Source organism: Haliotis asinina, chromosome 16, assembly GCF_037392515.1.
Source record: "Haliotis asinina isolate JCU_RB_2024 chromosome 16, JCU_Hal_asi_v2, whole genome shotgun sequence".
NCBI classification, from domain to species: Eukaryota; Metazoa; Mollusca; class Gastropoda; order Lepetellida; family Haliotidae; genus Haliotis; species Haliotis asinina.
Genome location: NC_090295.1, coordinates 38,822,752 through 39,078,448, shown reverse-complemented (window position 1 = coordinate 39,078,448; position 255,697 = coordinate 38,822,752). Strand labels below are relative to the sequence as shown.

Genomic DNA, 255,697 nt, shown 5'->3' with positions numbered 1-255,697 from the left:
ATCATGCAGGACTATACATGGGGCTGGTTGTTTTCCACTGTCCACGTCTTCCAGGAACGAAAACCTTTTCTGGGGTTCAAAGATATACATAGAATGCATGTAAACGAAAAAGTCCTAATTAATACCTGAAGTACATCTGGTAATGTGTGTTGATAGTTTTGTTGTAGAAATAGTATGTCAACATATATGTCTGTATTCGGTCTAATCGAAGTTTACCTGTACTGGGGGCGAGGGATATTACATCCAGCAGGGGGCGTGAAGGTTGTTTATTTAAATGTGTTTTTTCGTACTTTTCATTTAGAAATTTGTCATAAAGTGTGATTTTTTTTGTTTAAATGCTTCTATCAAATCATGTCAATTTCCGAAGGCATATATTATAGATTCAACATATTTATATGCATATTCATTATCAACAAATCATCATTCGCAAGCTGGACCGTACAGAGAAACACCATCCTCACTTTGCAATAAGCAAACACGTGATCAGTAAGCGGTTTGAGCGGCTCTCCAGAACCCATAAAAACAGCTAGCGTCTAATTTTCTTCCAAACTTCTGTCATTGTACAAAATGTTGTAAAGTGTTACATAAGCATCCCAAATACACATCTGTTTACGGTGGTCTTAAACGAAACATCCATTTTTCTTTTGAGAGGTTCAGAAACGTTTGCATTTGGTTCGGTTCCAATGGTGAACACTAGTTGGGACTACAAGTCGGTTTGCTATAATCGTCTTGATAATGAAGTATTGCAGATTTATACCCGTGGAGATATTCACAAAGATATGCAATGACAATTCTGGACCGTCCGATGTCAAAAATCAAGACGCTTCGAAAACGTGGACGAAGCTGAGTTAGACCAAATATGGCCGAAAAACCTAAAAACACCCTAAAGACAACTCACTGGGGCGTTTCCATTTTCAAACGTAAGGAAATATATCGTATAAATGGAAAAAAACACCCAAAACATCAAAACAATACCACTATTAATTTTTAGAAATTGAATTTATTGTCACTAATTTCACCAATGATTTTCCTGTAGTAATTTACTAGCTTCAAAAACATGTTACGACACAGACAGTATATTTTTAAGCATAAGACTTCGTAATGCATATGGTTTCAGTTTTAAATGAGAAAACTGTAGATCCACAATAAGTACCGTAACAGTAACCGACACCAGTGTATCATTGAATAAAATGAAAAATATTTCCTACCTTTTTATGATATTCCCATTATTGAGTATGTTCCTTTCCATTTAAAATGGCTAACACAACAAAATGGGAATCCGAACTTTGGAAGTCTTCCGGTTGAAACTGGCAAAAATTGCTCAGACATTTTATGCCGAAGTGAGGAGGATCGACGGACACTGTACTCCAAGTCGAGATATGGGCTATAGCTAAAACGGAACCACAGCAGAACGGCACCTAAATCGCTTGGTGAAAACCATATTGGCGAAAACGGCTACTGATTGATGGGCTAAAACATAGTCGCGCTTTGAATAATATTTTTGTATTAAACCAAAGGGCGAGAATAACAAGAATTTTCAAGATCAAGACATGTTAACGCTTTATCGCTTTTTGGTTTCATGTTACCACTTTTTCTTGTTGACAATTGTGTGGGCAAGAACGCGACAGTGTCATTTCTGGAAGTCCATAGATGTCATTCTCGGGGCTAATTCAACTCATATGTTGCTACAGTCATGAATAAAAGCTTTTTAATGAATGTAATTAACCGTGTATAGATATTCTATACGATGCTCTGATATGCGTCAGGGAAATGTCACCGTGCTTCTTATTCTGACTAGAAAGACTCTATACCAGATTGTATGTTGTGGATTATCCCTCTTCTGACAGTCATTTTGCATTTTTAACGTCTGTCCAGGTTAGGGTTCAGTATTAATCGTTATGAAGCAGGGCAGTGAATGCACAAACGACAAACACACGCTACGGGGGTGAGCTATTGCCCGAGGAATCTTTATTTTTGTGGTCGATAAGTCACCCTGAAATATTTACAGAAATAACGATACAATGAACAGTACATAAAATCATGTGCAATACTTATTACTAGTGGCTATAAACAGACTAGCTAACACGAAATACACGACAAGGTTACGACTTATCTTATCGAGTGTGTAGCAGGGCGTGGAGTCATCCCACAGATGACATCCTTACCTTGTCAGCTTGCTGACGGGGGTTAACCTCTTTGGTCATGTGGACAAGGCGTCCGACTTCGGATCAGAGGGTCCGTCGTTCGAATCCCAGCACGGGACTCGGAAATTTTGTGGCCGCTACATTGGCGCCCAACGTGGGGCTGAGCACGTTCATATGAAATTTGAACAAAATAAGCCTCAGTACCCAACTATGCGGCCCGGGACGTGCCTTCTGTTGACGGGGGAGTATGTAGCAGGGCGTGGAGTCATCCCACAGATGACATCCTTACCTTGTCAGCTTGCTGACGGGGGTTAACCTCTTTGGTCATGTGGACAAGGCGTCCGACTTCGGATCAGAGGGTCCGTCGTTCGAATCCCAGCACGGGACTCGGAAATTTTGTGGCCGCTACAAGTGCATAACAAGACATATATGAATAAACATTCTAAGTTAAACAAGGTCATGAACTTGTTTACAAATTGTTGTTTATATAATACATGGTTTGGATGGTAACTGACCTATATTACAATCGTTAATGTAATGGATATAGTTCATGGAATACATGGATTATAATGCAAATCTGAAATGAATGATTCAAACAATGAGCCTACCCTGTGGGTGAGACTGGGGTGACGACAGAGCACGACAACAATCTGTATCCCGAATATATCTGAATAAAATGTAATTACTATCATAACTAAGAGTAGGACGCTTAAAACTTATGTGCTGTGTGAAATGCTATATACGCATATTGTATACACATACCTAAACGACAGAATTAAAATAGGACTATTCTACAACACATTCGAACTTAAATTTCTCATGCACGCAAGGGCAAAGAAATAGAAAAGTTGTTAGTAATTACAAAAGAAACCTTACAACTGCTAAGCCTGGTTTAGCATTTATGTTTATAGATAATGGATGACATTTAGGCAATATCAGACGCCTAGTTTACTTTAATAGAACATATTTAACGTATCACAACATATAAGTGCAATGATATAAATATACAGAGATATATTACACTAACCTGATTTGTCAAGTGTCTGTCAACTTGTCTATGTGGTGACTTTGTGCAGAGTGCAGGCTATTAGACAAAAAGATTTAACTTTGAGGTTTAGCTTGGCCAATCAGTTGATCACGTCATGGCTTGGGTTTGTTAAGGGCTTGAGGGACACATGACCTATTAAGTAGCCTGCAGATATACAGAACAGAAAACATTAAAATAATAAAATCCCTATGTACATAGTTGTGTCTGCTACAGTTACACTCCTCCGCCATATAGCTGGACTGGTGCTGACTGCGGCGTAAAACTAAACTCACTCAGTCGTTACATTCCTACACTGAGTCTAAAAAGCCCTAGTAAGAGGTCGCGTCAGGTAACCTTTGAGCGACATATGACCGTCAGTCAAAAGCGAGGCGATCGAACGGACTTCAAGCAGACAGAAGTTACTGTTTGGGCCCAATTGGGGTTTGGCGGCACTTACAAAATTCCCTAGTCATTAACACTGATACCTCAACATACGAAAATCCACATAAAACTCGGATATTTCTTATGCAGTATACAAGCTTAGGGTTTTCCGATGACATGGTTACCATTAACGAATATTTCCGCTTGATTACTTGAATATCGACAAAAAACGTTTACTCGCTGTTGCCAGTGATGTTACGTGCTCCATTTGATTCACCCGGAAGCGCTCATACGGAAAATAGCATTCGGCATCGTTCGGGTACAAAACCTTTCCAAAATAAATATTCACTTGGTATGTGCGAATGTCCACTTTCGCGATTTTGGTAAGGTGTGCCCTGATTGGTCAATCTCAAAGGTTACCTGATGCGACCTCCTACTAGCGTTTCTTACAAATTCATGATCAGTGTATGAGTGTTACGTGTTTTACAGAGACTAAGTTTACTTAGACTGAGGTTTGTTATCACCGGTTAAGTGAGACAAGAGACCATATACATACAATATTTATCGTATGGACTCTGGTGAGAATGAGTCTTGTGGCCCTGATTTTCTGAAAAGTGGTAACGCCCGCTGACACTGTGAGTGTGACAGGTCTGCCAAACTTGGATACCCCAGCAGACGTCTGATTCCTGCAGGTTGGAGTTACGTGCCTTTGGTAGGGCTTTTCCAGGGAAAACTGACAGCAGAGTATTCGAATACCGAGATCAGAGACAGCGTTTGCCTGTGTCATTGATGTGTTGACACTTTCCCCTCTATCAGATGCTGTATGGGACTACAGGTAAGTCTTATCTGACAGACCGATCTCTGACGTTGGAGGGCGCGCAGAGCGTTACCGGTAACCTGAAAATTATCATTATTGTAATAAAATAGTTTGTTATTTTTTCCCGAAAACGCCTCAGGCCCAGTCCTTACTGTAATCAATTCCTAAGTTGTAACATGTCAATAAGACCTCTATAGTCTAGAGATATTATACGAGCGCTTCACTAGACAGTCTTCACGTTAAAGGGGCACTGATGCGGAGCATTTTCCTTGGACTGGTGTAAACTTTTGTTATTGTTTTTCTCCCGTGAGTACCCGGATGATATCCCAGAATTCGTGACTGGTTCGTGACCTCTGCTGCGCAGTCCGTAAGCGCAATTGATAGTTTAATTATAGACAGATCAACTGAGGTGAAGTCAATTGTACTTCATTACAAATGTATTATGAAAACAAATGAAACACTTTGAAGGTTAATCATCTGCCAGTGGTAGAAATGGTAAAAAACTACTAGGACGGAAAAATAACGAAGCCAATGTACGTCTCTATATTTTGTCTCATAACCCTAATTAGTTTATTGTCATATTTGTATGATTCTGAAAATTAATAAAAGAACACACGATTTGCTTATACTCATAGTAAATTTCTAACATAACAGCAATATTTATACATTGTATAGATTGCCAATGTGGATCCTATTTCACACACATACGCAATCTAGTGTGTGTTTTCTGTCATACAGATTCTGCTGAATGCTACAACAAATAAATTAAAACAAAATGCAAATAATGAACGTAAAACAGACTAATTTTATAGCAACAGTGTCAGGCTACTACCTTGTTCAGGAATGTATCCATCAATATCCACGTAAAAGAAATCGTATTCCATTCATCTGCAGCTGGTAAATAATCCTGCTCTGTGTCGCGTGTCTTACAACTGTCTCATTTGCGAAAAAGTAACACATCGTTTCACGTCTTTCGTTGGTGAAAACTAGATAAACCTCTCATTGGTCTCCCAAGATAGCACACCTGGCAACTAATTGTATGATGTCCACTATTCTAAGTAATTTAGTTGACCAATTTTGAGCAATCAATCAATCAACGCAAGGGTGGTTAATTCTTTGAAGGGAGGATGTTGTTTTTGTACTCACACTTTCCGACAGGGTGTAGTCATCTACACACACTGCCTTTTGACAAATCCGCTAGAAGAACAAAAGTAATTAATCAATCAGTGTGTTATCGGTTAATCCTTTGATCGATGTTTGTTTTTGTAACTCAGGTGATAAACCCTCTTGCATCACTTACATGCACATATTACATAACATACAATACATTTGCCATTACAGACCTTAATTTATAATGTTGAGTATTTACTCCAGACAGGAGAAATGCCAAATGGGAACCTTTGTTGAGTAACCGAAGTGGTGTTGCTACTAATTATACCTGTTATAAATTCATGAATTGACCATCAAGAGAATGATGACAAATAACACGTGTAGGTTTACACCATCAAACGCGAGTTACAGCAAGGAGGATGTAATCTCTGTGTCGCATGCAGCCTGAAAACAGTTATGGGCCGAAACTGTTTTGAGGATACCAACGGAATTTCGTTACATAAGGAATACACACAGGCATTTGCTGTGTACTTTGGTAAATAAGTGAAATAAGTTTTTTTTACGTAAGACAATTTTCAGATTTCTCTACCAAAGCCAAGGTCATCGTTTTTTTGTTTACGAATTCAAATAAATCAACTGTGTGTTTTATTATCATAAATAATAAACCATTGTAGCTACCATAGCTACCAAAATTTACGTATGATATTTGCTATCACAGCTCAACCAACACTCAAAACTACCTAAATATACAGCTTTGCAATCTTCCGTACTGAAACAAATGGCTTGCTACGTGCCTGTAGACATCATATTTTCATGTAACATGATTAAATATCGAGGTTAAAACACAGAAATAGGATCAAATTGGATCAGTAAGTATACCATCCAAGCATCCGAAAAGAACTACACTGCTGGGATATTTGGTTACGATCAGACAAGGAATACCATGGATATTTTTAAACAAATGGCATGTGATGGGCATCCGGCCTCCTGACTGTTTAAGTGAAGAAATTTTGCTAATATTGACAGGAGCCCAGTTCCTTTGTCCGTCACGGTCGAAGGAGTGGGCGCTGACCAATTTGCGGTCTGCTTTCGTAATTAGACCGTTGGCGAGAAGCATTATTCGCTCCGCATCAGTGCCCCTTTAAACTCTGTAAGGGGGCCAACAAAAGTAGCTTATCAGAGGGAACATGAACACATACCAAGAGAAAATCTGTGGTACCAACTGACAGGTTACAGATGGGTACTAGTGAGAAGAGAGAGTAGAATAGAGATTTTAAGTCATCAATAGAGAAGGATAAGGGATAAAGAATATGTCCAACTATAACAGTTGGACAGTGCAAATGTTTGAAACAAAAAGGTAACAATTATCTTTTTATTTCAATGTTTTCACTGTAATTAGATCCCTGCCCAGTTTCATGATTAAGGATCTTGGCTCTCATTTGTAAGATATGAATTCTTACAGGTAGCAATTACCCAAGGCCATGACTGGCCCTACAATCTAGTTGAAAGGTCATTTCAAGACAGGAAGAACCCATCATGACTCTGGGTTACAATGTGAATGTAGGGCAGTAATATTTTCCCAGCAAATCTCACTGTGTGTAAAGGTGATTTCAATTAATAGTAAGTTCAAAAGTCACACAACTGATACACTCAGAGTCAGGCTTGCTGACTTGGTTGATACATCATTGTACCTCAGTTGCGTAGATTGGTGCTCATGATGTTGATCACTGGAATGTCAGGTGCAGACTCAGTTACTCAATTCACTAATAGAAAAGTCACGACTGAATATTTCTTGAAGACTCCTGGAAGTTTCTCTTCATGATATATTAGTCATCATTTTAACGTATCAAGAAACACATGCTCACACAATATTCCGCGTCTCACAAAACTGACATGACATTCTACACAATATGATACGGTGTCCAGCTAGAATCTTTAAACTGTAAGATCATCTTACAGCTCTTGGCCCCAAATAACCAAAACAGTGAAAAACAGAGAGAAACATCTACAGACATTGAATTAAGAAATTAAAGTCGGTGCCTAATCAGTGTTCAAGTAGGTATTCAGATATTTGGCATGTCCAGTTTGCATCCCTTTCAGGAGTAAAAAGGACAGATTTTCTCTGCTGTCCATTGTTTAGTATCAATGCCAAGACAGTTGTCAGACAACATGACATACTTACATTTCCAAGTCATAAATGTCAGTCAGCTCTATAGCCAATTTTGCAGAGTTTCTCTTGTCTGGTTGTGTATTGTAATTAATAACACACAGAATAAGTGTCTTCAGATGTCAGAACAAGGGAGGTAACTGTGCAAGGATTACAACTGTCTGTAATGGTTAATTGGCTGTAAGCACAAGCCTGAGAGTCTGTCATGTCACAGCCAACTGTATGGAGTTACAGGCTCTCATGTCATGATACCTTGGTTCTCTCTGACATTTTAGATAGATTTTCATAATTGTCTTTTGCATCATACCAGGGATGTATATATATATCAGCCTTGACTCACTTGGCCATTTCTTATTGGGCAAGATTTTATAAGAATTGAAGAAAAAAGCTGAATAATTGCTGAGAAAACACATGCTGTAGAAGTTGACATTTTAGGAAAGTCAGTTACCATGGTAACAGAGAACAAATTGAAGAAAACCCCTGCTTAGAAGAAATGCTTTTGCACAATGTTGAACATTATAATTCAGCAGCTCTTTGACTGTAAAGATTTCAAAGAGTTTTCCAAAGAGTCTGTGTAAAGGTGACAGCATTCAAGGCATTATGAAGCCTTCAAAATGTTTTATTGGAGATATGCATGCAATATTTCTTAATCTGACTGATACCTCAGTGACGGTATGGAAGAGTGATTTGCGATTTTGATTTATAGCATGTTCGGTGTTTTCCGGGTGAACCTTTGCCTGACCCTCTGACCAAGGGCTGGATATGCTCACTGTTACCCCCAATATGACACTTTCTTATGGCTATACAATCTGCTTTAGCAAGATGACTTTGGATTATAGAAATGTCTCGATTTATCATAAACCAGAGTAGTATCAGTGTCCTGAGATATAATTTACATCATGTATGTTCCTGTTGACTTGTGAGTTCAGTGAGTGAGTTTAGTGTTACACCGTTTTTAGCAATATTCCAGCAATATCACGGCAGGAGACACCAGAAAATGGGCTTCACACATTGTACCCATGTGGGGAATCGAACCCGGGTCTTCGGTGTGACGAGCGAACGCTTTAACCACTAGGCTACCCCACTGCCCTTGTGAGTTCAGTCTCTTGAAACATAATGATAGTAATAAAATAAAAGTGCATTTGTAATGCGCACAATCCAGACAGAAAGGCTGCTCAAAACAATAACGAATAACGATTAAGAGTCTAGAGTAGAGGTTTGAATTTGATTGGAAGGTAAACAGAAGAGCCAGATGCACAGAGAAAACAGGTGTGTTTTGAGTCTTGGTTTGAACAGCTCGATCGTGGGACAAAGTTTGACCAGTGGAAGAGTATTCCACAGCATTGGGGAGATGTGAGAGAATGTTCTTTAGTCAAAGGATTTTAGTCTGCAGGATTTAAGTCTGAGTTGTTGTCACTGGAGCAAAGTTGTCAAGCTGGTACATATGGAGTATTGGTATAAGTCACTAAGATAGTAAGCATTGTCCTTTCATATCACTTACATGGTGTATCTTTCTGTTAACTTGTGAGTTCCATGTTCTGAGACATGACACTTACATGCTGCATGTATAGTATTCCCAGAAATTATTGAGAATCATGTTGCATCATGTAACTCATTACGTTTATTAACTTCTGGCGTTTTACTTACATAAACATGTTAAAACATCATCCTTTTACAATCTCAGTCTTGTTTTAGTACTTTGTTAGACCTCCTCGCTCAGCAATGCATGCCTGAATACGCCTAGGCACACTACCCATCAAAGTTTGTAGGTAATCGTGTGACAGGGTATCCCAATATTGGACCACCTCGGCCTTCATATCTTCAATATTTCTCAGTCCCTTTTGGTTTATTCTGTCCTTCATGACTCCCCACACATTCTCAGTTGGGTTTAGGTCTGGGCTGTAACTGGGCCAGTCTAAAACTTGAACATTTTCGCCCAACAACCACTGTTTTGTGTAGCTCGCAATGTGTTTTGGGTCATTATCATGCTGGAAAATCCAATCATCTTCATACAATGTTTGTGCTGTCGGAAGAAGGTGACCATTTAGAATGTCAACGTATCTTTCTTTTGTCAAGTTTCCCGTGAAAACACACAATGGCGTCACTCCGCGAGCCGATATGCCACCCCACATGTGAAACTTCGGGCTATGTTTTGGTCGCTGGTAGATAGGTTTGACAGTATCTTTGGTCCAAATTTTCACACAATTAGGGAAAAGCCAAACAGAACTTTCATCCGAAAAGAAAACATTATCCCAATCTTGATTTTCATGAGCCCGACACCAGTTTTTCCTTTTGTGCATCTTTCATTAACGGCGAGGGAATTCCATGTTTTTTCACCCAATTAAGTCCCTGTAATTCCTGCCTAACTGTTTCATTGCATACCTGAGGACTTCCTCTGCTAATCATTTCATTTCTGATGTTCTCAACACTTTTCAATTTGTCCCTACTCACAATCTGCCCAAGTCTTCGGTGATCCACAACACTGAATTTCCTAGGCCGACCTGCCCCTGCTTTGTGCTCTACCCCGGTTCCTGTTTGAATATTCGTCAAAGTTCTGTATACTGTAGACAGAGGAATACCATGTCTACAAGCTAACACTTTAGCATCAGCCTCAACCCTTTCAAAATCATCTAGAATGAGCTTTCTTTTCTCTCTTGCTGTAAATTCTGCCACGTCAACACAGGAAGCCGTCTGCTCAGACAAGGGAGATAACTCTTGACGTAATGAGCTGCCTTCTAAGCCTTCAAGAGTTGTCTCCCTTATTTAGTATGCTTAGTGCATAGTAAACGCCCCTTTTCCAATCTTAGCATCATTAGGAAAAAAAAAAAGATTTTCTCAATAATTTCTGGGAACACTGTACCTGTTGTCTTTTGAGTCCTGAGACATGACTTATATCTTATATGTTCCTGTTGATTTGTGAGTTGACTGTCCTGAGGCATGACTTACATGGTGTATATTCCTACTGACTTGTGAGGTGACTGTCCTGTGACATCACTTACGAGGTGTATATTTATTCCTGCTGACTTGTGAGGTGACTGTCCTGTGACATCACTTACATGGTGTATATTTATTCCTGTTGACTTTTGAGGTGACTGTCCTGTGACATCACTTACGTGGTGTATATTTATTCCTGTTGACTTGTGAGGTGACTGTCCTGAGACATCACTTACGTGGTGTATGTTCCTGTTGACTTGTGAGGTGACTGTCCTGAGACATCACTTACGTGGTGTATGTTCCTGTTGACTTGTGAGGTGACTGTCCTGAGACATCACTTTGCCACTGACATAAACCAACAGACATTCCCCCAGCATTCCTCTGTCACTTACACATACATCAGTGAGTAGCTGTGATGTGGATGGAAATTGTCAGCAGATGTCACCACTGCGGGTGCTCCCGTCAAGTAATAAGTAATTCCAGTAGAGCTGATTACCAAATACTGGCATGTCTCTCCGTTCCTGCACTCAGCCTGCATGGTATGCTGTAGTTGTGAATGAAGCAGGCTGTAGTATACTTAGAACTTCGTCCCTTGTGCCATGTGACTGTGCTACCAGCATAGTCAGCCCCTGCTGAATTACTGTAGTTATGATCACTATAGTGCTAAGATGACTTTCTGGAATGGGGCCAAATGCCTAGGGCCTACATTTTCTAAGCTCTCTTAGTGCTAAGATAGTTCTAAGTTAATGTTAATGTATGACACTTAGTGCCTATCTTAGTGCCAAGAGAGCTTCGAAAATCGAGGTGACGCTTCAGAATGTCACATCTTATTGGGACTTCTTTTGAATTTTGGAGTTGTTTGTTTCAGTGAAAATGGTATATTTTCAGAGTCGACATAATCTTTATTGGGGCTGTGCAGAAAGTGCTCAGTAAGGTAGGAGTTAGTTAAAGTAGAGTTGTTGGTGCAACTCCATGACTTCAGCCAACTGTGCTCATATTCACCACAGGATTGCCCCTATACATTTACGATTGTGGGTCAGGTTGACTCTGTTTTGGGGGGGATTTATTGATTTTCAACAAGTAATTATTTTTCCAGGTGTGCCTCAAAGTCTGAGTGAGTGAGTGAATGAGGTTAGTTTTTTGCAGCACTCAACAATATTCCAGCTATATGGCGGCGAGTCTGGACCAGAGTCTGGACCAGACAATCCAATGATCAACAACATGAGCATCGATCTGTGCAATTGGGAACCGATGATATGTGTCAACCAAGTCAGCAAGCCTGACCACCCGATCCCATTAGTCGCCTCTTATGACAAGCATAGTAACCTTTTATGACAAGCATGGGTTGCTGAAGGCCTATGCTACCCCGGAACCATCACGGGTCCTCTAAGTCTGAATTCTAAAGAATTATTATGTGTACTTCAGAATCAGGTTAAAATCAGAAATCATTTAAGTTTCATTTATTACCTGTGTCACTGAATTGTGTGGTTTTGATTTGTGGTTTTATTGTGTCAGAATGGACACTTTGTTTGTTTTTTTATACGTATCTTTACATCACACTGTGTCATATACGCAGGTTTTCTGCTCTAGTATGCATTACTGGACTTCACTGCTCCACATACACGTTCCACCCCTCCACTCAGTGTCACTAAGCCTACTCAACTATCACTGCCTACTCTATTTTGATTCTTTTGACCTTCAGTTAAACCAAGTGAAACACAAGTAGAACAGTGACAAAGAAAATTGCTTGGTTCACATTGTTAGGTATCTGCTGACAATGCAAAAACAATAGCGATTTCTGTTACTGCATGTATGTATAGCTACAATAAGCCTGTAAAATAACACACAGTTTCTTCTTCTCACTGTGGTTAATGTCTCATGGCATGAATGATACACTGTAGTAAAAGGTGAAAACTGGGTTTCGAGTAGTGTGTATAATCCAAGCTGGTGTGGATCATGTAGCTGATTACACAGGAAGAGAAACACAACCATATCCTGCCACAGAAGCTGTTGTGGTGCTTGATTGAGTTACTGATTGTCTGATTACTTACCTCTCCATGCTGCCAAGGCAGGTGTTATTATACCACAGGTTCACATTGATTGGAAAACCAATGGGATCGTTAGTCCGAGGAATGAGGGACTTACCATCAGAAGTACAGGGCTAGGGTTCCATCCATGTCAACTCAACGTGTAATAGGCCCAAGTAAGATAATTAAAGAAAGTGTGAAGGCAAGCTGTTTTCAAGTACTTAAATTTGGTTTTGAATTATTACCATGATTAAACATTGATTCTGTCCCTTGGTGGGTGGCCCACTTGTGATTAGCTGAGAAAGTAGCTGATATAATGTGATATACCTGAAATAGTTTGCTGATATCATGATATCATGACATGATGTGATGTAACTGAAATAGTAGCTGATGCGATGTGATATATGTGAAATAGTAGCTGATGTGATGTGATATAACTGAAATAGTTGCTGACAGGATGTGATGTAAATGAAATAGTAGCTGAGATAATGTGATTGAACTGAATTTTTGCTGACATGATGTGATATAACTGAAATAGTTGCTGACATAATGTGATGTACAGTCAGGCCGCGTTAATCCGAACACGTCCGTTTTTCATAAAAAACGTTCGGATAGTGAAACATACGGACTACTGAAACGAACTTTTATGAACACAACTACAGTAGGGTTACTTCCCTTTGACATGGCAATACAAAAACATACGAACGTATACAAGTTGGCTGAATGTGCGATGTGGTGTTTGGGGGCAAGAAATCAACTTTCACGTTGGTCAGTTTGCCATTGGCATACATGTGACTAGCAGCATTGTTACGAAGTGAGATCACGTGTCAACCACGTGATTGCATCTGTCTGTCAAACGATCATACCAATCACAAAACATATCCGATGTCCAAAATTGTGCTCTTGCCGATAGACTGTCCGAATTCTTGACCAAATTGTTTACACATAAGATCAAAGTTGGCTTTAAGGTTTTCTCTTTTTTCTTTGTGCGGCAGTAACTTCACATCTTTTACGCCTAGGGGCGGGACTTTTCCATTATGACTGACAAGCGTCAGGTGATCTCATATTTGACACGATCAGTGTTTTATACAGGAAGTAACCATGACAGGTATTACTTCAACTAACCAAAAGTGAGACCTACTAATTGATCAAAATCACAAACTAACGACATCTTCAACTCACAAGTGTCACTTAACAATTACCACAGAATGGGGCTCATGGTGTGAAGGGATTATCCCAACCTTTTTGATGTACCGCCGGATTAATGAAGCAAAACTATGTGTAATTAGCTAATCTGTTACCGCTGATTAACGTTCGGATACGGAGAGTGAAGCACCGGATTACTGAATCAACAGGTAATGAGTTCACATAGTAAACAAGATTGGTTACAGTTAGCTATCGTTCGGATATTGCGGGAATCGGATTGTCGGGGTCCGGACTAACGCGGCCTGACTGTAACTGAATTATTGCTGACATGATGTGATATAACTGAAATAGTTGCTGACATAATGTGATGTAACTGAATTATTGCTGACATGATGTGATATAACTGAAATAGTTGCTGACATAATGTGATGAAACTGAATTATTGCTGACATGATGTGATATAACTGAAATAGTTGCTGACATAATGTGATGAAACTGAATTATTGCTGACATGATGTGATATAACTGAAATAGTTGCTGACATAATGTGATGAAACTGAATTATTGCTGACATGATGTGATATAACTGAAATAGTTGCTGACATAATGTGATGAAACTGAATTATTGCTGACATGATGTGATATAACTGAAATAGGTTCTAACATGATGTGGGAGGGCAATGCTTCAGCTGTGTTTTTTGCATTGTGAATAATGTGTGCTTTGTTTACCAGTTATTTGGACTGACTCAGACATTATCTTGTCATATTTCATTAATTTCACTGTTGTATGATTTAAAGGTCACATGCAACCAAAAAATCAAACATAATTAAAACACATTTATCACTTATTCATGACATATAATATACATTGCTGCTTTTAAAAAACAAATAAACACAATTACAAGCGTACAATCGCGGTTCAAAAGTGCAATATTTTGTACTTTGGCTTACTTCCCCCGAAACGAAGCCCTCGGGAGACCGAACCTAGTCATAGCGGGTAGATATGCATTCAAGTGTAACGACGGCTTCCGATTGGCTGTTTCATTTGCTGATATGCTGTGGGTTCATTGTGTGTACAGAAAGATGATCTGTTTGATGGGCATTTTAGTCACAAGAAAGTAAGATTCTTTATGGATAACAACTTCTTTTTGTGTACTTGATGCGTCGTTTCAGTATGGATTCATTTACTGTTGTCAAACAAAATCATATACACGAAAAGAAGCCGTTATCCATGAAGAATGTATATAGAGATGTTGGGTTTGGAAAATACATGTTCTCTGAATTTGCACTCGATCCAATAAAAAATCATGTCAGTAGAGATAGTAAACTACTGCGTGGCTGGAATCTGTCATTCGTCCAAGTACAAAGCAGGACTTGAAACTGACAAGAGTTTGCACCAGTTTCCGTCAGATCCAGTCATCCGAAAAAAATGAATGCAGTTTGTTTGCAACCCACAGACATAAAAACGTCATGTGTATCACACGTGCCTAATTACATAATGTGGCAGACACGGGACTCGGGTGCACGAGTCATAAATCAACTTATTTTCTTTATGTCGTATAGTCTGATGGGTGTTAAGTTCAAATTGCACGTGGTCAATGACTGAAGCTGTGTATTGCATGTTGTCTTTAGCAGACAGGCAGACAGACATATAGGTGTGAATAAACCAGACATTGAGCTTTCTCTGTGACAGAGACTGCTTACCACAATTAGCAAGTTGTTTTACGTAACGAGTAGATTAATTACTTGTTTGTGTACACATCCAAGATTAGACTACTGCTCACGACCTCAGACGCTGGGCATGCATACTGTTTCATGCTCCGCGAACCTATTCACTGCGCATGCGTCATGGACGCAGCGCAACACAGCAGTTGAAACCAGTTTTCCCCCCAGCGCTGGGGGGAATTTAGTGAAACGATTGAACTCCGATTTCGCGGGCTTTTTTTCATCGCGTTTTTTTCAACTTTATAGGTTGAATTGGCATTTTTTATGATTTGTTTCGGTAAGTGCATACCGAGAGGTACCAGAATCTGCAAACTTGTGTTTTACGTTGCATGTGACCTTTAACATTTTTTGTTTGCCAATTAACTTGAGCCATTTAAGTAGAAATGTAAAAAGTACATTTGCAGTGTATTTGTCTTTGTGATAAGAAACTAATCTCTAGTCGCTGTCATGCAATTGTATACAAATACTGATACCTTTAGGTAAAGTAACAACTAGTCTCTGAAATTAGCTTGTTTTACAGAAGTACAATTCACCGGAAAAAAATACAATTTCATGAAAAATAGCCCTGAGACTTTCTTCATTTTCAGAAGCTGTGGAAATCTGTGTATATATATATATATATTTGCTCCAGTGTCTATATGGGAAACTAGCCTTAAGGTAAACTTAACAAGTAGCCAGATGTGGTTTTATATGCCACTTTAAGATATGTTCAGTTATCCTCTGGCAAGGGACACCAGAGATGGGCTTCACATATTGTACTGATGTCATGAATCAAAACCCGAGTCTTCAGCGATTGCTTTATCTACCTCGGTCTAGCTCACCACCCTAAAACTCTTCAGAGGTTACCATCATACAATGTAGTTTGATCCAGCTGTGTCTTATAGCACTGTTTCTCTCCATTTCGTCCTAATCCTAAACAAGTCAAGTCTGGATCAGACAATCCAGTGATCATCATGACGATTGATCTACCCAATTGGGAACTGAAGACATGAGTCAACCACTGTCAGAGAGAATGACCAACCTATCCTGTTTGTTGTCTATCATTATACATTAATTAAATCAACTATTGCTTACTTTTTCATGCTCTGATTTTGTCTAGACTTTTATCAGTATGCCATGTCACCCGTTTTAATTCAAAGGTTCACTGTGGATGTATGAATTATACAGAAATCAGAATAACTGCCCCACAATTTAAGTAGTCTTCTTAAGAGATGAGTCTGTGGGCTAATTGGCCATTATTTCCAAACATCCATGGATCATTGTTCTATTACTACAAGTCGAGGTAAAGAGACAATGCATAATTTAGACCTCTCCACTGCACAATGAGATTGGAATCTAAGGCGCGATGGTGTGTATTATGTTGGTGAGTGTGATTTCCTCGGCCATAGTTACCATGTATATTTTAACAATGCCTACTCCGTCTCAATCAATCTCTTGCCAGTATTGATTGAAAACTGTGTCTCTGAGAAGTATTAATGTATATGGACGTGATGAGTTTCCCTGTCTCAACAGTATGGATGTAATTAAGGAGAAACCAGCTTGCTTGTGTCACAGGGTACCAGGCCAAAGGAGTTACTTACTCAGCATTACTTAAGCATTTGCCCATCTTGATAAAGATGCAATATGTGCAATGTGTGTTGGCACGATCTTAACTGAATATCAACCAGTCACTCACTCACTCCTTTACTGTAGTGAACTACAAATAGAAGCAGTTTGTACAATGTGTAATGGCATGATATTAATTGAATATCACTCACTCATTCACTCACTCACTCACTCACTCACTCACTCACTCCTTTACAGCAGTAGTGAACTACAAATAGAGGCAGTGTGTGCAATGTGTAATGGCATGATATTAATTGAATATCACTCACTCACTCACTCCTTTACAGTAGTGAACTACAAATAGAGGCAGTGTGTGCAGTGTGCGATGGCATGATATTAACTAAATATCAGCCACTCACTGACTGACTGACTCACTCACTCACCCACCCACTCGGATTCACTCCCAAACGGAATCCATGGCTAATCCATGATATGCAAATAACTTTGATTAAATTGTATTAACTGAATATTTGTAACTAGAAATACTCAGAAAACTGTTTTTATTGGCAATATGATCACACAAATCATCCCATGATGAGCCCACTTTGACCTCACCTCAAGGGGTTTATTCATCAAAAATCAGATGATGGGTGAAATTGTGTGCATTTTCCCAATTCATGCCCCTAGGTTCATTCCTACTTGGTATCGGTTAGTGACTTGAATGGCCTGGATTCAAGTTTCTACAGATACCCCTGTGACAAGTAACACTGCATTGTCATGATGCTACAGTTAGACCGTTGTGATTATTGATTCTGTGAAAAAAGTAACACTTCTCAGTATGTCATAGATCCTTTTTCACTACACATGGTACATATGTTCCCCATAGCCACACTGACAGCATACTTAGCATTTCGATGAAGAAACAAATTCAGAATTCAACCTCATTTATTAATCATCACCAGAAACAAAGCAGGCCTACAGAACACAGCTGAATCTTCCATTTCTGATCCATACACACAGGTCCCAGAGGGATGGTGTTGTTCTCAGCCTAATACCTTCATTGTGGCCTTTGGAGTCGCAGCTTGCATGGCCACAGAAAATATGACAGTATAAGTATGAGATTCTACATGGTGTGATCAATTACTGGCCATGCCAGGTCTGAAGTAGGTCTCAAGTGTCTGTGTTGGATATATCGGGTTATCACGCCCTGATGACCAGACTTGGCTACAGAAGGTGTATATATGGATGTGCAAGAGGCACTATAATGGATACACACTCATTCTGATTCTGACTAACAAGGTAAATATTCTTCATATACTGCGTTTTGACTCACTTGTTTTCGGTATTGATTTGTTCCATTTAATTGGAAGGAACTGCTTCACAGTTTCAGGGAATGTTTTCTTTAAAATATTTTGGTTACCTGGAGCATTTGATGAGTCTGCTACTGGGGAATATTTGTGTAAAGCCCTCAAAATGATTTGGATATTTTGGCAATTTTTCATCAACTGTTACAACTCTTATGGGTCTTTTACTGGATATCAGTTTGATGTGGGAGAAAATCTGTGGGGTATGGTGGGCGGGGTGTCTAAGGCACTAGGTTAGTGATCCAGTGAGCTTTATGTGCCACCATTGTGCCAACCTGTGACCACTTGTGAAAAACTTGGAGTGAAGATGCAGACTTTTTCAGTGTTGTCACAACCCAAGTGTACAGTACACAACCTTGTGTACTTGAAAAAAATGCAAATCTATATGTAAGTGACCTGATGGTGGCCACATGAAGACATGCAAACACCTAGTTGCAGGTACAGCAGTAAACCTGACAACGTACTGTGACGTATAGGAGAAATCATGCCTCTGAGGTTTTACATTGTCTAATAAAACCAGGGAGAAGTGGTTTCTCTAACATATATTGTCAGTGATGGGTAATAAAAATGTAGATGATCATTTAATGAAGCTACATAACAATAATCGAGGCGTGCGTAAAATCAATTTAATGAAAGTAACTATAAGCAGATAATTTAACCTCACCACATTTGTCGGCCTCTTGACTGTGTGGTAGAACGTCTGACCTCTGATCTGATATTTGTGGTTCCAATCCCGCCAGAGAAAAACATTTGTGTAGTAAGTTTAATTTTGAACGGAATTTTTCAATTGATTTCAAACACTCATGTGTCATTTGAATGTTGATGTTCATATAAAGTTAGGAAAAGTAAAACCTGGGAAGAGGTCTTTCTAGTGAAAAGTAAAACCTGTCCCTCCAAAACAAAAGCCTCAAATGCAGTTACTCTCGGAAAACAAGAGATAACCTTATATATAGTGAGAAGCACACTTTAGGTTTATATTATGTGTCCTAGTCCAACCAGCTGTAAATAGGCACCTTGTAGGGATGGGAGAGCCATATTAACTTGGTGCACCTATAGTGGCTGCAAGAGTTGTATGATCACCACAGAGTTCAGATTGTTATTAGGAAGTGCTGTTGAGATTAAGATCCTATGATCAAGGAAAAAACAAGGTGCCTGTGAGCTGTCTGAGCTGGAACTTGGCACTATATGAATAGATTATAATATGATAATATAGCATAGTTCATGATAATGCAGATTGCTGCACAGAGTTGTGTCCCTTCGGTGTACCAGAACCTACGACAGGTTCAGAGTCCAGATCCTGCAAAGTGACACATAATATATATGTATTACCAGTGGCAGATCCACGGGAGGGGGTTGTGGGGGTTGCAACCCCCCTTTTTTTTCCAAGGTCATGTTATGATTGTAAATTCAAAAGTCAACCTCATTTATTAATCATCACCAGAAACAAAGCAGGCATACAGAAGACAGCTGAATCTTCCATTTCTGGTCCATACACACAGGTCCCAGAGGGAGGAAAGATAATTTGTCATTCCCTGTCAGATGTTTTTTATTGTTGTTATTACCCATATCAGTTTTGGATCTAAATTACTCTAAAATGAAAACAACAGTTCCGTTTTTGAAGCAACCTCATTTCAGGCTGGAATCAGCCAATCAATGTTCACCAAAAGGTGTAACTTTCCAAGGGACTAAATACAAGAAAATACTACCATGTATCCTTCCCATATGGATAATAAATTACTGATACATTGCTCCAAGAAGCATAAAACTCATGTATATTGCGTTACAACATGTTTTTCAGTACTATTATTTCGTCACGGTACCGAAACAAAAACAGTTTGACAACGCCAGTGATAGATTATATGGCATCTAGAGGTGTCATTATCTGTAGGCCATTCGAATGTAATGTACCATCTGCATTGATATAAGATAATCCAAAGTTCACAAATATGTTGACATTTCCAACCATACTCATTTTTTTGGTAAGGGTGGAATTAATTGAATTTGTCTGGCACACATTCATGCAAAGATAAGTGAATGTTTGAAACCATGATAACCAAACCTTACACTACATAAAAAAGGTGTCTTCCAGGGGTTAAAAAATTCCATCGCTGACGTCCGTGACAAGTCATTTTTCATTTCAGGACTACTAAATAATTTCCACTTATGTATTCAAACTACAAATAATCTTGGATTTCATTTCATTTCATGTCAGCTCATAATGAAGTTATTAAAGTTCGCAATAATGATAAAGTAGATCTAGTAATTGTCACCTTTTGATAAATAGAACAGAAAACATTAACATCATGCATTGTGTCATAAATTCAGGGCAAGTGGAATATTAGTCAGGACATGTTACTCTCTTGAAGTCACTGCCATGTGGCTGATGTTAGTGACGTCTTTTTATTTTTGTCTATATGTTAAGGTTATCTGGCTGAGGTCTATGTATTTTGTCTATCTGATGAGTTTATTTGAGTGAACTCTCTGTATTTTGTATATATGCTGAGGTTGTTTGGGTCAGTTCTGTGTTTTGCCTGTATACAGCTGAAGTTTTCTTGTTACGTTCTTTGTATCTTGTTTATGTGCTGTGCTCATTTGGATGAGCTGTAGTTGTGTTGGGAAGTTTATTGATGTGTACCACAGATTACCATGATGTGACAGGAATTCTCCTACAGTGTTATGGTTAATAATTCACCTTGACAAAAGGTATAAGAAATCCCCTATGAACCAGCAAAGTATAACACTGACAAGTCTAAAATATTCAATAATATATTGAACAAACAATCAACAAGTTACAATGATTCACAATAGAGGTTTCTAGTACAATGCAGCTGAGTCAAATCTAAAGTAATTGGTCACAACTATAATATCAACTCACCAAAGTCTTGGTTTTCAGTGAGGAACAGTTATACTAAATGTTATGCACAAAGGGGTCTTGAATGTAGGTCAAACGTTGACAAAGAGTCAGACAGTTAGGTAGGCTGAATGATGACACAACTCCAGTATAACTCTGTGTCCGTGTGTGTCCTGTCAACACAACAGCCAGCCTTATATTTACCATCACAGATTCTTGAATGTTCGAGCACTGAGCCACCGTATCGCCATTACCTTAGAACGTTCTCCTTCGGCCTCATGTTTACCAACAGTCAAAACACATACTTACACACAGAAGAGCACCTAAAGGGAGGCAACTGTCAAGCATTACCTTAAAAGGCATTTAGCAAAACTTAGCAAAACATCATGAGATTTCTCAGTGGTATTCACCCAAAACCATTGGTCCATGATGCAGTTCGTTTGGCTCTAAAGCAGACCGATGAATTGCAGTGTAACTCGAAAACCATTAAGCATGACATACTCAATGAAAAGCTGATCATAATCAAAACAACATACCAACTCTGAGAGTTTTTTGCAGGATTTTTGTCCTAATAAGAAAAGTTGTTTAACAGACTATCGTTAAAATATTGACACAGTTGAGTGTTTATTACGAGGGAGGAATGCAGAGAAAGGCACAGCCAGGTGTTCAAGGAGCACATGCACAAGTGCAGAGAAAGTTATTTATCTATTAACTTGTGCTGTGCTATCTCTATGCATTCTTAATTTTTGTCCTAATAAAAAAGTTGTTTAACAAATTATCATTAAAATAGTGACACTGTTCACTTTTTATTACAAGGGAGGAGTGCAGAGAAAAGCACAGCCAGGTTTTCAAGAAGCACATGCACAAGTGCCGAGAAAGTTATTTATTCATTTACCTGACTGTGTTGTCTGTAGTGCTTTCTCGCATGGCTGTCACCTGGCTGTCCTCTTCTCTGCACTCCTCCCTTGTAACAAATAGTGAACTGTGTCAATATTTTAATTAGTTTGGTAAACAATATTTTTTATTTTAGGGAAAAATATGCTGCAAAAACCTTACAGAGTTTTTATGATGTTCTGATAATGATCAGCATTTCACTGAGTATGTTGTTTATTAGGTTTCGAGCTAGACTGCAATTCACTGGTTCGCTTTGGAGCCAAATGGACTATACCTTGGGTGTTAACTGTATTCATCCTTGATATTAGGTAGAGGATGTGAGAATCATGTCTTGCAGGGTATTATAATTGATTTAGTATTGCAGGGTATTATGATTGTGTCAGTCTTGCAGGTTAGTAGAATTATGTCTGCCTTACAAGGTTTTTAGAATGGTTTCAGTCTTGCAAGGGGTGAGAATGGTGTCAGTCATGCAAGGGGTGAGAATGGTGTCAGTCTTGCAGGGTATGGGAATTGTATCAGTCTTACAGGGTATGAGAATCATGTCAGTCTTGCAGTGTATGAGAATTTTGTCAGTCTTGCAAGGTTTGAGAATCATGTCAGTCTTATAGGGTATGAGAATAGTGTCAGTCTTGCAAGGTTTGAGAATCATGCCAGTCTTATAGGGTATGAGAATAGTGTCAGTCTTGCAAGGTTTGAGAATCATGTCAGTCTTGTAGGGTATGAGAATAGTGTCACTCTTGCAAGTTGTTAGAATAGTGTCAGTCTTGCAAGGCTTGAGAATCATGTCTGTCTTGCAGTAAAATGTTTTATGGCATCTGGTAATGGTGCTGACATTTTAACAGTGCAGATAGATCTGTCCCTGCTCTGCTACACCAAACAATGGTCATCTCTGATATTTCCCAGTCTATGTTCACAGCTGCGCACAGAAAACACTGTTGGTGTTGAGTAACAGGTATAGTCAATGGCTGGTGGGGAGCAAGATAACTCCAGCTAACAGGTCAGGGCCAGCCTGCTACATTTCGGAGATAAGCATCATGTGTTGGCCAATTTCCGGGTGATATCGAGTATTTGAAGCTCGTGAATGCATGTGGAACCGAGGGCGTCAGCTGAAGGTTTCAAATTAAATATTCCGGTGCTTCAAATACTCAATAACACCTGGAAATTGGCCAACACATGATGTTTATCAACATTGTAAACAAAAAAGTAAACCAAAGGGTTTTACTGTCTGCACTCGTTTACATCGAGTACAGGTACAACAAGGAAGTGTCATCAGCTGGCTGTTTCAGCTGGCTCCCACGGTAGCATTTATGTCACAATATGATTTGAATGATGTCACCATTGTTGATGACACAACAAATCAATTGTTTGTGATGTTTCTACATGTCAATACGCAGTGAATAGTCTTGCAGTTTCTGGGAATCTAATACCATTTGATCATGTTTTTCAACCAGTCAGATTACAGAACACAGTAACGTTTCGTTTACAATGTCCCTAATTTACTCTTGCTAACATAAACAGTCAAAAAGTACTAGATGAGATGACCACAGACACATGAAGATGAATCAAGTGCTGGATATACATTTATATGACAGAACATGCTGGTGGTGGGTGAGTGAGTAAGTTTAGTTTACTCTGCATTCATCAATATTACAGCAATATGGTGGTGGGTGACACCAGGAAGGGGCTTCACACATTGTACCCATGTGGCCCTGGGCTTCAGTGTGTTGAGTTAACGCTTAGACCACTAAGGTTCCCCACCACCTGTGAGTGATACATATTGCAGGAGAAGGGAGTGAGGGAATATTGGTTAATGCTGCAACGGAACAAGGATATGTAGCAAACAAATTGAATTCTAGATTATTTGCATGGGATGAATAATTATCCTAATGATGATTTGAACTTGGTGTCTTTTCTACTCCTCTAGCTGTTCCTGGCCGACTTTCTAAATTATTATTTGCTGTAGAAAGTCTACTACTTATCACTTCTACTATTAGTTATTGTCTAATGCAGTTCTGCCACTTTTGTACTATTGAAAAAGTACAGTTGGTTCTGATTTATGCCACAACTGAGATGTAGAAATATTCAGGAGGTGAAATTGGTGCACTTTAAACATTAAACAGTTAAGAATTTTATTGAAATATTTACTATGTTCTGTTGTAATTTAAGAATACATAGAGTAACTGACTTTGTAGGAGCTATAGATTCATAGCATCCCTCTCTGATAGCTGCAATTAGAGGAAATTACTGCTAATTTCCTCCAAAGAGAGATCGCTTGCAGCAAATGTATACTCTGGTGTATAACAAGTGTATACTCTGGTGTATAACATAGTATAATGTCCCACAGCATGGCAGTCAACTGGAATTAGATCTGAATGTCACCAGTCAGCTGCCATCTGTCATGTAGGGCTACATGGCTGGGTGCTGGGAATGACCAGAAGGACATGAGAGGTGATTAGAGATTGTAAATATGGTAATCGAAGAATTAGGGTCAGTCTGCCTATTGAGAAATTTTCCAAACATGTAGAAACTGTGCATGTCTAAATATGCATGACCTTGGACTGTGATGGATTCTGACATCTGTGACATGCTTCAGTTATGCCCATAGCACTATTGATATATCATGCTGTGGTTGATAGAAACGTGATAACACTGTTTTCTTCACACCAAGAGATTTCTATCCAAAGCAGATGGCAGTGTATGATTAGGATGTATTTATGAAGCACTTTGATAAATGAATCATTGAGACAGATGTTTGTGAACTACTATGAAATAGTGGAATTACTGAGTGATAGTTCAGGTGTTTGAGCAATGTGAGAGATGGATCGCTGAGACAGGTGTTTATGAATTAGTTTTACGCCACACTCAGAAGTATTCTAGCTGTATGGCAGTGGTTTGTAAATAATCAAGTCTGGAACAGACAATCCAGTGATCAACTGTATGATCTACACAACTGGGAACCAATTACATGTGTCAACCAAGTCAGTGAGTCTGACTACCCAATCCCATTAGTCGCCTCTTACAGCAAGCAAAGAATTGGCAAGCTTAGTGTAGCAGGGTGGTGGATATAACTCTGAGTTGTAACCACATAGATACCATCTTGTTATTATCCCTTCCCCTCCCCCCTCAAACACACACAGTTTCATCATATCCATAAATTATGTATATACATATTGTCATACATATTGTCATACATATTGTCATTGTCATCATTTCATGCTATGTTATGTTGTCCTTGTCTACAGTCGAATGTCAGCCACTAACATCTTCAATCCTCAATACCCTTAGCAGCCTCTGATGTCTCCTGCTTCACTTGGACTTCCCCTCCTCTATTTTTAGAAACTTCCACCACCTGATATAACTTTCTAGCATCTGACTTCCTTTGACACCTGTCAGATGCTGCCTGTCTTTTGATTGGCCTTTTGGTCCTCTTGTTTAACTTCCTTCCTTACCTGCCCTCCTCATGCATTCTGCATGAACTCTTACAGGAGGGAGGTTCTCTCTTTTCAGCCTTCCTCCCAGCTTGTGATACGATAGTAAATCAATGCTCAAAGAGTAATTGTCAAGTCTACATGTAATATAAAAACATATATTTTAACATATGGTGAATTTACTCAGATGTATGTTAAGTGTTATCTAACATTTTTACCAGACCATTTGGCTGGCTGGCTTTAAATGTAGACTTTCTGTAAAAAATCTAGCCTGTCAAAGCTGACCAACCGTCCATATTTCATATACTGGAAATAGTTGAATAAATAATTAATAATAATAATAAATAAATAATTGAAGCACTGTGGTAAATGGGTCACATGATGTGACCCAACATCTGTTGGGTGTTGAGAATGGGTTTGAATCTTGGATTACCCTCATTCCAAAATACAAGATGCAAGATATTTATTTCGGAGCATTCCATGTAGAAACAGTGACAACTTTCTATATGTCCTGGTTGATCAACATAACTTATGAGGGTTAAGAATTGCTTGAAGTGGTACAATGAAACACTATCAAGCCAATCACAATCTGATGACATCATCAGTATTGTCATCTCCATACATCGAGCAGAGGTTATAGGGACGTATCCACTGGATGTCCTGACCAGGGTTGTATACATTGTGCTATATAGAGGTGATAGTAAGGCTGGAACTAGCCTTGCTCCAAGCCGAGTGATGTATATTAATTTCATGTTTTGATGAGTCATGACTTATACAAATGGACCATCTAAAAACACCTGTCTGTTGTTGATATTCTTTTAGAAATTATATAAACTATTAATTGTATCTGAAACACGCGTGCAAGTCTTTGATGGGACTTTTATGTGACTTTGTCAAATCGTCAATACAATATTTTTAGAAACTGCTAAATTGTTATTTTGCAAGCTTTCTTTTTGGTCATTTCTTAAAATGATATGTCATAAAATGGAGGAATATGTTATTAATAGTATACAAGAAGTCATATACTGAAGAATTAAATGGAATTCAAGTTCGACAGACAGTATAGATGCAGTGATGTGTCACCGTGGAGTAATGAAGTACTTGTTCACTGATGAGAGTCGCCTTACTCTTTTAGAAACAGAAGAAGAGTATGTGGATGGTTGCATGTGTATACATTCATGTGGGTTGACTGGGCGAGAATGTGATCTGTCTGAATTTTGTCGTGATGAATAATGATGCAGTGAATGAGTTGCTGTAGTCATTCACAAAATCAGTATGATGAAAGAAAGGTTAAAAAGAAAATAGGTATATGCTTTTTGTAGCCCCTTTGTGCTTTAATGTAAGGAATACTTACTTACTTATATTTGTGGAATACACCAATCTATTTGTGGATTCCATACATGATGTTGTAGAATGCACTTACAGTGTTGTGGAATATGCATGTGGTGTTGTTGAATACACTCATGGTGTTCTGGAATACAGACATGGTGTTGTGGAATACACACATGGTGTTGTGGATTACACACTTTAATACACACATGTTGTTGTGGAGTACACTCATGAATACACACATGGTGGTGTTGAATACATTCATGGTGTTGTGGAATACACTCATGAATACACACATGGTGTTGTTGAATACATTCATGATGTTGTTGAATACACACATGGTGTTGTGGAATATACTCATGGTGTTGTAGAATACACTCATGGTGTTGTGGAATACACACATGGTGTTGTGGAATACACACATGGTGTTGTTGAATCCACTCATAATGTTGCTCCCCAATACTTCAAGGGGTACATTCACTTTTGAAGCAGAGCCAAGAGATCCACCAATTGCTTCAATGCCACTATTCGTTTTATTTGACCTGTCAAAATATTTGTCTTCCCCGGGGCCAATTAGTTCAGTTCTACAACTGGTAATTACACTTGTGATGTTGCCAGGCTTTTTTGTGTTTCTGGATGACCAAAGAGCCAGTTAGGGAAAGCATTTAAACAAGGATTGATGAAATGTCAGAAAGATTTATAGAAATCTCATTTTTGAATCCATTCTGTTGCACTGGCACCGAAATTCTTGCTACAGATTCCAGTGTCGAGATGACATCTCTGCTGGAGGTTGTTGGAATGTTTCAAGAGACTTCAATGCTATGATTGTCCAATCAACATCAAGGCACACAAGTCTCTCCATCCACAAAATGTTACAATCTACTTCCATTGTACCACTGTACATGTCATCTTCTCAATACAGTCAATTTATAGGGTTTGTTGGGGCAGATTTACTATCAAAATATTGCCTGCAATTGCACGTTAGTTGGTCAGCAGTATTGATTATGAGATGCTTCCTAGAATTGTGTTTGTGCTTCAACCAGTCAATAATGCTGTAATTCCTACTTGCATGTAGTTTATGAGATGAGCTGCTCTATAATCAAGTTACGGTTTAATTTGTCTCATTCGGGAAAATTACATGTGAGTAAATATGTTTTAATCCAACACAACTTATCCCATACAAAGTAAACTGAAGTTATTTTGATTTCATCATGTTGTTGTTGAGTGTAATCACATTGATAAAGAAATGTTCGTGAAATATTGAAAATCAATAGCAGGTCTTTTTTGTGGGATAGTTTTGTCAACTCGTCTGCTTTCATTCACAGTATCAATAACCTGCTGTTTCAATATTGACAGTAGGCCTATCATTGAGAAATTGATATTCTGTAGTCCAGTGATTGAGTTGAAAATTGCAGTAGGTCTTTCATTATATTCATTTTAGCACTGCAAATAAAACTTCAACAGTCTTGGACAGAAAGAATGTCATGCAGATTGGTTGTTGTAGCATGCTGTACAGAGTCATGTCCCTTTGGCATACCAGAATCCTGTGATCATGGGTCTTAAAACTGTTTGCACTGATTGTATTTCATCTTGTCAGCATCCACATATCCAGCTTGTAGGTTCATGAATGGTAAATATTGTTTCAGCCACTTTTAGCAGTTTGCCAGCAATGATGGTAGGGACACCAGAAATGGGCTTCAAACATTGTACCCATGCTGGGAACCAAACCCAGTCTTCAGTGTGATTGATGAGCACACACTTTAACCACTAGGCTACCTCAATGCTCCTTCATAAACACCAACTGACATGTCGTTATATGACAGAAATACTCAATGATGGTCAGTAACCTAAAGTATGAATATATGACAATTATCTTATGCTTGAAACTTGTATCACTAAGGGCAATTTCTATTGTGCAATGATTCTGAAATCTGATAAGGGATATGAGAGATGACTTTGAATTAGCCAGTTTTTCAAAGGCTTGATTTGAACACTGCCAAGACTGTTGATGCTGCTGGTGACTGTTGGGAGGGAGATGAGTAGGCATTTGTGATTTGTTCAGTTAGAGATTCTGGTTTCTTGTTTTTTTGTGAGCTTTTCCTATTGTTACCTGGCATTTTCTGGCATTTTGGAATCACGTCTCATTATGCGGGTGATAAGCTCATGTTATCAAATTGATGGTGATTTTATGGTTTGGAATATCATTTGAAACAGAGAAGTCCCACACAAATAAGAAAGGTGTGACAAGGCTTTTGCTTTGATAGAATTTCCAAATCTGTATTCTGCTTTAACACTACATGGTGATGTAACACATTAGAAACCCATGCTTGTCGTATGAGGTGACTAACAGGAATGGGTGGTCAGGATTGCTGTCTTGGTTGACACGTATCAGACCACTGTCATATGGCTATAGCTAGACTAATGTTTAGTCCCTGAATATATACAGTCAGGCCGCGTTAATCCGGACACTTCTGTTTTCCATCAAAAACGTTTGGATAGTGAAACGTACGGACTACTGAAACAAACTTTTATGAACACCACTACAGTAGAGTTACTTCCCTTTGACATGGCAATAGAAAAACATATGAACGTATACAATTTTCAACAGACTTTATTACAGTTTGTAGGCATAACAACTTGAATATTCATATAAGAACCAATCAAGGAACACAATCATTTCTGGATAGATTACACAAACATGTAACAATACTCACTTGTGAAAGAAATCTTCTCGGAGATTAAGCTTTTGTGGCCTTTCATCTTCAGTACACTGAATGAAATGCTTGACGAGATATTTCTTTCATGTTGGTCAGTTTGATATTAGCACACTTCTGACTGGCAGCATTGTCACAAAATAAGATCACGTGTCGACCACGTGATCGCATCTGTCTGTCAAATGATCGTAGCCAATCACAAAACATACCCGAAGTCATCCATGCTTTCTTGTTAAACCGATATCGGGCATACATTCTGGATTAAAGTCTCTTCCAAAACATCTGGGATGTCTAGAATTTGCGATGACAAACGGATTTAATTTGACCGATCCAGTTTCGTTTGCACACAGGGCGATGGCGATTCTTTCTTTGATGGTGATTTCTTTGTGCCAGCCATTTTCTTGTTTGCCAGGGTGTGATTTGGTCTGAGTTTATAAAACAACCCCGCCTCGTCCATGTTATAATCTTTTAATTTTGACACGATGGGTGTTTTATGCAGCAAGTAAGCATGGCAGGCATTACTTGAACTAACCAAAAGTGAGACTTACTAATTGATCAAAATCAGAAACTAGCGACATTTTCAACTCAGAAGTGTCACTTAACACTTACCACTGAATGGGGCTTACAGTGTGAGGGGATAATCCAAACCTTTTTGATGTACCACCTTTATGATTAATGAAGCAAAACTATGTGTAATTAGCTAATCTGTTACCGCTAATTAACGTCCAGATATGGAAAGTGAAGCACCGGATTAATGAATCAACAGGTAATGAGTTTACATAGTAAACAAGATTGGTTACATCTAGCTTTTGTTCAGATATCGCAGGAATCGGATTATCGGGGTCCGGACTAACGCAGCCTGACTGTGTATGACTTTGATAGTAGCAAACAAACCCATATAAATTGAAAAGGAGCCCAAGGGAAACCAAAATCTGATGCTCGTTAGATTTATTTCATTTATGGCTTTAGCAATGCAGAGAGGGCTGGACTTGGCATGGAACCAACTTAGTAATGTACATGTCAAGCAGAGGAAGGACACTTCATGCTTTTTTTTTATCACAAGATGGATCTGAGTGAGTTGACATATTAATTATGTATTGATCTGAAAAGATGTTCTTTAACTTCCATTGAGGAGTAGGTGTTCTTTTTCTTTGTTTTTCAGGAATGGGGAAGTTGGTGTGAGAGGGCAGGTCAAAGGTTATGTCTTCCAAAAGCACCAGCAGCAAGCTTGTGCACTACCGGTAAGTTGCATCGACCAACATTTACAACATAGCTGAGGTTCTGTTGGCCTGCACTGTAAGGTTCTTCTTAACGTTTTTCAAGATTGCATGCACTGCTTAAAATTTCAAGGGATCTTATTTTTGAGGTTTTCGAGGTTAGAAACACAACCTTGAAAATATTATATCCATGATTTTTTCCCAACTTCAAACCAACTGTAAATACACTTGATGTCACTCTCTGGCCAAATGGGCTGCTTTGTTAATAGTTAGTTGGTAAGAAAACAATATATCATCTGAGAACAATCAAAGGACACGAACAAAAGGATCGAACATTTGTTTTCATTACTGTTATTGCTGCTATAGACAGGTATTCCAGTAGTTATAGCCTTCAGATAGCAGTTATCTCTGACTATTAGGAGTTTTGCTGATAGCTATGTGAGTATTGGTCCGGTAAGTGATGTTTCTGGCCGGTTTTTCTGACCTTGAAATTATAATTGTCTTAAATATGTTTATATTTTAGGTCCTCAAACCTCAAAAGTTTAGTACCTTGAACATTTCCCAAGGCACATGTTCTGGATAAAGAGTTCTGGGTAAATATGTTCTGGTGAAACAGCTTTAGGACATATGTTCCAGTGAAACTGCTCTGGGGCAATATCTTCTGAAAAAAAAAGTTTTGGGGCACTATGTTGTGGAGAAACAGTTCTGGGGCAAGATGTTCTGGAGCAACAATTCTGCGGCTGTTCGGGAGAAACAGTTCTGGGGCACTATGTTCTGGAGAAAGAGTTCTGGGGAAATGTGTTCTGGAGAAACAGTTTTAGGACATATGCTCCAGTGAAACAACTCTGGGCCAATATGTCCAGGAGAAAAGATTCTGGGGCTATATGATTTGGAGTAATAGTTTTAGGGAAAGATGTGTTTAAGAAGAACTGTTTTAGGGCAAAATGTATGTAGGAGAAACTGCTCTGGGGGAAAATGTATTTAGGAGAAACCGGTTAAGGGCAAAGTGTATTGAGGAGAAACTGTTTCATGGCAAAATGTGTTCATTAGATAATGTTTTAGGGCAACATGTGTTTAGGAGAACCTGTTTTAGGGCAATATGTTATCTGGTGAGTTTCAGGACATACGACCCCAAGAGACAGTTTTAGAATAATATGTGTGTATGTATATATTTTTTTTTTAAAAAAAAAAACAGTTCTGTAACATGAAAGGAGTTCAAATATATTTTGAAAATCCAATTGCCTCAGGGCAAGTGACTTCAAGAAGGTAACTTGTCCTGACTAATTTTCTACTTGCCCTATTTTAGGACACAATGCGTGATGTTAATGTTTACTGGACTATTTATCAAACAGTGATAATTTCACTCTCTACTAGATCTACTTTATTATTATTGCGAAATTTAATAGCTTCATTATGAGCAGATTTGAAATGCAATCCAAGATTATTTGTAGTTTGAAAACATAAGTGGAAATTATCTAGTAGTCCACGGACAAGTAAGATACCATTATTTGATTGCCCAAAATGAAAACTGATTTGTCCCGGGCGGCAGGACATTATGATCCTGAAAAATACTGGCTGGCAATTATTTCTAACAATTGCGATTACACTCATCTACTTTCATTGTGAACATTAGTGTTTTTATACAGTGAGAGCGCTTCACCATGTAACAAATAGGTTCAGGGTTTGAAATCAGTGACGAATAGAATAGAATTTCTATGGAAAGAGAATCCTTTTGACATGAAATATCAATGCCATTGGCAGCTCTGAACATCAAAGTGTATCAGACTTTGGAATGGAAAATCTGAAGAATTTTGACTGTTTTGAATAAATGAGACCTTCCCTTGGGGACATGGAGATGAGTGCTGGTGAGTGGTCCAGTCATGGAAAGAATTGGACGAGACCGATTGCTGTTCCCACAGTGATGGAGTTCAGAGGTGGGACAGATAGCACCAGGTTTCCAGTACTGAACAGAATTCAGGAGTAGTAAATCGAAGCTCTGCTATCATCAGATGTAATTATGCAAATGTTTGCATCTGTGCTGTTTCATAAATATGCCCATTTGCTCCATCTCTTCAGAAATCATATTCGAACATTTCTTCTCGTATAAATTCAAATTAAGAACTAGATCCTAAAATAACTTCAGCTAATAGAAAATCCATTTCATTATCTGTGATTCATATACAGTATGTGATTTCTGAAAAAATGATTTACTGAGCTATGAAAATTCTTAGTTCTCCTCTTTGTAATCTGTTCCTGACACCTACATTGAAACAACAGATCTAGGTGCCCATGAGGACATGCTTGGGATCTGTTCCCAACAGCTACACTGAAACAACAGATCTTGGTGCCCATGAGGATCTACTGTGGGATCTGTTCTCAAAACCTGCACTGAAACAACAAATCTAGGTGTAGATTAGGAGATATTGTGAGATCTGTTTCCGAAACCTGTACTGAAACAGCAGATCTAATTGTAAGTTAGGAGGTGCTGTGATATCTGTTCTCAGCACCTGCACTGAAACAGCAGATCTAACTGTAGATTAGGACATGCTGTGAGATCTGTTTCCGACACCTGTACTGAAACAATAGATCTAAGTGTAGGTTAGGACATGCTGTGAGATCTGTTTCCGACACCTGTACTGAAACAGCAGATCTCAGTGTGGTTAGGACATGCTGTGAGATCTGTTTCCAACACCTGTACTGAAACAACAGATCTAAGTGTAGGTTAGAACACGCTGTGAGATCTGTTTCCGACACCTGTACTGAAACAACAGATCTCAGTGTGGTTAGGACATGCTGTGAGATCGTTTTCCAACTCCTGTACTGAAACAATAGATCTAAGTGTAGGTTAGGACATGCTGAGAGATCTGTTTCCGACACCTGTACTGAAACAATAGATCTAAGTGTAGGTAGGACATGCTGTGAGATCTGTTTCCGACACCTGTACTGAAACAACAGATCTAAGTGTAGGTTAGGACATGCTGTGAGATCTGTTTCCAACACCTGTACTGAAACAGCAGATCTAAGTGTAGGTTAGGACATGCTGTGAGATCTGTTTCCAACACCTGTACTGAAACAACAGATCATGTAGGTTAGGACATGCTGTGAGATCTATTTCCAACACCTGTACTGAAACAGCAGATCCAAGTGTAGGTTAGAACATGCTGTGATATCTGTTCCCAACACCTGTATTAAAACAACAGATCTAGTTGAAGGTTAGGACATGCTGTGAGATCTATTCCCAACACCTGTACTGAAACCACAGATCTAGGTGTAGGTTAGGATATTCTGTTCTTGACACCTGTGCTGAAACGGATCTAGTTGTAGGACATGCTGGGGGATCTTGTCCCAACACCTACACTGAATTGACAGATCTAGGTGCTCGTGAGGACATACTGTGGGATCTATCCCTGACAACTACACTGAATTGAAGGATGTAGGTGCCGGTGATGACATTCTGTATGATCTGTTCCTGACACCAATACTGAAACAACAGATCTAGGTGCCCATGAGGACATGCTAGGCCATGTGCTGGTATAGCTGCTCCTCCCCCCTGACCCCCTTGGAGGCAAATTTTGAAGACTATATTTTTCTGAAAGTTTATCATACATAAATTCAAATTCAAGGTGTTTTCAGCCTTGACCTCTCTCTCTCTTCCCCCCCCACCCCCACCCCCCACATCATCTCTCTTTCTTTGACCCTGAAAACCCTGACCATGCACAGATGCAAAAAAATATAAAAATATTGGGAAAATATTGTCAAGAAAAACGTCAAGATTCATAATGACACCCCATGCATGTGTAATAGGCTCTCACATTGTGCATGTGCTTCCCATGCATTGTGTCTGCAAGTAATGATGCTGCGTACACAAGATGAATGTCATGAAAGGTTCTTCAATGGGTTTTCTTTCTGCCAGACTTCAAAGTTCAGGTTCCCATACGTTTTTTTAGAGTATATATTGTGTCCAGAAGACTCTTAATCTCAACTTCGAGATCTGTTTGTGACACCTACATTGTCTGGGCCCAACGGCCATCAATATACTGTTACTGATACAACTTCTATTTATATGATAATATACACCACATCGAATCAGAGCAATAGATTCACAGAGATGTACAAATGAATGTTGGTGCATAACCACCTTCCTTGGCTCCATGGTGAAGTCACCAGAAGGGCTGATATTTTTGTGTGTACCTGATATGTGGGAAGGCAAAATTCTGGTGTCTCCTGGCATGGAATTGTTGGAATTTTGTCAAACTCTGACTCACTCAGTCACCTGATCATGAACGACTGAAATGTGTGTCACATGCACATGCATGCATGCACATAGTTTTCTTCACAACAATAATATAATGTTTGGACACTTGTATAATGTTGAATTCCATGCCACAGCGGCATGCTGCAAGTGCATACATCATAATGGACATTATTACCGTTGATAACCCAAATTGCCTGTGACGCTACTAATTAAGCAGGTTAATAGTCACATTACTTATACCACCAGGTACCCAGGCTCTGCTGGGTGAACAGAGACAGTTTTGAACTAACTCACTTGCCCAAGGTGAGACCACATGTATCATGTGCTTTGTTGTGGGGCAGGACAGATTTTCAAGGACTTCAGACAATGCCATTACCTGGCAGGCAGGTGTTTCCTGTCAGTATCTCACACCTGAGATGGCGTGCCTTTACCTGAACTACGGTATACCCCTTTACTTTGGTCCAGATGACAAGGGGTGCATGAGAGGTACAGTGTAAGTAACGTCATCATAATTCCTCCAGCATTCTCAAGACAATGATCTTTGTTTAGTAGTTTCATGAACACTATGTTGTTGGTCAATCCACTCTATGATCATTATCTAAGGCTTCAGCCGTGATGCTTAGCGTTAAGCCAAATTACTGGTGCTTCATGACAATTTCTGAGATGGGTCCTAGTGATCAGAGCATTAAGAGGGGCACACCAGTCTGCCACTCATGAGCTTTGTTGTCTTTTAAGACCAGGTTCGCCACAGCCAACACCCTTTATCTTAATCCTGTCATAATTTACAATTATTATTAAATTCTGTCATATTTTACTTCCCATCACATCTTGATCACTTATTATGATTAATATCGATTTTATGTCCATTATTTCAATAAATATCATAATTTCATGCCTGTAATACAGATACCATAGAAACTCTCAAGAGCCGTTCAGCCAAATACCCACCCAAGGACTATCCACAACCATCACTGCTTAACTTGCTCTGTACACAAAACCACTCACCACTTCATATCTATGCGACCCTTGAAGGTCTGGGGTAGAATAGGCTTTCAGCAACTCATGCTTGTCATAAAAGGTGACTGCTTGTCGTAAGAGGTGACTAAAGGGATCGGGTTGTAAGGCTTGCTGACTTGGTTGGCACATGTCATCAGTTCCCAATTGCACAGACAGATGCTTATGCTCTTGATCACTTGTTTGTCTGATCCAGATTAAATCGTTTACAGGCCACCGCCCTATAGCTGGAATATTGCTGAATGCAGCGTAATACTAAACTCACTCACTCACTCATATGTATGCACGCACACGTACCACCACATATACAGTCTTGATATGTGCAGTTCATCACAGGACAGTATGATTCATATATAGGTGTGTACTCAATAAACTCGCGTGACTACAGGCATATTAAATTACTACTGTAATAGAACACCAACACCTACTGAAGTAAGCTATGTATTGCTGCCCAAGATTAAATTATGGAGGTATGGATTACACAATGAACCATTCACTGTATAAATTACTATTGAAAACACTGTATGACAGTATGGTAATTGAACATACTAGTTATGTTAAAATGGTTTCTAGAATTCTTAATCACAATACTTCAGTGTTTCATGACATTGTTTAATGTACAGTATGTTTTCAATAATGCATATTATATGGATAAATTCCGAGGTATTAAGACTGAAATGTTATAAATATAAAATGTCCTAAGTATCCCAAAGATAAACTCCAAGGAAATAAAAAACCCAGCTATTGCCGTGCTGTAATGATCATTTATATTCACTGACTCACTCATTCAGTCACTTACTGACTCGACTCACTATACTGTTTTTGTGATATTTCCCAGTAGAAGACCAAGTGTGAGCCTTTCTGTTTGGCAACACATGCACTCACTCACTTTACGATGTTAAAATTTGATCTGAAGATTCACTGGGGAAACATAGTTCAAGTGCATGCAGTATTATCCTGCCTCATACATAAATGTCATTTTCTGATTGAATGATTGCTCTTCTGTTATTTTCAAAATTGTACCCCACTTGCAAGCAGGTAACATTTTTCATGTACACCTCAGGGAATGAGGAACTCATTTGGTACTTTGCGGTAGTAATTCTTTATCTCGAATAATGTTTAATCGTGTATGACGTACGGAAATTACTGATGTTTTTAGCAAAAGTAGGAAGGGAGATAACTCTAAATCAATTTTTCTTATCGTCTGCAAAATATAGTGATGGCCACAAAACGTTTTGAATCTCTACTTCACACAATTCAAAATTAACATGGATGTGTTTGGTAAGATGAATACAATGTTCACTGGTTCCTCGGGACCCATGGATGGATTTACATACATACTGTTTTCTCATGCATACTGTAAATCATGCAATTTTTGCGTCATGATATTTTTTGTGAGTGGCGACCAACAGACGTTTTTGCATCACAATATTTTTGCGACTTGCCTATTTCTCAAAACATAGTTTAGTTTGACAGTTTCTAAGCTTACTTGCTTCTGAAAGTTTTATCTGAAGTAAATCCAATCACATATTAAAGGTTGCCGCTAATCTTGAACACCATTTAGTTGAGTACTTCGGCATGTATGCAATCAGTGATGTTTTCCTAAAAACAACACTTGCTGCATAGGCCATATAAGCTTAAAACAGTTCAAAGGGATTAAATTAAATGGAATGACTCTAATAAATTGGCACTGATGAAGGACCAGTTTAGTCAATATCGGCGAAGCTGTTGATCTCCAGATAAGTGTCATGAAAACTATCCACGCCTGATGGAGACTGCCTTTCAAACAGTCTCCAAGAAATGTGTGTTACGTGGTTGGTACCTGTCTGGAGTATCGGATGTACTGACTGAGTGACTTTTGTTCAGGTATCCGTTGTTTGACATGTGACTCGTGAGTAATGCTAGTAATTAGTCATTCTCTGCGTTGTTGTTATTGCTTAATATATGTATTGTCTAGATCTATTGTTAATTATATGAAGTGGTGAATAATGAAGCGAAGATAGGAGAGGTTGTTTGCTGATTATTAATTGCATTCTACAAGCAAATTGCGTCATGATATTTTTGCAAGCTTAAGTCATTCGCAATTTTTGCAAAAATATCATGCTCGCAAAAATTTCGTGATTTACAGTATTTCCTTTTAAACTGTAGAGGGACTCTACTGAACTTGTTGTTGAGTGAATTAGATACAGTTATTTGACTAACATACTGATGGTTTGGACTGACATAGTGCTGTACAGAATTGATGTAATGGCGTGCAGGATTGAAGTGTTGTTTTGGATTGATGAAATAGTGTGTAGGATTGCAGAGTTGTTGTGGATTGATGTAATGGTGTGTAGGTTTGCAGAGTTGTTGTGGATTGATGTAATAGTGTGTAGGATTGCAGAGTTGTTTTGGATTGATGTAATAGTGTGTAGGATTGCAGAGTTGTTGTGGATTGATGTAATAGTGTGTAGGATTGCAGAGTTGTTGTGGATTGATGAAATAGTGTGTAGGATTGCAGAGTTGTTGTGGATTGATGTAATAGTGTGTAGGATTGCAGAGTTGTTGTGGATTGATGTAATAGTGTGTAGGATTGCAGAGTTGTTGTGGATTGATGTAATAGTGTGTAGGATTGCAGAGTTGTTTTGGATTGATGTAATAGTGTGTAGGATTGCAGAGTTGTTTTGGATTGATGTAATAGTGTGTTGGATTGCAGAGTTGTTTTGGATTGATGTAATGGTGTGTAGGATTGCAGAGTTGTTTTGGATTGATGTAATGGTGTGTAGGTTTGCAGAGTTGTTGTGGATTGATGTAATGGTGTGTAGGATTGCAGAGTTGTTGTGGATTGATGTAATGGTGTGTAGGATTGCAGAGTTGTTGTGGATTGATGTAATAGTTTGTAGGATTGCAGAGTTGTTGTGGATTGATGTAATAGTGTGTAGGATTGCAGATTTGTTGTGGATTGATGTAATAGTGTGTAGGATTGCAGAGTTGTTGTGGATTGATGTAATAGTGTGTAGGATTGCAGAGTTGTTGTGGATTGATGTAATAGTGTGTAGGATTGCAGAGTTGTTTTGGATTGATGTAATAGTGTGTAGGATTGCAGAGTTGTTGTGGATTGATGTAATAGTGTGTAGGATTGCAGAGTTGTTTTGGATTGGTGTAATAGTGTGTAGGATTGCAGAGTTGTTGTGGATTGATGTAATAGTGTGTAGGATTGCAGAGTTGTTGTGGATTGATGTAATAGTGTGTAGGATTGCAGAGTTGTTGTGGATTGATGTAATAGTGTGTAGGATTGCAGAGTTGTTTTGGATTGATGTAATAGTGTGTAGGATTGCAGAGTTGTTTTGGATTGATGTAATAGTGTGTAGGATTGCAGAGTTGTTGTGGATTGATGTAATGGTGTGTAGGTTTGACTTAAGAGTGTATTTAATGATGAAACCTGACAAATCATGTCGTCACATTTTCAGTGCATGTGAATTGACCTAACACCAATGAAACGGCCATAAATAATATTGATATTCTGTATAAGAAATAAATGACTCCTGACTGTTGTTTTTCATGCAGTAAAACACTGCAGTGAGAATAAATCAGGAGGTGGCTTTAATTGGACAGTAAATATCGACCACGATTCATTTAGTTCTTAACAAAAAGAGTGATTTATTCTGATTGTATCTGTCTTTAATGTAATGGCAAGACATGTTTACATTCTAGGTTAACAGAATGACATGACCATATTGAAGAACACAAACCAAACTTTCCAAGTGTTTATTACTTTATCTAACAACCTTATGTGTGGAAAACAGCTTTACCGAAAAGCTCACAATCAAAAGCAAGAAAATATTTCCATGATAAGAAATCTCAGCTATCTGCTTGTAGTATAGGATGATTCTGACTATCTGTTACCATTTTGAACTGGAACCAATAGTTTCTGATATGATGCATATCAAAGCTTCAGGGCCAACAGTTGTTCTCCAGCTATTTGAAGTAAACCATGGGATCGTGTAACGCTCACTAAATCATTGACTTGAGGGCTTCATTGGAACAAATAGAGTTGGACCCTGCCCCAGTTTTTCGAATAGTGTTGACCGACTTTCCTTTGACCAGCAAATTGCTGATCAAGGGAAACAAGAACTGGGTCTAGAGCATTGATTTTTTTCCCTCTCTCTAGAAGAGGCTCTATAACATTTGTGGACATGATTCTCGAAGGAGACAGGTGCTGAAGGAACCATAGATCTTACAGACTACAAGCAATTTGTCACTTCCGTTATGTGACCATTACCATGTGCATTTCAGTAAATCTCTTTGACTGAAATATGTAATAATACAAGTCACTGGTAAATTGCTAGGTTGCCTGTTGTTTTATGCCAATCTCACTCACTCACACACTCAAGAACCCTCTCACTCACTCACTCACTCATTCACTCAAGAACCCTCTCACTCACTCATTCACTCAAGAACCCACTCACTCACTTACTCCTTCCTTCACTCACTCACTCAAGAACCCACTCACTCGCTCATGGTAGTGAACTACAGATCATTGTTGGAGATTAAATTATGGAGTGCAGTTAACAGCAATAAACCATTGACTATATAAATTACTGTTAAAAGCACCATATGACAATGTGGCAGATGAACATACTGCTTATATTAACATGGTTCCTAAAATTCTGGCTGATCACAATACATTAAAGTTTCATGACATGTAAAATATACAATATGTTTTCCTCAATGCTTGTTTTTGGAAAAATGCCTACTTTTTGGCTGAAATGTCAGATCCTGAAAAGGTCACTCTTTTATTTTTTGTCCATCCTGATTGTTTGTTTGTTTGTTTGTTCATCCTTGTTGTTTCTGTATGTCTACACAGTGTGTCTTAGGTTTCACCATAGTGGTGCATGCGTTAGGACTGCTTCGCTTCAGGCTTTTCTCCAGTGTTAGAGAAACACAATGTGATATAACTTCAAATACAATACTGATCAAAGACCACTCACTCACTCACTCACTCACTCACTCACTCACTCACTCACTCACTCACTCACTCACTCACTCACTCACTCACTCACTCACCCACCCACCCACCCACTCACTCACTCACTCACTCCTGTTGGATTCATTCTCAAGCTGAATCCGTGGCTAATGGCCCATACAGGATTTTATTTCTCATTTAAGTGTAACCAAATTATCCATTGATTTCCCAGTTGTAGCATACGGAGTTGAGTTTTGTTGAGATCATGTCTGTAAACACTCAAGACAGTTTTTGTGGCAGTGATGGTGTTTGGATCCATAACTTTATAAAAATCAGTGGGAATGGCCATATTGTGTTCATTGGAGATTGGTATAACAAACATGCATCCAGATATGGATTCCCAATGTGTTAAATAAATTCTGTTGTTCGTCTAGACATGCAGACACACAAGCAAATACATTCTGCACACATACATATGCTCAACAAAACATGTTAAAGACCACCCAAATTTTCAATATTACCTTTTATTTATAGTTCATGTTATGATTAAATATTGAATATTGGGATGGTCCTTCATGTTTTTAGGTTGAGTATTTATTGTAGATACCATTGTATTCCTTTGTCCATCTGTGAGTTATGTTTGAAATTTATAAATGTCTCCAATTTTTAAAATATCTAATGGATGATGCATGGTTTGGACAGTGTCTTTTATGATCACATTTAAACTACCAATTCAGCCAGGGTAACCAGTGTGTTAAAGAACCTGGGTTTCTTTTCACAAAGCAACCTTAACTAAGGTTAACCTTAACTCCCATTCTTTAACATTACACTGAGGTTGCCTAAGTCTGAGGTAATCTACACACTACATCTACACATCTACATACTTACATAATGTAAGTATTGAAATACAGTGACACACTGATGTTGACAGAGTACACAGACCACCAGCTAACCAATAATGTACAACAGCAGGGATTTTCATGGAATGTTGTTTAGTGGGAAATAAATTGAATAACAATATATAAAATAACTTACATATTAATCTCTACATCTCCCATCCGATATTCACTGTTTGATATGGGCTGTATATCATATACAACACTCTCTTATATCCTGGGTGTTCAGTATTTGCTGATGTATACTGAATTGCCGACATGAGACAGACATGTTTATGGGATGTATAACAGTAACAAAAGCATTTTGATGTTCACAATATCAATATCTTTTGTCATTTGAGATGTGTTTAGTACCCTGGTCAAGATTTATTATCAGATACATACTTTCTATGAACAAGTTCTTGATGATTGCCACAGAAGGCATTTCTGCTTATTGTAAGATACAACTAATGGAATGGGGTGGTCAGGTTTGCTGACTTGGTTGACACATGTCATCAGTTTTCAATTGATGCTCATGCTGTTGATCACTGGATTGTTTGGTCCTGATTAAATTATCTACAGACCACAGCTGGAATATTACTGATTGGGGTGCAAACTGTCCTCACTTCCTCACTCACTGATGCTTGGGGTAATTATTTTACACCATTCATGATAGTAGAATTGCCCTGATACTAGTCTCCCTAAGGACCCCCTCACACAGTAGATCCCTACTATCTCTTGCTAGTGTATGTTTGTGAACTCTTTCACAAAAAATGTGATTTCTACCTGTACAGTACAAACATTAGTGTAGGCATTAGAATAATGTGGTAATCATTCTTGATGTGACGTCAATGGCATGTATGAAGCACAGCTGGTCCAACAGGCAGCGCAATGTAATGACAGCACATACAAATTTTGTCCTCGGAGAACCAGTGTGTTCTATTAGTTACAAAACCTTATTTCAAGTGACCTTAAATATTTGTCTGTAAATTAAATATTGTTACTATTTAACTTGATTGTTGGATACTTTGCATGTGGTGCAGTGTCTTAGAAAAAACAAATTTTATGTCTATGAAATTGTTGAAAAAGCTTGATTGGAGATGGAACAATTATCACTAGCACTGTTCAGTTCAAGAGTGTCCCACAAAAGGCATTGAATACCTAGAGGAGTGCAAACAAAAATTAAAATTCCAATTAACAAGATGTTTTTTTGTGTTATAATGAAAAACAAAAAATACAACAATGAAATACAGTGGAAGCTGTCAAAACCAGCATCTGTTCAATCCTTCAAGTTGTTAACACCAGCATACTATCTCAGTCCCATTTGTGGCTTTTACATTATCATCAGCTTTCCAATCTGGCATGTTGTCTAAAATGGATTATATCCTCAGTTCCTATGAGTGCCGGTTTAGACAGCTTCCACTGTATAGCAAAAATATCTTTAATGGCCATCAAATGAAAACAAACATATCTCCACAACAGTGCAGTCCACAACAAAAAATAGCAACCAATGATTCGTATGCAAATGTGTGAACTGAAAAGTAATGCATAACATTTTCCGTTTTACTCTTGATGAGATATTTTGGTGGAAGTCACGGTGGCTGAGCGGGCTAGGCGGCTGACTTTGTGTGCTGGCGATTAGGTGCCTGACTCTGAGGGTGCGGGTTCGAATCCCGGATGGGACTCAACCGAAAAAAGTACTAGAATTTGTACTTTACTAAGAAAGTGAAATCCCAAATATGACATATGTTGAGATATTTTGAGGTGTTATTTTTCTTGTCGTTGACATTTCACTCTAGATAAATCGTCAGTCTATAATGGACATTTTCATCATGACTTGTCAATAACAAACAGACAGGAACAAGAAGTAGCCTCAAACTGTACCATAACATGACCTTTTCCATTTACTATTAGATTCATCAGTTAGATAATTGTTTTAGCTTACTGCCAAGCAAAAACATTAATAAACATTATAGCTAAAATGGATAGAATTATCATTAAAACGACCGCATGTTATCAGAAATGAGCGGTCCACTGTAACTTGATAATGCCTGCAAAATACTTAACGATGGGCCATTATGAAGCCCGTTGTTAGGTGACGTCATAAGTAGCTCAGCTGTTGAAGTTCAATCACCTACGGCTCGATTGAACTTGGGTTCATTACTGACCAAATATCTGGCTCACATTCGTCACATGTGCCTGTGCCATTATGCACTTTCCTGCCTGTGCCAGCCATAACAATTGTACCATAAATTACAACATACAGCAATGAAAATATCGACTAGTCTAACTGAAAACAATGGCGGCTGGTAGTATGAGCAAAGGTCAAGGTCGAATGTCGTCACTCTCAATAGTGACGTCATCTGTGTTGTTCTACGACGTTTTTATATTTGCAAAATGTGTGTCAGTGACCTCCGTCACTTTGTTGTTGGCAGTAAATGCTTCTGAACCGATGCCGCTGTTTTTATTCTTATTGTATTAAAAATTCTATTCATTTTAGCTATCAGCAGTCTTTTCAACTGCCCTCCTTCGTCGGGCAGTTAATGAAAGACCTCGGGCTTCTCCAAATGATAATGCCCTGAAAAACAGCGTTACCCTTATATCAGTGTTTTAACACCTCATTGTGAAGTATACATAGGTCACCTTCAGGAACATGACAGAAATATTTAGTTCAGCAAGAAAATGCTGAAACCTGGAGGCTTATGCGAAGAGTTCACCCTGGATGACTGCATCGTATTTCTTGGTCTTCCAGATTTCTCTTCTTTCCATTTTTTTTTATCTTTGCCTGTAAGACTCCTTCACTGAAGCTGTGTTGGCAAACTGTAGGTAGTTGCTGATTGTAGCAGTCTGAAGTCATGTATGAAATATTTCAAAAGGTATCTACAAACTCTTCTCCAAAGTGAGGCATATTCTACATGGCACCTGACAGGCATGAAGTACTGCACATATTTTGAGGAAAGTACTTACTTTTTACATGTAACATTTAATTAGCATGAGAGGGAGGATGATAGGTGCCGTTTCCTCCCCAATACGTGTCTTCTCTACCATGACAGATGTCCTGTCCTCTTCACCTGAGGATGATTAGCTGGGAAAATGTTACTGTGACTCACTCACTCACTCACTCAAAGACCCACCCACCCACTCACTCACTCACTCACTCAGAGGCAATAATTCTCACAGGTGCATGGCATTACTTGGCATTAGTTGCTCAGCTGGTGCACATGTACTTGGCATAACACAAAGTAGCAGTAAATGTTTAAACAAGGCCAACATGTTCTTGTGGCCACTAACAAGTGTACAAATGCTGTATCTGATTTTGCTATGTTATTGTCAAGCCTTTTGCTACAACTCAGTGTGTTCCTAGCCAATGGTGCATTTCAGATGCTCCTGTCTTGTAGCTCACCATGTAGCCACTGTAGGTCATGTGGGTCAGGGTGTAGCTACTTTTTCTCTCCATGTGGGTCAGACTGTAGCTACTGTTTCTCACCATGTCGGTCAGACTGTAGCCATTGTAACTCACCATGTGGGTCAGACTGTAGCTACTGTTTCTCACCATGTCGGTCAGACTGTAGCCATTGTAACTCACCATGTGGGTCAGACTGTAGCTACTGTTTCTCACCATGTCAGTCAGACTGTAGCCATTGTAACTCACTATGTTGGTCAGGCTGTAGCTACTGTTTCTCACCATGTCGGTCAGACTGTAGCCATTGTAACTCACCATGTTGGTCAGGCTGTAGCTACTGTTTCTCACCATGTCGGTCAGACTGTAGCCATCTTAACTCACCATGTTGGTCAGGCTGTAGCTACTGTTTCTCACTATGTCAGTCAGACTGTAGCCATTGTAACTCACCATGTTGGTCAGACTGTAGCTACTGTTTCTCACCATGTCGGTCAGACTGTAGCCATTGTAACTCACCATGTGGGTCAGGCTGTAGCTACTGTTTCTCACCATGTGGGTCAGACTGTAGCCATTGTAACTCACCAGGTTGTCAGGCTGTAGCTACTGTTTCTCACCATGTTGGTCAGACTGTAGCCATTGTAACTCACCATGTGGGTCAGGCTGTAGCTACTGTTTCTCACCATGTCAGTCAGACTGTAACCATTGTAACTCACCATGTTGGTCAGGCTGTAGCTACTGTTTCTCACCATGTGGGTCAGACTGTAGCCATCATGTAACTCACCATGTGGGTCAGGCTGTAGCCATTGTAACTCACCATGTGGGTCAGGCTGTAGCTACTGTTTCTCACCATGTGGGTCAGACTGTAGCCATTGTAACTCACCATGTGGGTCATGCTGTAGCTACTGTAGCTCACCATGTGGGTTAGGCTGTAGCTACTGTAGCTCACCATGTGGGTTAGGCTGTAGCTACCGTGTACCTCATTTGAGCACAGACCCACTGACAACACCATGAACTAATTGACAGGTCAGTCAGACAATGGACTGTGCTAGGTTTGGACACAAATCAAGTTGTGGACTGCCAAACCCAGATTACACGGTTTGATAAGTGCTGGAGTAGGTTGCCAGATTCCTCCACACTGACCTGGGCGATGCATCACCCTTGGCCTGTTTCCTTGTGATCAATACACTGTGAGGTTTAGGATGTAAATTACCCAACAGAACTGATTGCTTTCTGACAAGTCTGAGTACTTTTAGCTCCCTTGTCACACTTCAGACAGGAAAAGGCTTGCTGCAGCGTCAGACAACAGCTTTTCCGATTGTTCTGCACAGATTACAAGAGTTGACATTATCATTTTGCAGTTTGTGTATGGGCGTAATTGGCGTGTTCTTTCCTTGTCAAAAGGAAACTTCTGTGGTCAGTTGTGAAAGTGATTGAAATTTACATGACAGAACGTGGGCGTGATCTGCGACAGGAGGACTGCCCCGAGATCTTCTGTGTAGGAGGTAGCAAGTCTGACATTCTCCACCCAGAAAAGTTAGTGATGTCTTGCGACAGTGTTGCGAAATATTGGCATTCGGGGTTACTTTTATTGACCTGCATTCTTTGTGTGGATGTGTGGGATGTGAGTGACTTCTTCAAATGTCACGCTGGTGATGTCAGCTTCAGATGGAGACTTTAGTTGCAGAAATAATGCAGTGATATTTGAGATAAAGCAGACTTGTACTGATCTTCATGTGATGATTTTTAAAAAAATGTAAAAAGCATTGATTTTTAAGAAAAACACTAAGGTGATGAAAGAATTTTGTTCTTTTTGATCCCCATGACATGTGAGCAAGAACATTTTTTGAGGAATAGTTCACTGGATGGGATTTAATTTGATAATGATGCTAATAGAAATGCGAATATTCATAATGCACCTTTTCCAGGCTGGCTATCCTGATCAAAAGGCACAATCTATTATCTTTATCTATTTGATAAGGTTAGTGATGCAGGGTTTTAGACGACACACAGACTTGACACAGATGATTAGAACTGATGCAGGAAAAAACATTGTGTTCCAAGCAATCAAAGTATTCAACATAACAGAAATAATTGTATAATTAGCAAGTAATACATAGGTTCTGTGATTAAAGGAATTTCATGATATTGTCCATTTCTTCAGAAGACCATTATATTTGCTGGTACAGACCCCTGGGTCTGTCTCGAGGAGGTGAAGGTGATTTGTGAACTGATTCTTCCTCGGGCATGAAATTTGAACTTTTTTGTCATTTCATATGAATTATCAAATAAGTTGTGTTTGCGTATTTGGATAGGAAAGTTATTTTTTGAACCCATGGAAACATGAATAAGTAAGATGTGTCTCCAGAAATTATCTTAATAAGCACAGACATGGTGGGTTTCACATGTGACAGTGAACAGACATTAAAGGGGGCCTTGGCTCTGACAATTTGGCAGGCCTGGTACTAAAGCAAGTGTCTTTATCTATTAATTATAAAGTTTTCAGGAAATGGCTGGAGGTATTTACACATAAACTTATGTTCATCTGGTGTTAATCTGTGTACCATTTGGTCTCGATAAATGACAAAACATATTGATGCCAATTCTTATTAATATATGTGCAGACAATAGTAGCATCAATATTACCTACTTACAATGACTTATGTCACAGGAACTACAAAGTCCATTCTGACTTATGTTTTTTATTGGGAGAACAAAACCTGTAGATCGCAACAACATGCCTGACATGGTATATCTCTACACAGAGAATATAACTGTTAATCCGTTATTAAATACTCAAAATATATTCTATGGAGTTAATTGTATTTTATACAGTTAATTTTATTACTGGCAGTCTTTTCATAACATTGTTTAATATTACATAATTAAAACCATCAGTAGTCATTGCACATATTTAATCATCTACATGTATAACTTTAGACCACAATGCATTTTTGTCATCTTCAGTGCGTGATACGACAAAAGTCACATGTTACTTATCAGCCAATTGGGAAACAGTATTCTGTTAGTTAAGGCATGGCACATTTTCTTGGTTTTCAGGAGATGATCACTGAGCAGACAACTATTGATGCAAGTGCCATGTCACTGATTGCACATCACTATATTTATGTTACAATCTCTCAACCTCTGTCTTTATTCATTGTATGACTTGAGTACACCCCATCCTTTTCATATGACCTACACCTCTGCTGGGCATGTAGTGAAATTTATTGTGTGTAATTTTAAACCCATGACCTGCATATCCTGTCAGAGGCAAGGGAGATAAATATAGACAATGAACAATTTACACATTTTTCCTGCACTACAGTAGGAAGATTTCATTTCATTTTCCATTGCTGATGTTTCCTGAGCTAGTCAATGAAATAATGGTAATTGCATACAGGACTGGTATGAATATTTCCTGATGTCTGCATGAGGTTTCAAAAACAGAAACTGACTCCTAGTCATCAGTGAATGATTAGGTGTGATGGAAATACTGCAATACAATGAGGGAGGGGTTGTTTTGCCTGAGTGCCAACTGTAAGTATGGGTAATTATGTGTAGATGAGTCCCACAGATGTGGAGTTCAGTCTCTTACACATGATGGAAGAAATGCCTCGGTTGACATCAGAGACGGATAATGACTTTACAGTGAATTGTTGGTGTTTCGCCAGGAACGTCAAGTTAAACCAGGAATACCAGTCTGTGGGGGTGTTAAACAGGGGTAAACAGGGTACCAAGTGCAGGCACGTGTTGATTTGACAGATTGAACAAGGGTACTAAGTGCATATGAATGGCATATTCACAGATTAAAACCTTATGGGTGATGTTATGAATGAATTAAATTTCAAATAGGGCAATCAATCTGGACAGAGGCTGATCGTCTAAAGCTCATATTTTGGAACAAAGGTACTATTCCCTTTTATTCCTCTGAATGTTGGCTAAATGTGGGAGACCCGTGAAAATCCAGGGTAGAGTAGGTCTTCAGCAGTTCATGCTTTCCACAAAAGGCAACTATGCTTGTGATAATAGGTGACTAACAGGATCAGGTGGTCAGGCTTGGTTGACACGTCATTGGTTCTCCACTGCGCAGATCAATGCTCATGCTGTTTATTGCTAGATTGCCTGGTTCAGACTCAATTGTTTACAGACCGCTGCCATATAGGTGGAATTTTGCTGAGTGTCGCATAAAACTTAACTTACTCACTCGCTAAATGTGGGAAGATTGATGTAGGTCTGAGCCTTCACCACCCTTGGTATTGTGTGATAACTGTAACACTGGGATTCAAACCCATCATGAAACAGGATTCTGTTACACCAAGGGGACACAACTCATTGAATTGCATTGCCCTCTAACAACTAGACCATCAGTTCCCTGAAAAATTTATCAGGAAATTATTAACAATTGTCCATGTGTGGTAATAGCGGAGGCCATATTATTTTCCGTCCACTCAACCCCTTTCTGTAATGCCATAGCCTGGCTTTTTCACCTGGCTTTTCCACAGGTACTGAATCACCCATGCATCTTTTCAGTATGGCATGAGTGTGTGATTTGGATTTTACACTGCTTTTGCCAGTATTTCAGCAATATCGTGATACTGAAACACCAGAAATAAGCTTCACACGTAATGCACAGATGCTGAATTTTTGGCATGGGGAGCAAATGCTATAACCACTTGGCTTCCCCTCTGCCCCCTTTCAGTATAGCTGCATTTACCTGTTTCTGTCAAGCTTCAATGTATTCAAAGACAGACAGTGTTTAGGTACACAGCAGTTAAACCATACGGCAGAATGACATAGTGGAACAAGGATATCTGTCAAGTTCAGCTGGTACAATCAGCTGTTTTCAGTAACATGTGCAGCCTGTCAGAGTTACCGGAGGGCTTTATTCAGTGTGTGGAGTCAGGTGTGCAGAATAATCCTCAATAATAACTGTATATTCCTGGTGATATATGACGTGTCACAGCTAATGGTGTGGTCACTTTTGGCAAGATCAGTTTTGCCAGTTATCCAAGTAGTACACAAAGTGCGCCATCATCAAAATAGCAGTTATAGCTGTATGATAGAGTCCTGTCATTTTGTGTGGGTGGGGTGAGATAGTGCTTGTACTATATACCACTCAACTCTTTACAGTGATATTAATAGACTCATGTCTAGGATCCCTAGTGACATGGAGGAACCAGAACCTGTTGCAGACCTAGACTTGCTTCATTTGTGTTGTATTCACTAAGCAATACAGTATAGACTGGACTGGGAGGGATGGATTTCTGGTCAGGGCCTAGGAAGCAGGAATATTTTTTACTTCAGGACTTGTGCTGAATGAGGTCAGTTCCTGGAATAAGTTGTCATGAAAGTATTACTCATGGACACAGTGGCACTCAAGCAGATCTGCTCTTTTTTAAGTGAACATTAGTCAATGTTTGCAATAAATTTTGTACAAATGTTTGCAGAAATAAAATTATAAATGTGTAGTCCAAATCGTTTGCACGTGAAATTCGCATTACAGTCCTAAACCATTTCAATAGATCAGAATCTATGCATCCAAAACACACTTACAAAATATCGTTGCTTCTGGGTTGGTGTGAAATGTCCCATTATCCCCATAAGGAGAATGGTTTTGTACCGGTAGCTTTGTTATCAGGTTTTGTACGAGTGCGTGCAGAAATAGAATTAAAAAATTAAATATGTAGTCCAAATCTTTTGCATGTGAAATTTTCAGTACAATCCTGAATCAATTTAAAATTTATTGTTTTTCTATATGTTGCGGTTTTAGGGTACTTTTTATAATTTTGTACATCAGAATCTATGCGTCCAAAATATTTCCTTTGGATTTTGGTGGTTTTATTATTTTTTTTTGCGCGAAAAACGCATATTTTTGCGTTAATGCAAACTCTGATTATGGTAAAGTGGCCTATCTTCCATTTCACTCCAAATTCATTCATGGACTAAAGATTGGGTCCTCATAATGATTGTTAATTATAGAGGAAACTTGGAAAAGTGGTCAGAGTCACATCAGGTGGATACAGTTGTGTCCTCTGACTGCCAGGATCTGCCAATCTAAGTTTTACCCCAGTTAAGAATTGGCCTTTAGGGGCTATACCTGTGCTCTTGTGTTTGAACAACTTAATCAAAATTATGAAATGATCCACTAGAACTGACCAGATTGTCCTTTTGAAAGCTAAACACAGAAATTGTGTGGGGTATCATCTTACCAAGGCATATGTACCAAGTGTTATTGATTGCTGTGTATATTGTACCAGGTGAACTTGACAGAAGGTGAGGTTGGTGTGCCAGGTGTGTGAGTGCACACAATCCAGGTGTTTTAGGGAGATGAACTTAGGGCATATATATAGGGCAAGATGTACTGGATGACAGTGAGTGAGTGAGTGAGTGAATTTAGTTTTAGGTCTCACTCGGCAATATTCCAGCTATATGGTGGTGGTCTGTAAATAATCGAACCTGGATTAGACAATCCAGTGATCAACAGCACGAGCATCGATCATCGCAATTTGGGAACTGATGATATGTGTCCACCAAGTCAGCAAGCCTGACTACCCGATCCCATTAGTCGCCTCTTATGACAAGCATAGTCACCTTTTAAGGTAAGCATGGGTTTCTGAAGGCCTATTCTACCCTGAACCTTCTTGACCTTAGGTATACTAAGGTAAACTAATTGCAGGTTACTGAAGGCCAGGTCAACTCAACATCAGGTGTACTCATTATAGATGTTCTCAGGTCAAGGTTTGAACTAACTAATGGCTTTATTAATAGGACATGTTTTTCCAGAACCATGTTTTGTCAATAACAGGTGTACTCATCACAGGTGTACTAATTACAGGTGTTCTGAGGGTCCTGTTGGATCCTGTGATAGTACTTAGAGGGTAGTAAGTGCCAGTTAATGCTATCACAGGTGTACTAATTAAAGGTCTTCTGGGGGTCTATTTGGATCCTGTGATAGTATTTATAGGGTAGTAAGTGCCAGTGAACTCTATAAAAGTGTACTAATTAGGATGTACTTGAGTCCAGGTGAATTCAGCTCACATCCCTGCTACCAAAACTCATGGAGAGACACAGTGAGAGACCAATTCAGAATCTGGACTTGTAAATGTTCATGGCATCCATCTCTGCTAGCCTGAGATGTTTGTAATTCCACTTAGGACTTCATTGAGGGTAAGTGCTGTGTTATTGAGATGTCTTCAGACCAGGACTGTTTCTAACAACCATACCCCACTTCTACACTTCCTGACCTAATGTTCAAGGGGCGATCATAAATATAGTGAAAGAGATACATATGTTTTGAAGTGGATGTTTTATGTCTGACTTAATTTCTCATTTGATTTATGGTGGGGAAGTAAGATGAATGACTGGGTGTGTCTTTGGTAGATATGGTTCATACCGTGGAACTGATAGAAGATGGATATGAACCAGTACTGGCCATAAACTAGAATGTGCAGGTGTGGGATGGTAACCTGGCCCACCATCTTCTTTTTAAGAAAATGGTGATCGGATATACTCATGTTCTGAAAGAATTCATTGAAGTGAAGATTTCAGTTTTTGGAATCAAAACAAAGGTGTAGTTTTAGATCTTGTGCAAATTTGGTGGTCGGAATAACATAGTGTTTGAATTGCCTTTCACTCGTTCATTCACTCAATCACTCAACCACTTACTCAATCAACTCATCATCTCAACAACTCAACTCAAACATTCACTGAACCCCTCACTCACTCTACAGAAATTGAGTCCCAAGTCTGCCCAGACAACTGATGGCTGTTGTTAGCTGGTGAACACATGAACTGTTAGTCTGTTGTACAGACCCTGAAGTATATATATCCAAGAAAGCCCACGCAAGTCTAGAAAATGTGGCAAGTCTGGATTTCCATAGCTGAAAATGAAGAAAGTCTTAGGGCTCCAGTTCATTATATTGTTGTTTTTTTCACTATGAACGTTTTTTCAGTAAAACATGTTCATTTCTGAGACTAGCTGTCAGTCTAATGAACTGTCTTCTCACATATAAAATGCTGATTGGTTAATCACTGATTCCTTATGGAGATGTATAGGACCCCTGGTTGTGCCAGAGACATCTGCCCAGAAAACTGGTATATTAGTGTTTATGTCTGTCAGCCCCTTGACCCATACAAAGTAGTAAACATTTTGGACAAAATTACTTAGTGCTGTATTCAGATCAGATCATGTGCACTAATCCAAGAATTCTGGCATATTAGTGTGTATGTTTATCAGCCCCTGCCTTGACCCGACAAAGGAATAAACATTTTGGACAAAATTACTTAGTACTGTATTCAGATCACATCATGTGCTTGAATCCCAGAATTCTGGCATATTAGTGTGTATGTTTATCAGCCCCTGCCTTGACCCTGACAAAGGAAATAACATTTTGGACCAGAATTACTTTATGCCTATTGCTTGTATTCAGATCAGATGGTGATAAAATGAGAAACTGTTTGCAGCAAAATATAAACAAACTTGCTCTCACACTCTAGGTGATCGATGATATATACATGAGTATAAGAAGCCACATCAACAAGTGTAATTGGAAATATTACCCCATGTTTCCCTGAGTCTACAGAAGAAAGCATCACAGACAATCCATAGAAAATATTACTTCACAGCTTCACCGTGTATTTACCTTTAATGTCAAGTTATTATAACATTTTTTCTGTTGCCATGACAACAAATAAAGGGATTCCCTTTCTACTTTGATCCCATGAGGGATATATTTGGTTGACGGCAGCAGACAAAAAGTATGTGTTGGTGTATATAGAAATATATTCCCAGCTGGGAGGTGTTTATCTTGGTACATCCACATCGGCTGTCCGTGTCGTGACACTAGCCTGCAGCAGCAGAGATCATACAGGTGCAGGCAGCTCCCCATGCCCCAGCATCAGATGATACGACTACCAAACATGTAGGATGTAATTAGGGAATAGTGTTTCCTTTCAGGTGTGTTGATGTTCTGGCCCCGATTTCTTGAAACAAACTAAAGTCTGGGTTTAGACTTAAGTTCAAGTTTTTGCTCAAATTTGAGAAAACGCAGGAACATGCATTTTCCAGAATAAATGGAAATCAGTATCAAACTTTAACTTAGTAGACAATCTGGACAGATTTCTTTAGTGGTTTGGACTTTTTTTATTTAAAAAAAATGCAGTTGAGTTAAAAATACAGCTGTGTTAATTGTTAAACTCAGTTTGAGATTTGAGTGAAGACTTAAGTCTCTTTTGAGAAATCGGGGCCTGATGCCTGAGCATGAATATGACACTGAGTGAGTGTAGTTTTATGCCACTCTCAACAATATTCCAGCTATACAGCGACAATCTGTAAATAATTGAGTCTGGACCAGACAAACCAGTGATCAAAAGCATTAGCATCAATCTGCACAATTGGGAACCAATGAGATGTGTCAACCAAGTCAGTGAGTCTGACCACCTGATCCTGTTAGTCACCTCTTATGACAAGCATAGTCGCCTTTTAGGACAAACATGGATTTCTGAAGGCCTATTATACCCTGGACCTTCATGTGTCTGAACATGAATGAAATCATTTAGATTCTTCAGGTATGACAATCAAATGGCATAATTTCATTTCTACTTTTTCAAATTCATTTTGTTGAGGCAACTTACTGCTGCACAACAGGCAAAATCGCTTTATGTTTGACTTGAAAAGTTAAAAAACACAATCTGATCTCAGTCCATGTTAGTTTATTCTCTGTTTTCATGGATTGTAGTGTCCTGTTAGTGAAAATAGTTTTACCCATTCTTAAGCCAACTGTTGTCATACTTTTTACATCAGATGGCCATCCTGCCTGTGCCTCATGAGTTTGCCAATCCTCCCCATCGCTCCAGCAGATTAAAAAATACATATGTCTGACTTATTCATTGAAGCAGTTTGTTAAAATTCTGTAAATATTTCCCAATAAGGCCTGCTGCCATTTGTCTCTTACTACTTGTTACATGTTGCCACTGTTACCACATCACTCACGCCTGGAATAACACTCCCTGGCTTCCCTTGTCCATTATACCCCACTCCATGTGGATTCCTATTGTTTGCCTTACCAATAATGCCTGGGTAAACAACCCTCCTGGTGTCCACTCCTGTCCATCCACTATTTAACTACTGGCTTCCTTTGTCATACTGTTGTTGCTCCTACATGTACATAAATAGCTCGTTGTACTCCATTGTTTCATTCACCTGATGAAGAAGTATAAGAATATACTTCAAAATGTTGTGACTCTTCACAATAAAAGAAGTTGTCATCCGTAAACAAACTTGTGTCTTTATCACGTTGTGTAACTGTTTGCCGATATATTGTTGGAATACTTGTAAATATCCATGTAAACTTTGTGTCAAGTGTTTTCGGAATGCAGCTAGTTAACATCCATTTTTATTTTGATAATTGAATTGTTATAAGTGTTTTGCTTTTTCTAACCTACTTGAATTAACGTGTTAATAATGATGTAGATTGCTTTGGTTGGAGCATGGTGGGGTTGTAAACTAGTGTCAGGAATTCATGCTAATGTGTTCACCATGTTTCTTTGCGTATATACAGTCATCTGGTGCAAAGACATGCTGTAAGTCTCCTATAATACCAACACCTGGGCTGTTTCTCATCTGCATGTCAAGTAGTTCACCAAGATTTTGTGCTTGGCAAGGGCAGGTAACTCTAACCTTGAACATGACTGCATGTCTTTTTCTGATAGGTGAATGTTTTTTGTGCTCCATGCATTAAACCTGTGAAAAATATGTGTTCAATCTGTGAACCATAAAGTGTGAGCAAAGGTTAATGGGACTCCAAAACATCCCCTTCTCCATGGCCATGTCCACATGATATGACCAAGCTTCAGCCCCCGAGCACAATGGCCAACTCAACAGAATGACCAAAGCATTTGGCCTCTGAGATCATTGACCAGCTCATCAGAATGACCAAAGCTTTTGGCCTCTGAGAACAATGCCCACCAACTCAACAGAATGACCAAAACCTCAGCTTCTGAGCACAATGGCCAAGCCCACACGATAACAGTCATATTACTGACCCATAAAGGTAAGGGGTGGTCGGGTGGTCAGGTTCGCTGACTTAGTTGACACTTGTCATCGGTTCCCAGTTGCGCAGATTGATGCAGATCATGTTGTTGATCACTGGTTTCTCTGGTTCAGAATCTTCTTTATAGACTGACACCATATAGCTGGAATATTGCTGAGTGTGGTGTAAAACTGAATTCACTCTTGCTCACAAACGTTTTACCTATGAAATCAGTTATTTGACAATACTATTTTTGTATATAATGCTTTTGGCTTCCTTCAAAAAATATATTCCACATTTCTTATGCAAGATGATGCCAAGTCCATTCTCTGACACATCTGCACTATTTCACACGACGTTCCCCAGTGATATTTTTAGAAAATAGCTGCATTGCATTTAATTGTCACAGTGTTGGGTTATAATTTGATGATAGACATTGCCGAGCAAGTGGAATAGGAGATGAACATTGGTGCCTTGTTTTCTGAATGTTTCGAGGAAGAGTTGCGTGTGATGTTGATGCAGGGACACCCAGCGCAGACGTGGGTACCAGCCATTCTTTAGTCCCCAGACAATTCTATTATCATGATTATCACCCAGGAAATTATATCAGGTTTGAATCAACGTCATTTCTACATAGGCTGGTGTGTTGTACGAGTGTGTACATTTGAAATGTCCACCATGCAGAGGAAGGTCAATATTAGATTCTACATCGAGACACTTGTTCCAGAAAAGACTTTTTCATTTTGTTTAATTCTGATAAAATATTCCTTTGGTTTTGTATGCAATGGCTGATTGATAGATTTTCTCCCTGATGTGAGTATTTCATTAACAGTTTATTTGTGATGCAAGCATTGAGATGAGAAAAATTATTGATCTGTGGATAGATGCTTTTATTTGCAAAACACATCATATTTTCTCATTAAGTATGATACACATAAAAAAGCTGGGTTTCATAATAAATATTGATAATTTTTAAAAATATTTCCTGAATGTCTGTTTTGCACTTAATGACATATGCGCATGTTTTTGTTATTTATTTGATTTGAAATAGTGATGAAAGGGTTCTCAGCTTAGTCTCATCTTTGAAGTATCTGCTAACAGTGTGCATGGTTTTCAAAGGGTATGTGCAGGTTAAGTAATTGCAAGCATGCAGGATGGAAGCCGGATCATGGACTGAGCTGAGGCCAAGATTCACTTAAAACATCTTCAAGGCAGTCTATTGATTCTGTCTGTGATGTAACGTACACTAGAGGAACATTTTAGAAACAGCAGCAAGAATTTTCTGTACTTTATCCGCTATCACTTAGACATTAAACGGCTTTGTCGAGACATAGATTAGAGAATAAAGATAAAAGTCTCACGATTCATGATTAAAAGATATGGATCGTGATACACATGGAAATGAGGTTGGTTTTTGTGATCAATGCGATTAGTACTTGTCGCAGTGACATATCCATGGCTGGGTTGCATGTTTCACCATAATAGTGTGATTTTGATTAGGCATGGAAGGAGTTAGACTGATCTGAAGGATTCAGTGTAGGCGTAGAGCTTAGTAAATGATGGAATTATGGTCAGCGGCTGATAGAGTTTTCAAATGTTTGTAATCTTAGCAAGTTCTTTAAGCTAAACGTATTGTTCTGGTGACCAGGCAACAAAACCATTAATAATCACCGTTAAAGTATAAGAGTGTATGAGTAAATAAGGTTTTACGCCTCTTGTAGGAATATTGCAGCAATATCACTGTGAGGGAGATAAGAAATGGGCTTCACATTGTATCCATGTAGGGTATAGAACCGTGGTCTTTGGCATGATGAGCGAATGCTTTAACCACTGGGCTACCCAACCACCCCTAAAAGAGAGCATAGGAACATTGTACATTGTTTCATTCACCTTTATGTAACAATTATAAAAAAATTTAATGCTTACAACAATGTCTATAAGGAAATGGCAAAATCGTAGACTGCTTTGAGCATGCATTGACATGCATGGAGTTTGAAGACAATGTAGAAAGACGTTGTTATTGTCATTATAAACATGCCTGATACTAAATTATATTATTCATGACATTTTAATGAAGCAATATGATTGGCTGACTTCTTGAATGGAACTAACCAATCTGTTCTGGTACAACTGTTGGAACATCTCAGTGATGCAGGGCTTCAGGAAATAATCAGTCCGCTTATAGGCAGAATCACACAACTGAAACAGCTGTACTTAGTGTTGTCAACAATCTACTAGGCTGATGAAAGACACGTCTCTTTGATGGCTCTATTGGATCTGAGTGCGATGTTTCATACGCTGGATCACTCAATTCTATTAAAGCGCATGGAAATAACATGTGGCATTCGAGGTACAGTGTTAGCATGGTTTAAATCTTATGTCAGTGGACTTACACAGAGAGTTGAAATTGATTCCATGCAGTCCGACCCCAGTTCCCTCATGTATGGAGTTCCACAGGGCTCTGTCCTGGGGCCAGTATTATTTACTTTATATGTTCAACCACTCTCAGAGGTCATCTCTTCCCATGACTGTGAATTTGAGAAATATGCAGACGACACCGAACTGTCAAAAAGAGGTCTTCCACAGGACTTCGATGTGGTCAAACATGGCAGCCAATCATGCATTGACGACATTTTGGAATGGATGCTCAGTAATAAACTGAATCTTAACACTGAAAAAACAGAACAGTTGGTGCACCTAACCGTCTAAAACTCATGAAAGATGAGTCAACTGTGGTAGGGAGAGCGATAGTCCCTTCCAACCTTGTGTGAAGTACTGAAAATCAGTAGAGTTTTTCTTGTGTATTTTGAGTTGTCTCCCCTTTATCTAACATTTTCACACTAAAGTGCCGAACTTTGAATAAACTGTGGGGTATGTCTGTAACATTCTCACAGAATTTGTATCCAAATTTAATCCAGTTCTATAGTGAAAATTTTTATTTTTTACCGTGACACAGGAATTTCTGCAAATATAGTTCTAAGGCTTTTTTAGACTAACAACTAGTCTCTGAAATGAACATATTTTAGTGAAAAAAAGTCATAACAAAAAAATAATCAAATGGAGCCCTGAGAATTCTTCATTTTCAAACTTGCCACATTTTCTAGACTTGCACAGGCTTTCTTGGATATATTTGCTACAGGATCTGACTATGACAGACTAAAACTTTCTGTGCAACAGATGTTTGTCATGACCTTTGCCCTTCACAGGTGATAGCAGATGTTTAGACTACAATTTTTCTAGAGCTATGGATTCATACACACACACACACAAAAAGATACATTGTTTTATGCAAGAAATTAAATTGTAAAATAAGATATTGTGTGATTTTGTGAAATATTATATTGTATCACATTACTTCTCAACTCACACCACTTTCCCAATCAATTTCTTTCGTGCAGTATATCAGTCAAATCATGTGTGATATCATCCGTCCATTCATCCTCCTTGGAACTGAAGTGGCATCATTATTCACCCTGGAGGCAATAAACGTCATGTTCACATCCCTTTTCAATTTGTCTGTTTTGTAAACATTGCTCCATTTTCTTCAAATCTGCGACTTGATCCATTTTGACATGTCTGCTAGTTTTAAGCACCATCTGGTGAGTTCCCTCCTAATTTCACAGCCGATGCCTGTCCCTGAGCTTTTTTGAGCCAGCATGTGAGAACCATGTCTAAAGGCTCCAACTCATCCTTCTAGTACAGTCCCCAGTATGTTGATTTTGATACGAAAGCAAAGCAGACGGCTCTGCTTCAACCATGCAGGGATCTGGCACATCCAGCAGCTATATATACTATCCTCTACCTTCAGCTGGAATTGACATAGATTAAACTTCCATTCATGAAAATATATGAATGTGGTTAATAGGAAATGCCAGAAGTGTGTGTATGGAGGGTGACCTCAGGCCAACACACTCAGCAAGGGAAGGAGGTAGACTAACAACTGCCTAATCTCTAAAAAGAACATATTTTACATAAAAAGTTTGTAGTGAAAAATATACGATATAATGAAAGAGGCCATCATACCTCACCTGAAGCTATGGAAATATAGACTTGCCAATTTTCTTTCTTTGATATATTTGCTTCAGGGACTGTATGACAGACTAGGGAAGAAGGATGCTGGTAGCAGCTGGTCTGTCTGCAGTAGATTGGTGCATATTAAGAAATGTTTGATAGAAACAATAACATGTAGCTTCATTAAATGTAACTGGAGACCCAATGAGTTGAGGGACTTAGTTGATGAGTCTGAGAGAAAATCTAGACTTGCTTCTTTTAGTTCTGTGTAGGATTGTAAACAATGCATCCTACTATATGGATTGGAATTGTTGAGTCTCTGATAGCAATTACTGGTAATCGATGGTAGAAATGAAAAACTATCAATGCATCAATAGTATGTCTGATTATTGATAGTTTAGTAATTGACTTCCATTGATAAATGCACAGCACAAAATACAGGAAGTACTTGATTTGTTCACCTTGATATAGAGTTATGTGCCCCTGTTACCTCATAAACAAGCATGACTGTTTACCTCATCTGAGTTAAAGTTTTTGTCATTTATTAAGAGAGACTTCAACTTGTTTTTGTTTTGTATTGACTATACATTCATTTGTGAAATAATTTTAAAAATTCGAGGAGAGAAAAAATATTGCAATGGCAGCAACAGACTCTCGTTTTTCCAATAGTATGTTGCAGTAGACTATCGTTATTGCAATAGTGTTGTTTTAAACTTAGTCTGTCATACAGACCCTGAGGTATATATATCCAAGAAAGCCCACGCAAGTCTAGAAAATGTGGCAAGTCTAGGTTTCCTTAGCTTCTGAAAATGAAGAAAGCCTCAGGGCTCCATTTCATTAATGATATTGTTTTTTTTTCACTATGAACGTTTTTTCAGTAAAATATGTTCATTTCAGAGACTAGCTGTTAGTCTATTTTGAACTCAACAGACACCCATACATCTTTGGATTGCAGAAAGCTATGCTGCTTGACATGTATTAGATGAGCCAGTGCAGTGAACGCGTTTGTGACAAGCAGGCGGGGCAAGTAATCTGGACGAATACACTTGGTTGCTACAGGTAGATAGGCGATTAAACATGTGTAATGCATGCAGACTATGACATGAAATCAGTACCACTACTGTTTTACATGTGTCTTGTTCAGCTATTTAGTTCAGCAGGACACCATCACAACACAATTCGCACGAGGAAATTGAACTTTAAAGTATTTAACCGACAACCTGTTTCCCTCGTGTTTCAAATGGAATGTTCTGGAGGACGTTCCCATATATGCAAATTTGGGTCGTTTGTCAGGTCGTGACACAAAGTAGATGGGAACACAATATGGTTCTTTGACTCTGAGACAGGCAGTACCAGGAGCCAGGCTATTGATGCAGTGTGCAAACAGTTCCGCTTGACTGGGTGTGGACATGCCAACACATGCTTCAGTAGTGTCATGGCTCACTGTGTGGCTCTCCTATGGAATTATATAGTTGTAAAAAGTAGATACTGTCTGGGGAAAGTCTCTGGCATGGTGGGTGGGAGCTCAACAGTTGGAACAAATTATCTTCCATTGGAGCAACATGTGACACATATTTAGCAACACATGGACCATTTGCTCTAACTTAGAGCTATGGTGTATAAGATTATTGTGGTTGAATCTAGTTATTATCATCATCATTCATCAACAGTCAACATTAGGTTTCAGATTGTCCCAAGCATGTTTGATGTTCTTTGAATTTCATTTAGAAGTGACCTGTACATGTTGATAGGGGTAGGTGAGGTGCTATATGATGCTATGCTTCTCTAAAAATAATAATGCACTTCTCTCAATGATAGTATTTATCAACCTTCTGGGAAGCTACCATTTGATTTCTTTCCCTCAAATTATGTATTCAGATTCCAATGTTAAATTAAAACGTTTGAATGAATTAATGTAATGTTATATTGAACGAACTCTTTAGTTCTCTACTGGCTGAGGATGGTGGGGAAGCCAAGTGGTTAAATCATTGACCTGTCAAGCCGTAGATGAGGGTTCAAATCCCCACGTGAGTACAATGTGTGGAGACATTTCTGGTGTTCATCACCATGATGTTGCTGAAATATTTGGATGGATGGATGTATGCATATAATACTTTTAACTTGATCTTCAAAGACATTTTTTCTTTTCTTCATCCTTCTGTTTTTAGCAAGCTGCAAATGTATTCTGCCCAGAAATAAAATATTAAAAAAATAATAATAAAAAAAAGAGAAATAATTGGACGGGACACTGTGGATTTTCTGTCAAATATTATTATTGTTATTGTTATTCATGTTGTCATTATTAGGTTGCACAGATTAAGATGAAAAACCAGCAGAGAAGGTTCGGTATTGTAACTGTTTTACCTGCGACCACAAACATTTTGGGCGGAAAGGCTCTGACATCACTGGTAATGCTGGTGTGCATCTTAGTAGCTCTCTCTGTGAACACCATGTGTTCATCTCCATGCTTAGGCCAGCTTGATATCCCCCCATGGTATGGCTGTATGTTCCTGTACAGCTCTCATTCCAAAAATGAGACAGTTGTTCCACTACACAGTTCTGATTAAGGATCTGGCATTTCCTTAAATCAGAAATAGAAATATAATAAATATCCCATCAGGATTGATGTAAGTAAATACTCAGTAAAATGACAGTTTGCCTATCTGTCTTCATTACTGTGTGATCTTCATTAACTGAATTCCAATTGTGGGATTAACCCTCGCTGTACCAAATCATTCATAGACACTACTTTTCAAAATTGTCAATCACACGAAATTACTTACATTTATATCCTATGATAACATCATGTGCAAATTTGGTCGAAAATACTTCAGCAGTATACATGATTATTATAAAATATGTTTGCCTGAACTGAATGCATTCTTGTCAAACATAATTATTCTTCTTCAATTTCTTCCACCATGAACAGTTCAGCTTTACGTTTCTTATTTTTATTTCCAAGCCCCAGGGACTTCAGATCGTTCCATTTGGTGTATATATACATATGACATCTCCATGGTGCTTGAATTCAACTTGCCCAGGACCCAAAATGACCATGCTGATCCTGCCCATATCGAGGTGGCCAAAAATGTACATATTAGGTAAAATATCACTGTATTAAGTGATAAGCCCATATATGTATAACAGGGACCAAAACATTGTGGAAAATGTGTGACACTGTGCATTTGTTGGGGTAATCTCTAGATGTCAGCATTTATAACACAAGGAACATGACATTTCTGAATATAAACTTACTCCTTCTTTAGATGAATGAAAGCTTTGAAGCAGATAGCATTTTCCCTTATCAGCCCACTAGATGTGTCTGGTTTTTCTCCTGGCTTCTGTTGGTCCATTGGTAAAACCTGTCAGTGCCCTCTAACTAATGGCTTCCCTGAATATGTTAAGTGTCCGCCTTTCATATCTTATCACCTTTGTCTTCAAGTGTACATATGTAACTGTCTTATGATGGATGTGGGTAGTGTAGTATATAAAGTATTTGCTCATAACGCAGAAGGTCCTGTTTCAAATCCCCACATGGTTACAATGTGTAAAGCCCATTTCTGGTGTTCCCTACTGTGATATTGCTGGACAGTGATTGCGAAAAGCAGTGTAAACCCCAAATTACTCACTCACTCACTACATGTGATGAAGGAGTAAAGAGATCTCACAGAAGTTGACATCCAAATATTTTCCTATTTAACTGTGTTGGAATTCTGTGTCAGAATAGTTGTCAGCTTGATGTACAGGCTTACTAAGATAAGAATCGTGGGACTTGCATTACCACTGTCAAGCTTGTGAAGAATTGTTGTGGTTGAAAGCCTCTGGTACAGCATCATATTCCCATCAGGACATAAATCACCCTCATTCTTCATCCGACCTCCACATACCAGGATGTATAACCTCATGCTTGTCGTGAGAGGCTCTAAATCTCTGCTTTTGTTGTCAGTGACGATTGTGGTGTAGCCCAGTGGTGAGTGCTGGTCTTCTTGCTGTCAATTACTGGTTTGGTAGGTCTTGGGATTGAACCTGAATGCTGACACCAGCAGTCAGCTTCATTCTTTGATTTTGCTTTAGTAGTAATCCTTTCAGATTTTTGTTGGTCTCAGATTCACATTAATGGGATTTCAAAGAGGGAAATTGTTATGTATGCATCCCAGAGAAACGAGTGAGTGAGTGAGTGAGTGAGGTCTTATGCCACTTTTAGCAATACTCCAGCAATATCATAGTGGGGGACACCAGAAATGGGCTTTACACATTGTACCTATGTGGGGAATCGAACCTGGGTCTTCAAGGGAAGTCTAGATGATCTCAAACTTGAGGTTACTAGGATGGAGAAGTAGGCATTAGTACATCTGTCTGACAATTTGTCTCTTGTGGAACTCACCGCAGATATTAAATTTACTCAAACACATAAGTCCATTTTGAATTTATCTGTGCAGTAGAATGGAATATTCTGTGTAAGACCCAACCATTATATGTCAGAATGCAGTTGTAAGGAAAATAGTCTGCGTCTAGTTCAGCTGAAGTGGATCATCGTCCCTAAGCCGGACAATTATCTTTCCACCCATGATGGATGAATGCACAAATTGCTGGGCAAATGAGACGCGCATATGTCGCTTTCAATGTTCAGGTTGGGCATAGTTACATCCCCAGCCTAATCAAGGCTCAGCTATCTATAATTACTATCCCAGTTGTCATAACATGATAGAATCGAGATGTAAGTATTTGACAGATTGGTCATAACCATGGCAACCATAATCAGTAAATCATTCATTATACAGAAACTTGAGACTGTTATCTGCCATTTCATGTTTTATCCATTAAGAGTTGATTTTTCATTAGTTTGTTTAATGATCCACAAACCATAAAATTATCAACATTTTTTTTAATTTCCGACTAAATCTCTTTTCAGATTTATGAAACATATAAGAAGTATGATTTACATGGGAATAAAAGGTTACACTGAACATGATGCTTCAACTAGGATACAAAGAACAAACATTTTTATTTATTTGTATTTTCACTTTTCAACAAATATTTGGGCCATGAAGCCGTAATACATAAATGAAAACATTTCAGATGCAGATTTAGAAGTTCTGTATGTGTGTTAGAGTGTTTCTTAACTCCATGAAATAAATTCTGTGTCACGTCATATCACACATGCTTGTTTTATGTGAATTGTTGGCCTTGGGTCAGACCTAGTTGTCATTTAAAGCAAAGTCAGAAACCTGTAGGTTCAAACCTGGGAGTTTGTCAACAACATACCCACCCTCCCATGGGCAACAAAATGGTAAACGTTGTTAGAACCTTTTTATTGCACTCTACAACTCACATTTGGGACATAATACATTTATGAAAAGATTTCCAGATTTCAATCCTGCAGATGCAGAACTTCTTTATGTATTTTCCAGTGTTTTTGTTAACTCCTTGAAATGTATTACTCTATATCGAGTCCAGTCAAACAGAGCCTGTTGCGTTGGGTGTTGCTGTTACCAGTGTGTGCCTTATTCAAAGCCTGAAATCTTGTATTGTTGATGACAGCTTGAGTTTGGGCAGGATTGTCATGGTACTTATGTTCCGTGGCCTGACTAGAATGGTAAACCATGGAGACCTGGATCACAGCCAGCATTCCTCCACCGTGAGTGAGTGAGTGAGTGAGTGAGTGAGTGAGTGAGTGAGTGAGTGAGTGAGTGAGTGAGCGAGCGAGCGAGCGATAGTTAGCTTTACATTGCTTTTAGCAATATTCCAGCAGTATCATGATGAGGGATCCCAGGAAAACGCTTCATACATTGTACCCATGTGATAGAGAAATCAAACCATGTCTTTGGTGTGATGAGCAAATACTTTAACCACTAAGCTACACCACCAGCCCTCATAAAGCTGACATGGCATTGATACTTGTATACATCAATTACTGTTCAAAGCAGTTAAACCTCACTCACTCACTCACTCACTCACTCACTCACTCACTCACTCACTCACTCACTCACTCACTCACATGAATTTCATCCATTAGCTGCTGGTAATATACAGTGACTTATAAAACTGAATGCCTGTCTTATCACAGTTTATTCAGTCCGATTAACAAACAAACAATTTATTATGGATGAAATTTGTATTTCTATTATTCTTCCACTTCTGTGAAAATATTTGAAATTCTGTCAACGGATAATGAGTAGCATGAATTGATCATCAGGAACTGCCGACCTGACATAAATCATCATCTATGGATGGACAGTTGTGTGATTTCTGATTCAGAATTATATCCCATTTCGTGCATAGGCCAATAACTCATCTGTCGACAGTAGGCTGAACTGATAACAGGCGTATCTTCTCATAAGCCTATTCCAGGACTTGCTTATTCCACCGGTTGTAGTGGACAGGGCCACCATCAGCAGGCAGTGGGATTGCCAAGTGCTGTAAATGTTTGCTTGTTGTGCTGTAAGTACTGGTCCAAGAAAACTGTGATGTCCATTTCTGGTGAAAAAGGAATATCTGGAAAGGATGTTCTTCTAAATGCAAACTTGCATATTTAACTTCCAAAGAACTAATACAGGTGACTATGTAAAATTAATTGTTAAACTGCCAGGCGAATTGGTTAAATTGACAGAAAAAAGGTTAAAGTGCAGGAAAAAAGATGTTAAATTTTAACAGAATGAAGGCAAGAATTTTATGGATGTCAAGTTCTTTATTTTCATGGACATGATTATATTCTTTCATCAGGTATCACATAATGGTGATGATACAGACAATGTAGGCAGTCATGACAATAGTGACCAAGTAGGCAGTCATGATAAAGTGACCAAGTAGGCAGTCATGACAATAGTGACCAAGTAGGCAGTCATGATAAAGTGACAAAGTAGGCAGTCATGACAATAGTGACCAAGTAGGCAGTCATGATAAAGTGACCAAGTAGGCAGTCATGACAATAGTGACCAAGTAGGCAGTCATGATAAAGTGACCAAGTAGGCAGTCATGATAAAGTGACCAAGTAGGCAGTCATGATAAAGTGACAAAGTAGGCAGTCATGACAATAGTGACCAAGTAGGCAGTCATGATAAAGTGACCAAGTAGGCAGTCATGACAATAGTGACCAAGTAGGCAGTCATGATAAAGTGACCAAGTAGGCAGTCATGATAAAGTGACCAAGTAGGCAGTCATGACAATAGTGACCAAGTAGGCAGTCATGATAAAGTGACCAAGTAGGCAGTCATGACAATAGTGACCAAGTAGGCACTCATGATAAAGTGACCAAGTAGGCACTCATGATAAAGGGACCAAGTAGGCGCTCATGACAATAGTGACCAAGTAGGCACTCATGACAAAAGTGACAAAGTAGGCAGTCATGACAATAGTGACAAAGTAGGCACTCATGACAAAAGTGACAAAGTAGGCAGTCATGACAATAGTGACAAAGTAGGCAGTCATGACAATAGTGACATAGTAGACAATAGTGGTAAGGGATACCATCCTATGGTGACATGACAGGTATTATCGTGACGGAACATCAGTGACTTAACTCATGGAATATTATTATTATCATTACACTAGACATTTGTATGGAGCTGATATCCAGTTCGCCAGTTCAACTGCTCAATGGTGCTTTGTTTTTCCCTCGATCATTGGATGTCCATCACAACTATTTCAACTCCCTGGGGTCATACAACTCTTGCAACTTACTACTTGCACAGAGTTAACATGTCTTTCCCATCCTTACAAGGTACCCATTCACAGCTAGGTGGACTGGGACACATGGTGTCAGTACTTTGTCCACTGCATGTTGCTGTACCTGCAACTAGGCGTTTGCACGTATGCATGTGGCCACTATCTGGTCATCTACCAATGGATTTGTGGGCTCTTTTAAGTGCACAGGCTTGTGTACTGCACACTATGGGTCGTACCAACACTTAAAGAGTCTGCACACAAAGCTGACTCCTAGGTTTTTTACACCTGGTCACAGGTAGCCTCAACCCTCAGGCACCTAAAAGCTCACTGGATTACTAGCCTGGTGCCTTAGACAGCTTGCCCATTGCATCCCTGGCGAATACTTGTTTGTTTGTGGAGAAGTTATACTACATTCTAGCCAAGTAGTCTGTTTGGGGTTAATACTGCACAGTATAACCAGGTTGGATATATACTGAATGTAGCTTGGTTGGACATATACTATATATAATGGTTGGATATAGACTTTATATCCTGGTTGGATATATACTGTATCACCTTGTTGGATATATAGCATGTTATGTGATTGTATATATATATATATACTCTGTAGCCTGGTTTTAAATGTACTGTATGGCCTGGTTGGATATAATCCCTGTATACTGCAGTATAACACAATACATCCACTATCTTTTGTAACACATTACAACAGCACAGTGCAACAGGCAGTATAGACTAAGCAAGAATCTAATAGGTCCTCCTTCTTCTCCACTGCCTAATGGAATATAGGAATACCATCTCTTGGTATTCAAAGAGTTCTAGGCGTTTGTGTTGAACATACCGGTGAAACCTGTCGGTTTGCTTTTAATGTACAACTATTTTGGCTTAAGATTTTATAAATCCCCTGTTTACTGCTTCCATGTGTTAGTCTGTGTAAACATGGTGGTTATGTAATGAAGGAGGCAGGAGGAGCTGGGAGGTGATCTCCACACAGACTGGAAATGTTTATAATTTATTCATTTGTCTGCACTGGGCCTCTTTTGTTTGCTTCGAGAAGATGATAATTTAATCAATGAACATGTGGGGTTACAAATATCTGAGTAATTAACACTTTTCTCTCTTGTCAAGTTTATTGATTGGTTCAAGTTGATTGGTGCTGATTTTAACACTTATTGTTATGTCTGTCGTCATATACTAATGCACGATATCATCATGCTTGTTCTGTTTGTGCACAAGTCAATGTTTTTGTTGTTTCCACCAGTGTTGTCACTGTGGGTGTTCATCATTTGTCTAACCCATGTTCGCAGAATGAGGATGACAATGTGAGCTCCTTGATGGGGGGTAGGGTGGGGAGAGAGATTAGGGGAAGTGGGATAAGATTAATGTTCATTATGTGCTGTGAACAATGGGTTGCCTTCATTAGATTTTCTGAACAATGGGTTGCCTCCATTACGTGATGTGAACAATGAGTTGCCTTCCCTATGTTATGTTAACAATGTATTGCCTGAGTCAGGTGATGTGAACAATGAATTGCCTTCAATAGGTGATGTGAACAATGTGTTGCCTGAGTCAGGTGATGTGAACAATTGATTGCCTTCATTAGGTGATGTGAACAATGGATTGCCTTCATTAGGTGATGTGAACAATGGATTGCCTGAGTCAAGTGATGTGAATGATGTGTTGCCTTCATTAGGTGATGTGGACAATTGGTTGCATGAGTCAGGTGATGTGAATTATGTGTTGCCTTCATTAGGTGATGTGGACAATTGGTTGCCTTCATGAGGTGATATGAACAATAGGTTGCCTTCATTAGGTGATGTGAACAATGTGTTGCCTCCATTAGGTGATGTGAACAATGTGTTGCATCCATTAGGTGATGTGAACAATGTGTTGCATCCATTAGGTGATGTGAACAATGTGTTGCCTCCATTAGGTGATGTGAACAATGTGTTGCATCCATTAGGTGATGTGAACAATGTGTTGCCTCCATTAGGTGATGTGAACAATGTGTTGCATCCATTAGGTGATGTGAACAATGTGTTGCCTCCATTAGGTGATGTGAACAATGTGTTGCATCCATTAGGTGATGTGAACAATGTGTTGCATCCATTAGGTGATGTGAACAATGTGTTGCCTCCATTAGGTGATGTGAACAATGTGTTGCCTCCATTAGGTGATGTGAACAATTGATTGAAAACCTTGTCTTTGTAAGGCCCTCATTTCATGTGTATTTCATTTTCTATTCTTACTTAAAACATCAGTGATAGACTGACTAACCTCCTGTAAACTTTGAATTATGGATTATCTGGCTTCACGCAATACATCCTTACATATATTAATAACATTCATGGAACAATTCTTTAAAACATCGACTAGGGTAGCTGAATATAGGACATTCAGCTGAATGCATGACAAAACAGTCCAATGTAGAAATAAATTGCTAATTCAGTACAATGTATGCTTTCAAACACAACAATGTGTCCTATTGCTATATTCACTTGTGTTGATGTGAACGTAGATAGATGAGTTATATGCAGGTGAGCATAGGCTAGACCATTCAAGACTATATTGATTGTGCTTAGTCGGCAGAATGCAGCTGTGTCTGTGACTGCCTGTAGTAAAGTGATTATTTAGCAAGTAATTATCCGAAATAATAGGTGTGGTCATGAGTAAATGGTGGTTGTGGTTGTATTACAATGAATCTGTAAATGGAAAGTTCATGTATACAGTTTTTGTTGAAATCAATGTGTACAGTGTTTTGCGAATTCAAAATTAAAATTGTTGTTATCACTATTATGTTAGAGGCTTATCAGTTTTAATAAGTTGGTATTGGATTGAATTTCCTTATCTTAAATCAATAACATGAAAAAAATAAGGTTTTATCAAAGCTCTGCAGACTATGTATTATTAATAGAATACATTTCACAATATATTATTTAGATCACAGATTAGTGCTTTTTTCTTATGTTTGTCTGTCCGTGGGTTGATATAGAAATGAAATTAATATCTGTGGCTGTATGTGTTTAGGATAGAATGTATTGGCCATTGTGGTACTTTAGTGTAATGAGTATGTTTAATATTTCAGGCAAATATATATGTTTATTATGTGTGCATAAGCTTAACAGATGCCGAAGGTGGCATAGTCCTGTAAGGTGCATCCTTGATTAACGAAATCTGTCATTGTATGTTGAATCCTGTTTTGATGTGCTTGTGTCAGTTTCTTCGTCCTATTTGTCCATCTTGATTTTTTTCTGTTTGTTTGTCCTGACTGCTTGTTGAAACTGGATGTTCCTGTTTGTTCATCCTGATTGCTTCCATTTGTCCAACCTGATTGTTGACCTTTTTGTCCATTATGATTGTTTTTGTTTGTCCTGATTGTTTGTTCAAATTGAATGTTCCTGTTTGTTCATCCTCATTGTTTCAGTTTGTTTGTCCATCCTGATTGTTTCAGATATTTTTTCATCCAGATTGTTTCTGTTTGTTTACTGTGATTGTTTCTTTTTGTTCATCCTGACTGTTGATTATCCTGATCATTTCTGTTTGTTCATCATTATAGTTTTGATTGTTTCTGTTTGATCATCCTGTTTATTGTTTGTTCATCCAAATTGTGTCTGTTCATCTTCATTGTTTCTGTTTATTCATCCTGATTGTTTCTGTATGTTCTCTCTGTTTCCTTTTTGTCCATCCTGATTGTTTGTTTGTTTGTTTGTTCATCCTGGTTGTTTCTGTTTGTTGTTTCTGTATGTCTACACAGTGTGTCTTAGGTTTCACCGTAGTGGTGCATGTGTTAGGACTGCTTCGCTTCAGGCTTTTCTCCAATGTTAGAGAAACACAATGTGTCATATAACTTCAAATACTGTTGAATACTGTTCAGAGACAACTCACTCACTCACTCACTCACTCTGAGGCTGACTTCTCTTTATAGTATGTTCACAATGGTTACACAAAGAATGATACATTTGATCATTTATTTAAAAGGCCAGCAGTTACTGTACTTTATATTTCTAGTTTTCTAATTCCTTGAGGATGGAGCTGTCACTCAAATCTTGTATAATATATTTTCCATTGTTGCTTGGGTCTCTGGTAGGTCAAACCTGTAAAAGTGAAAGATGGGCTGAAGCATGTCACAAGAAATGTTTGTGCTGGTCTGATAGCTACCATGACAGGCAAATGTGGCTTTCCTGCCCATGTGTCTCTGCTGTTTATGTTCTGCTACATGAATCACTGCAGGGGAGTCAATGATGTCATAACCTGTATCTGAATGATGGTAACATTCCATAAGCCCATGGGATTCTGGGTGCCCAAATGACCTTTTGGATTCTGGATAAGAACAGGTCAACAAATGGCCAGTGGGATTCTGGGTAAGAACAGGTTCCCAAATGGCCCTTGGGATTCTGGGTAAGAACAGGTCATGTGCAACCGTGCAACATTCTGGGTAAGAACCTGTCCCCAAATGGCCTGTGGGATTCTGGGTAAACTTTTGATGCTGGTCATAAGCAGTGAGTTTGATAGGGTTGGATGAGATGAACAGGATTCATGGGATTGTTGGCAATGATGAGGTTTGTGGTCTTGTTGAAGTTTGTGGTCATGTTGAGGTTGGTGATGTAAAGGTTGTTGAGGTTTATGGTGTTGCTGACGTTTATGGGTGTCTAGGGGTTGATGCTGCTGCTGAGGTTGACAGTGTTTTTGAGGTTGATGGTGGTGTTGAAGTTGATGAGGTTGTTGGAGTTGATGGTAATGAGGTTGAGGTTGATGGTGTTTTTGAAGTTGATGAGGTTATTGAAGTTGATGGTGTTGCTGAAGTTGATGAAGTTGTTGAAGTTGATGGTGTTGAGGTTGAGGTTGATGGTGTGGTTCATGGTACTGTTTAGGTTGATGGTACTGTTGAGGTTGATGAGGTTGTTGAGGATGACGGTGATGTTGAAGTTGATAGTGTTGTTGAGGTTGATGTGATGTTGAAGATAATGGTGAGGTCAATGTTGATGTTGAGGGGGTTGTCAGGATGATTCTGAGAAAGTGCTATGCTTGTACTAATTTCAGTTGTCCTGTTATGTAAAAGTTGCTGTCACTAAAAACGTGTAACAACATGAAGAGACACACAAACAAAGACATCACATCCTTTTTGGAATGAAACCAACATAATTTCCCCAGTGGAATCATGTTAAGTGTTTCAGAAAGGACAAATTTGAAAACCTTCATGGCATTTATGAAGGAATCTGCAAAGTTTTTCCTCCAGCGTTGGTGATAAAGTCTCCAGTTTTATTGGAAGCAGCTGGATATGGCATTTCAGACCAAAAGCTTTGATGGATGTTTGGTATTTTTCGTGTAGTGTCTATTAAAGGTTATGGCAGGAATTAAAAGGGCAAGCCATCTCACCATCAATAACGTGGATGTAGATGTAGTTGAGTAGTGATAATCACATGAATACACTTCAGCTAATGAGGCTGTCTGTAGTGCTCTTCATTAGCCACATGCTGTCAGTACTTTTGAACACCTGGTGTCATCAATGATTTTCAATGGTCAATACATATTTTTCACTTCTTTTGCCTTTCAAGCCCAATCTCATCTGTTTCTGTGTATAGTCCTGAGTCCTGTGACTGACAAGTACTCACTTGAGAACATGTTCGGAGAAGATTCATGTTAACAACTGATCACCAGCAACCATTGCATGTACTTTGTCTTACAGTCCCTGGGGAGCGGTGGGGTAGCCCAGTGGTTAAATCATTTGCTTGTCACGTCGCCAAAGCCCATTTTCTGGTGTCCCCCTCTGTGATATTGCTGGAACATTGCTAAAAGCGGCATAAAACTAAACTCACTCATTCAGAGTCCCTGAACCATATTATTTTCTGACTGCGAAGCCCTGTCTGTATTGTTAAAGCTTTAAATGAAGCAAATCTAGATTTCATCTGAATACCGGGGCTCCTTTTCAGTTTATATGGGTTTGTTTGATACTATCAAAACTATATAGATTCAGAGAGATTAAGTGTTAGTCTACCCATGTGTGCTGTAAGAGGTATCTAGCTGATTTGGCTGATGCTCTCATCATATGCCAAATACCTACTTGAATTGTTACCTGAGAGTGTTATACAGTATTCATGATGATAATCACTGGTTTATCTGGTCCAGAATTAATAGTTTGCAGACCACGTAGCTGGAATATTATTATATCTTTCATTTAAGTAGATGCGATTTAGCGTCTTGCATAGTTTGTATATTGATTAGTAAATCTATAGAACAAGTACAGTCAAGTCTTGTTAATCCAACCTCCATTTATCTGACAGTCAGCTTTGACCCACGCTTTTGTTGGTAACAGATTAAATAAATGTAATTTAATGTCTATTATTTAGTCTAACATCTTCGTTAATCCTACTGTGCAATGGACAATGTCACATTAACGAGACATGACTGTAATTAATTTGTTGATTATGTTAACCTATGTCTACTCTATCCTCTTGGCTGCCACATAGCTGGAATATTGCTGAGTGTGGCTTAAAACTAAACTTACTCAAGAACTGTCTTCTTGGTAATGAGCTGCTTGGTCCTTGTACTGGAGCATCAAGGTTGTTGAGATATAACTAACATTGATCCTTAAGTGTGGGGAAGGCTTGTTTGAAAACACACCACACAGTAAAGTACACATAAAAACTCTTCACATCTGCCCCAGTGGCTGGAAATAGAATTAGAAGGAGAGTATACCACACTGATCAGTCTACGGTACCAGTTGCTGTATGCTCAGATGTATGGCTGTACACTGTACATTATAGTGTGTACTGCTCCAGGGTGAAGCTTTGGATCTGTGTTGTGTGTGGAGGGCTATTTAGTTCATCCTATTGTAGTAGGGACAGATGCAGAGGTACTCTGTACATTCAACTCAACACTTCGGTGGAACTTGAGTGTGGAGACTGACACATTGCTCCTTTGAGGTTAGTACAAACAACTGGAGGTGCTCTTTACTGTTTATTACTGTGAACTCATCGAGGTGGCCGTGTTGGCTGACAGCGTTGAGTGTGACCAGTGCCAATTGGTCTGCGAGTGTGGTACTGACAACAGGAGGCGCTGTGTATGCTGTGTAGCTGTACTCTCACCCTGTGGTGAATCTAGCAGTGACCACGGCAGCAGGCTACTCTAGTGTTATGGATCGGGCTGGCCTCTGTGCGTGCGTGGCCTGTGTAGAGGACTGTGATGTGCAAGGCTGGTATTGACAGTGGTGCATATGGATCTGTGAGCTGTCTACTTGCAGTAGCAGCAGTTGGGGCGAGCTGGACAGGAGGCCGGTTGTGTTGAGGAGGTTGTGAGGGTGGTCGTCGTCGCTGTTGCTGTCCCTGCACTGCTTACCTCACTGTGTAAACTCGGCGAAAGCTTTATTCGGAGGGTGGGAAAGTATTTTGAGAAGCTGGAAGCTATTGTTGGCAGTGTGCTGTTTGCATGCAGAGCTGTATGAGGTGTGTTACTCTGAGGTGTTCAGACACAAGTTATTGGAAGTGTAGCTGTGATCAGGAGTGTAGACAAGTGATTGGTAACGAAGCTTGGCAGAAGAAACTACTGTAGACTGGTGCCATGTAGACGGTAGACTGATGTAGGTATGACACTCCTACCAAGTGACATTCCACAACCACAGCTGTGAATCTGGTAGATTGTTTCCTACGACGCAAGGACAAGACAAACTCCCAACAGCCCATGTCTCTGAGTCAGGATACTAATTAACCAACCACTGACCACAGGAAATTGGTGTGACCACACACCATGGCCAGGCCACACTACAGGTACTGAAGTATTTCATTCTGATCCTTTTCATTGTTCGATTACTTCAATCCATAAGTCAGTGTTGTTAGTGCATGATGTTTCCAGGCTCTACATTAATAGCAGTTATTCCTTCAATCAACAGTTGGATTGTCTGAGATGGGTTTGTATGAATAATCAATAAGACTGGTATTTTTGATGACCGCTTCACCTGTACATGTTATGAGGCTACTGTGCCGACTATGACAACTGTAGTTGCTTGTTGGGCATTATCAACACAGTTTATAGATGAACCGTATAGATGAGCACCTTCGGGAAATCAACTTGTGAGTTTGTGTACAGGTAACAACTGAAGGGTCTAAGTGATGTATTAGTTGGAAGTCGAGTTAATTATGTCTTGCCTTTTTTCTCTTGGCTTCAGTCTCTTGTAGTCTGAGAGGGCGGTAGCCTAGTGGTTAAAGCATTGGACACACCCTAGACCTGGGTTTGATTCCCCACATGGGTACAATGTGTGAAGCCCATTTGTGATAAAACCATGCTCACTCACTCAGTCACTTGCAGTGTGTCAGCACCATTGCTGAACTCGTGGGCTTCACCAAAGTAGTAAACAAGCTTAACCTTTTCTGGCTTACCTCCAAATTAAGTGCACACAGTAGGATATAAATGTAGCTATTTTGCAAAGGGCATTAAACTTGCTTCATTCATTTCAATGTCATCTTCAGCACTCAGGGTGGTGCTTTTGACCACAGCCTTCTTTCTCAAAGCACTAAGGCAATTGCAAGCCAGGTAACTTTAGTTCAATGTTAAAGAGTTAAGGTTAACCTTAGTGAAAAGAGGTCCAGGTTGCAAGCGTTGGATCTGACTTTGTGTCAGCATTTTAAACTGGGTTTACATCCTGTGTTTGGTTTGTCTGCTCCAGGCTCATAAGTGTTGTGGAGTTATGTATATCTATAACCTGCTATGTTTAATATTATTCAAAATGGCAATAATCCTTTTGCACTCACACAGACTATAGGAAGCAAATTAAATCTGTGTGTTCTCTCTGTGTTGTGGAGTATTCAATACAGTTTCATCAGGTTTTCACAAATTCACAAATGATTGATTTAGAAATTGGTCAAGCTATTATTCAGGAAAATGAAAACAAAGGTTGATATTCGGAAGGTATATAGAATGACACATGAACTATGTAGATTAAGAAAATTGCAGTGTACACATTGCTATATGAATAGTGCACTTGAATTCATAATTTTACATGTACAAGAATACCACGTAACAGATTACAGAGAGGCTCCAACTGGCATTACAGTGATGTCATTTATGATTTCGCTGTACTGGTAAGCCTCTGCAAGAGTGAGTGAGTGAGTTGGGTTTTATGCCGCTTAGTAGAGTTCCAGCAATATCACGGTGGGGGAAAACAGAAATTGCAATTGACTTCACACATTGTTTTCTGCAAGAACACTGTTTGACTCCACAAACACACACATATATATATACACACATACTGATCTTGTTGATCTCTACCATTTACGAGGAAAATCTAATTCAAAACATAACATGTTATTATCTGTTTATGATTCATGGTAGCATAAAACTGTGTTGTATCTTTCGTTACCTTCAGTCATGACTAGTGTGGATTGTCAGAAGACTGCAGTGAAAGGAATCTTTATCATATTATGTGAGATAGTGATTGTTGATAGTTTGTGCACATGTGAAGCTGTTCCAGTTTGTCTTGTATTGATCAATCACTCTGTGAGTCTGCATGTTGAACGTTTCTACTTACTCAAGTGAAGGGATTGTTTACATTGTTAGTGATAATTGTTTGACGTTTTCTGTCAATGTTCCAGCTTTACCACATATACTATTTATACAAATATTGGAACAATGTGATTCTCAGCAACAAACATTGTATTTGAATAATAAAGAGCTAGGAATTACAAATAAAGCGACACAAAAACACTGCAGGAACTTTCAACTTCATCATTGTGGAAAACAATGTATTTGTGTAACAAAGACAAGAAATTTAGAGTTATGAAGTGTACAAATAAAGAAACAAGCACTGAATACTCAACTTCACCATCTTAAAAGTTACTAAAACAAACACAGATAATAACAGTGTATCTCGAGATGCTAAGAATGGAGGTCATGAATGTTTAATTCACTGATTGGCTGAGACAGAATCCATGTTGGGACTCCTGGCATGTGTAGGAAAGGCATGATCAGGAGAGCATGCAGGGATCAGCTGATGTAAGTCTTGCATGGGTAACTAGAGCATGTTCAGTACTTAATTATACACTACATGTTATGGAAGATAGAATCATTGTTGGCTCTGCTGATTCAGTTAGCCATTGTGACCCAGTCGAACAGGGAGATAAGAGCATCGTTTGCTGGAGTGAGTGAGTGAGTTGAGTTGAGTTGGGTTTTACACTATACTCAGCAATATTCCAGCTGTATGGTGGCGGTCTGTAAATAATCAAGTCAGGACCAGACAGTCCAGGGATCAACAGCATGAACATTGATCGATGCAATTGGGATGACACCTGTCAACCCAATCAGCAAGCCTGACCACCCGCTCTTGTTAGACGCCTCTAAGATCAATTCTAGCCTGGAGCTTCACAGGTCTCGTTTTCCAGAACCACTGTTTGTTTGTCAGTAGACATACGTTTACTGTATGGACAAAGCACATGATTACATGATTAGCTATTGATCAATCTGAGAGGCTGATGCCTCAGAATGAACTATGCTGTAACCAACATACCTATTGACAGTAGCATGCACCAGATATCTGTGAAAACAGCTGTTGTTGCTACATGTATCTTGTCAACTGCATGGAAAAGTCATGTGGCATCGTGTTTCAACCAAACTGTTGTTTCCAATGCAGCAATTATAGCTGAAGTATTTGAGTGTTGAATATGAGCATATATCAATCTTTTGAGTACTGCAGATGGGTGTATATCAACTTGCAACTTTATAAAACATAATATACTGAATAAAATAGTTAAAGGTCATAAATACTTGGTTGGACTACATCTTGTAAATTGTGAGCTCAGTCTTCACTACAGTAGATAAAAAATAGCAAGTAATCATTTACTGTGATTAATTTTGAAAATGTTTTTGTTTCTAGCAGAAACAAAATTTCTGGTTTACTTGATGGTAGATGTCAATTCTGTTTATATACTTAACAGCAAAAGTAACTCAAGTTTTGAAAAAATAAAATCTCTTAAAGGTAAGCGTTCATGTCTTCTACATAAAAATTGGACAATAAACCAGAGCTGCATATTTTTGCTGTTCAGTATATGATGCCCTTACCCAGACATCTCTGCTCAAATACACTTATTTAATGCCTGACCAATTGATCTGTATGCTTCCATGTTTGTTAGTTGTTTAATGCCACACTAAGCAGTATTCCAGCTATATGGCAGCCGTCTATATATAATCTAGTCTGGGTCATACATTCCAATAGACACTGATGGGATATAATGAATTTCTTCTAAATGTAGAGAACAATAAATTTGCTAAAAAATGTTAATATTAACCACCCAGAATATTAAAACGCTCAGAATTCTGACTATCATGCCAGTTCCAGACTGCCTTGTGTAACAGATCCTCGTAACTTATAGAGGAACTATTGTGTTTCAGTTGTATCATATGATGAGCTTGATTAGATGCAGATAATGGACATCACTACTCCTTAAAGCTTTTGAAACTGATGGTAACACCTATAACCACATTCAAGGTAGTACCTGGACCCTTATTCCAGTGGTGTTCGTAACCCTAAGAATTCTTAACTTTGATCACAGCCAGTGTGTCAAAAATGGTTTTAAGAAGTTTGTACGGCTATAAATGTTTTGAGAATAGTCAGCCAGGGCTGGAACCTGTGATCGCAGTTTTCTCATGACAAGAGGAGACAACTCTGAACTACTATTCTGAAGCACAGTGACTTGGCCTTCTCTAACTATGTGTGTCCTATCATTGTCTCAAGTACTATTCAAACAGGTGTTAAAACTGACTCTCACCCAGTATCACCATAACGATAGAAAAACAAAATATCATTCCTTTACAGACACTTTTAGTGGGTGTTGTATGTCTAAATAGTTTCTGTAAAGAAGCCAGCTGGATATAATGGCCCTTTAAAAGCATTTCAGATTAATGCTGTGTCCTTTCAAAGACTTTTAAACATAGTGACATTTAAATGGCTTGTGATATTACGAGCAGTGCATCAACTACTTGGCATGATATGGTGATTATATCCCTGCTGTGTCAGCGCCCTCTCAGTACCTATACTGGTTGTTGTACCAAAGTAGGACACTGTGATAGGTCTGGGATACACTGAGTCTCAGTGACTACACTGATGTTTAACAGGACTAATGCCTTCTGGTAATGAAGACAAACTTAAGTACTGTTCACAGTGGTCTTGGCTCAGTTGTGTGTCATAATTCCTAGAGAAGAATGTTCATGTTGTCACTGGTAGGAATAACTCACTAACTCACTCACTCACTCACTCACTCACTCACTCACTCACTCACTCAAGAATCCACCCACTCAATCCCACTCTCAAAACCACCCAATCACTCACTCACTCACTCACTCACTCACTCACCACATGACCTCTCACCATTGTCAAAATTATATATATTCTCGAATGTTTTAGCGTTAGTCTACACTTGCCTAGTTCAGTACTATATAATTGCAGGTCATCAAGTAGAAACTGTACATGCTTTCCATGGTTTAATTATACTAACCAGTTAAAACATATGAATTGCTACTGTTGAGAGATACTCATAGAACAGTATTTGTCTTCAGTTATAGTTTCCAGCCAAAACCATTCTAAACAGGTGGAATTGGCATCCAATTCCCATGATGCGTGCAATCAATAGCGTAGGACGTGTGAAATAGACACATTGTCACTGTTAATTGTTGTACACATTGCCTGCAGGGATAATATGCATAAAACAACAGGCGTGCTGCTACATCGCATAATTACAACCCAATTACAAGCCACATCACCTAATTCTCACAGAGTTCAGATCGCCTGGTATCTGAGATCACTGGGCCACAGGACCCCAATGGAGCAGGCCAAGTAATTTGATGGGGGTGTGAGACATCTACTCTAACTATACTCTGCTGACGATTTTGTCTTCTACTCATACTGACACTAGAATATACTTTGTGTAATTTCCAGGCCGATTTACAGCTAATTCCAGATTGCCAAATTTCTGTGATTCTTAGAACTTACAAATTCACTGGAGACAGCCATCCCATTAGTTAGGGATGGGTAGCGATTAGACAAAAAACGTTGCCTGGTAAACGCATAGTTTTGACAGAAACAAATGGCTGCATTTACATTCAACAGGAGCCTCAGTTAACTGGGAGATATCACATGATCTTAGAAAATGTGAGAGAGTAGAATTGCTTTATTTTGGGCAATTACAGTGCAGACAGGGCCAGGCAGAAGGGAAAACAGTATGGTTCTTAGATAACATGAGATGAGCTAGGGTGAGTCTCCTATGAGGGTGTAGAGGTTTGAATGAAACATGTTTAAATGGCAGTTTGCCTGAGCACAGTCCCATTTAACTGTATCTGCTGCAGTTAGTTGGCCATGGATAGGTGGAATTAGCTTATAACTTGCTGAACTGATCTGGCCTAAACTGTCCAATCAGATTGAAGAAGACATGAAGCAGTGGAGGCTGCAGGAGGTATCCCCCTTAACAAGATCTGTCCCCCTTTAAACAGGATCAAGGGAGCTAGGAGAACATTACTGTCATCTATAAAGATGGCCATTACTGACAACTGGTGCCAGATCAGAAGGCTACTTATGGGTCAGAGATTTAGTGGGCTTCAGCATCAGGATCAATTTACCTGATGGCCATGACCTCATCCAATCTGCCCTGGTTTCCTCAGCATAGCAGGGCAGTAATGTTGGCCAGGCAGGAATCATGACCCGGTCTCTGAAAGACTAATGCTTATGATTTTCATAGAAACTAACAGTTCCTGTAAAGTCGAAAAGGAGCTCCAGTGAGATGGGAGATTCAGAACTAATGAACCTGAGGAAATCTGGACTTGCTTCATTTATAGGGATGGGTATTGCAGAGAATTTTCATATTGCGATGCAAAAGTATATATTGTCATATGTATTGTAGTATATGGCAAGAGCTGTTTTTATACAAAACAAAATACTTATAATCAAGTTAATGCTTGATTTATATGGCAAAAACAAAATACACACTATGCTTGATTAAGCTTTAGTAACAACTTTTAATCGTGACAAAAAAGAAGCGTAAATCACATCTGGCACAAATGAAGGAAGAAAAAGAACAATTTGACACTAACACAGGGGTTACTGGTTTGTACTATTTTCTCTGCTCTCAAAAAGAGCCAAGAGATATTAGACAACAACTTGGCCTTGTCAGGACATATCAGAAATCACTGGTCAGTAATGAATAAATAGTTAAAACATTCACCTCCAAAACATTGCAAAATACTTAAACAAAAATTAAGAAGACAACTTCAAACCATACTTAACAATCCAGTTAAATGTACTTTTCACCACCATCATTCCCATTGCCACAAGAACCGTGAAGGTCCCGGGGTAGAATAGGCCTTCAGCAACCCATGCTTGCCATAAAAGGCGACTCAGCTTGTCGTAAGAGGCGACTAACGGGATCGGGTGGTCAGACTCGCTGACTTGGTTGACGCATGTCATCGGTTCCCAATTGCGCAGATCGATGCTCATGTTGTTGATCACTGGATTGTCTGGTCCAGACTCAGTTATTTACAGACCGCCGCCATATAGCTGTAATATTGCTGAGTGCGGCGTAAAACTAAACTCACTCACTCACTCACCCATTGCCACAATCATCAACATTTTCAGCATCGTTATCACTACACCATGGAAAAAACAAGTGGTACAAAGTAATCTGAATTCATGTCAATGTACAGGTTTTTGATCAGCATATTGCAATACATACCATTTTCATGTCTGAACAGGTAAATACTGATAAACCAATTATATCACCCAGCCCTATGTAGTGTACAGTACACAACCATGTGCACTTAACAGAACCCATTAATCCATTGGTATATGACTGGATGGTTGCCACATAAATATGCACATACATCTAGTTGCGGGTACAGCAACGTGCAGCAAACATGGACAGAGTACTGTGACTATGTGTCCCAGTCCACCTAGTTATGAATGGGTACCTCGTTGGGATGAGACAGCCACAAAAAAGGAGGCTGACATTGGTAATATGACATTAATGCTGACATCCAGTGATCGAGGGAAACAAATACCGGTACCTTGTGCAAGCACTAGTTGCAAGGATATGTGCGCTAGATAAATATCCTCTGCTAATCCTAATCACTATTCATTTAAGGCTTTAGCACAGCAGAAAGGACAAGAAACTATGTGGTTCATGAACTGAAACTATCAGAACACCTAAATCTAACCTGTTCACAGATCCAGAACTAATATACCCTTCACATGAGAAGAAGAGGGAATTATTAATCTTGGATGTTCTTGTAAATCTTTTGTTCCGCAAAACCTGTTGTGTGTGCTAGTCTAGTGGTTAAGGCATTCACTCACCAAGACCAGGTCCCAATCCACAAAATGGATCATCTGCCAGGTTCAGTCCCCCACATGGGTTCAATGTATGAGGCCTATTTTTGGTGTCTACTGTCGTCATATTGCTGGAATATTACTAAAGACAAACTCATTCATTATTTCACTGCAAGATGACAAAGTCTATTTCAGTTTGTAGGTCTTCAGCCCATGGACAAAGTGCAATGCAAAATTATATTGTGCATCTCTCCACAGTTAATCTACAAGCTGTTTTCACACTAGCAGCAATAAATCAGACCTGTGTTGTAGTATTAGTAAACAAACCCTGGGTTCCAGCGGCTGGTGTTCTTGTGGTCACAGCCACCCTTTCCAGGCTGGTACCCTTGTCCAGTCTAGCACCTGCTTCTAATCTAGATTTACGAGAGGTGATTAAGAGAGGTGATTAATGTTCCGTGGGAAATGGGGACATTAACTGTGTCTCTGTAATTAGGTTAATGATTCACAGCTAAATTGTTCTGGATAATGATACTGCCATTAGCAGATGAGTAAAGTGTTGTTTAAATTATACAATTTCCTAATGCTGATCTTTATGTCTGCCGTGGGGTTGTGCATATCATGAACAGAAATATATGGAACAAGTGGAATAATTAAGAACAGACAATGTTTTCAGGGTGGGCCATTTGCTTTTTACAACATGCTTGATTACTTTACCATCGATTAAATACAGAACTTATTTGTTGCTTTGATGACAGATTAATGCTTAGTCTCTGAATATATAATATTTATAGTAACAAGTAAACCTATTTAAATTTAATTTTAAGGAGGCAGAGTGAGAGGAAATCTAGACTCGCCTCAGTAAGGGCTTTAGCATTGCAAGAAGGGCTATTTAAAAATGACCTTGATTCCTTTGGATCTTATCTATCCTTGACCACTTTCAATAAAACTGTAAAATAATTTCTGCAAATCCAGTATACTGTGAATGGTAAGTCCATGACAAGTCAACTTGAGGAACATGCTCAGACATTTACCTCTTTGGTGAAACACAACCCCCCATGACAAGTCAACTTGAGGAATATGTAGCTCAGACATTTACCTCTTTGGTGAAACCCAAGCCCCATGACAAGTCAACTTGAGGAATATGTAGCTCAGACATTTACCTCTTTGGTGAAACACAAGCCCCCATGACAAGTCAACTTGAGGAATATGTAACTCAGACATTTACCTCTTTGGTGAGACACAAGCCCCCATGACAAGTCAACTTGAGGAATATGTAGCTCAGACATTCACCTCTTTGGTGAAACACAAGCCCCCATGACTTGACTTGAGGAACACATAGTCTGTCATACAGACCCTGAAGTAAGATATGTTAATTACAGAGACTAGTTGTTAGGAACACATGTCTCAGACATGAGTCTGAGCAATCCATAAACATAACTGAGGCAAATAGGGATTCAAACCTAGGATTCAACTTTCTACACAAGGGAGACAACCCTGCAAAGGGAATATCGTTTCTGTTGACTACTAGGCCACCTAATGTTACATCACCCAGCACTTTCTTTGATGCTTTTTAAGTTTCAGTTAGCTGCCTTTAGTTCCTGACAATTATTACCTTTCATTGCATGTGTTTTCTATTGACAGGAACCTGGGAAAGTCTGGGCTCCGAGTTTCCAATATTGGCTTTGGTAAGTAGAAATCAGTATTTATTATTTGTAGATTATAAAAACTCCACAGGGAACAAAATACACAGGTTCCAGTACATGAAGAAATCAGGATGCCAAGCGATGTGGAATACTTGGCTAGTGGTGGACGACTGACTGTTCTATATTCCTAGACAGACAGGCATTTTGGTGCAGGGAAATGATCTATCGTACAATTGCTATGTCTGATAGGATGAGCGTCATTGGTTTTGGAAACTGTCCAGCTGCCATAAGTATTGAAGAAAAACCTTTTTAATATAGAGGCATTTTTGTCCAGTATTTCCTGAAAGTATTCTCCATGACTTTTGAAACAGATACATGGCCTTGATATGGAGAGATATATAATCAGCAATGACAAATGACACAAAGCAAGGAGATAACTTATACTGATATATACCACACCATCATTTAGCAGAATGAAGGTTTCCACTTCAGCTGCCTTTTAGCTATGACAAGTGCAAGTCATATAACAGACTTTACTACATCAGTGATGCCAGAATGTGTTGACTTTTGGGTACTTTGTTAATTCAGATGATCACTGACTCTCTTGGACCGAAGTGACAAGAACAGGGACTTAAGTAGGGCTTGTAAACAGGAAACTGCTACTTTACGTTTGACTGACAGTATGTGGCAGAAAAATCCCCCGCTATCTCGACTGTTACATCATCAAAGAATTTCATTCACATGATCTCATGAGCCAGAAGTGTCTTTCAGAATGTAAAGTGTCAATGATTCCTTGAAAGAAACTTGTTTGTATGCAGCTTGCTTTCATAGGTTCACACTTCAGATGAGAAGTATTCTCCTCATCAGCGATGATATTACATGTATGTGCATATAGTTTCTTGTACCGATGGCCATAGCTAGAAGCACAGGAGCCAGAGAGACAGTATTGGCAGAACTTCTTGTGGGAGTTTTAGAAGTTGGGCATAGTAACCCTAGCAAGAAATATTATCTTCAACTGGGAAGTCATGTTATGGAAATTTAGATTTTATAGCATGTTAGCTTAAGGATAGGTACTTTGTTTTGGACTGAGGATATAACAAGCATGCATTTCATTAAATGAGTTTGAATGGTGCTGTGAAAATACAGGGGATATTTCTGAGGAAATATAGAAATGGTTGTGAAGGAGAGGCTTCTGTCTGTTAAAAGGGTTCAAAACATCACATTTCCTTTCAAATGAAGTTTGTTTTTGTGCAGTTACCTCAAATGTCTAAGAACTGAAAGCTGACTTTCAAATATACCTCGATCACGTGTCATGTATCTCTTCATTCCTCAGCACAATGAAAACGTATTAGGGAGGGATTTGAATTTTTATGAGATGTGTGCTGTCATATATTTCCACCGACAGAGGCATTCCACGCTTGTCTCTACAAAAACCAAATGCGAAGATGAGGAAATTGGTGTAGAATCCACCCACAATTTAATCAGGAGATGATACAGAAATGCTCAGAGCTTGAGTGTTGCCAGAAAGTGTTTTGTTCTGACAGGAAGATACAGCACAGATGCATGTTTCAAGATAATGACCAAGAGATTACTGTGTTTTAGAAATACCAAGGTCCCTCGCGATGGTAAATTGTATGTCTACTTGCACAGTTTAACAAAATAGAAGACTGATTCTTCTCTTGGGAATGTGGTTTAGAATGTAGATTCAATGATTGTTGTTGTATGAGGTCTGGCTGCCATGGTACAAAGCAACCTGTGACTCTCCATGTTGAAGCATGGAGTTGCAATCACCTTGGCACTAAGATTGGTTTGTATAATGGCATCCTGGTTTAATATTTAGTTGGCTGCTTGTTAAAGTGCCCAGTCATCAAGGAACATTGCTCATGATTTCAATCGCTGGTTTTTCTGTCTCATACGTCAATGTACAATGCAGTAATGATAAAAAATACAGGTTAGCGTCATATAAATGATTAAAATATAGTCTTCCAGGCCTTGACTACATAGTTTTTAGAGGTTTTTTAATATTTGAATCATGCCTGACCTGAGTTAGTCGCTGTAACAAGTTATGGTACACAGGAGTGAAAGATAGGGATAATAATCTGGCTAATTAATATGAAGTGTCAGCTGATAAGCCACCTGTTGTTGGTTAACATGCTCACTTGTGAAAGGTTTAACATTAAAGAGCTCACCTGTTGCAGGCTCATCTGTCACTATGGCCACCTGTTAACAGACTCATGATTTGTCATAAAAGGTTGTTTTGTCAGTTGAGGGATGGATTTAAACCAAATTTCCTCCACCATCTATATGAAGGAATGAGCATATCTCTGTGACATTGTAATAAATATAATCCAATTCTGATTTCTGTATCATTTCTGGGATAATTGGCACTGCATTTGACACAATCATGAGACAATTCACTGCTTGAATGAAACTGTTGATACCCCAGGCCATCTTAACAAACACATGTCACTGCAAGGTATTGGCGCCAATGGTGGAATTGGTCAGATGATAGCACCAGTGGTGGAAGCTGTCAGCGCCATACCATTGTGTGTGTGTGCATGTCACAGCTCTGACATGTTGGACAAAGACATGGGTACAATCACATGCAGGCAGTGTATTAGTCCAACACAGAGCCATGAAAGTGGAACCAGAGATTTCTCAGGGCTTATTGTTCTGATAAAGCCTGTGGGACCATGAAGGAGGTTCCTTGTATTTTCTCTGACTTTGTAGATTGGTCTGCTTATAGATGCCTGTTTTGTCATATCTAGAGTGAAAGATGTATTCATAATAACGTGTCCATTATTTTAGTGTTCTTTCAAAATATCTCACATGTGTAGTTAATGGTGGAGCTTAACATGTTCCTTTCTTGGCAATGTCAATGATTCTGACCTTCTGACCTTAGTCTTTGCAGAGAATTGATTGATGATACCTAGCTGACACTATTGTTGTGGAAACTTGGAATGATAGATCTAAATATGTCCTATTGCACTCTTGCCTGCTCCAATGTTTAGTCAAAATATCTGCATACATTAGAGCACAGTTAAGCATGCAGTTACCGTGGAAACCAATGCAAACTTAAGCCATAGAGGTATGGAAGGGTTCCAGGACAGTATGAGGTCAAGGGGCTTCAGACAGATGATTGATAGCAGAGTTTACTGTTGCCAGTTGTCCATGACTTTATACAGGCTAACCTGACCTTGGGCGACCCTTTCAACTGACAATGTCATTGAACTAGCCAGTGTGGTGGAACAAAAATAGATATGTTCTCCTTCAATCCAGACAGAAGAAAATCAATTTGGAAGAAATAGGAACTTGAGCTGCTATCAAAACCTCCAGTGAGGAGACAAACAGTTATCTTTCAGGCTGATCAATATTCAACAGTTGATGTCTTTGTATTCTTCTATGTTTGTATGGGACTGGTAGGGTAGCCCTGTGGTTAACGTGTTCACTTGTCATGCCAAAGACACAGGTTTGATTCCACACATGGGTACAATGTGTGAGACCCATTTCTGGTGTCCACTTCCTTGAAATTGATGGACTAGTGCTAAAGCTGAGTATAGCTAAACTCACTCATTCCATGTTTATCTAAATCTGAATTGTTTGACTACTTCAGTGATGTCATTATACATTCACTGTTATACATTCCACTGTTGATCTGTAGGAATTTCAGGATGGTCATGCCTGTCCCTGAGAACAAGTCCTTTGACAGCCAACACCATTGCTGGTTTCCATTTCAAGACAGTTGGCCTCCTCATAGATATTCTACGGCAGAAGTCTCAAGCACACCATTACCATTGTCAGTACACCAGTGCAGATCTTTCAATGGATACTCTGCAGTTGATTAAGTTTCTAGGCATGGAACTGAAGCAGTTGATCTGAATGAAGCTTAGATTGTTCATGTGAGATCTTCAGCTGATTGTATGACATTATTCTGCAACAATGATCCTTGTATCAACAACCATCATGTTTTCTGAGTAATGACTGCTGTGTAATACAACATTCACTCAGCCCAGGATCGTGAAGCTGTGGGTTGGGTTTGTGGTAAATCTGAGGGTGGGTGAGTGGAAGGGATGATTGATTGGATGGGAGCTGAAGATGAGAGTTAGTGGTTGAGATGGTTGCTGGTCCATCCTCTTAACATAGATCCAAGTCTTACATTCTTCCCAAGCTAAAGTGTACCTTCCTAACATGAATCCAAGCCTTACATGTTTCACAGAGTAAAGTCTACCCTCCTGACAGAGATCCAAGTCTTACATTCTTCATTCTGAAGTCTACCCTCCAAATATGGATCCAAGTCTTAAATTTTTCACAGACTAAAGTCTAAACTCCTGACAGAGATGAAAGTCTTACATTCTTCATACTAAAGCCTACTTTCTAGAGAGAGATCCAGGTCTTATATTCTTCACAAACTAAAATCTACCCTCCTAACATGGATCCAAGACTTACAGTTTTCAGAGACTAAAGTCTACCATCCTGACATGGATCAAAAGTCTACCATCCTGACATGGATCAAAAGTCTACCATCCTGACATAAATCAAAGTCTTACATTCTTCTGTGTCTATGAATACCTACTTGATCACATCACTAAATATAATTTTGTTAGTAACATAATACCCCATATGCATAATGGAAAGGAGGTCCAGAGATTCAGAACCTGAGGAAATCTAGACTTGCTTCATTTAAAGCTTTAGCATTGCAGAGAGGCTTGGCTGTAGGGAAACAATGTGGTTCAGGGACTGTGATACAGACTTGGTGACAGGGTTAGTACAGTGAGTGGATGCTGAAACAGATCAGTTTAAGGCAGGCAGCCGTCAGCCCAGCATGATAGCTTTTACCATGGCAGCAGCAACAGGGAGAACAATATGGCCATCTGTTGAAATTGTGAGTGCAGCTCAATGAAATATTGATGAAGGTGCAAGCTGCTGTCTCAGGGCGTAGTTGCCCATGACTGTAGCACACATTCTTGCCTATGGAATCAAGGTCAAGGTCAATGATTAGATGTAGTTGTGGGAAAAAGACAATGTAGGGAATGAGAGGGGGTCACGTCCTTATGTTTAATAAAATGAAGTGTTGAATTCATTGTATTGATGCAAATATAAGGCTTGGTTACAATGTGTAAAACATTTTCTTGGATGTATCAGTATTACACTTCATGATTAATCTTTGTTTCATCCCTTGGGCAATGCTACACAGACTTTTACAGTGTACAGGCAATTTATGCAGCTTTCATGCTCCCATATCTGTTCTCATCAGTGAGAGTTATGTTTCCTTTTATTATGATCATTACTAATGATGGTGATGATGATGATGGTGATAATTATTAGGATGTGTTTATATTATATTTCATTGTCATTGTCATGTTTATTGTTATGGTTGCTGTTATTAATGAGTATATTAACGCTATATCAGATTTGTAAAATTGGGATCATGACTGAAAGTGGTGTATTTTTAAAAAGCTATTAATAATATTTTGAAGCTGCAACTATTTGTGGAAGCAGCCTGTGCAAACATGCCAGCAACTTGCTGTCTTTTGTGTCTTGACAGACACCACTGCTTTAAGCACTCCCCTGGTCCCATCTGTCCTTGTGCTGCTTACTTGTGGCCACTTAGCTAATTATCACCCAACGCTTTGATGAGATAATTTTCAAGAACAGCTTGCCAGCAACTTGCACTCCAATGTACAAGGGCTTGACAGACAAAGTGGCAACATTTCACTGCCCTACACACTAGGGGCCATATCCACAAAACAGCATTATATCATGAAGGTCAGTGTATGTTTTTGTGTATGAATATTCTGATGTTCTTATGCTCAGTGTATACTCTAGGTCAGTCTGTAGCATATGCTGTAACTGTGGATTGGGTGGTCAGTCATTGTAACTATAACTGTTAATTGGATGGTCAGTATAGGTGGTATAATTGTGGGTTGGATGGTCAGTATAGGTGTTGTAGGTGTTGATTAGGTGGTACGTATTGTAATACCTGTTGACTGGGTGGTCAGGACTTTTGCTATACTAGGGATTGGGGGGTCAGTGTTGCAGCTGTAACTGTTGATTGGATGGTCAGTATAGGTACTATGACTTTTGATTGGGTGGTCAAGACTGTTGCAATAGCTGTGAATTGGGTGGTCAGTATAGGTAACAGGGAGGTTGTGGGAAATGTGTTAGTTGTCAGACTTTCATTTTGTGGAAACCATGGTGGGTGAGAGTGTTAGATCACTGACCTTGCACGCTCGTATTTAGGTGCCTAACTCTGAGAGTGTTCAAATCCCAGATGACTCTCAACCTCCACAAGGACTATAATTTGTTCTTTACTGAGAACATATAATCCTAAATACAGCATATTTTACATATTACCACCTTCCAAAATTTTGTATTCACACAAAGCAAATTGTTTTTGACTGTATGTTAATGAAATATTAATATCATATGTTTGTGAAAATATTTGATGCCTGATGATGAGAAACTCCAGTTTTGTAGCAGGGTGTGTCATACCCTGTGTGATGGAGTATGGTCCACCACTTGCAATCCAGGATGATACTTGCGTTGAATTTGACAACAAGCACCTTAAAAGAGTTAACTTAAAAGCATATAACTTGTGAGGACAAATCTGTACCAGCTTGGTAAAAATAATTGATGATCATGTTGTCAACAGGGATCCAACAAGGAATAACAATTTATGGTTAGGACATTTTTAATGATACAGCCCAAGAATTACCTAGTGGTTCAGTGGAAGGGTTATATTTAGATAATTTGCTATGCTCACTTGATGCCCCCAATCTAGATAAGTACAGATAAACATCAGATATAGGGTTAAACACCTACAGGGCACATTCTGAACACAAATCAGGCTACGTAGAAGATGAGTACACAAGTATACTCACTCTGAAATTTTGAAATACTAGTTGGTCTTGCAAATTGTAGATAACCAGTTGCGTAGGATATAATCATCTCAAAGTTTTATTCTTTGCTAAGTTAGCTCTCTTGATGAAATGTGCGAGGAGAGCAATTTTACTTATACAAAGAGAAGTGACAAAACCATATCCACAAAACCCTTTCCACATTGTCGATTGTGATGAATAGATATTTGTATCGGCAGTTATACAGCTGTATTATATAGCCTATGAAAACTGATGTTGTAATTGCCTATATATTGCTTTGTGTAGCGAATGTAGATCAAACAGTCATTAAGAATATAAACAAATGGGGTCAAATGATGATTGCTACCACAACAGGTGTGAGCGGGGAAAATACAGACACAGGATTCAAGTCCATCAGTATCCTGTCCCTCAAGTTTTCAGATGGTTAGGTTGCTATCATATATCTGTTTCTCAAAAATCTAATTTTTGGGATGTTCATACCCCCTGTATGTGAAATATCTCAGATATTTCATAGTAAATATACATGAGACAAGTGGAACAAACCTTCATGTTCTCTTACAGCTTATTTACATATCAGGTCAAGTCATTGCTGCCATAGTAAGGATTTGGGGTCTTAAAATGTCCCTAGCACACTGGAATATTAGTTGACTGAAACATTGTCAGACTAAAGCTTTATTTCTATTTCTGTGATATAACTGATATATTGCCCAGAGACCATCAGTTTGTTTGACTAAAACTTTATATGCATGTGAGCGATGTAACTGATATATTACCCCAACACCCATTGGTTTGACTGACTTACGCTTATATCTGTGCAGACAAGTACATTGATCTCATAGTTATTGTTGTGAGAGGCCTGTATTCAGTCATTGCTATGGGGAGAGACATGAGCACGCATAGAGTCAGCCCCAGGTGCCTTGTGTTTACTACAGGAATAATGATCCGCAAGTTCCGACCAGGTTGCAGTGTTACACAAGCTGGGTCTACTGCAGGAAATAACACTGAATATCGCTTTAGGAGAGTAAGTGTCTCTTATCCACATTTATTTTTGGCCACTGAACAAGGTTATATACAATGTCAAAAAGTCCTATTAGAATAAACAGGTGATAATACCCTTGACACACACAATTCCAGCATAACTACAAAATTATCAAAGACTGTGTGGAAATGCCACATGGCTATGTAGCTACTGAATTTGTCTCATGAGAAATGGCATTTATAGCATTTCGAGGAATATCTGTTAGTGGAACTCATTCATGGCAAAAATGAAAACCAGAAATACCAATCGAGTCTAAATTTGTCCCTGTTTCTAAATATATTTGTTTAATCTTTGATCATAACAAGAGCATTAAAGATTGATTGTTACTAGAAAAAGAAAAAAATGCTAAATATTTTCTGTGTAAGCCGGTTAATGTGAGTCTGTCCACCAATAATTAGTAAAACCTACTCAACATGTAATTACATGTATAGTCTAAGTAAGGTTACCCATCAAAACCGTCTGTTGTCACAATAAGCACACAGGTTCAGCATTTGAAATAAGTTGTATTTGCATTGGACTGGCAGTTTAAAATATCTGCAGGCCCTTGTTGTTTTCAGTAAATTATGTGCTTTTTTTCACAACTGGAATCTTTCCCTTGTTTTCTCACTTTATTTATGTCTGGGAATTATCCATGATCCATCATGTTACAATAACATACAGTTTCACATTCTGGTATTTCGGCGTTTTCCATGTAGGAATGTCAACACTACTCTTTAACAGCGAAAAACATGTCTCTGAGTAAAATTGTGTACAGTGTAGTCTAATTTGTTTTTATTGGTTTGACATTAACAAGATGGACCTACAGGTTTCATTCCGGGCCTGTAGATTTTAAAGCCTGCAGATAGCAACAGGCCCTGATGGCCAGCTGGCAAATTTGCAAACACAGAGGATTTGCAGAGGTTTCGTTAACAGTTCCATACCAGGGACAGGTTGTGGCACATGGTTAGACCAGAACAACTTGAGTACTTGTGGAATGAGGAAATTTGTGTGTTGATATTGTTCAAGAATGGGTTCTGACTGGTTCGGATGCGTTGCTACTCTTGCTCCTGAAACTCTGGACATATTACTTCCATATCAGTGACTGAGTTTAGTTTAACACCACAATCAACAATATTCCAGCCATATGGCATTGGTCTGTAGATAATCTGTCTGGACCAGAAAATCAAGTGATCAACAGCATGAACATCTATCTATGCAAGTGGGATACAATGACATGTGCCAACCAAGTTGCTGACTCACTTACCCTAGAAGAAACAAATGAACAAATGAAGAAACGAATGAATGAATGAATGAATGAATGAATGAAAAAAACAGTGAAGAAACGATAGTGAGCAGTTTGTCACTGTTTCATTGTTGCATTGAACTCACTACTACTTGAGTCTTGAGCCTAATGACTGTCAGTTCATGGTAGGCTTGCTGCCAGGCATCCATGGACTGGTATGTGTAACAGCAAGTGTGAGCTTCTGTGCACATATGTAAACCACTACATGTCAGTAATGGGAAAAGCAAGGATCTTCTAATGGCCACCAGACTGTCCGAAATATAAGTTGTGGCGTTGAGTTTCTGATGTAGACATTCTCGTCATTACAAGGGCACATAACCCAGTTCATGACCATGTTTATCCATCGATATCCAAAGATCAGCAACTCCCTGAGGAGATTCCTCACTGAGTAAATATGGGGCAGATTATTATCCCCAATCAGCAGCAGTCTGACGAGTGTTTTTGAAAGATTGCAAGATCAAATGCTTGTTTGACCTTCTCCAAGAATCACCAGGATGTTGTGTGTGAACTGACTTGTATGTGTCCTGGTTTTCTCACTCTCTTTGATGGATGATATTATATCTGTGTTAAAAGACTCTCTACCGAGTCTTTCCCTGCTCCTTGCCCACTGCTGATGCCAGCAGGTGTAGTCTACAGCTACCCACCTTGTGATAGATACACCAGATTTAGTGGAAAACCATCTTAGTTGGGTATTCCTAGACATTCCTGTCAAAGTGAAAACACATTCTTACACTACCTTGTTCAACAGATGTTGACATACATACATCGTTTTCTCTTCTATATGTTGATATAAAGGATTGTTGTTCTCAGGACCTTAATAATTAGATGTTCATTGAAAGGAGAGAGCTTTTAAGATCTGACAAATAAAAATCAATGTCATTGCCTAGAAGTCTTATGTCTATTAGATGCGAGTTTAAGATTTTATGAATAGCAGTCATTCAAGTCTTGAACTTTCTGTTTCACACCTGAAGGATAATGTCGTCTGTAATTTGAGTAACTGTAACAGCATCAGAATCCAAACTGTGAAATATTTGTGTTAATTATCAATAAATATGCTAATAAGATGCTTTGAGATGACTGCTGGGGTCTGTTCATGGCATCTTGTAGGCCATGCTACAATCAGTCCTGCAATATGGCTACTGTAGGCTGTGCATCAGTCAGATCTGTAATATGGCTACTGTAGGCCATGCTACAATCAGTCCTGCAACATGGCTACTGTAGGCTGTGCATCAGTCAGATCTGTAATATGGCTACTGTAGGCTGTGGTTCAGTCAGATCTGTAATATGGCTTCTGTAGGCTGTGCTTCAGTCAGACCTGTAATATGGCTACTGTAGGCTGTGGTTCAGTCAGATCTGTAATATGGCTACTGTAAGTCGTGCTTCATTCAGATCTGTAATATGGCTACTGTAGGCTGTGCTTCAGTCAGACCTGTAATATGGCTATGTAGGCTGTGCTTCAATCAGATCTGTAGTATGGCTATGTAGGCTGTGCTTCAGTCAGATCTGTAATATGGCTATGTAGGCTGTGGTTCAGTCAGACCTGTTATATGGCTATGTAGGCTGTGCTTCAGTCAGATCTGTAATATGGCTATGTAGGCTGTGCTTCAGTCAGACCTGTTATATGGCTTTGTAGGCTGTGCTTCAGTCAGATCTGTAATATGGCTATGTAGGCTGTGCTTCAATCAGATCTGTAGTATGGCTATGTAGGCTGTGCTTCAGTCAGATCTGTAATATGGCTATGTAGGCTGTGCTTCAGTCAGACCTGTTATATGGCTTTGTAGGCTGTGGTTCAGTCAGACCTGTAATATGGCTACTGTAGGCTGTGGTTCAGTCAGATCTGTTATATGGCTTTGTAGGCTGTGCTTCAGTCAGATCTGTAATATGGCTATGTAGGCTGTGCTTCAGTCAGACCTGTAATATGGCTATGTAGGCTGTGCTTCAGTCAGATCTGTAATATGGCTACTGTAGGCCATGCTACAGTTACGACAGACCTGTAATATGGCTACTGTAGGCTGTGCTAAAATCAGACCTGTAGGAAGACTGCTTTAGGCTGGCACATCTGGAATGTTAAAGCCGACTGTCAGAGTAAGCAGCTTGCTTTATGATTGTTTTATTGGCCATTGCAGCGAAGGTGAGGATCTTACTCCTTTTCTAAATATGCCTTGCTTTAAAGGAGGGGGATTTGCTACTTTCTGCTGACATATTAACAGGCATTTTTTGTTTAATTGATCACAAGTTATTCAAGAATTTGAATTGATGTGTAATTTGTAGCTGGTCAGAGTGTATGTGGAGTGGTTGATTGGAGTGAACAACATCTGAACACATAAATCCAACGTTATGTCTGCCTCCTGCAAGGTAGAGTAGATTGTTATGATCTCTTTCATTGGTTTTGCAGATTAGAGAGTGAAATATCTTTGGCGGAGAAGCCTGATGCTCTGCTAAACTTCATGTTAGAGATTTTAACTACTGTGTTAGTTATACTGTGAGTTTGTGAGAGGACATTTTCTTCCTGTCAATTCAGTATTTCAAATTATATTCTGAAGTGTGAATATTTCACAGTTCCACACCCTATTTATTAGAGAAGCTTCACACGTGAGACTTTTACAACAGTTTTACAAACTATTAACAAATTTATGATTTGAATTTTGAAAAAAAGCTTTGCTTTGGTAGTCCTTTATTTGCCATACAAACTGAAGAGGCCACATGCAGCTTGTCGTATTTCATCTGTTGTATGCCTCTGTCCAGATACAGGTGAACCAATGCTGAAAAGCTACCACCTTTGTCAAGTCTACCGTTGTGGCCTGGTGTTAGGATTGACTTATTCTGTATCATGTTGAAATAACAAAACTGCAAATTGTGCAGTATTATGGCCATTGTTCTGGGTGAGAGTAGCTTAGTGGTTGAAGCTTTTGCTTATCATGCTGAAGGTCCAGGCTTGATTCCCCACATTTGTACAATGTGTAAAACCCATATCTGGTGTGCCCTACGGTGATATTGCTGGAATATTGCTATATGAATTGCTTTATAATTAACATAATTAAACCATGTATAGTCATTAGTGGATTTTTACTAGTCTTGCTACCAAAGGGAGATAACTATCCACATTGCCGGTGAAGTATACAAATATCCCCTGCAAGCTGGGGTGACTAGTTGGATCAGGTGGTGCATCGTCCAGCTGCCATGAGGTTGGGGGTATGGTTGGCACGCTCTTCAATCTTCTAATCATTTCTGTGTGGTTTGTCTTGCAAAAGTGTGTACAATAACATACACCATGATCACAGAATACCTTAACATGTTGAATTACTGTATATACCATGTGGATTATTATGTAGTTTAATATGGTGCTACTTTTTACAAGTGTGTTTTTTTTCTTTTCCAGGAACATGGGTGACCTTTGGAGGCCAGGTTTCAGAAGAGGTAGGGTCCTTGTCTTATCGTATTTATAACCAAAGTTCTGTGTCATGAAATATATGTCTGATTTGGACTCATCTGAACTTACTGATCTTGAAAAGTGAGTGTGTCAAGTGTATTTTGAGTTACCTCCCTTAGTTGTACAAGGATGCACATCATCTCCCACTAAATGTTTATGGAATAAACCAAGTAATACCACTTCCCGCCATATTGCTCAAAGTAGTGGAACTTCTGGAACTTCTTGGTTTTTCAGAGTCATTTTTCACACAATGTTCCACAAAGTGTATGTATAACGTCTTCCATTTTGAGTAGATGGGATAACTGGACCATCACCAGATTGAAAACATGTCACAGACTTTATCTTGGAGGTGGGTGTCCCTGTGTTAGATCATTGGGTCATCATGCTAAAGTCCGTGGGCATGTTGTATGAAGCCAATCCCTGGTTATCCCAGCTGTGGTATTGTTGGAATATTGCTAAGAGTGGCATAGAACCTCCCTTCCTCACTCACTCACTCACTCACTCACTCACTCACTCACTCACTCACTCACTCACTCACTCACTCACTCACTCACTCACTCACTCACTCACTCACTCACTCACTCACTCACTCATAGTCATGTAATATAAGCTTATGTCTTGTAACAAAAGGTTTCTTGATTTGATTTTTATTAAATCATAATTTCCTGTTATGCATCTTGGCTGTTTGTCAAACCTGGCCTCCTGTTGGTGAAACCAATCAACACCGTCCCTGCCAACCTTTGTTTGTTGCACCTTCTAGGGTCAATTGCATTTCTGAATACAATGTGGGTGTCCCTGTGTTAGATCATTGGGTCATCATGCTAAAGTCCATGTATGAAGCCAATCCCTGGTTATCCCAGCTGTGGTATTGCGGGAATATTGCTAAGAGTGGCATAGAACCTCCCTTCCTCCCTCCCTCCCTGAACATTTCTGAATACAATGTTGACCAGCTGGTAGGCAAATAGTTTCATCATATAGGACTTGATCAGATTGTTGTGTCAGACTGTGACATGAAATCAATACGAGTCGGAGGAAATGAGTGTGAAGGGAAGTGTTTTCTTTTGTCAAGTTGTCATGGAGGCCAGTCAATGCTTATTGCCTGGAAGATGTCAAGTGTGATTTCATTTAACTCCTTTCTTTGTATCTACTTTTACGCCCACGCCAACGCCGACAGCCACATTGACGTCCACACCAACACCCACTCCCATTCACTGCCCACTCACTCACTCACCCGCTGTCTTCATGCCATATTCAGGCAGATATTGTTGCCCTGTTCAGTTCTTCTATTATGATATGGGGACAAACATCAATATGCCTTGAAAGTAGCTGGACCAGTCAATATCTGACATAAATGTATGAGTTGGCCCTATTCTCAGCGTTACAACTATTCCCTGTCTTGATGGAATGCATGTTGCTGCTGCTGCTGCTGTTGCTGCTGCTGATGGTGCTGCTGCTGCTGCTGCTGCTGCTGCTGCTGATGATGATGATGATGATGGTGATGATGATGATGATGATGATGATGATGATGATGATGATGATGATGATGGTGATGATGATGATGATGATGATGGTGGTGATGGTGGTGATGATGACGATGATGATGATGGTGATGATGGTGATGATGATGGTGATGATGATGATGTGATGATGTGATGATGATGATGATGATGATGGTGATGATGATGATGATGATGATGATGGTGGTGATGATGATGATGATGATGATGGTGATGGTGATGGTGATGGTGATGATGATGATGATGATAACTTTTGCAGCAAGCTCGTGAAGATCCAGACAATCGTGAAAATTGAGACAATGAATAGGATTGAGTGGTCAGGATCGCTGACTTGGTTGACACATGTTCCCATTTGCATAGATTGATGCTTATGCTGTTGATCACTGGATTGTTTGATCCAGCCTTGATTATTTACAGACCATTGCTGTATGGCTAGAATTTAACATAAAACTAAACTCACTACTGGTGAAGCGATGCACCAGTACATCAGTTCTTGTAGAGATTTCATGACACAGTACAAACATAATACATTTTGCTCTGTATTGATATAAGATGATACACTTGATAGAATACTGTTGAAGTACAGTTCAGCTGTGTTGCTACTCAGACAGTCTGATGGCACAGGTGTCAATCTCATTCAGGCACGTCACCAACCGTGAGCCATTTTAGCTGGATGGTTTGTGTCATGACATTCAAGACCATTTCAGCTGGTAAACCCATACACTTCACAATATGAATTCTTAATGCAAGAGAATGACCTTTTTTTAGGGGGGGGGGGCACAGGAGGCATATTGATTATAAAAATTATGTGAAGTAATCATTGAATGACACCAGGTGTTCACAAGAGAGTTATTTCCTGCCCTATAAATTGTCACTCACTGCCCACACAATTTTCAGAAATATTTGTGTTTCCTGTGAGATGCTGCACAGCAATACATATGCCATGTATGACAGCATGTACCATCCACACAAATACATCATGACCAGATCCTGTCGTATTGGCATATTTACAGATTTTAGGAGTGAGTGAGTGATTTGTATGCCACACTCAGCAATATTCCATCTATATGGTGGCAGTCTGTAAAAAAATTGAGTCTGGACCAGGCAATCCTGTTATCAACAGCATGAGCATCGATCTGAGCAAGTGGGAACTGATGACATGAGTCAACCAAGTCAGCGAACCTGACCACCTGATCCCATTAGTCGCCTCTTATGACAAGCATAGTCGCCTTTTATGGCAAGCATGGGTGAAGACTTATTCTACCTTCAGGTCTGCACGGAATTTAGGACTACACGGTATAATCAGTTTAATGGTATATTGCAAAAGGCTTTCAAACAATACATAATTCAGTATTATTTTTATCTCAGAACCAGTATATTGGTCAATATATATACATGAAGTTTTGTGATTATCTCCATGGTTTATGTACTACACAGACATTCATTCACACTGAACTTGTTCATTGTAATAAACTGACAAAACAGCATACTTTACGTACTTCACTTTAAACTTTACAAAAGAGAAAAAAAATACAAACCCTCAAAATCAAATCTAAATTAGAGATTTCCATAATTAGAACCGTGGCGTGCATATATTAGGGCCTTTTTCATTGTTGAATGTTCTCATCACGATACGGCTGAAATATTGCTGATGTGACGTTAAATATTAACTCACTCCCTCACTCACTCACTCACTCACTCACTCACTCACTCACTCACTCACTCACTATTTTAGGGCTTTAGAATGCTGAAAATAGGCTGTGCATGTACAATCAATATCACTCAATGTCAAACACTTAAGGTCCCAAAATGTCCCAATACATATCAGAATTTGTATACCAGAATGGCAATATATTGCTATTCAATGTATTTGACAATACACAGCCCATTGATTTTGTTGAAATTAAAACCAATACCTTCATTTTAAATCAGCTTTGAACAGTTCTGATTCTGCTGCCTAGAACTGAAATGGATATATGGATTATAATATTATCGAAACTTTCTGAACAACTGTACATGTAACGATGCATGTAACATAATCCATTATTCATACATTAATGAGATTTACTTGTAGGCATCAATTGGTTATATAACCCGGAAGTGGTGGGATATTGATGGGGCAGCTACTGAGCAGTGGTTCATGTCTGTATTGTGTTAGCAATCAATACGTCAACTACTGTGTTCTGTTGTACATGTGTTCGTGTTCTGTTGCTACTCATGTGACCTGGTCAGAAGTGCTGGCACAGGGTGGGATCGAGGTAGTTAATTTTGATCTGCTAACCCAAGTACATTTTTTAATGCGGAGGGATATAGTCGACGCCTTGTCCGTCCGTCTGTAATCATTTTATTTCCGGAGCATAACTCAGGAACCATTCAATATTTTTAGACCAAACTTGATAAATATAGTAGTCTCAGCCAATGGTTGTGCCTTTTGCTATTTACAGATTTTTGGCATTTATATTGTTTTTGTTTTTCTATGGAACATTTTGGTGGTAGTCTTATGGTGGAGTGAGCTTTGTTTCCGTAGCAGAACTAAAAAAATGTTCAATATTTCTCTGTAAAACTTGGTAGATATATCAATCAGAACCTAAAGTGGTGCCTTTTGCTATGTACAGGTTTTTGTGATGTATTATTTTCTTGGTTTCCATGGAAACGTTTCGGACATAGTCTCAAAAGTGAGAGGTGTGTTTCGTTTCCGGAGCAGAACTCAAAAACCATTCAATATTTTTCTGAAAAACTTGGTAGATATATCAATCTGAACCTATAGTGGTGCCTTTTGGTATTTACAGGTTTTTGTGATTTATTATTTTCTTGGTCTCCATGGAAATGTTTTGGACTTAGTCTCAAATGTGAGAGGTGTGTTTCGTTTCCGGAGCAGAACTCTGAAACTTCTAAATATCTGTCAGTAAAACTTAGTAGATATGTGTGACAGACCCCAGAGTGGTGCCTTTTGCTATTTACAGGTTTTTGTGATTTATCATTTTTTGGTTTCCATGGAAACGTTTTGGACTTCAAAATAGAGGGATGGGCTTCGTTTCCGGAGCAGAAATGAAAAACCTTTCAATATTTTTCTGCAAAACTTGGTAGGAACCTATAGTGGTGCCTTTTGCTATTTCCAGGTTTTAGTGATTGATTATTTTCTCAGTTTCCATGGAAACGTTTTTGATTTACTCTCAAAAGTGAGAGGTGTGTTTCATTTCCGGAACATAACTCAAAAACTTCTTAATATCTGTTGGTAAAACTTGACAGATATGTGTGGCAGACCCCAAAGTGGTGCCTTTTGCTATGTACAGGTATTTGCGATTTATTATTTTCTCGGTTTCCATGGAAACGTTTCAGACTTAGTCTCAAAATGGAGGGATGGGCTTCGTTCCTGGAGCAGAACTCAAAAACCGTTTGATATTCTTCTGTCAGTACAACTTGGCAGATATGTGTGGCAGACCCCAAAGTGGTGCCTTTTGGTTTTTAAAGGTTTTTGTGATGTATTATTCTCTTGGTTTCCTTGGAAACATTTCTCAAAATGGAGGATGGGCTTCGTTCCCAGAGCACAACTGGAAAACCGTTTCATATCTTTCAACAGATCTTGGCAGATGTCTTAGACAGATCATGAAATGGTGACTTTGCTGATTACAGATATATCGCATTTATAATTTTCATGAATTCCATGGAAACAATTCAAACTGAAAAAACAATGAATAACTGTCAGATGATTTGTCCTTTCAAACATGTGGGGCCTGGGGGATATGTCATCTTCTGTTGACTCTTGTTTTAAAGGGGCACTGATGCAGAGTGATTAATGTTTCTCGCAAATGGTCTAATTTGAAAGCAAGCTGCAAGTTTGTCAGCACCTGCTTCCTTAACCGTGACAGACACAGAGACTGGGCTTCTGTCCATATTGGCAGAATTTTTTCACCATATTAAACTGTGAGAAGGGTGGGTGCACATCACATGCCGTTATCTGAAAATATCCCTGGTATTCCTTATCTGATTGTAACAAAGAATAGTGCAGTGTAGGTGTTTCCTAATGCCTGGATGGTATAGTGACTGATCCAATTTGATCCTATTTCTGCGTTTTCTTCCTCGATATTTAACCATGTCATGTAAAAATATTATGTCTACCGGCACGTAACAAGCCATATAATTAGATAGTACTGAGGGTTAGTCAAACGTTCATAGCAAAAATAATGTGTAATTTTTGCCAGATTCTTCCCTGGTCAATTATCTGTGGTAATAAGAACAAACATTTGATTTGTTTGAATCCGCAAACTAATAGCAACGACTTTGCATTGGTGGAAAAATCTGAAGCTTTCAGGTGTAAAAAACTGATTTTACCCTTTTACCTAAGCACACAGCAAATGCTTATATGTATTTCTTATGTAACAAAGAAGTTCCATTGGTATGTTCAAAACTGTTTAGGCCCAAAAGTGTTTTCAGGCTGCATGCAATAAAGCGATTACTTCTCCTTTGCTGTAACCTGCATTTGGTGGTATAAACCTACGTGATATTTGTGATCATTCACTTGATGGTCAGTTAATGAATTTATAACAGGTATTAATAGTGGTAACACCACTCAGATTACTTGACAAAGGTTCCCATTTGGCATTTCTTCTGTCTGGAGTAAATGCTCAACATTATAAATTAAGGTCTGATGTGGATAATGTATTACATGTTCTGTAATATGTGCACAGAGTTACGAAAACAAACATCGATCAAAGGATTAACCAATAACACACTTAATTACTTTTATCTTCCACAACCGATTTCTCAAAAGGCAGTGTTTATGTTTGTAGATTTACTAATCTATACTGACTACACCTCATCGTAAAGTATGAGTGTAAAAATAACATCCTTCCTTCAAAGAATTAACTGCCAATATGTTGATTGATTGATTGTTCATTATTGGCTGACTAAATTGCTTAAAATTAGTTGCCAGCTGTGCTGTCTTGGTTGACCAATGAGACTATACACCAATGTAAAAAATCTGAAATGAGGAATCACTCTTTTGCAAATTTGACTGTTGAAAGACACATGACACAGAGCAGGATTATTTACCAGCTAGAGATGAATGGCATATCGTTCTTTTTTGTGGATATTGATGGATACATTCCTGAACATGTTATGGCCTGACATTGTTGCTATAACTTTAGTCTCTTTTAAATTTAATAATTGCATTTTGTTTTAATTAATTTGTAGGAGCATTCAGCAGAATTTGCATGATAGACAACATACACTAGGTCGCACGCAGGGCGTGTGTGATGTATGATTCACACTGGCAATCCATAAAAATGTTTAGATATTACAGTCATGTTATAAATTCAGTATAAGTGTAAGCAGACCATGTGCTTTTTATTATCTTTCAAAATGCATACAGATATGATAATAAACTAGTAAGGGTTATGAGACAAATGTAAAGTTGTACATTGTCTTTGTTTCTTTTCAGTCCTAGCATCTTTCTATCACTGGCAGATGATTAAACTTCAAAGTGTTTCATTTGTTTTCACAATAATGAAGTAAAAATGACTTTATTGTTGTTGATAAGTCAATACTTTAACTATCAGTTGTGCATATGGGTGGGGCAGCAGAGGTCATGAACCAGTCATGAATTATGGGATATCATCTGGGTACTCATGGGAGAAAAAGGAAAAGGAACAGCCAGTCCAGGGACAACTGCTCAGCACTAGTGCCCCTTTAAGATTTCATCTGTGTTCCGCTATGTTGCATCCACCAGATGACTAAACTTTCCCGGCCATACTACCAAACACCCCGACCCCACTACTAATCATCCTGACCCAACCACCAAACGCCCCTACCGCACTACAAAACACCCTTGACTCACTTCAACTCTCATCCCCACTACAAAACACCCTTGACTCACTACATACCAAACACCCTTGACTCACTAAATAACAAACACCCTTGACTCACTACATACCAAACACCCTTGACTCACTAAATAACAAACACCCTTGACTCACTTCAGGACTCTCCATCCCCACTACTAAACACCCCCACCCCACTACCAAACACCCTTGACTCACTAAATACCAAACACCTTTGACTGACTAAATACCAAACACCCATGGAAACGCTTCAGACTTAGTCTCAAAATGGAGGGATGGGCTTCGTTCCCAGAGCAGAACACCAAACACCCTTGACTGACTAAATACCAAACACCCCGACCCGCTACAAAGCACCCTTGACTGACTAAATCCCAAAAGCCCGACCCACTACAAAACACCCTTGACTCACTATATATCAAACACCCCGATCCTCTACGAAACTCCCCATCCCCATTTCTCATTCATTTAATGATTCTGTACACAACTACCTATGTGCAGTGTGTTAATTCTCCCAAATCTTTGGCTCTTGGCAACATGCCCAGGACTGGGTAGGCTGGTCCACTGTCTGTATTTCCCCTCCCTGACAATCAGTGATGACCAGGGCAAGGTGCTGTCTGGCATTGTGACATCTTGCATTGCAAATTTCCTGCTGATAAATCTACCTACCGGCAAGATAATAATGTGCAGTATCGTCAACATTTTGCTGGCCGGTCAAATATCCATTAGCAATAACAAGATCAGTTGGCTTGTGTCCTGCATGACACCTCCCCACACCATGGCACAACTGCCCAGTACTGATCATGGTCAAGATGAGTGATTGTATTGTCTGTCATTTCAGAATCAGAGTCAAATCAATGAATTGTCTGTCAACATGGTCTCATGGTATTTCTGCATAGCTGGTCTGGTGTTGTCTAGACACCCCATTATTATCACTTAAGGTGTTACAGTCATACCTTCCACAGGATGTGTCACAGCTTCCAAGCTGGATTTGGGATACAGATGTTGAAATTCACCTTCTTGTGATTTGACAGAATCTTTGCAAATCATAAGAGCAGTTAGGGATCTATATATAGTGGTGTAAGTTACCGTATTGAGATAATCTGGTGTGTTTGTTTTTAATTTTACCACTCTGTTGGTTTGGCTAGCATGTCTATTCATCTGCCATCTCTTTTAAGCTCATAGGCTTCATGGGTATTCTTTAAGCTGTTTTTCATTACAAAAACCCAAAATAAAACCTTCCCAAGTAGTTAAATGAAACATGTGTGAGGTAATTACAGTTATTATATAATTTCTTACTTTACCTTTGGAGCATTAAGGTACTTTGAAGTAGGTTTCCATGGAATCCAAATATCAGGGTCTTACCATTCCGGTGTACAGCTTATTGTGAAAGCATGTCAGTTTAAATCTCCACATATGGTTCCTCATACTGCCTGTCTTTTATGTTTAGGCTTTCGTTTTGAGGAGAAAATTCCCAATTTGTAAGATAGCCCATGTGTCATTTAAGATTAACTTTGAGGATTTAATTGGCACCATTTGCTTGGTGCATTGCTTATTTACTGATTTATCTGTTTAGGTGGATGGGTTGTTTATCGATGATATGATTGCTGGAGCTTTCAAGATGTCATTGTGACATCACAGTGTGATAGGTGCTCATGTTGTCAGTCACTAGTTGGCTATGAAGTGGTATAAGATGCTATAATAGCTGGTTTTGTTATTACTTGTATGACAGTGTTTCAGTTCATTTGGATGACTCTCAACTGTTATGAGATTTATATGAATCACCGTGATGATGTTAGTTTATTCATTTTGTCTTCTCAGGTTGCAGAAGAACTCCTCACCCTGGCTTACGAAAGTGGAATCAATCTGTTTGACACAGCAGAGGTTTATGCTGCGGGCAAGTGAGTATGCAATGTGTCTTGTGTCACAAGTCGTATCCAGGGACAGCCTAGGGGTAGCCTAGTGGTAAAGGCATTCACTCATCACGCTGAAAACCTGGGTTCGATTCCCCACATGGTCACAATGTCTGAAGCCTATTTCTGGTGCCTCCTGCTGTGATATTGCTGGAATATTGCTAAAAGTGGTATAAAACTAAACTCACTCAAGTCATATCCAGACTGTGCTTTATCAGCTTTATAATGAGTGGCTCCTCATCTTGAGGATTTGTAATTACTCCCAAACTACTTTTTTGACTTTCGGCCAAATATTCAGTAAACAAAGAGGACTTTTGATTTCATGTTTGGAATATGTTTAACACATCATTCAAGATGTGTATGTACTGTAACTGTTGATAGATGTGATTAACCAGATGTTAGGACAGGCTTAAGCAGATGAATGTAGGGGACCGTTCATCATTTTGTATACAAATACTGGAGGAGGAGGTCATTAATTTTGTAAGTAAAATAGTTTAATATTATGCTTAAACATATGAGGACGGGGAAGGGTGTCACTTACTTTGTACATCTATTTGGGAGGGTGGGAGGGAGTAGGGGGGTGGGAGTCATTCACATTGTACATGATTCTCCACAAATCATCATCGCTCTTCCCTAGCCAAGTATGGCTAGTTCCTAGGAATTGCTAAATCTGTGTACACTGCCTGATGATAAAGGAATGATATAGAGGGAACTGAATAAAATATATATCATTTTTTAGTTTATAAACATTTCAGTTGAAATGGATCAAAAGAGCATAGGCTGTAGAAAATTGGATGCGAAAGTTGAATTAAATGAATGAATAGGGAAGAGAGACCCAGTATTTTATATTGAGATGTCTTAGCATCCTTTACATGTAACGTTAATATGGAGTCACTAGTAAAATATGTAATAAATTCAACATTATAAAAACAGTAGAAGACAAGATTTCATTACTGTGTCTACTGGATTAGTGGCAGATAAGTGATAAAGCTGGAAACCATTACGAGAATGCTTAAAGCAATGGTAATTTGATGATGGTGATGGGATTGTGATGGTGGTAAGGTGATGATGGTAAGGTTATGGTGGTAAGGTGATCGTGATGGTATTGTGAAGGTGGTAATGTGATGGTGGTGATGTAATGATGGTGAGGTGATGATGGTAAAGTGATTGTGATGGTAATGTAATGATGGCAATGTGATGATGGTAATATGATGGTAATGTGATGATGGTAATGTGATTGTGATGGTAATGTGATGATGGTAATGCGATGATGGTACCATAATGGCACTAAGGCTTGTCAGGCATGGGCTGTTATTCCTGATGATCAACATATCCCACGGGGCAAACATTTAGAATATAAATAATCAATTTAATGAGATGAATCTAAACTTGATTAGTAATGTCCCTCCAGACACTGCTGTTATATCAAAGTCTCATTTTCTTCAGTGTAGAGTTTTATGAGATATTTTATATTATTTTATATTGAATTTGTATATTTTGTAAATGAGACAAATTGAGTACGTGTAAGTGAATGTGTAAAACAAGGGAGACAACTTGCAGTAGCAGCACGTTCAAGTAAAGCTGTGCAATACGATAGTAACTTTCTTTACATGCAAGTCAAGTTTGTTACTTCATCACTATGCAGTGGTAAGGTCTGTTTCACACAAGAGGCTAACTGAGGCTTTACGCTAAAATTAGTAAAGAAAGTTGATCATCGCAGAGTTATGTCCCTTAGGTATGTCAGTGACTATTGTTCAGGGATTTGAATCCCACATTCTAGGTTTGTCTGCACTTTACTTATACTAAAGGGTTTCATATGTGTGGTAAACATTTCAGACCTGCTTCACTTCAGCCATTTCTACCACATCAGGCAAACTAACTAAATACTCTTTAAACGAGTTTTGAACAAATAAATGACTTACTTCTTCTCAGTCAAAATGTCAAGATTGAAAAATCAAAACAGGCAGTGTTGAATGAAAATCAATTTTACAAAAGAATATTTTTGATATATTGTTAACCTATGACAACAAGTTTTGATCAATTTTGGAAAATTTGTTACGTTTTTTAAAACTTTTTGCAAGAAAATTGTTATTATGGTATTTTTGTCATTTTATGAACTTATTGCCTCAAATATTGAATTTGAATAATGTACAAAATGGAATATGAAAGTGGAAATTTTGTTTCAATATCTGTTCTTTAATATCCAAATAGCAATCTTGATGGTTTAAATGGATTTTTAAAAGTAATAACAGACCTGGATAATGGTTCGTCAGTTTGGTCATTGTAATAGTGTTGAGAATTAATGTATTATGCTGATAGTGTTCAAACATGTACATTTTAAGTTTGAAATCAAGTACTTACATGTATGTCAAAGTCAGTAAAACACACTTTGCTTGGTTACACAATGCATCATCCATCATGGCCTCTGTATACATAATCCAACAGAACCCAGACCAAAATACCAGAAAGTAATTTATAGGAAAAAAAGTAGGTTATCAGTATTCTGGAGTAATAAGAGGAAACAGATGCTAATCTCCTGACAGTACCAGCCAGAAATACACATAGTTAGTCAGGCAGTTCCATGAGTCCTTCACAGTTAAAGGAGGAGAACACCTTGAAAGTACCATCCTAGGAGAGGCATCCACAGTTAAAGGGGAGAGAACACTTTGAAAGTACCATCCTAGGAGAGACATCCATAGTTAAAGGAGGAGAACACCTTGAAAATACCATCCTGGGAGAGACATCCACATTTAAAAGGGAGAGAACACCCTGAAAGTACCATCCTAAGAGAGACATCCACAGTTAAAGGGGAGAGAACACTTTGAAAGTACCATCCTAGGAGAGACATCCATAGTTAAAGGAGGAGAACACCTTGAAAGTACCATCCTAGGAGAGACATCCACAGTTAAAGGAGAACACCTTGAAAGTACCATCCTAGAAGACACATTGACAGGCTGATTGGCTATTTTAGGCTAGTATGGGGAGATAATGTTGGATAGTAGAGACTGATAGTGTCATTGGGAGCAGAAAATGGTGGTGGAATTTGGAATGTATAGATTTGGAATAATTCAATGTTTATATCATGATGGTATAGAAGAATGCTGCCAGAACCCCGAAATATGTCAGAATTCACAGATTGTTGGATAATTTAGATGCTGGATTATACAAAGTCCACTGTAGTCATCTAAAAATAAGGGTAAAGAACATTATGAAGCTGACAGACCCATCAGAGTAATACGCAGTTAAAGGATGAATACACTCCAAACTGACAGCCCCAGGAGAGACTTCCACTGTTAAAGGAGCACTGAACCCACATCATACATTCTCTCACTGACTGTTATAAAAAAATAATGATAAATTGTATTGTACAAATACAGACACTCCAGTGAGGTACAAAAACAAAGATATCACCATTTACATTCATGATATCACACAGTTATAATGCTTGTCGTAACAGGTGAAAAAGGGGATCAGATCGTTAGACACACTGACTTGGTTTACAAACGTCATCGTTGTGTAGATCAGTGCTCATGGTGTCTATCATTGGATTGTCTGGCCCAATTATTTACAGATTACTGCAACACAGTTGGAATATTGCTGAATGCAGCATTAAACAGCAACCAAACAAACCCAGCCTGAACATGTCATCCTCGGAGTGCAGTGGGACACATGGACAGGCAATGCTACTGTATTCTTATGGTGGCACAGACTGAGCAGCTCAAGAGGCAGTTGTCATCATCTTGATATCATATGCAGAATGTATTCTAATGCCTTGACCAGTGGAATGGAGTGCCCCTTTAATTGTTACCAATGTAGGTTGATGTTCCTAAGACAGGAGGTAGCCAGTAGTATTTAGGACCTAGAAATAGACTGTTGAGATAGATCTCGGTGTGAGTGCCTCAGACAGTTTGTCTGTTTTGTTTAGAATCCTGGCTGCCTCTCCTGTTTGCTTTGGGCTATTTCTCAAGATTCACGTTTATACAGACAAGAGGAACTTGGTTCAGAGTGTGTCAAAATATTGATATCAGCTAATAAGGTGTAAGGGGCAGTGTTAATACTTTGATAAGCGATGTTTCAAATGTTGCTGATATGTTTACCATGATGTTTTTATCCAGAGACCTAATGAAATAATTGTGTGAATTTTCATGGAAGGTGGGTGATATTGCTTCTTGACAATGCGACGAGTCACAACTGCAAGAATCTTAAACTGACTATTGTTACTGTGCATTTCTTGCCACTGAACACAACTGCACACATCCAACCCATGGATGCAGGAATCATACAGACTTTTAAGGCACATTATAGGAAACAAGTTGTGAAACATTTCTTGGACTTGAGCATGATGACACCCCTGTTGTGAATTTGTGGCAAGCATTACGGATGGTCAGTGTACATTGTAGTTATGCTTCAATGTTGTTTTGTTTTCACGTGTAGCCAACCGTCTAGGTCCTGATTCAGACATCCGAATGATTCGTATATCCGAACAATTCAATAAAAAACCAAAGTGTTCAGATAACGAGGTCTGACTGTATAATTATATTATGTTATTTTTGCAAGAGGGACCATCATGTCCACAACAGTATCTAGGCCTTAAGAAATACATGCTTTTAAAACTCCTCACATCTGAGGAGAGTCCCATGGGGAAATGTTTGTTTTTTCTGTCTATAGGACAAATACAACAAATGTAAGTTAGCATTAAGGATTAAGAAATCATGGGTACAGCAGCAAGGTTTTTGTGTATTTTTAGAAAGTACTGATAAGAATCATATCTGGGCAGACAGTTAAGACTAGCTGAGCTTATTCTGTTGATGGTTGTTGATGGATGGATGTGATGGTTACCACGACTGCCAGGCTGTTCTCAGCAGTTATTCACTGTACAGGGGATGATTGATAATTTCTGAGTTCCACACAAACAGAAGGACATGAAGTTGGCTGAGACAACCTTGCAGGCGTACCCCCCATCATGGCAGGCCAGACACTAATCAATCAGCTACAGTAGCAATAATCCATGGTTTAGGGTCAGCTAAGCTTTATGTATATATGTTGCTTATTTAGATTTATTCAGGAGGGTGCACATTCCAGAATCAGAATTTTGGAGATGAAAAGTTATTTGCTTTTGAAGCTTCTGGCATATGATCAAAAACACATTAGGTACAATACAGTTCTGTTTGAATCTTCATCAGACAGGTTCTTGCAACAGTTTGTGACTATCACTAACAAGAGTGTATCAAAATCAAGTTGCATAAGGGTGAAAAATGTGTCATGTTAGTTTAAAATGACAGCTGTTTGTAATTGTGGTTTGTGTACAGAATTATGTCTCACAATATACCACTGAGGGCAATGTTATGCTACATGAGGGCAGTTATAACAGGTATGGAAGAGTTATTTCCCTTTGTTACGTTGTCAGCAGTGCCAGAATCAATGTGAAGTAGAGCGTGGGTTAATTTGAAATGTTTGTCAGATCCAGGATAGCATAACTGATATGATTACCCAGAAATCACTTCTTGCTCGAATTGCCATGCAATTTACTCACGGGATTGTCCCCCTTATATGTTATTGGGTAACCAGATGATATCTATTATAAGACCTTTGGCTGATAGTGCTATGTCTCCCATGTGTCCATGTACCAGCAGAGGGTGCATTCTGTGTTTGTGTCAGATCGGAAAAATTACGTGATCATAATTCCTCAGAATGCATATGCTGTAATTAACTGTAGTAACATATGGCTGTAAGTATGGTTCAGTTTCCAATCCACTACCAATGTAAAACCTGCAGAGACAAATAAGCAATGGTATGAACAATGTTCCACCATTATGCTCTTGAGGTCAGATGCTTGAATGCTTATGGATACCTTGATGTTTTAATAGTCCAGGGCACAACTATACTTTGTTGTACTGTGGCAATGTTATGCGGAATGTTGCACCCCGGTGTTGTGTTATGTTGTGCACTGAATGTTGTACTATGATTGCAGGGAGGAAGAGCAGGTGTTCTCTAGGTCAGTCAGTCAACCCTAATTCTCATTCAGCTAATCAACCCACTGTGAACTCACCAACTTTAATACACTCTCTCATATTTCCTGCAATCTCACCTCTTTAGTTAACTTTCTCACAATTCTTTCCTGCCAGCTCACCTTCTTTAATTAACTGTCTCTGATTATTTCTGCAATCTCACCCTCTTTAGTCAGCTCTTTCTGGTCTTTTGTGCAGTCTCAATCTCTTTAGTAAGCTCTTTCTGATCTTTACTGCAATCTCACTCTTTTTTATCAACTGCCTCTGATATTACCTACACCCTTATCCTGTTTAGTCAACAGCCTCTGATATTACCTACACCCATATCCTGTTTGGTCAACAGCCTCTGATATTACCTACACCCTTATCCTGTTTGGTCAACAGCCTCTGATATTACCTACACCCTTATCCTGTTTCATCAACAGCCCCTGATATTACCTACACTCTTATCCTGTTTCGTCAACAGCCTCTGATATTACCTACACCCTTATCCTGTTTGGTCAACAGCCTCTGATATTACCTACACCCTTATCCTGTTTGGTCAACAGCCTCTGACATTACCTACACCCTTATCCTGTTTGGTCAACAGCCTCTGATATTACCTACACCCTTATCCTGTTTGGTCAACAGCCTCTGATATTACCTACACCCTTATCCTGTTTGGTCAACAGCCTCTGATATTACCTACACTCTTATCCTGTTTAGTCAACTGCCTCTGATATTACCTACACCCTTATCCTGTTTCGTCAACAGCCTCTGATATTACCTACACCCTTATCCTGTTTGGTCAACAGCCTCTGATATTACCTACACCCTTATCCTGTTTGGTCAACAGCCTCTGATATTACCTACACTCTTATCCTGTTTAGTCAACTGCCTCTGATATTACCTACACTCTTATCCTGTTTGGTCAACTGCCTCTGATATTTCCTGCTGTTTCACTGTCTGTGGCCAATCTACTCTTCTTCCAACTGATTTTCTCTTGTAAGCTCTCTTGAGACTTTCCTACAAGCCCACAGTCTGCAGTAAACTCACAGCTTTGCTGTCACACTGTCTGTAGATCTCAAGTGCTCTAGTCAACTCACCATCCCATAATCTCTGTCTTTACTCAATTCACCATAAGATGATCTCAGTCTTTAGTCAACTCACCATAACATAATGTCAATTTTAAGTGAACTCACCATAACATAATCTCAGTCTCTAGTCAACTCATCATAACATAATCTCAGTCTCTAGACAACTCACCATAACATAGGCTCAGTCTTTGTCAGCACACTGTCCTGCAATCTCACTGTGTGTGGTCAGCTCAACATCCAGTATTCTGACTGTCTGGAGTCAACACGTCCTGTAATCACAGGCTGCATTCTGATTGATGCTGTACACATCTTATTTTGAGGGGTATGCGTGGCCAAGGCTTGTGTCGCATAACCAAGATGTCAGAAGTTGGGTTCTTACACTGCACTACCTGATCACACCTGGGTTTATCAGCACCAGACCCATCACATGGGCCACTTTAGGCTTCCTTTGCCCTTTAAGTGGAACATCCTGTGATAAACCTGAAATCTAATTGAGTTCAAAGCACAATCATAAAACCTGGCTCACTGAAATTGTTGAAATAATTTGATCATCTTAAACTCATATTTCAAAACATATCCATACTTCTTCTGTTAGAAGTACTGTTAATATTTCAGCTGAAACACATCTGGTTTCCCCTGTACCTCTTGCTGTCTAAATTGCATCCTTTCAGAAATGTTTGAACACTTTTCAGATTGAAATATGTCGTTAATTTCCATTTTTTCCCACATGCCATGTCATTCAGTGACTTTGGAGAACCTTGCTGTTGTATTTACAACCTCTGTCCTGCCTCTTCATACCTCCATAGGCCTTCAGCAACCCATGCTTGCTATAAAAGCCGACTATGCTTGTGGTGAGAGGCGACTAACAGGATCGAGTGGTTAGCCTTGCTGACTTGGTTGACACCTGTCATCAGTTCCCAATTTTCGCAGATCGATGCTCATGTTGTTGATCACTGTCTGGTCCAGACTTGATTACTTACAGATCGCCACCATATAGCTGGAATATTGCTGAGTGCTGCGTAAAACTAAACTCACTCACTCACTCACTCACTCACTCACTCACTCACTCACTCACTCACTCACTCACTCACTCACTCACTCACTCACTCACTCACTCACTCACTCTTCGTACCTCCAGCCACTGTGGGAATTGCTCCAAACAGTTTCCATGGTACGTAAGACTTTTGTTGCTGATGGAGAACACTGAAGACTGGGGGGTCGTATTTTCGAAATGTTCATAGCCCGAAAAGCTATTAACTGTGATCGAAGCCAGTGTGTTAAGAATGGGCTTAAGAAGTTTGTAAGTCTATGAATATTTTAAGAATACCTAGCCAGTGTGTGTTGTCCCATCTTTCATTATTTCATGAAATACACAATATTCACTATGCTGAAATCACATCCAAGCCCAGTTAATTCACACAGATGCCATGAAAAGGTTAAAAAATATGAAAGATAATTTTGGAAAATCTTCCTGAAAAATTTTATTGATATATGCTCAAGAATGGTTTTGATTTTGATATGGTCCCTCAGAGGTATTGTTTTCCGACAATGAAAACATATCAGTCAGCTGTGAAATGTTCTCCAGTTCACATACACCCCTTCATATGCTGTCTTCATTATGGACAATATCAATATCACTTTTATCAAGAGGAGTATTCATTCATTATCAAAGATCAATCTGTCTCTTGTGATATTCAGATCAGCTAATCTGTACTTGATTGATCGATTTCTGCAACAGTCATGCTTTGCTGGTAAAGGTGTCATGTAGATCAAAGGTTTACACTTCAGAGAATATTGCTTGTGATGCCTAATCAATTCTACATTGAACAATTACTTGTATTTGTGCTTTACGCCACTGAAATGCACTCTGAATATAATGATCATCATTTTTCATAGTAGAGATCAGGCTTGAGCTTTTCATGAATATGCAAAATGTCTAGGAATCTGTGACCCACTTTGTCACTATACAAAGTTGCCTCCCTTAGCTGAACAAGGAGCCTATGGTCTAAAATGGCAAAGGAACTGTCCTACCGTTCAGTTAGACTGAACCTTATTATTTTCACATGTTTGTTAATGAGATGGAGCTTCCTGATACCCGGTTTATTAATAGAATACAACATACACTGGACGTGTCGCTTCCTCTGAATGGCATGCCCAAACAGGTGTCCTGGTTCCTCATTTACACAGATCAGTTTCTCGTGAAGTTACTTACTTGCTATTTTCTCACGATATATTTCACCTACAGTTCACTGGTGTGTTCACCTGTGCACGCAAAACTGCTTTACACTTTTTTACCTTTGTAGGATTGCTATGTTGATAGTGAAATGATTGTGATAAAGGGAAGAGTTCTGATGTATTTATGTGTTATGGACAGACTAACTATGAATCACAGACTGCATGATATTTAGTGAAATCATTTCAGCACATAATTTTTTGTTTATTTTTGTAGGTTATGACTGTGTATTGATGTTGATAAGTATGTTGGCAAGAAACAAACATTCTTGTGAGCATACCACATGGTGTCTGTTGATTCAAATGACTTTCACATACACTCCCTGACCTTGAAAAACATAATTGCTTTGGCAACTGACTGTAATTCCTATCTGATTGTAATACTGCCATTCTGCTGATTCTGAAGAGAAGAATGCTCATTCCTGAGACTATCCATCACTTTTCTTCTCTGACTGTCCAGTTGTCATGTCACACCATGTGCAGACTTGCTCACTTATAACAAAGTGTGATCTGTAGCTACAAGAGTATTGGGGCAGCCAAGTGGTGAACGCTTTTCCTTTTGACGCCAATGACCCAGGTTTGATTCTCAACATGGGTACAAGATGTGAAGCCCATTTCTAGTGACTCCCACCTTGCTATTTGCTGGAATGTTGTTGAAAGTGGCATAAGACTCCTATCTCTCTCTGTTAGCCTAGAAACTGGTGTTATTGTTATATTGTACAGTTATAGATATTGTGATAGTGTTTGCATATAACCATTCACTTAAACCCTTGTGTTAGTGCGTAACAGTGTATGTGTTACTGACAGAGTGTGACCTAAGTAGCCACAGTTTGTTTTGTTGAGTTGTGTCCCTTTCCAATACCAGGATCTGGTGATAACAAGTCAAAATCTCTGTTGTGATCCTGTTATTGTCAGTACCAAAATGGTCTGCTGGCATGCAGTGACACAACTGAATCAATTGTGGCTTCAAACTTATCTCACTTAATAACTTTTCTCTTGCAGGGCAGAAAATACTCTAGGAAACATTCTCAAGAAGAAGAGCTGGAGGTATTTTATTATGTCTTTGACAACTTTAACAATAACATGACAATATGTTCATACAGGGTGTATTGTCAGATTAGAATTGTCTGTTATTAAATCAAATTGTGATTTGGATTATAAAATTATTGTTTCCTCAAGTTTCCACAAAAACGGTTCTATGAATATTGATTATTTCAGCCTCTGCAGCCCGATGAATAAGTTTTAAACTAGCATCAAATAATAGTTCTGCAGTAGGTAGCCAAGTGGTTAAAGAGTTGACTTGTCACGCTGAAGGCCCAGGTTTGATTCCCCACATGGGTATAATGTGTGAAGCCCATTTCTGGTGTCCCTTGCTGTGATATTGCTGGAGTATTGCTAAAAGCAGCGTAAAATGATCCTCGCTCACTTGTTCACTGTGTATATAGGAGGTAGGTGACTTATGTGAATTTTATGTTTCAGGAGATCGAGTTACATTCTGTCCACAAAAATCTACTGGGGAGGGAAGTAAGTTGTCATTACTTATAATTGCACAATCTGATTAGTCAGTCACAGTAAGTCCTGTACACGACAGCTCACCTGTGGAGACATCATGATTTTCTAAAACTTATACAGGTCTACTTGACTGTAGAAATCATGATTTAGCATCAGAGGTTAGCTGTACATTTTGACCTCGTGTATTGAGGTGTACAAGTCTGTTCAACTTTCAGATCCTAACAACTGACACATGGAACACAAAGTTTGCATATATACCTGGAGAGAAGTCATGCCATCTCTTTCTCTTTGTCTAATATACCAGTTCCCATAACTGAATATATATTATACCATTACTGTTTAATACAGATACCCTTGCTGTACTCTGACAGGGCACCTATGCATACAGAAGGCTAAAAGTCTGCAAGGACTTTTCTAGGTAGGACAGACAGAATGTGGTAGGACAGACAGACCATGGTAGGACAAACAGAACAAGGTAGGACAGACAGAATGTGATAGGACATACAGAACAAGGTAGGACAGACAGACCATGGGAGGACAGACAGAACAAGGTAGGACAGAGAGGACAAGGTAGGACAGGCAGGACAAGGTAGGACAGGCAGGACAAGGTGGGACTGACTGACCATGGTAGGAAAGACAGAATATTGTAGGATGATGGGAAGACACACAAAACGTGATTGGACAGACAGACCATGGGAGGACAGACAGAATAAGGTAGGACAGACAGACCATGGGAAGGCAACAGAACAAGGTAGGACAGACAGACCATGGGAGGACAGACAGAACAAGGTAGGACAGACAGAACAAGGTAGGACAGACAGACCATGTGAGGACAGGCAGAACAAGGTAGGACAGACAGAACAAGGTAGGACAGACAGAACATGAAAGTATTCCTGTCAATGCTCATACTCTTTTTGTATTTCCAGGGCAGAGACAGAGAAAGGACTTTCACGGAAACACATCGTTGAAGGTAAAGTTGAACAGGAGGTTTAGCTAAGTGGATAAAGTATTCCCTAGTCAAATCTTAGTCACAGGTTCTTTTTTCACCCAGTGTCAATATGTGACCCCAGTGTCAGTTTACATTTTGGGTGTCTGTGAAAATATTCTTCTGTGCAGTTTCTCAAATGCTTGCACTTTCTGGAAAGGATGCATTACGTCAGTGCTGGCAGTGAGGAGGTTGCTTTGAGTTTCAGTATTTGTCACATGTTTATTTATGCATGACATGATGATCAGAGAGTGATATGATGTTGCCAGGTCTGAAGGGCTCTCTGGAGAGGTTGCAGCAGGACTATGTGGACATCGTGTTCGCCAACAAGCCAGACTCACATACACCAATGGAAGGTAAAGATAATTTTGTTTCTGGAGCATGTCTTCATGTCTATGACACCTGTCCACAAGGACATTCATTGTATGGACAGGACATTCATTGTATGGACAGGACACAGGACGTTCATTGTATGGACAGGACATTCTTGGTATGGACAGGACATTCATTGTATGGACAGGACGTTCATTGTATGGACAGGACATTCATTGTATGGACAGGACACAGGACGTTCATTGTATGGACAGGACATTCATTGTATGGACAGGACGTTCATTGTATGGACAGGACATTCATTGTATGGACAGGACATTCATTGTATGGACAGGACTGTCTTTCATTGCTTCAGGCTCTATGCGACAAAACAAAAACATGTACCCCAGACAAGCCTAGAGTTAATGGGAAATTTAACATTTAACAAACTAAATTGGTTAAATGGGAAGTGAAACACACTTACCCCTGTCCTCTATTTACAGATCATCAACTGAGGCATAAAACAGCATTTGCTCACTTCAAAAGTCTCTCCTTTATGCCTAATGCTAAAAGACCTAAACTAGAAATGTATTCCAGTTTAGGTCTTTGAAGAGTCTCCAAATTGGCATTTGAGAATATTATGTGCCATAAAGCAACATTGGCTCTCATCACTTGCTAGCAAAAAGTGGAATCAAGCACCTGCATGTACTTACCCAAATCGGAATTGAGTACCTGGAAATGTAAGAAATACAGCGTTTCGGCCAGCTGAATTTTCGGTCACGATTTGACAAAAATTAATACAGAAAACTTGAAAAAGTGGCAATAAGACATTGAAACTGATCTCAGGTTATTTAATTTACATCTGTTTAACTAATATAGAGAATGACAGCATTATTTACATTCCTGTTTGAAACACAGAACTTTTTGTTCCCATGGTTATTGTAACATGATTCCTCACTGCTCATGCACAGATAAAGTACAGTCGTTAATAATTACCTCCATTAATCCAACAAAACCAAGGATATAAATGTGTGTTATGTCAATACTGATAAAAGATGAATTATTATCTGCCCTTGTCATTACAAGTTCTCTCCCTTTCTGGGTACTCGATTCCCATACTCGATTCCCAGAAATAGGATTCTAGTATCCGAGTACCCATCCCAGCCCTATCACCTACTCATGCATCAATGAAACATCATTTAAAAAAATGCAAGAGAAAGACAATGCCTGAATTTACATCAGAGCATCTCTATGTTGTGAAATACTTGCTGGGCCCTCAAGACTAAACCAAGACAAAGTGGACTCACCTTTCTCCCACAAACACTGGCCTGTACAGCACAAGTGCATGCAACAGTGCCAAATAGGTCAACACACAATATTCATAATCAGTGACCAGTTAGTTTCAGATTTCCCTTATTTATACCATCAGATGATGCTGACAACTTGATCACTAAATCATTGCTGCTGTATATTTTCGAATGAAATGTGATCACTGTCGCATACAGACATTATCCAAGCCACGGTTTCTGAACTGTTAGTACATTAGAGTCAGTGCTTGTTGGCACTGATTTCCTTGTCAACAGCATAGTGCTAATTGTGTGTCGGCACTAACCATGCCAATACTGATATGTAATCTGAGATAATGCAGTTTACATCTGTCAAATATTTACTCAGGTAGTGATAGGGAGCTGTGGCTCTTTATATCAGGCAATATCACAGCATGTTGCAGTATTGGCTACACACTTGGGTGATATAGATTGTTAGAACCATATAGGTGTTGGCTAGATGCCATGTCCCAGCAGGATGCAGGAGAAAGTATTTCATTGATTGGCCAACACTAGGCTGACCTTACTATCAATAATTTATTACTAGAGCCACGTCAGTGACTGTTTCAGTTTTGTTATCAAGCCCATCAAATATTTACTTGTGGTGGAAAAAATTGTTGGATTTAAATGTGGTGTTTGTTTATTGCCACTCTTAGCAATGTCCCAGTTATTTGACAGCAATCTGTAAATAATGTAGTCATCATTGGTTGCTTTTTTTGGCAAGTGTCCAGTGAAGATATACGGGGCAGAATAGTTTTTCAGCAACCTTATAATGCTTGCCACAAAAGACGACTAAGTTTGTTGTATGAGGCGGCTAATGGGATCAAGTCGATTATTGTCGGTCACCATATACCTGGAATATTGCTGAGTGCTGTGTGAAACTGAACTCACTCACTCACTCAGTCTTATAACAAGCAAGGATCTGTCACTTTGGATTGATTACAGCTTTAAAAAATATATATTAATATATAGGTATGTTTTTTACCAGCACAATTGAAGGAACTAAACTTGTGACTTTTAGTGAGTGTTTATTTTTCTGTTTGAACATTAAATGTATGTTAACATTTTGAACTTGTGCAGAAATTATCACAGACAGCCTTGACACTATAATCAGTCGCTGATGAAAGGCAATGTTTCGGAGTGCCCACTGTCTGTAAAACAATTTAATTTTGGTAGTGCTAAAGAGGAATGTCCTTTTGAAAGAGTTAAAATCATGAAATTGCTGTATTAATGTGAATTTCTAGCAAGCTGTTCAGGTACAGTGTCCTAATCAAAGGAAGTCAGGCCATTCATCCTACTCACTGGCATCACTAGCAGCAAGCAATACCAAGGTCATCTGCTAGCTTCCTGAATACATACTCAATATTCAGAAGAACACCAGCATCTTTCATATCACTGTAGTTTAACTGTCATATTAATTTATTATATGAAAGAATCCAGAGTTCCGCTTCTTGTGAGTAGTGGGGAATGTGAGCCTACATGGCTGTGTGGCCTGAGTATCTCAGTGGAGTAAATCACATTGTCGTTGATGTAGATGGCATCTTGAACTGACTGTGGCAGACCCTTATCATGAATAATAGTAGTTGTGAGGGAATCAATATAGTTCTGCTGGGAATCTTCCTTGCAGGGAAACCATACCGTTTGCTGAACAAGATCAGGTCCAAATTGATACCAGTTTTCTTGATATTTCATCTTAACCTGTTTTGACAGAAGTGAAATTGATTCATGAAGTGCTTGCACAAGTACACAGAGGTTAATGAAGCTTACTTGCTTGTTGAAGACAGTGGTACAGTTGACTCATAACACAGGCACAGTGACACTTAAGTAGCTACTGGGATACTGTCTTGTAACACTGGGACACTGTTAAATATCAATCATTAATAAGAGTAGGGGAGGCACTGGAAAAAGTCCAGTGGCTGGTGGTTGAGGATTCTTCCTGGTTCTGGCATCCTGGGCCTAGATTTTTTTAGCTCTCTTGGCGCTCAGATAGTCATAAGTGCTATACGTTAACATGAACATACGACTATGTTAGTGCTAAGATAGCTTCGAAAATCCAAGCCCTGTTTTGATCTGACCCTGATTAACACTCAAGTCACTTGCTGTATCATGCAGTACCATGGTTTGTATCACTGGTTTAGTGTTTTCACGTTTAGTTACCCCAGGTTTTGTTATTGTGAATAATAGCAGAGGCAGTGTCTCACACTGAAGGAATGGGTTTGATTCTGTATATACTGACGTGTGTGAAGCCATTTTTGGTGTCACTCACTATGATACTGATGGATATTTTGCTAAAAACCTACTCACTGACTTTTGACCAGATTGTCTTTGCTGTTGCAGAGGTGGTGCGTGCTTTCACCCACGTCATCAACCATGGCTGGGCCATGTACTGGGGGACGTCACGGTGGAGCCCTATGGAGATCATGGTGGGTGTTTCTTGGTCAAACCTGAGAGGAACAGTACTGTAGCACTTCCAGGGGTACAACCATTGTATCCTTATATCTTTGTCCAAACTTGAATTCCAAGTGAAAACAGGCCCCTAGTGGTTGGTACAAGCTGAATAGAAGAGATCTCTGGTGCTGAGGTACAGTTTGACAAGAATTTAAACTTATGATTGTGAGTTCTCCTGATTAAGTTTTAGGTTTGAAAGCACCATTCATGTGCCCTTAGTCTTCACCAATATGACCTCTGAGACTTGCAGTTGCTCTATGTCTTAAAGTTATTGAATGTAACATTATAAATGCAGGACTTGCTGCAGGTTTTGTGGACAGTTATAGCCTCACTTCGTAATAAGACCCATTTTAGAGTAATATTCTGCCATGATGTCAAGTATTCCATGTAAATGCAAAGTCGGTATGTCCTGCTTGTAGACCAGCATTTTATGACACTTCAGTAATACTGTATATGGTCATGCTTCATGTACACAGAATGTCAGCCTTCTCATTTCTTTGATTGAATAAAATCTGTAGTCAACCGTTCTGACCGTAGTCAACCGTAATTATGATATTCTGTATTAAACTCTTTTGTGTCAATCGTGAAGGTCTGTGGATGTATCCACCTTGACCCAAGGTGTGCGTGTTGTAGGAGGCGTACTCAGTGGCGCGACAGTTCAACCTGATTCCCCCAGTAGCGGAGCAGGCAGAGTACCATCTGTTCCAGAGGGAGAAGGTGGAAATACAGATGCCTGAACTGTACCATAAAATAGGTAGGTGTGGGACAAGACAAGGAGGATCTTAACTTAAAGTGCCAGACTAGTGATCCAGCGAGGTTGAGGTACTGGGATCGAGTGTGGAGATTATTTCTGTGTTGCCACACGTGCAGTGAACTTGGGCAAAGAAGGGAGTTGAGATTTATCATACAGTGTGCAGTTGAGATTCAAGTGGGGACAGCCATAACTACAACACATTCAGAACTGGGATGTTGTTAAACATTTTCTGGTTGTCTTATCAATATACTTCCCCTACCATGTGTAACTGTCCTCCCATATTTTAGAATGGAAAAAACAGGTTCAAACTTGTGAAAATGGCTCTCGAGAATGCTGTGATACTGTTTATACTGAGACACACTGATTGTTGTAGGTATCGGGACAGTGACGTGGTCCCCTCTTGCCAGTGGGATCCTTACAGGGAAATACGATGATGGCGTTCCCATCTACTCCAGAGCTGCCCTCAAGGTCAGTATATCTGCTCAGCTCCTGGTAACAACCACAGGATGTCAAGATAACTTCCATTATTTGTTTCTGAAAAGTAATTTCAAGAAAAATGATTTATTCCACAAAATATTTAAAAATTGTGATCACCTCTGGTTATCTTGTCCCGCATTACTCCCAGGTAAAGAGGACCACCAGTTAATGAAAACCACCTCCTCATACCTCAGATTTCAGGGTGTATTTCTCCATCTGAGTTTTTTATTCTACTGTTTTCAGGGCTACAGCTGGTTGAAGGATAAGGTGTTGAGTGAGGATGGACGACGACAGCAAGCCAAACTGAGAGAGGTGGCAGTGATTGCCGACAGACTGGGCTGTTCTATAGCACAGCTCGCCATAGGTGGGAGTCACAACTAGCCATTAGCTTAAAGGGGGGCTTGGTACAGGTCAACTGGCAGTTCTCACTGTGCTAGGCATAAACTTAAAGGGGGACTTGCTCAAGTCAATGAGCAGTTCCTACTGGACTAGACATAAGCTTAATGTCAGCTGGCAGTCCCTGGTACACACAGGCGTAAAGGGGAACTTGGCTCAGGTCAACTAGCAGTCCCAATAAGATTCCTATCCAATATTCATTATAAATTTCATCTTAATACATCTTTCTGGTACTACTCTATTATGAGATAGAACTTAATTCATTTCTAAAGAAGTGGGTGGCTATTTGTTGTCATCAGTGTCCCCAGCTCTATTGTAAAACATTGATGAGTCAGTGCATTTTTTCTGTTTAATTGTATGGTGAAAAATATAATGTTATCATGCTTGGAAAGTGCCAAGATTTCAAAATATTGTTTTTTAGGAAGTTAATAACTAACGTTCCCTCCTTATCCCGAATATAGCTGCCTTTCCTCCTCACTAACACTGCCAACAGGCTAGTCATTGTTTGGCTTATTTATCTCAACATCGGATTTGTTTAATCACTTTTTCCATTTTTTACCCTTGCCAGTTTGTCCCTAAAATCACGTTGGAAATTCAAGTTGGACACTGTACTTAATAACAAACCCCTACCAAGGTCACCGCCAGGGTCGCAGCGGTGTACGTTGTCGTGGTAACAGAACATTTACATTACCCTTGTAACAGCCCACGTGGCTAGTAAAGACAGGAATCAGAAGTGTTGTTATATGAGAAGCTTGTCTGTGGAATAGATTCCTTGGTTTGAAGTGCAGGAACATTTTGTTTGTTGTCCATGCTTATACTGGGTTTCTGCCAGTTTTAGTCCCGTGATCTTACAAAACGTTTCCGTCACATTCGGAAGTATTTTATGCAAATTAAAAGTAAATAGGACAAAAATGTTCCCTTGAATCCAGTATTTGTTTCTTAGATGCAGATTATCCTCAGGTCACCTAGCAGTCCCAATAAGATTAAAGTATAAGAGGGAGACAACGTATCCTTCCTTGTATGTTATTTACAACATGTAGACTGGGCTCTGTATCATTGAGCACAGTTCCCCTTTAACACATGTATCAAACCTAGCACATTATTATATCTCATCTCGTTTCAGTCAATACTTCAGTGAAGCTGACAATCATATACAGTCATCCCTTGCAATAACATGCTTCACGATACCGTGGGGTAATCCATGGCTCCCAAGACCCGCGTTATGGCGAGGGATGACTGTATCTCTAATAGCCATCCCCAGTAAGACTGAATGTTAGTGACAGGGAACACCACCTACCCATATGAGTTCATTTGCTTGTCTCATTATACAGGATAATAATTCTCTCTTTCTTGAACATGTAATTTATAAAGTCCTGATAGAAATACTTCCATGGACTGAAATTGCCGTAAACAATTCCATATGGGGTCTCTGGTCAGAGTATGTCCGTTGAATTCCACTTGTTGTATGAAAGCAATTGAATTGTATCGGGGAGTCAGGTGATTTGCTTCCTTTGGAAATCAAATTTAAATGGATATTATCTTATTCCCCTCACCATTTCAACAAAATCACAAAATATCAGGAATATTGATTACTATTGTATTCTAATATCTACAAAGTGAAAACAAGCAATTATGGTGATAAGAAATAATTCTTGCAATGGTGACCATGTGGACAACCAAAGACAGATCTGAACTTTTTCATTATTGCTGTTTTACTGATCTTGTGACGAGAGTTTTTAATTATGGCTTCAATGTATACCCAACACCTTTACACTGACATGAACTTTGGACTGGTGGGAAGTAACCAATTATATCAAATTGTGTGTACTAGTTTCATGTTATGCCTGTTTCTCGTCTCCAGCGTGGTGTGTTAAGAGTGAGAATGTTCACTGTGTCCTGCTCGGAGCTTCCAATGTTGATCAGTTGTATGAAGACATCCAGGCCCTACAGGTAAGATTTATCTCCCTTTGCCTGGTGGGGCGCCCATCTCAGCTGTGCGTGATTCACTGCATGTACTTTCTTTGCTGTTCACAAGCTAATAACACTGCTAAGCTGATCACATGGACTACATAAGTTCTTGCTTATTTGAAACTGCACAAATTGCAAGCCTGTGAGTCACTGTCAATGACATGTAGAGTTTTTACTAGTTGAATTTTATAGAACCAGGGAAATAAGTCGTTTACAGTTAGCTTAAAACAGTTTGCCAACATTTATTATATATGCTGGCTATATTCACCATTTCTTTAGCCATGTTTAGAATGTAAGGACTTTTGTTTTGTTATAGAGTAATAATAAGTACACAATTTGCCCAGGATTCTTTTAAAAGATTTTGTATCACTTTTTCATGTTTTTTTTATGTTTGAAAGATTAATTTGTGATATTTTCAGTATCGTCTCCAAAAGGAATTATAAATCTACATGAGTTTTCACTAATCTGAAATGGCAGAAGTTGCAAAATTTGGAATTGGAATGTCCATTTGTCAAGGAATGATTTCAGGAGTGCAGTCTTTTATAATACAATGTAAGGAATGGTTCCCTGGTTCTGGCTTTTAAAGTGTATTTTTGCATTTGTTTGAATTGTGGTTACTGTGAGTCATGTCCTCATGAAGTTATTTCTACTGCATTGTTTCTGACACTTGGTACTATAGATCATATTAAAAATGGCATACCTTCAACTCTAGTGCTACGAAGTGATGGTTTTATTATTAACATTTTAGATTTCTTCAACTGAAATACTTTGAAACCTTGTGACTTCCTTCACAGAAAGCATTATTTTTCCTATCCAATATTCGTTATAAATTTCATCTTAATACATCTTTCTGGTACTACTCTATTGTGAGATAGAACTTAATTCATTTCTAAAGAAGTGGGTGGCTATTTGTTGTCATCAGTGTCCCCAGCTCTATTGTAAAACATTGATGAGTCAGTGCATTTTTTCTGTTTAATTGTATGATGAAAAATATAATGTTGTTATGCTTGGAAAGTGCCAAGGTTTCAAAATATTGGTTTTTAGGAAGTTAATAACTAACGTTCCCTCCTTATCCCGAATATAGCTGCCTTTCCTCCTCACTAACACTGCCAACAGGCTAATCATTGTTTGGCTTATTTATCTCAACATCGGATTTGTTTAATCACTTTTTCCATTTTTTACCCTTGCCAGTTTGTCCCTAAAATCACGTTGGAAATTCAAGAGCGTTTGGACACTGTACTTAATAACAAACCCCTACCAAGGTCACCGCCAGGGTCGCAGCGGTGTACGTTGTCGTGGTAACAGAACATTTACATTACCCTTGTAACAGCCCACGTGGCTTGTAAAGACAGGAATCAGAAGTGTTGTTATATGAGAAGCTTGTCTGTGGAATAGATTCCTTGGTTTGAAGTGCAAGGACATTTGTCTGATACAGATCGTTTGTTGTCCATGCTTATACTGGGTTTCTGCCAGTTTTAGTCCAGGGATCTTACAAAACGTTTCCATCACATTCGGAAGTATTTTATGCAAATTAAAAGTAAATAGGACTAAAATGTTCCCTGAATCCAGCATCTGTTTATTTGATACAGATTATCTTCCTTAGCTTGTTCTCCCAGTGCCATTGCTTGTAAACTTCACCAAAGTGATTAACATCTAAGTGCTAAGATCAGTGTTGGTTTTCCACTTACTTACAAGTAACTGATATGTTTTGAAATAATCTAAATATGTTTGAAAGAGGTTTTTGTCCCAGCTCACGATAACCATTTAAAAAATAAAGCTACATAAATAACAAGATTTCTTGTGGTCTTATGGTAATGAATCACTATTATTAATTTGTAAGGGAGATTAATGCCTAACATAAATTCACAAGGGGTATAATCTCCATTCTACCATGACTTCAGTAAATACTGGATTGTGATTGGTTAATCAAAGTCATTCAGAGGTATGTAATCATGTTATATACCTCTGATTTTCCAACACTTTAAGTATTTGTTTAAAATCTGAATAACACGGTTATGGTAGAATGGAGATAAAAGGAAATTGTGTTGGAAAATCAGAGGTATGTAATGAAATTATAATAGCTCTAAATTTTGTATTTAAAAACTCGCGCTACACGTTCAGTTTTAAATCAAATTTAGAGCTATTATAATTTCGTTATACACCTCTGATTTTCCAACACAGTATGTTTATCTCCTAAATATCAATTCACAACGGAGATAATTCCTCATATCACTTCACAAGGAGATAATTCCTCCTATCAGTTCTCAAGGGAGATAATTCCTCATGTCAATTCTCAAGGGAGATAATTCCTCATATCATTTCATGAGGAAGATAGTTCCCCACATCAAGTCACACAGGAGATGATTCCCCAGCATTAATTTACATGGGAGATAACTCCCTGACATTAATTGATAAGAGAAATTAATTCAAAACATTATGGCTTATTGAAAGACTCGCCTTTTCCCCTCATATTCTTATTCTGTCAATTACATGAAAGTTGATATGAAATATTGTAGATATTTGAACTGTCAAACAAAATGATTAGCTTGGCGAAAAGTACTTGATATTATCATCACTTGTTTGTGCACTTAATGGCATTTCTTGCAACCTTAAACTTAATACATGGTTATAGCCAAGTATCGCTCAGAGGAGCTGTTACTTGGGGCAGAAATAGTTGGTAGATCTTTGGAAAAAAACAGTCAAGTGTTTTGAGGAACTTATAGCACTTATTTGGAAGGGAGATAAACCCAGAACATTGCTTCAAAGAAGAGATTTATTCAAAACAGATACTTCCCAATCAGAACTCCAAGGGAAGATAAGTTCCCATCGTTAATTCACATATATTTGCTTGGTTTGTTTTTAATGCTTCAGTCAGCAATATTCCAGCTATACAACAGTGTTTTGTAAAAAATATAGCCTGGACCAGACAATCCAGTGATCAATAGCATGAGCATTGCAAATGGGATACGATGACATGTTTGTCATCCAGTTTAGCCACCTCCTATGTTAAGCATGGGTTGCTGGACCAGTTCTAACCCACATCTTCATGGATGTAATGTACAGGGAATATTATTCACTAGTATTAATTCATCATTGAGATATGTCTGTAACAAAAATTCACGAGGGACATTAGTCTCTAATTTTGAAATGTATATGTGCGGGTTAAGTCAAGAGTGATCAAATTAATCATTTACGTTTATAGGCAAGTGAGAAGACAAGCACTGTCAATCACAGGCATTCTGATCATGTCTCAGTGATACTGCTACAGATGGGATAGTGCTAAGGGTAAACTGTCTGACTTACACTACTGGGTACCTAGGTGGGAACAGGTCAAAGACGGCTACTGCTGGTTGTAAGCCCCAACCAAATGGGTCAGTGATTTGGCTGATTCAGTATCATTGTACACTTGTGGCATCAGAATTTGCTCATAACATTGGTCACCAGTTTGTCTGATTCAGACTTGATCATTTACAGGCTGCTCATGAGCATGAATTTTTTACAGAAGGTAGAAAACAACATATTATGCTTACTTTAACTGGTTTGACAAACTCTGCTCTTATAGTTATGTTCATATTGTTTGAAAATATTTATCGGAAAGCTTTTTAACAAATCAGAACTACTTCTTTTGTAGTTCAAGTAATTCTGAATCTGGCATTGAATTTAATCACTGATATTTAAGTATGATTTGTTTGCTTAAATACAGGATATTAGTACTAAATATTGATAGTGTATAAAATGATGTTATGATTATTCCACAGATAATTAAGTTAAAGGAAGACCACATCCCCAATCCTGATACCCATTCCCACTGTGGACATAGAGTTATCATCTAATGTGGAGACATACACTAATATTGAGGGCAACTGTTAAGGTTAACTCTTCACTGATATTCAGACGAATAAGAGGAGATAGACCCAAGCCAGGCCCATCTTGAACACAATTACAGGAATTCATAGATAATGTGAAGGACAGAAGTGCATGTATTTGTCATGGATTAACAAGCGCCCCTTGTAGGTCTAACCAGGAAATCTATGACACGGCAAGACTCAAATGTGACAGCTCTGAGCGCCTCTGCAATACGATCATGATTAAGACGACATAAGCAGTCATATTAATGTGCTTATTGTACAGAGGCATGTGTGCACGTCATGTACTACAGGACCTGATACTAGTCATATAGTACAAGTCAATAAAGGATCAAGTATCATTCAAGATCCTAGATTCTTAGCAAAGACAGGCATGCTTATTCAGTACCAGTTCTTTTTATAAAAAATACTTTTTTCCAAGCATATTTTAAGTGTGTTCATGCCTTAGATACTTTAATCAAGGAATTCTTTTAAGAGCATGAGTTCTATCTCTGTCCTACAGTGCGTCATGACATCCATCTTGTGTTGTCTCATGTTTCAGCTTGGAATGCGAACATGACATCCAAGAGACAGTTGTATGAAATGTACAGGGTACATGTTGCTTTTCTTTCTTGTAAATATGGTCGATCCCATCTCGATGTAGTGCACATCTGCCTCTGGGTATGTCGCTGTGTTTGTATCTCTGCTGCAGTACGTGGCGTACCCTGTCCTGGTTGTGTGACTCCGTGATTCTTGTAGCTTCTCTCTGTGCCATTTCAATGGTGATAATGAGACATCGCACACATGATTATAGTGTTCTTGATTCCATACCAAACAAACAAACAAACAAACAAACAGTTGAACAAGCAACACACATAAGAATACTGAGTTCGTGATTCCATCATACACAGTGAATATTGTTTCTTTGATCATGCCCTTAATAAACACACAATTTTTTCACTCGATCTATTGTTTCATTCAGTTTTTGAAAAAAGAACCAAAACACTTGTGAACGCTGATTTCTTGATTTAATTATAAGCAAACATTCATGAATAACAGTTCTGAATTTTGAACAACCAAAACAATTTGAATACCAATTCTTTGATTGTTTATCAACAATCAACACTAATGTGAATATTGATTTCATTATTCTATTTTAAACAAACAACACCATGTGAATATAATTGCCTTGACTTCATTTTACAAAACATCATGTGAATATCAAATCCTTGATTCCATAATAAACAATACATATGTGAATATCAAATCTTTGATTGTTTTATCAACAAGCAACACTTATGTGAATATTTATTTCATGATTCCATTTTAGACAAGAAACACTTTGAATATCATTTCCTTGATTGCATTATAAACAAACAAACAAACACTTGTGAGTATCAATTCTTTGATTGTTTTATTCACAATCAACACTTGAATATTGATTTCATGATTCCATTTTAGGCAAACAAAACTATGAATATCATTGCATTATAAACAAACAAACAAACAGTGTAAGTATCAATTCTTTTATTGTTTTATCAACAAACAACACACATGTGAATACTGATATTCCATTTCATACAAACAACACATGTATATATCAATTCCTTGATTTCATTATATACAAACAAATAAACAAACGCACATGAATATCGACTCCTTGCTTCCATTGACAAGCGACATACAGGTAAATATTCCGTGTCAGCAATATTTGGCTACAGTGAAGCCAAGCACAATATCAGACCATTACGAACAGTTGTTCTCTAGAATGTTTTGGCTTGAGGTGTATATTTTGACTTGAACCTCGAGTTGGGGGTGGGTTCAATTACTCAGTTACACTGGATTTGTTTTTTAATAAGAGAGCTGCCACTTCATACTGAAAGGCATTAAGATATTGTACTTGTTGGTCCCTGCCTGGCACTCAGCAGTAATGGATACAACAAAGACTGGTCCGCTCAGGGTCAGTATAATATGTCTAAGTAGGGTATTCATGCTTACATGCAGCATGGTATCTCAGTGAGCTAGTACTATAGAACCAGCTTAAATCTGGGCGAGTACAAGCAGCCACTTGTACACATACATGCACATTGTCATGAACAAAATGTTCTTAAGTACAGCATTAAACCCCATTTCACATCACATCGCAGTAATAAGAAGGAATTGTTTTGTGATTAGTGTCTATATGTTAATGTCAGGGAATTGCTGAGTCGTCAATTTCACCTGTTACCTTTTGCCAGCTACAAGGTCTTACACACCCATCAAGTTAGTATTACTGGGGAGCAGAATCCAGATTGGTGTATTTTGGATTGTAGTAATACATATCATAGTACATCATTGAAACATAACTGTTTTATCTTCAAAAGGCTGATACATTTCATTATTTATACAATTGTTTATTATCTTGAGACCAATCCAGCATGCGATCAGATGATTAACAATTTTATAAGCTTGAAGGTTGATAATTTCCATATTACAAACTATTTAGCATACACATATTCAGTAAAAGCTTATTATAATTTATTAAATATCCTGGAGCAAAAGGTCATCCATTTTTCATTTAATATATTTGTTTACAATGTATATGTGTATCGGAAGAGAGATAGTTTGAACACCTCCACATCGTATTTTGACTACAACTGAAACCTAGTGGGAACACTGAATCAGTGTGCTGATACTGTTTGCTCCTCACCTGTACTGTGAAGCATGTACAGTTTGTACACATTAATTAGTACACATTTAACAGTACAAAATCTCACAATTAGATGTACAAATCTTCCCATTTAGCTGAACACAACATGTCACATTTAGAAGTACAAAACTTCACATTTAGCAGTACAAAACTTCACATTTAGCAGAACAAAAATGTCACATTTATCAATACTAAACAGATTTGCCCAAATTGCTCTCCAAGCAGGCCATTTATAAGCATTATCAAATTTATCCACTGACAATGAAATATCAGTATAAAGTGTATTAAACTGGTCAATAATACAAGAAGTTTTGTTTACTGCATTGGAAATAACATGAACAAACTTTTGAAATATTGCAGGTGAAAAAAACACAAAACATGCTGACCAAATTCAACCTTTCTACGTATAAATCAGAAATGAAAAAACACAAGATATGCATTTGTGAACTATTGCTATCAACACAAACATCATTACCAATGGCAACCAGACAATGCCAAGTGAACAACCATTGTATGTTCTGATGGGGGCCTGGGACGACTTTGTAAAGAGACGAGGTAATTAGTCAGCTGAAGCTGCAAAAGAGATACAATTTTATCTACAATTATGAGCTTAAATATTATTAAAAAAATGGAACATTTTTTTGTGGCCAAGAAATTTTTTTTCAAATATTTCTGGGGTCAGTTAGTTTTCAATACAAAAGTCCCCCAGAAAATGGCCAGTCTTTAATGTAAAGGTAAGGTGGATAGTGTTGACCAAGGCATGATTAAGGAGTTCCCAACCAGTGTTACTCGTCAGTGTTGTAGTGGGCAGTATCATCCAATGTCAGCAATCAGTCACAACCGCCCCTCTTGTCCCCCTGTTTGTGTGTTGTTGCTAGCGTGGCTCCATACCTCTCCTGCAATGTCAGCCCTAGCTTCAGTTTTCCCCCATGGCTGCATCGTCATCGCTGGCTACAAGCATGCTACCCTGTGTCTTGTGTCCATCCAGTTACTTGTTAGTATCTGCACCATTGCTTAGCAACAAGTTTGTATCAACCATACACATGTGGAATAACTGCCGTATCCAACTTGTAATTAAAATTGAGGATGCCAGTAGATGTCTGTATGAGAGGTATGCGTCATGTAGACTGATATAGAGTTGTCTAGCTAGTGCTAGAGTAAGAATCAATCACTTCTTTAAAGATACTATTCTTGACAAAATTCTTCAAGGTATGTGGTATTCCTCTTCGGTACATGAGTCTATGTCCAGTAGCTGTGCAAGCTTCTACTGCAGCTGTTGGAACAGGTGAATGTAGGATGTTAGGGTTTGAGCCCCATTCCTCAATGTGATCGCAGCACTGAAGTGAACGTAACTCCCATAGTTTAACACAGACCGAGCAGTATCATCACCTTATGGAACAGGGCCGCGTTCCTCAAAGTGAATGTAGCACAATAGTGAACGTAACTTCCATATTTTAACATAGAAGTAGCTGTATGATCGCCTCGTGGAACAGGGCCCCATTCCTTAAAGTGATTGCAGCACTTAAAAGAACATAACTCCCACATTTTAACATAGATGTAGCAGTATGATCGCCTTGTGTAATGGGGACTCATTTCTTGAAGTTGTCTCAAACTTTAGAGAAATGATTACCATAAGCCAATATGACATTGACAAAGTCTGGGTCACCTTGGCAGAAAGTTTGCTTACTTGAAGGTTTGTTGTGGGTGTGATTGCCCACATGGTACAGTGTGTAAAAAGCCTGTTTCTACTGTCCTCATTTTGGCATTGCTGAAATGTTGCTAAAAGCAACATAGAAAAACCCTCACTCAGTTCACAACATATGAATATTAGATTGGAAAACGTTATAAGTGACTGTTTAAGTGTATCATGACACCATTATTTATGCATCTGAAGGTATGTCTTATACAAAACTGTGATGAATACCAGACACTCCGGTATCACACACAAGATGAATTTGAAGTAGTTGTGTCTCTTGCACCTCATTCTCTTCCCACAGAGGTTACACCTGTCAAATCGTCCTACGTCTTTGGGAAGAGAATGCTTGCACCTAGATCTAGAAGAACTAGTCCCTTATAGTTACAGGATTAACACAGAAGAGTGAGTGAGTGAGTGAGTTTAGTTTTACGCCGCACTCAGCAATATTACAGCTATATGGCGGCGGTCTGTAAATACTCGAGTGTGGACCAGACAAACCAATGATCAACAACATGAGCATCGATCTGCGCAATTGGGAACCGATGACATGCGTCAACCAAGTCAGCCAGCCTGACCACCCGATCGAGTTAGTCGCCTCTTACGACAAGCTGAGTCGCCTTTTATGGCAAGCATGGGTTGCTGAAGGCCTATTCTACCCCGGGACCTTCACGGGTCAACACAGAAGAAAAAAGAAGTAAAATATGTTATTACAGTGTCCCACACTTCATAAAAGTGTCCAGCCAACATTGCCTTTGAGACACTAAATACATATAGCACATTATGTATATAGGAGTGATATATTGAAAGGTTAATGTCCTAAAATATCTCAGAAGAGAAAGATACAAAATGGACAGCCTGGCCCATTGAGGTCAATTTAATTGGCTCATTTGTGGGTGTTCCTAAAAGAAAACATGTAGGAAACTGTTTCGGCTATGGATTTTTGTGGTCCTTCGGTGCAATGCAGTCTTTAACACATAAATATTCATAGTCTGCAACACAAACGTTACACCTGGTCAGTCATCTGCCCCACCCTCTGAAGTGGAAGAACTTCTTGGTTGCATTTTTGAAACGATTCCTGTTAGATGGCATTCAGCAGGTTCACTGGCTTCATTCAAGTAAAACACTAATACAGTGGAAGCTTTCAAAACCGGCATCTGTCCAGTCCGGCAAGTTGTCAACACCAGCATAAAGTCTCAGTTCCACCCCTGGCTTGTACATTCATCACCAGTGCTACAATCCAGCAGGAGTGCTGGTTTAGACAGCTTCCACTGTATCTTTCCCTGCTTGGAAAGGGGAAGTGAAAGTTCGTGTAATCTCATTGTTCCACAACATCACAACACAACAATGTTTACTGGAAGATGCGTGTGACTGGTGAGAACATAAATTAATATTTACCAACATTATATAGGCCTTTAATCAACCTGGCAGAATTGCCAGTCTCATGGCTGTAGTTACCCATCACTAAGAGTAAGCAATTTCCCACTTATTTATGCTTCAAACTTTGGAACTTTCATGTCAAGGTATCCCAGATAATATTGCTGGCATTCGGCATTAACTGCTGCTTGTAGCAGGATGTATACATCACCTTGCATCAAGTCCACCATCCCATATATGATACCTGCACCCTTGTCACCTGTAGATTCGTCCAAGGGAACAGGACAAGAATATGCAGATAGCCTTGAAAACCAAGAGCAATATTTACAATGTCCAAAATGACCATTACTGGAATTGTCAATCACCAGTGGTATCTGGAATTATGTGGGCGGGAAAATTGTCCAGATGAAACGTTTGATCTTCCACAGCTGTGCCTTTGCATCAGGACCTTTCCTCCCACAATCACTCCCTATCACCTGTTGGTTCTTCCTTGGGGATGGGAATATTAAAATAGACTTGCAAACTAGGGGCAATACCATCTCACTAAATGTCAATCACACAATTTTGTGGACAGGTAAGTTTGGTCAATTGTAGTGAAAGATCAAAGAATGAACTAAATTAACATTTGAAACTGCACAGACATCAGCAGTGATGCTTCCCTGGAAACTCAGTAAAAACCAATACAGAATCTTTTGCATATATTTTCTGTTGTTAGGGTAGCTGTACTGCCAATAGCTGTACTATTGCGTATGGGTATTTGAATGATTCATTCTTAGGGTGGGTGTGAGGTAGCCCAATGGTTAAAGTGTTTGCTTATGACAGTGAAAATCCATGTTTGACTCCCATGGAGGTAATTATATATATAAATGGTGTGAAACCCAGTACTGGTGGATTCTGTGATATATAGCTGATCCATGTACATTATCTTTCATAGAATATCCTAACATGATATCTTATCTCCAGTAATTTAGTTTCTGTCCCTCAATGACATCTTTTTTTAAATAATGTAATAATTCTGGGATGCTCCTTCATTACCTGTATGTTTTCTTTGTGAAACAGTATCATGTAAATTTTCGTCCAGTTTCTATGAGAGAAATGCACAAAGAGTCCTATCAGAGATTAGTGCTGTCCTTCATTACATATCCAATGCCATAGTAATCTTGCTAAAAGCAGCTTCATTCCTATCTTGAGGTGTCATTGTATTAGCCATAATATTAAATGATATCAAATTTCTGAATCACTGAAAGTTCCACAGGAAATCTAAATCCTGTAACTGGAGTTCTTTAACCATTATGAGCCATGATACTTCCTGGCTGGTCCTCCACCTGATGAAGGGGCAAGGAATAACCCAGAAACATTGTGTAAATAATAAAGAAATTGACATCCATAACATTTTGTCTTTTATTAGAATACTAAATAATACTTCTAAATTCCTCTGAAGAACCTGTTGCGTACCGTTACAAGGCATGTGTTGAACGTATTCAACATACATGAAGTATTGTTATTTCTTGAGATCAAGCCAGCATTGTCTTACGTATGTTGTATGCTAACATTTAGATGTTTAAGTTTTTGGGATTAATGATTTTCATGTGGTTAGATATGAAGATTGTATTCTGCATGGTTACTAAAGCATGTGGCTTTTGAGTGTTTGTTTTGCAACTGTGTTTATTTGCCCTGTGACATGCACAGCATCTGAGGATGGAGTCCATGTTTGCCTCGTACTGTGAAGGCTCATGTTGGCGTATGCGTTCATCCCATACAAATCTAACACCAAGTTATCACCACACAAATTCATGTATGCGTTTGCGTGTCGGAGTAATTGTAATGAGACTATTTGACAATAAATCCAATGATGTCGTGACTAGTTATAATGAGATTATCTGTTAATAAATCCAATGTTGTGACAATGCAGTGTCTCTGTGCATACAAGCAAGTAGGTTGAAAGATGCATTGGAGAATATTTATGTCTGTTTTGGTTTCTTCATTCATTGATTCGATATCTCCACTTTTCTCTTCATCTATTAAATAGAGAACTCCACTTTACAGCAAAATCCTGGAAATATTGTAGTCAGAATGAGAACATGTTAGGTTGTTTGCAGATGGATGCACAAGATTAACTTGCTGTGAAACATATTACCATCTTGCTGTTCTCTCCAGATTGCACTTTTGGAAATGTCGACATTTACTTACTGTTTCTTTTTGCTGTTTCAGTATGTGTCCAAGCTGACCCCGGCTATTCTTAGCGAGATGGATAAGCTGCTTGGGAATAAGCCTGTGTACAAGCGAGAAACATACAGGTGAACAATACCACTTTTCATTGGTTCTTTACCGCATGTTGCTACCCCTAGCCATGCCCATCCACCCTAAGGATGCGCAGCAGGTGCCCTCTGGCGGACTGCATGAAGCCAGACACTTTTTGGACTTCGTTGAACAATTTGTAGAACGTCCGTCACATTGTGCATTTCCCCTGAGGAAATTTAATCTTATTTTTCTCATATTGTTACAAGAGACATGTATACTGTTTTGAACAACAGATTTTGATGCTAGATGGACGTTGAAGTCAATGACACTATTTGTGGTATTATTCAGTGTATGAGATAGGTAGACAGCAAAAGCAGTAGCTTTGATTCACTGTTTCAGAGGTGATCTCTGGTTTGTTGTGGCCATGATGAAGCTTGTTCTTGCCTTTATGTTTCTCCTGATGTAGGTCCAGAACGCCTCCTGTGGCTGCACGCACATGTATTACTGCCATTCTTCACTATCAGGGTGTTCCTATGCAACATATTACTGCCCAAAATTTGTGTGCCATTGTTCAATAGGTAGATGAGAGTGAGGCTCGGAGAGGGTTTACACACCTACAGCAGGTGCACAGGCAGGCTTACCAACTGATTTAGTGTTTCTCTCACCTTTACTGAAGACATCAAACCCCTTCAAAATACACTTCAGTAATACTTGAATCCTCTAGAGCAAGGTGACTGAGAGGTCATGATAATGGATTAAGTAATAAGGCCTTGAGTCTAGGTACATGCCAATATCGTATTGCTGCAACATTGCTGAATGTGGCATCGTACAAGATTATCATCTTTCAGGGTGTCATTAGTCACATAGATAACTTCATTCAGAAGCATACATTTGTGATGGCAATCAACATGAGTTCTCAAAGTTCTGTTGGTAGATATTAATTAGGAAATTTGGCATTAATTTCAACAATGTTCTTTCTGTGTTTTGATCTCAGAGAATATTTCATTTGAGGAAGTTTGTGGAAGCAATGGCGTATTTTCTTAAAGGATCACCTCATACATTAATGTTTAGAATGGAACCAGTGTCAGTGTGAGGGAAATGCTTGATCAGTTGGCTGTCCTTTTTATGACAACATCGCAGATGCTAGTGTCCTGACACACACTCTTGTTGTTAAGAAGCAAGGATGATTCTCATGCAAGCACACAACTCTCTCGGGGACACATTTACAAAGACATGAACACAAATGGCATATACCAAATATCTAATATTTTTAACCATCTATTTTGATAATGTTGACATTTCATTCCAAATGGCATATGTAGCATCTATTTGCAGTCCTCATACCTAATGGCAAGAACTCAGCTGAATTATCAGGTGTTCTAGTAACATTTTGATTTATTCACAATCAGATTCATGTTTTAATAACTTCTAATCATGAAAGACCACAATAAGTGATTTACATAAAAATACCATTTTTCAATTTCCAAATAACATTCAGGTCAGAATTATTTCATTCACCTAAAGATGAAACATTAAAGAGAATCTCTATTAGAAAAAACATATAAGTTTCTGTTGGTAAAACAAGATAATCTAATTATGTATTCCCAATCTGTGAAGAGTATATCCTTGTCACATCTTTCCTTGATCAGATGATGAGCTATTGGTGTATTGTTTGTTGATATGTACATTATACTTGTAGGGATGCCTTGCATTATCTGCGCTGTAGGCTGTGATACTACAATTTGATTATATTTACATTTTTATTTTTTATTTTTATGGCCAGAATATATATATACATATACATGAATCCTGTCATTCAGGTAGAGGCATTTTGCATTGACATGCCTGCTTAAATGTGCCATAGTTTGCACTTTCAAGAAAAAGAGATTGTACAGTATGACAAGCTAATTATATAATGCCACACAGGGTTAATTGAATACCCGTTCACAACAGTATAACTAATGCCCACCCACAGGGTTACAATTAATGATCATATGAAAAGTTAATGCCCACTCACAGGGTTTATAGTTAAGACCCATGTATTGGGTTATAATGTATCTCCCCTCACATAGTTACAATTATTGCCACACACAGGGTTTACTCATGTACAGGGTTAAAAGGAAACCCCACTCCCAAGGTTACTCCCAAAATTACAATTAAGACAGGCTTACAGTGAATACCCACTTACAGGGTCACAATTAATACCCACTTATAGGTTACAATATGAATGCCCACTTACAGGGTTACATTGAATGCCCACTTACAGGGTTACAGTGAATGCCTACTTACAGGGTTACAGTGAAAGCCCACTTACAGGGTTACATTGAAAGCCCACTTACAGGGTTACAGTGAATGCCCATTTCTAGGCTTACAGTGAAAGCCCACTTACAGGGTTACATTGAAAGCCCACTTACAGGGTTACAGTGAAAGCCCACTTACAGGGTTACATTGAATGCCCACTTACAGGGTTACAGTGGAAGCCCACTTACAGGGTTACAGTGAATGCCCACTTACAGGGTTACAGTGGAAGCCCACTTACAGGGTTACAGTGAAAGCCCACTTACAGGGTTACAGTGAAAGCTCACTTACAGGGTTACAGTGAAAGCCCACTTACGGGTTACAGTGAAAGCCCACTTACGGGGTTACAGTGAAAGCCCACTTATTGGGTTACAGTGAATGCCCACTTACCGGGTTACAGTGAATGCCCACTTATTGGGTTACAGTAAAAGCCCACATACAGGGTTACAGTGAAAGCCCACTTATTGGGTTACAGTGAATGCCCATTTCTAGGCTTACAGTGAACGCCCACTTACAGGTATTGGCGAAACAGACAGCCCCTCTGAAGGGGGAATAGCCTTTCCACCAGATAGTGTCACAGCTGGTAAAGTCTTGGGGGCCATGTCCATACTCAGCCATGTTAATAATACAGTGGCATGAGGATTATAAGAAACACATTATCCATCCTTAGATTATCAATATCTCCTAAGGGATTGGAATTATTTCGCCTTGGGACTGGCATTATCTCTTAAGATTTGGAATTATCTCCCCTTAGGCTGGCATTATTTCCCTTGGTACTGGAATTATCTCCCCATAGGTTGGCATTTCTTCCCTCAGATGTCAATGATATCCTTTTGTATAATTATGTACTGACTTGTCTGAACCTTGTTCATGGACTTCCCACTGCTCACATTTTCATATTGACATTCTGTCTTCAAATACTCCATCCAAGTTGGTTTCTCACAGAAGTCAGGCTTGCCAGGCCTGTTGAGATTGGAATTTAGGCGGCATAGGCCAGACAGCCATCCTTTCAGCTATAGTACAGCATTGGCCACTATCAAATACGGGTAATACTTAACCCCTGTATTTATTTACACGCCGACAGACTTCCCAGTTCAGGGTCGTTTGATCTCTCTATATCACAACAGACAACAAGCTACTCAGCAAACTTTACTGTTCATTCAGGTGAAAGAAACTAGCTTTTTAACCCTTTGTATTGGTTCCTTAGCAAGGTAATTAAGGTTCTGATTTAACTAGTGAGGATGATTTAACTATTTTAGTAGAGGAAATATACCATGTATGAGCGAATTACAATGATACTACTTATTCAAAATAATATTAGCTAAAAATCATTATTCATTGACAAAATATTGCAAAGCTGTCTCTAATCTCTTTTAATTCTGCTATGCCTTTGATATATACTGAAGTAAAGAAATAAGTAAACATTAAGAAACAGAATTATTTCTTGGGCGTAACTGTTATTTTGGTCATCTTCCAGACCCATGGAAGTGGAATGACTCCCAAGACTCTAACTTTACAAACGTGCTGAAGCATACACGTGGCTTGCAGTTTTTAGTCTGCCCCAAATAATGTGTTCACTTACTTTTTTCTTCAGTATATATATGTGTGTGCGAATGTGTGTGCACTTAATGAATGATACTCATTATTCGTTGGTTTTCCTATTTATGCATTTATATTGAGCATTCATCAAAATGCATTATCTTAACAACTTGACAGTTTTGTCTGCATTCTTATTCTAATTTACACTTAACGCAGCTGTGTTACTCAAAATGGCACATTTCGGATATATTTGTCTTGTACATTTTTACGAATTATCTTACCTTCTTTCCTGTATGACTTTTCTGACCATATACCAGGTCAGCATCAACAGCTAGTATAGTATTTAACATCACCTGGGAACTTGAGGACGTAGAAGCTTGTATTTCCCTGTGGCTCAACTTATGTCACAACAAGGTCACAACACATTATGTACTTGTTTGTTGTTTATGGAAAATGACCTGACCTTTAAACCTGAGTATCTCATTTTTGTAAAGTCAGCAAAAGATTTTACTATGTATCAAAACAAACTGGCAAAACAGATAATTCTCATTACCTAGTTTCATACGGTCAGTTCGTGTAAGAAATGTTTTGCTTTCCTTTGACCAACAAATACATAATTTGTCCTGACCATCTATATGAGTTGTAGCATCATATTAACATGAGGTCATCAGATCCCTGGTGTCCATTTTGAAATCCCTAGAAATCAAAACAAGACAATGCATGTTGGTTTTGAAAGTTGTTATAATTGGTTGTTTGATTGTGCTGATTTCAAGGGACTTCCGTGGACTTTTTATGAGCAGCATTTTGTCTATGATCAGATTCTGGTCTTGTTTTTGTTTATTCCTTTACACATTTACCGCTTCCTTCAAAGGACATATTATCCTAATTTCAAAACTGAAAATAAAATTGATCAAAATTGACTTCTTGTTGTTTTTGAACTAACAGTAAAAGAATCACCAAAAAGTAAGCCTGTATAGTCAAATTAGTGAGCTAGCACCATTGTCCAAGTGACTGATGCCACCTGAATTGCATTAACACAGTTAACCATCACACTCATTCGACCAAAGAAGCCAGTTAAAATAATGGGTCATAAGTATGCATTATAAATTCAGCTCAACCAAATAGATATTCCAAACTAAATGGAAATAAATATTTAGAAAAAACAAATATTAGAAACAGTTTTTAACTAAGGAAACTTATAAGAAAATAACAAAATGCCAAAAAAATATTTAAGGTTTGTTAGTAACAGGCCCAGCTACCTACCTGCTTATTAAAGACCAGAATCCTAATCAAATTAACTCATTTAACTAAATCACTTCAAAATCAGTTGTGTAGTCCTGGATATCAATGACAAGATGATGACCACAGAATGTTGGTGGTAATCATCTGACATCTTCCTGTCAGTGATCTGGACAGACGATATGTCCGTATCCCACACTAACTTGGCTTGAGACCATGATTTCAGGGTACAGATAATTACCATTTGACGTCTTCCTATCAGTGATCTGGCCAGATGATATGTCCGTATCCCACACTAAGTTGGCTCGAGACCATGTTTTCAGGGTACAGATAATTACCATCTGACGTCTCCCTATCAGTGATCTGGCCAGATGATATGTCCGTATCCCACATTAGCTTGGCTGGAGACCATGACTGTTGACAACTGCGTTGCTTGCTCCATGTCAGATTAAAGCTGTTGTCATACGGCTGGAAAAGAACTATATCACTGACTGTTATAGGTAGCCTCATTCATTCATGTAGGGTTATTAATGTGCAACATATTCCTGTTGATCTCAACAAGAGACATACTGTTAATATTGACAAAGAACAGGCTGTCACAAACATTTAAAAAACATGTAAATAGATAAGAAGTTTCCATGCTTAACCAGTTGGAATACATTTCATTTTAACATGTCTGTCTTGATAAGCAATAGAGTTACTGATTCTCGGTTCACACTAGGCCAAGGGTTTGGATAACGACTGAATAAACACTATCAATAATACTGTGGATACACAGAAGACACCAGGAAACCAGCAGCAGACAGGAGACAACTCAAAAGTGTTTTCGAATATTTTGTAGACTGGGAGATCCCTGGACTGTTCTCTAGACTATGATCTTGCTTGGCTTCATCATATTGACAAATACAAACAGAACAGGTGCGAGATGATGCCATTATTGTCTGAGTGGAATCTGAAGGGCAATGTAGTGTTCATACTGTCAACCCTCTTGATGAGACTCTTCAGAAAGTAAAATCTGTTGGTCAGTTGCCAGATCCAGTCACATGGCCACTTTGAAAGTCAGCTGCCCAACACATGCTCCCAGATGAACTGGAGGTCTTGTCCACTGACCAACAACAGTTTTCGAACCTCAAGAAGAATTGAACTATCATTGGTTAGAATCTTGACAGACATTCACAGACTTGGTACCTCTCCCAACACCCCTGTTGATGTAATGCTACTGTTTTGTACCCAAATCTAACCATCACAAACCATCTGTCTAACGCTGTTCCTTATTTCCTTCAGTCGACAAAGAGCCCGACAAGTTCCACGCCGATAGCGCTAGGCAGGGGTAAGGTCTCACTCACATCGTAGCACAGTCACTTTGGAGAACAAAGATTTTATGTCATGGAATAGCACTGTCTGCTTCTCTCAGGAAGTTAAGCAAAATCAAAATATTATTAACTGATTTCATAGATTAATGGGGAATAGGAAATATGAAGCAAAATTATTATATCATCAAATGAAATATTATTCAGTTCCTTTTTGCAAATTTTTATCTTCGAGATGAAATCTTACCCATGTTTCGGTTTACCTGCGTGAAATTAGCGAGAAATCTTGACACTCCAAAGTTGACAGATGCAATTTATAGATCTTTGGCATGGCGTTTTCCACAATTTGTTCTCTTAAAATGCACTGTAAACATTCTAATTATTTCAAAATTTTAATGTTTATTTCCTATGATTTCTCATGGTTTCGGAATGTTTCCTTTCTAAATAGCTTCAAGCATGTTTGAGATCTTACCTCTATTTTCAACATCTTTGTTTTGTGAAAACTTGTGTAGAACTTTCTATGCTGTACTTTCAATGGTGGTATCATCTGATAAATATTTTCTGATTTGTTCGTTCAAGAAAATTAAATACATCCTGTCATCAGTTTGAAGGAAAAATTCCTAAAAACTTATGACATCACAGGGTTCCTTTTTTTCTCATTTTCTCTTCAAATCTCTTTTTTTTTCATAAAATCATAACACCAGTGAGTTTCTATTAGTTTCTTCCTATGGTAGATATCAGCTACAAGAAATATGGCTTTTAGAAACTTGCACCTTGGTTTTGACTGACATGTTGTATATAGAGATCATATCACTTCACATTTTGTTATTTTATGTTACCATACTTTCTAAATATTGCTCTTTGCTATAGAGCAACAGGAACGGTTAATCATTGTCTGTAGTGCTATCATGGATGATATATGCTCGGGCATTTCTCATTCATCTGTTGATATTATTAGTGTTTATCCTACCACTGTCAAACAGTAATTCCTTGTAGAATGTAGAACATGTGTTCCTGGGCTGACTCAAAAGTGGAATATTGTTAATCTGGAACTGTAGTTCACCTTCCTGGAAAGGCTTGAAATACTCTGCGACATTTTCCCCCAAATCATTTAAATGGATAATTGAAAACGGAGTTGTCAGGACTGTCAGAGCTACACTGTAGTATCACAGGTAAACAGGTGACAGACAGCCTTTCATGTAGTGTTGAAACATGGTTGCTGGAATACTCTGAGAAACACATTGAGAGACTGTTGTAGTACCATACACATAAATGAATTCATCAAGTGATACGCCAAGGTTTGACGACATATAGTGACGATGTGACAAAGTATTGTAGTGCTATTCACATAAATCTTAAAGGAAAACATTAAGCCATTCCCAAAGGCTGAACGATATACAGTAACACAATGACACAGTATGCTAGTGCCATACACATTAATCTTTAAGGAAGTCATCAAGCAATACCCCAGGGGTTGAACAAGGTACAATAGAAAGGTGTCACAATTGAATTGCCTGCATACAAAAATCATATGACAACCTATTAGGATGTATATTAAGAAAACTCTGCTGCGAATGTACTACTCCAGAAGGGTTAAGGAACAACTGATTGTTGTATCATCACTGTAGTAAATTTGGTGTAGAATGAAAAATTTGTAGTATCATTGTATGAAGTAATCTTTTGTCCTCTATTTTAATTGTACATAAAGATAATGAAAGTGATTTGTGGTTACTAAAATCCACCGTTAGAGTGAAACGTGACCCCTGAGACCTTTGTCATGCAAGATGTCTCTCTCTCTGTAGGTAAGAGACATATATACCTGAATTACTGTAATTTGTTATTTTCATTTGAATTGGTTTCAAACTAAAGACGTATAAATGGTTGTTGGTTCTTTGGATGAAGATGTAATGTAAAATGATTGAAAAAAAGGATTGTAACTTGTTGCTAAGAGAGATGCTAAACACAACAGATTCTGTATCTGAGGCGGAAAGGAAATGTTCCTGCTGCTCCAGGATTGGGTTGTCTCCCCTTGGCAACTGGTGTCTTACAGTGATACGTGTGGTGCCATACTGCATCCAGATGATGGACGTCACAAGTTCATTTAGACACTTTGGATCACTATGGGGTCATTTCTCTTGAGAACAATTAACCAGAACATGATCAATCAACTATTAATACCAAAAGTTGGGAATATGGGAGGGGTTTACACTTTTATGAAATTGTCCCCAAAAACTGACAGTAAAAATATATGTGCCCCAAAATATTCTTTATCCCCTACTTTACAGTAAACCAAATGTCTCAAAGAAGCTATAAAGATAACTTTTCCAAACATCATTCTGTACCTTACAGTTGATGTTGTATTGTACAATGTTTGATTTATTTATATAACATAATATCAAATTAGTGACCCACATATTCAAACTGACATTGCAACTTGAGTCAACAGAAATTCTAGAGATTTCATCAATTCACAGACACAAACTTCTGAGGCAACAGTAAATAAAATGATCTCCCAATTCACAGACATGACGCAACGTACATTTTGTTAACCGAGTCAATACACAACTTTGGATACAATAGTAAAGAGAATATTTTCTTCTAGTTCAGACACACCTATTCAAACTTAAAAGCAAAAGGAAATATATTACTATTAGTTTTGAGAACATAGTAAAATTATTACTTTTCAAAATGTTAAATCTGTTTGGCTTTCAGATCCAGCACAAAAACATGGTGAGTCGAGGGGGGCATTTGCTTCCCTGTCCCACCATCAATAACACCCCACCCACCCCACCCTGCCTACACACACCCACCACCCTGGTGCTACTTCTTCAAAACTGTTAACACATCCTATGTACTAACACACGACTCCAGCTGCTTGACTGCCGCTGCCGCTGCGCTAACTGTGATGCCCACTCAACATCACAATCTCATCGTGTCATTGCATCATGTTTTCTGCTTCAGATGTACGTGCTTTTCAAAATTAGAATGACGTGGAGAAACGTGAGTAAGTAGATACCAAGATATGATAGCCTGCATGAACCCAGTAGTCACTAGCTAACTTACTGACACATTTGTGAAAGTGGAAGGCCTCCTCACACACCTGGGATACGAATTGAATCAAGAGTCAAGGACATCAACAGAGTCCCCAACTGTGTGTATAGTTTAATATACCCAATCCCAAATTTCACCCCCTCCTGTTTACAGCTAAACCCCACCCTGCAGGAATAAACGACTACCTCCAAACCATGCACAGTAAAGTGAAGTCTTTTGGAGTGTTATGACATAGCTGGGCACTAGGAGGAACCCTGTCACAATAATATACAGGGTTTGTATCCATTTTATGAAAATACTTGTGATTGCCCATCAACTACAGGGCAAGTATGCTTGTGATGAAGCAGTTCGTGGAATTATTCTGGGATGAGCATATCTGCTGTATCTCCATGGCTTGCATTTCAGTTAAGGTACATGATTACCTGCATCCATCCCCATGATTCCGGTGATCTCAGATTATCTGCCCTTGATTTTACATTTCACATTGGCAATGCTTCTAACCAATCATTGAGAATGCTATCTACAAACCAGCCCCTGTAACTGGTTTGTCAGTATCATGATAGCCAGTCCCACCTTTTATGATCACGTTTGTAGGAAATTAAATATAGCAAAACTGACTGACATGCAGAAAGATAAGCTCAAAATATTCTTGGTTTCAGGGTTATACGTGTTTCCTCCCTTTTCTTTATGCCAATGTCTGATTGGTCAGTAATGTGATAATGAAAACCAATGAAGTTCAAGTGTGTGTAATTTGCAATCACATGACCCACAAGAATGGATGGATATGACCTGGAGATAAAGGATGGAAGAACAGTAATGGATCAGACACTATGTGGATGGTATTGCCAGAAGTGTCTATCCTGTTTCATGACACACAATCAGCCTTCAGCTAGGAATACTTACCAATCTCTTCTGCCATGTTACCAAATGTCCATTCACCTGACCACGCCGTTCTGTATGTTGTGTATAGGATGTTACCAAACGTCCACCCACCTGACCACTCCTTTGTGTATGTAGGATGTCACCAAATGTCCACCCATCAGACATGTCCCTTCTGTATGAAGGCTGTCACCAAATGTCCACCCATCAGACATGTCCCTTCTGTATGTAGGATGTCACCAAATGTCCACCCATCAGACGTGTCCCTTCTGTATGTTGTATGTAGGATGCCACCAAAGGTCCATCCACCTGACCACTCCCTTCTGTATCTTCTGGGAGTGTGTGTGGGAGGGTTCAGTCTATCATTGGACGACTAGTTTATTGGTCTGACAAACATGGTTGTCTTCAGGAATGTTGAAATATTGTAGTAACACAAAATGCTTGTCCAAACAACTGAAACCATATCAATGAGTGAGTGAATATGGTTCAGGGCCACAGCCAGCAAACATCCACATTATTATATTATTATGCCTTATTCAGCCCAGAAACTGAGCAATGAACATGGAAAGGTTGCAACCACACACAATAAATAATTCTGATGTGAGAGGAAAGTTCAAACTGGCTCCTACCATGTACATTCCTGCTGCCTGTTCTTGACCACAAAAGTATCCAAGATGACACATCTTAGCCTCCACCTTATACCTTAAGTAGCCACTGTTGCAGTATGTTCCAGACACGATCAGACTGGCCAAGTAGTGACTTGTAACCACTGGCAATTTGTAATGCTGTTTACTGGAAAACTACTTAGGACTAAGAAGTTTTCATAGAATCATTGATCAAGATAAATCACCTAGGACATAAAATTAATCACCTCTCCTTGTAAGCACCATAATAACTGAGGGAGCAGACAAACAAAGAGATGTCGAATTGAACTCACCAGGACTGATGTCTTTTATGAAGTGTTCTATCGACTTTGTGTGTGTACGATGGGCCAGAGGAACCTCAGTGGATGACTGCAACGTTGACATTCATATGGATGAGAACCGCAATTTCAAGCAATTTGGAAACCTGAAATAAATGTGGTCATTAATGATCATTATTTGTATAGCATTAGCAATTATTATTTTTGCTGTACACTTTAAGGACAGAGGTTGTATCGGAATAAGGATGATTCTTCATGAACGTCAGAGGAAATGTCTGAAAACATTCACGTAAAATAGCAACAGTTGCGGATATATATATACATGGAACACACCCCATTATCTAGGTCTAAACAGTACTTGTACACTTAATATATACATTAAGACTTCTCTTGGGTACATTAAGTAATACTCAACAAAGAAAGTTAAGGACCATTCCAATATTCAATATTTAGTATTATATGGATCTTGATATGAAATATTACATACATTAAAACTGAAAATTGAGGTGGTCTTTGATTTTTGTTGTTGAGTATTATATAAATATCTACTGTGTGAAATTGAAGGGACCTAAATATGTTCTTTGAGTTGTCCGAAGTTTTACATAACACAAAATGATGACTAAATAAGGAATATGCAGGGACCAAACTCTTATTTTGAGAACGTAAGTTTATCATATCAAAGTTTGAGGTAATAGTGTTTCACTGACAATATATATATATATATATGTATGTGTGTTATAACAACTTTCACATGAACATCCAGTGTCGCCCTTAGGTTGACGCTGGAGTCGGAACTTGCTGCACCAAAACTCACTGTACAGTGTGATGACAGTGTGTACTCAGACACCAGCATGCAGATGAAGCAAAACTGTCAGGCAATGCCAAATAAGGTCGACTGGAAGATGGATATAGATTCTGTTTATTGGTGACTTAGGAATAACCAGTGTAAAACCTGAAATACATAACACTCAGTGAGATCATCACGTAGCAGGGTGTGTAAAATAACAATTAAAACAACAGCACGACAAGTCCTGTAAAACCACAGCATGACAAGTCCTGTGACAGATATGAATACCACATACATGTACCTCATTACTAAATACAAACTAACTGCAAACTAGTGCTAGTCAATACTACATGCTGACAAAATACTAATTGTTAACTGTTTTGCTTATAACTAAATGCTTACATTGATCCTAATACTTACTTACGTTTGGTCATGTGACACAATCACACAGCCTGGGACACCTGGCAGGTAAAACAAACAAACACTGTGTTATACTTGTGTTGGCATTATTATATACTGTTTAGAAACTTACTGACCTAGTTAAAACAGTTAAGTGACTGCAGCTGTGTGACCATGAGTAATGGCTACTGGTATTCATGCAAGTCTGAGTGGAAGTTGTAGGAACATGGATGTAGGAGACCCAACTTTTGGTTTAACACTTTCTTTTTTTATGACATCTCAGAGCAACTTAAAGCTCTCAATCAGGTGATTACAAAATAAGGTCAAACCAATATCATTTCATGTTTTATGGATATGCCTGCTGTATTTTTTCAAGAATAAGATGAAAATAAAATTCCCACTCAAGAAATAAAATCCTAATGTTTTTATAGGCCAAAAATGTAAACTTACAGGAAAATTTTTATTAGAGTGTTGTTTTGCCCCATATACACTTCATAAATTGCCAAAAGTAAAATACTTTGAGTATTGGAAGGAATATTACTTTGATTGATGATTACAAGTAGATTTTTCTGAGGACAAAAATCTGTAAAACAAGAAATAAGACTGGTCTGGCCTATATGTATCAATTTTCTAGGACATTTTGTGTGTGGAGACAAATATGATGGAAAGACTAAACTCACCATGGACAGAAGTGAAAAAGAGCATGACCTCACATGAAAATTATTGAATAAATTCTGCCCTTCCAGAACATCTCATTAAGAACATCAAAAAATGGAAAAATGTGACAACCGTACTGCTGGTCGCCAACCAAGAATCTCCATACCAACTTCAGCCATAGGAAAAGAGTAAACTACTAGCAATACGTTCTTATCTACTGTGTTCTTGATTGCTGCCTAATTGTTAAAGTCAGCTCAAAACCTGGATGGATGTGTGTGTGTGTGCATGTGCATGCACACATACCCACTATGTATTTACGTGATAATCACCTGACGAAGGGACACAAAGTAGCTCTGAGACTCAGTTAACAAAACTTAAAGAAGTCTTTATTTGTCTTTATTTAGCCATGACACATTAAGGGAAACAACTTTTATTCTTTACACATTTTGGAGCTACTTCGTGCTCTGTTCACCTGAAGAATGAGCAAGAAATATCTCTGAAGCATTGTGTCAAAGATTTTTATAGAGAGTTAATTTAATCTGTAATCATTTTCAGGTAAGTATTAAAAGATTATATATGTGAATACACAAACAGATATCAGTACATGGAAACAATTTGTCTCTCTCTCTCTCTGTATATATACACACACACACACAATGTATGCATGCATGCACACACACAATGTATGCATGCATTCACACACACAATGTATGCATGCATGCACACACAATACATACATACATACATACATACATACATACATACATACATACATACATATTTGGCTGCACAAAAATAATTAAATGTTTCTCAGGCACATTCTTTTCAAAAGGGTGGTAGGCCTTTGTTTCATAATTTTTGCCAGAAAAAAATTGACGAGAGAGGAACACATTCTTATTTTTTTTTTCTCAAACATACAGCTTGGGAAGTTTAGCATGTGTTAATGAGTCGTAGATTCAGTCACACTTGTTCTTACAGATACTGATTCTTATAGTGGACAAAGAGATGATCGGGATGTGGCAGAGTCAAAACTATGTTTTTAAAACGGCAATATAAAATTGTTACGCAGACAAATATAAGTGATGTGCTGATGCACGAGAAACATTTCACTTTATTAATTAGCCTTACATGCCTGTCTATAGAATCTCCATGACCAACCTATACACTCAAGGCTCAGGATACCTGGCATGCAAATGCAAAGAAATCTTCAAAATGAAAGAAGCGCCACACATTGACACTCTGCATACACTTATGATACACTTAACAGAACAACTGACAAAGAATTTGATGAGTGGTTTAGACCAGTTGGTGGAATGATGTAATTTAACTGATGAATATTTTGTTTTCTCATTTTTCAGCAGCCATTCATTGATTGTTTACTATTTCAGCCTTCCATGATTGTACTTCCAGCAGATGAACACTTTTGTCGTCTGCTCTATGCAAGCATGATGGCACCCACATCGCCATAGTTACCAGAAGAGGGCAGGAGGTACAGAGGATGCAGCTGTTGCATGTAATGCACCTGCGTGTATTGCTAAAGTCTCCCACTAGGACTGTAGCGACGGCTTCTAGACATGACTGTATCATGGACACTGTTGTGTAGCAGCATCTTCTCAAGAGCTAGAGTAATGGCATTGTCAGATTGTTGTCGAAATATGTACAATGCCATGTAAGTCATTGTGTCATATTCTTTTTCCTCTTCAAATTTTTTCTCATGGACTTTGATGTAACATTGTTTTCAAGCATCTGGTGTTCAGTGATTGATTGCTTGGATCATGTCCTGTGGGACATAGTGTTGTGAGAAATGTGGGAAAAAGTGTCTGTGGAGATCTTTTGGCAGACACTATGTGTACTGACTTGAACATGGATGCCCTTTTTAGACAGCCTTCAACTACAGGGTACGCTGCAGTGCTGGAGACAGGAAGCTAGCCATTGATGTACAATATTGTGAACACTGTTGAGGGAATATCTCACGTATACCACATACAGTACATATATATCACTATCCCATGATACTCAGCCCAGCTAGAGATGAATCGCATCACCTTCTCCGTTGTGGGAGCTGGACTAATCCTGCCTTGAAACACTGGACTTATGCAGTACGAACTGCGTCAGCCATGGTGAATGTTACTTTACACCACTGGAATGAAAATCTGTATGATTGAAACTTAATTTTCAATCTGTTCTTTGTGTGAAATATCTACAGCCTTTTAGTGTGTAGTGGTGATTAGATTCTTATCTTTGCCTTTGTTTTCTAACAGTTGCCTCAAATGAGTAATCCACAAGGGGCATGAACAAGATGGCTGCCAAATGTGATATTTATCTGTTCTGCTGGAAGTGAGTGCTTAGAGGTACATATCAACGAAATTGTGTCATGCAGATAGCAGAAAGAACCTTCAGGATTGCATACATCCATCAGATTCAGGAGATGTTTAACTCAAGACTATCATGTTGCAGGAATTCTACAGGATGGTGAAAAACACACTGGCCCTGGTAGCCTCAAACTAGTTATTTTCAAGACCATTCATGAACTGTTTAATGATATCAGCATTAATTACTTATGAAGTGTTTGCAGTGGGTTGTCAAATTATTTCAAAAAAGAAAAACTCTTTGTGACATACGGTAAACACTGCGTTTGTCATGTAGTAAAACTTACTAGTTGGACAAAATGGAAGATATTGTGACAGATTGGTGACAAATCGGGTACTCTTATCTTTGAGAGTTTTACTGGAACTGAGTAACACAGTGAGACATCTGCAGTTGTCGGGGATATAGCTGGGTGTTTACAATGACAGTCTTTTCTAAATGTAGGCATTTCTTGAGGTTGGTAACAACAGTCATGAAGTTAATGACTGACACCAGACTACAAGTTTGAAGGAACCTGTTGGATAGTTTTAAAAATTTCTTGCAGATTTCCAGAATTGTTCCGATGAAAACACATCACAAAATAAAATCAGAGTCAAACTTCGGCAGTTTTCAAAATCCATTAAGATGAGAGTATGGTATCATATGTTCCAACAGTCATTCCAAACTGTGATGAATAAAAAAATTCGTGGAAGAATTATTCCCTACAATTGTTGGGGAAAGATTAAAAATGTAAAACTTTTCACATATGGACAGGTGTCACATGTAGTTGTAAACTATTCATTCAATAAAGTCATCAGTACCCAGTTCTACAAAACAGTCTTAATGCTAAGATAATTTCCCATTCTTTGCATTGACCTATGAGAGTCGTGGGTTAAAGGTGATCATAACTCCTATATGTTAACATAAACCTATGGTAGTCATTGTTTCAAGATTATTGTGACTCCCATGCTTTTCACAGACTTATGACAGTTGTAGCTCTAAGATGATCGCAATTCCCATGCTTTAACATAGCCCTACAACAGTCGTAGGTTTGAGATGATCGTAACTCCCATACTTTAGCATAGCCCTACAACAGTCGTAGGTTTAAGATGATCGTAACTCCCATACTTTAACATAGCCCTACAACAGTCGTAGGTCTAAGATCATTGTAACTCCCATGCTTTAACATAGCCCTACAACAGTCATAGTGCTAAGATGATCGTAACTCCCATAGTTGAACTAAAGCTTACAACAGTCATAGCTGTTAGATGATTTTAATTTCCATGCTTTAAAACAAAAACTTACAACATTTGTAGCGATAACATTGCTTTGTGGAACTGGAGGCAGGATAATGGTTTGTAGAAACTTGGTCATTCCATCCCATCAAGCCCTCCAAAGACACTATGCATTACTGTTTCCAAGGAGCACATTGAATAGAAGCACAAGTCAGTGTACAGAGAACCAAGTCGGACCACTTTCCTTTTAATGGGGCTCTTTGAGCACGGTTTTTCAATGTTTTTCACTTTTCTCCAAACTCAGTGGGAGTTGCCAGAGAGTTTCTATATTTTGTTCCTGTTTTATGCATGCTTCAAAAGAGTGCTTGTCAACACAATATGGCCTCACATCATCTGAGTGATGATGTACTAGTATTTGTAAAGACAAAAGCTTATCTTCTGCCATAAGGAAGTGGATGGGATAAAATACTACCAATATTGTCATTAGTGCAGAATGTTTACCAGTTTTACTTTAGCAGGTATATGGAGGTACACCTGTGGAGCACACCTGTGGTGACACACCTGTGGATATACACCTGTGGAGATACACCTGTGCAGGCCTTGTTCTTCTTGGTGCGAGTCTGAAGTGACATACAGTTCATTTCATTCATTATTATTTATAATGTTAACAGGAACATTACTCTTGTTTAAGTGTGCTTGTTCATACTTGTTTGTATCTTTTGAATTTCTATTTTAGCAAGACTTAAATTGTGTTATATTGTGTTTTAGCAGTACGTAAGCCAAAATATAGAAGAAGCGTATCCTAAGAGAGTGTAGCATAGGCACGTACAGAGTGCGTATGTCATATAGGTTCAAAGAGCCCCTGAGTTTCTAAGACTTACACTAGATGGTTTTTAGCCCATTTAACAGTTTTACTGGAGGTATTAAAATGCACTTTGTCCATCCATGCACATTTTTCTTATCTGGAGCTGAACTGAAATTAGTGGTACTGCTCTTTTCTGGAGCAGAACGCTGTTCATAAAGAGTATTATGCTGTTGCAGGGGATATTGATGACTTTGTCTTCTTGTTAACCATTCTAAAAGAAAGGGTCTTGCTGACTGTGATGACTCGACGCCTTTACAAATCTATTTGGTTTACAGATCCTCTGACCAAAAATGGTGAGAAGAAAACGAAAAGATAAAAGATTAATTACATATTTTTAATATATGAATGACTAAATAAACATATATTAAATGATATATATATATATTTCAAGAAGGAATCACTTCTGCAATGGTTTATGTGACACTAGGCATTGTCATGTCAGAATCATTTAAGACATTTACATTGTTCTCTACCAACTGATATGTTCAGAGAGCAGAACACCAACGAAAATAAGGCCTAACCAAAGAGATATGATGTTTCTCTCCATCAGATGACAGAGTAGTGATTTCAGTAGATTTGTCTTTAGGCAATCAGTTTCTTAAGTAGTGTGACAAGCCTGTGATGACAAGGTATCTTCTATCTTCAGTGCAGAGTGGTGTTGGGTTTCAGAACGGACGTAGCTACGTACAAGCTACAAGTTCTCCATGTACATAATGTATATTGTTATTCATACAGCGCCATGACGGTTTCTTCCTTTGTAAGGCATTAGGTGCATTTGTTGATCTCTTTATCTTGTTGCATTTACCTTTTCATTGATTTCCCAGAAATAAATCCTTCAAACTCTGAGATTGTCTGTTCTTCCTTTGAAACATTTTCCAGGAGCCGTTACTAATAAATGTCACATGCAAGTAGTGTTTTATACAAAATGAAACAGCTTTCCAGGGATATACAGCCCTTCTTGGAGACAAGCTTAGACTGTCCCATCCTATTAAAACAAAGAACATCATAGGGATACAAGTGTAAGTTGTTGCAGATCTGTTCTAACCAGGAGACAAGCATGGGTTGTTGCTGTTCTGTGACAGTCTAGCAAGGAATATAATGGGGAGACATGCATAAGCTGGTGCAGTTCTGCTCAACCAGGACGAACATTGTGAGACAAGCGTAAGTTGTTGCCATTCTGTTCTAACCAGGAACATCAAAGGGAGACAAGAATAAACAGTATTTCTGTTCTAACTTACATATGCAAGAAGAGCAGAAGGTTGGTGGTTGGATCCAGTGATCATCAGTCATGTCAGTAACACAGAATCTTCCAGAACAGAAGGTTGGTGGTTGGATCCAGTGATCATCAGTCATGTCAGTAACACAGAATCTTCCAGAACAGAAGGTTGGTGGTTGGATCCAGTGATCATCAGTCATTTCAGTAACACAGAATCTTCCAGAACAGAAGGTTGGTGGTTGGATCCAGTGATCATCAGTCATGTCAGTAACACAGAATCTTCCAGAACAGAAGGTTGGTGGTTGGATCCAGTGATCATCAGTCATGTCAGTAACACAGAATCTTCCAGAACAGAAGGTTGGTGGTTGGATCCAGTGATCATCAGTCATGTCAGTAACACAGAATCTTCCAGAACAGAAGGTTGGTGGTTGGATCCAGTGATCATCAGTCATGTCAGTAACACAGAATCTTCCAGAACAGAAGGTTGGTGGTTGGATCCAGTGATCATCAGTCATGTCAGTAACACAGAATCTTCCAGAACAGAAGGTTGGTGGTTGGATCCAGTGATCATCAATCATGTCAGTAACACAGAATCTTCCAGAACAGAAGGTTGGTGGTTGGATCCAGTGATCATCAGTCATGTCAGTAACACAGAATCTTCCAGAACAGAAGGTTGGTGGTTGGATCCAGTGATCATCAGTCATGTCAGTAACACAGAATCTTCCAGAACAGAAGGTTGGTGGTTGGATCCAGTGATCATCAGTCATGTCAGTAACACAGAATCTTCCAGAACAGAAGGTTGGTGGTTGGATCCAGTGATCATCAGTCATGTCAGTAACACAGAATCTTCCAGAACAGAAGGTTGGTGGTTGGATCCAGTAGTCGTATCCAGGATGTTGTGGACAGTGAATCCATCAGTGACTTGGAGCATGTTTTTGTAAAGGTATTTTCAGTCCTGTAAATACTTCACTCATCCAGCATATCAACCAAACACAGAGAAATTTATGTTTCAAGATATGTTTATTCAAGACACTTTTCAGTGATAATGTTCCAGATAAACATTGCCCTGGAATATTGTTATAGAGAACATATACAATATTTGACATATGCAGCATGTTGGCCATGTTGTAGGAGTGTATATCAAAACCCTAACACAAAGACAAAAAGAAATGGTACACAAGCAGGATCACTGACACAAGACTAATATCCCACTGTTCTCTCAAATGCAATTTATAACATTGTATAATTTAGCATAAATTGTACCAATGTAATGGTTCTAAGGGACAGATATTCTGAATACAGACCAGGGTATGTATCATAACAAATTGAATAATACCCTGCATAACTGAAGATGCAAAAGATACGAGTACATGAGGGTGTGAGAGATTGTGTGAGTGTTGCACAGTATTCAGTTATGTCAGGTCAGTGTGAGAGGACAGCCTAAGTAATGTAGGCCCAAAACATTCACCACTTTGGAGAAAACAAGCCTTTTTAGGATGTTGACAAAGCTTGGAAAATAATTAGGGTAAACCAGAGTCTGAACTCTGATTCTGTCAGAGCGAATGGACACAACTCTGCACAGCGAATCTTGGAAGATAGTGTGAGAACTATACAGTGTATGCCTGATACTTTTTAAATATGCTTCCACACAATGATGGATCATTTTCAGTCATGTTGATCTATCTGCATACAACACAAACTAGTGTTACAACACAAACTAGTGTTACAACACAAACTAGTGTGAGTTTTTACGAGTATGACCATGAGTTACCTTTACTGTTTGTTTTTTTTCAATATTCCGGCAATGTCACGGTGAGTGACCCAAGAAATGGCCATCACACACTGTACCCTTGTGGGGAATTGAATGTCTTTGGCATGACAAGCCAAAACCATAAGCACTAGACTACCCCACCACCCCATAGTGCTAAGAAACATGGCGCTATCCTGTTTTAACACCGTTGATTTTATTGTAACAAACTGATTACTTCCCGTACATCAAAAATATTTTCTCTTCAAGTTTGTAAAAGTCAGAAGAAATATTCAGCTCATGACCTCATGATTAAACACAATGGTTGGACAACAAAGAGATTGATTATTTCTGTGACTAACTAAACTGGTTTGTTCAAGAAGGAACTGTAAAAGCAGATAACATGGCCATGCATGATTCTTTGAGTGAGTGATGACCTCCCTGATTGAGTTGGGTTTTATGCAGTGTTTAGCAATATTTCATCAATATCAGGGGACACTGGAAATGAGCTTCATGTATTGTACCCATGTGGGGAATCAAACCCAGGCCTTTGGTGTGATGAATAAACAATTTAGTCACAAGGGCCCTCAAGGGCTCGCATGATTCTTTAAATGCGAACAAGATATCTTGGCACTCTTTCAGAAATTATCGATATGTACAGTGGAAGCTGTCTACACCAACACTCATCGGGACTGAAGAAATAATCAGGTTCAGACAACATGATGGATTATAGAGCTGCTTTTAAATTTACATGCAACGGACGGGACTGAGATTTAATGCTGGAGTTGACAACTTGCCGGATTGGTCAGATACCGGTTTTGACAGCTTCCACTGTACTTAATTTACACATGATTCAGGCAAACTTTCTTTCCTAATATTGTTGTGAAGAAAGTTATACAAGGGTAAATATCATCACTACTGATGACTGCTGAAGTAGCCACATCGAGTTTGCATGCACTTAATACACCAAACGCAGTATCTGGACAAAAATGTGATCTGATAGGCACAGAATATGGACATGTGTTCTCCATTAAATAATAACCCTAATGAGTCCAGCTCACATTGCTTACCTGGAATAAAAATTCTGAGAACTTTTTTTTAAAGTTTGAAAAAATATTTCTGATATGTCTTATTTATTCCACATATTTCCACAACCAACTTTTATCCTTCAAATGAAAGTTGACATCAAGCCGGTATCTGTACAGCTCTCTCATGTCACCAACAGTTGGTCACGAACCAAGGCCCTAATCCTCTGACTCAAGAAGATGAGTTCAAGAATCACATACACAACTCTCTGGGATTCAAACTCGACTTCTCAGTTGTTCCCGACTCAAGAGGATGTCAGAATGGTCCGATCATCCTCAGTCCTGGATACATCATGGAAAAAACAAGACATACCAAGGAGTTCAACACTAGGTAATGGTCTGTACTGTACAGTCTGTGACCTTGTTGTATTGCCTATACTTGATATATCTGAGATCGGAAATAAAATTCTTAACTTATGAGGCCTGTTTTATTGTGAAATCCGATTACAATGACATTTTTTGTGAAAAAGTTATTATTTTAACTTTGATCGTATTTCAGTGAAAGCCATTAGACGAACGGAGTCGATTAATATTCACCAAAGGAGAGAACTCCATTGTATCGCGTAAACAATAAAATCCATTCTGCAGGAGATAAATATAGCTCATGACATCACTTCTGCTACATTTTTGGCAACAATGATATACAGATGATGTAGTTCAGATGAAGTGGGAAGGGTCATGTATGAAATGTAAATATTTCATTATGTATTTCATGGATGGGGGTCAGACAGATTACAGATTTTAATGTTAATCATTCTGCTGAATAATGCTTACGGAGATTCAATACAACCTGTCAGTTTCACAAAAGTAAACAAATCACTGACGGTAGACTGTTGATTTACATACAAAATCACCTCTAAAAGACGTGTCTAGGGTACAAAATGTAAGTGATGGAGACAGCCATTTTCCATTTCATAAAATACAATGGAGTGAATAAAGAGAGGAATCATTGTAAAGGCAAATCTGGTATAGGAATAATCAGTGGATTGTATAACAAATGTACACAACTTTGCACAGACAATTCAAGGAATACAAAACCATAATGCCAGTGAACATGAAACTTAATTGTGCAAATATGTTGAGAGAAACAAATAAAGGAACACAGGAAAATTAAAGTGTTCCTTTCATATTTTCCAGTTTTCATCCCCAGCTTTGAATGACACTGTGGGGGGGGAAATCTCTGAATAACTGAACACTATCATGGAATGGTGTTTCCATATTTGTTTCCCTCGGTATATCTATCCTTCCTAGTTTAGAGCTTCCTGTGCTTCCTGACACAAGTGCTGATTAAAACTTTGTTAACTTTTCAATTTCCATTATGTTTTTGGCCCCATTTCACAATAATCACGAATTTCAAAGTCTAGAGTTGAGTACATCTTTAGAATGGCACTAGAGTTCCTTGATAATAGCTTTGACATTTCCGATAACATGATTCAGGTTATTGTGAATGCAGTAGTGCATGAGAGATTCTGCTGCCTTCAAGGCATCCCCTCTTGACCTTAGGATTGGCCTCTCTGATGTACTGGCATCCTCTGAACTGTCTTCACTCTTGATGTCAGGAGTCTTGGAGTACTGACCATTTTGTGGGTCTCTCGAGCTTTCAGTAGATGACACTGGGTAAGTTTCACCCCGTTTTGCACGTCGAGATGATGCATACAGACTTCGAGCTAAAGGGGAGATTACTTCCAGTGGAAATGTGACTGAAGGATCTGTCAGTTCATTTTCATTACCATCAGATTCTTCCTCCATGTCAGAAGCATCACTTTCATTGTCACTAGAATCCTCAGTGCGGTCGACCATTGGGGCACTTCCAGTACTTTGTGAGGCATCTTCATTCTGGAAAGGTACATCACTGTTTGCACAACAAGAAGACTGATCACTGGCATCTGGGACGTGAGGGACAATTCCAAACCTATCATCATTACTACCTCCTCCTATGTAGTAGCTCAAAGGTTTCCTTGCAAAACTCTCTATTGCTCTTTTAATTAAATTGTCATAAACGTCACCATCATCGATTGATGGGATGTCTGGGCAATAACCAACATCAAACCCGCAGTCAAAGAAGGCTCTAGCAACGACTCTGGCATCAATATCTTTCACAGCCTGGCTAAGCCACAAGCATGCATCCAAGACCGTCACATAACTAAGCACTTTGGAAATACCTTCATTGACGTTGGCCATCTGTGTCAGAAGGGCAGACAGCATACGTTTCTGGTAGTTGCGCTTAAATGCATCCACAACGCCATGACACAATGGCTGGAGCCGGATGGAGTAAGTAGGAGGACATACCATTTGAACATTCTCAAGAATGATCTCAGTAGCATCTGGAGGTGTCCGGTCCACAAACAGTACGATCTTCCTTCCTTGTTCTCCCATCCTCTGATCAAGAGACACAACCCACTCAGTGAAGAACTCAACCGTTGACCATGTACTTGTGTTCCATCTCCAGGTAACAGGAACATCTGATGGTATATCTCCCTCAGTCTTTTCCTGCTTTCCGATCACAACAGGTGTTTCAAATTCTCCTAGGATATTGCAACACATGACTACGGACACATTCTGACTCTGGAACCGCTTTTTGATCTGATACTGAGCTGCATCTACAACCTGCTCTGGCATACTGGTGAAAAATAAAACAGTCTCACTTACACTGAACACATCCTTTGCCTCATATTCCCTTGTGTACTCTGGAAGCTTATCCCTCCAAGACAAAATATCCTTTTCATCACAAATCACAAGATTCTTCTGTTCATTGGTAACAATATTATTTCTTCTCCTGAAGCTGTCTAACCAGCCATTAGACGCCTTAAAGTCATCTCTGCCCAACTGTTTAGCAATCTCCCTTGCTTTCGCCTGCACCAGAACTCCAGTGAGTTGACTTTCGCCCCGAGTGTGAGCTTCTTGGAACCATTGCCATGTCAGTCTATTCACGTCATCATTCTCTGCTCTGTGGTTCAAACGTTTCATGCCCCCTTTCCCTGTTCTGCTATACGTGTCCACAATTTCATCCTTCCTTCTCAGGATGGAGTGAACTTGTGATTTTCCAACCCCAAACATTGTTGCTAATTGTCTTTGGCTCTTCCCTTCACTCTGGAAGATGAGTTGAACCTTTTCCTCAATAGTCAAGTCTTTTCTTTTACAAACCTTCTCTTTCTTTCTCTTTTTGGGCTTCACTTTTTCACTTGCACTATCATCCATCAGTTCTAAAGGGTATATGCTTCCCAGTGGAATGTTTTCTGGAGGATCATAAACAAATCCCTGACCTGTTGAAAACTTAATATTATGTCTTTTTCTAAAAGTATCCAACCAACCATTTGAAGCTTTAAAGTCATCTCTCCCTAGCTGGTTGGCAAATTCTTTAGCCTTAGCTTGCAGCATGGGACCTGAAATTTGGACAGATTTCATCTTGGCTATCTCTTTGAACCAATGCCATGTCAACTGATTAATTTCATCACTCTCTGCTCTGCTGTGTAATCTCTTCCTGTTTGTATTCCCAAGTCTTTCATATGCTTCCAAGATCTCATTCTTCCTCTTTAGAGTGGAATACACTTGAGAACGACCAACTCCAAACATTTTGGACAGTTCTCGTTCCGGCTTGCCTGCACTATGCTGCTGTAGCAGTTCCACCTTTTCCAGTAGGTTCAACTCACATCGCTTGAATTTCTTCCCAGAGGCAGGCGTTCTGCTCTTTTTTGGTGTAGCTGAGTCAGCATCTTTAGCAGGACCTTCCCCAGGTGTATTTGGTTCAGTTGTGACACTCTTGTTGGCAGTTTCAACATTCTTAGCAGAATTGTCTTCTGATGCATCAGACTGGACAGCTTCATCATCATCATCTCCTTGACCAGAAGCAAAGCTTCCATCTTCACCCCAGGTTTCGTTGCCACTGACAACTTGGGAAGGCCAGGGTGTCAAACCAGTGGTGTCTTTAACATACATGCCCTGCTTGGAATTGAACCCAATGTTGTTTCTCTTACAGAAGCTATGCAGCCATCCATTGGAAGCCCGGAACTCTGTACGACCCAATTCAAGGGCAAACTCCTTGGCCTTTTCTTGAACAACTGGACCAGAAAGAGATGTATCACCCTTTTTATATTCACTCATAAACCAGTCCAGAGTAAGACTGTTAATTTCGTCCTTGTCTGCTCGCAAGCGAAGCCTTTTTCTTTCAAGGTGGCCTCCCTGTTCATACATGTTCATAATTTCTCTTTTTCGTTTTAGAATGAGATTGACCTGAGATTTGCCGACACCAAATATTTCTGCAAGTGCTCTCTGGCTTTTACCTTTGCTGTGGTGAATCAGATCAACTTTCTCTTGCAAGGTGAGTTCAATTCTTCGGCCTCTGTCCTTTGATGAAGGGAGAACAGGAATTGAGAGGAATGATTCAAGTTGGTTTGATGGAGAAAAGCTTGAGGTACTGAGAGCTGGCACTGACAAAGCAGATGGCATGTTGTACACAGATGGCTGAGAAATGGCAGTATTTGAGGCATCATCCTTTGACATACTGCTAATAGTTTCATAGATCTGTTGAGGTGATGTGAATCCAGTTTTAGACACAAGTGACTGAATGTGAGACAAGTAGGAGAGATCTAGATCAGAATTAGTTTCCACCTCTCCACTTGTGGGTGGAATGCCTGCCTTTGCTATTGCTGCCTGTACCTGTGACTCCATCTTTAACAGATGCTGTGGATCGGTGTATGAGATCGGTTTCTGGCCTTGAGTTGATGTTACAAGGCCAAGAGTGTTGATGAATTCTGATGTTGGATATTGTGTAACAGGCGGACAAGGCGGGGGTGGAGGTGTTTGGGAAGAAGCTAAAGTGAGAGAGGGTGATGCTCTTTGTGACAATGACACAGCTACAGCAGACAAAAACCTCAGGTCAGACTCATCAGATTCCATTCAGCAGCAAGTAAGTAACAGTCAAGGCGGGAACTATGGGGTACACATGCCAGCATCAAGCTTCACTTTCTACACTTGGTTGTCATGTTCCGCCATACTTTAGAAATGGTCTAGGTTGGTTTTATGGGACACACATTCTACATCTGGTAGTTTGGTTCACACTTTGGAAATGGTCCAGGTCATAGGGTATACATCACTGTGAGCATCAAGTTGTACCACAAAACTCAGTCGTCTTGTTCATGGACACATCCCAGTTAGGGGCCTGGAGCTTTCCTTGTGGAAACCCTGGAACATGGAAACAATGATTCATAATAATGCAGGGTTAAAAGTTTATCATACTGAAAGGTCATAACTCCAAACTGTTATTAATAACCTATTAATGACATGTTACTCATTTTGTGTACAATGCATGCTTTAAAAACATAAAAAGTTATGTTGAGAGAGGTGCACATAACTCTTGTCTTGTCAAATAAGTTTGAAACTAGCATCTAATGACAGTTCTTCTGTTTATAGGGGTGGGAGGGTAGTCTAATAGTTAAAGCGTTCACTTGTCACATTGAAGAACCAGGTTCGATTCCTGTCACGTTGAAGAACCAGGTTCGATTCCTCACATGGGTACAATGTGTGAAGCCTCCTTCTGGTGTAGCCTGCTCTGATATTGCTGGAATATTGCTTAAAAAACATAAAACAGAACTCACTCACTCTTCTATTTATATACGTTATGTTTCAACAACCACTGGTAGGTAAAGCATCAGTAAGTTCATAGCAACGCCACTGTCCCTCTACCTGTCCACTGCTTCATCTTTGTCTAGCCATTGTTTGTCTTTAGATACATATATATGTCTACATCTCAACTGTCAGCAATCTGGTGTTCTGCCTGCACTTGTATTTACAGCAAGACAAAACTGCTTGTTTCATCACAGTAGAGTTGGAATCACAGCTTGACGTATTTCCCTGTTAGGATTTGTAAATTTTGCGTTTTATAACCTATTCTTTAAACCTAAACTGAAGACATAAATTTTTAAGAAAACACACAGTGTCTAACTTTTCATTCTTAAGTTGTTCGGAGAGTGCTACTGAGCTGGAAGTTTTGCTATATAAATGTTTTAATAATGATGATGATGATGATGATGATGATGATGATGACGACGATGACGACGATGACGAACTTAAGAACTTTGCACACAAATTATTTTTCATCATAATTTGGAGAATTGTTTCCACATCACCGTATACACCCTTCTTGCCAATCCACCTATCTACCTCCTGTGGGTACACTGTCTCTCTGGGGCAAGGGAGGTAACAAACCACACAGCCACTATGATGAGTAAGAGAGTTTAGTTCTGTGTTACACTCAGTAATATTCCTGCCATATAGCAGCAGTCTGTAAATAATTGAATCTGTAGCAATTTGATCCAGTGATCAAACACCATGAGAATTGAACTACACATTTGAGATATGATGACATGTGTCAACCAAGTCAGCGAGCCTGACCACCTGATCCTATTTGTTCCCTCTTACGACAAGTATGGTTTACTGATGATCAATTCTGAACCAGATCTTTACGGGTCCTTTAATGATGAAATTCGTTGGAATTGCTGAGTCATGTTGAGACCTATGTACAGTACAATCAAATCGAATTTGACATCATACTGTGCAGATTTCGGTTGATTACAGGACTTGCTACACATGTAAACTGTCAACTGCTCACTGACAGGTACTTTGAAAATCTTTTGATGCTTACAATTGATTTAATTTCTTTCTGGTTACCTTTCCGAAGTTTTAGTCAAAAGGGCTAAAGAACTAAAGAACCAAAATTGAACAAGTCAAAAGGGCTTAAGAAAAGACAAAAAGGCCAAAATTGAAAAAGTCAACAAAAGGGCAAGCGGAAAGTTAAAAGGGCCAGTTGAAGTTGTTTGAATAAGTAATATCAGTTGTTTGAACCTACGTATACATATAGTAGTGAAAATAATGAAAAAGTACATGTAGTTTTAATATTCAAAGTAATAATGGGTTCTCACAAGAATAATCTGTATACAGGGAGACAAGAATGTGATTGCCAATCTAAAAAGAATATTCATTACATCTGTATTTCTTTAAGAATTTTGGAGAAGAACCTATAGTAAAATGGTGCACCATTCGCCATGTCTGTCACGTTTATGTGGGGTGTACCCATTATAATCATGTGACTATTTGATTAAACAATGCTAGATGTTAAAATTATTCTTTCATGATAAAATGGTTGTTTTGTCTTTGAAGATTTAGACATAACTTACAGTCACCTACTAGGTTTTTTTTAAACATAATACGTGCAAAGATACATAGAAAAACTCCAAGCTAAAGATTATATTGCCATTTCTTACAAATTTGATGTCTGGAATTAACATAACAGGTATTTGGGTAGGTTAGTGTAATAGGGGGTGGGTACCCAGGTAGAAAGGTTGACCCATCCCAGCCCTAATCTCAACACATGGTACATGGGTACGAGTGTTTAACTTGTTTTCTTTCTAGAAGTGCTTGAAGCACCAACTTAAAAAATGTAACTTTAAAACAATTTCCTAACTTGCTTAAACCATAAACATGTAAAACAAAGCATTTTACTTCAGACATAACTGTTGAATCACAGTTTTCTTCTTTCAGCAAATGAGCCCTGATCGAAAACTGGTCTAACGAATCAAGAGGAAGAAAAGTGCCAGTCCTGATCGAAATCGGTAATTGGGAACAAGAAGCCTTGTTTTATCCACACCCACTGCTCATGCTAGCAGAAACGATCGTTGAACCCCAAAGAACCGTGTGCTTGCATCAGTGTTTCACTACAGCTTTAAACACAGCAAATAATATATTCAAATGCACCTAGCTAACCATTGCATACATTAGCACGAAAGGGAAGTCGACATTTTCTCCATTCTACGTGACCTGTCGAAAACAGCGAACCTGCCGAAAGCAAACTGAGAAATAACCTCGACATTCTGGACGATTAATGATTACCAACCGTTACAGTATGTACTAATGAATCTTACTGATGACACCTGGCATGTGAACACTCACCAAATTGAAAACAATCGTTACTTTTTCCCAGGGCTTTGTTTTCAGGAACACATATAAGACCCAAGGGACATAACTCTTCATAATTAATATTCCACCGGAAAATGAGTACAGCAATAGACATTTGAGATCGAATCCCGGTATTTTATGTTTGTTTTTCTTCAGATACACCATTATCATTTGGGCAAAATTGACATTGATTATGCTAAATTATACATTTAAATATTTAAAATCGAGATCATATATCAAAATAGGGATAACTGCTACTAAGTTAATGCAGTTTATTTTCTTTACTTTTTATGTTTCCTACATTATCTGTTTTGGGGGGGCTTCTAATGTAAGTGGCATTTGGGGGAAATGTATAGGTGCTTCATAGGGTCTGTGAAATAAAACTTTCATTGGGTACAATGTGTGAAGCCCATTTCTGGTGTCCCTTACTGTGATATTGCGCGAATATTCACTCACTCACTCAGCAAAGCCAGCCAGCCAGACACCCACTCACTCACTCACCCACTCTAATATACATCCCTAAAAGCAATCTATACTCTGAGTATCGTGGCCACTTCATCCATTTCATGAACTGAGGGGTTTGGTGGGAGAGGTCGAACAAGTGAAACTGAGTTTTATGAAACTTCAAGAATATTTCGCTTGCAGCTCTTACACATTTACTCATGACCACTAAAATGTTTGTTCGATACTAGTGAAAATCTAATTGTTTGCTTCTAAAAAGTGTTTGATTTTACATAAATCACTGAAGGAACTATGGTTATATTTGGAATCACACTGTCAGCTTAGTAATCTGGGTTTGAGTCCAATCTTGAATCTGAACCAAAGCACACAAGGTCACCTGTGTAAACCCCTCACCCACAGCGGCTTCCACAAAAATGGAAGTCGGACAACTGCTAGTCTAGATCATGTGGACTATCCGATCGAAAAATCAAGTAAAAGATAACTGGTATAGTCAAAATAACATTTAGTTTAAGTGACTTGATTTCTGTTTTTTGCATTTTGTGACAAATGCCATATTTGTGTTACCGTATTTCACCATGGGATTAGAAGAACGTAATGAATTTTACCAACATATATTTTTATTGGTCTTGTCCGGTTTTCAACAACGATTCGTTTTTTATACCTGCTAAAATCACATGATCATATCAGGGACAAAATGGCGCTGCCCATGTCGGCGAGGAGCGTACGATCAGTTAAGAGGTGATATGTGTTAACAGTCGCATAATAGCCATGGTTCGGGTATTCGACTGTCACAGTTTCAAGTCAAAGAAAGTAGTTCCCATCCAGGATGAACCACTGGCGATATGTGCAGACGAGAAGCACGTTTTCGTAGCGACGAGACGATGCACTGTTATTGTTTTCGCAATAACGGAAGAGGGCTGCCGGGAGACGAGGCGTTTTGAGACCGTGTCCTTGGTGGAACAGCTGCTCTACAACCCCACCAGTAATGACAATTTTAATTTGCCACTTTAAAGAAATGTGATCAAATATGTCTAGATGCCCTGTGATTGTTAGTTGTGAAATACCCCAATACTGATGAACCAGCTAAAAACTCACTTCAGTGACAGATCGATGTAAGAGATATGTTGCTATCAGATATCACGTATTACACTGTAGCGATTATGTCGGTATTAGTAAGAGAGAATGGCGGTCGGAGAAGTGACTGACATGCTTTTAAACACATTATAATGATTATTAATTCAGGAATATATCTTTATGTTTTCTGCTGCAGGTTATTAATGTCGATATCCCATATGACCAAAGACTAATTTACTTGAAACATCTTGAAACTTGTTGCATATATTTCTATTATTTTCTGATTTTGTTAACATATGATTCATCATTATATAGATTTTTGGAAAAATGTTTGGATTTCAAATCCTCCACCCAGAGGATGACAGCTGTGAGGACTAGTCAAATTCTGCAAATATTCCATTCCTATTATCAAACAGCAGATCCTGTCCCATTTTCTGTTTTTCATTTTACATCTTTTTGGTGATTTATATTTTTTGTTTGGCAAATAAATATTGTTGGGTTAAAATAATTATCATTTAACTGACCAGTTCATTACATATGTTCATGTTTTGCTGTTTTGTCCCCATTGAATCTGGTCAGCAAGTAGGCTTATAGTTCTTGGAAACAATGTTAAATACCTGATCATTTCAGACATGGTAGCCACAGTGTTTCCTTTTGTTTATTAATGTTTGACATCCATGTTGAGAGGTTTGATTTTGAAACACAAATTTGGTCAATGTAATAGTGTGAATTTATGTCCTTTCACTGATATTTCTTGTAGACTCCAGATAAGTACCCCTCTTTTAATTGTGTTTCCCTTTGCATTTCAGAAAACTATTTAATCGCAGTCGAGTTCAAGAAATCTTGGAAGAATTTAACCAAATATATCCGAGTCTATCTAAACTGGGATTGTGAAATTGCTCAAGGTTCTAAAATTAAAACTAAAGTACGTATTGCTGGCAAATCCCACTCATCCCTCATCTCTTCAGCTCAGAACTATCTAGATGTCGTGGAAATTCCAGTAGATCGGAAAATTGCTGACATATCAGTGTGTTCACAAACAGGGAACTTTGCTGTGGCAATAGATCGCGAAGTAAAGGTTTTCCACCTAGTGGACAAGACTGTGCCAAGCTCAGGAAAGTCTTATCGAGATGTGGAGATTTTTCTGGAACTTTGCTGGAATTTCAAGCTGGTGACTCTGTCACTGTGCGAGGATTACATTGTGTGTTCGTCCCAGAATGAGTTTCAGGCTGTTAGACTGGAGTACACTGATTCAGATTCAGAGTCGTCTCGTCTTAGCCAGATAAAGTTAGAGAGAAGGAGGTAAGTATATTAACCCTCATAGAATTGGTATTGTATTCAAGATGGTATTTAGCTTAGAATTCTTACTATGTCCCCTGCAGGTACGCATGCCTTCCTAATTTTGAAATTGTTTTAAAAGTTGTTAAATTTTCAAAATGGAAGTTTACTGCATTCATTGCAAACAGGTCTTAGTTTTATAGCCTGTTTCTTATCACTGCTAAGGATGATTAACTTATAAATGTGCAGTCATCAGTGACTGCCTCCATTAAAAGTTAAAGGAAAAATGAAATGCATTTCATGTAACCTCTGAGGTTTTCCCATGAATGTGATTAAGTCTCAAAGGGCTCACTTCATGAGTGCCCTGTGATGCACTGAAACAAAGTTCTTTTATGTCTCTGGCGTTGTCACTGTTGTTAAATGAATGATCACAGGCCTTTCAGGAGTAAGTTAAAGATATCAAGGCAAATGGTGTGTTTCTTGTCGTCAGATAATAACACTGAACTAAATGCTAGGGACAGCACAGGATTCTGACGTCACTGACATGCAGGGGTTAATAGTTCCTCTGTCAATTCATTCAAATATTGAGTAAAGACGCTCTCAACAACTACAGCTTGTTCAACTTGACCTGAGCTACTCTACATATGCATGACCCGGTAGGTCAATTGGCATTGACGGATGGTTCATTCCTCGTTCGACAGGAGAGCAGAGCATGTTTGACAGCGCACTTGTCTTGGCTATTCAGACATGTTGACGATCAGCTGACAAAGGTGCACCTCTTCACAATAATACTTACAGACCAACTAGTTGTGACACAATCAGGCAATGCATTATCATGATTAGGTCAAGTTCAACAAGGTGTATTATGCTCACAATTATCCTTGTTAACTGTCCCATCCTGGTTTTAATCTGCGACAAATTCATGCAGTTTAATCTTGAGCAATGACAATCTCAACACCTGCCGTTCTCACAATTGTCTATATATTCTATCTCATCCAAGTTGACTTTCTACCTCATCCAAGATGGCTAATACCAAGGTTCAAAAGACTCAAATAGGAAAATATATAATTAATCATGTTAATATCTTGTAGTTAATGTTAATGCCATGAGTAAGAGAACTGCATATCGACATATTAAAAAGAAAAATAATAGTTTAATTCAAAAAAATTTATTTTATCTTAAAATTTTAAATGATAACGTGAAAATATTTTAGTTGTACTTATTTATTATTTGTATATTATGAAATATTTTTAATTGGTAGTACAGTTACATTGCATGGCTTTACTGAAATGAGTGTCCATTGTTAAAAACAAGTAAAACCTGCATTTAACAACAATGGGTTGTATTTTGTAATGAATAATGATGAAAATGATTCTAAAATTATGAATGCCTCATAGCACATACGTGCCTGCCACCAGCAAGTGGGATCTGGCTTTAGCCTCACTGATGGTGGATCAGGCTAGAGACACCATAAACCATCTTCACTTTGGTTTGTAAAACTATGTTAGCTCCTAGATCAGTTCACATGGTTCTTGTGTTCTCAAGTTACTTGAACCTGATTTTCTCTAGCCAGTTTGATTGGCTTTGCTGCTTAGTGTAACTGACCAATTACAATGCAAACAAATGAGAGTGTTCAATTGGAGATTTCATCAAGATGATTGAGTCCCAGGTTTTGAGGAAGTCAGCTTTAGAAAGATGACCCGTACACTACATGCCCTAAGGAAAACCATATAAAATCTCTTTGATTGAAAGGATGTCGTCATATCTGAACATGGGTTGAACAGTTGGGTTGAACTCATAATAAAATGTAAATATATTCATTTTGGAAGTGGTGGGTTGTGTCTTTTACCTGCTTTGACCAGAGAATTTCCCTGGCTTGCTTGACTCTGAAGCATGCGAAAAATATTTATTAGAATTATGTCACTGCAAAACGGCTTTCAAAATGTTTAAATTAATTTATGGTTCTAGTTGAAAACCTTTTGAGAGGTTGGAGGTTCTGTGTTAGGTTCAGTCAGGAAGCCTAATGATGATATGGTGAGCTTCAGTACCTATGAACTATTTTTACTGTTTGTCAGGTCAGATGACAGAGAAGGTCAAGGTCATGTTTATCGCACCACCCCATCACCGGGCTCATCATACCACACCCAAAGTCGCCTCTCTTCATTGGCTGATGTAGATGAGATATTTGAAAGTGATCCACCAATCATCAATCAGATTGAGTACTCATCCTTTGGTCAGAACCGATCAACCAATCACAGCCCTAACATTCACGACACATCTGACCTCTCCAGCAGCTATTCCTCCTCTACCAGGATCTCAGATGATGACTATTTCCAGGCCTGGAGGTTTGATGGGGAGGACTCTGAGACTGGCGAGATATCCATTCATCTACCAGGCCTGCAGGGAACCTCCAAGTCACTCGGCCACAAGTCTTCACCTCCTGTATTACAGGACCTTAGAGGTGAGAGTTCAGCTGAAACATGGCACTGATGTACTGTTTTACCAAATGATTTGCTTCAGTCTGTTCCATTGGTTGTTTTAAAAATTTGTTAACATGATGTTTCCATCTGATGACCAAGGTTCTGTTGTTGACTTCTTCTCTCATATCAGTTTTTTTGCAAATGGATATCAATGGTGAAATTAGAGTTGAGGCCACAGTCAGGATTATTGCACATGCGGTGCAGTGTGTGTAGGTACGTGAATGGCTGCTTGTACTTATTGCTACTGTGGTGCCCCACTTAGGGTCATTAAGTTATTTTGTATGCATTAATTACGTGCCTTTGTGTTCCATTCTGGCGTGGCTGTAGCTCCTGCTCGTGGTCTTATTGCTATCCTTTACGAGTGTTTCATTCACTCTATGGGCAGTTCACTAATTACGTGTTAGTTTAGAGTGACCTCCCTTCTAGTCATCTGCTTCCCATGAAAGCACATGTTCAAGATTGCCTGGCTTCATACAGCTATAAGTATGAATAGTTCTTTCACTGTTATTCATAGTGATTTATTCTAACATTGTCAACAAGAGGAATGAAGATTTATGAATGCATACAAATTTTTCTGTCATCTTTGTGAGGACAATATAGTGACCATAGGTTCATGGAGAGACAATGCCACAATTTTACATGGAGTTTAACTGTTTAACTACATATGTGGTATATCTGTGATAAAGGCACTAAGGGGAGACAACTCAGTTCCATGTGCAAGGTGCATCATGAACATGATCCTTATTTGTGTTCAAGAGCGTGTGTGGGAAAATGGTCAGCCATCTTAACCCTATGCAGATTAACATGGCTACTCCAGGGTCTAGATTTTTTAACCTCTCTTACCTCTTAAGTCAATGTTAGTGAGTGAGTGATTGAGTGATTGAGTGAGTGAGTTTCGTTTTACGCCACACTCAGCAATATTACAGCTGTATGGCAGTGGTCTGTAAATGATTGAGTCTGGACCAGACAATCCAGTGATCAACAGCATGAGCATCTATCTGCATAAGTCAGTGGTAATGTACTTACGACCATCTTAGTGCTTTGAAAATCTAGGCCGGTATGTGATGTATATGTGTGTTAAGGGAGATAACTGTTTCAGGTATGAAGTGCATCTTGTGCAAGAACCTCATGTGTAGCTAACAGTGTGTGTGGGGAGAACAGTCAGCCATGTTAACCCAACTAGTGCTGAATAAATATATGAGCCCATGTACACTTGGTGATAAAAGGGATGAAACATGATCATGATGATGCAAACACAGTTTACTGACAATGTGGATCAGTCCTTGTTTTAACAGCAAATAACTTTTGACCATGTTAACATTTCTAAGTATGAAGAGGACAGGGAACCTCTGCCCTTCTTTCTAGGCCAGGTCAACAGTAAATCGTAATCCCATCATGATATTATGTTTGAAGACCCCTTTCACTGCAGTATTTGAATGTGTTGTAGCAGAGACCATCTATTATATGGTCTCTGGTTGTAGCATTGTTTCCTTGAACCATTAATTTGCATAGAGGTTCATATATTTAAAAGAAAGCCACTTGCCACAGGGCAAGTGACTTTAAGAAGGTAACTTGTCCTCGTTAATTTTCCTCTTGCCCTGATTTTTATGACATAATTATGATGATGGAATTATGAAAGAATAAATCAACATGGTATTTGACGTTAATGTTTACTGGACTGTTTATTGGAGAGTGATAAATAGGCATGACCGATAACCTTACTTTATTTTCATCGCAAAAGTTAATAGCTGCATTTTGAGGAGATATGAAATGAAATCCAAGTTTATTTGCAGTTTGAAAGCATAAGCGAAAATAATCAAGTAGCTCACGGACACATAAGATACCATTATTTGATTACCTGAAATGAAAACGACTTCTCCTAGGACAATGGGGCTTTTAACCCCTGTTGCACAACCTGTCTTAAAATCGTGTAACAGATACTGTGACAGTAGTCCTGTTGTCTTTCGGAAAACAAACATGTTCGCTTGTATTATATTTTCAGGTGGCCCATTCAAGTCATCGGGAGGAGTGAAGGCCATCACACTGCTACATTTCAGCGATGCTGGGATGCGAGAAGACTGGCAACAAGTCTCTGTTATACCTGCATACCTGCCAGGTAACTTACACCATTCTTCTACCTTCTGTAAAGGAATTAATACTGAACATGGTAATAGGAACTTTAGTTATAGTGAATGCATCCGGTATATCCTGTCAGGTACATATCATGATATACTGCAAGTATAGCCAGGGAGGTAACTTGTCTATCATGGTACATTTCAATTATATCAAGGAAGGTCTATTGTATATTATGGTATATTGCAGGTATATCGTGTGACTCTACATATCATGATACATTGCACGTATATCCATGAACGTATCTTGTATATCATGGTGTGTTTCAGGTCTACCCGGGAGGGTCTGTTGTGTCTTGTGGTTTATTACAGGTATATCCAGATGGTATCTTGTATATCATGGTACATATATCACTTATACCTAGGAAGGTCTAGTGTATATCATGATGTATTGCAGGTATATCTAGGAAGGTGGAGCCTGGGAGTACCTCTTCACCTGTAATGTCCCCTCGTTATCGCAACCTGGCGTCCATGTGCTGCTTTGTCAGTGGGGGTCGGGGAGGATGCCTGTACTCTCTCTACCCTCGTGTGAAACTCATCACCTGCTACAGATACACAACAAGTGCTGTCAAGGTATATCCTAGAGATAGGTAGATCTGTGGATCAGTGCTGTCAAAATGTATCCTGGAGATAGGTAGATCTGTGAAACAGTGCTGTCAAGGCATGTCCCAGAGATAGGTAGATTTGTGAATCAGTGCTGTCAAGGTATTCCCAGAGATAGGTAGATCTGTGAAGCAGTGCTGTCAAGGTATGTCCGAGAGATCGGTAAATCTGTGCTCCAGAGCTGTCAAGGGCCTCTGAGATTAAATTAGATATAGGATCATTGCTGCCTCGGTGTGTCCCAGATATAAGTAGATGTATGATCCTGATTCTGTCTCTACTGTTGCCAGATTATCCCCAGCAGTGGACTGCTCCATGTTGCCACAAAGACAGGCGTGGAGACGTACACAGCCCGAGACAGCATTGTGGCCATCCACCAGACAGAGGAGTACGACTTCATCACCAAGGTCAGAGCAGATCATAGACAGCTAACTCTATATCACACCCACATGTGTGATTCTCATTGTTTAGTTGCTTGTGCTTTATACTCCAGGCATCTCCTCCAACTGAACTAGATGTCTGTCTGATTGGCATCCAGCCGTTCATCGGCACCCAAGATATCACTGTGACTAACGACCACCTGATCCTACTGACGAAGGTAGAGGAACCCCACAGGTGAGATTAATTAGCAAAGGAGTGAGTGAGTGAGTGAGTTTGGTTTTACTCCGCTTTTAGCAATATTCCAGCGATATCACGGCGTGGGACACCAGAAAATGGGCCTCACACATTGTACATGTGTGGGGAATCGAACCCAGGTTTTCAGCGTGACGAGCGAACGCTTAACCACTAGGCTACCCCACCGCCCAATTAGCAAAGGGTTGTGACAAGGCTGATAATAAGAGTATCATTAAGTTGTCATTGTATGTAATATATTTGATTCTCTGTTCATGTGATGTTTGGGTGTCTGTTGTAGTGAGGACATGATGTGGAGCCTGTATGCCCTACAGATGTGTCCTGCTGCTGATCTGTACAGAGACATGGTGAGTTGATAAGGCAGCTCTTTTATCTGTAGTCCATGTGGTCTTCGTTAGGTTCATGGAGTTGTTAGTCTTACCTCATCTTAACCTTATCCAGATCCAAACTCCATCCTAGATCCAAACCCCATTCAAACCCCTTCCCAACTCTCAACCCAATTTGATCCCCTTACCCCAGATCCTAACCCCAGTCTAACCTCACCCCATATCCTAAATCAAGTGTAACTTCATCCAAGATCCAAACCCCGTTCTAACCTCCTCCCAACACTCAACCCAACTTGATCCCCTCACGACAGATCCTAACCCCAGCCTAACTTCACCCCATATCCTAATCCCAAGATAACCCCAGTCTAACCTAATTTCATATCCTAATCCCAGGGTAACCTTATCTGAGATCCTAACCCCAGCCTAACCCCATATCCTAATCCTGGAGTAACTTCATCCAAGATACTACCCCAAGCCTAACCTCACCCCATATCAGAACCCCAGCCTAATCGCAACCCATATCCTTCTCCCAGGGTAGCTTCATCTGAGATCCTAGTCCCAGCCTAACCTCACGTGATCTGTAAAACAAATAGACTACAACCTGAGGAGGTACTCAGTAGCACTGTAGTGATGCATCAAACTATCCATGGATTGCAAATGTTGAGTCTTCAACAGAAATTAATCGATTGTAGAAATGACACATCAATAGAATGTGTGACCATCGCCAGTCTAGTGACAGACTTCAGTTGATAAATGTACAGTGCAAAACGCTAACCTTTTTGTTGCAGGTGAGTTTTGGCTGCAAGGTGATGGAGACGGGTCCATCCAGCTACGCCCACATGCTGCAGGAGGCACATCTCCATGTGAAGAGGGAGATGATGTTCACCAGCAGCGCTGATGCCCTTGTGGAGGAGAACTTCCTGGAGTCTGCTGCCCTGCTGGGAGAGCACTACTCATTGTGAGTGAAGCAAAACGTAGAAGCTTATTCCATAACATTAATAACAATAATAACAATAATAATAATGATATGTCTTTGAAATATCTCGTTTGCCTCCCAAGTACACTGTCGTCAGGATCCCCATTGTTTTCAGTGCCCTTGGTTTGGTACCTCCTGATCTCTCGGCGCAGATCAGGAGAGTGCCCGGGTTCTCCACCGGGAGCACAGCCCTTCTGACAATCTGGATAATGCAAAAGGCTGCGGTGTTGGGGAGCCTTCATATTCTGTGGAAAGTTTTTGGTGGGTTCAACTAAGCAGTGTTTCCTGGGAGAAGTCCCATTCGCTGTCTGGGCTTTGTGTAGAGTGGGCGAGGACCCTGAGCTGATGATGAGCCTTACCAACCTGACTGTGCCAGGATTACCCGAACCCTCTCTGCTGCATATCTTCTTTATCTGTAAAACATAATAATAATGATACGTCATCTTCTGTAGTGCACGGTCTCCAAACACCAAGTGATTGCTCATGGCTCTAAATCTGAATTTATTTATTATTATCCTGGATAACCCAGACTGCCTGTTAGGTGCTAGAAGGTTATAGTCAGTTTTGTTTATCCATGCACACATTTTTGGCTGGGTGAACCGAGGCAAGTTTTTAACAAACTCACTTGCCAAAGTGAGACTACATGTATTACATGTACTTCATTGTGGGGCAGGACTGAAGTCCAAGAAACTCTCAGGAATAAAGCTACCAAACATGGTCACCCATCCAAGGTCTCTATGAGCTTGATGTTGCATAACTTCAACTTATTCGTGGCATGAACTCAAGACCACACCCCACTACATTTCTACTGTCTGAGAGTGTAGCTGAACATACAAGCTTGTTATTCCAGACAGGATAAAATCTTGTTGATCCAGTGATTGATACTGATCCATTGATTCATGCTGCCATGGTAAGATAACCTGCCGTCAACAATGTGACAGAACCTGACTAACTCTCCAAGCTGTTGCTGTTACATCAGTCAGATGATGCTGGGGACTTAGTTTGACAATATGCTCATACTATGTTCATGGCACTGTGTGTTCTATTTTCAGGCCCAACGAGGAAGACTGGCGTTTGTGTTTGCCATACTACATCATGTCCCACTTGAGTCTGGATGACATTATCAGGCAGGCTGTCCAACACAAGCAACACAAGAAGCAGGTAAGTCTATGTGGATTGGATGGGCACCAGGGCATATATTTTCAAAGCTCTCTTAGCGCTAAGATAGAAGTAAGTGCCATAGATTAACACTAACTTAAGACGATCTCAGCGCTAAGAGAGCTTCGAAAATCGAGACCCAGTATGAGTGTTGAGTGTGTAGATGTTTATGCTACCATTGGCCATATTCTAGGAATTCCACAACTGGGAACACTAGAATGGCTTAAGCTGGACAATGCCAAAAGTGGTGTGACTCATTGCACCCATGTTGGGAATCAAACCCTGACATTCAGCTTGCTGAACAGATACTTTAACCACCCAGGTACCTCTCAGGTCACTGAAGGAACAAGTAATTATTGTACACAGGCATGCTTTTCAAAATCTTTGTCAGATCCATCCTCAGCACTCAGGGGAATTATACACAATGTGGTTGCATGTATGTTCCTCAGGGACTGCAGTTGTTTAAGGGTCACTTACCGAAACAAATCATCAAAAATGCCAATTCAACCTATAAAGTTGAAAAAAAAATGCGATGAAAAAAGCCTGTGAAATCTGAGTTCAAATGATTCACTAATTTTCGGCCAACTCTGGGGGAAAAGGTGGTTTCAGCAGCTATGCTGCGCTGCACTCATAATGCATGTGCATTTGAGTAGATTCACAGAGCTTGAAACAGTATGCCTGCCTGGAGTATGAGGTCAAGTCTAATCTTGGTTGTGTACATAAACAAGTAAATGTTACTCGTTACTTAAAAAAACCCATGTTGATTGTGATACACAGACTCCGTGACAGAGAAAACTCAAAGTCTGGTTTATTGACATCTATAAGTCTGCCTGCCCGTCTTCTAATGACAATATGCAATGCAGAACTTCAATTACTAACCATTTGCAATTTGAAATTACACCTACCGGGCTTATAAGCCATAAACAAGCGTATCAGCTAAGCGTATCGGCAAATGAACCAGTGGCCAATGACAAGACGTCGTTACACATGAGTCCACACTCACCGGCCCTGACTGGGTTCATTATCGATGCTGCTTCATTTCAAGGGAGGTCAACCCAAGTACAAAATATTGCACTTTTGATTTGTGATTATACGCTTATAATTTTGTTTTTCACAATTACCAATGCATTTCATATATTATGAACTAGTGATAACTTTGTTTTAATTATGTTTGATTGTTTTTCTGCATGTGACCTTTCAGCTATGGAGTGATTTTTTTTCTTATGGCGCTTTTAGCAAACTTCTCAGCAATATCATGGTAGGGACACCAGAAATGCACTTAATGCATTGTACCCACATGTAGAATCAAACTCGGGTCATCTGCATGACAAGTGATTGCTTTAACCACTAGGCTAAGCTGCTGCTCCTTCAAACTATGATATAACTCAGTAATCGCGCAGCTAGTCATGATTTTTGTGTAATGTTATTGGATGGCAACATTTGGCTACTTGTAAAATATACTACTCACACTTTTCTGAGGATCAAATCATGGATTCAACAGAAAACAATTATGTGGGGTCAAATTGGGTTTAAATCCCTAAGTTTATAGTAAGCAGAGATCCTAGGTTTCTGTAGCATAGCATCTTTGGGATCCCATACCTACTGTTGACATGTGTTGTTTATTTGTCATGAACTTGTTCCATGATTTGTAAAATGGTTGACTGGTGCCATGAAAAATATTTCTATGATTACTCATATATGAAGCATCAAAGTGGCTGTTTACCTAAAGAGGGGTTACCATATTATTTTTTATCCATGTTTATATGGATATAATTTCCAATTATAAATCTATGTTTGTTAAAGTTTGTGATCCCTAGCAAAGTGTGAGTAGTATAGTTTGAGTTGAGTGAGTGAGTGAGTGGGTGAGTTTAGTTTTACGCCACACTCAGCAATATTCCAGCTATTTGGTGGCAGTCTGTAAATAATCGAGTCTGGACCAGACAATCCAGTGATCAACAACATGAGCATCGATCTGCACAATTGGGAACTGAAGACATGTGTCAACCAAGTCAGCGAGCCTGACCACCCGATCCCGTTAATCGCTTCTTACGACAAGCTGAGTTGCCTTTCATGGCAAGCATGGGTTGCTGAAGGCCTATTCTACCCCGGGACCTTCACAGGTTATATTCTGAGTTGAAAATAAAGCTGTTGCAATGAACAGTTAGAGAGTATTTATCATGACACAATTGAGATATAACACCCTGAACAATTGAGGGTGAAAACAGTGAGTTACCTGATACACAACACATATACTGGACAAAATAAGTTAGGGATACTGGTATTTTTATGACTGATATTTTATCAGTATTTCAATGAATAAATACATCATCATTCACACTTTCAAATTTCACAAGCTATGTTGGTATCGGTATATATACTCTTTAAAAATGTAGGGGATCTTCATTTTTTTTATTTATGATTAAAATGTTTAGGAGATTTATTGGAGTCAATCAGTGTTGGTATGATATTATTGAATCTTTTGAGCGTGCATCACCATCTCCACTTTTTACAACCATAGTTATTTGGAATGTAGTGGCGTTTGAAAGGTAATTGGTGTATGGCATGTATTTTGCATATATATGATTTTCATTTTAAAATAAATGTCAAGAAACACATGCTTACAAATGTGTGATGCAAGATGAGTGTCAAAATTAATGTTCTATGTGATTTCTAGACCTTCTTGGAAAAACGTCAAAATCAAGAATGGGATGCATGTGCATGGGGCTACTCCGTTGTGCACGTGCATATCATGCGTTGTGTTTAGGGGTGGTAATAGAGGGAACTGGTCATGTGTTCATTAGATGTCTGTCCTTGAAATGTTTGTTGAGATTTACACTTTCCATCAAAACTGAAAGTTTATTATCCCCTGCTTTTTTTGAAGAGTATGTAAGTTGGCTTAAACGAATTATATCCCCCAGCCAAGTGTTTTAGACAAAAATGGTTTAGGGAGGATTCTCAGCAGGTCAAAATCTGAGTGGATGAAAACAATCTAGGTGTGTTACAAACAATGAATGTCTGTTCATGATACTTGCCATCCTAAAATACTTGCACATCATAAATTCCTCCCAGGGTTCCCACTTCACGTATGGCAAGGGGCTCCTCTACTACCTCAACTACATCCTGTTCCTGGATGACGACCCTGTGGACATTAAGCAGGTGAGTGATGCCATCAAGGATGGAACTTGCCTGATAGTTGGCAGTTCAATGCCCAGCCTGCAACAAATATGAATGCAGTAAAGGGTGGTACTTGATGTTCCTCTGCCTGGTGCTCAGCATCTAGTGGAGTGAACAAGGACTAGTCGACTCTGTGTGTGAATGCTGTATATCTTACACTGACTGCAGCATGGTGCCTCATTCGGTTAGCAGCAACACAAATAAAGGTTTGAACACAGGCAAAGTCTATCTCGTCTCTCCTCTTGCAGGTATTTCATTGGTCTCATCTAAATTACAGCTTGAAAGGAATCTGTTGAAATCTGTTAAAGAACTATGATATTTTCATGCATGTGGTGGAATGTGGTCCTGTGGGCAGCTTAGGTTATCCAGGGTAATAGTATGCCTGCTTTGACTGTTAGTGCAATGAGCATTCACCTTGTGAGTGGAGTTTGGTGCAATATAAATGCACATATTATTATCATCATGCATAATCTGTGTATCTTGAAGAATCACAGATTCAACTGAATGTCTAAGGCTACATGCTGAGGATCATGGAGTCGTTGTTTGTTTCTCAAATTCAGCATCTGTTTCAGTGTACAATTATTGTATAAAATACATCAAAATACACCAAAAACCAAGCCAGACATCAGGGCTTGAAAAAAAAGTCCAAAATGATTTATCCAAACCAGACACCAAGATGTGGTGAATTTACTCAGATGTATGGAACATCTAAAATGTCTACCAGACCATCAGTCTGACTTGCTGTAAATGAGAATCAGTTGGATGGGCCTTATTTCATACACTGGTGTTGTTATTAGTGGGTCTGTTTGATATATTGCATGTAATGCAGACTTCTTTCAGACCTTCATGCATTATTCCTCCAAAACTGTTTTCCACAGGTGATGTGTCTCAAGAAAAATCGCAGGAAAGTAATTTCATAACAAAAATATCTTTTAGCAGCATTTAGGAATTGTTACGTGTGACTAAGATCTTTCATGGATAAATCTTCTTTTAATTCTTTGACACACACCGTTCTGGGGTCATTTATGACTCTTCATCAGGTGAACTGAAACATTGTCTGTCAAAGAATTAAAAGAAGATTTATCCATAAAAGATCTTGGTCATACATAACAGTGCTCTGTTGACTGTATGACATCATCAGTCATCATTACAACACAGTGAAGCCCCTGGGTGAGATAGCAGTATCTGTCATCAGCAACTGAAGTGTGGCAAGTTTCATGATATGTTCCTTGTATGTTCACTGTTCCAGAGCTGTGGCAATGAGGTGTTACACATCTACCATGAGACAGAGCCAGAGCGACTCTCCCATGTTCTGCTCATCTCCCGACTACACACATTCAGCCCAGGTGATGGTGTATGGTTGTATAGATGGGTACCTGGAAGTATGGGAGGGAATAACAAATTACACAAATTGGTGTCTGTCTAGAAGGGTACCAGTCAGTAGCAATTAATAAAGTGGTGTGGCTTGGATGGTAGGGTTGGGTGAAACTTAGTCCTTTCTAAAGCGGTTGTCAATTCTGAAAGTTGCTTGTTGGTGGGCTTTAAGACATTTTAAGTTGGTAGTTAGTCAAATCGAGAAGGAACTCACTACAGAACATCAGCATTCATGGCAAATAATGAATATAAATAACACTCTTGATAAATGATGATGTAACATGACTTGCAACAGTGAAGATAAATTACTGTTCACGGTGGAGTTGATTTACAACACAATCCATAGGCGGATCCAGAAGGAGATTGCAACCCTTCCCCCCTCTTTGTCCTGAACGTTTACTAAGTGATCATTGAAAAAAGGTGAAAATGAAGTGTGCAGTCCTATCTTTTTTGAAAAGCTGCATCTGACTCCTCAATCACTGACCCAGAATCATGTCTGACAGCCATGGCAAGTCCTGTCAAATCCTGTCAATCACCAATTTTCTTTCAACAGAAACTGCGATGGATTTGTTAAAGAAATGGATGGACCATAACAGACAGAGGGAAGAAAATGCAAGGTGAATCTCACATCTCCTTGCTGCCATTACAGACAACCATTGCATATACTTACTCAAAGTGGCAAATCTTCAGCCAATACTTAGCACAGGAGGGGGCCAAACATATATTGACGAGTGCTGATGTATTTGTTTGATTTGCATTCCAGTTGGTAAATAAAAAATAAAACGTGCAACTTTAATAGATACCAACTCCTTGTATTTTGCTTATAGTGACATTTTGATGCAGATTCTTATCAGCTTGGGTGACTGCAACTGATAAGAAGTATATGTACATAATATGTTTTTTAGCAGCTGATTAACATTAGTTAGCGAGTTAAGTTTTGGCACCTTTGGCAATATTGCAGCAATATCTTGGTTGGGGGACATCAGAAATGGGCTTCACACATTGTACCTGTAGGGGAATCAAACCCATGTGTACGACTTGATGAGTTAACGCTTTATCCACAAGGCTACCCAACCATCACAGATTAACATTAATATGATAACAGTGTTACGTCTGAACATTGCTACTGATAACAGTGTTACCTCTGAACATTGCTACTGATAACAGTGTTACCTCTGAACATTGCTACTGATAACAAAGTGTTACCTCTGAACATTGCTATTGATAACAGTGCTACCTCTGAACATTGCTACTGATAACAGTGTTACCTCTGAACATTGCTACTGATAACAGTGTTACCTCTGAACATTGCTGCTGATAACAGTGTTACCTCTGAACATTGCTACTGATAACAGTGCTACCTCTGAACATTGCTACTGATAACAGTGCTACCTCTGAACATTGCTACTGATAACAGTGCTACCTCTGAACATTGCTACTGATAACAGTGTTACCTCTGAACATTGCTACTGATAACAGTGCTACCTCTGAACATTGCTACTGATAACAGTGTTACCTCTGAACATTGCTACTGATAACAGTGCTACCTCTGAACATTGCTACTGATAACAGTGTTACCTCTGAACATTGCTACTGATAACAGTGTTACCTCTGAACATTGCTACTGATAACAGTGCTACCTCTGAACATTGCTACTGATAACAGTGTTACCTCTGAACATTGCTACTGATAACAGTGCTACCTCTGAACATTGCTACTGATAACAGTGCTACCTCTGAACATTGCTACTGATAACAGTGCTACCTCTGAACATTGCTACTGATAACAGTGCTACCTCTGAACATTGCTACTGATTGTTCACAGTGACTTTGACCTCCTGGCCTTTGTGAAATTGAATCTGACTCTGGTGGAACCAGAGACAGCTCGTACAGCTCTTGTGGCGATTCCGGAGGTGAGCACCAGTAATTTCTTGTTTTTGAATCTGTCATCATTTGTGCAGGACTGTATTTGTTTGTATTTTAAGGCTGACTTTTGTCCATTTCATTCTTACCTGTCTGAGAGGTTTTGATTTTAAAGTTGAAAGTTAACTGGGAATAAGTCCATATAAGAGCTAGGTGTGAAACCAACAAACAACAAAGAAATTTCCCTTATATGTATAATGCATAGGGAGTTGAGATCGAAAATACGGTGTGCCATTGTGATTGACATACAATGACCTGGGGAAAAACACGTTGAACTGGCGAACTTTCGGCACTAAACAAATATATAGTATAAAGTATAAATTAAGTATTTCACTAATGAATACAATGTTTCACAATGTTAAACCTTTATTGATTTGATAAACCATTGATGAAATTTATTTTTCCTTTTTTTTCAGAAAAACTTTATTTTAATATGCGGGGTCCACCCAAATCTGGTTCACAAGGACTTTACAGAGTTCACTCCCCTTGCTCAGGTTAGTGACACCCCAAATGTTCACCCTCAGAGCTTCAGTTCTTGCATCAGGTCTAAATGAATCTTATCTTCACAGTTAGTTTGTGGATTTCAAATTAATTATGTTAATAAATGCAATGTCTCAACAAAGATACTAGTCCCTTGACTAAGACACTGACAAATTGTAACACCACCTTGTTTTGAAGATCAAGGTTACAATTCACATGTTTGTTGTAAGAGGAGACTAAGGGGATCGGGTGGTCAGGCTTACTGACTTGGTTTACACATCATTAGTTCCCAATCTAGTAGATCGATGCTCATGCTGTTGATCATTGGATTGTCTGGTCCAGATTCATGATGTCACTGTTGGAGTAAAAGAACATGCAACCAACATTGTCACCAGTTTCATCCATCTCGTTACATACCTCATCCTCGATAGCCTCCTGGGTATGTGTTTCGATAAATCTCCACTTTACCCTAGACGCATCTACGGCTATATGATTTTATTGCCTCTCTTGGCTGGCTTTTTATCCAATCAGGACCTAGATTTTCGAAGCTCTCTCAGTGCAAGATATTCATATGTGTATGTTAATGTATGACACTTATGACTCCTTAGTGCTAAGAAAGCTTTGAAAATCTATGCCCAGTGTATACATTGGAAAGTTGAACATGCCAATCACAACTCACTTTCGCTTCTTAAATTATCTAACCTTTTAAACTTTAAAACACAGTTGATGCAGAGGTACCCTGAAATTGGTAGAAGGAGTTCTTGCATATATTTTTTAAAGTTTCGGACCTGTCAGTTTGTCTGTATGATTTTCCCCAAATCTGTGTTGTACTGCAAACAAGCCTTCGCAGCTATCTTTGTTGATACTGGCAGGCTTGGTTGTAGTTGGTGGCATAGCTGATTGGCTACTGTGAGAATGTGGAGCCAGCAAAGGGAGGTAATAAAGTTATTGGACCGAGTTGGAGATACATCCAGGGAATAGAGGAGATTTATTGTGACGTATACCCCGGAGATTATCGAGGATACATGTACCTGTTACCTGAGCAATATAGCCTTGTCCACTCAGTATTGATGACCCACTTCATGCTCCAAGGTTAGAGGAGAATAGAGGAAGGGTTCGTTGAATTTTTCTTCAGCACGCTTGTTAAACATAAGCTGTATAATTCCAGTTGATGCGACAACATCGTCCAAATACATTCCTTCACATGCTTGTTGAGTTGTTTGACAGAGGTGTGTTGACACTGGACACCAGCCTTAAACTGCTACAGGTAGGTCACATTATACAGTTGTCTGGATTTGAGAGGTTTGTGAGTATAGTCATGAGCATGACCTAAACACTTCAGGTAGAATGCACTGTCTACTTAAATGCACAAAATGAGGTATGATAAAATCCTTTTTGTCCCAGTGGTTAATCTTTGAAAGAATTATAAGGTGGTTAGTGTAGTATTTCTGACTGTTGGAATTTGTTTGGGATAACTGTGCTAAAGTCATAGATTAGCAGGCAGGGATTCATTACAATAGGCTTTCTGCGGAGGCAGTGAATAATACTGCACTTAGTATCATGGGATGATGGACAATGCACCAACTTCTTCTTGCTGTTAAATATTGCTTGATGTTCATCTTCTAAGTAGGAGACCCGTGAAGGTCGGGGGTAAAATAGGCCTTCAGCAACCCATGCTTGCCATGAAAAGCGCCTATGCATGTCGTAAGAGGCAACTAACAGGATTGGATGGTCAGGCTTGCTGACTTGGTTGACACATGTCATCGGTTCCCAATTGCACAGATTGATGCTCATGGTGTTGATCACTGGATTGTCTGGTCCAGACACGATTATTTAGACTGTCGCCATATAGCTGGAATATTGCTGAGTGCGGCGTAAAACTCACTCTAAGTAGGGGCGATGTTGTAGCCTAATGGTTAAAGTGTTCACTCATATAGAAAACCTGAGATTGATTGCCTATGAGTACAATGTATGAAGCCCATTTCTGGTGTCCCCAGCGGCGATACTGCAGGAATATTGCTAAGAGCAGCATAAAACTAAACACATGCACTCACTCCCTAAAGTAATGTGAATTATTATTCACAGAATATTGAAGACAAGGATATGTCAACCAACACCCACATCAGGGACTATCTGGAGATCCTCGTGAAAGGTAAGTGATCTCCCTCATCCTTGACTGGAGGAAGTGAGCGTGCTTAGCGTGTCCCATGTCATGCATGAGGTCCAGGTCTCCATGGCAATTGTGAGAATGTCTGCCATGGCAGCCATATTGAATGTGTAACTTTTGTACTTTACACTATAATTTTGAATGTATCTGTATGAAAGTTAGTATGTAGCAGGTTTGTAGTATCTTGAAAACAAATAATATGTTTTCAAGCATATGAGTCTAGAACCTTGGACACCTTTTTAGTGTCAGACACTGGCAGGATCTCTGTCCTTGTGGCCATCTGTACATTGGTATTCTCCATTTTTCATGTTTATAGATTGGAAGAGGAAGTACATTTTTGAAGATGCTGTGGTGAGCCATTAAGCTGCAAATAATATGTTTTTCATAAAAATTTGATAACTGGAACGAGAGAGAATCAACCGTTAATATTATTCAATGAAGGTTGGCAGATATTTTTGTAAAGATGAATGCACTGCACAAAACATGTATACACAACACAAGGCCTGTATTCACCACACAAGACCTGTATGCACCACACAAAACCTGTATGCACCACACAAAACCTGTCTTCACCAAACACAAAACCTGTATTCACCACACAAGACCTGTATGCACCACACAAAATTTGTCTTCACCACACCTGTAAAACCCACACAAGACCTGTATACATCACACAAGACCTTAATTCATCCCACAAGACCTGTATTCTCCACAGAAGACCCACATATCACACGAGTCCTGTATACACCACACATGACCTGTTTTCACCGCACATGACCTGTATTTAACACACATGACCTGTCAACACTGCAACATCCTGTGTACACCAAACAAAAGATGCATATTCTGCTCCAAACCTCAGTACACTGTACTTACTTCTGGTGAACCATATTTTGGAGACAAGATATTTTTAAAAACAAAGTAATGTTCTGTTAGTCTGCAGCTGTCACCTGTTTCTGTGACTGATGTTTTTTCATGTTACAGAGCCTCTTGTGCGAAATATACATCAAGCGTATCATCAGCAAGATACTACCTTCCTCACGACAACTTCTCCTTCCTCACCAGTTCCAGATGGTCAGTATCTGTCAACAGGAAACTCGTTGTTTTACTGTCATTCAGCCATTTGTTCTGAATTTACTCAGCTTAAGTTGAAACTTGACACCAGTGAATGAAACAATACGCCTTCACGTCGGCTTGAGGCTGGCAACTTTTGCCATGGGCTGCCTGAAAAAAGCTCCTCCAGCCTGATTCCCCTGGCTGATAATTTTAAGACTATTCACTCTTATTGATCCACAGTCATTATGTTATGTTTGTTTATGATAAATATCATAAAAGCTGTATCACAATTGTAACAGGCTCATTTGAAATGTCACTGACAGCGTATGTGACTGTTAGTATTTCATGCTTGTTTTTTCTTAATTTGCTGAATTTATACACATTCAAAACAATGATACATGTTTGTCTCAATAAATTAAATTCAATATATGAGTGAAAACTGAAGGCAGGCTACTTTCAAGATGGGCAGGCAACATTTATTGGTCACCTGCCAGACTGTTGAGTTTGAAAATGGTTTCAATCGCTTTTTGACACCCATAGGATATTAATCCATTATTTTTCCAATTAAATGATGCCACAATTGACTATTCATTGTCTGCATTGGTACCTCAATGATAGCAGTATGACACATCTCCATTTTAATAATATACACTACTTCCATTTAAATTTACAAGTGTCAAGATTTTAGTTTGATTGAGTATACAGTCAACTCTCGTCTATCTGACACTCAGTGATTTGACATTCGCATTAATTCGACCACAAATTAGGGAACCATTTAAAACAGTGATAATTACTCTTGTTAATCTGACATTCTTGCATTCTGACTCTGGCATACCAATCTAGTGAGAGATTATTGTAAATACGTTGTAAAAACATTTGGTAATCTGACAATCAGCACAGTCGGTCAGATAATCTGACTGTAAACAAACAATCACACATGGGTGGTAATTAATGTGTGCCTTACTGGCTGCTTGACACCCACATCGGTGAACATCATACTTGTTAATTACAAACACAAGATAATTAACTGAGACGATTTAATCAAGAAATAGCAATAGAGCGAGCTGTATAAAGTGCTTACTCAGTAAATGATTTTTATTTCCTATACAGCCAAGTGGTGGCCACTTCACTGGGAGATTTGCATGGCTCGACTACCTTCCTCCGTTCACTGGACCCATGTCCTTAAGTCGACGATGTCAGCTCATCACCATCCCTAGCAGCAGTGGCAGCTTGCAACGATCACCATCGGCATCCATCCCAGTCAAAGTTGTCAACAGGGCTGACTCCTCGGACGATAAATGCCCCTGTTGTTTCTGCAATGAGGACTTGCTTAAGTTGCAGGTGGTGGAATGTCTGTTGCAGTTAATACCATGAAATTTGAAACACAATCATTATCTCTTCGTCTGCAAAATACTTAATCATGATTGGACAGTCAGAGGGATCAAATTGCTATAACAGCTCTGACTGAAACAGGTGTTAGTTTCAAATTCAGTTTAGTATTGCTTTATATACAGGTATATATGGTTAATGGTGACCCAGCTAGTGGTAAATCCAAAACACAGTCTGTTTAGCTCGAACTTTTGAATATTCAAGTGAAGACCTTAAAATTGTTTGTGATACATCTTTCAAAATTATGTATTTTCATTGGTCAGTATCTCTTGATGTACCCCTACATTTTGGTACTGGCATTCCCACTATTGACTCACATTCTTACTATTTACTCACAATCACCATTGACTTGTTCAGTGTTGTCTCACCACTCTCTCACCATTGACTCACACAATCCCCATTGACTCACACACTTAGCAGACTCACCATTTACTCACACACACTCACCATTGACTCACACTCACACACACACCATCGACTCACCATTAAGTCACACATACTCACCATTGACTCACACACTTACCATTGACTCACACTCACCATTGACTCACACACTTACCATTGACTCACATTCACCGTTGACTAACACTCACCATTGAGTCACACACTCACCATTGACTCACACACTTACCATTGACTCACACTCACCATTGATTCACACACTTACCATTGACTCACATTCACCGTTGACTAACACTCACCATTGACTCACTCTGCATTGACTCACACACTCACCATTGACTCACACTCACCATTGACACACACTTACCATTAACTCACACACTCACCATTGACTCACTCTTCATTGACTCACACACTCACCATTGACTCGCTCACCATTGACTCACAAACTCACCATTGACTCACATACTCACCATTGACTCACTCACCATTGACTCAGCCTCACCGTTGACTCACACACTCACCATTGACTCACACTCACCGTTGACTCACTCTTCATTGACTCACACACTCACCATTGCCTCACTCACTCACCATTGACTGATGCTCACCGTTGACTCACTCTTCACTGACTCACACTCACCACTGACTTACTCACCATTGACTCACACTCACCACTGACTCACTCACCATTGACTCACTCACCATTGACTCATGCACTCACCACTGACTCACTCTCCATTGACTCACACACTCACCACTGACTCACACACTCACCATTGACTCACACTCAACATTGACTCACTCTTCATTGACTCACACACTCACCATTGACTCACTCACTCACCTTTGACTCATGCTCACCGTTGACTCACAGTCACCATTGACTCACACATTCACCATTGATACACTCTTCATTGACTCACACACTCACCATTGACTCACTCACCATTGACTCACACACTCACCATTGTTCCTGTACTCACCACTGATTCACTCTCCATTGACTCACACACTCACCACTGACTCACATTCACCATCGACTCACTCACTCACCACTGACTCATGCTCACCGTTGACTCACACACTCACCATTGACTCACTCTTCATTGACTCACACTCACCACTGACTTACTCACCATTGACTCACACTCACCATTGACTCACTCACCATTGACTCACTCACCATTGACTCATGCACTCACCACTGCCTCACTCTCCATTGACTCACACACTCACCACTGACTCACACAGTCACCATCGACTCACTCACTCACCATTGACTCACTTATTGTTGTCACACCACTCACTCACTCCCTGTTGCCAGTCACTCCTGTGTAGTGAGGAACTGATGGAGGATCTGTGTCGAAGTGTGACCCACCAGATCCAGAATGAGGCTGACCTTGCTGGCTGGGATTCAATATGGCTGCTATGTGTTCGTGTGCTTGACTGGAAGCAGGCCACGGAGTTCATCATTGACAGATATCCAGGAGTGGTGCCCAAGTTCATGTCATGCACATATGGGATGGATCCAGAGAGGGTGAGATTTACTATCAGTGAGATGGAGAAGGTTGTGTTGATTTTACAGACAACTCTTGTTACTCTCGCGTGGTGGATGAGCTGTCTAGTGCACCAGGCTAGTAATCCAGCAAGCTTGGAGGTTCCGGGATCGAGCCCATCTGTGACCGGGTGTAAAAAACCTTGGAGTCAACTTTGTGTGCAGATGCTTTCCGTGTTGTCACAACTCCTAGTGTACAGTACACAATCTTGTGGTGGACGTATGAATACGTGTAAACACCTAGTTGTAAGTTGGGCAATGTGCAGGAAACACTGTGACTATGTGTCCCAGTCCACCCAGTTGTGAATGGGTGCCTCTTAAGGATGGGAAAGCGACATTAATTTGGTGCGGTAGTAGGCTGCAAGAGTTGCATGATTCCCAGGGAGTTGAGATTGCCGTTGTGATGGACATCCAATGATCAGGGGAAAAACAAAGCACCTTTGAGCAGTTGAACTGGCAAACTGTGATATTGGCTCTATACAGTTGTCTAGTATACAAAATGTCTACTAAAATCTGACACTTGTGGTTGCAGAGAAACAGGCTGGATTAATGAGAATGTTGCCTTAGTGTATTTGTGGGAAAATATCACTGTAATAAAAACATAATCACAATATATCATTTGTTATCATTTATTAACATTCATAGATGGCATACATACATAATCACACAATCAATCAGTTCCATGGTTGACTGACTTGGATCCACTGGTAGATTGACTTGGATCAAGGGGATTCTCCACACCAGCATAGATTCTTGATGTTATTACCTACTGAAGTGTTGTGTTTGTTTTATCAGTGGCAGTATATGGGTTACAATGTTATTACCTACTAAAGTGTTGTGTTTGTTTTGTCAGTTGCAGTATTGGATACAATGTTATTGCCTACTAAGGTGTTGTCTTCGTTTTGTCAGTGGCAGTATGGGATAGGATGTTATTACCTACTGAAGTGTTGTGTTTGTTTTGTCAGTGGCAGTATGGGATGCGGTGTCTGGAGGCTGTGATGAAGGAGCTGCCGTCGTCCTCTTCAGGAGAAGAGCTGTACGTCCAGGCATACCGAGGTCAGGGTCAAACACTGTCCTTTGTTAACCAGTGTGTAATATGTTTTATGTTTTGATATTTTCCTTGCACACCGTTGTTTTGTCTTCAGTCCAGTTTGAATGACACAGTGACTTGCAGCTTTAGCTTTCAGTCTGATTGAACTGTGGCACAAAACAAAATTCATAATCTCTGTTTAACTGTGGAAATTTTAACTGTTGAATTAAGTAGACAGGACATCTATGTCTGAGTCCCAGACTCAGAGTGAAAAACTCAACACGTTTCAGCCATGACTTTTTAGTGCCAAATTGTTTGTCATTACCCACATGATTGCGCATTCCACCTATCATTCTATCCTCACAGCTTTTTACAGTTCACCTTTAATGCAACCTCAAATGAACTTTATTGAACACGACAGTAACCATATCATAACTTTCCATAAAGGGACCCTGGAGATTTATGTGTTATCCATTCTTAAGGTATTGAAAGTGGAGGATAGTTTGTACCTTACAATTTGTCAATTTCAGGCATCTTGAAGGATTTATCAGAGTTACTTCCCCCTGACCTCTTCCTCAGCTTGTTGCCAGCAGATGGCAGTTTTACGTTCGTGTTGCCGTACATCACACAGTGCTTTCGGCATCAATGTGCCAAGACTCTCAAGAACGACATCATAGACAAGGGTCGCCAGATGGTCACTCATCACTGACCACTGTTTATCAACATGACTTGACCAGCATGTACCTCACATCCTTTGGAAAATGGGGTAGCCATGGGAGACGATCCAGAACCTGATAATACTACAAACTGTAGATGGTACTGACATACTACATGGAGAATTTAAACCCTTCAAAATATGTATGTAATATATGAAAATGTTTTGTCCAAGGTTTTTAACAATTGTTCACCGGATATCTAGTCTATTCTTTTATAGTACAGAATATATATATATAATTTACATTGATTGCACTGGTGGATTTTGCTAGTCAGTGAATGTCTGTATAATATAAATAAGTGTTTTCCTTAAATATTAACAAGAATGGGACAGATTCCTTTCTGTATACATGAAATTAACAAAGACTATCATTTTGCGAAGTTTTCATCAATATGATACCATGATACTGACAAATCACAGTGTTATATTTTTTCAGGGTTCCATTTGGAGTAAATAATGTGATTCTAGTTCAAAATGAAAATAAATGTTTGATATTTTTCTCAATATTATAATATGTTTCTGTAACTGATATTGATTGTTGATGGTCTATCTCGTTGATTGTGTATTAACATCTGACTTGATGGTTTGAGCAAAAGTTACATTGTTATATAAAATATTATGAATACACAATGCCAGTGCTGTTTGGCACCCAGATGGGACTCAAGCCAACAAGTACTAGAATTTGTACTTTACTGAGTAAGTGTCATCCCAAACAGAACGTATGTTATGTGAAAATGATTGCTCAAAGACCTTCATGATCACACCATACAATCAGAGTTGTTCAGTGTTAAATGACAGATGAAGTGTTTTATGCATCAAGTGAAAACTGCATTATCTCATAATTTCCATTCTATCTTGTTTGAATCCTGATACTGCAATAAAGAAAATTCCAAATCTTCTAGTTACCCAGACATTCTGCTGACTACTTTAGATTGATCAGTCCTTGTGTTTGTGATTGTGTGTGGTCAAGGAAATACAGTTTGGGTGGATGAGATTTTTGTGTGTTCAAATTCTGACTGAATCCATGATTTATGTACATAATTTGTTATGTTTGTTACAATAATACATATTATGTTTATATTATACATTGAGATTAATGATTAAATTAATCATCTTATAAAGAGTTCTTGTATTTATTTGATTTATCCAAGCGAATGTATTTTTGAAGGCAGATCCTTCCTGGATTGTGGCACAGATTGGGATCAAGGGTGAGTCCAGTAGTTGTATGTCTGTCTTTTTTTAACAAATAGATCTAATCATTGTTGGATTGCCAAGTGTGTCCATATATTGGTTATATTGCATCAGTATTTAGACATGTTGGGAAGGTTTTTGCACTATTCAGCTACCTCATCAACATTCTACCTAAGAACACTGCTAAGTGATATTTTGTAGTTTCACATTATCGAAAATCAGATATTATGACGTTATTAATACAATGTGACACAATGTAACACAATTAATGTGACGTCACTCACACCAGTCTGATGTATTGCTCCACTTACGGCTGATAATGACGTCACATGTGTAGTTGATTATGACGTCACGCCATTGTCAGCCAAGAGCTGTGGCCAGTGATCACCTAAACACCGGTAGTTACCACTGTTGTTGACTGTCTGCCACCCTCTACCGGATCCAGACATGTATCAGGCCTTCCCCCTACAACACCTCCGACAGAGGACGTAAGTACCACCCAGAGCTTATATATCGAGACCGACTTCTGTGGAATGAACTGAACAGAAAATCGAGTACAGACGTATACATGTTTGCTCACGAGGCGTCAGAAAACGATGACAGTCCCCCAAACAAAGCATATAAAAATAAATTCACAAATTAGAAAGAAGGAAATAAAATAAGACATGGAACTCGTCGAGGTCCCGATGTGACATACATCACATTAGGGCAGTAGAACCCGGGTGACGTTTGGACACTTCAACCATTAGGTTACATCATGTTTGTCGTGTGTATTTCTCATCATGAAAAACTGGCGTTAGATGTTCAATCTGCAAATTACATTATGGTGTAGTGTTCTTGAAATAAAGCTCACCATTTTCGAGAATCTTTATTTATAACGGTTAATGCATTTTGGTAGGGTTGTTTGGTTATATTACGGTATTTCACATTGTGGAAATTCCACGTGCAGGTCCTGGCAGTAACACTGATAAAACCCAAGAGCTCCTGGTTGGTGCTAACAAATTCAAGACGAATCTGGGGTTCGAACCTATGAGATTTTTGCCCGCTAAGGGGACGTATCCGATTGCAGCATCTATCACAAATAAGCCATTGCAATGCATGAATGCATGAAAACCTAAACACAATTTAGTGCAAGATCTCAATGTGCCTGTGTCTACCACACAAAGAAATATAACAAAGTAAAACAAAATAAAATAAATAAAATAAAAATTTACAAAAATGAAAACTACAAAAGGGTACGTTGCTAAAATATTAAAAGTTTGTTGAATTTAAATAAAAAAACTATCGATTTTAGAATTTATTGTGGAATTATGTCTAACTTACCCTGAACAAGGTAATTTTCCAGTCTGAAATGGGAACACTCGAGTTCCCAAACGATCCGACATGTTTAACTTTCATGTTTGTTTTACTGTTTCACTGAACGCATCATCCTCGATATCTCGAGAGTATACGTTCCGATAAGTTTTCACTATACCTTGGATGGATCTACGGCTCATGAACTCATTGCCTCTCTTTGCTGGCTTTTCATCCAATCAGGTGTATACGCTGGGAACATTCGTAACTACTCGTGTCATTCCGGCAAGAAAGAGACGAATAGTTACGAATGCGCTGGGACGTTGAGCGAACCAATCACAACTCACTTTCGCTTTTTAAATTATCTAACCGACTTAACTTGGCAACACGAACCATACCCATTTTCGGACCTATCAATGTGTCTGTATGATTTCCCCCAAATTTGAGTCGCACTGCGAACAAACCTTCGCATCTGCGACCGCTGCCTTTGTTGACACCGGTAAAGTTGTTGAGTTGTAACGACGGCTTAGCTGATTGGTTACTGTGAGAATGCGGACCCAGCAAGGAGGGTAATAAATTTTCATGCCGAGCCGTAGGTGGATCCAGGGTATAGTGGATACTCATCGGAACGTATACCCTGGAGGTATCGAGGATGTGAACGCATTAGAAACGGGACGTCTTCCATAACGACACATTTACAAACGGCCTGAACCATTCTCAATCAAAGAACACTTGCTAGTCTGCAAGACGGAAAATTCAGGAAATCAATAAGTACGGCACTGCTTCGGCAAGCGGTTGCAACACTATACATGGCAGGGTTAAGTTTTTTGCTGTCAATTCTCGTAATGTCTCGTCGAACATGGAAACGCGAGGTTAGCTGTCTTATCAACGAATGTTTTATCTGATTTCAGCACGCCGTCAAATTTAGACTCTGAGGTGTCGTCTATCGTTGATGCCAGTGTACGGAGCCTGCTCGACCCCATTGTGGGACGGTTTTGGCGCTGCGTCGGATGCATCAGTGAGTACATGCGCCACCCACCAGTGTATGTCTTCCTTGTATTCAGCTCTATGAAAATGGCTCTGTTTCTTTGTTGTGGTACTCTGTTATGAATTTGATGTACAATTGAAACACTCAGTGAATTGTCCATATACTCATAGATCAAAGTTATGCAATTTTGATGTGTGTTAGTAGCTATGTGTAAATATCATTTGCCTCACATATGGGTTATTAACATTTTTAGAACTGTGACGAATTCTACTGTATGTACAATTTATTTCATCGACATTTGACGTTAATGGTTCCGGTAAGGATCAACCATTCACCTAAAATATGATTCGTAGTGACTTTAGTGGTGACATGTTGCAATGAAGGCCCGTCTGTTCTGAGCGACGTCCAGGACCAAATCCCACACCCACACAACGGTAAGAAACAGACCCACTGAAATCGGTGGAGGCTGAGTGGAACGGGGAGCCTTGGATCCATGGGTCTATTACCCGTTCCATCTCCAAGACCATCTTAACTCCCGCATGTCAACACAGACTTACGACAGCCAGAGACAGTTTTATAGGGAACACTCCTAGATGTCGAAAACGGCGTCGTTTTGGTATTACGTTGAAGCCATGGACCATGGTGTCGTCGTAAGTCTGTGTTATGGTATAGGAGTTACGATCACCGTAGCGCTACGGTAGCTTTGTAGAAAGGCATCCTGGATGTTGAACATTGTTGTAGAACTGTGTTGCATCTATGGATCGTAACTTCCATAGATTAACAAAGACTTACGACAGTCGTAGCGCTAAAGTGATCGTAATTTCCATACATTAACACAGACTTACGACACTTGTAGAGCTAAGGTGATCGTAACTTCCATACATTAACTTAGACGTACGGCAGCCGTAGCGGTAAAGCGATCGTAACTTCCATACATTAACATAGACTTACGGCACTCGTAGAGCTAATGTGATCGTAACTTCCATACATTAACAAAGACTTACGACACTCGTATAGCTAAGGTGATCGTAACTCCCATACATTAACATAGACTTACGACAGTCGTAGAGCTACGATCACTTTGTGGAACGAGCACCTGGATGTTGAAGATGGTATCTACGTAGAATGTCGACAACGGCGTTTCTACGTGATAATCGTTGAATCTATGGACCTGGTTGTTAAACATTGTTTATCTGACATTGTTCAGCAAGCGTTGTAACAGCGCCTATCTGCCCCAACATTGATGAACAATATACAGAATCTCATTTTTGTCAAAGGAGTGGGTTTGGTAAACCGTTAGTTACAGCAGTTTCTGTTTGTGGCCTACCTTTAGAATACAGCACCACAAACTTTAAAACATGTCATAATACTCTTTTACGAAACTGTAGGTGATTAGGGTTAGGGTTAGGTTAGATTAGGTTAACCCTAACGTCCTCGCGAGACGTATTCTAAAGGTGCTCCCTGTTTGTCACAGATTTATGGTAATTTGATATGTCTCCCTTAATTGGACCATTAGCTGCTTTTCAGCACTGTATAATTGTTATGGTTTTTAATCAAGCTTAATTCGGGTCCCCTTCCATAACCTAAGAATTGTCATTTCCGGTCGTGAGAGACTTACATTAATATTCGTCATCATGATTTTGCGAGTTGGGAAGAATGAGCAATGTGAACGTAATATGGAACTAGTTCTATACAACCACTTAGACATTTATTTTGTGGTGTTATATTGCTGGAACAGTTCCAGAAGTGGCGTTCTCACCAACGCTGGTATCGCTGGCGTTGTCGTGAACGTCAAGGAAGCATTCGTAAAATATTCACTACCCACTCGCGGCACGGCCAGTGTTGATGCATTCCTCGTTTCCTGCTACTCAAACAAAACCAACTTCATCTAATGCCCATTGAGCTATGGCACACGGATAATGTTTTTGTCGGAATCATATTATTTGCTAAAGTAATATTTAGTCGTCATTTTTATGCAGTAATTAAATAGCAGATGTGCGACAACCCTGTTTCAGACACAGGCGCACTTTTCGAATTCTTAGTAATAATACGCATGCTGAAACACGGCCACCCTGATACGATTCTGTACGTTTGTACATGTGTACGACGAACTCTACCTCACATCCAAGTAGGCACTAATGAAAACAGAGTCCAAACATTGACGCATAATGGTGGCGTTTGATTCAATATTGTTGACTGTGTAACGTGAACGTTACATGCGAATTTTAGTGATTTCTGTTTCTAAATGATCCAAGACATACGGAAATATGTTCAGGCCAAATGCATCTTATGTCAAGGGATGACGTTTATGTGGTTTTGGTAAGGCGATATTCTTGGATTGCTCGATGGCCTTGGTATTTAAAACGTATGCCGTTTCAGCAAGGCCTTGATGACCAACTCTAACGTCCCACCCGAAAGCGTTTACCGCCTCCGTTGATCAGGCCCACCAGGGAGACAGGTATCACATCACTTGATCAGACGACTTGTCCACTCTGTGCGACGTAGTGTCGAGGAATGCCTTAACGCCAGAGATGGTCACACGCATTACTATCGACTTTCCTGTTCTTTGGGACCTTTTTTATGCTTCAGTGTATATGTTGGCATGTGCCCGAAAACCGAGCGTGCTGACTCAAACGCATGCTTTACATGCTAAAGTTTCGTCATGGTACGAGCGACTGAGGGGTTTAAGAAGGTGAAATGAAGTATCCTCATTGCTATCTTTTCGACGCATCAACAAGAGAACAATGCCGAAATTGAACTTTTTTGGACATGCTGAGGCGTAGGCTTTCTGAAAATACCAGATGACAGACTTTTGGTATGCATGAAGCTGGTTTGTCCTGTCGCAGCATTGGGTCCAGATTGAATATCAATCACACTGTCGCCTTGTAAGGAGACATGCGGCCACTGGTTACGTCAAGAATCGGCCACGATTAGGAAGGCCGAGAAAGACCATTCCCCGTGATGACCCTGTCCTAGTTCACCTAGTGAGACGCAGGTCCATGACCAGTGCCAAAGATCTCAGAGAACAATGGAGAGTAGGTGTTCGTCTCTCAACCATCACCATCCGAAGGAGGCTCAGGTCCGGTGTGCACGTCGTCCAATCAGACGTCTCTTACTCACTGATAGACACAAGGCTCAACGTTTGGCGTGGTGTAATCAATGGCAAAACCACAATCTGGGGACATGGCGCAGGATCCATTGGTCCGATGAAAGCCGTTTTCTTCTTCGTGTTACTGATGGCCGATGGCAAGTTTGGAGAAGGAGTAATGAGGCTTATCAACAGCGGATGATTCATGCAGCGGAACCCTTTGTCGATGACTCTGTAATGGTGTGGGGGTGTATCTCCTATGACTCCAAGCTGGATCTTATCACCATTCGAGGGACACTAAGTGGTCAGAGATACCAACAGGAAGGACTGGAAGCTGCTGTTGTCCCGCATTTTGATAACCACCCCCCTCGCCAGTCGGCCAGTATCTATGGACGATAATGATAGGCCCCATCGTTCCAGAGCTGTTATCGCATACTTGCAGAACAACACAGTTGACAGATTACCTTGGCATGCGAGAAGCCCTGACCTCAACCCAACTGAGCATTTATGGGACCATCTGGGGCGTCAAGTTCAAGTAAGAGATCCACCTGTTCAAAATCTACAGGAATTAGAGCAGGCTCTTCATGACGAATGGCAGAGGATTTAAATGATGCACACTCGGCGTTTGATTTCCAGCATGAGAAGGAGGGTTGCAGCAGTTATCATTGCGAGGGGAGAATACACCAAATACTGATGTCACCATTACTGTTGCCTTATGATTGAACAGTGAACCACAGACATTGTGTGACAATAGTTTTGGGCAGGATTATCAATAACGTTTCTAGTGCCCGCATATGACCGTCAGTAAATTACAACCGAAAGTAGCAGCAGTGTTGACAGTTGATGGATTGAGACTCTAGTTAACCAAGTTATAACCATTTGTTTGGTTTCCATATCAAGAATGACCAGTGTGATGTGTTAAACACAATCTTATAGCATAAAGATGGGTGGTGCTTAATTAATGCTCATGTGTATATGTCGAATCAACCCTGATCGCTATGATAGCCTACCGAACTGTAAAATATAGATGTTTTTTATTGATCTGAAGCCTTGAAATACATATTGTGCTTGTCACTGCTGTTTGAGAGAGGAACGTGGAGACGTTTCTTTTGAACATGAGTGTGTATCATATACTGGTTTAAGCTGAAAACATTTTGACTGTGTAATGACATAAGCTACAGGGCCTCAACATATTTTTGAAAATCCTTAAAGGAGAGGTGTTCTTATACGTCTGGTGCTGTCTTCTTGTCAGTTCCATACGGTGTAAAGGGTCTTACGCCATTGGTCGTACAATGTCACAGGTGCCCGGCTATGGTATTGGCTAAATATGACTGCTTATGAAAACAATAAATGTTTCCCGGGCACACTTTTTTTCAAACGTGACGAGGGTAGTGGGACGTTTTTTTCTTTTTTAAATTGATTGAAAAAAGTGTCACGTGGGAGGAACACATTTAAATTTTTTCTCTTTTAGAAATACATCTTGGGAAGTTTAGCGCGTGTTGATGAGTTGTAGATTCAGTCACTCTCGTTCTTACAGACACTCATTCTTATATTTATAGTGGACAAATGGATGATCGGGACGCGGCCAAGTCAAAATTATTTTTTAAATGGCAATGCAGGGACAGTCCTCTGGTTGTCAGTTCGATATGGTGTAAGGTTGTAATATTATTGAATCTCATTTGTACATTTGGTGGTAGTGGTGAAACTGCATAAATGCTCTGCTAAATGTCCCATAAATAATGTGCTTCATAACAATTAACAGTGAAACAATAGTAGCAGGTCGGACAAACGGATTACCCACGCGGTAACTGCCCTGTAGTTGTTTGGGCTGCAAATTCATTTAAATCCACCGAGTTTCACTTACTGAAACTTTGTTGTCAAACCCAGAGTCCACAGTGTGTGATGAATCTGAAACCATCGTTTTATCCCCAGTGCAGTCCGTTTGAAGCCAAGCTTTCAAGTATCCACCAAATGGCCACATTTAAATTTCGTCTTCTAATTTGATTGGCTTGTCCATCGAGACGCACCATGATTGGCACCTCGGCCAATAAACCAGCATATACACTGTCACTTGAAAGCTTCATGCAGCTCCTTTACATTCATTGTGATGAAAGAAATCAGAATGTGTGAGCTATTGTTTTATTACAAGAGCTTTAAAACTATCACGGAAGGCACCAAATTATAAGTTTCCCTTTTCAGTGTTTGCAAGGAAGTCTTCTGTGCGGTTTTATGTCCAATAGCCTCCTGGTACCGTTAAAACAAAATTACGAAACACAAACAGTGAAGATTCTAATAGAGTTGATCCAGGTCAAGCGAATTCGACAGGATTCCGTTCATGTCAGCCAATCAATATTTACTCCATATGAAGATCAGTTGGAGCTAAATGAACCGTGACTGATCAGATTAGCGTTAGTGCCCAACTGAGATAGAGATGAAGCCAAAATTGACAGGATTAGTGTCTGCTTTGCTGAGTGTTTCTCCTGAACAGTAATCACCAAAGAGATTATCTGTAGTGCTTTATATTACTCAGACATTTAATAAAAGTAAAGGGCATCTCCAAGCATTATATTTCTGTCAGTCGTACTGATTATCGTCCGTCGACATGTGCTATATTAAAAATCGTAAACACTCTCTCAATGTTGCTATTCGCCTCAGTGTGTTTGACCATCTGCGGCATGTTTTTATGTAGTCAACGAAACAGACAATTTCTCAAGTGTTCGCCTTCGTGGTTATTGTTTCCTTTGCTTAACAAAAAACATATAAACAGAGTTGTATTATTTTGACTACTCGTGTTCAGTGGTACCAAGTGTTCGTGAAAAGAATGACCTTATCCTCCTTCACTGGCGGCACTAACCACTCACTCAGTGTACACAGTACAACAACTGCCACTAGAGTCGAACCAGGTACGAGACTCAAAGGTCTGAACAGTTTCAAAGTTTAAGGAGAGACTGTTCTAGAACCCTTTGGTAAGCTTCAAGACACTACTGAAATCAGAGAAACAAGCTAACCATTCCCAGTCACCGGTGCCAACTGTAGTAAAATCGTGTTGATACCATGCAGGCAGAATGTACTTAAGCCACTGAAAGAAGTCAAACTCTGAAACGTTCATTCTCTTCCCACAGTGGTTACTTGTCATATCTTCCTACGTAACCTCTGTTCTAATACGATCCTTTCATGGTCCGAGTGTTCAAGACTCGTGATTGGAGGCAATCAGATTTTGTAGTGCAATCAGCGACCTTGTTTCAAAAGTGATCCTTCGAAAGATCTCAGTAATTTCCGGATGCATCGTGAAAACTAGAACCTCTTCACGAGCGCGATACTCAAATGTTTCTTCTACACAGAACTCAGTCATGTCATTTTTGTTTCTCCACATTGCTTGCATTTGTCAAGTTGAATCTAAGTCGATGTAACACGTATTCTGATTGGACAGAAAAAAAGGAGATAAATCTGTTGTCATTTTATGCCGCTAGGGGATTTTATGAGAACCGCGAAATATGGCCGTATTAGAACAGAGGTTCGTCGGAAGATACAGGGATGAGAAATTTCCGCGGATCCGCGGAAATCCGCGTTTTTTTACATCCCCAGGGTCATTTTTCTGAAACGTCTAAATATATATACAGTGTTAATATTGATTTTAGAAGCCATATTTAGTGTGTAAAATGCCAAAATCCCAGGAGCTTCCGGGGGGCTTCGCCCCCCTGGGCCCCCGACCAGGCTCCGCCCTCCGCCCAGACCCCCGACTAGTTTTCAGCTGTAAATGGAAATTTCCATTCTCATCCCTGAAGATATGACAAGTAACCTCTGTGGGAAGAGAATGTGAAACGTTGTGCATACTTGTAATTTTGATATAAAACATTCGAGGCCTTGCCGATCTTTGTGCCTAACAGGTCGTGGCTATGGCGATATCTGCGTCTTGTTTTAATATCACATTATCAAACTGTACATACTTGTATACGCAATCAATGAAGACGCCCAGCGTTTTCTGTCATTTTTGACAAGTCGTCCTGATCCTATAGAACACAGATATGAAACTGCAGTTATTGTCACCGCGTTTAGTGACTAGTGGCCCATAGATCAACAAAGCTGAAACAAAAACAGACCCAAACAACAATACACACACCAAAATGAGAAAAACCTATATCCATATTTGTCGGAAAATGTTTACCAATTTTAGTTCCGTCTATGGTATTTCTCTGCCTTATCGAATGACCTGAGAAAGAAAGTCACAGATTAAACAGGAATTCGTTTTCGTACACCTTGGTAGAGCAGGGGGTAATTTGATATCCCGATTCTGATAGAGTCTGTCAGGATGCAGACTAAAATAATGACCGGTTATGTTCTTCTGAGACTCCCGTAGGGAGATGGAGCACCGCTTACGGCTATCACTCGACATCACTATAATTTCCACGCCACTTACTTCCCTACTTACTGTATCTATGCTGGAGACGACACTCTGGATTTTTATGTAATAAGATCCATCAAGTGTCTGGAAATATTACTCAGAACGAAGTGACCTTGACCTACATAAACGTTTCCAATTTGACGTCGGTGTGATCCAGACGTAATGTCGGCATTACTTTAGAAATGTATGGATGCATGAAAGGGAGAAAATATCTGAAAGAGAGCAACCTATATCTAGCTTCTGTATAGGTTGGCCTTTGATTGTGCCTTTGCGAATACAGTGACGTTGACCAGTGGATTTGGACTTCCGGTATACTAATAAACGAAGGAAGACTATTTAGATATTTTATTGCATTTTTTTCTACTGAATCAGAGCGAAATAATATGTTACGTCAGCCCGTGTATAGCAGTGAGTACAAAATGAAAAAAATGGTTATGATGAGACGGGAAGAACCACGTGACCGAACAAGTTGATCCGTGTAATCAACTCTTACAAGCACATGTGACTGGGGGCCTGGGGTGGCTTCCATGAAGGGAGGAGTGAATGTAGTTTTACGCCGCACTCAGCAATATTCCAGCTTTATTGTAGCGGTCTGTAAATAATCGAGTCTATACCAAACAATCCAGTGATCAACAGCATGAGCATCGGTCTGCGAAATTGGGAAACGACGACATGTGTCAACCGATCCCGTTAGTCGCCTTTTGTGGCAAGCATGGGTTACTGAAAACCTATTCTACCCAAGATCTTTACGGGCCATGAATGGAGGAATATGTCGGTATGTAAACATGGATCTCTGACTCGAATGTTTCGGGCTTTATTGTCGTATAATAATGATATGTTCTCGTTTCAGACCGACTTTTTGGAAGAGCCGACCCATCCGAGGAACTTGAGGAATGGGTAGGTATTGATATACATCGAAGCTGCCAACCTTTTACAATATTGATTAGTCACTGTAACGTCCCTCAAGTTGTCTACATTTTTCAGTTTCTAAAGTTTAGAAATAATTCTACGACAAGATGATAAAATGTATAAAAATTTAGATCTGCTTACTGTTCTGGTTCTTTTAACAAACTGTGTGAACGTTAACTGTGACACGCGTGTCATTTAGAAGGAATTCTGGATTAATCAGTTCCTCATAGCACCGAGAACATCCTAAATCCATTATGCTGATATCATGAAAAATAGCAGTAAGTGACTTTATTCAAACGGTTGGCTGAAATCAGGGAGGAGGGGGGATATCTGCCTTAACTTACTGATTTAATTAATCAGTGTGGCCACCTACCTGCAGCAATAACAACCCGCTCAGCATCTAATCTTGTTACTGTATCTAGCTGGCTTTTATTTGTCCATTACCATCAGCAGTCATTCTTAATTAACATCTGCTTTCCTTTAGTCAACTGTTAACAACCAATCAGAGTTAATTACCCCCTGCCACAGCCAATCAACGTTAGTTAACCCCTGCTTTCCTGTAGTCAGCTGTTAATCACAGTTAAACGACTGCTGGCTTCCCTTTCTTAGTATCCACCTTTGTCATTTTATGAGGACGTTTCTGTGTTGTGTAGTTATATCAAGTACATTGTCACACCTGACTGATTGGTAAGGTCAGCGGATTGTACATTACGTAACCATCTGCTATAAATTTAATGTGTTCAGTTATATATCATTTAATACCAAACACGAGACCATTTTGTGTTTCCCAGTTTGTATGTAATAATAAAACGTCAGGTTGTAAGTGCTGACGAGCACTCTGTGATAACATCTCTCTCGGTAATTGTCAGTCTGGTGGGTTATCACATGCTGGCCGAGCATTTTTGTACCGGCTCCTGGAAGTGTCCCTGGTTAGCTGATTGACTCGTGACACACGAAACTGTCATCAGTGTCAAATAAACTCGCACATGTTGGTGAAATATAGACTGACATTCCATCTTTCCTCTGGTGGCTTCTTACGGGTGACTTCATACGGGTGACTTCATACGTTAATAGTTGTGGCTTTTTGTTTCTGCTTGTATGACCATTGGGCGGTGTTACCTACTGTTTTAAGACTTGATGACAAACATTAGATTTCAGCAGTGATTGATTTGCTCTATTAATTGTTAGACTGGAAGGGGCTGAAATCATAGTCATATATTATTTCTTGAGTATCTCTGACGGGGAAACCTCTACTACAGACAGAATTGGTAACATTACACCACCCGGTCTGGTACCTACACTGCTTTAACCCTGATTGTTTCTGGATCTTTCAGCATCAAACAGTTCCGTTAGTTTAAGTGGTAAACGTTTAATTGTTACTACTTTTCTCATGATACATCTCACTCTCTCAGTGTCCCTAGGAAAACTTGAGTAGGTCATAGGTTGCCGTGGGTTATCACATACTAAGACTACTATATGGTGTCGAAGTGTTGAACCGTGCGTCGTATTCCTGTTTCAGGTGATGGTAACAGTTCAGAACGGTCACATGAAGGAGATTCCGACAGAAGCTGATGCAGGGGAGGCAACTCCCACTCCACCGGAAGTAACCCCAATCGAGTTTGATTGAAGGTTTCAGTGTCATGAATGGCCTGCATGTGTACCCACAACGACACTCTTTAGTTTACAAGCATGTATGTTCTTAATGATGAAAAAATAAGTTATACTACTTTCACGTAATGACGAGTGTTGTTCTTTCTCTAATGTGTTTCACACGTGATATAACACTGCGACATACAACTTGACATGACAAGCGCATGGTAACATTGAGTGAACCCAGACTAATAAGTTCAGCAGAAAGTCTTGGAATCAAGTAAGGACTTTGTGTGAGTCGACAAATTATTTGGTGCAAGTTGAACATACAACTCAAGCGTTTGATTGATATTTTCGTCTAAAGGATAACTTAAACTTGAGATAAATTAATTATCTGAAACCATCCCGTAATTATTGTACAATAAATTTCCTTTCGCTGATTTACCTACCCCTGAATTTTATATATCTCTGACTGAGCAATACCCCACTGGAATGAGAAACAACGATATGAACGACGCTTGAAAGATCCTCTCCATTGTATAGCCTACACACAATACATCTTAAAAATATAAATTGAAAAAGATTCGTCATTTTATTGTGATTCGTGTGACTAAACATTGAAGGAATCAATGTAAATATTCCAACATCTTTGACCATAAATACCAAACTTCAATAAGAAACTATGACGACTTCAAGGAATCCACCTCAGATATTATTTCACGATCTTGCTGAGTCGTGATGATTAACATTGTTTTGCCATCATATCTCAGGGCAGATAATGTCAAGTGAATAGGAGACTTAACGTAAGTGTCACCGCCAAGATCCCTGATGTTCCTGTCTTCATTACAACGTACCACACTAATGAAGACTCAGTGGGACAGCTCTCTGGGACAGCTTGCTATTGTCGTAATCTTCTCCAAAATAACCAGCTCTCGTTCAGGCTTAGAAACGACGGGTACAGCCCTTATGAACTGGAACCTGTCGACAATGCATAGAAAATTATAACGATAATGGCTAGTCTTGTTGAGACACGATATACAGTGATGAAAATAATGACAGACAATATAATCCCCTTTCACATGCTCTGCTATCAAATTTCACAATCGGAAATATCAACACCTTTAATATAGTGCTCGCATAGCCTTCGTAATATTTGACCATTTTGTGAAAGACACTACGTATTCACACCTCCCAGCTATGGGAATCGTGCCAATTTTTACAGTGTCCCTGGGCTACTGTATGCAAGTTGTAGTCTTTCCTGTACTCAAGTAATGAGAATGGGGAACTTGCCTGTGTGTCCCACATACTCATTACTTAATAAGGAGAATCATTCAACGCTAAACGTGTTTATAATGGAGACTGACTATATTCTGGCGATGACGTTTTAGCATTATGAAGGTAATGGCAGTATAATGTGAAAAAAACATGTTTGAAGGCTGCATTACGTTTCTCGGTAATGCATTTTTTTCCATCATATTATTGAAAGAATCTGTCTCATTTGCTGATGGATGTATGAAAAAATGAGAGTATTTTTTGTGAAAGCCGCATGGCCTTTCTCCAGTGTCTATTACTGACTCCTTACAAGGACGTGAATACAGTGGTGAAGCATGTCTGTCTATATTTTCTGCCCTTTTTTTCTGAAATCTTAGAAATGCCCAGAGCAACGGGTCTCATGACTGTTAAGATCTCGAAATAAGAGCTGTTTTGGTCACGTGGGCAAGTTGTCGAGTGTCTTCAATCGGAAAGGTTAACGGTCGTCGGTTTTTGATAAAAGAGATATTTGAAGAGAACCGGTTGTAAAGACTGACACAGACTGTGTATCCTGGTTGTTCATAAGGCTCAACATACCTGTTGCCCTGTACACCTTGTGCAGGCTTTGGGCCAAGGCGACACTGCTTCGTTAACGGCGATGTTGTCTCCCTTCGCGCAATGTATCAAAAATATTTTAAATACAGCCACCAATTTCATATATTAGGTCTATGAACTGACTCCAGCCTGGATTTGCATCTACACTGGATATGTTCTTTTTTGCCGGAATACCTGTTTTCATGAGAAATCGATGAAGTCGAAAGGTTATATGCAATAGAGATTTGACTTTGTTGATTACCACCACTCTTAGCAATATTCCAGCTATATGGTGGCCGGATGTAAAGGGCCAGAAGATCCAGTGATCAACAGAATGAGGATGGATCAACGCGATGGTGATACGATGATATGTTGTCATCCAAGTCAGAGAACTGATCACCAAATCCCAGTAGTTTGCTTGTTACGAAAGGCCCAGGTTGATGAAGACCATTGCTAACCCGGATCTTCACGAATACGTAGATGGTGTAGATTATTTATACCTCCATCAGCTAAATCATCTAAACCTAAGTAGTGAAGTGGACTCTTGGTACGAAGGCGTCGGCCCATCACCTTCATGTCCCTGTCCTTGATCATTCTTGATAAAGTTGAAGGGACGTTCTTCAAATCGGAATTAGACGCCCACTCTTTGCGTGCCACAAAACCCATAAAAATACCAACTGTCGTCACTTGCAGGGACAGTCCTCTGGTTGTCAGTTCGATATGGTGTAAGGTTGTAATATATATTATTGAATCTCATTTGTACATTTGGTGGTAGTGGTGAAACTGCATAAATGCTCTGCTAAATGCCCCATAAATAATGTGCTTCATAACAATTAACAGTGAAACAATAGTAGCAGGTCGGACAAACGGATTACCCACGCGGTAACTGCCCTGTAGTTGTTTGGGCTGCAAATTCATTTAAACCCACCGAGTTTCACTTACTGGAACTTTGTTGTCAAACCCAGAATCCACAGTGTGTGATGAATCTGAAACTATCGTTTTATCCCCAGTGCAGTCCGTTTGAAGCCAAGCTTTCAAGTATCCACCAAATGGCCACATTTTGAATTTCGTCTTCTAATTTGATTCGCTAGTCCATCGGAACGCACCATGATTGGCAGCGCGACCAATAAACCAGCATATACACTGTCACTTGAAAGCTTCATGCAGCTACTTTACATTCATTGTGATGAAAGAAATCAGAATGTGTGAACTATTGTTTTATTACAAGAGCTTTAAAACTATCACGAAGGCCACCAAATTAAAGTCTTCCTTTTCAGTGTTAGCAAAGAATCCTTCTCTGGTCTGGTTTTGTTTCTAATAACTTTCCAATGGCATTAAAATGAAATAGCTATTGATGGACAGTGTTAGTATTTGCTTGGTGATACTTCTAAACAGTAATCAACAAGAAATTATCTGTATTGACTGGTATTAATTGTTTAGACCTTTAATGGAAGTAAATGAAATGCATTTCAGTCAGTTATCGACTATTGATTATTGTACTTCGGCAGGTGCTTTATTGACAATCGTACACACTCTGCTGACGGTGTTATTCTTCATCCGTTTGAGAATGTGCCTAATGTCTAAATATATAGTAGATTCATTGTTTCTGTCAATATAAGCTTATCAATTACTCTGGACATTATTCCTTGCCTTGCCAAATGACCTGAAAAAGAAAGTCACAGGTTAAACCGGAATGCGTTTTCTCACACTTTGGTATGGAGTAATTTGATATCCCGATTCTGATAGAGTCTGTCAGGATGCAGACTAAAATAATGACCGGTTATGTTCTTCTGAGACTCCCGTAGGGAGATGGAGCACCGCTTACGGCTATCACTCGACATCACTATAATTTCCACGCCACTTACGTCTCTACTTACTGTATCTATGCTGGAGACGACAATTTGGATTTTTATGTAACAAGATCAATTAACTGTCTAGAAATGCTCTGCGACGTGACCTCGACCTACACAAAACGTTTCAAATGTGACGGATCCCTGCATATTACTGCTTCACGTCATCCGTGTTTAAATGTACTTTTGTGAAATCGGTTTCTTTAAGTGAAACATCTACATCTTTCTTACTACACTACAGCCTTCACTTGGTTTTGCTATTTTAAACTACAATGGTATTGCCTAGCGAGACATTGACCCCCTTTGTTAATTTACAAAGAAACTGGAATTTTTACATAATTTTGAAATGATCTTTTTATTTGATCACGACAGAAATCATCCAAGATATTCTATGTTCCTAGACCAATACCAGAGTCAGTAATATTAGTACGTTTGTCACCATTTCCTTGACATAGTCGAGTTTGAACCCGGTCAGCTTGTACTGAACTATTCAACGGGTCACTGTCGGCATCGGAGGAGAATACTAGCATTATAAGTATGCTTGTGTGAATGACGGGTGCTAAGATTATGGCAGGACATGCCTACCCTTTTCACGAACACCTGGTGTCATCAATGATGTTCAGTGATCCAGTCATAGAGTTTTATCCCCTTCACTCCAAGCGACTTTGTTTCTGAGGAGAGTTAAGAATGGATTCTTTTCCACAGAGTGTGTAACTGGTGTTTCGGGTCGAAAATGCACCGTCTTTTCATTTTTAATATTTGGAGGGATTTCTGCCACGTGATGGTGCAATGTCTCCTATCTGTAAAGTGTGCAAACTGATCTGTGTCGGATGTTGTACTGAACAAAGCGTTGGAACCGTAATATTGATATCCTACCATTTTTAGAAACTCCGTGCTAACCAATCTCTGTAAGTTTCCATGAACAATCTGAACACATTAAAATGATAAGATGCTGAGTCTTGGTTAGTTTATTCTCTGAATATGTGATGAGAAAAACAGTACATAACAGTATATAATTAGTTCATAATGTTTAATAATAATGATAAAATGAAGATGACAGGGGTATTGGGCAAACACAGATAGAGACTGGAATGTTCAATGAAATATAGCAAAATTAGGTCACTTGAATATCATGCACGTTTTCTTATACTCAAGTACAGGGTACGCATGTTATCAACTTATACATAATAGGCTATTCGAAGAGATCTCACCTGAGTTCTCACCTGATAAAAATGCAAAAAATCACCAGCTACAGGAACAGTGACGAAGTAGCTTTGTTGTAACGGTTCATGGTGTGTCCTAATGTGGCCAGTGAACCGTGACCAAGCAACGTTTCTGCTCAATAATTGGGACTCTTTATATTGCAGTTTGTACCACATCTAGCTGTCGTATAAAGAACACGTATTCATTGGAATGATTTAGACAAAGAAAGATAACTAAATGTCTTTCAGTTGAGCACATGTAAACTTTGTGATTAAAATGACATTACGTGTTGATGGTTCAGTCTTGAATAGTAGTTTTTGGTATGAACAATGAGACGAGTTTAGTTAAATCACGAAACTTGCAGATGAAAATGTTAAGTTGGCATTCCATAACCCGTAGCTGTAACTGACAATATGCATGTTCACGGAACCTGTATTGTAAATATCTGAATAGTGCCCTTCTGCCATAACGTCGCGGGGTGTATTGTTATTCTTGACATAACACTGGCATACTCCTGGCTTAAACACTTGCTATAAATGTAGTGTTGAATTCAGTGTTATATCATCTAAACTGCAAACAGATCTTATCTCCACGCTTGTCAGTCTGTGTACGTTTTAGCGAACATTACAAAAACTTGATTCTTTTGTTGGAGAGGTGATGGGTTTTCTCGGTGTAGTGTCAGTGGGAAGCGTTCGTTTAAAACACTTGTTGACCCACTTTTGTGAATTGTGTCATTTCTGTGAAGGCTCCAGGGTGATGGACAAGCTCCCAGGGTCAGCTGATTGGCTCATAACACACAAAACTGTCACCACGGTCACATCTGTCCGCCCATATTGGTGAAATATCGATTGATATGTCATGTTTCTTCAGGTCACTCAAGAAGTTTATAATTGTGTCTTTCTGCTTCTGATTGTATAACTGTTGGTGGGAAGTACCCAGTGCATAATGCTGAATGTGCCAGTTATTTCTAAGACTGATTCATTAATGAAGGTTTGCTTTCGTTTCCTGGGAAACATCAGTTATTTCATTTCTCCAGTCAGATTGTTACATGTACTGCTGTTGACATCAGTGTAATATCAAGAGGTGCTGGATTAAATACTGCCAGAGGCCTTGAGGTGCACGTGCACTGTCTAATGAAGGCAAACCACATGCAGATAACATGGCAGCAAGTCAGACAATTAATGAAACACATGTCGCTCTCAACTGAAAACATGCAACACTGAACGGATGAAACATTTCAAATATCTGTTTTTATATTTATGAAGGTAGAGTGGATTCTGTTTCCCAATTAAGACCGCGCCAGACCACCTCTTGGGGCTGAATAATAGAGTCTACTGTCTGTGTTTGAAAAGTTCCGACTTCAGGCTTCTGTCCAACATGTCAGTAATAGATTGGTTGATGTAAAACATGTCTTTAGTGTCTTGATGCACAAACATATAAATGTATCAGGTTTTAGAGTGGCCATGTAATACGTCTTTCATAAGAAATTAGCTGTTTTGATAAATTCGGTCTGTTGTCAGTTATGGAGAGCAAAGGTGTTGGTTTAATTTTCCCAATATTCAAATTCGCAGGGAATTCCTTTCGTGTGTTTCTTTGGATGTGACTGACAATTGGCATTCGACCATCTGCGATGAAACTGTAGTCGATGTTCAGAGACTTTTCCAGAATCACTTCATGACAGCGAATGTTTCTATGGCTTTCATCGACACGCCCAGGGCACCTTGGTCTAAGGCACGATCGATAGCTTTGAGACAATGATTTGTAATGCCCCAAAGATGTCTTGTTCCGTCACCAGTCAGGTGGAGTTTTCATGATTTGGTCAACATGTACGCAGATTAAATATCGAGACCTGAGACTTTTGCTCAGACTTGGAGAGAGTCCAAATGAACTAAAACGAATGTAGAACACCAAATCATGCATCCTCCAGGATAAAGAACTCCAGGACTGATCATGTCAGAGGGAATATACAATAAAAGGACATCTCACACAGACAGTACAAGAGGCAGGGCTTACGCAGTTTTAAACAAAACCTCTCAAAGTGTAAGTGTCTTTTCTGAGCCCAATAAATCCTTTTCTAGCTTGTTGCTAAGAAGTGGTTTGGCAAAGGTCAGCATATTGAATTACCACAAAAAAAGAGAAAAGTAAATGTTTGTAAAAACAATGACATTATGACTGATACAAATCTAACAAAAACTAATAATTCATAATCTAACGGTTACATTGGTCATTTTATTGTGATTTGTGTGACTAAACATTGTAATGTAAATATTCCAATATCTTTGACCATAAATACCAAACTTGAATAAGAATGTATGACGACTTCAAGGAATCTACCTCAGATGTAATTTCACGATCTTGTTGAGTCGTGGTGATTAACATTGTTTTGCCATCATATCTCAGGACGGATTATGTCGAGTGAATAGGAGACATAACGTAAGTGTCACCGCCAAGATCCCTGATGTTCCTGTCTTCATTACAACGTACCACACTAATGAAGACTCAGTGGGACAGCTCTCTGGGACAGCTTGCTATTGTCGTAATCTTCTCCAAAATAACCAGCTCTCGTTCAGGCTTAGAAACGACGGGTACAGCCCTTATGAACTGGAACCTGTCGACAATGCATAGAAAATTATAACGATAATGGCTAGTCTTGTTGAGACACGATATGCAGTGATGAAAATAATGACAGACAATATAATCCCCTTTCACATGATCTGCTATCAAATTTCACAATCGGAAATATCAACACCTTTAATATAGTGCTCGCATAGCCTTTGTAATATTTGACCATTTTGCAAAAGACACTACGTATTCACACCTCCCAGCTATGGGAATCGTGCCAATTCTTACAGTGTCCCTGGGCTACTGTATGCAAGTTGTAGTCTTTCCTGTACTCAAGTAATGAGAATGGGGAACTTGCCTGTGTATCCCACATACTCACTACTTAATAAGGAGAATCATTCAACACTAAACGTGTTTATAATGGAAACTGACTATATTCTGGCGATGACGTTTTAGCATTATGAAGGTAATGGCAGTATAATGTGAAAAAAGCATGTTTGAAGGCTGCATTACGTTTTTCGGTAATGCATTTTTTCCCATCATATTATTGAAAGAATCTGTCTCATTTGCTGATGGATGTGTGAAAAAATGAGAGTATTTTTTGTGAAACCCGCATGACCTTTCTTCAGCGTCTATTACTATCTCCTTACAAGGACGTCAATACAGTGGTGAAGCATGTCTGTTTATATTTTCTGCCCATTTTTTCTGAAATCTTAGAAATGCCCAGAGCAACGGGTCTCATGACTGTTAAGATCTCGAAATAAGAGCTGTTTTGGTCACGTGGGCAAGTTGTCGAGTGTCTTCAATCGGAAAGGTTAACGGTCGTCGGTTTTTGATAAAAGAGATATTTGAAGAGAACCGGTTGTAAAGACTGACACAGACTGTGTATCCTGGTTGTTCATAAGGCTCAACATACCTGTTACCCTGTACACATTGTGCAAGCTTTGGGCCAAGGCGACACTGCTTCGTTAACGGCGATGTTGTCTCCCTTCGCGCAATGTATCAAAAATATTTTAAATACAGCCACCAATTTCATATATTAGGTCTATGAACTGACTCCAGCCTGATCGATGAAGTCGAAAGGTTATATGCAATAGAGATCTGACTTTGTTGATTACCACCACTCTTAGCAATATTCCAGCTGTATGGTGGCCGGATGTAAAGGGCCAGAAGATCCAGTGATCAACAGAATGAGGATGGATCAACGCAATGGTGATACGATGATATGTTATCATCCAAGTCAGAGAACTGATCACCAAATCCCAGTAGTTTGCTTGTTACGAAAGGCCCAGGTTGATGAAGACCATTGCTAACCCGGATCTTCACGAATACGTAGATGGTGTAGATTATTTATACCTCCATCAGCTAAATCATCTAAACCTAAGTAGTGAAGTGGACTCTTGGTACGAAGGCGTCGGCCCATCACCTTCATGTCCCTGTCCTTGATCATTCTTGATAAAGTTAAAGGGACGTTCTTCAAATCGGAATTAGACGCCCACTCTTTGCGTGCCACAAAACCCATAAAAATACCAACTGTCGTCACTTGCAGGGACAGTCCTCTGGTTGTCAGTTCGATATGGTGTAAGGTTGTAATATTATTGAATCTCATTTGTACATTTGGTGGTAGTGGTGAAACTGCATAAATGCTCTGCTAAATGCCCCATAAATAATGTGCTTCATAACAATTAACAGTGAAACAATAGTAGCAGGTCGGACAAACGGATTACCCACGCGGTAACTGCCCTGTAGTTGTTTGGGCTGCAAATTCATTTACACCCACCGAGTTTCACTTACTGGAACTTTGTTGTCAAAGCCAGAATCCACAGTGTGTGATGAATCTGAAACTATCGTTTCATCCCCAGTGCAATCCGTTTGAAGCCAAGCTTTCAAGTATCCACCAAATGGCCACATTTTGAATTTCGTCTTCTAATTTGATTCGCTAGTCCATCGGAACGCACCATGATTGGCAGCGCGACCAATAAACCAGCATATACACTGTCACTTGAAAGCTTCATGCAGCTACTTTACATTCATTGTGATGAAAGAAATCAGAATGTGTGAGCTATTGTTTTATTACAAGAGTTTTAAAACTATCACGAAGGCCACCAAATTAAAGTCTTCCTTTTCAGTGTTAGCAAAGAATCCTTCTCTGGTCTGGTTGTGTTTCTAATAACTTTCCAATGGCATTAAAATGAAATAGCTATTGATGGACAGTGTTAGTATTTGCTTGGTGAAACTTCTAAACAGTAATCAACAAGAAATTATCTGTATTGACTGGTATTAATTGTTTAGACCTTTAATGGAAGTAAATGAAATGCATTTCAGTCAGTTATCGACTATTGATTATTGTACTTCGGCAGGTGCTTTATTGACAATCGTACACTCTCTGCTGACGGTGTTATTCTTCATCCGTTTGAGAATGTGCATAATGTCTAAATATATAGTAGATTCATTGTTTCTGTCAATATAAGCTTATCAATTACTCTGGACATTATTCCTTGCCTTGCCAAATGACCTGAAAAAGAAAGTCACAGGTTAAACCGGAATGCGTTTTCTCACACTTTGGTATGGAGTAATTTTATATCCCGATTCTGATAGAGTCTGTCAGGATGCAGACTAAAATAATGACCGGTTATGTTCTTCTGAGACTCCCGTAGGGAGATGGAGCACCGCTTACGGCTATCACTCGACATCACTATAATTTCCACGCCACTTACGTCTCTACTTACTGTATCTATGCTGGAGACGACAATTTGGATTTTTATGTAACAAGATCTATTAACTGTCTAGAAATGCTCTGCGACGTGACCTCGACCTACACAAAACGTTTCAAATGTGACGGATCCCTGCATATTACTGCTTCACGTCATCCGTGTTTAAATGTACTTTTGTGAAATCGGTTTCTTTAAGTGAAACATCTACATCTTTCTTACTACACTACAGCCTTCACTTGGTTTTGCTATTTTAAACTACAATGGTATTGCCTAGCGAGACATTGACCCCCTTTGTCAATTTACAAAGAAACTGGAATTTTGACATAATTTTGAAATGATCTTTTTATTTGATCACGACAGAAATCATCCAAGATATTCTATGTTCCTAGACCAATACCAGAGTCAGTAATATTAGTACGTATGTCACCATTTCCTTGACATAGTCGAGTTTGAACCCGGTCAGCTTGTATTGAACTATTCAACGGGTCACTGTCGGCATCGGAGGAGAATACTAGCATTATTAGTATGCTTGTGTGAATGACGGGTGCTAAGATTATGGCAGGACATGCCTACCATTTTTCACGAACACCTGGTGTCATCAATGATGTTCAGTGATCCAGTCATAGAGTTTTACCCCCTTCACTCCAAGCGACTTTGTTTCTGAGGAGAGTTAAGAATGGATTCTTTTCCACAGAGTGTGTAACTGGTGTTTCGGGTCGACAATGCACCGTCTTTTCATTTTTAATATTTGGAGGGATTTCTGCCACGTGATGGTGCAATGTCTCCTATCTGTAAAGTTTGGAAACTGATCTGTGTCGGATGTTGTACTGAACAAAGCGTTGGAACCGTAATATTGATATCCTACCATTTTTAGAAACTCCGTGCTAACCAATCTCTGTAAGTTTCCATGAACAATCTGAACACATTAAAATGATAAGATGCTGAGTCTTGGTTAGTTTATTCTCTGAATATGTGATGAGAAAAACAGTACATAACAGTATATAATTAGTTCATAATGTTTAATAATAATGATAAAATGAAGATGACAGGGGTATTGGGCAAACACAGATAGAGACTGGAATGTTCAATGAAATATAGCAAAATTAGGTCACTTGAATATCATGCACGTTTTCTTATACTCAAGTACAGGGTACGCATGTTATCAACTTATACATAATAGGCTATTCGAAGAGATCTCACCTGAGTTCTCACCTGATAAAAATGCAAAAAATCACCAGCTACAGGAACAGTGACGAAGTAGCTTTGTTGTAACGGTTCATGGTGTGTCCTAATGTGGCCAGTGAACCGTGACCAAGCAACGTTTCTGCTCAATAATTGGGACTCTTTATATTGCAGTTTGTACCACATCTAGCTGTCGTATAAAGAACACGTATTCATTGGAATGATTTAGACAAAGAAAGATAACTAAATGTATTTCAGTTGAGCACATGTAAACTTTGTGATTAAAATGACATTACGTGTTGAAGGTTCAGTCTTGAATAGTAGTTTTTGGTATGAACAATGAAACGAGTTTAGTTAAATCACGAAACTTGCAGATGAAAATGTTAAGTTGGCAATCCATAACCCGTAGCTGTAACTGACAATATGCATGTTCACGGAACCTGTATTGTAAATATCTGAATAGCGCCCTTCAGCCATGACGTCGCGGGGTGTATTGTTATTCTTGACATAACACTGGCATACTCCTGGCTTAAACACTTGCTATAAATGTAGTGTTGAATTCAGTGTTATATCATCCAAACTGCAAACAGATCTTATTTCCACACTTGTCAGTCTGTGTACGTTTTAGCGAACATTACAAAAACTTGATTCTTTTGTTGGAGAGGTGATGGGTTTTCTCGGTGTAGTGTCAGTGGGAAGCGTTCGTTTAAAACACTTGTTGACCCACTTTTGTGAATTGTGTCATTTCTGTGAAGGCTCCAGGGTGATGGACAAGCTCCCAGGGTCAGTTGATTGGCTCATAACACACAAAACTGCCACCGCGGTCACATCTGTCCGCCCATATTGGTGAAATATCGATTGATATGTCATGTTTCTTCAGGTCACTCAAGAAGTTTATAATTGTGTCTTTCTGCTTCTGATTGTATAACTGTTGGTGGGAAGTACCCAGTGCATAATGCTGAATGTGCCAGTTATTTCTAAGACTGATTCATTAATGAAGGTTTGCTTTCGTTTCTTGGGAAACATCAGTTATTTCATTTCGCCTGTCAGATTGTTAAATGTACTGCTGTTGACATCAGTGTGTTATCAAGAGGTGCTGGATTAGATACTGCCAGAGGCCTTGAGGTGCACGTGCACTGTCTAATGAAGGCAAACCACATGCAGATAACATGCCAGCAAGTCAGACAATTACATGAAACACATGTCGCTCTCAACTGAAAACATGCAACACTGAACGGATGAAACATTTCAAATATCTGTTTTTATATTTATGAAGGTAGAGTGGATTCTGTTTCCCAATTACGACCGCGCCAGACCACCTCTTGGGGCTGAATAATAGAGTCTACTGTCTGTGTTTGAAAAGTTCCGACTTCAGGCTTCTGTCCAACATGTCAGTAATAGATTGGTTGATGTAAAACATGTCTTTAGTGTCTTGATACACAAACATATAAATGTATCAGGTTTTAGAGTGGCCATGTAATACGTCTTTCATAAGAAATTAGCTGTTTTGATAAATTCGGTCTATTGTCAGTTATGGAGAGCAAAGGGTGTTGGTTAAATTTTCCCAATATTCAAATTCGCAGGGAATTCCTTTCGTGTGTTTCTTTGGATGTGACTGACAATTGTCATTCGACCATCTGCGATGAAACTGTAGTCGATGTTCAGAGACTTTTCCAGAATCACTTCATGACAGCGAATGTTTCTATGGCTTTCATCGACACGCCCAGGGCACCTTGGTCTAAGGCACGATCGATAGCTTTGAGACAATGATTTGTAATGCCCCAAAGATGTCTTGTTCCGTCACCAGTCAGGTGGAGTTTTCATGATTTGGTCAACATGTACGCAGATTAAATATCGAGACCTGAGACTTTTGCTCAGACTTGGAGAGAGTCCAAATGAACTAAAACGAATGTAGAACACCAAATCATGCATCCTCCAGGATAAAGAGCTCCAGGACTGATCATGTCAGAGGGAATATACAATAAAAGGACATCTCACACAGACAGTACAAGAGGCAGGGCTTACGCAGTTTTAAACAAAACCTCTCAAAGTGTAAGTGTCTTTTCTGAGCCCAATAAATCCTTTTCTAGCTTGTTGCTAAGAAGTGGTTTGGCAAAGGTCAGCATATTGAATTACCACAAAAAAAGAGAAAAGTAAATGTTTGTAAAAACAATGACATTATGACTGATACAAATCTAACAAAAACTAATATTTCGTAATCTAACGGTTACATTGGTTGGTTAACATTTGAGACTGGCATGGCGTACTGTTGGCTGGCATACTGTGGACGAAATAATATGATCACACCTCAAGGCCTCTGGCAGTATCTAATCCAGCACCTCTTGATATTACACTGATGTCAACAGCAGTACATTTAGCAATCTGACAGGCGAAATGAAATAACTGATGTTTCCCAGGAAACGAAAGCAAACCTTCATTAATGAATCAGTCTTAGAAATAACTGGCACAGTCGGCATTGTGCACTGGGTACTTCCCACCAATAGTTATACAATCAGAAGCAGCAAGACACAGTTATAAACGTCTTGAGTGACCTGAAGAAACATGACATATCAATCGATATTTCACCAATATGGGCGGACAGATGTGACCGTGGTGACAGTTTTGTTTGTTATGAGCCCATCAGCTGACCCTAGGAGCGTGTCCATCACCCTGGAGCCTTCAGATCACAGTTGACAAGACAAAAATAAGCACAGGTCGAACAAACGAATTACACACCCGGTAACTGAAGTTTTGTTTTGGTTGTCAATTCATTAGACTCCACCAAGTTGCAAAAACTAAAACTTTGTTGTCAAAAAGAGAATCCACTATCTGGGACGACGAACCCGAAACCAGCGGTTCATCCTCAGTGCAGTCCGTTTGAAGTCAAGCTGGCAAATATCCACCAAATGGCCACATTTTAAATTTCGTCTTCTAGTTTGAATGGCTAGTCCATCGGAACGCGCCATGACTGACAGCTCGATCAGTAAACCAGTATATATAGGGTCACTTGAAAGCTCCACGCAGCTCCTTTGCATTTATTGTGATGAACGAAACCAGAATGTGTAGGCTATTGTTTTATTTCAAGAACTATAAAACGATCACGAAGGCCACCAAATTAAAGTTACCCTTTACAGTGCCTGTGAGGAAGCCTCCTGTGGTTTTGTTACATTTCTAGATAATCCATGTTTATTAAGGCCAGATTGCCTGGTTCTAACAGTAGGGATTGTACGTTCTAATAGAGTTGATCCAGGTCAAACGGAATCGACAGAATTCCGTTCATGTGCGCCAGTCAATATGTGCTCCAGATGAAGATCAGTTGGAGCTTAATGAACCGTGACTGATCAGACTAGAGATGGGGCTGAACTGAGATAGAGATGAAGCCAAATTTGACAGGATTAATATCTACTTTGTTGAGTGTTTCTCCTGAACAGTAATCAACAGAGAGATTATTTGTAGTGCTTAATATTGCTTAGACCGTTAATGGAAGTATAGGAATTTCATTTCCAGTGTGTACTGACTTTCAGTCAACACCGGTATCGACCACTGATTATCGCTCGTCTTTATAACCAATCGTAACGCTTTCTTGAAGCTGTAATTCTCCACATTATGTGAATGTGCAAGTCTAACAATGTTTCAGTCGAATCAATGCCCAATAAATAAATTCAGTTTTGCAACACACCAACTCAAGGTTACCAAATAGACATGGCATCACAGGTTGATTGTCTACGATTCGCGGCCATCCATCCAAAGACTTAGTTGACAGTGTGTGATGCAATAATAATGCCATTCCTCTAATCTGCTAGAGGCCGGTATTTGGACACAAACCAAAGGGTAAGCCATGGCTTTCTGCTTGAAGCCGGTATTTGGACACAAACCAAAGGGTAAGCCATGCCTTTCTGCTTGAGGCCGGTATTTGGACACAAACCGAAGGGTAAACCATGCCTTTCTGCTTGAGGCCGGTATTTGGACACAGACCAAAGGGTAAGCCATGCCTTTCTGCTTGAGGCCGGTATTTGGACACAAACCAAAGGGTAAACCATGCCTTTCTGCTTGAGGCCGGTATTTGGACACAGACCAAAGGGTAAGCCAAGGCTTTCTGCTTGAGGCCGGTATTTGGACACAAACCAAAGGGTAAGCCATGCTTTTCTGCTTGAGGCCGGTATTTGGACACAAACCAAAGGGTAAGCCATGCCTTTCTGCTTGAGGCCGGTATTTGGACACAGACCAAAGGGTAAACCATGGCTTTCTGCTTGAGGCCGGTATTTGGACACAAACCAAAGGGTAAACCATGCCTTTCTGCTTGAGGCCGGTATTTGGACACAGACCAAAGGGTAAGCTATGCCTTTCTGCTTGAGGCCGGTATTTGGACACAGACCAAAGGGTAAGCCATGCCTTCCTGCTTGAGGCCGGTATTTGGACACAAACCAAAGGGTAAGCCATGCCTTTCTGCTTGAGGCCGGTATTTGGACACAAACCGAAGGGTAAGCCATGCCTTTCTGCTTGAGGCCGGTATTTGGACACAGACCAAAGGGCAAACCATGCCTTTCTGCTTGAGGCCGGTATTTGGACACAGACCAAAGGGTAAGCCATGCCTTTCTGCTTGAGGCCGGTATTTGGACACAAACCAAAGGGTAAACCATGGCTTTCTGCTTGAGGCCGGTATTTGGACATAAACCAAAGGGTAAGCCATGCTTTTCTGCTTGAGGCCGGTATTTGGACACAAACCGAAGGGTAAACCATGCCTTTCTGCTTGAGGCCGGTATTTGGACACAGACCAAAGGGTAAACCATGGCTTTCTGCTTGAGGCCGGTATTTGGACACAGACCAAAGGGTAAGCCATGCCTTTCTGCTTGAGGCCGGTATTTGGACACAAACCAAAGGGTAAGCCATGGCTTTCTGCTTGAGGCCGGTATTTGGACACAAACCAAAGGGTAAGCCATGCTTTTCTGCTTGAGGCCGGTATTTGGACACAAACCGAAGGGTAAGCCAAGGCTTTCTGCTTGAGGCCGGTATTTGGACACAGACCAAAGGGTAAACCATGGCTTTCTGCTTGAGGCCGGTATTTGGACACAAACCAAAGGGTAAGCCATGCTTTTCTGCTTGAGGCCGGTATTTGGACACAAACCAAAGGGTAAACCATGCCTTTCTGCTTGAGGCCGGTATTTCCTTAATTAAGACTAGCAAGGCGTTAGTATTCTCGTCAATACTTGTCATCAATTGCAAATCCACCGTGACTATGCTCACGCGCACATACCAACGCACGGACGCACACACAACCAAAACAGAACCCAGAGCAGATACAAGATTAGTTATAGATATCTAGAAACAACACTCTTTCTGTAAAAATTGAACAACGCATCCATTTACTCCCGACTTCCTCTACTTTGTGGAACGAGCTTTGTAAATACAGTCGATCTTTTTGGAAAGAAAGCCTGAAGTATGATTACACGATTTGAAAGTGGTGAAATATAACATATCTTATGTTTGGGATTGAACTTTCTTGGTAAAGTACCGATTCTGATACTTTTGTTGGGTTGAGTTCCATCCGAGATTCAAACCCCTACACTCAGAGACAGGCACTTAATCCCCAGCACACAAAGTCAGCGGCTTAACCCGTTCAGCCACCGCGACTTTGGTTGATGCTATGCTATAGTGTTACTGGTCGGCGGTGAACGTTGAGCTGATTCAGCGTTTTCTGTCACTGACTGAGAATCAAGAAATGAAATGCATCACCATCTGTTACAATATCTGGATCAATGGTGAAGCAATGAGATAAGATGGACAACGGCCACCATAGCATAAAATTGCATATGCAACTACTAAACAATTCCATGAAGAAATCTCCGAGATACCGTCTCCGTCAGGATAAATGTGGTATTTATGGGAACATCTGCCGCAACACTATGCATTCGGAATTACTCGTATCTTGTGAAAACAGTGCATTCCGATTGTTTTGCCGAAAATATGAAATAAATCTTTTTGTAATATTCTGTGTGGATATTACAGAGTGTGGCACATTGCGCGTATTTGGGTGAAAAATGCTCCATGAATGTTTGAGAACCTTGTGGATTTGAATTCAACATACATTCCACAGTAACGTGTACCAGATACCGTTTCGTCACTGATATTTGAAAGAGCGTCATAGACTCTTGCTCAGAAGTTCCTAAACTTTGAAACGGTGAATATTTTTGTAATATTCTAGAGAGAGTAGTACACTGAGTGCGTTTGAATGAAGAACGTTCTATAAATGTTTCAGAGCTCAGAAGTTAACGATCTGACCACTGAATAAGTTTCTATCAACGCCTTGATGCTTCGCTTTCCGCTGTATAATTCGTTCATACACAATCAGTATTGAGATCCAGAAAATCCAAACTGTATGATAAGCATAAATAAAGGGATTGAAGGAAAGCATGGTCAACAGAGACTTTCCTTCAGTGTCAGGAATGACAACCACATACACGTGGAAATTCCCGTTACTCTGATGATGTTACAGATGTTCGATTACAGGCTGTGAGTCATGAATGTGTATCTTTGTTCTTATAACTGGTATTAAGATAGACTACACGGCAACTGCTATTAACAAGTTACCTGTTTCTGTTTTTGCAGATGCATCCTAAACTTAGTTTTCACTGTTAGATTTAGTTGAAGGGGTCTCTTAGTGACCCACTGTGAAGGTTTGTATCTGTCACACAGTGTGACCCATGTGAAAGTCTGCCTCCGTGTGACCCACTGTGAAGGTCTGTCACTGTGTGACCCACTGTGAAGTTGTCAAGATGATGGACAAGCGTCCTGGGTCAACAGTGACTTCTGGCACCAAGGTCGAATTAACCCACACAAAATAGTGGAATATCGATTGACGTGACATCTCTCTTCAGCTCACTTCATATGTTGATATTTGTGGATGCTGTTTGTTTCTGATTGTACAACAACTGGTCGGTTGTATCCAACGTATTTGTGTTGTATGCATCAATCATGGCTGCCATCGATTCAATAATGAAGATGAGGTCTTCACTTTTCCGGGATTAGATTTGATGAGATTGTTAAATTTGGCAGACGCACCCGAACATAACCATGCTGGGGGTATTTAATAGATTAGTCTCTGACACACAACACCTCTTCTTGGGACTAAGTTGCAGAAAATACACACCACCGTCGACTTTTCTCCATCAAACTGACGTTCGTTCAATCTGCCATGTGTCTGAAGCTGAAGGCCCCCGACCGCAAAACACGTACTCCTGTTAAACTTCTGGTACAAGACAAACCCGGTGACACGAGTCAGGTGACAATAGCCGATTTATTGAATTAAGTATGACTATAATATAATTTCTGATTCTGACGTTTCACTTCCTAAAAAATGACAAAAAATAGTAAAAATTAACAACGTCCCATCCAGTCCCGTGCAGTCTTTAATTGCATTCTTTCGGGATGTGAATACACAGTGTCAATTAGAAAGTGCTTAAATGTATCATATGTCATATTTGGGATTACACACTACAGAGTCCCACTCGGGATAAAGCCTGAATTTCCTGAAACAAACAGAAAGATAGCTAAAACTTGAAATAAAAATTGACATTAATTGTCATTCTATTCTATGCTGAACGAAAAAACCCGAAGCAAGATATGCTATATCATAATACAAACATTTATTTCAAGCCTTTCTATGCTTTGGGACACTCTGCTAACGAGATGTCAATATCAGATTATGCCTCATAATAGTTTAACCATTCCTCTTGCAATAAGGTACTGCTAAAAGATTTCAAATCTAACATTATGTGCATTGTAAACATTTCATGAAGACAGATGTTATATTTTGAAGTGGTAGCCAATGGCGGATCTACAAATCTAGTTCTTCAGAAACTACAACATACTACAAAAAGACTATATTTCATTCTAAAACAGCCGGGTCATTGATTCCCGATCGTGTTGACATGTTATTGTTTTCTTACATTGTATAAACGGTCCATTGTAGTTTGGGGAACATTAATGGCATTGAGCTATATATTTCCAGATCAAGTTTTTATGTCAAAGCATGGAGGCACCACGATGAGAGATATTCCACTACATGGAAGTGGTAAAGTTGTGGCTCTTTCCTCCCGCACCTCGTCTTAGTATTAGATTAGAATCGAGTGTCCCGTTTCTTGTTTCACCAAAAGCATTATCGGAAATCATCACTCACGCCTGATAAAAGATGCCTCGGGAAGATTATCACCGCTATTTGGGCAAAACGTTGTTTTTAGCAACACGTTTACAACAAAAGTTGGTGTATCGAATGCAAAAGACGTTGATCTATCGATCTCCCCAACTTTATGTAGACAAAGCGTCCGTGCTGGGTCGTGATGTGTTCTTCAAGGACAGAAGTGCAGGACCTACAAGAGTTGCCACTTCAGGAAGCCCTTACATACAACTATTGATCTAGTTCATATACACGTAATTACAAGCAAATCAGTAAACATTTGTGATTCGAGTACATGAAGTATTTAGTAAAGAAGAGTGCAATATGTTTATATTCAATTCAGACAATGCCTTAGAAGACGGCAAAAGCCATTTAAAGCGTTAAGTTACACTTTGCAATGGATAGAAATGAGTATACTTTGGTTACATTCGAAAAATTGAGAAAATAGTCACTTTCTAGGCTAGGAGTTATTAAAATCGGATAAAACGGGGTAGATCAAACACAGATAATGCTTTTGAGTTGAAGTTGAAACTACAGTTGATGCGACCGAACAACATTGATTCAAGACAGCCAAAACTGTTGACAAAGCATGTTCCTGTCCAGGGTTCAGAGTTCAGAGTTTGCCGAAGATAGAATGATCTTCCAATCGGCTTCCAAGTTTCAGCAAACGAACCCTCTATCAACATTGGTAATACAGCGTATTCTCCGTTGATGTTCAGTGACCTTAGGGACTGCCATTTGACCCGAGCCTAGTCAACACTTACACTGTGGTCAGAATGTTACCTGTACCTGTATCATGTGTGTGCGTGCGTGCGTGCGTGCGTGCTTGTGTGCGCGTGTGTGTATGTTACGACATACTATTGATGCGCTCTGAATCGTACAATGGGCAGTGGCCTTTAGTAGAAAATTCGTATGACCATTGGCATGTTTTGTCGCTGTTATTTACCCCTTGGCAATGTACTGGGCTGTGAGTGATTTGGTAATCGTTTTCGAGGATTGAATTTCGCCAATCCGTTTCCGGTTCTTGATCAGGAAGACTTTCCGTTTAGCTTTGAAGGGAGCGTAACGTGTGCGATAAGCGTAGGCAAAGCGATGTCCTTTTGCAACTGCAACGCATAGAGCTTTGGGGCTGATTCCGTGAGGAGATGGGAACGAGGCCTTTTAGACTGACCCGGCTTGAGACAGAACTAACTCTGTTTTAAAGGACATTTCTCACTGCTAACACTCTTTGATGTTCAAATAAACCCTCATCAGCTGTAAATCTTCAGATTAGCTAAGGGCGTTATTCTACTTGTATTTAAGGGCAATGTATGCAAGGTTATTTTGACACAAGTTTTTTGTCCATGTCTTCGACCAGATGGTTACATGATGTTCTATCATGTCTGAGTGACCCTGAGCTGATTGTGCTCACTGGTCTGGTCATTTGTCAAACACATTAACCTCAGTTCCAGACAAATGGGCGACAGCAGTGACAATACACATGATTTTCTTCAGTCCATCTATCTACCAGATTCGGACATCAACTGACAACTGACAAACCGTATTCTATGAATACTGTGCATGGAAACTGAAAACAGTTGACAAGAAGGATAATTTGGGCGTGCACACATGAAGCTCCATCTACACGTTCTATAGAGCATTACATGTTATGCAAGAGAGACCCATTTCGTTAAATAACATTATTCAATAAGGGTTTGATCAAGCAAAGGATTCGCAAGTCCTTCTTGACATGCAGAAATGTTCCGATGCTGCAGCAGCTACGACGTTGCGTGATCCATTCCTGAACTTTCTTTATTGGTGTGATAGTGATCACACCGGAATGTTTTCCACTGTCTTATGGCGTACTCGTATGTACCAGACAGAACCAGAATAGTATCTTTCTCTATTAACAAGTAAAAAACAACAAAACATAATGACAAGAATTCGGTGTGGAATTTTAAAGTTAAAAGTTAACGAGGGGATGGGGATGGGAATTGAATTAAGTCAGCTATTGTGTCAGTTGTGTAACTATGGAATGGAAGATTATTTTTCCTTTTATGTAAACATTATAGTAATTTAAGACAGGGGTATCTACCGTGTATGTATCACCATAATGTAAATACTAGTATTCACAAATCGAGACAGCTAATGATTTCAAAGTAGAGTCATGTGTTAAATAATTTATGTAGATATGTTTGTCCATGATATGTTAATCTTAAGAGAACAACGTGCTTGCAATCTGTTACAGTAGCATATATGAAATATCCATGTACATTGTGTGTAATTAATGCTCGATATAATCGCACTTTGTGTATATGGGCCAAAGGCCTTCATACAAATAAACTACTTGACTTGATAGTGATCACACCCAGTGCCCTCCATAGTTCTTATGGCGTACACGTATGTCCACGATTTCCTCTTTCGTGTCTTTTGCGAAGACGATATAACCTTCCTAAACTTCCTTGATTGTCAAAAACTGCCTGAGTGGATCACGTTTAATAGAGGCAAGTTGACAGGTTCTGTTATCAAATGTGACTTGTGCGTTGTCGTAAATTTGCAGTATCCCGGTAGTCACAACGAAACATTAGTTTTGTTCTCCAAATCACAGGAAACACCCATGAAAAACACACTCACAGAAAGTAAATGCACCAGTGGCGACCAAACGCAGTGTGGCAAAATCGACCATTTCCTTACGTGTCAAGTGTCTTTTTTATGTCCCTGACAAATTACAAGTGCCTTGTAAATGAAAGACATATTTGACATTATTGGTATTTAGGTTATGTTGTTAGGGCAATTTAAGAGCGCATTTATCACGTTTTTGTGACATTAAAAGGAACTCACTCGAGTTTGCGATCGAGTTTGAGTGCAAGACAGTCAAAAGAACAGGGTAATTACTGGTACCTCTCTCTTCATGTTTCAAAGAGATGGATTATAATGTTCGCTGAAGCTGATGGTTAGGGGAATGCAGAATTGTCTTCAAAGAGAAAGATTATATTGACAAAAGAGTTCGTCATGGACGGGGATGTTCATTGTCAACAGCTCAGAATGTAGAAGTTTAGCTTTAACTTTGACACAGTGTGTTTGCAAAGCATAATAACGTTTGATATTATATTCTTGCATAGCATATATCTTTGTTTAATATAATCATCTATTTTGAAATAAACTAAAGTAAGTAGAGAGTGTTAGGCGAGTTTTAAGATAATTGCAGTGAGACTTTGAAAGACAAAAGGTATTTCTTCTGATCAACATGAGAGAGACAAAGGCTGAACTTGCTTCCATATTGCTCGACAAATGGTAAAGCTTACTGTTGGAATGCTGCAATCAGTCTTATAGTCTCCTTGATACATCATTCTCATTCTGAACCTTATACTTGGGTAGGAAAAGGGTGAGTCGTCTTCAGTTTAATATTTCTAGTTGCGGACGGGTAGGTCAGCAACTCAGTGGACAATTTACAATGTCTATGTACACAGTTAAAGCTTTTGTCATACCTGAGAGTTTTTGCCACAACCATTTTGTGAACACTGAAAGAACGTGTCATATGAATACACATCGGCAACTTTACAACACTTTTATAGATAGTCGATCCTGATTTCGTTTCTTGACCTCTACAAGTTGACCATCTGGGAGCAAACAGATATGTTCTGAAACGAATACTGAATAAAAGGCCCAGTTTGTTTCTTAAAGTTTTATTTCCATACGGCTCAGGTCAGTTTGACCCAGGACATTTTCAAAACAATCTTAAACCGTCCTATTAGCAGCAATGAGACATGATTACTTGCAATGCTCAGTTTTAGCCTTCAGCAGTCGATTGAACTGTGCGTAATTTTGCTATCTGTTCCAGTGACTGCTCTGTTAATTCGTTTCCAGTTACTGAGCAGCAAAACACTTCTCTCAGCTTTGGCAGGGCGAAATGTGTGAGCAAAACATGAGCAAAGCGCTTTATGCTTGCAACCACAACGGTGTAGATGTTCAGGGATGATATTAAAGCGAGCAGACTGGAATGAGACCTCTTGAAACAAGATGTAGACTATTTAATATACTATCAAAAATGTAGAGTGATATTCGATAAGGAGTCACAACTATGTATTGCTTGTATGTTTCAGGAGAAAACAAGTGTTGTCGGTAAACAACTAACGGGATCGGGTGGTCAGGCTGACTTGACACATGTCATCGGTTCCCAATTGCGCAGATCGATGCTCATGTTGTTGATCACTGGATTGTCTGGTCCAGACTTGATTATTTAGAAATCGCCGCCAAATAGCTGGAATATTGCTGAGTGCAGCGTAAAACTAAACTCACTTACTCACTCACTGTATTCCGTATTACGAACTATGCCTCGCTGAGACACCTCTCACTAACTGACATTCTCGCATCTGTGTAAAAATCAAAGATGCATTCTCTATTCTAATCATCATTTATAATATGTTTATAAAATAGGGTCCATCATGAAATGAATCAAATGCTGGTGATTTCATCTACGCCAGTGTATGTTATTCCACATACCAAGATGGACTAGGTGTCCATTTCAAAGCATGGAAACTTGTTCACTTGAAAGGATTTTGAAAGCTTTCACTGAGGACTGGGATATTGTATGTATACACTCCACTGCGAGAAAACTCGTATCAGTGTTCAGATTATTTATAGGAAGCGAATAATAGTATGAATCCCGACACCCCTAAAGGGCAGCCTCATCCAATGTAAATCAACAGCAAATGAAACATACTTTTCATATCTTTAGCCCAGAAGACATTTTACACCCATCGGTCAATCGGACTGTGCTTGATTTGGCTATCCTTTTCACCACTTAAAATTTGCTAAACCGCTTCCGGTAATTGAGAATGAAGAATTTTCGTCTAGGTTTTAGGAAAGTGAGTTACGCGTCCGTAAAGAATTTACAGAGCACCGTCATCCTACCGCTGCAGTGGTATAGTGCTTTAGGGCTCATCTGTTCAAAGTAAGGAGATCGTAATGAGACCTGTCCCATTGACTCCACTTGAAACAAGACTAACTCTGTTTAAACGGCCTTCCTCGCTGATATCGCTCTTTGATGTGTCGAGTAAATCCTCTTCTGGTATCATCTAAAATGTCAGATTACCTTACGGGATTTTCCTATTGAGTTTAATGTCTTAGAGAACTGATGCATTATATTTTTGTTTAGAGGCACGTTTAATGCGTTGTGTGTGAATGAAACCTTTTTTCTCCTGCTTAAATCAGCCTCAGATGTATAGAGGGGTTATTTCTTTCAACAATGCGCGGATGAAGAGAATCTCCATCCAATTTATCCACAAAAGTTCTGACAATCAATTAAAATTAAAACAAACCCAAACATATGTAGTTTTATACACGGATTTATGCATGGAAATTCCAATTGTGTTCAAACAGTAATATGAAACACATGTCGTTCTCGTCGTGAAAACGTTGAACAAATGATACATTCCTAACATCTGTTTTTGTATTTGTAAAGGTAACATGAACCTTATTTCCCATCTTAGGCCTCAGAAAACCCCTATGACTGTTTATTACAGTCTACTGTCTGTGTCTGAAGTGTTTCGACGTCAGTTTAATCAGACTTCATGGATGGAAGTTTCGATCGTGGTTCCATCTGGTTAAGGCAATCCAGAATATTTACGATATGCCTTCATTGGAACTGCATAATTATGACGCATCACGTGTTAACATAAAGCTTCTGCATGGCGTTTCCACACAGCTTACCACCATTTGTTACTTACGTTTGTCACCCATGAAGATCCAGGCTAGAACTGGACCTCAGCAACCCGTGCAACTGACGGGATTGGGTGGGCAGGTTGATATATGCAATAAAGTGCAATGTCTAATGACGGCAAACGACATGCAGATAAGATGACAGCTAGTCAGACAACTGTAGTTGAACAGTAACATGAAACACATGTCGTTCTCAACTGAAAACATGGAACATTCAACATGTGTTTTTGTATTCATAAAGGTAGAGGGGATCTTGTTTCCCAATTAAAGGATCGCCAGAACATCCCTTGGGACTGTTTACTTGACTTGACTGTCTGTGTTTGATATGCTATGACTTCAGTCTTCTGTCCAACATATCAGTAATTGATTGGTTGATGTGAAACATGTCTTAACTGTCCTGATGTACTATCATATAAATCTATCATGTTTTAGATCGGCCAAGCAATGCGTCTTTCATAAGAAATTCACTGTGTTGGTAAATTCGAGATAATGTCTGTAACAGAGAACAAAGTGTATTCATCATATTTTTCCAATATTCAGATGCAAGGGGAGTTTCTTCTGTGTGCTTCTTTGGATGTGACTGACATTTGTCTGGCGACCATATGCAATGAAACTGATATCAATGTTCAGAGACTTGTCCAGAATCACTTAACGGCAGCGAATGTGTCAATATGTTTCATCTTCAGCGCGCCCAGTACAACTTGGTTGAAAGCACTACCTAGACAAACTCATCCCATCGATACTTGTGAGACAATGATCTTTGTTATGGCGGAAAGTCAGCAGTAACTGTCCGTCAGCAGCCAGTCGAATTCTGCAGGATTTGGTCATTATCAGCATAGATTTAAATTTCAAGACATTTTGACTTTTGCTCAGCTTTGGAGAGAGGCTAATATGCTAAAGAGAAAGCACATAACACCACACTACTGCATCCGCAAGGGCAAAGAGTTTTGGAGCTGATCATCTCAAGGTGAGGATAGAATACTCACACAAACAGTTCAAGAGGCTGGACTTACGCTGCCTTAAACAAAATCTCTCAAAGCTAACGGTCTTTCATGAGCCCAATGAATCCTTCTTTGCCAGGGAGGAACCGTTGCTCAGAAATGGTTCTGTGAGGGATACAATTCTGAATTCTGTCCAAACAAAAGCCAAAAGGAAATGTTTTTGGTATGTATGACTGGGTGTCTTTAATCTAACAAACACTTACATTTTGTTAATATCAGGTTTGGATATAAAGAAAAACCTAAATTCTGTATTTGTCATCTCCACAAATACTACAGACATGCAAACAAATTTTCTAACACATGCGAGACTGTCATGCCATAATGCTGACAAAACAATATGATCAAAATTCACACTCTGTGGTGAATCTGAAACATCGTTTCATCTTCAGTGCAGAACATTTGAAGCCAAGCTTGCAAGTATTCACAAAATGCCACAATATAAATCTTGTATTGTAATTTGATTGGCTTGTCCATGGGGACACGCCATGATTGGCAGCGCGAGCAATAAACCAGCATATATACACAGCTCCACGAGCTGCTTTACATTCACTGTGATAAACGAAATGAGAATGTGTGAGCTATTGTTTTATTACAAATGCTATGAAACTATCACGGAAGACACCAACTTAAAGTCTTACCCTTTTCAGTGTCTGTAAGGAAGTCGTCCCGGGTTTGGTTGTATGTCTAAATAATTAAAGCAACATCATCACATTGATCCACATCATAAAACATCGACAGAATTCCGTTCATATCAGCCAATCAATATGTGCTCCAGATGAATATCAGTTGGAGCTTAATGAACCGTGACTGATCAGATTAGCGACGGGGCCCAACTAAGAAAGAGATGGAACCAAAATTGACAGGATTAGTGTCTGGTTTGCTGGATGTTTCTCCTGAACCGTAATCAACAAAGAGATTATCTGTAGTGCTTAATATTGCTTAGACCGTTAATGGAAGTAAAAGAATTTCATTTCCATGCATATGGTGTGTTGTTTTTCAGTCAGTATCAATATTGACCACTATCTGGCGCTACCTGCTTTATCAACATTCAACACTTCATTAAATAAATTTAATGTGACAACCCAACGACTCAAGGCTACCAAACAGACATGGCATCACAAGTGGATTGGTTACCATCCACTGTCATCGATCCAAAGACATAGCATAATGCCACTACAATATAAATTCTTCAGTTAAATATAAAGACGAATGTTTAGTGCTGGCTTTCAGGTGAGGGCCAAGGCTTCCTTAATTAAGACCAGCAAGGCTTCAGTATTCTCGTCGATAATTGTCATCAATGACAAATCCACCGTGACTATGTACACACGCACATACTCACGCACGGACGCACACATCCCACCAAAACAGAACCCAGAAAAGATGCAAGATTAAAATCTAGGTCTAGAAGAAATATTGGTCCTGCCACACACTCTTCATTTACTCTCAGCTTTGATGTTTCTGCTACTCAGTTGATTACCTTTGCAAATATACTAGTAGTCGACCTTTTCAAAATACTGTCTGAATATACCGAAATGTAGTTGCTTTCAACCTGTGATAGGATATCGGGTAATTCCCGTATATTACTCACGCGTTGCTGTTGTTAAGAACACTGAATCACTATCAAGCAATTATGACACCAAGTGTATGACAAAGCCTGAGACGAAATGCAAAATATAACATTTATTTTTGACCCATTACACAAGTGGGATGGTGGGACAATGTTTCAGTCTCATAATGAACAGACAAACCGGTGACTGATAATGCGTAAGAGCATAATTCCATCCAAGTGAACTAGCCTGACCATATGACCCATTAGGCGTCTTAAACAGCGAGCATAGCCCGGTAGGGTTGTGCTCTTGTATCCCAACAGTGTAACCACTGATCGGACGGGAGGCTGCTCGTTTTAGAAACCATGCAGGTAGCCGAAGCATTGTAAGTCCGTATAGTCCCACCCCCGGTCATTTGCCACAGCATATTTCAGGAATTTAAAGAATGGTTGATTAAAAGATTTGGATGACGAACGTCGCATGAGTGTTTGAGAACCTTGTATATTTGAATTCAGCATAGCTTCCCCAGTAATGTGTACCAGATATAGTTTCTTCACTGAGATTTGAAAGCGCTTCATAGACTCTTGCTCAGAAGTTCCTCAACTTTGAAACCGTGCGTTCCTGTAATATTGTAGAGAGTGAAGAACATTCTATGAATGACTGAGAGCTCAGCATTGGTGGAGGTGGAACTGGTGCTGGCAAGTGTTATTAACTGAATACTTCTTAAGGTTTTAGATGTTTGCCATGGATTGCGACTAGGAACCTAAAACCCACAATCTATCGCCCCATCGTAACTTCACACTGTAAGTGGTTTTGTGCAATGAAAATAACTTGTTAAACATAATGTTTTAGTAATACACATTCCCTGATGCATCCGACATGTTTAGGGGGCAAATTGCATTGCTAATTATTTCCTAAAACGATTCTGTTTCTGGTTTAAAGATGCATCAAAACATAGTTTTCACTGTTAGATTTAGTTGAAGGGGTCTCTGTGTGACCCACTGTGAGGGTCTGTCTCTGTGTGACCAACTCCGAAGCTCTGTCGCTGTGTGACCCACTGTGAAGGTCTCTCTCAGTGTGACCCACTGTGGAGGTCTGTCTCTGTGTGACCCACTGTGAAGGTCTGAATTTGTGTGACCAACTATGAAGGTCTCAAGAAGATGGACAAGCGTCCTGGGTCAACAGTGACTTCTCGCAAGAAGAAACTGTCATCAAGGTCAAAATAACCCACACAAAATAGTGAAATACGGATTGACGTGGCATCTCTTTTCAGGCCACTTCATATGTTAATATTTGTGGATGCTATTTGTTTCTGACTGTACAACAATTGGTCGGTTGTATCCAAGGTTTTTGTGCTGTATGCATCAGTCATGGCTGCCGTCAATTCAATAATGAAGATGAGGTCTTCACTTTTCCGAGATAAGATTTGAAGAGATTGTTAAATTTGGCAGACGCACCCGAACATAACCATGCTGGGGGTATTTAATACATTCGTCTCTGACACACAACACCTCTTCTTGGGACTAAGTTGGAGAAACTACACACCATCGTCGACTTTTCTCCATCAAACTGACGTTCGTTCAATGTGCTGTGTGTCTGAAGCTGAAGGCCCCCGACCGCAAAACACGTACTCCTGATAAGCTTCTGGTACAAGACAAACCCGGTGACACGAGTCAGGTGATAATAGCCGATTTATTGAATTAAGTATAATTATAATATAATATCTGATTCTGACGTTTCACTTCCTAAAATGACAAAAAACAGTGAAAATTAACATTATCAACGTCCCATCCAACTCGTGCAGTCTTTGATTGCATGTGTGATTGCTTTCGGGATGTGAATACACCGTGTCAATGAGAAAGTGCTTAAATGTATCATATGCTATATTTGGGATTACACTTTCCAAATAAAGTACAGATTGTAGAACTTTTGTTAGGCTGAGTCCCACTCGGGATATGGCCTGAATTTCCTGAAACAAACAGAAAGATAGGCTATAGCTAAAACTTGAAATGGGAACTGAGATTAATTGTCAATTCATTCTACGCTGAACGGAAAAACCCGAAGCAAGATATGCTATGTCATAATACAAACATTTATTTCAAACCTTTGTATGATTTGGGATACTCTACTAGCGAGATGCCAGTATCAGATTATGCCAGATAATAGTTTAACCATTCCTCTTGCAATAAGGTACTGCTAAGAGATTTCAAATCTAACATTATGTGCATTGAAAACTTTTCATGAAGACAGATGTTATATCTTGAAGTGGTAGCCAATGACGGATCTACAAATCTAGTTCTTCAGAAACTACAACATACTACAATGATGGACCAGACAATTCTGTGATCAACAGCATGAGCATCGATCTGCGCAGTTGTGAACCGATGACATGTGTCAACATGCATAGTCGTCTTTTATGGCAAGCATGGGTTGCTGAAGGCCTATTCTAGATTTTATGCTGAATTGGTTTCAATAGCGGTTCTAGAAATCTCATCCCTCAGAAAATATTACAAGAAGACTATATTTCATTCTAAAACAGCCAGGTCATTGATTCCCGATCGTCTTGACATGTTAGTGTTTTCTTACATCGTATAAACGGTCCATTGTAGTTTGGGAAACATTAATGGCATTGAGCTATATATTTCCAGATCAAGTTTTTATGTCAAAGCATAGAGTCACCACAATGAGAGATATTCCACTATATGGAGGTGGTAAAGTTGTGGCTCTTTCCTCCCACACCTCATCTTAGTATTAGATTAGAATCGAGTGTCCCGTTTCTTGTTTCACCAAAGCGTTATCGGAAATCATCACTTACGCCTGATAAAAGATGCCTTGAGAAGATTATCACCGCTATTTGGGCAAAACGTTGTGTTTGTAGCAACACGTTTACAACAAAAGTTGGTGTATCGAATGCAAAAGACGTTGATCTATCGATCTCCCCAACTTTATCTATGTAGACAAAGCATCCGTGCTGGGTCGTGATGTGTTCTTCAAGGACAGAAGTGCAGGACCTACAAGAGTTGCCACTTCAGGAAGCCCTTACACACAAGTATTGATCTAGTTCATATACACGTAATTACAAGCAAATCAGTAAACATTTGTAATTCGAGTACATGAAGTATTTAGTAAAGAAGAGTGCAATCTGTTTATATTCAATTCAGACAACGCCTTAGAAGACGGCAAAAGCTATTTAAAGCGTTAAGTTACACTTTGCAATGGATAGAAATGAGTATACATTGGTTACATTCGAAAACTTGTCAATGGAAAATAGTCACTTTCTAGGCTAGGAGTTTTACAAATCGAATAAAACGGGGTAGATCAAACACAGATAATGCTTTTGAAAAAGTTTGAAATTATAGTTGATGCGACCGAGTAACATTGATTCAAGACAGCCAAAACTGTTGACAAAGCATGTTCCTGTCCAGGGTTCAGAGTTCAGAGTTTGCCGAAGATAGAATGATCTTCCAATCGGCTTCCAAGTTTCAGCAAACGAACCCTCTATCAACATTGGTAATACAGCGTATTCTCCGTTGACCTGTACCAATGCATCATGTGTGTGTGTGTGCGTGTGCGTGTGCGTGTGCGTGTGTGTGTGTGCGCGCGTGCGTGTGTGTATGTGTGTCTGTGCGCGCGTGCGTGCTTGTGTGCGTGTGTGTGTGTGTATGTTACTACATACTATTGATGCGCTCTGAATCGTACAATGGGCAGTGGCCTGTAGTAGAAAATTCGTATGACCATTGGCATGTTTTGTCGCTGTTATTTACCCTTTGGCAATGTACTGGGCTGTGAGTGATTTGGTAATCGTTTTCGAGGATTGAATTTCGCCAATCCGTTTCCGGTTCTTGATCAGGAAGACTTTCCGTTTAGCTTTGAAGGGAGCGTAACGTGTGCGATAAGCGTAGGCAAAGCGATGTCCTTTTGCAACTGCAACGCATAGAGCTTTGGGGCTGATTCCGTGTGGAGATGGGAACGAGGCCTTTTAGACTGACCCGGCTTGAGACAGAACTAACTCTGTTTTAAAGGACATTTCTCACTGCTAACACTCTTTGATGTTCAAATAAACCCTCATCAGCTGTAAATCTTCAGATTAGCTATGAGCGTTATTCTACTTGTATTTAAGGGCAATGTATGCAAGGTTATTTTGACACAAGTTTTTTGTCCATGTCTTCGACCAGATGGTTACATGATGTTCTATCATGTCTGAGTGACCCTGAGCTGATTGTGCTTATTGGTCTGGTCATTTGTCAAACACGTTAACCTCAGTTCCAGACAAATGGGCGACAGCAGTGACAATACACATGATTTTCTTCAGTCCATCTATCCACCAGATTCGGACGTCAACTGACAACTGACAAACCGTATTCTATGAATACTGTGCATGGCAACTGAAAACAGTGACAACCTCGACTGAACTAATCCAGTTGACAAGAAGGATAATTTGGGCGTGCACACATGAAGCCCCATCTACACGTACAGCATTACATGTTATGCAAGAGAGACCCATTTCGTTAAATAACATTATTCCATAAGGGTTTGATCAAGCAAAGGATTCGCAAGTCCTTCTTGATATGCAGAAATGTTCCGATGCTGCAGCAGCTACGACGTTGCGTGATCCATTCATGAACTTTCTTAATTAGTGTGATAGTGATCACACCGGAATGCGTTCCACTGTCTTATGGCGTACTCGTATGTACCAGATAGAACCAGAAAAGTATCTTTCTCTATTAACAAGTAAAAAACAACAAAACATAATGATAAGAATTCGGTGTGGAATTTTAAAGTTAAAAGTTAACGAGGGAAGGTGAATGTGAATTGAATTAAGTCAGCTATTGTGTCAGTTGCGTAACTATGGAATTGAAGATTATTTTATCCTTTTATGTAAACATTATAGTAATTTGTTAACAACATATGTTAATCTGAAGAGAGCAACGTGCTTGCAGTCTGTTACAGTAGCATATTTGAAATATCCATGTATATTGTGTGTAATTAATGCTCGACATAATGGTACTTTGTGTATATGGGCCAAAAGCCTTCATACAAATAAACTACTTGACTTGATAGTGATCACACCCAATGCCTTCCATAGTTCTTATGGCGTACACGTATGTCCGCGATTTCCTCTTTCGTGTCTTTTGCGAAGAAGATATAACCTTGCTAAACTTCCTTGATTGTCAAAAACTGCCTGAGTGGATCACGTTTAATAGAGGCAAGTTGACAGGTTCTGTTATTAAATGTGACTTGTGCGTTGTCGTAAATTTGCAGTATCCCGGTAGTCACAACGAAACATTAGTTTTGTTCTCCAAATCACAGGAAACACCTATGAAAAACACACTCACAGAAAGTAAATGCACCAGTGGCGACCAAACGCAGTGTGGCAAAATCGACCATTTCCTTACGTGTCAAGTGTCTTTTTTATGTCCCTGACAAATTACAAGTGCCTTGTAAATGAAAGACATATTTGACATTATTGGTATTTAGGTTATGTTGTTAGGGCAATTTAAGAGCGAATTTATCACGTTTTTGTGACATTAAAAGGAACTCACTCGAGTTTGCGATCGAGTTTGAGTGCAAGACAGTCAAAAGAACAGGGTAATTACTGGTACCTCTCTCTTCATGTTTCAAAGAGATGGATTATAATGTTCGCTGAAGCTGATGGTTAGGGGAATGTAGAATTGTCTTCAAAGAGAAAGATTATATTGACAAAAGAGTTCGGATGTTCATTGTCAACAGCTCAGAATGTAGAAGTTTAGCTTTAACTTTGACACAGTGTGTTTGCAAAGCATAATAACGTTTGATATTATATTCTTGCATAGCATATATCTTTGTTTAATATAATCATCTATTTTGAAATGAACTAAAGTAAGTAGAGAGTGTTAGGCGAGTTTTAAGATAATTGCATTGAGACTTTGAAAGACAAAAGGTATTTCTTCTGATCAACATGAGAGAGACAAAGGCTGAATTTGCTTCCATATTGCTCGACAAATGGTAAAGCTTACTGTTGGAATGCTGCAAAGCATAGTCTCCTTGATACATCATTCTCATTCTGAACCTTATACTTGGGTAGGAAAAGGGTGAGTCGTCTTCAGTTTAATATTTCTAGTTCCGGACGAGTAGGTCAGCAACTCAGTGGACAATTTACAATGTCTATGTACACAGTTAAAGCTTTTGTCATACCTGAGACTTTTTGCCACAACCATTTCGTGAACACTGAAAGAACGTGCCATATGAATACACATCGACAACTTTACAACACTTTTATAGATAGCCAATCCTGATTTCGTTTCTTGACCTCTACCAGTTGACCATCTGGGAGCAAACAGATATGTTCTGAAACGAATACTGAATAAAAGGCCGAGTTTGTTTCTTAAAGTTTTATTTCCATACGGCTCAGGTTAGTTTGACCCAGGACATTTTCCAAACAATCTTAAACCGTCCTCTTAACAGCAATGAGACATTATTACTTGCAATGCTCAGTTTTAGCCTTCAGCAGTCGATTGAACTGTGCGTAATTTTGCTATCTGTTCCAGTGACTGCTCTGTTAATTCGTTTCCGGTTACTGAGCAGCAAAACACTTCTCTCAGCTTTGGCAGGGCGAAATGTGTGAGCAAAACATGAGCAAAGCGCTTTATGCTTGCAACCACAACGGTGTAGATGTTCAGGGATGATATTAAAGCGAGCAGACTGGAATGAGACCTCTTGAAACAAGATGTAGACTATTTAATATACTATCAAAAATGTAGAGTGATATTCGATAAGGAGTCACAACTATGTATTGCTTGTATGTTTCAGGAGAAAACAAGTGTTGTCGGTAAACAACTAACGGGATCGGGTGGTCAGGCTGACTTGACACATGTCATCGGTTCCCAATTGCGCAGATCGATGCTCATGTTGTTGATCACTGGATTGTCTGGTCCAGACTTGATTATTTACAAATCGCCGCCAAATAGCTGGAATATTGCTGAGTGCAGCGTAAAACTAAACTCACTTACTCACTCACTGTATTCCGTATTACGAACTATGCCTCGCTGAGACACCTCTCACTAACTGACATTCTCGCATCTGTGTAAAAATCAAAGATGCATTCTCTATTCTAATCATCATTTATAATATGTTTATAAAATAGGGTCCATCATGAAATGAATCAAATGCTGGTGATTTCATCTACGCCAGTGTATGTTATTCCACATACCAAGATGGACTAGGTGTCCATTTCAAAGCATGGAAACTTGTTCACTTGAAAGGATTTTGAAAGCTTTCACTGAGGACTGGGATATTGTATGTATACACTCCACTGCGAGAAAACTCGTATCAGTGTTCAGATTATTTATAGGAAGCGAATAATAGTATGAATCCCGACACCCCTAAAGGGCAGCCTCATCCAATGTAAATCAACAGCAAATGAAACATACTTTTCATATCTTTAGCCCAGAAGACATTTTACACCCATCGGTCAATCGGACTGTGCTTGATTTGGCTATCCTTTTCACCACTTAAAATTTGCTAAACCGCTTCCGGTAATTGAGAATGAAGACTTTTCGTCTAGGTTTTAGGAAAGTGAGTTACGCGTCCGTAAAGAGTTTACAGAGCACCGTCATCCTACCGCTGCAGTGGTATAGTGCTTTAGGGCTCATCTGTTCAAAGTAAGGAGATCGTAATGAGACCTGTCCCACTGACTCCACTTGAAACAAGACTAACTCTGTTTAAACGGCCTTCCTCGCTGATATCGCTCTTTGATGTGTCGAGTAAATCCTCTTCTGGTATCATCTAAAATGTCAGATTACCTTACGGGATTCTCCTATTGAGTTTAATGTCTTAGAGAACTGATGCATTATATTTTTGTTTAGAGGCACGTTTAATGCGTTGTGTGTGAATGAAACCTTTTTTCTCCTGCTTAAATCAGCCTCAGATGTATAGAGGGGTTATTTCTTTCAACAATGCGCGGATGAAGAGAATCTCCATCCAATTTATCCACAAAAGTTCTGACAATCAATTAAAATTAAAACAAACCCAAACATATGTAGTTTTATACATGGATTTATGCATGGAAATTCCAATTGTGTTCAAACAGTAATATGAAACACATGTCGTTCTCGTCGTGAAAACGTTGAACAAATGATATATTCCTAACATCTGTTTTTGTATTTGTAAAGGTAACATGAACCTTATTTCCCATCTTAGGCCTCAGAAAACCCCTATGACTGTTTATTACAGTCTACTGTCTGTGTCTGAGGTGTTTCGACGTCAGTTCGTGGTTCCATCTGGTTAAGGCAATCCAGAATATTTACGATACGCCTTCATTGGAACTGCATAATTATGACGCATCACGTGTTAACATAAAGCTTCTGCATGGCGTTTCCACACAGCTTACCACCATTTGTTACTTACGTTTGTCACCCATGAAGATCCAGGCTAGAACTGGACCTCAGCAACCCGTGCAACTGATGGGATCGGGTGGGCAGGTTGATATATGCAGAGGTGAAAGTGCAATGTCTAATGACGGCAAACGACATGCAGATAAGATGACAGCTAGTCAGACAACTGTAGTTGAACAGTAACATGAAACACATGTCGTTCTCAACTGAAAACATGGAACATTCAACATGTGTTTTTGTATTCATAAAGGTAGAGGGGATCTTGTTTCCCAATTAAAGGATCGCCAGAACATCCCTTGGGACTGTTTACTTGACTTGACTGTCTGTGTTTGATATGCTATGACTTCAGTCTTCTGTCCAACATATCAGTAATTGATTGGTTGATGTGAAACATGTCTTAACTGTCCTGATGTACTATCATATAAATCTATCATGTTTTAGATCGGCCAAGCAATGCGTCTTTCATAAGAAATTCACTGTGTTGGTAAATTCGAGATAATGTCTGTAACAGAGAACAAACTGTATTCATCATATTTTTCCATTATTCAGATGCAAGGGGAGTTTCTTCTGTGTGCTTCTTTGGATGTGACTGACATTTGTCTGGCGACCATATGCAATGAAACTGATATCAATGTTCAGAGACTTGCCCAGAATCAATGTGTCAATATGTTTCATCTTCAGCGCGCCCAGTACAACTTGGTTGAAAGCACTACCTAGACAAACTCATCCCATCGATACTTGTGAGACAATGATCTTTGTTTTGGCGGAAAGTCAGCAGTAACTGTCCGTCAGCAGTCAGTCGAATCCTGCATGATTTGGTCAACATCAACATAGATTTAAATTTCGAGACATTTTGACTTTCCCTCAGCTTTGGAGAGAGACTAATGTGCTAAACAGAAAGCACATAACACCACACTACTGCATCCGCAAGGGCAAAGAGTTTTGGAGCTGATCATCTCAAGGTGAGGATATCAGAATACTCACACAGACAGTGCAAGAGGCTGGACGTAAACAAAATCTCTCAAAGCTAACGGTCTTTCATGAGCCCAATGAATCCTTCTTTGCCAGGGAGGGACTGTTGCTCAGAAATGGTTCAGTGAGGGATACAATTCTGAATTCTGTCCAAACAAAAGCCAAAAGGAAATGTTTTTGGTATGTATGACTGGGTGTCTTTAATCTAACAAACACTTACATTTTGTTAATATCAGGTTTGGATATAAAGAAAAACCTAAATTCTGTATTTGTCATCTCCACAAATACTACAGACATGCAAACAAATTTTCTAACACATGCGAGACTGTCATGCCATAATGCTGACAAAACAATATGATCAAAATTCACACTCTGTGGTGAATCTGAAACATCGTTTCATCTTCAGTGCAGAACATTTGAAGCCAAGCTTGCAAGTATTCACAAAATGCCACAATATAAATCTTGTATTGTAATTTGATTGGCTTGTCCATGGGGACACGCCATGATTGGCAGCGCGAGCAATAAACCAGCATATATACACAGCTCCACGAGCTGCTTTACATTCACTGTGATAAACGAAATCAGAATGTGTGAGCTATTGTTTTATTACAAATGCTATGAAACTATCACGGAAGACACCAACTTAAAGTCTTACCCTTTTCAGTGTCTGTAAGGAAGTCGTCCCGGGTTTGGTTGTATGTCTAAATAATTAAAGCAACATCATCACATTGATCCACATCATAAAACATCGACGGAATTCCGTTCATATCAGCCAATCAATATGTGCTCCAGATGAATATCAGTTGGAGCTTAATGAACCGTGACTGATCAGATTAGCGACGGGGCCCAACTAAGAAAGAGATGGAACCAAAATTGACAGGATTAGTGTCTGGTTTGCTGGATGTTTCTCCTGAACCGTAATCAACAAAGAGATTATCTGTAGTGCTTAATATTGCTTAGACCGTTAATGGAAGTAAAAGAATTTCATTTCCATGCATATGGTGTGTTGTTTTTCAGTCAGTATCAATATTGACCACTATCTGGCGCTACCTGCTTTATCAACATTCAACACTTCATTAAATAAATTTAATGTGACAACCCAACGACTCAAGGCTACCAAACAGACATGGCATCACAAGTGGATTGGTTACCATCCACTGTCATCGATCCAAAGACATAGCATAATGCCACTACAATATAAATTCTTCAGTTAAATATAAAGACGAATGTTTAGTGCTGGCTTTCAGGTGAGGGCCAAGGCTTCCTTAATTAAGACTAGCAAGGCTTCAGTATTCTCGTCGATAATTGTCATCAATGACAAATCCACCGTGACTACGTACACACGCACATACTCACGCACGGACGCACACATCCCACCAAAACAGAACCCAGAAAAGATGCAAGATTAAAATCTAGGTCTAGAAGAAATATTGGTCCTGCCACACACTCTTCATTTACTCTCAGCTTTGATGTTTCTGCTACTCAGTTGATTACCTTTGCAAATATACTAGTAGTCGACCTTTTCAAAATACTGTCTGAATATACCGAAATGTAATTGCTTTCAACCTGTGATAGGATATCGGGTAATTCCCGTATATTACTCACGCGTTGCTGTTGTTAAGAACACTGAATCACTATCAAGCAATTATGACACCAAGTGTATGACAAAGCCTGAGACGAAATGCAAAATATAACATTTATTTTTGACCCATTACACAAGTGGGATGGTGGGACAATGTTTCAGTCTCATAATGAACAGACAAACCGGTGACTGATAATGCGTAAGAGCATAATTCCATCCAAGTGAACTAGCCTGACCATATGACCCATTAGGCGTCTTAAACAGCGAGCATAGCCCGGTAGGGTTGTGCTCTTGTATCCCAACAGTGTAACCACTGATCGGACGGGAGGCTGCTCGTTTTAGAAACCATGCAGGTAGCCGAAGCATTGTAAGTCCGTATAGTCCCACCCCCGGTCATTTGCCACAGCATATTTCAGGAATTTAAAGAATGGTTGATTAAAAGATTTGGATGACGAACGTCGCATGAGTGTTTGAGAACCTTGTATATTTGAATTCAGCATAGCTTCCCCAGTAATGTGTACCAGATATAGTTTCTTCACTGAGATTTGAAAGCGCTTCATAGACTCTTGCTCAGAAGTTCCTCAACTTTGAAACCGTGCGTTCCTGTAATATTGTAGAGAGTGAAGAACATTCTATGAATGACTGAGAGCTCAGCATTGGTGGAGGTGGAACTGGTGCTGGCAAGTGTTATTAACTGAATACTTCTTTAGGTTTTAGATGTTTGCCATGGATTGCGACTAGGAACCTAAAACCCACAATCTATCGCCCCATCGTAACTTCACACTGTAAGTGGTTTTGTGCAATGAAAATAACTTGTTAAACATAATGGTTTAGTAATACACATTCCCTGATGCATCCGACATGTTTAGGGGGCAAATTGCATTGCTAATTATTTCCTAAAACGATTCTGTTTCTGGTTTAAAGATGCATCAAAACATAGTTTTCACTGTTAGATTTAGTTGAAGGGGTCTCTGTGTGACCCACTGTGAAGGTCTGTCTCTGTGTGACCAACTCCGAAGCTCTGTCGCTGTGTGACCCACTGTGAAGGTCTCTCTCAGTGTGACCCACTGTGGAGGTCTGTCTCTGTGTGACACACTGTGAAGGTCTGAATTTGTGTGACCAACTATGTAGGTCTCAAGAAGATGGACAAGCGTCCTGGGTCAACAGTGACTTCTCGCAAGAAGAAACTGTCATCAAGGTCAAAATAACCCACACAAAATAGTGAAATACGGATTGACGTGGCATCTCTTTTCAGGCCACTTCATATGTTAATATTTGTGGATGCTATTTGTTTCTGACTGTACAACAATTGGTCGGTTGTATCCAAGGTTTTTGTGCTGTATGCATCAGTCATGGCTGCCGTCAATTCAATAATGAAGATGAGGTCTTCACTTTTCCGAGATAAGATTTGAAGAGATTGTTAAATTTGGCAGACGCACCCGAACATAACCATGCTGGGGGTATTTAATACATTCGTCTCTGACACACAACACCTCTTCTTGGGACTAAGTTGGAGAAACTACACACCATCGTCGACTTTTCTCCATCAAACTGACGTTCGTTCAATGTGTTGTGTGTCTGAAGCTGAAGGCCCCCGACCGCAAAACACGTACTCCTGATAAGCTTCTGGTACAAGACAAACCCGGTGACACGAGTCAGGTGATAATAGCCGATTTATTGAATTAAGTATAATTATAATATAATATCTGATTCTGACGTTTCACTTCCTAAAATGACAAAAAACAGTGAAAATTAACATTATCAACGTCCCATCCAACTCGTGCAGTCTTTGATTGCATGTGTGATTGCTTTCGGGATGTGAATACACCGTGTCAATGAGAAAGTGCTTAAATGTATCATATGCTATATTTGGGATTACACTTTCCAAATAAAGTACAGATTGTAGAACTTTTGTTAGGCTGAGTCCCACTCGGGATATGGCCTGAATTTCCTGAAACAAACAGAAAGATAGGCTATAGCTAAAACTTGAAATGGGAACTGACATTAATTGTCAATTCATTCTACGCTGAACGGAAAAACCCGAAGCAAGATATGCTATGTCATTATACAAACATTTATTTCAAACCTTTGTATGATTTGGGATACTCTACTAGCGAGATGCCAGTATCAGATTATGCCAGATAATAGTTTAACCATTCCTCTTGCAATAAGGTACTGCTAAGAGATTTCAAATCTAACATTATGTGCATTGAAAACTATTCATGAAGACAGATGTTATATCTTGAAGTGGTAGCCAATGACGGATCTACAAATCTAGTTCTTCAGAAACTACAACATACTACAATGATGGACCAGACAATTCTGTGATCAACAGCATGAGCATCGATCTGCGCAGTTGTGAACCGATGACATGTGTCAACATGCATAGTCGTCTTTTATGGCAAGCATGGGTTGCTGAAGGCCTATTCTATATTTTATGCTGAATTGGTTTCAATAGCGGTTCTAGAAATCTCATCCCTCAGAAAATATTACAAGAAGACTATATTTCATTCTAAAACAGCCAGGTCATTGATTCCCGATCGTCTTGACATGTTAGTGTTTTCTTACATCGTATAAACGGTCCATTGTAGTTTGGGAAACATTAATGGCATTGAGCTATATATTTCCAGATCAAGTTTTTATGTCAAAGCATAGAGTCACCACAATGAGAGATATTCCACTATATGGAGGTGGTAAAGTTGTGGCTCTTTCCTCCCACACCTCATCTTAGTATTAGATTAGAATCGAGTGTCCCGTTTCTTGTTTCACCAAAGCGTTATCGGAAATCATCACTTACGCCTGATAAAAGATGCCTTGAGAAGATTATCACCGCTATTTGGGCAAAACGTTGTGTTTGTAGCAACACGTTTACAACAAAAGTTGGTGTATCGAATGCAAAAGACGTTGATCTATCGATCTCCCCAACTTTATCTATGTAGACAAAGCATCCGTGCTGGGTCGTGATGTTTTCTTCAAGGACAGAAGTGCAGGACCTACAAGAGTTGCCACTTCAGGAAGCCCTTACACACAAGTATTGATCTAGTTCATATACACGTAATTACAAGCAAATCAGTAAACATTTGTAATTCGAGTACATGAAGTATTTAGTAAAGAAGAGTGCAATCTGTTTATATTCAATTCAGACAACGCCTTAGAAGACGGCAAAAGCTATTTAAAGCGTTAAGTTACACTTTGCAATGGATAGAAATGAGTATACATTGGTTACATTCGAAAAATTGTCAATGGAAAATAGTCACTTTCTAGGCTAGGAGTTTTACAAATCGAATAAAACGGGGTAGATCAAACACAGATAATGCTTTTGAAAAAGTTTGAAATTATAGTTGATGCGACCGAGTAACATTGATTCAAGACAGCCAAAACTGTTGACAAAGCATGTTCCTGTCCAGGGTTCAGAGTTCAGAGTTTGCCGAAGATAGAATGATCTTCCAATCGGCTTCCAAGTTTCAGCAAACGAACCCTCTATCAACATTGGTAATACAGCGTATTCTCCGTTGACCTGTACCAATGCATCATGTGTGTGTGTGTGTGTGTGCGTGTGCGTGTGCGTGTGTGTGTGTGCGCGCGTGCGTGTGTGTATGTGTGTCTGTGCGCGCGTGCGTGCTTGTGTGCGTGTGTGTGTGTATGTTACTACATACTATTGATGCGCTCTGAATCGTACAATGGGCAGTGGCCTGTAGTAGAAAATTCGTATGACCATTGGCATGTTTTGTCGCTGTTATTTACCCTTTGGCAATGTACTGGGCTGTGAGTGATTTGGTAATCGTTTTCGAGGATTGAATTTCGCCAATCCGTTTCCGGTTCTTGATCAGGAAGACTTTCCGTTTAGCTTTGAAGGGAGCGTAACGTGTGCGATAAGCGTAGGCAAAGCGATGTCCTTTTGCAACTGCAACGCATAGAGCTTTGGGGCTGATTCCGTGAGGAGATGGGAACGAGGCCTTTTAGACTGACCCGGCTTGAGACAGAACTAACTCTGTTTTAAAGGACATTTCTCACTGCTAACACTCTTTGATGTTCAAATAAACCCTCATCAGCTGTAAATCTTCAGATTAGCTATGAGCGTTATTCTACTTGTATTTAAGGGCAATGTATGCAAGGTTATTTTGACACAAGTTTTTTGTCCATGTCTTCGACCAGATGGTTACATGATGTTCTATCATGTCTGAGTGACCCTGAGCTGATTGTGCTTATTGGTCTGGTCATTTGTCAAACACGTTAACCTCAGTTCCAGACAAATGGGCGACAGCAGTGACAATACACATGATTTTCTTCAGTCCATCTATCCACCAGATTCGGACGTCAACTGACAACAGTTACTGACAAACCGTATTCTATGAATACTGTGCATGGCAACTGAAAACAGTGACAACCTCGACTGAACTAATCCAGTTGACAAGAAGGATAATTTGGGCGTGCACACATGAAGCCCCATCTACACGTACAGCATTACATGTTATGCAAGAGAGACCCATTTCGTTAAATAACATTATTCCATAAGGGTTTGATCAAGCAAAGGATTCGCAAGTCCTTCTTGATATGCAGAAATGTTCCGATGCTGCAGCAGCTACGACGTTGCGTGATCCATTCATGAACTTTCTTAATTAGTGTGATAGTGATCACACCGGAATGCGTTCCACTGTCTTATGGCGTACTCGTATGTACCAGATAGAACCAGAAAAGTATCTTTCTCTATTAACAAGTAAAAAACAACAAAACATAATGATAAGAATTCGGTGTGGAATTTTAAAGTTAAAAGTTAACGAGGGAAGGTGAATGTGAATTGAATTAAGTCAGCTATTGTGTCAGTTGCGTAACTATGGAATTGAAGATTATTTTATCCTTTTATGTAAACATTATAGTAATTTGTTAACAACATATGTTAATCTGAAGAGAGCAACGTGCTTGCAGTCTGTTACAGTAGCATATTTGAAATATCCATGTACATTGTGTGTAATTAATGCTCGATATAATGGTACTTTGTGTATATGGGCCAAAAGCCTTCATACAAATAAACTACTTGACTTGATAGTGATCACACCCAGTGCCCTCCATAGTTCTTATGGCGTACACGTATGTCAACGATTTCCTCTTTCGTGTCTTTTGCGAAGACGATATAACCTTCCTAAACTTCCTTGATTGTCAAAAGCTGCCTGAGTGGATCACGTTTAATAGAGGCAAGTTGACAGGTTCTGTTATTAAATGTGACTTGTGCGTTGTCGTAAATTTGCAGTATCCCGGTAGTCACAACGAAACATTAGTTTTGTTCTCCAAATCACAGGAAACACCTATGAAAAACACACTCACAGAAAGTAAATGCACCAGTGGCGACCAAACGCAGTGTGGCAAAATCGACCATTTCCTTACGTGTCAAGTGTCTTTTTTATGTCCCTGACAAATTACAAGTGCCTTGTAAATGAAAGACATATTTGACATTATTGGTATTTAGGTTATGTTGTTAGGGCAATTTAAGAGCGAATTTATCATGTTTTTGTGGCATTAAAAGGAACTGACTCGAGTTTGCGATCAAGTTTGAGTGCAAGACAGTCAAAAGAACAGGGTAATTACTGGTACCTCTCTCTTCATGTTTCAAAGAGATGGATTATAATGTTCGCTGAAGCTGATGGTTAGGGGAATGCAGAATTGTCTTCAAAGAGAAAGATTATATTGACAAAAGAGTTCGTCATGGACGGGGATGTTCATTGTCAACAGCTCAGAATGTAGAAGTTTAGCTTTAACTTTGACACAGTGTGTTTGCAAAGCATAATAACGTTTGATATTATATTCTTGCATAGCATATATCTTTGTTTAATATAATCATCTATTTTGAAATGAACTAAAGTAAGTAGAGAGTGTTAGGCGAGTTTTAAGATAATTGCAGTGAGACTTTGAAAGACAAAAGGTATTTCTTCTGATCAACATGAGAGAGACAAAGGCTGAACTTGCTTCCATACTGCTCGACTGTTACTTACTGTTGGAATGCTGCAATCAGCCTTATAGTCTCCTTGATACATCATTCTCATTCTGAACCTTATACTTGGGTAGGAAAAGGGTGAGTCGTCTTCAGTTTAATATTTCTAGTTTCGGACGAGTAGGTCAACAACTCAGTGGACAATTTACGATGTCTATGTACACAGTTAAAGCTTTTGTCATACCTGATATTTTTGCCACAACCATTTCGTGAACACTGAAAGAACATGTCAAATGAATACACATCGGCAACTTTACAACACTTTTATAGATAGTCGATCCTGATTTCGTTTCTTGACCTCTACCAGTTGACCATCTTGGAGCAAACAGATATGTTCTGAAACGAATACTGAATAAAAGGCCGAGTTTGTTTCTTAAAGTTTTATTTCCATACGGCTCAGGTTAGTTTGACCCAGGACATTTTCCAAACAATCTTAAACCGTCCTCTTAACAGCAATGAGACATTATTACTTGCAATGCTCAGTTTTAGCCTTCAGCAGTCGATTGAACTGTGCGTAATTTTGCTATCTGTTCCAGTGACTGCTCTGTTAATTCGTTTCCGGTTACTGAGCAGCAAAACACTTCTCTCAGCTTTGGCAGGGCGAAATGTGTAAGTAAAACATGAGCAAAGCGCTTTATGCTTGCAACCACAACGGTGTAGATGTTCAGGGATGATATTAAAGCGAGCAGACTGGAATGAGACCTCTTGAAATAAGATGTAGACTATTTAATATACTATCAAAAATGTAGAGTGATATTCGATAAGGAGTCACAACAGTGTATTGCTTGTATGTTTCAGGAGAAAACTAGTGTTGTCAGTAAACAACATTCATTGACCAGCTATGATTTTATCTCTGTTGTCGATACATCTGATGAAATATCAGGGTTTTCTCAAAACCTGTTGAGACTAATCTAATAGCGAGAAGCAGCTGACACTTGTCGGAGTGTGGCGTTCCAGAAAATAATGGTATATACATTGCTAGTCGTAATCACCTCCTTGACCATAATAGTAACTGAAACATATTAAAATAACATGAATTCTAAGATCTGTTTTGACAGTTTTTCACTGACTCGAGAACATCACTTTATGAATATTTCCCTTGGAATATATATTCATGTCGTGCCTGTGTCCACATAACAAAAACTGTTTGTCTGCGTACTTTGCAAAGATGAGGAAATACGGATAACTATTCTATTCTGTCGTGTCCGAAGATAATTCCTTAATAACGACCACAACACACTGATTTCACCGCGATTCTCTGTCCAGAGTTTGAATCCCGCTTCGCCATAAATAATTTCCAAGCTCCAGCTCCCTACACTTACTCGCAGGTTTCCCCGGCGGTTGCTTACGGCTGAAACCTGCATTGCTTTGGGCTATCACAAACATTATATAAGTATCTGTATTCAGCGACCCGTGAAGGTCTCGGGTAGAATAGGCCCATGCTTGCCATAAAAGGTGATTGTGCTTGTTCTAAGAAGCGACTAACAGGATTGGGTGGTCAGGCTCGTTGACTTGGTTGACACATGTCATCGGTTCCCAATTGCGCAGATCGATGCTCATGTTGTTGATCACTGGATTGTATGGTCCAGACTCGATTATTTACAAACCACCGCGATATAGCTGGAATATTGCGAGTGCGACGTAAAACTAAACTCACTCACTCACTGTATTCTGTATTAAGAACTGTGCCTCGCTGAGACACACCCCTCACTATCTGACATCTTCACAACAGTGCAAAAATCAAAGATATATTCTCTATTCCTATCATCATTTATGAATATATTTATAAAGTAGGTTCCATCCGACCTCATGAAATGAATCAAATGCTGGTGATTTCATCTACGCCAGTGTATCTTATTCCATATACCAAGATGGACCAGGTGTCCAATTTCAAAGCATGGAAATTTGTTCACTTGAAAGGATTTTGAAAGCTTTCACTGAGGACTGGGATATTGTATGTATACACTCCGCTACGAGAAAACTCGTATCAGTGTTCAAATTATTTATAGGAAGCGAATAATAGTATAAATCCCGACACCCCTAAGGGCAGCCTCATCCAATGTAAATCAACAGCAAATGAAACATACTTTTCATATCTTTAGCCCAGAAGACATTTTACACCCATCTGTCAATCGAACTGTGTTTGATTTGGCTATCCTTTTCACCACTTAAAATTTGCTAACCCGCTTCCGGTAATTGAGAATGAAGAATTTTCGTCTAGGTTTTAGGAAAGTGAGTTACGCGTCCGTAAAGAATTTACAGAGCACCGTCATCCTACCGCTGCAGTGGTATAGTGCTTTAGGGCTCATCTCTTCAAAGTGAGGAGATCGTAATGAGACCTGTCCCATTGACTCCACTTGAAACAAGACTAACTCTGTTTAAAGAGCCTTCCTCGCTGATATCGCTCTTTGATGTGTCGAGTAAATCCTCTTCTGGTATCATCTAAAATGTCAGATTACCTTACGGGATTCTCCTATTGCGTTTAATGTCTTAAAGAACTGATGCATTATATTTTTGTTTAGAGACACGTTTAATGCGTTGTGTGTGAATGAAACGTTTTTTCTCCTAACTTAAATCAGCCTCAGATATATAGAGGTGTTATTTCATTCAACAATGCACGGATGAAGAGAATCCTCATCGCATTTATCCACAAGAGTTCGGACAATCAATTAAAATTAAAACAAACCCAAACGTATGTAGTTTTATACATGGATTTATGCATGGAAATTCCAATTGTGTTTAAACAGTAATATGAGACACATGTCGTTCTCGGCGTGAAAACTTTGAACAAATGATATATTCCTAACATCAGTTTTTGTATTTGTAAAGGTAACATGAACCTTATTTCCCATCTTAGGCCTCAGAAAACCCCTATGACTGTTTATTACAGTCTACTGTCTGTGTCTGAGGTGTTTCGACGTCAGTTTAATCAGATTTCATGGATGGCATTTTCGATCGTGGTTCCATCTGGTTAAGGCAATCCAGAATATTTACGATACGCCTTCATTGGAACTGCATAATTATGACGCATCACGTGTTCACATAAAGCTTCTGTATGGCGTTTCCACACAGCTTACCACCATTTGTTACTTACGTTTGTCACCCATGAAGATCCAGGCTAGAACTGGACCTCAGCAACCCGTGCAACTGACGGGATCGGGTGGGCAGGTTGACATATGCAGAGGTGAAAGAGCAATGTCTAATGACGGCAAACGACATGCAGATAAGATGACAGCTAGTCAGACAACTGTAGTTGAACAGTAACATGAAACACATGTCGTTCTCAACTGAAAACATGGAACATTCAACATGTGTTTTTGTATTCATAAAGGTAGAGGGGATCTTGTTTCCCAATTAAAGGATCGCCAGAACATCCCTTGGGACTGTTTTCTTGACTTGACTGTCTGTGTTTGATATGCTATGACTTCAGTCTTCTGTCCAACATATCAGTA

At 39.3% G+C, this 255,697-nt stretch overlaps 4 protein-coding genes across 16 annotated transcripts; 3 read left to right on the top strand and 1 right to left on the bottom strand.

Annotated features, from left to right (window-relative positions):
• The first annotated feature begins 18,241 nt into the window (after positions 1 to 18,241).
• On the top strand, positions 18,242 to 156,554 carry LOC137267857 (voltage-gated potassium channel subunit beta-2-like). 13 transcript variants are annotated; one of them, XM_067802284.1, is made up of 18 exons: positions 18,308 to 18,322; positions 30,766 to 30,844; positions 84,949 to 84,992; positions 97,529 to 97,566; positions 106,755 to 106,834; positions 112,818 to 112,841; positions 117,165 to 117,209; positions 117,642 to 117,686; positions 118,601 to 118,644; positions 118,929 to 119,015; positions 122,634 to 122,719; positions 123,378 to 123,498; positions 123,872 to 123,966; positions 124,219 to 124,339; positions 126,233 to 126,321; positions 127,531 to 127,637; positions 130,747 to 130,796; positions 138,155 to 138,240. In XM_067802284.1, exons 2-17 carry the CDS (start codon positions 30,804 to 30,806, stop codon positions 130,784 to 130,786), a joined length of 1,107 nt encoding a protein of 368 aa, XP_067658385.1. In that variant the 5' UTR covers positions 18,308 to 18,322; positions 30,766 to 30,803; the 3' UTR covers positions 130,787 to 130,796; positions 138,155 to 138,240. The 13 variants fall into 13 exon arrangements, with proteins under 13 accessions (XP_067658393.1, XP_067658385.1, XP_067658391.1 ...); XM_067802290.1 differs by lacking the exons at positions 18,308 to 18,322; positions 127,531 to 127,637; positions 130,747 to 130,796 and adding exons at positions 24,526 to 24,580; positions 147,532 to 147,570; positions 152,654 to 156,554; XM_067802289.1 differs by lacking the exons at positions 18,308 to 18,322; positions 127,531 to 127,637; positions 130,747 to 130,796 and adding exons at positions 24,526 to 24,580; positions 147,532 to 147,574; positions 152,654 to 156,554.
• Positions 156,555 to 160,881: 4,327 nt separating this feature from the next.
• LOC137268443 (uncharacterized) lies at positions 160,882 to 167,782 on the bottom strand. Its single transcript, XM_067803010.1, has 2 exons — positions 167,704 to 167,782; positions 160,882 to 164,940 (listed from the first exon to the last, which is right to left on the bottom strand). Exon 2 carries the CDS (start codon positions 164,653 to 164,655, stop codon positions 161,149 to 161,151), a length of 3,507 nt encoding a protein of 1,168 aa, XP_067659111.1. The 5' UTR covers positions 164,656 to 164,940; positions 167,704 to 167,782; the 3' UTR covers positions 160,882 to 161,148.
• Positions 167,783 to 168,843: 1,061 nt separating this feature from the next.
• On the top strand, positions 168,844 to 195,216 carry LOC137267856 (BLOC-2 complex member HPS3-like). The gene is made up of 23 exons (XM_067802282.1): positions 168,844 to 169,153; positions 170,055 to 170,547; positions 172,599 to 172,984; positions 175,006 to 175,119; positions 175,533 to 175,708; positions 176,026 to 176,142; positions 176,229 to 176,350; positions 176,649 to 176,715; positions 177,483 to 177,652; positions 178,723 to 178,831; positions 181,898 to 181,984; positions 183,252 to 183,348; positions 183,930 to 183,993; positions 185,201 to 185,288; positions 185,715 to 185,792; positions 186,947 to 187,045; positions 187,864 to 187,930; positions 188,262 to 188,296; positions 188,930 to 189,019; positions 190,112 to 190,342; positions 192,120 to 192,332; positions 193,316 to 193,406; positions 193,911 to 195,216. Exons 1-23 carry the CDS (start codon positions 168,940 to 168,942, stop codon positions 194,087 to 194,089), a joined length of 3,387 nt encoding a protein of 1,128 aa, XP_067658383.1. The 5' UTR covers positions 168,844 to 168,939; the 3' UTR covers positions 194,090 to 195,216.
• A 517-nt stretch (positions 195,217 to 195,733) lies between these two features.
• LOC137267560 (uncharacterized) lies at positions 195,734 to 207,654 on the top strand. The gene is made up of 4 exons (XM_067802038.1): positions 195,734 to 195,774; positions 197,491 to 197,597; positions 205,908 to 205,954; positions 207,486 to 207,654. The coding sequence occupies exons 1-4, from the start codon at positions 195,734 to 195,736 to the stop codon at positions 207,591 to 207,593; spliced, it is 303 nt and encodes a 100-aa protein (XP_067658139.1). The 3' UTR covers positions 207,594 to 207,654.
• Positions 207,655 to 255,697: the final 48,043 nt, after the last annotated feature.

Bases quoted from the DNA above. Each gene is read 5' to 3' on its own strand.
- LOC137267857 (XM_067802284.1), top strand. From the start codon at position 30,804: ATGTCTTCCAAAAGCACCAGCAGCAAGCTTGTGCACTACCG. The intron at 30,845-84,948 runs GTAAGTTGCATC...TTCTATTGACAG, and splicing joins AGCAAGCTTGTGCACTACCG to GAACCTGGGAAAGTCTGGGC. The intron at 126,322-127,530 runs GTAAGATTTATC...TACCCTTGCCAG, and splicing joins AAGACATCCAGGCCCTACAG to TTTGTCCCTAAAATCACGTT.
- LOC137267856 (XM_067802282.1), top strand. From the start codon at position 168,940: ATGGTTCGGGTATTCGACTGTCACAGTTTCAAGTCAAAGAAAGTAGTT. The intron at 176,143-176,228 runs GTCAGAGCAGAT...TTTATACTCCAG, and splicing joins AGTACGACTTCATCACCAAG to GCATCTCCTCCAACTGAACT. The intron at 176,716-177,482 runs GTGAGTTGATAA...TTTTTGTTGCAG, and splicing joins CTGATCTGTACAGAGACATG to GTGAGTTTTGGCTGCAAGGT.
- LOC137267560 (XM_067802038.1), top strand. From the start codon at position 195,734: ATGTATCAGGCCTTCCCCCTACAACACCTCCGACAGAGGAC. The intron at 195,775-197,490 runs GTAAGTACCACC...ATCTGATTTCAG, and splicing joins CAACACCTCCGACAGAGGAC to CACGCCGTCAAATTTAGACT. The intron at 205,955-207,485 runs GTAGGTATTGAT...TTCCTGTTTCAG, and splicing joins CCGAGGAACTTGAGGAATGG to GTGATGGTAACAGTTCAGAA.
- LOC137268443 (XM_067803010.1), bottom strand. From the start codon at position 164,655: ATGGAATCTGATGAGTCTGACCTGAGGTTTTTGTCTGCTGTAGCTGTG.